This window comes from Malaclemys terrapin, chromosome 2 (genome assembly GCF_027887155.1).
Source record: "Malaclemys terrapin pileata isolate rMalTer1 chromosome 2, rMalTer1.hap1, whole genome shotgun sequence".
NCBI lineage: Eukaryota > Metazoa > Chordata > Testudines > Emydidae > Malaclemys > Malaclemys terrapin.
In genome coordinates, this window is record NC_071506.1 from 212,532,773 (window position 1) to 212,776,565 (window position 243,793).

The window sequence follows — 243,793 nt, forward strand, 5'->3', positions numbered from 1 at the left end:
GATAACTATTGGCATTTCTACATCCCCAGTGGTAATTTTCTGGTCTGGGAAGAAAGTCCCTTCTTGCAGCTTTCCGAACAGCTCGAAGTTCTGAAAGAAGCAAGTGTCATGCACCTTTCCTGACCATCCCACACTGATGTCGGTGAAACAGCTCTTGTGATCCACCAGTGCTTGCAACACCATTGAGAAGTACCCCTTGCAGTTTATGTACTCTTTGGCAAGGTGGTTCGGTGCCAAGATAGGGATATGCATTCCATCTGTCATCCGACCACAGTTAGGGAACCCCATTGCAGCAAAACCATCCACTATGACCTGCACATTTCCCAGAGTCACTACCCTTCTTAGCAGCAGCGTATTGATTGTCCTGGCTATTTGGATCACAGCAGCCCCCATGGTAGATTTGCCACTCCTAAATAATTCCTAACTGACCGGTAGCAGTCACGTGTTGCAAGCTTCCACAGGGCTATTGCCACTTGCTTCTCAACTGTCAGGGCAGGTCTCATCTTGGTATTCCTGTGCTTCAGGGCAGGGGAAACAACTCACAAAGTTCCATGGAAGTGGCCTTAAGCATGCGAAAGTTTCGCAGCCACTAGGAATCATCCCATACCCGCAATACTATGCGGTCCCACCAGTCTGTGCTTGTTTGCCGGGCCCAGAATTGGCGTTCCACTGTATCAACATGCCCCAATGCCGCCATGGTATCCCAATTGCTACATCCCGTGCTTTCAGGAACATCTGTGTCCATGTCCTCCTCACAATCTTTCTTGTGGTGGTGGCTCCTAGCGAGGCTCTGCACATACTGCAGGATAATGCACAAGGTGTTTGCAATGCTCACAAAAGCAGTGTGCAGCTGAGCGAGCTCCATGCTTGCCGTGCTATGGCGTCTGCACAGATAACCCAGGAAAAAAGGCGCGAAATGATTGTTTGCCGTTGCTTTCAAGGAGGGAGGGAGGAAGGGGAGACTGACGACACATACCCAAAACCACCCGCAACAACGTTTTTGCCCCATCAGGTATTGGGAGCTTAACCCAGAATTCTAATGGGCAGGGGGACTGTGGGATAATTACAGTGCACCACTCCATGAGTCGATGCTAGCCACGGTATGGAGGACGCACTCCGCCGACCTAATGCGCTTAGTGGGGTTGTATAAAATCGGTTGCTAAAGATCAATTTCTATAAAACTGACCTAATTTCGTAGTGTAGACATGCCCTTAGTGTTCACCCTTTACTCTGTTATACTATAACATTTGCAAGCATTTTACTGATAAGGCAGTAAACTAAAAGGGGATACTGTATTTCAGGGGTCGGCAACCTTTCAGAAGTGGTGTGCCGAGTCTTCATTTATTCAGTCTAATTTAAGGTTTCGCGTGCCCGTAATACATTTTAACATTTTTAGAAGGTCTCTTTCTATAAGTCTATAATATATAACTAAACTATTGTTGTATGTAACGTAAATAAGATTTTTAAAATGTTTAAGAAGCTTCATTTAAAATTAAATTAAAATGCAGAGCCCCCCGGACCGGTGGCCAGGACCTGGGCAGTGTGAGTGCCACTGAAAATCAGCTCATGTGCCACCTTTGGCACGTGTGCCATACGTTGCCTACCCCTGCTGTATTTGCATTGCTACCTAGCTTTTACCTCAGATGTTACCTCAACCAAAAAATGAGTCTCAATAAGAGTTCTCAAAGCAGACTTTGTGCCTCCATATGGGAAAGAAAAATCTTAACATACTTTTTCATTCCAAGCATTTTTTTTTAATTTTCTAAAGATGTTTCCATAATTTTGAAGCATTTTTTCCCCATGCCAAACCTAACATAAGGCTGGCTATATTTTGTAGCAGTCATGCGCTTTGCTAGAAGGCACTCGAATATTCCAATTAAGTGTTTTTGTTGCTGTTGATATAGAAGAGGCTTTGTTTATTTACTATTTTACTAACAGACTGATCCTCTGTAAAGTTCAGCACCCGATGTTTTATAATATATATTTGAGGATCACATGAGTGACATCCACATTTTTTGTTACTTATGTGAAAACCAGCAGGGAATCCATAGTTATTGACTCCCCTTATTCTGTGTGCCAAATCATAAGGTCCTTATGCCAGATGGCTTCAGGATCTTAGCATGTGGCACTTTATGATTACATATGTTGTTCTTTTTGGCCTAGGTTTTAACATGCCCTGTTTCATAATATAATTAAATCCATTGTTTGTAGCTCTGATCAATTCAGGGTGGAAGGCTTTAGTAATAAAGTGTTTTTTCCTCAGGCAAAAGCACTGCAGAGTAAAAAACAACAACATAGTATCTTCAGTTTATTTTCCAAGTTGCTAATACATTGAATTCTATTTGTATTTCCATGGAAATCCTATCAGCTTCTTGACAGAGGAACATACCAGATCATATTTGTATTCTAAACAGCTCAGCATCCTAACCTTTGCCCATGGTTAATATATGTGGCCTCAGAGGAATGAGAGTTGTCCCCAGATTTTGATGCAGTCATCAAAATGCAATAGCAAGTTATTTTGCCTTGTAGTTCTTTGTGGCTGCATTTGGCCAGCATATCTTCCCTTTTCACACTCTCTTTTTGTAGTTATTAGGAGGATCCTGGCAGTTCAAGTACATTTGCTCAGCTCTCCTCATGCCAACTCATATTTATCAGCCAAAATGGGAATTAGCATCAGTGTTCAGCACATTGTTCACATTCCCTAAGTAAGACAACACTCACTAAAATGTGGACTAAACCAAATCCCCATGCAGTTTCCTGAAGACTATGTATAGCTCTAGAGCCAAAGGTTTAGGATCACTGACTGTTACAGTGTTTTAGGACCCTATATACAGGGGCAGGGTGATTCTGCTGACTTATCTTGGCATCCAGACCAGGTGCATTGTCATCAGATCCAATAATCATAGAAATGAGAGATGTAGAGCTGGAAATGACACACAGTCCAGACTCAGACTTTAAGGTCAGAAGGGAGCATCATGATAATCTAGTCTGACCTCCTGCACCCTGTAGGCCACAGAACCTCACCCACTCATTCCTGTAGTTGGCACTATAACCTCTATCTGCGTTACTGAAGTCTTCAGATCTTGATTTAAAGACTTCAAGTTACAGAGACTCCACCATTTACTCTAGTTCAGACCAGCAAGAGATGTGTACCCCATGCTGCAGAGGAAGGTGAAAAATCCACAGGGTCTCTGCCAAATTGACCTTGGGAAAAATACCTTCCCAACCCCAAATATGATGATCAGTTAGACCCTGAGTATGAGGGCAAGAGTCATCGGCTAAACACCTGGGAAAGAATTCTCTGTAGTAACTCAGAATCTCCCCCTCTATTGTCCTTCTCTGCCATTGGAGATATTTACTAATAGCAGTCACAGATGGGCCATATGCCACTGTAAGCAATTTCATCATACCATCTCTGTCCATAAACTTATCAACCTCAGTTTTGAAACAAGTTAGTTTTTTTTGTCCACACTACTCCCCTTGCCCGCTTGGAAGGCTGTTCCAGAACCTCCGCCCTCGCATGGGTAGAAAATTTCATGTAATTTCAAACCTAAACTTGTTGATGGTCAGTTTATATCCATTAATTCTTGTGCCAACACTGACCCTTAACTTAAAAAACTCCTCTCATTCCCTGGTGTTTATCTCTCTGATGTATTTATAGAGAACAATCATATCTCCCCTCAGGCTTCATTTTGTTAGGCTAAACAGGCCAGGCTCCTTAAGTTTCCTCTCCTAAGGTAGGTTTCCATTCCTCTGATCATAGTAATAGCCCTTCTCTGCACAGTTCCAGTTTGAATTCATCTTTCTCAAACATGGGAGACCAGAATTGCACACAGTATTCCAGATGAAGTCTCACCAGTGCCTTATATATATATATATATAAGTAAAAACACTTCCCTATCTCTACTGGAAATACGCTGTGTGATGCATCCTAGAATTGCATTAGCCTTTTTCACAGCTACCATATATTGATGGTTTATATTCATCCTGGGATGGACCAATTCACCCTCGTCTTTCTCCTCCTCTGTTGATTCCAACTGATACATCCTCAGCTTGTATAAAAAATTCTTATTAGACTCTGAGTGCATAACCTGAAGAAATTATCAAGTCCAGCCCCCTGTGCTGTAACAGGACCAAGTAAACTTAGACCATCCCTGGCCCCAGGTGTTTGTCCAGCTTATTTTTAAAAACTTCCAATGATGGGAATTCCACAACCTGCTTTGGAAGCCTATTCCAGAGCTGAACTACCCTTATAGTTAGAAAGTTTTTCCTAAGATCTAACCTAAATCTCCCTTGCTGAAGATTAAGCCCATTACTTCTTGTCCTACCTTCAGTGAACATGGAGAACAATTGATCACTGTCCTCTTTATAACAGCCCTTAACATATTTGAAGACTATTATCAGATCCCCTTCAGTCTTCTTTTCTCAAGACTAAACAAGCCTGATTTTTTAACCTTTCCTCATGGATCAGATTTTCTAAACCTTTTATCAGTTTTGTTCCTCTCATCTGGACTCTCTCCATTTTGTCCACATCTTTCCTAAAGTGTGGCATGCAGAACTGGACATGGTACTCCAGCTGAGGCCTAACCAATCCCAAATAGAGTGGAACACTTACCTTCTGTGTCTTGACTATGACACTCCTGTTAATACACACCACAAAGATATTAGCTTTTTTCACAACTGCATCCATTGTTGACTCATATTCAACTTGTAATCCTCTATAACCCAGATCCTTTTCAGCAGTACTACTACCTAGCCAGTTATTCCCCATTTTGTAGTTGTGCGTTTCATTTTTCCTTCCTAAGTGAAGTACTTTTCAGTAGGCTTTTATTGAATTTCATCTTGCTGAATTCAGACCAGTTCTCCAATTTGTCAAGCTCATTTTGAATTCTAATTCTGTCCTTCAAAGTGCATACAACCCCTTCCAGTTTGGTGTCATCTGCAAATTCTATAAGCATACTCTCCATTTCATTATCTAAGTCATTAATGAAGATATTGTATAGTACCGGACCCAGAACCAACCCTTGCAGGACCCTACTAGATATGCTCTCCCAGTTGGACAGCGAACCATTGATAACTACTTTTTGAGTATGGTCTTTAAATCATCTGTGCATCCACCTTATAGTCATTTTGTCTACACCACATTTCCCTAGTTAGCTTATGAGAATGTCATGTGGGACTCTCTCAAAACCCTTACTAAAATCAAGATATATCACATCTACTGCTTCCTCACTACCCACTAGGCCGGTAACTATGTCAAAGAAGGACAGAGTTTGGGTGTGGCATGATTTGACAAATCCATGCTGGTTAGTCCTTATAACCTCACCTCTCGTTCAGAAGTTCTCAAAGATAATTGCTAACAGTTCTGAGATTGTTTCAGCTAGTTCTGTAAGTGCTCTAAGATGAAATTCATCAGGCCCTACTGACTTGAATACATCTAATTTATCTAAATATTATTTAATTCGTTCTTCCCCCTTGTTAATATCAATTGTGTGGAGTATCTGGGCACCATTAAACTTTTTAGTGAAGAGTGAAGCTAAGTAGGCATTAAACATCTCATCTTTCTTGATGCCTCAATTATTAGCTCTCCTTCCTGTTAAGTAGAGGACCTATGCTTTCCTTCATTTTCTCTTTCTCCTAATGCATTTAAGGAACCGCTTCTTATTGCCTTTTATGCCCCTTGTAGGAGCATAAAACTCATTTTGTGCCTTAGCCTGTCTGATTTTGTTCCTACGTGCTTGTGCTATTCTTTTGTACACCTCCTTAGTAATTTCTCCATGTTTCTACTTTTTGTAGGATTTCTTTTTGATTTTCAGGTCAATAAAGAACTCCTGATGGAGCCATATTGGCCTCATACTATTCTTCCTATCTTTCCTTAGCATTGGGATAATTTAATACAATAATCATGTATATCAATAATAATTATATAACACTTAATGGGTTTGATTTTTCTCTTCCATATGTAAATGAAAAATAATTCCATTTAAGTCAATGGCATTGCAGAGTTATGAAACTGGTTTAACTGCACAGCGAATAAGGCCCTAAAGCTTCAACGTGCAATACAATTATTAAGTAATTGATCTAAGTAATCCACGTAAGTGCAGTATGTGCAACCATGTTGCAGTTAATACAGTAACTCCTCACTTAAAGTCGTCCCGGTTAACGTTGTTTCGTTGTTATGTTGCTGATCAATTAGGGAACACGCGTGTTTAAAGTTGCGCAATGCCTTTTAATGTCGTTTGGCAGCTGCCTGCTTTGTCCACTGCTTGCAGAAAGAGCAGCCCATTGCAGCTAGCTGGTGGGGGCTTGTAACCAGGGTGGACCGGCAGCCCCCCTATCAGCTCCCCACTCCCCTATGTTCCCTGTGCTGCAGCCGCCTACCAGGCTATCAATCGACAGTTCAGCTGTCCCTCCCCCCCACTGCCATGTGCTGCTCCTGCCCTCTGCCTTGGAGCTGCTCCCAGAGACTCCTGCTTGCTGTGCATGGGAGGAAGGGGGGGCTAATGTCAGGGTGTCCCTCTCCCCCTGCTCCTGCACCCTGCTTACCCCTTCTCCATATAGAGCAAGGAGGGGACACAGACGGAGAGAGACAGAAAGAGTTTGGGGCAGCAGCTGCTGTTTCAACTTCCTGATCCACTTAAAAAGACAATGCACTTAAGAGTGGGTCAGCTTACTTAAAGGGGCAGGGTGCATCTCTCTCGCTCTCCCATACACAAGGTGTGTGTCTGTCTCTGTCTGCTATGCTGTCTCCCCTCCCTCCTGTTCGTGCTGCCTTGATGAGGGGCTATATTAACAACAACGTGTTAACCCTTGAGGGCTCAGAGGAGTGCTAGTACATCATTTAGCAGTAAAGCATTCCCTGGGAAATATCCCTCCCTCTTCCACCCTCTAACTTCACCACTTCAACCAAGTTTCACAATCATCATAGCTGTGAACAGTATTAAATTGTTTGTTTAAAATGTATACTGTGTGTATATCTATATAATATATAGTTTTTTGTCTGGTGAAAAAAATTTCCCTGGAACCTAACCCCCACATTTACATTAATTCTTACAGGGAAATTGGATTTGCTTAACATCATTTCACTTAAAGTCACATTTTTCAGGAACATAACTACAACGTTAAGCAAGGAGTTACTGTAGATTAAATTTCCTACCAAAATATCATAGGCTGGATTCTGGGTAAATTCACTGTGTATATCCAGAGCAAATCCACTCCAGATTGACATTGATATAACTGAAATTAGAATCTGGCCTCAAATGTTTGAATCTCAAACAAACATGTAAGTAGCAGATCATCCAAGGAAGACATTTTATGGTTCATTTGCCTCTCACCTGTCCCAGCAATAAAATGTGTGTCTGTCAAGAGCTGGGGGAAGGAAAAGGAAAGCCTCTGGCCTGCATAGATTCCGGGTCCAGACAACAGCCAGGGGAACTTGTGTCTGAGAGGTGTGACAGGGTCAGTCCAGATGGCTACAGTAGAGTGTTAGAAGGCAAATATATTAGTCCCAGATTAAGTAGATCCCTTTCCCCGGGTAAGGGAACAGGGGCAATTCCAGAACAAGCAGGAACTTGCTGGAACCAACTAAGGCAGGCAGGCTAATTAGGACACCTGGAGCCAATTAAGAAGAAACTGCTAGAATAAATTAGGACAGGCTAGCTAATCAGGGCACCTGAGTTAAAAAGGACCTCACTTCAGTTTGTAGTGTGCATGCAAGGAGCTGGGAGCAAGAGGCACTAGGAGCTGAGAGTGAGAAGGCATATTGCTGGAGGACTGAGGAGTACAAGCATTATCAGACACCAGGAGAAAGGTCCTGTGGTGAGGATAAAGAAGGTGTTGGGAGGAGGCCATGGGGAAGTAGCCCAGGGAGTTGTAGCTGTTGTGCAGCTGTACCAGGAGGCACTCTAGACAGCTGCAGTCCACAGGGCCCTGGGCTGGAACCCGGAGTAGAGGGTGGGCCTGGGTTCCCCCCAAACCTCATAACTCCTGATCAGAAACAGGAGGAATTGACCTGGACTGTGGCTTCTACCAGAGGGGAAGGTCTCTGGGCTGTTTCCTGACCCACATGATGAATCTCTGAGGCAAGCAAATCCGCCATTAAGCGCAGGACCCACCAAGGTAGAGGAGGAACTTTGTCACAGAGGGGTTAAGTTGGGCTCTGTTCAAGTCTGTCATCTTACTGGGCAGTCTTTTGGTGTTGGCTGTTGAGGATTGGAGAGTTGGATGTTAATCATAGTTTCTGGTTCACTGAATTATCCTGTAATGACATTAGCACATATTTTGCACTGTGTGCAGGATACTGTCCTTCCCTTATTTGTTGCTCAGAACCAGTGAAGAGATAAGAACTGACACTTGAAAATAATACAGTGCTATGACCCAGCTAGGATATAAGTAAGACAGTCTTATTGGGTGCAGAGAATCCAGCAGCGTGAAGTGTTTTTGCCTTGTCCAGCTGGTGTCCTGCACTCTCCAATGCAATTCAAAACACAAAGCTGCTTCTAGACAGCATTGCTTTGTTATTCACTTGACTTTACGAGCCTTGTCACAGTTAATTGGATTTGTGACGTGTTCAGATGTTTATTTCTTGACTCCTCTGTCCTTTCCCCTTCATGACACACATGCATGTAGAAACTACAGTAGACAAAATGTCACATGTGATTTAACACAGGACCTAAAAAGATGCAGCCATGCATGGATGTGCAGTGAAAACTTTAAAATGTACACGGCGCTGCATACTTAAAATATTTAATTCTGATACATATAAATATATTTTTCACTTTGCTTCTATTTGTTAATATTTGTACATGTGACATTGTCCTTTTATTTAATTATATCCAGGGTTATCCAGGCACTCAAATACGGACTTTCTTGATCATTTTGGACATCGTCACGATCCTGCCTGTCATTCTGGCCTGTAACCTAGGCATCATCTTCAACTCAGACCTCTCTCTAGGTCTTCAAATCCAGGCTATGTCTAAGGGCTTGTCTTCACTAAGGGGTAAGTCGACCTAAATTATGCTACTCCAGCTATGTTATTCAACATAGCTTAAGTTGACTTGCTCTGGTGTCTTCACTGTGCTACATCAATGGGAGATGCTCTCTGGTCAACTTACTCTTTTTGGAGAGGTGGAGTACCAGGGTCGACCGGAGAGCGCTCTGCCATCAATTTAGGGACACCTGCTGCATTGATTGCAGCAACATGGAGCTCCCCGGTAATGAAGACAAGCCCTAAGTCTTGCTGATTCTTTCTGCATTCCTTCTCTGAGATATGGCCTTGCTTATCCATCCACAAAGTTAAAATCCTCATCCAAGCTTTCATCATCTTGCATCTCAATGACTTTCTCCAACTTTCTCCCCCCTGGCCTTGAAAAATGTAATCTTGGCCCTCTCACATCCATTCAGAATACTGCTGCAATAATCATTTTCCTAGCCTGTTGCTTTGACCGTTACCCACTCTCTTTCCATTCCTCCACTGGCTCTCCCTTCTTTATTGCATCAAACATGTTTGTATTCACTTTCAAGGCCTTTCATGGTCAATCCCCACCCTTCCTATCATCTCTCATTGGCTGTTGAGCTGTGGATACCTGCCTCTGATCACCCACTTGTTAAATTTTAAAACAAACTGTCTTTTTGTTCGGTGTTTGTGCAGCACCAGCTCAATGGGGTCCTGGTACCTCATGGGGTCCCCAGCTACCTCATTATCCACCTTCAAATCCCTCATCAAAACTCTCCTTTGCTGTGATGCCTATAAAAAACAACTAGGCTGATAGTATGCTGAAACTACTGCCTATCACAGTGACCAGTACTGTCTCGTTGTTTACTTGTGCTCCCTCTCTCTATAGCCACTTGTTGTCTCATGTCTGACACTTATAGGATCATTGGGGGGCAGAAACTGTCTTTTTGTTCGGTGTTTGTGCAGCACCAGCTCAATGGGGTCCTGGTCCACAACAGTAATATGGTAATACAAATAATAATCTATATAATCATCACTTTGTGTCGTTCCAAAGCCTAGAATTTCTGCAGAGTCAGTGTGAAGTGATGGAAACAGTACAAGCATGGTTGAGGGATCTCTTTATTTTAGACTATCACCAGGTTCAATCATTACTGGGATTCATGGTCTGTTACCATCCAAGTTTTAATTTCTCTTTTTTTTTTTTTTTTTTTTTTTTTTTAAACCCACAAGACTTTGGTTCCTCCCCCGGTAGGGGTTCGTGCCGGTCGGAAGAAGCCTCCGCTCTGAGCATCTCTGAGAGCATCACCTGGTCCTCTGCAGGAGCTGCCCAGTTAGGTCCTTCTCCTTCGGCTGCCAGCCCAGACTGAGCTGAGTTCCCTCCTTTTATACTCACGGAGCATTTGGAGCATGCCCAGTACGGGCGGGGAGGGACTTCCGCTGACAGAGCTACCTGTCTGTCACTTCTGGGGCTAGTGCGGGGCGGAGCTGCCCCATCACACTGTGTACAAATGACCACATGAAGCCCTGTAAAGGAAAAAGTCACGAAGGAGGGGGGGAAATGCACTGACATCTACATACCGTAGGAAATCACTAGCAGATGTTCTAGACAGCAGTCCTTCAGAAGTGTACAATGTTATAAATACCTGTGTATCTGGTTACTAAATGTTTCAGACAGACTGAAAATCCATGGCTATCCCATAAGAACTAGTTCAGACATGAGAGCTTAGTGACACAACCAACGTGACAGTCATAATGGATGTAGCAAGACCCTGTGCAGATTCTATATTGTCTGGGGTTAGAACAATACTGAGTCATGCTTGTTACCAACACACCATCCATTCATGTATTTAATCAATGTACACAAAGGGCTATACAGACCCATGTGTGTGTTTCTAACAATGTGTGTTACCATTCCTTCCTAAGTTTGGGTTTACATAATAAAATATAATGTTAACAGAATGCAGTGTAGTACCAGTGTTACTAAAATATCAAAGAGAGTGGGACCCCAATTCAGAAAGCATTTAAGCAAATACATAACTTTACATTTGTACTTATCTCGGACTGAAGTCAGTGTGATGGGATTATCCCCCACTCCGGGGTGACACCTGATGTACTGGGGTACCACTGAGCCTGCCTGTTCCCCCAGCCTGGGCTCCTTTACACTGTCCTGCTGAGCCAGGTCCTCAAGCCTCCTTCAACACACGTGCACACACACACACGTGCGCACACACACAGGTAGGGACACGCCCAGCTGCAGAAAGACAGACACAGAAATCAACTCTGCATGGGAAGACTCAGCTAGGGAATTGCCCAGCACTCAAGTGCAGTCCCCCTCTGAAGCGTAAACCCGAAATTGTATTGTCTTGTGCTACACAAAGAAGTGTACAGTGTAAGCTAATTGAATTTCGCCTCCTCCCTCAATGTGGAAGAAGATATGCATAGCTTTTTGTTTCTCCCCCTCCCCTCGTTATGAATTCCACAAACTGGCTTTAGAATAAACAAAAACAAGTTTAACTACAAAAGGTAGATTTTAAGTGATTATAAGGGATAGCAAACAGATCAAAGCAGATTACCCAGCAAATAAAACAAAAACCTGCAATGTAAGCTTAAGACACAAAAGAAACTGGTTACAAGTAGTAATTTCTCACCCTAAATGTTGTTTTAGGTATTTCTTTCACAGGCCAGACACCTTTTCCAGCCTGGGCTCAGCTCTTCTCTCCCCCTTTTGTCTTTGTTTCTTAGATGTTTCCATCAGTCATCCTGGGCAGGAAGAATGCACCCTGATTAACTCACTTCCCTGCCTTAAATAGGATTTACATAGGGCAGGAATCCTTTGTTTCCCAGTTTGATCCCCACCCCACATATTAGTGGAAAAATACTAGTAGTCCAAGATGGAGGCCAGCACTAGGTGACATGATCCCATGACCTGCAGTGTCAAAGCAGCCATGAATCAAAGGTTGTTTGCAGCATCCCAGGGAGGTGGGAGATCAGCATCTTCAAAGTCCTACCGTTCTCACTAATGGCCCATTTAGGCAGGTGTAAACCCACTTGTAATTGTTACATAGTCAATATTCCTAACTTCAGATACAGAAATGATACATGCATACAAATAGGATAATCATATTAAGTACATCATAACCTTTCCAATGATATCACATGACTGATATTGCATAAAACAGATCTTAGTTATATTCATATCATAACAATATCTCTCTGAAGAATATGGGGCATAGTGTCGCAGACAGTAGCTATGCAATCAGTGTTATGATTTACAGCAGCTGAGGATCTGGTCATTTGTAATAATATACGGCAGTAAGATCTGATATTAAATCTTTGTTTGGAAGTGCGGTGAGACAACCATTTTTAATGTATACATTTTAAGGTGTGCAGTTTACGGAGGTGTAAATTAGCAAGGTTCTGCTACGTTATTAAACTGTACAAGAGACTAGGGAATCAAAGAACAGTGGATTGATGGTTAACTCTAATCACTCAGGGAAAAGACTATGGGCCTTACTCACCACTATATTACTCCAATTTTACATCAGCATAACACCACTCATTTCAAAGGCTGTAACATCAAAGTAAGCCCAACAGTGAGTTCAGACCAAGCTTTGCTTCACTGTGTATCAGTCAATGAAGACATGCTAAGTATGTAGTGTAACCCCTTTAGGGTTTAGAGAGCATGGCCCCTTTAAATCTTTTTCCTGGGGGGAGGGGAAGAGTAAGAAAAAAGGAGGGAAACGCCAGGGGGCAGGCTGGAGCTCCAAGGAGAGGGAGGAGGCAGCCCGCAGGCCCTGGAAAAGTGAAGCAGCAGAGAACCTGCCTGAAGCCTGAGAAGGATAGGGCCGATCGGGGACACCCCAGGACAGGAGCCAGGAGAAGCACTGTGTCAGGAAAGAATTGCCCGAGAAGGACAGGCCGGAGCTGGACCCAGTATCACTGCTGCCCAGAGCTGCATGGGGCTGTGAGTACTGGGGCTTGGAACTCTGCATTGGGAACAAGGAGAGAGGCTGTAGCTAGTTAAGTGGGGAGGTGGTCGCTCTGTGTGGCTTTGCAGAGAGCGGCAGAAGAGGGCACCGGAGGGGTTTGTTAGGGAAAGTTCACTGGCGCCGAAGACGACCAGGAGCACCCAAAACTCACCACTGGACTGGAACTTTGCTCAGGACTCCTGAACTCTGTGTGCAGACACATTGCTCAGTGTCTGCCCTTCCAGACTGTGCTACCACTGGGCCTGTGGGGCCTTGGTTTGGATGCAACCCTGTTTTACCCTCCCTTATATTTCCCCTGGTTGTTTTTCTCCTCTCATCCCCCTGTAAATAAATATTTCCCTTGTTATATCCATTGTACTTTTCCTGTGGGTGTGTGTATTCACTCTGGGGGGATTGGAACAGGTGCCCCTGGGGTGGAAGGGATTTCTCCTGTTGCATTCCTGCACGCGCCATCTCTTGGCCAGAGCTGCCTGCTGAGCAGACTCCATCTTGGCCACGAGGGCGCTAAAGTTACAGTAGCATGGTCAGATTTGGTGTATTAGAAGGAGATAGAGAATAATACTGAAAATGGTATAATGCCTTTTTCTTAAATACAGGACGAGTCCCGGTCCTCACTGCAGCTGTTTTGCACCAGTCTGCCATCAACAAAATGACTATAGTGTTAGTAGAGCTGACTGTCTGGGGATTCCCCAGCCTGGGGGAATGGAGGTCTGCCGTAGTGACTCCTATGCTACCCTCACTTCCAGCCCCGTTGTAGGGTGTATAAATAGGAAAATGGGGCATGGCCAGGACATTTCTTTGCCCTGATGATCCCCAGTTGTACCTCAAGGCTGGCTTGGCATCTGGCCCCCCCAGGACCAGATTATAGTGGGAGGAGACATACAGGTAGCTTAATGCCACCTTTATTGCCCCACCTTCCCCAAGTTGCACTGCACACAGAAGGACCAGATGCAGGGATCTGACCCACTGTGTTTAATTCCTTTCTGCCCATCTCAAAAAGATTATGGCAGGGAAGGAAAAGGTCCAGAGAAAGTCAATGAATATGATGAGGGACCTGGAAAGACTCCCATAGGAGAAAGGTATGAAAAGATTTAAAGAGTTTAGTTTAGAGAGAATACAAATAAAGAGTTGTTGTGGAAAAGGTGTACAAAATCATGAATACTCAGAAGGTAAATCTAGTCACACCTATTTACCCCTTCAGATATTACAGGAACAAGGGGATACCCAATGAAATTAATAAGCAACACATTTAAAAAGTGGTAAATTGAAATATTTTGTTACTTAACAAATACTAAACTGTGCATGTCATTGCCACATGATATTACTGAAGCAAGAAGTTTAGTAGGATACAGCACAAGATTAGATGTTTATACAAATAAGAATGTCTGCAGTTATGTTAGGATAAAAATGTATACTGGATATAAAGCCATCATATTTTAGGAATAAACCAACCGTTAGGTGCCTGGAGTTTGAGACTTCCTACTTACGGACCCTGGACTTCAGAAAAGCAGACGTTGACTCCCTCAGGGAACTGATGGGCAGGATCCCCTGGGAGAATAACATGAGGGGCAAAGGAGTTCAGGAGAGCTGGCTGTATTTTAAAGAATCCTTATGAAGGTTGCAGGAACAAACCATCCCGATGTGTAGAAAGAATAGCAAATATGGCAGGTGACCAGCTTGGCTTAACAGTGAAATCCTTGCTGATCTTAAACACAAAAAAGAAGCTTACAAGAAGTGGAAGATTGGACAAATGACCAGGGAGGAGTATAAAAATATTGCTCAGGCATGCAGGAGTGAAATCAGGAAGGCCAAATCACACTTGGAGTTGCAGCTAGCAAGAGATGTTAAGAGTAACAAGAAGGTATTGTTCTTCAGGTATGTTAGCAACAAGAAGAAAGTCAAAGACAGTGTGGGCCCCTTACTGAATGAGGAAGGCAACCTAGTGTCAGAGGATGTGGAAAAAGCTAATGTACTCAATGCTTTTTTTGCCCCTGTCTTCATGAACAAGGTCAGCTCCCAGACTGCTGCACTGGGCAGCACAGCATGGGGAGGAGGTGACCAGCCCTCTGTGGAGAAAGAAGTGGTTCGGGACTATTTAGTAAAGCTGGATGAGCACAAATCCATGGGGCCGGATGCGCTGCATCCGAGGGTGCTAAAGGAGTTGGCGGATGTGATTGCAGAGCCATTGGCCATTATCTCTGAAAACTCATGACGATCGGGGGAGGTCCCGGATGACTGGAAAAAGGCTAATGTAGTGCCCATCTTTTAAAAAGGGAAGGAGGAGGATCCGGGGAACTACAAGCCAGTCAGCCTCACCTCAGTCCCTGGAAAAATCATGGAGCAGGTCCTCAAGGAATCAATTCTGAAGCTCTTAGAGGAGAGGAAAGTGATCAGGAACAGTCAGCATTCAACAGGATTCACCAAGGGCAAGTCATGCCTGACTAACCTAATTGCCTTCTATGAGGAGATAACTGGCTCTGTGGATGAGGGGAAAGCAGTGGACGTGTTATTCCTTGACTTTAGCAGAGCTTTTGATATGGTCTCCCACAGTATTCTTGCCGGCAAGTTAAAGAAGTATGGGCTGGATGAATGGACTATAAGGTGGATAGAAAGCTGGCTAGATCGTCGGGTTCAACGGGTAGTGATCAATGGCTCCATGTATAGTTGGCAGCCGGTATCAAGCGGAGTGCCCCAAAGGTCGGTCCTGGGACCGGTTTTGTTCAGTATCTTCATTAATGATCTGGGGGATGGCGTGGACTGCACTCTCAGCAAGTTTGCAGATGACACTAAACTGGGAGGCGTGGTAGATACACTAGAGGGTAGGGATCGGATACAGAGGGACCTAGGCAAATTAGAGGATTGGGCCAAAAGAAACCTGATGAGGTTCAACAAGGACAAGTGCAGAGTCCTGCACTTAGAACGGAAGAATCCCATGCACTGCTACAGACTAGGGACCGAATGGCTAGGCAGCAGTTCTGCAGAAAAGGACCTAGGGGTTACAGTGGACGAGAAGCTGAATATGAGTCAACAGTGTGCCCTTGTTGCCAAGAAGGCTAACAGCATTTTGGGCTGTATAAGTAGGAGCATTGCCAGCAGATCAAGGGACGTGATCATTCCCCTCTATTCAACATTGGTGAGGCCTCATCTGGAGTAGTGTATCCAGTTTTGGGCCCCACACTACAAGAAGGATATGAAAAAATTGGAAAGAGTCCAGCGGAGGGCAACAAAAATGATTAGAGGGACTGGAACACATGACTTATGAGGAGGGGCTGAGGGAACTGGGATTGTTTAGTCTGCAGAAGAGAAGAATGAGGGGGGATTTGATAGCTGCTTTCAACTACCTGAAAGGGGGTTCCAAAGAGGATGGATATAGACTGTTCTCGATGGTACCAGATGACAGAACAAGGAGTAATGATCTCAAGTTGCAGTTGGGGAGGTTTAGGTTGGATATTAGGAAAATCTTTTTCACTAGGAGGGTGGTGAAGCACTGGAATGGGTTACCTAGGGAGTTGGTGGAATCTCCTTCCTTAGAGGTTTTTAAGGTCAGGCTTGACAAAGCCCTGGCTGCAATGATTTAGTTGGTGTTGGTCCTGCTTTGAGCAGGGGGTTGGACTAGTTGCCTCCTGAGGTCCCTTCCAACCCTGATATTCTATGATTCTTAGTCAAGTTATTGTATTTTATGGGGTTTTTTTTTAACATAATCCTCTGAAGAATTTGGTACTTGACATTATTAGAAACAGGATACTGGACTAGATGAACCATTGGTCTGAAACATTCAGACCATTCTTTATTCCTAGTTTCTTTTGCTGTTCAATAACCCTTTATAAACAATAAACTGTTTCCTTAGGGCCAGATTCTGAGCCTCTTACTCTCATTGAATAAGACCTTACCTCATGTGGTCCTACTGAAAACAATGGGACTACTCATGAAGTAAATTGCTACTAAATTAGAGTAAATGTATCAGCATCTGGTCCTTAATTATGTTGTTTTCTTTTTAGCAAATAAATGTTTGAAAACATTACATTAATTAAGACATCTCTATGCTTTTTCTCAGAGGATAATGACAAATGTACCATCTTTCGACGACAGACCATATCTTGGCTTGGTATATTGTGTTGCTTTGAGGTAACTCTTGCTCCATTATATTATTTCTAACTAGCATCTTCTCCAGACCCGCCCCCACGAGACCAGGGCAGCAGTGCATGGTGCCGGACAGACACAGCGGTGCCAACAGGACAGAGGAACACAGCTGGCCAGGTGGACGGACACCAAGCCAGGGGCAGGAGGGGCTGGCAGAGCTCAAGCCCCAGCAGGGGTCCCCCCACCCTATGGGCACACCCTGCAGCCTGTGCGGCCTGGGCAGCCTCATTTTCTGGCGCCTGCTGAGCAGTAAGGGCTGGCTGTAGGAGATGGGGGAAAGCGGGCCCCCCTGATCCTTGCTGCCCCCTTCCCCAAGGCTCCAGATCCCTCCTATGCCCCAGATCCCAACACAAGGAGCATAGTGTGGACACGCAAAAGCAATTTAATTACTGTGGCGGCTGTATGCTGATGTAACTTAGGTCCACATAATTTTGTAGTGTAGACATGCCCTAAGCTAATATATGCTGATTGTTGGGAATTAAGTGGAAACTGGGTAAAACAAAACAAAAAAACCCTCAAAAATCCTCATGGACCTAGGGTAAAGAAGCGGAAAAAGGATCTCAATGAAAAGAAAGGCTTAAAAGAGGTCAAACTCCATAGCTATGAGAAAATCACTGGAAAACCATACCACCGAGATAGACATGGAATTATATTATACAATAAACAAAAGGAGAAGAATGATAAATATACAAGATTTAGCAAGTTAATATATATATGATAAATAGGGACACTATAGTTAAATGTACAGTAACTCCTCGCTTAACATTGTAGTTATGTTCCTGAAAAATGCAACTTTAAGCAAAACAATGTTAAGTGAATCCAATTTCCCCATAAGAATTAATGTAAAGGGGGGGGGGGGGGAGGGTTAGGTTCCAGGGAAAAAAACTTCACCAGACAAAGACTATATTATATTATATATATTGTGACAGACCAAGACCAGTGGGGTACAGGAGTCTGGTAGAGGGCAAATATACTGGTCCAGAGCAGGGGCTGCACTAGAGTAATCAGGAACCTGCTAGAACCAGTTAAGGCAGGCAGGCTAATTAGGACACCTGGAGCCAATTAAGAAGAAGCTTCTAGAATCAATTAAGGTAGGCTAATCCGGGCACCTGGGTTTTAAAAAGGAACTCACTTCAGCTTGTGGTGTGAGTGTGCGGAGCTGGGAGCAAGAGGTGCAAGGAGAGGGTGTGTGCGTGTGCTGCTGGAGGACTGAGGAGCACAAGTGTTATCAGACACCAGGAAGAAGGTCCTGTGGTGAGAATAAGGAAGATATTTGGAGGAGGCCATGGGGAAGTAGCCCAGGGAGTTGTAGCTGTCATGCAGCTGTTATAGGAGGCACTATAGACAGCTGCAGTCCAAGGGCCCTGGGCTGAAACCTGGAGTAGAGGGCGAGCCCGGGTTCCTCCCAAACCTCCCAATTGACCTGGACTGTGGGTTCTTCCAGAGGGGAAGGTCTCTGGGCTGTTCCCCAACCCCCATGGTGAATCTCTGAGGCAAGCAAATCCACCAATAAGCGCAGGACCCACCAAGGTAGAGGAGGAACTTTGTCACAACACACACACACACACACACACACACTCTATAAGTTTTAAACAAACAATTTAATACTGGTACACAGCGATGATGATTGTGAAGCTTGGTTGAGGTGGTGAAGTCAGAGGGTGGGATATTTCCCAGGGAATGTCTTGCTGCTTAATGATGGACTAGCAGTTGGCTGAGCCCCTCACTGGTTAACACATTTTTGTTAATGTAGCCTCACACTCTACAAAGCAGCATGAATGGAGGGAGGGGAGACAGCATGGCAGACAGAAACACACCCCATGTGTGAGAGAGAGAGATGCGCATTGCCCCTTTAAGTACGCTGACCCCACTCTAAGTACACTGCCTTTTTAAATAGATCATTAAGTTAAGACAGCAGCTCCTGTCAGCAAGCTCCCTCCATCCTGAGCCCTGTCGTGTGTCCCCCCCTGCTCTTTGGAAATGGGGTAAGCCAGGTGCAGGGGGTAGGGGGACACCCTGACATTAGCCCCCCTCTTCTCCAGCAAGCAGGAGGCTCCAGAGAGCAGCTCCAAGGCAGAGGGCAGGAGCAGCACATGGCAGTGGGGGGAGGGGCAGCTGAACTGCTGGCAATTGATAGCCTGCTGGGCGGCTGCCGCACAGGGAGCTGATAGGGGGGCTGCCAGTCCACCCTGGTTCCAAGCCCCCACCAGCTAGTTCCAACAGGCTGCTCTTCCTGCAGGCAGTGGACAAAGCAGGCGGCTGCCAAACCACTTTATAAGGGAGCATTGTGCAACATTAAACGAGCATGTTCTCTAATTGATCATCAGCGTAACAACGTTAACCGGGACGACTTTAAGTGAGGAGTTACTGTATACTACTGATGGCTCCAAAGAGGAATAAACAGGTAGAACTGGAAAAGTTATAGTTCTCTGAGGGAACTATAAAGACTACCAGTGAAAGGAGATATTTAGATGAAAACTCAGAAGCCTTAGAGTAACAAAATTTTCTTTGCAAAACATAGCCAGAATACAAGGAAAATGGGGCCCAATTAAAAAGCTATTCCAGAATTCTTTAAGAATACTGGGAAAGGTGACAGACTTTGTTATAACTTATCTATGAGATTCAGTGAATGGCCTTCATAGACTCAGGAAGTGAGTCTGCTGCATCATAAAACCCAAGAAGAAGCAGCACGGGGCTGGAGGGCTATCAGCTGGGGGCTGTGATTGGATGAGGGGCTTGACTGGAGAACCAGTTGGAGTGAGGGTGGACAGAATGTCTAAGAAGTTGGAGAGATACAGGCTGAAGGAGGCTGCTGATGCACAGGACTAGGAGGGAGGACAAAGAGATGGAAGATGTAATTAATGATACTGAAGCTAGTTTAGAAAACGTTGGAGGTGGATGGCAGGAAGGAAGACTGGTTACAGGTTAGGAAAAAGAAAAGGGTGTATCTCCCTAATCCAGAAGGAGCAACAGGTAGGAGGACAGCAATGAGCAGTGGAGAAAACTACAATTGTGAAATCACTGGTAAAGGGTATGAAGATAAGAGATATTAACTCCCTGAAAGTAATAGTACATCCAAAAATGGCACAGGTGATATAATAAAATCTAGGAAACTACAAGGTGGTGATTTATTAATAGAATGTAAAAAACAAAGAACAAGTGTGGCAACTACTTAAGATGTCAGCTGCTCAAATTTCTGATGGAATAAAGAGGGAATAAAGAGGGGTAGTGCCACATTCTAGGATGCAATCCAAACTAGTGAGGGCTTGTCATTACCTGCTCTGGACCCCTTAGTATATTAAATGCTCTGTTGCTGTGGTTCTCAGCCTGGACATGAACAGCCAGCAGACAAGCATGCATTGAGTGTCTGTGTTAAGCAGCTCTGCTTCAGCAACTCAGATTCCAGCAACCTGCTTGTTACCCCCCCAGCCACACTCTGGTATACACCAGCCTTGGTTACTACTAGCCAAGTGACCCCAACACACTCCCAGGTCCAGATTTCCCAAAACCATGTGCTCTGCTATATCCAGCTGTTTCCTGGACCATTCAGATTGGTTTGCTCCTTTAAAGAGTCAATACCCGGCAGCTTACCACGTTAGCTGGAATTAACAACCACGTCAATTCAAACACAGCACTGGGATAGTTTAGATTAAAAGTAAAACAAGTTTATTAACAAAAGGAGATAGGATTTTAAATGAGTTCAAGTATAAGGGATAAAGATAGAAATGGTTACAAGCAAGTAAATGAGAAAAAACATTTTCTAGTGACTAACACTTACCAAAACCGGTCTTGGTTCAAGGTAAGATTCTTACCACACTTCCAGCAAGATGGCTGACTACTCACTTTGTCAGGATCATCTACAAACCCCACAGTACTCAGTTCCTTTGTCTTTTTAGGTGGAAATAACTTGGGGTTCTTTGCCCCCTCTCTTTTGTACTCCAGTGAACCTTTGAAATGGATTCTTCTGAAGGTTAACCTCCAAAACAAAGTTCATTCAAGCTCTGAAGAAGGAGACCTTGAAGTCTGGTGCTGAAAGAAGATCCATGCTGGTTTCTTCCCCAATTTTGTTTGGTGTAGTACAGATTGATTGGTTCCTGCACTCTCCAATGCAAATGAATGGCCACCTGACATGTGATTGCCAGTCAACTCTGAGAACATCTGGCCAGAGGTGTCAGCTTGTCCTTTGTCTGGGAGAAATCTGTTTACCCACTCCCCAGACTTGTCTGGTAAGCGCATTTTAGTTCCACATTCCTTTCATATTTGTATGGTCCCTTGGGTGTTTACCGTACATACACCATGCAAGAATATTAACGATCAGGGTGTTATTAGTCTTCCAATGATGACCCATATTAGATACAGTTTATGACATCAATGAACTGGGGTACGCTAAACTGGTCAGACTGAAACTCACTACCAGACACCAGTGAACCCCTTGCCCTCTTGCATTTGGATGTATTAGGGTAATAGTTGGTTATGGTGTTTGGATTGAAATGACTGAAGATGAAATAAAACTAGGTATAGTTGATGATAAGGTGATTTATGCTAAGCAGTAGAGAAGTGAAAGCAAGCGCTCATCAGCTGTACTACTCACATTTAAAGAGTGACAATAGGATACCAGATTTTCTGGATTAAGTTATATATCTCCTTCCCTCCCCATCTTTGAGATACTACAAATGCCAAAGGTTTGGACATGTGGCAAATAATTCTAGAGGGAAAATGAGGTGCACTAAGTGTGGAGGAGAGCATTCTTATGACAACTGTGTGGAATGGGCAGAATTAAAGTGTAGCAACTGTGGAGGAAAACATAGTTCAGCATATGGGGGATGTAATATAGCAAAGCAAGCTAAGGAAATACAAAAAAATAAAATCACTAACATGTATGCAGAAACTTATGAGACATCAAGGGAAAACAGCAGAGGAAGAAAGGAATCCCAGTGAGGGAAAAGAGATAACAAAGCAACAAAATAATGGAAAAGATGTTATGAGTGATACTGGGAATAACAGAGATGACATACTGTTGATAGAGAAGGAGTGGTTCATAGAGTTTATGATTGAAGTAATAAATTGCACATCTCAGGAAAGAAAACAGAGAAAGTAAGAATTATAGTTAAAGCAGCTGAAAAGTATTTACATGTTAGCAACTTATCAGTAGAACAATTCTCTGCTCTCCTAAGTGAAGGAAGTGCAGATGGTTAAAATTGAATAGTGGTAACAATTTTTATCAGGCTGTGCACATTCCAGCTAGCGCCTGGGCAGGAATTAAAAAAAAATATTGTTGATATGAAAACTCAACCTGACATTAGATGCAGTAAGTAAGGCAGTTTCAGAAAGGACTATACAAAGGGGAAAAACAGAAAGCTGGAAAAAATACTATGGAAATATGAATAAAGATACCAGTAATGCAGAAATGTATAGGAAAATGAATGGTGCGCAAAGTAAGAGCAATACAGTACCAGGCCTCATTGTGGAAGGTCATGGAGTAAGATGCTCCAATGGGAAAAAAGCGGAAACCCTGGGAGAAGTGTTCCAAAGAGTTACTAAGGATGAGAATCAGAGTATAGAGATCCAGGAGAGGAAAAGAAAATTCATTGAAGAAATCTGAGATACTGAAGAGGTGGCAGGAAGATGAGGAAACTATTTTAAATGAAAACTTCGGTATGAGGGAACTTCACAAAGCTATAAATAAAGAGCAAAAATCCTGCAAGGATGATATAAACTCTGAAATGCTTAAACACTGACCTGAAGGGAGTCTGAGAGTGATACCAACATTGTACCACAGCATATGGGGACAAGGTAAGCTGCCAATGAACTAGAAGCCCATGGTTATTGTTCCAATAAGGAAACCAGGCAAGCTATGATCCAGACCTGATGCACAGGCCATTTGCCTTCACAACACATTTGGGTAAAACCATGGAAAAAATGGTAACTGAGATATTGATTTCATACTTAGAGAGAAATATACTCATATATAGCTTGCAGAGTAGATTTATGAGGGGAAGGAATGCAATCAACCATATTGTAAGGATAGAAACAAACACAAAAAAGTATGGGAACTAAAGAATTTATGAAAATAACTGTTCTGGATATTGAAAATGCTTATGGTGTGATATAGAGAGAGGGTTACTTCATAAAGTAGCTACCATGGGTATAAAAGGAAAAATGGATAGATGGATAAGGGATTTCTTAAGTAAAAGAACTATACAAGTTAGAGTAGGGAAAAGCCTGCTACAGTATATATACACATCTACAAATGGCAATCTATAGGGGAGTATCATAAGTCCTACCTTATTCAACATCATGATAAATGATCCTCCAAAAAAGATGACTGTTTGCTGATGACTGTGCCATAGGGGGCAAAAACAGAAACCCTGAAATATCTGCTAAAAGAGTAAATGAAGGTCTGAGGAAGGGTATGCAATGGGGAAACATCTGGGGCTTTAAATTCTCAATTGACAATACAAAGGGAATGAGACAAAGAAAATTTTAAAAAATTATAAATTGTATTATACGGAGAACAAGTAGATAAAGTTAAAAGCTTGGGTTTTAGGTGTGATATTTGGTAGCAAGCTCACTGGGAAGGATCATGTTGAAAATGTTAGAGATAAATGTAAAGGAGAATCAACTTAAAAATATTTCTGGAACTGCTTGGAATATGGATAAAAAACAGCGGTAAAGCTATGCAGAATAAGACTAGTTATGAGTATGGGTGTCAGGCTTTCAGTTTGGCATCGAAAATGAATTTGAGAAAGCTTGACTCAATCCAAGCTCAGGTGTTGCGAATTACATGTGGTGCCTTCATCACAATGCCACTGTGTGAACTGCAGATAGCTATGGATGAAATGCCTGTTAATTTAAAAATGAAGCTTTTAGACTTAATCTTTTGGGCTAAAGTCACTGGAAAGAATGAGGACAGAAACGCTAAGCTAATATATGATGAATGCTGGGAATTATGTGGTCAACATGTAGGACAAACTGAAAATGCCTCAGGTAAGTAGGGTTAAAGTGTGGACAAATGATCTTAGAGAAAAGAAAAACCTAAAAGAACTGAAAATCTATAGCTTTGGGAAAATGCATTATAAGTGGTAAATTATGTCTCCTGAGGTAAATATGGAATTGTATGATGAAATTAAAAGAGGAAAAGGAGTGTTAAATGTGCAATATGTTTGTGATAAGAAGGGACGCTATGGCCCAATGTATACTAACAACTCCAAAGATGTAAGAACAGGAAGAGTGGAAACAGCATTCTCCATTCCTTCACTCGGATCCAAGAAAACTGTAAGGCTATTAAATTTTGTAGCAATTTTGATGGCTGAACTGGCAGGGATAATACTGGCATTAAATTAGGTCATAGATGTGCACCCAGCCACCATGGTCATTCTGTCTGATTCCTTATCAGGACTACTAGCAATCAGAAATGGCATTTCACGCAGCAGAAATGATATACTTAATGAAATATTGATGCTAACAACAGAATTGATATATTTGGATGTAATCATAGTAATAGCATGGATCGCAGCACATGGAGGGGTTGTGGGCAATGAGCTGGCAAAGTGGCAAAAAATGCTGTCAAACCATGAGCAAGTTGATTTAGAGATCCCTTTAAGTAAAGTGGCGTTTAAAAATCCAATTAAAAATGAGTTAAGAGAAGAATGGCAGGAAATATGGGCAAAAGAAATAAAAGGAAAAAGATTCTGTGAAATATGCCCAAGAGTTGAAAATGCTGATATCATTCAAGGCCATCAGAGAAACAGTGAAGTGGCTTTATTTAGAATATTAACTGGCCATTGTTGCTTAAATAGTAATTTGTTTCTAATATACAAACAAAGATGGATTACATGGGATAGGTAAGATCCAGGAAACAGTTGGTATTCTCTTTGTGCTCCCACAGGAGATCATCAAAAGGGGGTATTTATATGAAAAATGTAGAGTCCTTAAAGTATCAACATTTTCACTGCAACGCCTAATAAGAGCATGAGAAAAATGGGATCCTATAAAAAAGCAATACTGCAATTCTTTAAGAGTACTGGGAAAAGTGAAAGATTTTAATTCAAGAATTAATCTATGTTGTCCAGTGTTTGGCAGTCCTAGACTCAGCAAGTGAGGCTGCTTCACCATAAAACACAAGAAAAAGAAGGAGGCTGCAGTCACTCCCTGGGATGAGGGAGGCCATTAGTGAGAATGAGGAAGTCCAGGGAAAGAGTAACCTCTGAGATACTGTCCTGAAGTAAGGAGTCTAGCAAGAGGCTAGGAGGGGGTGCAGCAGCTGTGGGGAGGTGGGGAGGTTTCTATGGCAAACCAAGAAACAGACCAGAGAAAAGAAAGAGGCTGTGTAGGAAAGATCCCAGGAAAACAGCAATAGGGATGGGGACTGAGTAGACTTAGATTGCTGGTTATAGGGTCCCTAAGTTGGAACCCAGTGTAGTGGGCAGGCCCGGGGTTCCCCTGCCAGCCATTGGTAAAGTGGCACAAAGTCCTGAGCAGGGGCTGAACACCATCTGGAGAAGGCATTTGGACAGCGATCCTGCTGGACTTTGTAAATCCAGAAGGGGTGAACTAAGTGGGGACCTGGCCACAGAGAGAGACGATTGCAGAGCAAGCAAAGAACAAAAGGGGCACCCAGTGCCATGAGAGCTACTTTCCCAGATCAAGACACGAGGAAGCACACTAGTGGTCAGTGTGTGAACCCTCTTACAAAACCACATTGTCCTCGGTGCCTAAAAGGATCTGGGATTTTTGTTCGTTTGTTTATTGAAACCTTCAGATTAACCGTCAACAATTTTTGAGTACTTTTGGTTTTCCTTTGGTCATCAAACAATATGGAATTGAAATGTCAAAGGGTAAAAAATAAAGCTGAAATTCTGGATATTTTTCAAGCCTAAATTTCATCACAGCTGAGACCCCAATGCATCTTCTTGTCTTCCTCCAGGCACAGCACTGCCATGCCATCTTCTGTCAGCTTCTTTAGGAGATTGAGACAATGTGAAAAAAAGATGAGTACAGTAGAACAGAGTGATCTACTACAAACTAACCACAGTTTAGTGGATGCGAATTTTCATGAAGCTGATAGCACACAAAAGCTAGGTTGGGCAAAAGCTAGATTGATGTCTCTGAGTATCAAATGGAGAACATGTGAAAGTTAAGGAAAAGTATCAGAACTAACCAGTTCCTCAGCTGGGGTAAATCAGCTAAGCTAATTTCAGGGGCGGCAAGTTGTATGGGCTTGTGGTCATAGGCGCCAACTTTCTCTGGCGCCAGTGGGTGCCCGCGCCCCCCCTATTCCTTTCCCCCCCGCCCCAACTCCACCCCATCCTTAGCCCTGCCCCCATTCCAACCCCATCCCCAAAGTCCCCACCCTAACTCCGCCCCCTCCCAACTCCTATTGGACCCCTTCCCCAATCCCCGCCTCAGCTCCGCCTCTTCCTCCAGCGTGCTGCATTCCCCCTCCTCCCCCCTCCCTCCCTGCCCCATGAATCAGCTGTTTTGTGGCACAAACGCTGGGAGGGAGGGGGAGAAGCAGGCGTGGCGGCGCGCTCACAGAGGAGGCAGAGGTGAGCTGGAGCAGGGGGGCGGGACGGGGCCACGGGGAGCTGCCGGTGGGTGCTGAGCACCCACCAATTTTTTTCCGTGGGTGCTCCAGCCCCGGAGCATCCACGGAGTCAGCACCTATGCCTGTGGTGCCCTGGCTCCAGCAAATTCAGGGCCCAGGGGGCCTGGCTCCACCAATGTTTGGGGACTGGTCTCTCCCCCGGTCCCGCCTGCTGCCCCCACACACCTCCCCCGGAGCGTCCTTTGGCCCTGCCTGCTGGCCCCGCATGCCTCTTCCAGGCGTCCCTGCCTGCCCTGGGCAGCAGGCGGCTGCCCACTACAGCTCCTCACTGCACTCCCTCGCCGGCTGCTGTTGCAGACGGCTACAAGGGAGCGGCGCCGGGGGCAGGCTGAGGCGGCTGCTGTGCCTACAGAGGGAGGAGGGGAGGAGGCGCATGGCAAATCCCCCCGCCCCCTCGGCAGGCAACTCCAAGTCAACTCTGGGGCTGGAGGGGCTCATCCTGGCTGGACCTCCTGAGCAGCAGCCTGGGGGGGCTTGGGGAGAGGGCTGGGGGGAGTCCTCCTCTCTGGCCCCCTGCCTCAGCCCTGGGGCAGCCTGCCTACTGCACACCAAACTCCTCAACCCAGGCCCAGCCCCACACCCCGCACCCACTACTGCACCGCAACCCTCTGTCCTAGCCCAGAGCCTGCACCCAGCACCCAAACTCCCTCCCGCACCCAGCATCCACTCCTGCACCCCAACCCTGTCCCAGCCCAGAACCCACACCCAGCACCCAAACTCCCTCCCAGAGCCCACACCCCTCCCACACCCAAACTCTTTCGCAGAGCATGCACCCCAAACCCCCTCCTGCACCCAAACTCCCTCCTAGAGCCCGCACCTCCTCCTGCACCACAATCCCCTACCCCAGCCCAGAGCCTGCACCCAGCACCCAAACTCCATCCCAGAGCTCACAGGCAAACTTCTTCCCAGAGCCTGCACCCCAATTCCCAACCCCCACACCGAAACTCCCTCCCAGAGCCGTAGGCAGATGGGGGGGAGGTGGGACTTGGACCCATTCTGGGTACCACCAAAAATTATACAAACTTGCCACCCCTGGCTAATTTACCCCAGCCTGAGGATATGCCCCTTATGTTTAAAGAAGAATGCATCACTAAAAGCCTCATACATAAGCATAGAAAAACATTGATTGGGTATCTGAAAAATTAAATCTAAACTGAGAGACACATGCATAGTCTCAAAAGATAGAACTGATGCATTTGAGGAGCTAGCCACAATTTCTGCTAAAAGAGATAGTTGCAGCCAGAAATGTATTCTTCTAAAGGTGCATGAGGACAATTATAAACTTCCCAAAAGTGTGTGGTTTCAGCTCTATCTGTTATGTATGTATTCTTATCTGAACCATGTAGCTGTGCCATATTTCAAAAGCACAAGTTATTTCAGAGACTTCCTGGAATAAACCAAACACGCATTCCTCCTTAGGAGCCTGATCCTGTAAGGTGCTGTGTCCTCAATTTCCAGTGAGTTTAGTGGGAGTTAAGGTTGCTCTGCTCCCCACAGGAAGAGCTCAGCACCTAATTATATAGAGCCCCTGATATATAGTCAATAAGGAGCTCTGTTTTTGACTGTACACATTTTTCAGCTAATTCAGACATCTAAACAATACTTCCAGCACACTGGGTTATTGGTATAGTATTGAGTTGCAGGTTGGATGGCTTCCAAGGAGTGTGCCTTTGATATATGGCCGTCACAAACCTCATGAAGTTAGCAGGCCTGACAGCTGCCTTCCATTGAGGCTAAATGAGGGAGCAGTTAAATACCTCTTTGTTTAGTGATAGCTGAAACAATAGAAGCTATCCACCCAAATCACTGAGCAGCATAGCAAGGCTGAAGTAAGAATTGAGCCATGTAGACCGAGGGGTTTTCCCTGGAGCCTGAATGCAAAGAGTGGGGCTGGATATTGTTTGGTGGAACTGTGTGTGTCTGTGGGTATATCTTCACTACCTGCCATATCAGCGGGTAGCAATCAATTTATCCGGGATTGATATATCGCGTCTCGTTAAGACCCGATATATCAATCCCTGAACGCACTCACCGTCGACTCTGGAACTCCACCAGAGGGAGCGGCAGTAGTGCAGTTGACGGGGCAGCCGCAGCTGTCGATCCCGCGCCGTGTGGACCCCAGGTAATTCGATCTTAGATACTTAGACTTCAGGTATGCTATTCGCGTAGCTGAAGTTGCAAATCTTAGATCGATCCCCCACCCCGTGTAGACCAGCCCTGTGAGTGAAAAGCAGCCAGAGAAGGCAGGAAAGCCAAGGAGACAGCAAGAGAAAAACTGGTAACCTGGACCTGAGAGAGAGAGCTTTTGATGCAGAATGCTGGCTGGAAAGAGGCTTACAACTGTATGTAAAGAAATTCTCCTGATATTTGATTCCTATTGTATTTAGGGAAACAGTTCTTTGTAAATAAACAGGATTGCATCAAAGAAATAACTATCATCAGTTTCTCCTCCTAACATTGAAACAACTGGCAAGACCCCAGATATTGGCTAACTGCTCCGGCTAAAATGGGGTTACAATAGTTTGTCCATAGAACAATGACTCAGTTACACACATTCATTTGTGTCATTCTGTGGCAGATGTAATATTGCTGCTATTACTCATTCAGTGTCTTTTATTTAACTATGATTCAGTGCAAGTTGCTTATATACATTAGAAATATATTAATTATTTAAAAAAAAACTTGTTGATTACCACGTAGAAGAGGATATAATGAATGGAAATTACATGTAAAAGTGAGAGAAGAGACTGGCATCTTGACACAATTGACAAGCCTCTTAAAGAGAAAGGCATGCCACACTCTTGGCCACTGGGGCATGTCATTGAATAGGTGGTATGCGGCAGCCAGGCAGCCAACTTGTGAAATGTCTTTAGTTTCCATGAGTAACATGCCATGAAGGCTGCAACCTAAATGTTGTATGTTGTGATAAGGTTTGATGCTACGCTGCATTTATATAGAGCAGTGGTTCTTAAACTTTTTTTCCCATGGACCACTTGAAAATTGCTGAGGATCTCGGCGGACCACTTAATGATCTTTCCAAATGTTGTTTGTACAGTTAGCTAACTATTGTAAAACGCTTTGGATAAAAGCACTATATAAAAAAAACCCTAAATATTAAACTATTTTGGTTCTAGAAATAAAAGCACACAACTCCTATTTTAATATCAGTAGTCTTACCTTTCTAATGCGATGGATGTAGGGTGACCAGACATCCCAATTTTATCGGGACTGTCCCGATATTTCACCTGTGTGATCTGGTCACCCTAGATGGATGTGCCCTCTCTCCTCCACCGCAGCAGCCATAGAGTTGAGGCTGGGAAGGAGGGGGGATATCTCTCCCTTTCTCCCACACTGCAGCAGCCCCCGAGCTGGGGCTGGGAAGGAGGGCAGTCTCTCCCCGGCAGTCGCAGCCCTGGAGCTGGGGAAAGTCGCCTCCTTCTCTGGCCGCCGCAGCCCTGCACATCCCAAATTCCCCCCACCTCCATTTCTCACCCCACTGCCCCCTCCCATCTACCCCCTACTCCCTCCAAGGCCACCACCTCACCTTACATGTGGATCTTCTCCAGGGTCCAGGCACCTAATTAGTGGAGTCATGTCTGTGTGGCTCCACTAATTAGGTGGGTGAACCTTCATTCTCTCATGTGCAGCCGCCCAGGCACACATCTTAAAGGGAGCTATCCGCGGACCTTCTGAATGGAGCTTGTGGACCACAGTTTGAGAACTTCTGATATAGAGCTCTTCATTCAAGGATCTCAAAGTGCTTTTACAAACATGAAGTTTGTAAAACTTAATGTTTTTACAAACATTAAGCCATACAACAACATTTTTGGAAAGTAAATATTATTGGGCCAGATTCTGATCTGTGCTATTGCTACAGCCAGTTGGTGCCACTGGAGTGGTGCAAAATGGCCATAAAGCTGCCCTAAATTGGCAGCTGATGATTCCCTCAGCATAGGGACTCTATGCCACCCGGCGAGAGCTGCTGGTGGTAGGTGGCGTGGCCAGAGTGTGATCTCTACGTGTAACATCTCCTAAGGAGTCCACCACAAGCCAGGACAAGATAGATCATCCCTGAGACTGCTTTAACTTGTGCCAGGGATCAGGAGAGCACAAAGGTGTCTTCAGAACACCTTTGCCTCTCTCCTCAGGTATGCTGAGTGGGGCTCTAGGACACCTGGGAATTTGGACCTTTATAACAATTCTAAGATACATTGGGATGGAGTGTACAAAGACTTCATGGTCGATAATCAGGCCTTTCATATTGGATTCATAATGTTAAGCTGTTCTTGGACTGGGGGTTTCATTCTCCATTGTCTTTCAGCTTGCACATTCATTTACACCTGTGGAAAGTGGTTATAAACTGCTACCACATCAGAATGGTAGTATTTTACATCCACTTTGCATTAACTTTGCACAGGTGCAAATAACTGTGGAAGGTGCCAGAAGTGAAAAAAAAAATCAAGCCTTAGATGTCAAAGCACCTTACTAAGTTGGAAAGTATTATTATTCCCATTTTACAAATGGAGAAATGGAGGCACCAAGAAGTTACAGTGCATTGTTTACCCAGGAAAACACAGGGCGTCCATGGCAAAGTTATTCACAGAATCAAGGGTGAAATCCTGGTTGCACTGAAATCAATGGGAGCTTTGGTCTTAACTTCAGTAGGGCCAGGATTTTACCCCAGATCTCTTGACTTTCTTCCTCTGCTCTATTCACTTTATAGAACATTGTCTCCGCTCCTACTAGCAGAATCCAGTCCTGCTCCCATTTACTTGTCTCATGGTGCTCCAGCTGCAGGGCTGTTTCATTGGTGTGCAGACTTCTAGGTGTGACGGGTTGGATCACAGAAACCTCCTTGGGAGCTGCCACCCGATGTGCAAAGACTACCTCTGCTCCTGTTTTACCTCCCAGCTCAGGACTCGAGCACCCTGTCTTGCTGAGCCAGACACTCCCGTCTGCTCCAACACAGACCCAGGGTCTGAATTACTTGCCCCAAAGCTGCAGGTTTACCTGAAAACAGCTCACAGAAGTGTGCTTGTCTTTAGCACTCAAATGCCCAACTCCCAATGGGGTCTAAACCCAAACAAATCCCGTTTTACACTGTATAAAGTTTATTATCACTTATTATCATGTTTTTATTAAACCATATAGACTGCACACTGTCACACTAGGCTCTGGCTGGAGCCCAAGCTCTGGGACCCTCCCATCTCTCAGGGTCTACACAGCAATGAAACGGTCCCAAAGCCAAGCCCCATGAGCCCAAGTCTAGATGCAGTGTAGATTCACACTATCATCACTCTGAGAGCTAGAACCATACTGGAGAGGACCCTGAAGGATGCCATCCGCTGCCAATACGTGGAAAACCTGAAATGGAAGCTGGACCAGGGCAAGGCATTTGAGGTGATATGGAAGTGGGATGCCAGCAACCACTTCCTCCCTGGGGGAAGTTTCACCCAATTTGCCAACTGGAGGTTCATCCACAGAGCTCGGCTCAACTGCATCCCACTGAACAGAGGCGTCTGCCACGGGAATTGGGACAAGTGATGCAGGAAGTGCGGCTATGCCAACGAGACGCTACCCCACAACCTGTGTAGCTGCAAGCCCCATTTGAGAGCTTGGCAGCTGCAACACAACACCATCCAAGATCGCCTGGTCAGAGCCATCCCGACACCTGTGGCGAAGGTTGCTGTAAACTCTGCCATTCCCGGAACCAACAGACAACTGCGACTGGACATTGTCATCACCAACGAGGACCAGAAGAAGATCATCATGGTGGACGTCACAGTGCCGTTGGAGAACAGGACCCCGGCCTTCCACGATGCCTGAGCTCGAAAGGTAGAGAAGTATGCCAGTCTGGCTGAAACCTTGAGAGCTAAGGGTTACCAGGTCCAGATACATGTACTGATCATTGGAGCCTTAGGTGCATGGGACCCCAGTAACAAGCGAGTGCGGAGAAAATGCGGAATGGGTCAATGCTACGCTCGGCTGATGTGGCAACTCATGGTGTCGGACACTATCAGGTGGTCGAGGGACAGCTACATAGAACACATCACCGGACATCAGCGATACCAGGAGGGATGAGCTGGAGTGCCGATGAGAAGCGCAATCAGGAAAATAACTGAAATACTTTCCTCATGGATTGTATTTTCTAAATGGACAACCTACCTAATTACTGAGGGATAATCTCCACTCATTGATATATTTTGCGTTCCACAACCAAATCTCTGTACAACTTTTCATGAGTGATGTACCTGAGTATTCGGATTCTAATATCTAAACTGTACTGTTAAATCTATTCACCTAAATTTGGGTTATTGAGGATTATGTACTCTATTTATCATATGACTTTTAAAAAACTAACTTTGTATTTGTGGATAATCTAAGCACTAAACCTAGATGTACAGACACTCTTTTCCCAATCTATGTATTATATAAAAAAAAAATTAACATTAGCTTTAATAAAATTTTTATACCCTCAGAGAGCAATTAGCACCTCACAAGATCAGGAGCTAATCAACCTAACCTTATGTGTTGGTGTGTACTGTGCACCTGAAAAGCTCAGATTTTAGTAGTCCAATTTTAAAATATGTTTCTTTCTGTACTATCAAAATAAAGAGGTTGCATTTATTGTGTGAGGACACTCACATGCTATGGAAGGAGTTTCTGCTATATCAGACTGCGTTAACTCTCCCATGAAAATACATTATGAATACAGGTTCTAGAATTACCTTATGTATTGGAGTCATAACAGGACATTCCATTTTGCTTTTATAAATCACAGTGGTTTCATTAAAGCACATATATTCACTGCAGAATCTAGCAACTGTCATAAATGACTACCCAAAGGCATTGTAAACATGCATCTCCAAAGCTACCTGGGATCAGTAAACTGCACTACACTCTCCTTGAATGCTGTCATTGTGATTTTATTTAATAATTACACTTCTGAACTCCTAGCTGAGGTCTCTAGCCTTTTGCCCAAGGGTACACTGAATTCATTTTCTCTGCATGATTTAAAGAATAGTACATTAATATGTACTTTTCCTGCCACTGGCATAAAACCCACATACTCATGGAGGCTATGTGATATATATATTCCACAACCTTTTTATTCTCTCTCAATGCCTTTTACTCAATCCAAAAGTGAATACAGATAAAAAGAAAATTTCTCACAGAAAACTGAGAATATATTTACAATGCAAGATGCAACCTAAATCACCAAAAACAAAGTCAGGTTAATGACACTGCATTGTAAGTGTGCATAGGTGGAAGATGTCCGACAAAGAATGGAATCTCTGTCCCTAAGGAATTTACAGTCTAATAGTTCAGTTCTCCTCATGTCAGAGCTCTGTTCAACACAGAGGAGAGATGAGGCAAGCAGCTCCCTGATCCCGCACTGCCAAACCTTGGTATTAGAGTGGTTGAGAAGCTCCTCTAACTTATACCATTGATGCCTGTGGAGAAACATAGCAGAGTTCTGCTCCAGCATGTCCCCACTTTGCCCCAGCACTTCCTCCCTTCCTTGACACCATGAGTGAGGGGGAGCTGGTGCAGGAGCTGGTCCTGCCTCCTTAGGGTGACCAGACAGCAAATATGAAAAATCGGGACAAGGGTGGGGGGTAATAGGAGCCTATATAAGAAAAAGACCCCAAAAATCGTGACTGTCCCTATAAAATCGGGACATCTGGTCACCCTATGCCTCCTGCACCCACCATACACCAGTGGAGAGTTCCCCTGCCCAAAGGGGATTCTCCATTGGCTGGTTGTAGTTGAAATCTGTTCAGTTTGCAAGTGAATGTTACTAAGTGAACCAAAAAGACCTGACAATCTAGCCTAAAGGCTCTGATCCTCTAAACTGATCTTCATGGGTTGACCTCTGCACCTCTGTGGAGCCCTATATTTTGATTCAGAGAAGTTGCCAAATTGTTACAGTCTTACAGACTGAAAACTGCAAATTCTCCAATACACCTCTGTCATACGAAAACATTTAACTGAGGTTCCTGGAGCCAGAGGATGAAACATAAGAGACACAATATTAAAAATTAAGAGCACTGTGTGGGGTCCCAGGGAGCCAGGAGAGGCACAAGAAGCCTCTTTCTGCACTGTTCAAACACTTTTGTGCAAGGACCTGCCACAGTGACTCTTGGAGCAGAGCCACTGCTTCATACTAGTGCATGTTCTAGCTTTCCTAAAGCTGGCAGGGAAGGGTAAGAGCGGGATCATAGCCAGTGCTTCCTCCCCACTGGCTAGCAGAACTGGTTAGGCTTGGAGGAAAAGGGAGCACCTACTGCACCTCTGAAGGGTTGGCAGAGCTGCCATTGCATATACTCCCCAGGAGCTCCAGGAGGAATTCTAGAATATTAATATTAAAAATTCGGAGGCTCCCATTGCAGTGAAGCCCCTGTGCCCCACCCCCATCCCAATGCCTTTTAGGCATAATCCAGCCCTCAGTATTCATATTTGATCAATATACATCAACATTCCTAAACATAATGGCCCAAATTTTCCTTGGTGTAATTCAATGAAAGTCAGTGAAAGCAGCTAACAAGAGCATAGCACAGAAAAATTCAGCATGCATAGATTCATTGCAGGAACCAGTGAGACCAGGGCCGGCTCCAGGCACCAGGCAACCAAACACATGCTTGAGGCGGCACCTGGTAAGGGGCGGCGGGGGGAGCGCTGCGCGGCATTCCGTGGGGAGCGGGGGTGCTCCAGCAGTGCGGCGCTCGGCGCGGGGGCGGCGCTGGGGGGGGGCGGCGCTGGGGGGGGGCGCGGCATGGCGCTCGGCGGGGGACGGCACTTTTTTTTGCTGCTTGGGGCAGCAAAAAAGTTAGAGCCGGCCCTGAGTGAGACCATCTTGTGCAAGCCTGGCACTTCTGTGAAAAACAGCCCTTTCATTAATGCACTGGCAATTAGCTGGGTTTCTGTTTTCATTTTACATACCCTTGTTCCCTGGAAATTTTTGTAAAGTAAAATAAAAGCTGTGCCCCTCTGCTTCTCAATGGACTGAGAAGTGAAAATGGCTTGTAGCTATAAGAACTGCTTTCAATAGCACTCACTTCTGCTAAATCTTCATGAAGGTTTAAGTAGATATGGGAAGTAACTCACCAGTCAAAACAGCAGCAAACAGATTGTAAAATGTAGAGTAGGTACACTTTTCAGTGTGTCAGTAGAATCAGCTTGTAGTTATTTTTAACTACTTTGAAAGCTTAGCAGGCTGATACAGTTAATCTTTTAAAGGATTTGCAGGTAGTCATAGCTTAATAAATAAGGATAGTGGAGTTAAACCAATAGAAGATTGTAGTCATCCAAAAAAACAAAACAAAACACTTTTGTGCACTAGTATGCAAAAAAACAAAAACAACCCTCCCACCCCCAACAAACACCAAAAATAATTTGATTATAAATCTTTTTAATAGCATCTGGCAATCAGTCTCAATCAATGGCATGTGCCAGAGAGTCTTATATTCATATGAAATTGAAACTATACAAAATTATCAACAGAGTCTGTTAAATAAATGATCAAACCAGTGTATTTCTGTGTCTCCTCTCTTGTTCCAAGTGTTATCCTTTGAGTAGCAAAACTGCACCCAGAGAAAACATGAGAAAGCCATGTTAATAAGCAAACACACCCACTAATGCAACATATAATGGACCTGTACTGACAAAAACTGCTTTTTGATTGTGGAAAAAGAAAGGATCAGACTAGTTTTAATTGCTCAGATCTGCTTGTATTCTCTCCTTCATAAAAAGCTGCCCAAGGTAAGAGAGGTTTAGGACTAGAACAGTGGCTCTCAAACTTTTTTTACTGGTGACCACTTTCACATAGCAAGTCTCTGAGTGTGACCCCCCCTTATAAATTAAAACCACTTTTTTATATATTTAACACCATTATAAATGCTGGAGGCAAAGCGGGGTTTGCAGTGGAGGCTGACAGCTCGCAACCCCCCATGTAATAACCTCGTGACCTCCTGAGGGGTCCCGACCCCCAGTTTGACTAGAATGATGGGTGCTGCTGTAAGGAATGATATTCACTGGCAGATTTGTACAGGTAAATTTGCTCAGCTCATAGCTCTATCACTATTATTTATATAGAACCAAGAATGAAAAATATTACAGTGATAACAGAAGTCAATGTTGCTGCCCCCAAATGCTTATAATCAGAGCTCTGCTATTCTTGGATATTTGGGCAGTTGAATTTGTCACCGAATCCAACACTTGAGCAGAACTGTGCAGCAGGTTTGAAACTTTCATTTAGAAAAATGTCCAAGTCTTATGGTTGCAATAATAACCTCACAAATGTAAACTGAATGTAAATCAATGCTATGCTAAGTCCCCAAGTCTTCACAGAGCTTGAAACAGCTCCCTGAGAAGGGTGATGCGCACCCAATCATCTCAGTGGGGTGGAAACTCGGAAACCTAGTGATGACAATTGTGTGATATTTATATCACTGCTGACCATTTTGGTAAAAACACATCACTAACGTGTTAGTGGAACATATGGAGGTACATAATCTTCAAGTTCCTAAGAGCTGTCAGAGAAGGAGAGAAATGTAGGCAGAGCAGTAGGAGCAGAAGATGTAGTGCTCACAAGTGGCTCTGCATTTTTGTGTCCATTCTCTAGTACTCCCATGTTCTATTCACTCCACTATCTAGTCCACATTGATTAGCTGGCCATGCACTCCCTCCCTTCTTCCTGGCTGCGAAGGCTCTGTTCCAGCCAGCAAACTTGCTCTTGTCAGCCATGCTACCACATAATGCTGCACAGCATCAGAGAACAAGGCTTCAGGCTGCCTGCCACTGACTTAACTGAGCTGACAGTTCACTTTCACATTGGCTTTGGTTAGAAATGGCTTGTCTACACATGGAGTTATTCCTAGTTAACTTCATATGTGGACATTCTGATAGTCCTAACTCATTTTGAGTTGGGGAGGTTGAGTCCAGGAGTGGACACAAGAGTAACTGATTGGTCAGTGGAACCTGTCCTGAGAAAAAAGGGAAGAGGGGACAGTTTGTAACCTTGAAGGAGACAGCAGCACAAATAACATTTAAACGTTTAAAGAAAGTCTTGGGGAAGGAGCAGGACTCCCAACCCCCTGGAAATAGGAACAGCCCTAGGTTGAGAGGAACTTCCCAAGGGAGACATCAGGACACCCTTCCCTCCAGAAAGACTTACTGGGTGGATAAATGGTCAACTGTAGGAGGTGATGTATTATGGGGTGGGGGAGGGATGGCCATTAAGGCAGAGATGCACACTGGAGTGATAGAGACCTCTGCTCCCCCAAGCAGAGCTCTGCTGGCAGGAGCAGGGCCATGTTCCCACCTCATTCCCTCCCTAGCCCCTCTGAGCAGTTCCTGAGCTCAGGATAACGTTCAGACCAGAACTGTTCCTGGCCTTTGTACTCCTGATATTTATAAAGAAATGAATGGGCAACAGGAAATGAAAGAGTTTATAGACAGGTAACAGCTATATAGACAGGTCCCTGGGCTGAATGTCCTCTCATGCTAGTTTTACACTCATGTAACTTCACTAGCCCCAGTGGGGTTCCTCCTGATTTGTATACATCTTCCCATGTCTCAGAAGTCCCTCCACAGATGCTCCAGGAAAAATGTGACGTGACCAACACTCAGAATTTTATTGAGAATCATGTGACATTTGGAGTTTTTCTTAAAGCCTGAGCTCCTGGACTCAATTGATTGTGACATAACCTTTAAAAGAAAAGGTAAGTTTCTAGGCCTCATGGTTGCAGAGAAAACTTTGAAAACATTGACTGAGTGCAAATGTGGGGAAACCAGGACAAACAAAAAGAACATCACATTTATTACTTGTTAAAAGTCTCATGACTTTTAAAACAATCTCATGGGGGCTTGACTCCTGATTTTCAAGTGCTGGAGGATGGCAATACCGGAAATGAGCACCATGGATAGCAAGAGGATGGCTCAAAGGGAGATGGGGACGGTCACACTCTTAACAGAGCATAGCAATCAACAATATTCATCATATTTATTATTTGCCATTTTTATACCGTTAGGGCTCAACTGGGCCATTGTGTGCCACACCTCCCCAGGGAGAGCTCTGAGGAGATTGTTCCTCAAGAGGCACATTTCCTCCTGGAGCTCCCCAGTGTGCAGTGAGAGTGCTTACACTGCACTGTCCCTTCAGGTGGTTCAGCATGCTTCTCTCTTTCTTAGTGACTAGCTAGGAGTTTTGCTGCACAGTACAAAGAAGGGGCAGAGACTTGGGCTCATCTTCTTCCCACCCCCACTTCCTTAGCTTGTGCCTCCCAAAGCACTAGAAGAGAGCAACTCCCCTAGTTTCCCCTGCATTCAGGGACTGTAATTATGCCTGGCCTTTCCACAAGGAGGAGCAGGGCTCCTTATGCCCCTTCCTCCACACATGCACAACTGTGCAAAGCACAGGCACAACCTAGCCCTTATATTTTTTCACTGCAGGACTATTAAAAATAAATCTAGAATAAACATGCAAGTCCTTCAGAGTATCGCTCAAAATCAATGTCATTCTCTTAAATGTTTCTGCACCAAACAGATTTACCAGGGAACAGTTCCAAAGCAAATGAAAAAAATTTCAATTTCCCCTTCCACATCTCCAACATTTATTATTTTCTGTTTTCTTTTATTTTCATTTTTATGCACCAAATTCTTCCCTCATTAACATTAATGTAACAGAGTTTGGACCTCCATTCATAACTTGATTGCACTAGACAGAGTCACCTATTTATGTAGTTTCAAGGATAAAATGTCAATAGGATGTTTTGCCTTATTAAGAACTAACAGATTGTGTCCTTAATGGAGAAATCACCATTCATTAGCTGCAGAAAATGGAAGGGAAATATTGCAATGAATGTCTTCCTCTACCATAAGAAACAACACATCACTGACTTAATGTAGGAATTATCAGCCAAGAATTTCAAGGAAACACTTATTTCTTAGCTCCACAGCATTTCAGTGACAGACTCTAAAATGGTAGGGGAAAGAAGGGCGGGGAGATCAATTACATTGGGGCATGTTGAAGTATGTCAACAAACAAAACTTTTATTAATTTTGTTATGAATAGTGACATGGAATTAGAATTAACTACAGGAAAGTGACAAGACATAACTTCTGGAGCACAAGTATAATTGGATTTAGTGGGTGAAAGCTATCAGATTCACTAGCTACAGGAAATGACGAAAAGTAGAACACCAGTATACTTAGTTAAAATATTCAGAACATCGCAGCCAGAAGCCCAATGCTATGAAATACTGAGTGCTCTATTCCCACTGATGTTAGGGTGCTCATTACCTCCCAAGAGGTGCTCAGAAGTTTGCAGGATTAGGCCCCTCTGTTATTAGGAATTAGCTATGAGCACACTGGCTGTACTAATAATAGGGAACTATGGTAATACAAATAACTCATCATCATCATCCAGGTTTTTAATCTACAGACGATCTCAGACCTGGTTATAGCCAGGCTGTGCTAAGCACCCTTCTTTCAGGCCCAACAGAAGAAGCAATTAAATGCCTCTATGGACTGTGATAGCTGGAAACAATAGAAGCCACTACCCCAAGCAATGGGCCATATGGCAAAGTCTGATCAGAAGCTAAGCTATGTAGGCTGACTGGTTCTCTGATTGCAAATGCAGGGGCGAGAGGATGGTTTGGCAACCTGTGTGAGCAAGCCAGAAAGCCAGGAGAAAGTGGGCAGACAGCAAAAGAAGCAGTTGTGAGTATGGCCCTCAGAGGAAACAGAGAGTCAGAGCTCCTTGCAGCACAGAACTGACTGAAAGGGCAGACTTGGAAATAGCAAGGAAACTGACTGCTGTTGTTTGTTTCTTCTGTGTTCAGGGAGACACCACTTTGTGAACATTCTTTGTAACTAAACAGGATTACACCAAAGAACATATCTGACTTGTATCATCCATTTCTCTTCCTAATGCAAACAATCTAGCAAGCAAGGTCCTGAATGTTAGCTAATTACTCAGGCAAAAGGGGCAACAGTATTTATCTTGTATGCACCTGGTCCTGCAAGATGTAGGAAACCTCCCATCAGGTGATTAGTACCCTTGACTCCCCCTGAAATCAGTGGGGGTTAAGAACACTCAGAACCTTGCTGGATCAGGCCCTATATGGAGTATTATGTTTTCCATATACAAAAAGCAACTATATACTTTTGGTCTTAGGCCTCAATTCTGCAAAACACTTAAGCACGTGTTTAACTTTAAGCACATGCTTAAATCCCATTCTTTCTTCAGCATGTGCTTAAAGCCTACCATATGTTTAAGTGCTGTGTTGAATCAGGGTCTGACTGACTACTATTTTAGATTGAAGGAAACAACAAAACATAAAGGACAAAAGTAAAATCCCCATGAGAACAAACAGCCTGTGTTTCCTTTGTAACATGCTGCATTACTCTACCTCACAAAACTATAGCTATCCCTGCAGATTCTTGGAAATTTAAAAGTGCAGTACTGTGTATAGAAAACAAAATCAGAGCAGTTACATAGCTGCATGCTCCACAGCTTATATAACCCATCAGCACACAATATTATTGGAGAAATAAAAAGATTTATACTTGGCTGAATGGAAGATAGAGATGTCATAGACAGAGCTGGTCAAATAATTCATTGCGAATAAATGAATAATATTTGTTATTAATTTATTCCATCTCACCACCCCAGATGTATTTGTTATTCTGAAGTATTCTTCAAATAGTTTATGTTAACCAATTTCAACCTACAGGTTGCTTGTATTTGCTAATTGTGGCATGTGATTGGTCACCTACATAACACTGTCTTTTTTCTGCTTCCGGATTGGATGACTGAAGCTTTTTAAAATAATCAGTAATTTACTTCCAGTATGAATTTTCACATGACTAATCATTCATGCTAAAATCTATGGCACTTTCAAGAATTACAAATGTTTTCATGAAAGCTCTCTGAATATTCATAATACCAAACTTGTCTTTTCATTTACAAAAATGTTTACCTTTGTATTATTTGATGAGCTCCAGTCAAAGCTATCAATGCATTTTCTTGGAAAGGCTGTGTATTCTGCTTCTGCTATTTTAGAGGCACTTTCTAAACAATAAAATACTGATATTACTGAGTACTATGACCTTTATGTTTTTGTTTGCAATAACAAGGACTGTATTGCTAAAAAGACTGTTTTGCCATAAAGGAAAAATTTCTCCAAGAGAAATAGATCTTTTAAATTGAATTGAACTATAACTGTTCACTTCTATAGGCTTATGAGAAAAACGGCCTAGGAAACTCATAGACAATCATATAGTATTTGGCCATTAGCAGTGCATGTATACAGAGAATCTGATCCATTATTTTTTGGATTTCATACAACGGTAATTCAGAGAAAGTTCTTAAATAGTGTCTGTGAGTGATTGGCCCTAAGTTTCCTCATATATTAAAAATGTGCAAAGGGGTACAAAGTAATGAAAGAACATAACAGCAGCCATACTGGGTCAGACCAAAGCTCCATCTAGCCCAGTATCCTGTTTTCCGACAGTGGCCAATGCCAGGTGCCCCAGAGGGAATGAACAGAACAGGTAATCATCAAGTGATCCATCCCCAGTTGCCCATTCCCTGCTTCTGGGAAACAGAGGCTAGGGACACCATCCCTTCCCATCCTGGCTAATAGCCATTGATGGACCTCCCCTCCATGAACTTATCTAGTTCCTTTTTGAACCCTGTTATAGTCTTGGCCTTCACAGCATCCTCTGGCAAGAAGTTCCTCAGGTTGAGTGTGCTTGTGTGGAAAAAATACTTCTTTTTGTTTGTTTTAACCTACTGCCTATTAATTTCATTTGGTGACCCCTAGTTCTTGTGTTACGAGGAGTAAATAACACTTCGTTATCTACTTTCTCCAGAACAGTCATGATTTTATAGACCTCTATCATACCCCCTCTTAGTTGTCTCTTTTCCAAGCTGAAAAGTCCCAGTCTTATTAATCTCTTCTCATATGGCAGCCGTTCCATATCCCTAATCATTTTTGTTGCCCTTTTCTGAACCTTTTCGAATTCCAATATATCTTTTTTGAGATGGGGTGACCACATCTGCATACTATTCAAGATGTGGGCATACCATGGATTTATATAGAGGAAATATGATATTTTCTGTCTTATTATCTATCCCTTTCTTAATGATTCCCAACATTCTGTTCACTTTTTTGACTGCCACTGCACATTGAGTGGATGTTTTCAGAGAACTATCCACAATGACTCCAAGATCCCTTTCTTGAATAGTAACAGGTAATTTAGATCCCATCATTTTATATGTATAGTTGGGATTATGTTTTTCAATATGAATTACTTTGCATTTATCAACATTGAATTTTATCTGCCATTTTGTTGCCCAGTCACCCAGTTTCGTGAGGTCCTTTTGTAGCTCTTCGCAGTCTGCTTGGGACTTAACTATCTTGAGTATTTTTGTATCATCTGCCAATTTTGCCACCTCACTGTTTACTCCCTTTTCCAGAGCATTTTTGAATATGTTGAATAGGACTGGTCTCAATACAGACTCCTGGGGGACTCCACTAATTACCTCTCTCCATTCTGAAAACTGACCATTTATTCCTACCTTTTGTTTCCTATCTTTTAACCAGTTACCAATCCATGAGAGGACCTTCCCTCTTATCCGATGACACCTTACTTTGCTTAAGAGCCTTTGATGAGGGACCTAAGTACACTATATCCACTGGATCCCCCTTGTCCACATGCTTGTTGACCCCCTCAAAGAATTCTAATAGATTGGTGAGGCATGATTCCCTTTACAAAAACCATGTTGACTCTTTCCCAACAATTTATGTTAATCTATGTGTATGACAATTTTTTCTTTACTGTAAAAATTTTCAATGATTGTTCTTTACTATAGTTTCAACCAGTTTGCCCGGTACTGACATCAGGTTTACCGTCCTGTAATTACCGGGATCACCTCTGGAGCCCTTTTTAAAAATTGGCGTAACATTAGCCATCTTCCAGTCATTTGGTAGAGAAGCTGATTTAAATGATAGGTTACAAACTACAAAACAAATTAGAAATGGTCTGGTATCTAAAAGAAAACTCAATATCCCATTTCTGAGGATCTCCAACTAGTTATGCACAGCATCAATCTTTCTCTGTTCCTATCAACCCCCTCTTTTTGCAATGGCAGCATAACTTGTTCAGAACTATACAACTGGCTCCCTGTCAGGTTCTGCACTTTGCGATACCTCCAGCAAGGCTTGCAGACTGCAGAGGGGAATGTAGACCTTGTTTACAGTAGGAAATAGCACCATTTCAGCAAGCAGCTTTGCAAAACTGTGTTGACCAGGGTTTGTCATTGTCTACACTTACAATTAAACCCTGATTAGCACTGGTTCAGCTAAAGCCATTGCTAACAACTAATGGCTGAAATGGTGCTGTTTCTTATTATAGACAAGGGTCCTGATTCTCTACTGTCTTGCACCTTCTTCAGTAATCTGCATCTGTGCAGAGTGGATATAAAACTCTATCAGATCAGAATGATAGAGATTTAGGGCTCGTCTACACAAAAGTTGCATTGGTTTAACTAAATCTGTTAGACCAGTGCAATAATAGTGCAACTGGAGCAGCTTTGTATGCAGACAAGATCTCATACTCACTTTTTCCAGTTTTGCTTCTCCTCCACACTACGCAGCTGTAGGGAGCACAGGCAACATTGTGAATAGCAACCTATGTATAACAGAATCTTGCTTCTTCACAAAGATACTCTATCAAAGTAAAATAGTAAATGTGGGCTTGATTTTTATCACTGTTTTGCTCCAAGCCAGCTCTCATCCTGTTTCTTAAGATTGTACAATGACCAAGCATTTCCCTTTTCACTTTCTCCTCTGCAGCTCCTGAGGAAGAAGGAAAATGGGAGGATGTGTGGAAGGGTGAAAGAGTTATGCCAAACAGCCGTCATCAAGGCTGTCAAGCTGTGACACTATGAACAAGTGAGCTTTCAGAAAATTATGAGGGGCGTTGTAAATATCTCTCTGAAGGGACATCCTCCATTACAAGTGGGTGAAACAGTAAAAACTACCTTAAAAATAATCCAGAATGAGTGAAAGGGAGAGGGGCAGGGGAGAAGAAGGAGGTGACTGTCTCTTTCACAGGGAATGGGATTTGGCAGCTCAGCTGTCGCAAGATATATTTTTTTCAGAAAGGAATATTGATTTATGTGAAAACAGGAGAGCAGAGAAACAGCAGTATCTCTCTACAGTTCTTTCCTACAGGGATTCTTTTTTCATTATTATCATAATGTTCTTCCCCAGCACAAAGTGATGTATTTCCATTTCAGTCAGTCTTTTATGTGTTCTGTGATTTTCTGCAGTATCTATTTATTTAAAATTGTGCTTGCTGTGGTAGCCTCATTGGATACAGATATTGGTTTCATGAAGGTCCTAGGGGACAGTATTTACATAGATTTATTCCAATATATTTCATTACCACACAATCAATCTAATACAGGACACCTAGTATAAAATAGCAGGTAACACTGAGCAGCCACAATTTTATTTCCACCATCTAAATGAATTACTTGTAAAAATGTATCTCTGGCTTTTTAAAAGATTCTCCACTTTGTAGGAGCGGTAGGAAGCCACACTCCTGACTGAAATAGAGAACACCTCATTCAGAGAAGGAATCTTCCCTTCCTCCCTCAAACACGCAATAGTCCAACCAACACTGGAGAAACCCACCTTAGATATTTCAGTCCTAGGCAACTACCACCCAGTGTCAAACCTCTTATTCCTAAGCAAGCTGATAGAGAAGCTAGCAAAAGGCAAAATACAAGCTCATCTAACTGAAGCTAACATTCTAGACTGGGCTTAGTCTGTGTTCAGGACAGGACACAGAATCAAAACCTCATGGCACAGATGGATGATCTCTTCCATGGGTGGTGAGTGAACCCCACTTTGGGGAGGCTAGCCTGCTGGCCCCGCCCTTCTGCCCGTGGCCCCACCCCTGCCCACCAAAGCCCAGAGGGCCACGCCCCTGTGGCTGGAGGAGCCGCGAGCCCCCCCCGCTGAGGCTGGAGCAACCCTGCCCCTCCCACCCCAGCTGGTCCCCCCCAGCGCTGGATTGACCCCAGTGCCAGGCCGAGCCATTGGTCCCCCCCAGCGCTGGCCTGAGCCTCTGGCCCAATTCCCCCCCACGGCCAGTCTGACCCTCCCGGGCCGGCCTGAGTGCTGCCCCAGGCCACTGGTGGGCCCAAGCTCCAGGCCACCAGCTGGAGCTGAGACCCCACCGGCTTCAGGGCAGGTGGGGGGGGGGAAGAGGGGGAGGCCTTCCAGTGGAACATGGGCAGGGCCACAGCCTGGGTCAGGGGAGGCTTAGCCTTTGATACCCGCCGCTCATGATCTCTTCCTGTCAACGGATAAAGGACAACCATCCATTCTGGTCCTCCATTTGTCACTGTTGACCATGAGATTCTGCTGTCTTGCCTGAGAGAGGTGGTAGGGGTAATGCACTAAAGTGGTTGGAGTGCTTTCTGGAGGGATGACCCCAATAAGTAATGATGGGAAACTGCACCTCCACCACTAGAGTCTCACCTGTGGAGTTCCACAAGGATCAATTCTCTCTCCAGTCCTTTTCACCATCTACATAAAACCACTAGGTGAACTGGTCAGGTGACATGTACTCAAGTGTCAGCAATATGCAGATGACACACAATTCTACCTATCCTTCACCACATTCAAGCACACGACTACCACTTATATGGCCCAGTGCTTGGATGAGATGAGCTCCTGAATGAGGAACAGCTGGTTGAAGCTAAACCCAAGCAAGACCGACATGATGCTGGTGGGCAGAGGAAAGTATTCTGAAGAGCTTGCAGCTATGGTACAGTGTCTGTTCATTGAATATACATACCCACAATTGATTAATTCAGTCTGTAGTCTAGGAGTACTCTTGGATTCCTCACTGACACTGAGATCTGACATAGCAGCATCTATGAGTAATGCTTTCTACCATATCCACTTGGCTAGGAAATTCCATCCCATTCTGTTGGATGAAGACCTAGCCTCAATTATTCATACCTTTGTCACCTCTTAGCTGGATTACAGCAATGCAATATACCTAGGTTTGAAGATTTCAGTGCTTAGGAAATGCCAACTAATTCAGAGCTCTACAACGCATCTCCTCAACAACACAGACTACCGTGAACATATCAAACCTGTCCTCTGCTCTCTACACTGACTTCCCATAGGATTTTGAATCAAGTTCACACTCTCAATCCTTATCTTTAAAGTTCTACCTAACTTGGGTCCAGGATACCTAAAACACTGTTTAAGATGAAAACTGGGGTTGACAACAATGCTACTGTGGCACAATGGAACTCTCAGTAATAAGAGTAAAACTCATCTGTGTGGGAAACAGAACTGTCTCTGTGGGTGGTCTAAGACTGTGGAATGAACGCCCCAAGAAACTAAGGACCATTGCAAACCTCACCACATTCCATGCCAAGTGCAAGGCACATTTCTTTGATTTGTCCCTCTCTAAACACACAGCAGTGGGGATAAGTGTATGTGTGTGTATAGTGACAGCATTTGGGGTGCAATCCAGACTAGTGAGGGGTTGTGTTACCTCTTACCCTGTAACTCTGGGTGCCTCACAATAGAGCCATGCATGGGACTATATTTTTAATCCTGCAACACCCACTCCTACCCACTCCCACATTGTTTCTTGTAATTTTTATCCCGCTCCCACCCACAAAAACATTAGATCCCTCAAATCCCGCAAGAGAGGCAGATATCCCCATGCTACTAAATAATTTTTTTTCAGTCAGTTAATATATTATATATATAAATGGAATTCAGACACAATTTTTACCAGTAAAAGACTAAAACAAATCTTGCTTAAACCATGTAAAAATACTTTAACTCCTGTTATAATAGACTTCAGATCTCTTTCTATCCCTCGCTTAAATTTAAGTATTAAAGCCTTTATTTTTTAAAAAAGAAAACCTTGCTTTACATTGCTAAAATTCTATTTATGGGAAACTGCTGTCATGTGTATATCACACGGAATGTCAAAACAAATTACACCACAATTATGCCTTAAATGATGAGGATGTTTTTTAACAATTATAAAAAAAAAGTTGTTTAAAAAAACTATACATTTTTAAACCGCGTAAGCACTGTTTTTAGAACTTTGAAACATACCATTCAAGATATTTATATGTCAGGATTATTATTGCTTTTTGAAAAACATTTAAGAGAAAACCTGCTCACAGCACTGACAGCAAGCTGATACTACAATGACAGTCTGTGATGTCTTAGAACAACAAAACCTGTGAGTGTGATTCTCTGACCTGACTTGAGCTGATGTAGTACACCAGATTTGGAGTGAGGGAGATAAACACATATTGGAAAGAGAAGCTCAAACAAAATAATTAGCTATTTCTTGAATAGGCTACTTTTGATAAACTTACTGTTTTTCCACAAATTCCCACAGTCTGTTTTTTGACCCACCCAATCCCACCCGCAACAAAGTACATTTTATCAGCTCCCGCTATTATGGCAGTGGGTCCTGCGGGACGTGCAGGATCCCAGTCCCACTGCAGGGCTCTACCTCAGAATGCCTTGCTACTGTAACTCCCTTCCTGGGACACTCATAGTCAGCAACAAGCAGACAGGTCACACCCGGAGAGTATCTGTGTTTAACTGCTGCCCTAGTCCAGCAACTCTGACCCCAGCAGCCTGCTAGCAACACACCTGTCACGCTCTTTGGTTTCTACCAGCCTTGGTTACTACTTGCAGGGTGACTCCAGTACACTCCCACTCCCAGATTTTCCCCAAACCATGTGCTCTGTAATGTCCACCCTCTCCTGGACAGTTCAGAGAAATAATATTGTTCTTCTAAAAACCTAAAAGCACATCACAGATTATTAACTGGGGTAAATAAACCCTTCCATTTAAACACTGAGTTGGTTTATAGTAAAAATAAAACAAAGTTATTAACAATAGGAAATAGGTTAAGTAATGCCAAGTAAAAAGAATAAAGTTAGAAATGGTTACAAGCAAATGAAAGTGAAAACGCATCTAACAGGCTTTGTTTAAGAGGTTTTTCTCACCTATATGTAGTTCCCCGAGACCTCAACATGCCCCCCCTCCCCTTGGTTAAATGATCCATCCTTCTTGGCTTGCAAGACCTCTGGCCTCTTGTGTCTGTCTACAGTGGATGCCAAAGATAGCTTCTGTCTTTGCTTATATCTTCCAAAGTTCAATGACTTTGTTTCAAGAGGCAGCATGCTTCTTGTGGGCTTCCCATTCCCTTATATATAAATGGTGCTTCCATTGTTTTGATTCTGAAATGATTGTTTTGATGTTTAATTTACAGAGGAGACCTTCTCTCCTATCTGGGAGGGAACCTGTTTGGCCACAGACTTTAAAACATTAATATTATTAAGTATCCATATTTCCTCATACAGTCTTAATACATACATTTCACAGTGATATTAATCACTATGTGTCATTAGCTTTCAGAGAAGACTTCACTCTATATACTTTTATAATAGAGTAATATTGTATACCACCAGTTGATTCAATTGCTTATTGCTTGAGGTTCACCCCCACTGTCTTTATAGATCAGCAAACCTTCGAAATGGATTCTTCTGAGGGTAACCCCTCAAAGTTAAGTTTATTCAAGCTGTGAGAATGGTAAAATGGAGTCTGGTAGTAAAGGAAGCACCGTGCTCTTTCCTCCCCCACTTGTGTTTTCTGAAATGTAAAATGTTGTTTCCTGACATCTCCTCCCGCTGATATCTTGATGATCCTGTTTACTGCTTATATGTAACCTGAGGTAAACACAAATTCCTTTCTTTAGGATACTCTGTTTAACAGCTCCTTCTGACATACCTGGTTTACATACACTTTAGTCATAATTCAAGTATATGTTCAGAACTCTTAATGCTTACTGCGTACATACATCACACAACAGTATTAATGATCAATGAGTTATTAGTTTTCAAATGATACCTCACAAGGCATATTTTGTACAAAGATCAGTACAATTGTGTGTAGGGCGTGAATACAGGGAGTGCTTAGTGTCACATATATAAAGACACCACTACCAAAAAAAGACACTTCACTGCACACACTTCTCCTTCTGGGGAGACAATGAGAGAACAAACAACACATGACAGATGCGTAGTCATGATGCCTAATTCACTGCTGGAAGGCACTCAGATACTACAGTTATGAGCATAGTATAAAATGCCATCAAAGCTGCAGACAGAGATAAACATAAGGTTGTCATATATTTATTAAATGAAATGCAAATCATATTAAAATATTGTTGCTCCTTGCAATCCAAACAGTTAACCAATATTCAGAATTGGCAGGTTGTTTGTTAGCAGGAGAAATTGATGATCGAATAAGGTATTTATTTGATGCAATCCTGTTTATTTACAAAGGATGTACACAAAGTCCTTTTTTCCTTGTAGACAGTAGGAATCAAACAACAGGAGAGCTTCTTAGCTCACCGTTCCAAGCCTCTTTCCAGCCAGCGCCCTGCCCCAAAATCTCTCTGTCAGGGCTCTTTCTTAAGGTCACACTGCAAGTGCTTTTCTTGCTGTTTCCTTGCTTGCTTCTTTCTGCCTATTCCCTGGCTGCTGCTTCTCTCTGGGCAGCTCTACACTACATAATTACTTTGGTATAACTATGTCGCCTAGGGGTGTGAAAAATCCACACCCCTGAGTGACATAGTTATACTGACCTAAGTGCTGGTGTAGACAGTGCTATGTCGGTGGGAGGGCTTCTCCCACTGACATAGCTACTGCCTCGCATGGAGGTGGATTAACTACACCGAAGGGAGAGCACTTTCCCGTCGGTGTAGAGCATCTTCATTAAAGCGCTACAGCAGCACAGCTGCATCGGTGAAGCTGGGCCGATGCAGTGTTTTAAAGGTAGACCAGCCTTCAGACAAACTTCCATTAAACAATGCCAAACTCCCGGTGTTTATATTCAGTACCCAGCAAAACCCTTCCTCCCACATGGCTCTACTTTTAACCAGTCTGGTCTTGTGGGTCTGTGTTTTGGGTGGTGGCTCCTAATGTTTTAGTTATTTTACACCAAAAATCAGTGTAACTACTTGCATTTATCCTGAATGAAGGATGGCTATGATGTTCACCAGCTTCAACAATGTTTCACCCAACCTCCCTCATAACAGTGTATAAAGGAATGGTCAGTCAGAGATGGGGTTGCAGAGCATTGGAAAGCTATTGATAGGAACATTTGAGTATAAAAAATAAGCACACATTTTAATTCAATAGAAAAGCACAGGACAGAAATAGCTTTTTTAGAGGGAAAAGTGGAAAAATTATAAATATATTTCTGAAAAGGGAACTGTCACTTTTAAATAGATTGGCATATATGAATATATACACTAGGGTGGGGGTGAGGTGTATTGAACATTAATACATTATCCATGCAAAAAAAAACCCCACAACCTTTTTATATCTGAGGAAAGGGGGAAACTCAGGAAATATCCATGTTATTTATGGGGGTCTGATGAAAACTGGGAAATATCCCCCAAATAAATTATATTTTCCCTTGCTCAAAGATGCTCATGACACTGAGAAAACCTGTATTCATTAAACCCCTTAATTAATTTAAGAATGTTTATTTACAAGAACATAAGACTGGCCATACTGGGTCAGACCAATGGTCTATCTAGCCCAGTGTCCTGTCTTCAGACAGTGGGCAGTGCCAGATGCTTTAGAGGGAATGAGCAGTCGAGTGATCCATCCGGTCACCCAGTCCCAGCTTCTGGGTGTCCTTAAACCTCTGACTGCCAGAGGATGGGGTTGCATCTCTGACCAATTTGGCTAGTAGTCATTGATGGACCTCTCCTCCATGAAATTATCTATCATAGAATCATAGAATATCAGAGTTGGAAGGGACCTCAAGAGGTCATCTAGTCCAACCCCCTGCTCAAAGCAGGACCAATTCCCAGCTAAATCATCCCAGCCAGGGCTTTGTCTATGCTTCTATACTTTGTTCTGTTTTGCTGGCGTTCCAGATTTCTATAAAACTAGGGGCAAAGAGGTCAGGAGGAATAATGGGTGGCTGTTTTGCACACTATCATAGTGGATAAACAGTGGGCCAGATGGGGAGAGCGCATTTTAAAAATTGTATGTTTTATGTCTTTCCCAGACTTTGTCATCTTAGAAGTAAGCGTGTTTTCTTCAGGACAGGCAGTGTGTTAAGTGTGTTACGTTTGGAGAATGTGTAGCACATTGTACATAGTAAATAACAATGACAATCATTCTGAATCAATGGGATGCAATTGGAGACTATGATTTAAAGAGAGGGATTGTTTTTCTAGATCTTGCCTTCTTCGTTGGCCTCTCCCATGACTATCTTCTTAATAGTGTGGCCTGAGAACAGCTCACTGGGGGGACTTGTGGTGACAGAAAGGAAATTGCCTCCCCTTCCCCGCATCTCTCTCCCAGGGAGAGTGGGTAACAGCCCTAGGTGTGGTTAGGGTGCCCAGATGTTCCCATTTTATTGGGACAGTCCTGATAGTTGGGGCTTTGTCTTACATATGCACCTATTGCCTCCTGTCTCATTCCTGATTTTTCACACTTGCTATCTGGTCATCCTAAATCAGGTGTGTGGGATGCTGGGTGAGCCAGCCAGCCACTTGCCTGGGGCGCGCAAAAAATCCTCCCCATCACTTGGATAATCCCGGAGGCACGTGGGCGCGTTACTGTGGGTTCTACGCCGGGCGTGACTGGGCGCCCGGCCGCACGCTCTGCCCCACAGGAGGGTACCGGCCCCGCCCCCTCTTGGTCCCGCCCCCTTCCGAGCTCCCAACATCCGGGTACCTGTCAGCCGGCCGCGCCGCCGCCCGCTCTCTGTTCTCTCTCATTGAGGCGGACTGGAGGGAGCGCAGGGAAGATGGCGGCGGCGGGGCGAGCCGGCTCCTTCGGTTCCTCTTCCTCCTCGCCGGGGCTCGGCGCGGCCGCCGGCTTCACCGCCAGCAATAACGCGGAGCTGCGGGCGGGGGGCGAGGAGGACGATGGGCAGAACCTCTGGTAACCGCCCAGCCCGCCGGGCCGCCGCCCGTTACCGTCTAGCGCCCCCGCCCCGCGAGAGCCTCCGCCCGGGAGGAGGAGGAGGAGGAGGAGGAGGAGGGGGGGGGGACGGGACACGACACAACACAACTCCCTTCGCGGGCCCCCCTGTGGGGCCAAGTAACTAGGGGGGCTGCTCTTGTCAGCGTCAGGCGCCCCCGGCCCCATCCCCCTATTGCGCGCCCCGCCCATCCCCGTGTCTGTGTGTTGGGGGGCTGGCCTGACCGGGCTCTGTCTCCCCTCAGGTCCTGTATCCTCAGCGAGGTGTCCACACGCTCCAGGTCTAAACTGCCTTCGGGGAAAAACGTCCTGCTGCTGGGTAAGTCACCCTGGCTCCCGGGGCGGGCTCTGGTGCCGGCCGGCCGGCGCCCCAGTTGTGGGGAGGTGGGGCAGAGTTTACAGGTTGCCAGGGGCTGGGTTAGCGCCCCACGGAGCTGCTGCTGCTATTTGTTGGGCGGGGCAAGTCGTGCCCCACGTCTCGTAGCGCCTCCCCCCGTTGGGAACTGGGGTTGCCCCCCTGAGGTGGCGGCTTTGGAGGAGGGTGGCGCTTGCCATCATCTGTCTTCCCTCTGGCGAGGGCGTGTTCCGCTGTGTCTGTGAGAGGCTCTCTCAGTATCTCCCTCATTCAGGCCGTCAGCACGGCTGGAGATTGTGGTCGGCCCGTGTCCATAACGCACAAAATCTGCGTCCAGAGCCCCTGCAGCGTCGGCGCTGCAGCTGGGTGGGCGGGTAGAGGCTGTTTAGGGGTCCCGGCTGGGCCCTGGCCACCATGTACAGGGCTTGTCAGCAGCATTATCATCATGATGTTGTGCAGCAGCAGTGGCATCTCTCGCAGTGGAAGCGTCCAAACCCTGTCTTGCTTCTGGCTGTGCTTGGGCACTTACTGTGGCCTGAGGACGATCAGAGTTGCGGGGCGGGGGGGGGAGAACTAGAAGCTGTAAAGGTAAATAACATGCAATCATGCAAAATACAGAAAACTTATTGTGTGGGAAGGGGCAGATTGCACTTCTTGACAGAAAAGCTATTAAACAGCCAAGAACAGACAACTTAAGCCTTAGGGGGTGCATTGATGAATTTCTTGACTATCTTCTCTTACAACATACTAATACAAATCAGTTTGCAGAGCTGTATTAGGAAACCATTTCTCAAGATCCTGGAAGAGGCAGCTCTTGTGGTCTCCAGTGAAGTGTGTGGAGAGTTTGTCATGCTTATCTATTGGTTAATGTCCCTTGAGAGAGTGATTGAGATTAGCTTATTCAAAAAGAAATCAGTGTCCTTTTTCTCCGCCCTGTATAAATTTAAGTGGGGGATTTAAGGTGACCAATATGGCTGAAAATGCCATGTAAGGGTGAGGTGATATTCTAGTGGAACTGGCGTAGGTCTTATTAATTTTTAAACTTTTTTTTTTAAATTTTACATTGTGAAGTGGGATAGCGAGATTGATACTCCTTTTAACTGCCTCCTGTTCCTAGTTAGATTGGTTTTTGTCTCACATTTTCATGTATGAGATGACTGAAGTGGGTAGTTATCAGCATTTGTTTTGATGGTAAGCATCTTTTGAAAATTAAGGGGGCTGACTTATTCGTACTGGACTGGGGAAATTTCTTTCCCGGTGTGGTCCTGGCTGCCAATATTACTCCTCCCCCCCTTTCCTTTATTCTCTTCCTCTTCTAGCCTTAGAGCAGTGGTTCTCAAACTTTTTTTTTTTTTTTTTTTGCGGATCACTTGAAAATTGCTGAGGGTCTTGGCGGACCACTTAATGATCGTTCCAAATGTTGTTTGTACTGTTAGCTAATTATTGTAAAGCGCTTTGGATAAAAGCGCTATATAAAAATAAACTAACTTTTTTTGTTCTAGAAATAAAAGCACACAACTCCTATTTTAATATCAGTAGTCTTACCTTTCTAATGTGATGGATGTGCCTTCTCTCCCCCGCCTGAGCTGGGGCTGGGAAGGAGGGGGATCTCTCTCCAGCCACAGAGCTGAGGCTGGGAAGGAGGGCCATCTCTCCCCAACAGCTGCAGCCCTGGAGCTGGGGAAAGTTGCCTCTTTCTCTGGCCGCCGCAGCCCTGCACATCCCAAATTCCCCTCACCCTCTCTTCTCACCACATTGCCCCCTCCCACCTACCCCATATTTCCCTCAAGGCCAGCACCTTACATGTGCATCTTCTCCAGGGTCCACCCACCTAATTAGTGGCGCCGCATTAGGCAGGTGGCCTTTCAGTCTCTTGTGTGCGGCTGCCCAGGCACGCACCTTAGAGGGAACCATCTGCGGACCACCTGAATGGAGCTTGCAGACCACTGGTGGTACATGGTCCACAGTTTGAGAACCTCTGCCTTAGAGCATATTGACCATCCATTAAAGCAGGGTCTTCAACCTTTTTACGCCCAAGATCACTTTTTGAATTTAAGGGCAACTCAGGATCTACCCCGCCCCTTCCCCAAAACCCCACTCCACTCATCCATCCCCCTCTGTCACTCACTCACCCTCACCGGACTGGTTTAGAGGGTTGGGGTTTGAGAGGGGGTGTGGGCTCTGGGCTGGGGTCAAGGGGTTTGCAGTGTGGGAGGGGGTTCTGAGCTGAGTCTGGGGTAGGGGGTTGGGGTGCAGGAGGGATGCAAGCTCTGGGAGGGAGTTTGGGTACAGGAGGGGGCTCTGGGCTGGGGCAGAGTGTTGGGGTGCAGTAGGGTGCTGGCTCTGGGAGGGGGTGTCAGGGCTGGGGCAGTGTTTGGGGTGCAAGAAGAAGGTTTGGGGTGTTGGCTCTGGGAGGGGGGGTCAGGGCTGAGGCTTGGGGTACACGAGGGGGTTTGGGGTGCTGGCTCTGGGGTTGGGGTGTGGCCTCCCGCTGGGCAGCACTTACCGCTGGTGGCTCCTGGTTGGTGGTATAGCGTGGCTGCCACTAAGGCAGGCTCCCTGCCTACCCTGGCCCCTCGCCGATCCCGGAAGGGGCCAATGTGCCCCTGCGTTCCCGGGGTGGGGGCAGGCGGGCGGCGGACAGCACATGGCTCCGCACGCTGCCCCTCTCTGCAAGCACTGCCCCCGCAGCTCCCATTGGCCACAGCTCCCTGTTCCCGGCCAATGGGAGCTGCGGGGGTGGTGCTTGCAGGCAGGAGCAGTGCGTGGTGGAAGACCCCTGTTCCCCAGGGCTGTGGGGCACGTTGGCCGCTTCCAGCAGTGGAGTAGTTGGCCGCTTCCAGGGCAGGCAGAGAGCCTGTCTTAGTGGCAGCCCCGCTGCGCTGCCAGAGATGGCGATCGACTGGGAGATCCTCTAGGAAGATTTTTTTTTTTAATAAGGATTTGGCGATTGTTCTTGTTGATCTTCATCATGTTATCTGTTAGCAGGATGCTGCCTAATGCATATAGTTAGCAAAAGTGGGAATGTGGAAATGGACCCAATAGATCAGAGACTAGGGCATACCTGACACTGATATCTCAATATCTGCTCCCTGAAAGCTTCTAGAGGAGTGGCTGTTTAGATTGTCATCTCCTCTGCTCACTTTAGTATTGAAGGTAATAGGAGTGGTGAGGTTTACCAGTATCTCCGCTGGAGTTTCTTGCTGATGGTGTCAGGAAAATTTATATTAGACTTATGATAAAAGGGAAGTCTTTTGTCTCTCCTAGTGTAATTTTTATATATACATTGAACTAACTTCTGGAATGAAGGAAGGGGCAACTAATATTTTTAGCAAGTTGTCATACAGATGAACTGCAGCATGTTGAATATCATGTAGATGTCTGAGTTCAGATATTCCAACTAATATCTTTAAGTAAATTGTGAAGTGGATTCAGTCAGTAGCATCCAAAATTGTTCCAGTATGCACAAGGCAACTGATAGATTCCCTAACTTGTAAGGGAACAAACCAGCTGCTTCCTCTCTACCCACCTATTTCTCTACTTTCTCATAAAGTCTATCCAGCATATTGCCACTAAAATTCTCACCACCTGCTTTAACTATGTCAAATTATTTGAAGCCATTCAATGAGTTCTGGTGCGTTCCATACTACGCTAAAAGACATTCCTAACTTCAAGGGCTAAACACCTTTGCTCGTGTTTAAACTGAATCTAGTTTCCCCTTCTCCATGTATTTAGCTCTGTTTGATGTTCAGGATGAACAGTCTTAAGAATCAGTGTGTGTGTGTGTGTGTATATGTATGTGTGTGTGTGTGTATGTGTATATATATATATATATAATATATATATATTTTAGCCTTGTTACCTCCACATTTTCTCTGAACCCCAAGCATCCCACTTTGCCTGGCTAAACCATTTGAGTCTTTGAAAGTGAGACCCTGCTCCTGCGGAGTGGCTGCCAGGAGGTCTGGGGAGGGGACAGGAGGGATCTCAAGCCTAGCTTCCACAGTCTCCAGCTAAGAATTTTACGTAACTATAGCTAACTTGTCTACTTACACTCTTCTGTTTTCGTAGTGGGGAAGGAATGGGTATGGCCAATGCTGTATCTTCTTCTTCTTCAGCAAATAGTGTTTCCTCTGAAGGAATTATTTTTGGATGACCTAGTGAGTAGCATTGAGCTTCAGAAGTCTAGTCTAAACTTGTAAAACTGTCACGAGAATGTACCATTCCAAGCTACAAAATCTACTTGCCTGACCTTACTATGGTAATGAAAAACTAATGTGGTGTTCAAAATTTTCCTAGTCCAACAGATGAATAAAACTCTGCACGTGTGTTCTGATCACCTTTATCCATGGGTTGTTTTAAGATGGTACTTGATAGCACTGTTCTGGCACTACTGATCATTGATCTCACTCTTTTTGTACTATCTTGACTTAATTGATTTCTGCAGAATTTCAAGCTTCACTTTTAAATAAATAAATAAATAAATAGATAAAAATAAAAACGTACCTCTCCCCCATCCCCAACAAAACCAAACTCCAAACATCCTTCCTTTTCCACATGGAAAGAAAACCTTCTGAATGTGAACCATGTGTAAGTCTGCAGATTAAAATAGAATCTCTGAGGTATCTCATTCATCTCAGTGAGGCATTAACCCTGAAACCTAACATTAAAGGAGAAATATAATAAGACTTAAAAGACCTAGAGTCATAGCCTATATTTAGTACTAGGTTTGAAAATTCCTCACCAGTGGCAAAATAAAAACTTTCCCTGACTAGTGTAAGAATTCCAAATCAATGAGTTTCCACAGAAATAAGGTTTTGATTTTTACCTTTGTGGCTGCAAAATTTACTTTCAGAATATGAATTGAGGCAGTTTTCTTAGGACTACTAACAGACTGTTCCAGTTCCTCTTCTGCTAATAACTTTCCAAGCAGCAGATTTAAATTTTCCTCAATCCATTTCAGTGTTGTTGTTCAGAACTGTGTGAACAGTTATAAAATTACATAAATCATTTGTCACCTTTCTTCTGCTTGACCAGTAGTGGGTATTGGAGCGAATACCCATTACTGGTCAAGCAGAAGAAAGGTGACAGCCATTTCTGGAGGCAGACTCAAAAGTGAGGAATGATGAATATATAGGGTCGGAGGTGGGGACAGTGGTGGATATCCCACACACATTAAGTAGGGCAGGAGAGGCCTTTTCTTCCAATAGGGAATTTGGGGTGGAGATTGGATATTATATCTGACCCATTTGAATAAGAGGCTGATACAAAAGAGAGCCCCAGAACAGGGTCTAGGGATCTCATCAGGGCAGATCCCAAAGGGGGGTCATAGCCTGCTTGCAGATTGATCACAAACCAGATTGAGGTGGTTTGGCTGAATATTCAGTTCATGTTCATCATTGACTATCTTATTGCATTGTTCGAACATTCAGGTACTAATTTTATATTTGCCAGCAATATGCAGAGTATTGGAATGGCCATTTCACAAGGTTTTATTGGTCATCTTTGTTTCAGTGGCAGAGAAACTTTTGGCTGTTTCATCTGTAAGGACAATTGAGCAGATTGTCTCAAGTGGTTGGCTGCAAGGTGTGAATGTACCAACCTTGAAGGGCAGGGTCTAGGGATTGTTTCCTAATAAAAATCCCAACATCCTCTGATGGACCCCTCCCCCCTATCTTTTCATATTGGCCTCTAGTTATTGGATGTTCCCTCTTCAATCCTAAATAACAACTTTATTGCTGTTGATTGATTTCATATAAACATCCAGGTATTCTGGAGTTGTGGGTAGAGCTTAATTGCAGTAATATTGTTCTTTCCCAATATGACCTGCTTACTTTATATCATGTAGTGCTTTAAAAATAGAAACCTAGATCTTTTAGCCCTTTTCTCAAGAGCATTATTTTTAATAACTTTAAAAAAGTCTAAAAACAGCTCAAATAATACATTAAAGAAAGATACATTCAATACAGTGAACTTAAATTACTTGAAAAATGTTACTTACTTTGCCTTACAAGACAGTAAAGTTGTTTAACTTATTTGTTAAATTCTATTTAGGTTCAGTGTAACCTATATATTCAGAATTTACATGATATGGTGATGGTTTTTATAGAAGTGCCCAAGATTAATCAAAATTATGGATTTTATTCTTTGTCTTCTTACAAGTAGTTGATGAAACACTAAATTTGGCTCATTAACTTTGTGCTTCGTGAAAGGCCTTTTTCAGTGGCATGTGTAGTTTATCTGAAATTCATTGTATCGCTGACTATAGGCTGTAGAAATTTAAATAGTGGCTCTATTGTTTCACCAGTGCAGGGCTGCGTAGAGTGTTATATTTTAATTATTCTTTAAAATAGTTGTAGTTCACATAACCTGAGGCTCAAGAAGATGGAGACTTGTGCTAACATTATTATAATTCTTATAATGCTGTTCTAGTATCCCTTTAGTTTCAGGCATGCCCACAGCATGGGGAGTAAATATCATTTCTGGATTTTACATATTTGACCCCTGAGGCTCAGGCTTGATTGTTATGATCTACCAGGTTGGTAAAGGGAGGTTGAGTCTCTTCTGTTTCAAAGGTCCCTTGAGGGTAATCTGAGAAGAGGGGAAAGAGTCTAGGCCTATTCTTACTGCTTTAAGAAGCATACAGAGTCCTAAAAGGCTTTTTTTTTTAAATCTGCTAATTTCTTGTCAGGACTATTAAGTGTAGTCTTTCCTGGTTTTGTTGCTGGACTTTGGTTTTAGAAATATGTATTGTGGACTCTGAAAACAATACCAAGTTTAACAGTCTGAATGAAAATAATTTCCCCTTTCATTTTCACTTGTGACATGTCATTTAAAAATTTTAAAAATCATCATAGTCCTGTCAGTTCTCAAGTCATCCATAGTATCTAAAAAAGACAAGCTATACAAGACCTGAATTTTTTTTATGTGGGGGGGAAAAAAAATCAAAAACAGAAAATTACATAAACAAAACATCTTTCAGGCCTTCTACATCATAAAGTAGGGTTACCATTCGTCCGGATTTACCCGGACATGTCCTCCTTTTTGTGCTAAAAATAGCGTCCGGGGGGAATTTGTAAAGCACTCACAATGTCTGGGATTTCCCCCTCCCCCGGCACAGCAGAGTGAGCGGCTGGGAGGGCTGCAGGAAAGTCCCGGGCTGGACTCCGGAGCAGCTGGAGAGGAGCTCCGCCCTGCATTCTGAGCAAGTGTCTCAGCACAAAGTGCAGCCCTCCCCTTTTGCAACTGGGAACGGTTTCTGCCATGCAGCGTAGCAAAACGGGAGCGAGAGCACTTTGTGCTGATACAAGGGCAGCTCTCCCCTGCAACCCGGTCCGGATCTGGGACCGGGTTTTGTTGTGCAGGGCCAGGGACCGGGTTTTGTTGTGCTGGGGAGCTCAGCCACGTGTCCTGCTCGCACAGAGCCCAACACCCTGTTCTGAGCAGCAGGGTAAGGGGGGCAGGAGAAGGGGCAGGGAGGTTCTGGAGGGGGCAGTCAAGAAACGGGGGGGGGCTTTTTGGGGGGAGTGGAGAAAGTTTTGGGCAGTCAGGGTACAGGTAGGGGGTAGGGTCCTGGTGGGCAGTTGGGGGGGGGGTCTTAGGAGGGGGCAGTTAGGGGACAAGGAACAGGGAGTCTTAGGTAGGGGGTGGGGTTCTGGAGGGCAGTTAGGAGCAGGGGTCCCAGGAGGGGGCAGTCAGGGGACAAGGAGCGGGGGGGGTAGGGGGCTGGGAGTTCTGGGGGGGAGCTGTCAGGGGGCAGGAGTGGGGAGAGGGATCGGAGCAGTCAGGGGACAGGGAGCAGAGGGGTTTAGATGGGTTGGGAGTTCTGGGGGGGGCTGTCAGGGGGCAGGAGTGCGGAGAGGGATCGGAGCAGTCAGGGGACAGGGAGCAGAGGGGTTTAGATGGGTTGGGAGTTCTGGGGGGGGGCTGTCAGGGGGCAGGAGTGCGGAGAGGGATCGGAGCAGTCAGGGGACAGGGAGCAGAGGGGTTTAGATGGGTTGGGAGTTCTGGGGGGGGGCTGTCGGGGTGGGGAGTGGTTGGATGGGGCGTGGGAGTCCCAGGGGTCTGTCTGGGGGTGGGGGTGTGGATAAAGGTTGGGGCAGTCAGGGGACAAGAGGCAGGGAGGCTTAGATAGTCCTGGGGGGCAGTTAGGGGCAGGGGTCCCAGGAGGGGGTAGTCAGGGGACAAGGAACGGGGGGAGGGTTGGGAGGTCAGGGGGGGCGGGAAGTGGGAGGGGCAGGGGCGGGGCTAGGGCTGGGCTCCTCCCGTCCTCTTTTTTGCTCGCTGAAATATGGTAACCCTATCATAAAGAAGCAAAAAGGCCTGTCTTTTTTTTTTTTTTTTTTTTTTTTTTTTTTAATGAGACTTAAGAAAGATTGTTTCTGCGATGTAGAGCATTGTCAACAACAAAATGTGAGAGATGCTTGATTTGGGGAAGGAGGGAGAGTTTTTCCTTTTCCCTAGTATCAGCAGCCTATAGTCTCTCTTCTGGAGAAGCCTGGCAGTACAATGAAATTTACAAGTCTCCAGTTTTGCTTGCCGCTGCAGTCCCTAACAAGGATTGAGGTCCGTGAGATTTCAGAACAAAAAAATCAAGGTAAGGGATAAAAGTGAAGATGTACACATTAGGCTGGGCAGGGAATAGCAGACACTAGATAAGGTGGAGAGATTGTGCCTCAGCGAGGGTGGATGAGCATGCACTGCAAACTAGTGGTCATGTCTTACCCAGAGCTTGCAAAAATATGTGGTTGGGGCAGTAGGATCCGGGGCAAAACTTCAGTGGGAAACTTGGCATGCCTGGCTACTCCCAGCAGTCAGAAGGGTATTGTTCTGAGCGTTGCACTTGGATGCTGTTATAGGATGCCTTCATATATAGAATAGAAATAAAAACTAAGTAGTGGGCAGGGCTGTTTACTCTACTTGTAGTTTTGGATGGGTTTGTTTACTCCTTTGAAGTAGAGGTATTTTTAGCTGCTCTACAACGTAGGGCTGGTCCACACTAACCCCCCAGTTCGATCTAAGATACTTCGACTTCAGCTATGTTATTCACGTAGCTGAAGTTGTGTATCTTAGTTCGAACTACAAGGTACTTACCGCGGGTCCACACGCGGCAGGCAGGCTCCCCCGTCGACTCCGCGTACCCCTCTCGCGGAGCAGGAGTACCGGTGTCGACGGCTAGCACTTCCGGGATCGATTTATCGCGTCTAGACAGGACGTGATAAATTGATCCCAGAAGATCGATTGCTTACTGCCGAACCCGGAGGTAAGTATAGACATACCCTTAGAGTTTGACGTGAACCTTTCAAGCTATGGATGCAGTTCTTGTTGGCGGAAGCTGTTTTGAACTGAAAGCTTCAGCAGCATACCTGGCAGTGTGCATGAGAGAGATTTTCTTTTGTGTTGCTGTAATCTAGTCTAGATGTTACACAGACATGGATCACAGTAAATTGAAGGAGTGAAATGTAATCTTCCTAAACAAAGGTAGAAAACTGCATTTTGGACTGCTGCTTCTGTTTGTGTCGAGGTGTAGGCATGGGTGAAATAAGACCGAAAGCGTACACCACTTCACAGTCCAGAAGGCAAATGCTCTTAATAGAGGTGCAGTTGTAGTTTCCAATAATTAATCAAAATGCTTCGCCTTACTTGCATCACCAGGATTAAGTTGAACCAGCTACTTCTCATATAAGCTCTTATTTCTTTCAGACAGGTGTCACCCACCTGCCCAACATCCCCTCTTTATGTAAGGGGAATGCATGATTTCCCTCCTCTTTTAAACAGACTTCTAGGATAGCAAAGATGTTCTAAAATCAGTCTCATGAATAGGTCTTGTTCCTCCAACCTCCCAATTATCATTTTAGTCCTATCAGCTATTTTTACTGATGCTTTCATATGGTCAGACTATCTAATTAGGAACAGTAATTCAGCAAAAAATAAAAACGACAAGAGGATATTTGCTTCTGATTCTGCCTTTTGTGGTTTTGTTCTTCAGGATGCTGTTAATCTAAGTCTGTTCCACTGCACTTTCCCTCTCATCTAGGGTTTTTACTGCTTGTTAAATCACAGAGATACACTTTAAACTGCTGGAGATGCTATCTGTATGAATAAGACCATTTCTTACCTGTGAACTTATATAGGGAACAAGAGATCTGAGTTCTGTTTCTGACTTATAGATGCGTGTGACTTCTCTGTTCCTATTTCTCCATCTATAAAATGAGGGTTCCTGTCAGGATCTTTTGATATTTAGTACATCTTTGTAAAGCACTTATGACTTCTATTGAGCCTTCAATCCCAGGATCTCAAAGTATCATAGTTACTTCAGTCCAGAGGACCTCTTCCTATGCTAAAGTTAGATACTGCTTCTTTTTATTATCAAAGTATGGTCATATATTTATGAAATTCTTAAGCAGTTTCTGTTTGAAGTTGTGTTCTATTTCATTTTTGTCTTGGGGCCCAAAATACCAGCACAGTGCCCTCTGTATGAGAAGTTTCAGAGTAACAGCCGTGTTAGTCTGTATCCGCAAAAAGAAGAACAGGAGTACTTGTGGCACCTTAGAGACTAACAAATTTATTAGAGCATAAGCTTTCGTGGACTACAGCCCACTTGCATCCGAAGAAGTGGGCTGTAGTCCACGAAAGCTTATGCTCTAATAAATTTGTTAGTCTCTAAGGTGCCACAAGTACTCCTGTTCTTCTCTGTATGAGACTGTCTTTATAACTCTGCCCTCTTGAACTGTTTTGAAATCTTTTTAGGAAAGAGCACAAGTGAGAGCTGTTTGTTGTTGTTGTTTTTTATATACAGAACTTGAATCAAATGGATCAATGCGGGGAGGGATAGCTCAGTGGTTTGAGCATTGGCCTGTTAAACCTAGGATTGTGAGTTCAATCCTTGAGGGGGCCATTTAGGGATCTGGGGCAAAAATCTGTCTGGGGATTGGTCCTGCTTTGAGCAGGGGGTTGGACTAGATGATCTCCTGAGGTCCCTTCCAACCTGATATTCTATGATTCTATGACTGTTTACTTTTATAACTCCTACAGATATCTGCATGCTGTGCATCAGTTCTGACATTATAGTCGAAAAAAGGCTGCTGCAGGCAATTAGAAAGTTTTGGGCAGCTGATAATTAACCGTTTCTCACCTTCCACAAAGAGCAGGCAGCTTGTGTTCCACACTCACCACTCCTGGATCCTAGTGAGCACCAACATTCATTTTTGTGCTCCAACTGATTGATTGGTATGCCACAGAATTCTTTGTAGACATGTGTAGGGTCTGCTATCTAATGGAAAGTGGGAAAACAGCTTGCCAGGCTTAGAGATTGCTGAGAGAGGCTCATCATTAGACAGGTCATCATGCCCAGTCATCTAATCTTGTTTAAGATTGCAGTTGGTCTCTCCTCCCTCCCCCTCCCTTCCCAAAACAACCCCCCCTGCTTTCTTGATGTGAAAGTGCTGACACAGGATCCACTTCTACTTCCTTGGTTTGCTCTACCTGTTTAAAGCAGGGTGGTATAGGTTGATCAGAGGAAATTTTATAGGAGCTCTATCATGCTAGGAGAGATACTTACATATGTTGCAACCCTACCTCGCTGTAATTGTGAACTTCATCTTGATTCTCTTTATTCTGAATTTTTTCCTGTCTGAGGTTCATTTGATTTAGTGAGATGCGTAATTTTTGGTTCAGCATTCTAAATCAAATACTGAAAAGAGATTATTGACAGAGGGTGTCTTCAAAAGGCTGTAATACCTACCTGGTCACAATCTGATAAGGGTTGGTTGATTTGGGTATTTATACTATTGGTTGCACTGTCAGTGTTCTGGTCACTTACTAGTGCAAATTACCTTAAAGCATTTGATATTCACTTGACTTTCCAAGCATATTATATTTACCACTTAATCTCCACCAAAGTACAAAAGGATACAAGTACTCAAATTTAAGTGGTCACACATTTAAAGAATATAGTATAAATGTGCATTTTTTGGTTTGTAGATAAAGCATTCTGTTTTCTTTAAGAAGATGAACAAGATAACTCATCTTGTTTAGCTGTAACTGGGAGTTGACTTCATATGAGGCCCTGTAGCAAATATAATTGTTACACAAGTTATTTCTTGCTAATGATTCACCCTTCAAATAATGCAATTTGAAAAATGGGTGGATGCTTACTAAAAGTTTCCATGGATAAGGTGGAAGCATTTGCAAGTGAAAAATGAAAAGTATTTTTAAACTCTGATGGAAGATACAATTATTGATTGTTGTTCCCGTAAGTCTTTTATGAAGAAAATTGCTCCCCCCATAATCCCCCAAAACTGTTCTTGTGCTGTGCCAGTTACCGTTGACTTTTCTATGTCTACTCTAATTCAAGACAAAATTATTGGAGTGGTCCAGTAAAAATAAAATACCAGTTCATGCTGAAGCTTAACATTGTAGAGGTGACTTTAAAGTTTCAGGAATAGGGTGTAGCTTTTGTACAGTGCTTGCTTATCCCCTTTATGGTGTAAAATGTTGTCTATAGAAAGGACATTCTGAAATCTTGTCTGTGCAAGAGAAAAATGGCTGAACTTTAGCAACTTCCATCAAAGGTATCGCTTTACTGGTGGTATTGATGTATAAATGCTAGTATTGTAGACTGCTCAAGTGTTCAGAGAATGTTTTCACGACATAGTAAATATCTGCAACTTGTCTAAACTACAGGTCATTCTGTTGCTAGTACAGTTGGAGCTGCAGTGGTAAAGAAAAATGTTTATGAATTTTCCTAGTGTAGACAACATCTAATAGTCTTCAGTACTAGTATGCCATTAAAGCAAACAAAAAATAGCATACAAGAACAGTAGCTGACTACCCCTAAATTAAGAGTGCTCTAAAATTAGTAAAACTAAAATTAGTAAACTAACTATTCTTTAAAATAATTATCACGAAGCCTCCTGTGCCACCACCTTTTGACGGACAAGTGAAGCTACCGTCTCACAGAAGGCAACATGACAGAATGAATCATTCAAATCTTGGCAAAATTATAGCAACTTCAGCAGCATATATGCTTGCATAGCAGCTTGTAATAGAAAGTCTTGCCATTTGTTCATGAGTGACAAATTTAGGAAGCCCAGCTGAAAATTTGAAACAAAGAATGTAGCCATGGGTATTCCATTCACAAATGGTGCGGGAAGCTTGAACTCTTTCTGTGGGAGACAAAAATTTTAATTAAAACTAGCTGCTATACAACAAAATAGAGATCCTCACTTGGGGGGGGGGGGAGAAATCAGACTTTTTGAAGTTGTGAAATCTGATTTTTTTTTTTTTTTTTTTTTTTTTTGCATTTTTGGAGAAATGGTTCTGCTTTTTGCTAACTTTAGAAGCAGTGGAAGATCAGTTATATTTTGGCTTTTGCACTAGCAAAACTGAAAGATGTAACTTCCAGAAAGTTGTAATTCCCTGTTCTTACTTGTCTAAAATTTCTCAATTTTTCCTTTTGATCTTAAAGTTTTTCATCCTGAAATGTTAATTAGATAAGCAGGACTTTTATAAAATGGAAAATTTCTTTAACCTCTTTTGGCACAAAACTAAACCCAAAACCAAACTTCAAAATTATAAACTTCACATGACTTGACTCACTGGGGAATGTAATTTGGGGTAAGTTTGAAATCTTTGTAGCTAAGGCCTCATCTACACTACAGAGGTAAGTCAACCTAAATTACGCAACTCCAGCTACGTAGCTTAGGTCTGCACCGCACTGCATTGATGGGAGACGCTCTCCCATCGACTTACCTTACACTTCTCATTCTGGTAGAGTACTGGAGTCCACAAGAGAGCAATCTGAGGTCGATTTAGCGGGTCTTCACTAGACCCGCTAAATCGATCCCTGGTGCATTGATTGTAGCAACATCGATCCCTAGTAAGTGTAGACATGTCCTAAGATAAGTGACTAAAATGCACTGTCTCGCTATTCTGTGGTGTTATAAATGTAGCTATGAAATGCCTGCTTTATGTGCAAAAGTCAATATAATGTTAACTATAGAACTTCAAGTGGCACTTCCATAATACTGATTCTTATAATATCCCTGAGATGGGGAAACTAATTTATTGAGAATAATCACTGGCAGCATTTGAACCAATTGTATTCGTAGGATCATGCTGCAAGGCTCATCGGGACCTCCGGGCTTCTTTGGGATGCATAGCTAGTGTGAGGGAACGAAGAGACCATCACCTTTTGGGGCATTATTCTAATTGATTTTCATTGTAGATGTGCCCAAACACTTAAATCTTGGGCATAGTGATAGGAGACACTAAAATAATTTTATATTTTGGCTGGAAGTGGGTAGGAAGGAAGGTGTCACAACAGTAACCTGTTTTAAAGCTGCGTTCTAGGTCTTTCAGGGGACCAAGTTTCCCCTGGCTTTATAAAATAAGGATAAAAGAAACAGATGTGACCCCATTAGATTGTCTTACCTGAGTAGTGTTCCATGCTATCATACTGATATCCACAATCCAATACCTGCCCTGCTGAGGTGTTCACTGCCTCTCTGTTCTTGGAGAGTTTTTTCCTGTGCTTATTTTAAGCCATAATGAGCCTGAAAATGTATCCTAACTACATACATGAAATTATAACCTGTAACAGTTACTATAACATCACTATAACAACCATGCTCAGTGCATCATGATCCTTCTGAAGAAACCTGATATGACAAACTTTGCATTGGATACCACACAATCATTTCCCAAGGATGAACATGGGGGTGCTGGGTGTTCCTCCGAAGTACAGAGCGTCACAGCGGGCTCTGGGGCTTGCCTCGCTCCTGCACTCCAGCCGGGCAGCGGGGTCAGTGGCTGCTCAGTGCAGCTTCTGGAAGCAGCGGCATGCCGCCCCTCCGGCTCCTACGTTTAGAACTAGCCAGGGGGCTCCCCACACTGCCCAAGCCCCGCCCCCGCAGCTCCCATTGGCTGGGAACTGTGGCCAATGGGAGGTGCAGGGGCGGCACCTGCGGACGGGGCAGTGCGGAGAGCCACCTGGCCACACCTCCACAGAGGGAGCCAGAGGAGGGACATGACGCTGCCTCTGGTAGCTGCCTGAGGTAAGCGCTGCCCAGAGCCTGCACCCCTGACCCCCTCCCACGCCCGTGCCCCAGCCCTGATCCCCCTCCTGCTCTATGAACCCCTCGGTCACAGCCTGGAGCGCCCTCCTGCACCTCAAATCCCTCATCCCCAGTCACACCCCAGAGCCCGCACCTCCAGCCAGAGCCCCCTGCCCTAGCCCAGAGCCCCCTCCTGCACCCTGAACTCTGGGGTGGCCAACTCTGGCCCCTCTCCAGAGCCTGCACCCCCAGCCAGAGCCCGCACCCCATCCTGGATCCCAACCCCAATTTCGTGGCATTCATGGCCTGCCATACAATTTCCATACCCAGATGTGGCCCTCGGGCCAAAAAGTTTGCCCACCCCTGTTCTAGCAGGATGTGAAAAGCCAACCATAGCTCCAAAAGCTATCATGCAAGTGACTGACCTGTGTGTGAAATACTTAATCATTTTCTAGATACTAACTTTTATATAAATCCTTCCAAATTTCAGTTAAATGTACAGGTAACCAAAATATGCTATACCTTCTAGTGCAGGGGTGGCCAGCCTGTGGCTCCGGAGCCACATGCAGCTCTTCTGAAGTTAATATGCGGCTCCTTGTATAGGCACCGACTGTGGGGCTGGAGCTACAGGGGCCAACTTTCCAATGTGCCAGGGGGTGCTCACTGCTCAACCCCTGGCTCTGCCACAGGCCCTGTCCCCACTCTACCCCTTCCCGCACACTCCCCTGAGCCTGCCATGCCGTCGCTCTTCCCCCACTCCCCCCCGAGCCTCCTGCATGCCTCGAAATAGCTGATTGGGAGGTGCTGGAAGCGGGGGGGCGGGGGCGCGGTGTGGAACTGATGGGGGTGGGCTGCTGACATATTACTGTGACTCTTTGTCAATATACACTGGTAAATTCTGGCTCCTTCTCAGGCTCAGGTTGGCCACCCCTGTTCTAGTGCATAGTATATTAAACATTACATAGCATAGAATGTATAAAAGAAAATCCACAGATAGTGTGATAGGGCAATGACAATGTAAACATCACATTAATTGACAAGATAATAAAATTGCACATTAATAAAAGAGCTAATGTTCACAGGCTGAAAGTAGTGAGGTTCAATTTGTATTAAAAAGGAAAAATAGATAAGAGGCTATCTCAGCGTGAGTACAAATCCGATTCTGAAGACATTCGATAAAGCAAGAATCAGTCAAATAAAAATCTTTTCTTATCCTCAATAAGGGGAAAGTAAGATTTTGCTATTGTATATTCTGAGAGGAGGAGCTTGAGACCCTTCCAAGCATATCCAGCATATCTGTGTCATCTACTTCAGAACTTGGGAACGTCACTCATGGTGAATACAGTAACCACCTCTTTTCATCCACAGAAACTTTCCTTATGTTTTTTTTTCTGTTGAACCAAACATGAAAATAATGGCTGGATTAGTTCATTTTGATGAAAGCACAGACTGTTGCGCTTCAGGATTGAGGGAGGGAATAAGTTTCTCCTTTTATTACCTGTGAAATAATGCCTATGGCTAGTATTTCCTCACACTTTCCATTATAATCCCGTTTTCATTTGCTTATAATTTTGCCAAACTTTAACCACTCTGGATTAATTTTTCCATCTCTGTTCTCTTTCTGGATGATAATGAGGCAAGGGTAGGTAGTGCTTCCAATGTTAATTTTTCTGATTGTTTTTAAACAGCTCTTGCACCTCTAGTTTGGAGCATGACTTGAAATTTGGCAGAGGAACAGTCCTGGGGTCAGAGAAATGTCTCTTCTGCTCTCCATGAAAAAATGGATGGATTTATCAGAATTATAATCCTTTCAAAATCTTCTTGTGCACATGCAACAGATTAATTTTTCTACTCTTCCTTTATTTTCAGACCATTTCAGCTGCACTGTGTGTATGCTCCCAGACCTTATGAGCTGCCTGCCTGCTGGCTTGCTCTTTCCCATCAAAGTATCCTTTAGCCTGCAGGAGGGTACTCTCTGGGCTGGGATCCAGAAAATTATAAGTGTTATGCTGCAGTCTAGTTCATGATTACATACATTGTTTTCTGGGACCACTGATTCATTCAGTACACAAGATAATGAATATGCTCCCTCAATCGCTGAACACTATCTCCATTATTTGCTAGTACTGCATCAGACATACGTTCCAGAATTAGGTTTTTGCCACCAGGACAGACTTCAGGAAGTTTGTCCTACAATGATAGTCAAATAGTTTTAGCAAGTCCCAACTGAACCCTGTCATCATGCTATACTAAATACACCAATCTAGTAAGTTCAGCTCACAATTGTTACCACAGAGGCAACTCTGTAGTACATAGGGTTACCATATTTCCACAATTAAAAAAAGAGGATACTGGGGGGCGGGAGCCCTGCCCTAGCCCTGCCCCGTCCCCATCCACTCCCTCCCACTTCCCACCCCCTGACTTCCCCCCCTCAGAACCCCCAACCCCCCCTGCTTCTTGTCCCCTGACTGCCCCCTCCTGAGAACCCCCCACCCTAACTGCCCCCCTAGGACCCTACCTGTCCCCTGACTGCCCGCATGAGTGGCAGGTTTGTAGAAATTTTGGTGGTGCCCAGAACCCCCCACCCCACTTGCCTAAGGTTCTAGGAGAGGGGTTGGGTGGGGGGAGGAGGTCTTGGGTGCAGGTCCTGGGCTGGGGATTAGGGTGCAGGGTGCAGGCTCTGGGATAGAGTTTGGGTGCTGGGTGCAGGCTCCGGGCTGGGGCAGGGGGTGGGTGTGCAGGAGGGGGTGAGGGGTGCAGGCTTTGGGAGGGAGTTTGAGGGCAGGAGTGGGTGTGTGGTAAGGGGGAGGAGGTTTGGGACGGAGTTTGGGGATAGGAGAGGGTTCAGGGGTGAGGACTGTGGGTCTGAAGATGAGGGGTTCATGATGCAGGAGGGGGCTCAGGGCTGGGGCAGAGGATTAGGGTGCGGGGGGATGAGGGCTAGGGCTGAGGGGTTTGGGGCGTTGGAGAGGCTCAGGGCTAGGGTGGAAGGGCAGGGTAAGGGCAGCCTGCCTTGCCATTAGTGGATGGGGGGCACTAGGACCCTGGGGCAGCAGACAACAGTTGCTGCTGGAGCAGGGTAGGAATGTGCACAAGCAGGCAGGGGAGAGGGGCGTGCTGCTTTCTTTCAGCCAGGGACGGGGGGGGGGGGGGGAGAGATGCGCGGAGGGGGGTGGCAGGTGGAGGCTGGGGCCCAGCCGCCCAATCACCACGCCGCACTGTGCATGGGAGGGAGGGAGGGGAGGAGTAAAAATCCCAGACCTTTTAACCTTGTTACTAATTCCTCCTGGACGGCTATTTAAAGACACAAAAGCCGGACATGTCCAGGGAAATACGGACGGATGGTAACCCTAGTAGTACAGTGGTTTTCAACTTCTTCCATACTACAGCCATTTCCCAGTATGGGAGGTGTGGGTTGGTTGCAACCTTGAGGTGGAGAACTCTTTCCAACTAACTCTCCTTTGTGGGGAAATTGAACAAGTGCCAGGTCCTAGCAGGGCAAAGAGAGGGGGAAAAATAACTTTGCTGCAGCAAAATGATGACGTCCGTGGCAAAAATGCCAAATTCTCTGTCATGCTGGAAAAAATGCCATGGTCTCTTGGCTACAGAATTGAAGCATTCACAGGGCCTTCGCTGAAATGGATGGGATAGTTACAGGGCCGGCTCCAGGCACCAGCCCACCAAGCTTGTGCTTGGGGCGGCACCTGGAGGGGGGCGGCGCGGTGCTCCGGCTGCAGGGGAGAGCGGATCCGCGGTGGGCTCGCCGCCCTCCCCTGCCACGCTGGGGGGGCACGGTGGGAGGCTTTTTTGCCTGGGGCGGCAAAAAAGCCAGAGCCGGCCCTGGATAGTTAGCACTTCTTTAGAGCTGTTTCAAACTGCATGTGTATTTAGATAGGCATCACTTAGTTTATGTTTTTGATGTGATATCTGCAACCGTAAGGGCTAGAAACCTTTTTTTAAAGGAAAGAGAAGGAAACTGTGACACCCCTCTTCACACACATCACCTTTTAATCTGCCCTTGTAATTATTGCTTACCACCCTGATGGAGGGCTGACCTGAAGTCTGTGGTAGTGGCAGCCAGGGAAATACTTTTGGGAAAGTTAATTTGCTGCAGAAAAACATTGTTCATTTCTTCCTTTCCCAGTTCTCATCTGAAGACATTGCATTTAACTGCTTTTAAAAAGATTGTACAAAACATTAAGATTTAGACTACTGCACTTTTCAGTTGACTTTATAGTATTTGTAAGATATTTGAATAATATACTTACTATCTGTTATCATGTTCATATTGGAAAAATAATTCTGTGCATTCTGATGGATTGAATTGAAATCTAGGCTTTTGTGGACTTAAACCATATTGAATGTCAAAATTTAACTTAAAAATAATTAGCGATTGTGCAATGCTCTGAAAATGTTAATTAAGCTAGGAAATAAGAGGAACATTAAAAATACTACAGTAGAAAAATTACAATGGTGGTAAATATATTAATATTATAAATAGACATGATTAGTATTTGTTATGTTGGGGCTGATGCATATGTTTGGAATAAATCGAACACCTATGTTTTCAGATTGCATGAGTTCTAGCTGAGTGACTCCCATTGTTACCTGATATTTGCCCCAAAAGAAGTTGTAAGTAGGTAACATTATTTACTCAGAGATTTGATCTATATTAACTTTTGTCTTTTTCTAGGGGAAGATGGTGCAGGAAAAACTAGCTTAATAGGCAAACTTCAAGGAATAGAGGAGTACAAGAAAGGAAGAGGAATGGAATACTTGTACTTAAATGTGCATGATGAAGATAGAGATGGTAAGTATCAGTTGTGTATCCTCAGCAGTGAGAAGATTTTAATTCTAAACTGGATGGCTTACAGGCTAATAGTGGGATATGGAGTTTTTAATTTCCTAGGTCACTTGCTCAAATTTAGCCCAAGCCTTTAGTAACACTTACCTTCAAGTGGCAGTTTGGTTTATGCGAAATGTGTGTCCAATTCCCAATAAACAGGTATCTGCATAACAGAAACCATCATGATAGGTACCCTCTGTTTAGACTGTCAAGAATAGAATGGTGTTGTGTCTTTAGAATACTTATTATTTGTATTACTATAGCCCCTAGGAACCCATTAAGCTAGGTGCTATACAAAGAGAGAATAAAAAGATGGTCTTTGCTCCAAAGAGCTTACAGTATATGACGAGACAACAGACCAACAGGAAAGTGTGAGGAAACAACGAGATAATATTGGTCAGCATGGTAGAGAGTAGTCTCAGCACATCGGTAGCATAGTTGTCCAGTATTTTGTAGACCTCATAGCAGAAGATAGTTTTAAGGAGATATTTGATGTGGGAAACTGAGGTAGATTTGTGGATCTTTATGGGGAGCCCCTCCCAAGCATGAGGGGCAGCCTGGAACAAAACAAGAAGGTACTTGTTTGGAATTTTCAAACAAGTGGGCGATGTAGGTTGGCATCATGGGGATAGGAGGCAGGAAGTGACATTTCAGTAGTGAATGAGAGTAGGGTGGGGATAGGATGTGAAGAGCCAAGAAAGTGAACACAGGTAGCTTGTGTTTAATGCATTAGTAGGGGGAGCCAGTGGAGGGATGGAAAGGAGTGATGTGGTCAAAACGATGGCGTAGGAAAATTATTTTTGCAGCAGCAGTCTGCATGGATGAGTGGAGAAAGATTGCATTTGTCAATTTCAGAGAGAAGGATATTACAGTAATTGAGGTGTGAGATGAGAGCCTGGATGGATAGAAAAGGCCATATCCCCCAGATGTTATGCAGAAAGAAATTGCAAAATTTAGGAGTAGCCTGGAAATGAGGATAGAGCGAGGTCTGAGTCGAAGATTACACCCAGGTTACAGTCCTGAGTGACAGGCAGGTGATGTTTACAGTGATTGAGAAAAGAGGGGTGTGGGGGCGGGGGGGAATGAATAATAGTCTGTTTTAGCCATAGAGTTTGAGCTCATAGCTAGACATCCCTGAAGAGCTGTAAGAAAGGCTGAGATTTTAGTTTGTAAGAAGGAGACAAGTCTGGAGTAGAGAAGAAGATCTGAGAGTCATCAGCATAGAGAGAATAGTTACATTTGTGTTTGTGGACGCGATTACTCAGGGATAAAGTGTTGAGGAAGAAGAGACAGGGACCCATGGTCAGAGCCTTGTGGAATCTCCCTAGAAATTTGGAGGAGGGTTGAGGAGGGTCTTCAAAGGACATACTGAAGGAGTGATTAGAGTGGTGGAAAGAGAACCAGAAGAGGACAGCATGGAAGCCAGAGGACAAGATTTCAGAAAGTGCATGGTTGGTAGCATCAAAGGTGGATTAGAGGTCAAGGAGGAGAAGAATGGAGTCCTGGTTCTGAGCTTTGAGGAAGAGGTTTTTATAGATTTTGATGGACTGTTTCAATGCAAGAAGCAGGATTGGAGTGGGTTTAGGATGGATTAGTGGAGAGGAACTACCGACAGCCATTGTAGACCGTGTATTCAATTAATTTAGAGATGAAATGAAGATAGGGCAGTAATTGGAGAGACAAATGGGGTCAATGGTGGCTTTTTAAAGATGAGAGAGACTTACACATGCTTGTATTGTGAGGGGAAAGAGCCGGAGGAGATAAAGAGGTTAAGGTGGGGATGTGAGTTGTCGTGAGGGGGTGGGATGGGGTCACTGGGGGAAGTGGATGGTTTAGAGGAGAGATGGAGGAGGAGCATTGTAGGAGGGGAAGGGAAGACATGCCGAGGGGAGGAAAGGTCACACGTTTTGTTAACTTTCTCTTGGAAGAAATTGACGAGATTCTGTGCAGAGAGAGAATTAGAGGAGGGAGAGGTTTTGAGGAATAAGTCAAAGGTGGCAGAAAGGCAGCTGGGATTGTGGGCATGGGATTCAGTTAAGTTAAAGTAGAGCTGTTTTAGCTAGAAAGATGGCAGGAAGGAAGAGAAATTCATAGTGGATATAGTCAGACTGGTCCTGGGACTCCCTCCAGAGATGCTCTGCATAGCAAGAGCAGGAGCAGAGGAAGCAAATGTTGTGGGTGATCCAGAGGGGTTGGCAGGGCAGACCTTGCAATAGGAGAGGGGGGAAAAAGTTAAGGGTGGAAGCATGGAGAGAATAAACAACTATATTAATGGAAAAAAGGGAAGAGGAGGCTGGGAGCAGATGAAAAAGTCATCAACACTGATGGAATGGAGGTCACAGGTAGTGGGATTGGGGTGGCTGATGGACAGTGCTGAAAAAAGGTAGGAGATGGGGGGAATTTGGTAACAGAGAATAGAAAGCAGTCCTTGGTGAAGACAAGGTCCAGTGAAATGTCATTTTTGATGAGTGGGAGCATTGAATCAGGGCTGCAGTTTGAATGAAGAGGTAAGATCAAGGAAATGTGCAGTTAAAGGGTTGAGTTGGGTCATCATCATGGAAGCTGAAGTCACAGAAGATGAGTGTGGAAGATTGTGAGGAGAGGAGAGATCCAAGAGTAAAAATCAGTGGGAGAGGCTGATGGGTGGATTGTAGATCACGGGTTCTCAACCTTCTTCCCTCTGAGGCCCAACTCAACATGGTATAAAAACTCCAGGGCCCAGCGGGGGTAGGAGCAGCCTTGGGGCAGGGCCTTGGGCATAGGCATAGTTTGACTTCTATTTAGGGGCAGGGCAGGGGCCAGCAGGTCTCGAGCCACCTCTGCATGGCGGGGTCCAGAGAGGGAGTGCCACTTCCACCCCTGACTCACCTCAGCAGGCCATACCATCTCATGGAGACCAGGAGCTAAGAAATCTGATATTAGTAGAACTGTCAACACAATTCTAAGGGTACGTCTATACTTACCTCCGGGTCTGGCGGTAAGCAATCGATCTTCTGGGATTGATCCCGGAAGTGCTTGCCGTCGACGCCGGTACTCCTGCTCCGCGAGAGGAGTACACGGAGTCAATGGGGAAGCCTGCCTGCCGCGTCTGGACCCGCGGTAAGTTCGAACTAACATACTTCGACTTCAGCTACATTATTCACGTAGCTGAAGTTGCATATCTTAGTTCGAAGTGGGGAGTTAATGTGGACCAGCCCTAATATACTAACCATGATCCTATAGACTACATTTTAAAAGCATAACTTACAAGACATAAACTAAAATCTGTATTTTCTACTTTTTATTACAGATCAAACAAGATGTAATGTGTGGATTTTGGATGGTGACCTGTATCATAAAGGTCTCCTTAAATTTGCAATGGAGGCTAACTCTCTAAAGGACACTCTGGTTATGCTGGTCGTAGACATGTCTAGGCCTTGGACTGCATTGGATTCCTTACAAAAGTGGGCAAGTGTTGTAAGAGAGCATATTGACAAATTAAAAATTCCTCCTGAAGAAATGAAAGAAATGGAACAAAAGTGTGAGTATTTTAAAAAATAGAAACAGTTGAAATTAAATATACTTAATGCTTTTTTGATCTATTTAACTTCTGATGCAGACTGTTTTTATTCTTTGGAAACTCAGTAACTATCTTGAGTTAGGTTATCTAAACTGTTCTGTTAAAGTACCTTCAATGCACAAGTAATATTTCTCTGTTTAGAAAAACTTTGAATTAGCATAAAAGTTGTAACTTCTAAAAGCCTTGCTCTTCAAAGATTTTGTCTTGCAGTTCTGTTCGACTGCACAGCTAGGTAGATATAAGGCATTGGGCTCTAAAAGGCAGCACATAGGCACTGTTTCCGCCTTCATCGCTTGGGTAGTACTAATTGTATTTGCTCAAAGACATTGTCTACACTGGAGAATTTTGAACCAATGTGCCTCTGTTCAGGCTTTTGTGACGTAGTAAAAATGCCTGAGCCCTGTCTGCATTAAATTTTGCACCATCAATAGCACTAGTGCTAGTGAGATCAGCTGCTAAGTCAGTTAGGTGTAGCAACACCAGGTGGAGCAGTGCCTAAATACATTTAAAAATCTGGGCCTAAGTGACATGCTCACAGTGGTACAGGAAGTCTGTGGCAGAGCAGAGATTTGAACCCAAATCTCTGAATCCTAGGCTAGGGCCCTAACAGCCAGATCGTCCTTTTTAGGTAGAACTGTGCTTTGCTAAAGTGTACAGTACTGCAATAGTTGACACAGTTCTGGAATTGAAACCTTAAGTTAAATGTTAAGACGGACTGCTCGTTTATGTGTTTGGATAAATATCTATTGGGGCTTGTAGCGAGGCGGTCTGGTTCCCCGCCGCCCCGGAGAGGGACGAGCCCCTGCGGACACCAAAGTGGGTGGAGCCAATGGAGCTTGCGCCCGCCCCCCCAGAGGTCAGGGCGCAGGACAGGAAGTACAAAAGCCCAACCACAGAGCTCACTAGAGGCCCAACCGCCGGAGAAGCCAGACACCTGTGGCCTAGCTCCCGGTGGGGAGACTCCTGCAGTCTGCGACCGATCCGAGGACTGGCCAGACCAGCCGAGGCCTGATGCTGACTAGACCCCGGGGAAGCTGTTAAGCCTACCTGTGGCAAGCTACCCAGAGGAGCTGCCAAGCCTACCTCTCGCTGAGTACCCTGAAGAGCCCATGGTGTTTGATTCTGTGGAGGACACCGTCCAGACGCAGGTACCTCTAGAGGGGGAGGTAGGAAGTAGCCCGGGGGCAGCCGACCCTAGTCTGGCTGCAGCACACCCAGAGCTAATGTCAGTGTGTTGTGGCCATGATCTCCACTGACATAGCAGCAGGCCATCTGCCGCTGTTAGGGCCCCGGGCTGGGACGCAGTGGAGTGGGTGGGCCTGCGTCCCACCTGCCACCCAACGTGGCAGTCCCCCCTTTTCCCCAGGCCCTTCGAAGCCAGGGACTAGGCCTCCTGAACTCATTTGTTTGCTTAGCCCCTGCGTAAGGGCCTGAGCCATAGACTCTCTATTGCCCCGCCCTGACCCAGGGCCTGGGTCTGCGGAATAGAGCTGTTTGTTGGTCTCTACCATTGCCGCGGCATGAAACCCCGTGGCCAGGCTAGTTCCCCCGAAATAACCCGATGGACGTAGCGAGGCGGTCTGGTTCCCCGCCGCCCCAGAGAGGGCCGAACCCTTCTACAGGGTTTTATATAAGGATGAATTATCATTTGAGAGTCACATTCAATCATTCCTTCAAGGATTTTCTTAAAGGACTGGCTTAGTGGCTCTGATTGTTATAGGGGAGCCCAAAACCTGCTCCAGGATCTGGTTTTATTCTTTGGGTTGGAAGCCTTATGGAGGCAATGTCTCTGCCTCAAGTAAAATAATGCTGGAGTCTTTGCCTCTGGTTACCTAATTGTGTCCCTTACTTGATGAATGTCACTGAAAAGCTATAAAGTGTTCCATCTGAAAAATAAATTTTGCCTGCTTTCTTTAGTGCTTGTCTCTTTATTGAGCACATCTGGTTCTTGTGTTTGCTTGATTACCTTTTTAGTATCTAGCCTTTGTTTTCTTCAAAACTATTTACTACTGATTTAGCCCGTTAGAACAAGCAGCCCTATCCTGAAGATAATGACTCAATGTAACTAACTGAGCTTGGAAGTTGCACTAAATTAGGGGAAGTAGTATTTACACATCAATTATCATCTTTTACTATATCAAAAATGATGGTTTTGATTTCCAGATATGGCCTAACTAGTTCTTCTCACGTCTGGGTTTTTGTATTTAGTGATGTATCATTTTACATTCAGAAAGAGAAATAAAGTACACAAGTTAGGGAAGTAATTAGATTTTCATTTAACGGCGGGGGGGTGAAGGGGGAGAGACCCTGTCAGCATTGTGTTTAAAAACTTTGAACTTTAGATTTTCCTGACTTGTGTACTTGATTTCTTAATTCCAATGGCATTAGTTTTTGTGTTTGATTTTGTTTTTTTCTGCTTTAAGAAAAGGACAATGTTGGGGCAGCCTTTAACTAGGGCAACATGTTCTAAATCATTATAAGGTAAGGGTGTCATAAAATACTAGTTAAAAAATAATTCCTAAAGTTCATGTGCTCAGTGGTTATTTTAGCACTCATAGTCTTAAAAATATTGAACCAATTTTCTTAAGTTATTTTTCCTTCCTCGTTGGCTTTGTTTTATAGTCCTCAGATGTAGATGACTGAAGCTTGAAATGTGAATTACAAAGATAGAACATATGAGGAAAGCATTTACCCTACTTTCCTATTCAGATGGATGAACTAGTTGTACTTATGTTCTTTTTAAATAAATAAATAAATCTTTAAATTGAATAAGACAGTGGAAAATTTCATTTCTTGACGTGCCTGAGAACTATGAGCAATTGGAAATGTAGAGCAGTGGTCCCCAAACTTTTGAGGATTGCAACCCCTCTGCCCCATCTGTGCCCCCCCCCCCCCCCCCCCCCGAGCCAAGGCCAGGACAGCAGTAAGGGTACCACAGCTGGAGGTGGGTATGGGGCTGAGGCTGGGGACAGGGACCGGAACAGAGTTGCAGCCAGGGGCCAAGGCTGGGAGTGGGAGCAGAGCTGCAGCTGGGGCCAATTTTTAGTGTGTGTGTGTGTGGTGGGGGGGGGGGGGAAATGGGGAAGACTTTCCCATTATATTAAAAATGTGGAGTAGGAATTTAGCTCAGAAATATCTTTGAATCTTCCAGTGAAACTTGGTTTAGATTCAGAGATATTACTAGTTTGAAATACAGATGCACAACGTGAAGCTTTCAAGAAAACTTTCTTGCACAATTCATAATGTGCAGTGAAGGAGGACTGTCATACATATATACATACATGACTAACTGTAGCCGCAAAGCAAAAAGTGAACAAATAAGCCCTGGCCACAGACTAACCTAAGCATATCCTATAGAAGCCCTACCCTCCATCCATGCAAAAGTTGTAAAGGGTTGAGAGAGGGCTCTTGTGGCCCTCCGAAGGTTCTGCTAGAGCAGGGGTTCTCAAACTGGGGGTCGGGATCCCTCAGGAGGTCCTGAGGTTATTATGTGGGGGGGTCGTGAGCTGTCAGCCTCCACCCCAAACCCCACTTTGCCACCAGCATTTATAATAGTGTTAAATATATTAAAAAGTGGTCACACTTGGAGACTTGTTATGTAAAAAGGGGTCACCAGTACAAAAGTTTGAGAATCACTGTGCTAGAGGAACAGGAAATGAGCTCTTCTTCTGCAGCCATTGGTTCCATTGCTGAACATTCTAAGAGTACATCTACATTGGGATAAAAGACCTGCAGCTTGCCCAGGTTGGCTGACTCAGGCTTGCGGGGCTTGGGCTGTGGGGCTTAAAAATGGCTATGTAGACATTTGGGCTTGGGCTGGTGCCTGGACTCTGGGACCTTCCCCCCCCCCCCCGCCCCCCACCGGGATCCCACAGCTTGGGTTCCAGCCTGAGCCCAAACATCTACACATCAATTTTTCAGTCCTGCAGCTGAAACTCTCTTCTCCCCCCCACCCCCCAGCCCAAGTCAGCTGACCCAGGCCAGCTGTGGATGTTTAATTGCTGTACAGGTGTAGCCTAAGGCCTTGGCTACACTTGCAACTGTACAGCGCTGTGAGGTAAACCTGTCTTCGTACAGCTGAGTAGGGAAAAGCGCTGCAGTCTGTCCACACTGACAGCTGCCAGCGCAGTGGTGTGGCCACATTTGCAACTGTGTTGGGAGCGGTGCATTATGGGCAGCTATCCCAGCATTCATGTGGCTGCAACGTGCTTTTCAAAACGGGGGGTGGGGTGGATTGTGATAGGGAGTGTGGGGGGAGAGAGAGTGCTTTTTGGAGCATGTGAGCCTCTATTTTGCAAGTTCCGAACTCCCGGCCCCCTGCTCATTCATTTACTCACTCAAAGCAAGCTGCAAACTGTTTGCTTTTCTCTGTGGTACGAGCTTTGAAACTGGCACTTCCGCATTCCTGCAGCCAGTCAAAACAATGGAGAGAATTGGCCACTTGGCAAGGTGATTAGTACAGCGCTGCAAGCGTTTACACTCACACTCGTGAGTCGTAGCCACTCCACTGCAGCTGTTATTCCTCTGAGATTTGGAGTACCTGCAGCGGTGTACCCAGGGAGATACAGCGCTGTAAGTGCCCTTCCAGTGTGGACGGGGAGTGAGTTACAGTGCTGGGGGAGGCTTTACAGCACTGTAACTTGCAAGTGTAGCTAAGGCCTAAGTGTATGTCTTCTCTGCAGTGCTAACTTGGGTGATTAGCACCTGGGTCAGCCTAACTCAGGTGTGAGCAACAACACTGAAAAGCCATATTCAAATTACTCTCCTCACTGGTGCTGCATTCATGCATGTGTATTGCTAGGACTTCTAGGGCCCATCCCATTGTGCTGCAGTAAGTTGAACTATGCTGATTCTTTCCCTGGGAGAACTTGCCTGTAACTTCTGGGGACACAGAGTGAATTGTGGGTGGGCATTTGAGGATTATCAGCACTTGAGTGATTAGGTTGCATCCTCATTGCAAAATGGGTGGGTTATCAGCTCAAGTGAAAACCTCACTTGGATGTTAGCGTATATTCCCAGATGAGCCAGCTAACCTAGGTTGAAAGAACCACCATATTTGAGTGAGAGGATTTTATATAGACAGGAGGATTGTTTGGGGCAAGACTTGAGTAGGAGACTTTGCATGAAGATATACCCTAAGAACTTCACAGCAGAGCAGCTCTCAAAGGCCACAGGAGAGAGTAGGAGAAAAGCTAGCTCATTTTGGAGATGAGGCTTGGGAGGCCAAGGAGCCCTTGAAATGCTTTCACGTAGAAAAAAGTTACATGCTGGGCTCGAAGTACAATGGTGTAAAGCTCCAGCAAGTTCCTGTTTATAAAAAATATATATTGTGCTTGGGTCATAGTACTTTTCCATGCAAATCCTGGTTTGTTTCAATGGCACCCATGCCCCGCTTCCATACGGGCCTGTCTAGAGTCTCCATAGCTCAGACCTGCCAAGGAATGTAGGACTGCAGATGAGCAAGACTCCATCTAGCAGGTCTATAGCTGGAGTAGGAGCCTTATGGAGCTCTCAAGCTCTTCTGGAGGAGGGACTTTACTCTGGTGGTCTTACGAAGTGTGAAAGCAGGCTCTCCACAGCACCTGTGTTTGCAGGAGAGGTTCTCCCTCCTGTGAACATGAAAAGTGTGTGGGACAAGGCATTTTGGTAGTGTCCACCTAAATAGCTCCAAATGATGGAATTGGGATTCATAGATTCATTCATAGATTCTAGGACTGGAAGGGACCTTGCGAGGTCATCGAGTCCAGTCCCCTGCCCTCATGGCAGGACCAAATACCGTCTAGACCATCCCTAATAGACATTTATCTAACCTACTCTTAAATATCTCCAGAGATGGAGATTCCACAGCCTCCCTAGGCAATTTATTCCAGTGTTTAACCACCCTGACAGTTAGGAACTTTTTCCTAATGTCCAACCTAAACCTTCCTTGCTGCAGTTTAAGCCCATTGCTTCTTGTTCTATCCTTAAAGGCTAAGGTGAACAGGTTTTCTCCCTCCTCCTTATGACACCCTTTTAGATATCTGAAAACTGCTATCATGTTGCCTCTCAGTCTACTCTTTTTTCCAAACTAAACAAACCCAATTCTTTCAGCCTTCCTTCATAGGTCATGTTCTCAAGACCTTTAATCATTCTTGTTGCTCTTCTCTGGACCCTCTCCAATTTTTCCACATCTTTCTTGAAATGCGGTGCCCAGCTCCAGCTGAGGCCTAACCAGAGCAGAGTAGAGCGGAAGAATGACTTCTCGTGTCTTGCTCACAACACACCTGTTAATACATCCCAGAATCATGTTTGCTTTTTTTGCAACAGCATCACACTGTTGACTCATATTTAGCTTGTGGTCCACTATAACCCCTAGATCCCTTTCTGCCATACTCCTTCCTAGACAGTCTCTTCCCATTCTGTATGTGTGAAACTGATTTTTTCTTCCTAAGTGGAGCACTTTGCATTTGTCTTTGTTAAACTTCATCCTGTTTACCTCAGACCATTTCTCCAATTTGTCCAGATCATTTTGAATTATGACAGTGTCCTCCAAAGCAGTTGAAATCCCTCCCAGTTTGGTATCATCCGCAAACTTAATAAGCGTACTTTCTATGCCAATATCCAAGTCTTAATGAAGATATTGAACAGAGCCAGTCCCAAAACTGACCCCTGCGCAACCCCACTTGTTATGCCTTTCCAGCAGGGTTGGGAACCATTAATAACAACTCTCTGAGTATGGTTATCCAGCCAGTTATGCACCCACCTTATAGTAGCCCCATCTAAATTGTATTTGCCTAGTTTATCGATAAGAATATCATGCAAGACTGTATCAAATGCCTTACTAAAGTCTAGGTATACCACATTCACAGCTTCTCCCTTATCCACGAGACTTGTTATCCTATCGAAGAAAGCTATCAGATTGGTTTGACACGATTTGTTCTTTACAAATCCATGCTGCCTATTCCCTATCACCTTACCACCTTCCAAGTGTTTGCAGATGATTTCCTTATTTACTTGCTCCATTATCTTCCCTGGCACAGAAGTTAAACTAACTGGTCTATAGTTTCCTGGGTTGTTTTTATTTCCCTTTTTACAGATGGGCACTATATTTGCCCTTTTCCAGTCTTCTGGAATCTCTCCCGTCTCCCATGATTTTCCAAAGATAATAGCTAGAGGCTCAGATACCTCCTCTATTAGCTCCTTGAGTATTCTAGGATGCATTTCATCAGGCCCTGATGACTTGCAGGCATCTAACTTTTCTAAGTGATTTTTAACTTGTTCTTTTTTTATTTTAACTTCTAAACCTACCCCCTTCCCGTTAGCATTCACTATGTTAGGTATTCCTTCAGACTTCTCGGTGAAGACCGAAACAAAGAAGTCATTAAGCATCTCTGACATTTCCAAGTTTCCTTTACTGTTTTTCCCTCTTCACTGAGCAGTGGGCCTACCCTGTCTTTGGTCTTCCTCTTGCTTCTAATGTATTGATAAAAAGTCTTCTTGTTTCCCTTTATTCCTATAGCTAGTTTGAGCTCATTTTGTGCCTTTGCCTTTCTAATCTTGCCCCTGTATTCCTGTGTTGTTTGCCTATATTCCTCCTTTGTAATCTGTCCTAGTTTCCATTTTTTATGACTCCTTTTTATTTTTTAGATCATGCAAGATCTCGTGGTTAAGCCAAGGTGGTCTTTTGCCACATTTTCTATCTTTCCTAACCAGCGGAATAGCTTGCTTTTGAGCCCTTAATAGTGTCCTTTTGAAAAACTGCCAACTCTCCTCAGTTGTTTTTCCCCTCAGTCTTGATTTCCATGGGACCTTACCTATCAGCTGTCTGGCTTACCAAAATCTGCCTTCCTGAAATCCATTGTCTCTATTTTGCTGTACTCCCTTCTACCCTTCCTTAGAATTGCAAACTCTATGATTTCATGATCACTTTCACCTAAGCTGCCTTCTACTTTCAAATTCTCAATGAGTTCCTCCCTATTTGTTAAAATCAAGTCTAGAACAGCTTCCCCCAGTAGCTTTTTCAACCTTCTGAAATAAAAAGTTGTCTGCAATGCAGTCCAAGAATTTGTTGGATAGTCTGTGCTCCGCTGTGTTATTTTCCCAACATATATTTGGATAGTTGAAGTCCCCCATCACCACCAAATCTTGGGCTTTGGATGATTTTGTTATGTGATTTTGGATGTGGGAAGAATCTAGGAAAATCAGTTTAAAAAAAAAAAAAATTTGCATGGCAAGTAAGGAATTGAGTAAGCTTTTACTATGTAGCCTTCATTATGTCCCTTTGATCATATTTATTACTGTAGCCTTTAATTACCTGGTCATACATAATTTCTCAAGTTCAGAGTAATTTATCATATGCATGTACTCTACTATATACCTTTACAGTCCATGAAATTCATTTACATGAAAAACACACTGTAATCAATACTTACGATATACAATAAATGAATCATAAAAATCTAGAGCTGGAAAGGACTTTAGTAAACCATCTAGCCAAGCCTCCCCCATACTGAGATAGGCCATCCCTGAAAGGTGTTTGTCTAACATTTTCTTTAAAACCTTTAATGGCAGGGATTCCACAACATCCCTTGGAAGCCTATTCCAATATTTAACTATCCTTATAGTTGTTTTTTCCTAACATCTAACCTAAATCTCTTTTGCTGCAGATTAAGCCAATTGCTACTTGTCCTACCTTCTGTTCTCCATGTCCATTGTTGATCACTATCCTCTTCATAACAGCTCTGAACATATTTGAAAACTTATCAGTTATCAGGTTCTTCTTTCAGTCTTCTTTTCTCAAGACTAGTTTTTTAACCTTTTCTCATAAATCAGATTTTCTAAACCCTTTATCACTTTTGTTGCTCTTCTCTGGACTCTCTCCAGTTTGTCCACCTCTTTCCTAAAGAGTGGTGCACGAAGTTGCACACAGTATTCCAGATGAGGCTTTACCAGTGCCAAGTAGAGTGGGACAGTTACCTCCTATGTCTTTCATAAGAATCTCTTGTTAATATATCGCAGAATGATACTGAACATTTTTTTGCAACTGAATCATGTTTATTTTTTGACTTTTATTCAAATTGTGATCCGCTGTTACCCCAGATCCATTTGAGTGGTACAACCGCCTAGCAAGTTATCCCCCATTTTGTATTTGTGCATTTGATATTTTTTCCTAAGTGAAGCACTTTGCATTTGTCTTCACTGAATTTCATCTTGTTGATTTAGGACCAATTCTCCAATTTGTCAGTCATTTTGAATTCTAATCCTGTCCTCCAAAGTGGTTTCAACACCTCCCAGCTTGGTGTCATCTGCAAATTTTATAAACCTACTCTCTACTCCATTAACCAAGTTATTAATACAAGTATTGAATAGTACCAGACAGACCCATGTGGGACCCCACGAGATACATCCCTCCCAGTAACTACTTTGAGTATAGTCTTTCAATCGGTAGTGCTCCCACCTTGTAGTAGTTTCATCTAGACAACATTTCCCTAGTTTGCCTATGAGAGTTCCTGTTGGGGATTATGTCAAAAGCCTTACTAAAATCAAGATACATCACATCTACTGCTTACCATTATCCACTAGGCCAGTAACCCCTTCGAAGAAGGAAATTAGGGTGCTTTGGCATGTTTGGCTCTTGACAGATCCATGCAGGCTGTTCCTTATAATCTTATTCTCTAGGTGCTTACAAACTGATTGTTTAATAATTTATTCCAGTATCTTTCCAAGTATTGTGAAGCTAGGCTGACTGGTCTATAACTTGTGGATTCTTTTTGTTCTCCTTTTTAATGTACTATGTTTGCCCTTCCTCAGTCTTCTGGGACCTCACCTGTCCTCCATGAGTTCTGAATGATAATAGCTAATGGTTCTGAGATTGCTTTAGCTAGTTAGTTCCTTAAATACCCAGGAGTGAATTTCATCAGGGCCTACTGAGTTGAATACACCTAACTTACCTAAATATTCTTTAACATCTTCTTACTATGTTCTGGCTTGTGTTCCTTCCTACTTGTTAATACTGTGTTAAGCATCTGGTCACAGTTAACCTTTTTAGTGAAGACTGAAACCAAATAGGTTTAACACCTCAGCCTTCTTGATATTATCCATAATTAGCTCTCCTTCTCTGCTAAGGACCTGCACTTTCTGTCATCTTTTGCTTGGTCCTAATATTTTCCGTCATAGTGGACCTACACTTTCCGTCGTCTTTTGCTTGGTCCTAATATTTTATATTACCTTATCTTGTTGCCTTTTATGTCCCTTGATAGGCGTAACTCATTTTGTGCCTTTGCCTTTCTGATTTTGTCCCTATGTGCTTCCGCTATTTTATTTTAGTCATCCTTTATAATTTGTTCATGTTCCTATTTTTTGTAGGAGTCCCTTTCAATTCAATTCAATCTATACACACAATTCTTATCTTTTTATCTACCACTATTCTGCCTGTTCTCTGTACCACAGTGAACTTTACAAAAAGGAGTTTCAATAGTAGAGTTTAGTAGAAGTTCTGTGTACTTTGTTAATCCATAGAGTTTGTAATTCACACAAATAATATGGTCTGGTTTAGGCTTTCAGATATAATAGAAAAACTCTGTAGTGACACTCCTTCCTACTATAGTGTTAAAATATTCAGGGTATAGTGTTAAACACTACAGTGGCCAAAATAAAATGAAATTACGTTGTGGTCTCTCAGGTGAAGGGGGTTGTTCACTTTACCAATTGACAACAGATAGAATAACTATCAGTAGTGGAAATTAGTGATGTATTACTGTCTGACTGTGGTATATTCCCTTCTATTTTTGTTGCTTGTTATTGTGCATTTGTAAAGAGATGTAAAAATTTGGATGACTATTCCTGATTTTAGTTTCACTGGCACAACACAACAGCTAGGCAGCTTGTCTATTGTGAATACTGCTGCTTCTGCTAATCATAATTCTCAGTATTGCTATTCATCTTTATCTGCTTATATCCACTCTGTCTCATGATATACTTTAAATAGTCTCTGCCTCAAAGAGCAGAACTTACCTTTTCATTGGGTGTGTAGTGCCCATGGCAGTGGGAAACTGACTGAGACCTTTAAGCACTTCCACAGTAGAATCTAAACAATAGTTGGATTTATAGTGTCCTGCGTATTGACTGTGCTCTTGTAATTCTTTAGTAAACTTAATGTCTTGCTGTACACTTCTTTCCAGTCATGGATGTATCAGATACTAGACTTACTAGTATTCTTCTGCACTGTACAGGCCAAACATTAGTGGTAGCATTTCATGCGCTTTTTTTGAGCTTTTTAAACATGAACAAACACTTACTGTGTAGTGTACAGTAAGTGGATTTTGTCAATGGGAATAATTATTGTTGAAATAATAAGTGGCTGCCATTATAGGTTAATATTTTTCTTTCATTTCAGTGGTAAGAGATTTCCAGGAATATATAGAACCAGGAGAGGATTTTCCAGTTTCTCCACAAAGAAGAAATACATCAATGCAGGAAGACAAAGATGACAGTGTGATTTTGCCGCTGGGTGCAGATACGCTAACATGTAACTTAGGCATTCCAGTAGTAGTAGTTTGTACAAAGGTTTGTTTCAAATTTTAGAATTGTTTTTGCATATTTTACTTTAAAAGTGTGCTTCTGGTTATGGGTGGCTGGCAATATTTGGCTCTTCTAAACTGAAGAAAGCACTCAATTATAAATACTTTGGTTTTTCCCTGATAAGAATTTTTTAAAAGCCACTTTTTGTGGAGCATAGGCATTTTTCTCCCTTGAAATGCATTAACACTTTTCTGAATGTTGATGCTAGTAAACAAAGATATCTAGACATGAGGTGCTGTTGTTTGTATTCTTTTACTTCAGATACGTTCAAAACATAATGGCGCTTCTGGGGGAGAGTCAATTTACTATCTAGAAAGTTGAAATAAGGGTAAAATCATGTAAATGTTCTGAGGCTACTTAGCATAGGATTGCAAATCAAGCATTCTAAAGTCAGGAAGTTCCAAATTTTAGATTTTTCCCAAAGTTTTAGGAATTGGTTTATTTTTATGTCCTCAGGTTAGATGTGGAAGATATAACTAAAAGCAGCCGACAGTACTTGATCACAGGCAGGTCATCAATTTATAAATTAAAAAAATACCTTGTTAACATCTTTATCATCCTAATTCTAGTGAATCTTTTGAAGATTGATTTAATCAAGCAAAATGAGCATAGTAGAACAGAGCAGAAGAACCAAACTTTGCAAATAAAAAACAAACAAACAAAAAACAAATTCTGAGCTATATCAAAATTATTATCCCCTGAGACTGACTAACAGCTACACCATGAGCATGAATCAAGCAGTTTTTCACTTTTGTGTGTGTGTGTGTGTGTGTGTGTGTGTGCGCGCGCGCAAATGCATGTGCAGACCAAAAGTTTAATTCTTATTTAATTACTGATTTGGCTCACTTCTGCTAACAGAAGCAGCTCTGTGATGTTCTAGGCTTTCCAGAATAAATCTGACAAGGCTACAGAAAATGCCACCATCAGCACATCTACAACCTGATCAGGGTTTCTTTAAAACAAATTACACAAATATAATTCCATCTTTTGGGTAGGATTTTTCCATCTTGCTGAATTTTTTAAAATTTTAAAATTGGCACATGAAAATGAAGCCACTTACATATTTTAATGTACTCTGACCTCCCTCTTATAAATGGAGAGGATTGCAAAAAAATTGAGGTGAGTTCTTCGGTTAGCAGTTTAGGTGTTTCTGCATTATATTTCCCAGTTTTTAGGATTCTTCTGATAATCTCTTCTCCCTAACTTTCATAAGTAGTTGGGTAACCCACGTTCTTAGCAAGGTAGATTTGGGTATGGTTCTCTTGGGATCTGTTTCCTTTTGGCCCTGCAATGGTCATGGACATAAGCAAGCTGTATTTTCAGTGTGTCCTAGCCCAGGGAATGAGGGAATAAGCTTGTTATCATACTATTACTGTCACTTCACCAGTTGGCCAGTGCTTTCACTTTTTAGTCAAAACCCTGTTTGTTTCTTGTGGTGTGGTTTTTTTTTGTTGTTGTTGCAGAGCTAGATAGGATTTTTGTATGTCTAGGTGTTTTAATGGCCCTGATACCACAATAGCTAAACCCACTGCAGAGAGTACCGTGTTTTGATTTCAACATAGGTGCAGTCCTCCGCTGTGTGATTCTTAGAGCCCTGCAAATCTAGGGCTATCTGCTTTGTATCTGTGGACCGTTTCTGTGAATAGCGCAGATGCGGATACAAATTTTGTATCTGCACAGGGCTCTGACGGTAAGAGCTGGGCAGGCAGCTGTGAGGAACCATGTCGCAGACCCTGGAGACCCTCCACCTGCCCTGGGCTGGGAGCCTGGGGGGGGGCAGGGACACAAGCTGGGGGCTGATTGGGCGCCCTGCCTAGGGCAGGTGGAGGGACCCAGGCTCCCCACAGCTGCCAGCACGGCTTTCCCCAACCTAGCTCCGGCCGGGGTGGGCGGCTCTCGTAGTCACAGCCTGGCCATGGTAAGAGCTAGGTGGACAGCTGTGGGGAGCCACGGCGGACACTCCAGCTGCCCTGGGCGGGGAGCCCAAGCAGCTCCACAGGTCATCCCCCCCACCCCAGCCAGGCCAGTGTGGAGCACAGCTGGGGAGCCACAGCGAACCCTCCACCTGCCTGCAGAGAGGGGGAGGGCAGAGCCTGAGAGCAGCCCCTGGCTGTGTCCCTGCCTGGCCAAGGGCAGGTGGAGGGTCCGCGACTCTGTGCGGCCTCCCCACAGCTGCCCTTGTGGCTCTCCCCGACCCAGCTCCAACCCGGGGGAGGGAATGGCTCTTGGAGCTGTAGCCTGGCCATGGTGTAGAGCCCTGCAGATGCGGATACACGCTTTTGTATCTGTACAGGGCTCTAGTGAGTCTTTTGCTGCATCTGAAAAACTTGCAGTTCTTACCATTCCATAGCCAGTTGTAACTCCCTGGCTTTAGTGCTGGTTATAATACTGCCTGTGTCAGCTATAGGTTCAAAAATGTGTTCCTTAATTTGTTCCATTTAGGTGGTTAAATGTCTTGATGATTTTTTCTTTCTTTTCCCATCTGTTAACTGGAGGAGTAACAATGTTGCTATTTTTAAAAGATGCTGAACATGCAATATTGCTTGTTTGTCTGTTTTTTAACTTGACAGTGTGATGCCATTAGTGTCCTGGAAAAAGAACATGACTACAGAGATGAACACTTTGACTTCATTCAGTCACATATCCGACGGTTTTGTTTACAATGTATCCTTTCAAGTTTGAAATGTGTAATAATGACATATCTGTAATCCTTATAAGATGTGACAAACTTGTATGGCTTGAACACAACTATTCTAGGAACTAGACTCATAGACTCATAGACTCATAGACATTAAGGTCAGAAGGGACCATTATGATCATCTGGTCTGACCCCCTGCATGCTGCAGGCCGCAAGACCCTTCCCTGTACTCTACTGTTGAAGTCCCCAGTCCTGTGTTTTAGTGACTTCAATCGGCTGAGACCCTCCTGCTAGTGATCCCTGCCCCATGCTGCGGAGGAAGGCGAAAAACCTCCAGAGGCTCAGCCAATCTACCCTGGAGGAAAATTCCTTCCCGACCCCAAATATGGCGATCAGTAATACCCCGAGCATATAGGCAAGAGTCTCTAGCCTGACCCTTGTTGGCCATTATGTTGTTCATGTACCATTGCTTGGTTTTCCTTGGCTACTATGTTTTATCATTAAACCATTCCCTGGTTAACTAGCCTGAGTCCACCACTGAGTGACTGGCTTAACTGAACCGAGGCCCCTAGGGAAGATTCTGTTACGCTGGGCCATGTCAGGTTTAACCTTCTTTATACTGTCAAGTGTTGTGGATTTTTGTGTGTGTGTGTGTGTGTGTGTGTGTTTTTTTTCTAACACGGGGGTATCGGGAAGAGAAGTCCAGCATACCTTCTTGTCCATGGTTTCCTAGATTTTTCCTTCACCAACCTTTTCATAATAAAATGCTGAATAGTTGCCCTAAAACTGAGTTTAAGATTTTCCCTGAAATAGCCTACCAACAGCAAGATAATTCTCACTTCAATTTACATTTGAGTATACTTCAAGTACACTTGATTATAAGGCATGTAATCATTTTGGCCTGACTATTGGACCAGTCTTTTGCAATACTGAATAGTTCTCCAAGACTTTTTAAATATTAAAGATGTAGGAAAATGCATAACTTTACGTGGAGGTATAAGCTGGCTTTGCCTACCTTAGAGGTATGTGGATATGGAACTCATGCTCAAGCTGACTGTCAGCGTTTTTCTTAAGTTCCCAAAATTGTTTTAACACAAATGGGAACATTACAGTAGAACCTCAGAGTTACAAACTGACCAGTCAACCACACACCTCCTTTGGAACAAGAAGTATGCTATCAGGCAGCAGCAGAGACCCCCTCCCCCTCAAAAAATGTAAATACAGTACTGTGCTAAATGTAAACTAAAAAAATGCAGGGAAAGCAGTATTTTTCTTCATAGTAAAGTTTCAAAGCTGTATTAAGTCAATGTTCAGTTGTAAACTTTTGAAAGAACAACCATAATGTTTTTTTCAGTTACGAACAACCTCCATTCCCGAGGTGTTCGTAACTCTGAAGTTCAATTGTACTATACACCATTTTACCCTTAGTCATCTAACCTTGCAAAGAGCAGATTCAGAGGACATTTAAAATTCCAGCAGCTTGTCCACGCTATTTTACCAGCATTGGAGCTGCAGTGAAGGGCGATGTTAAGAAAGGGAGTGTAGACGAGACCATAGAGAAGATAGCATTTGTGGATAAACTATAGTTCAAGAACTTGAGGCGCCAGTCAGGATTGGCACAATGCCTGCCCCAAACTGTTTATTAAGACCCCCATCCTCCAGTTGGGATCTATGCCAGCAGACCAAATTGCAGAATTGACACCTAGTACAATGCAAATGGGTATAACCAAAAAGGTGGGAGGGAGGATATTAAGTGATAGTATACTGTTACTTAAATTAGCTCCTATGTGTACAACTTGAGGTTTTTTAAATATAGGATATAAATCTATCTAATAGGTATTAGAAATCCCACTGGATATCTTCCCAATCATTATGAAAAAGGAAAGTTATAAGTTGAACTACACATACTGAGATGTACCCTTTACCTTTTTTGGAGACGTTCAGCTTCTAATATCCAAGTTTCAATTGTTTTAAGTTTGCCAGACCCTCTTAAAGAGTCCCACATACTTCCAATAATATTTCATGATGCTGTAGAGCACTTAGAAAAGACAAAGCACTGTAAGTGTTAAACATTTTTCTTAATATTTGTTGCATAATTTAAAGACTGATATATAGCTATTTAGAGAAATGTCATAATTAAAAACTTTAAAGACTCTGAAAGAGCAATACCATCTTAGGGTCATATTGGTGTTGGCAGATAGTTTCAGGCACATCAACTAACTATGCACATCTGTGTTGGCATTATACTCACCCCTTGTAGGGAAACATATACCTTAATTTTATATGGTACAACTCTGCTCCTTTACTTTAAACAGAAATTATAGGAGGATTTAAGAAGTCTTTGGCAATAACTGCAGGTTCGTTTAGTACTTTTGAGATGACCAACTTTGATAGTTTACCATTAATGTTGTGTTAGCATTGTGGGCTTTTCTTTGGGGAGTGGGAAGAGCCTGTTGTTGCTATAAAAGCTTACAACATACAACTGACTCACTGAGTAGAGTCTGGCTTTGCCTGGCTTTTTCGGTCATTAAATGAGTTTATACAATTAAGGTTAGTTTCAAATAGAAATTTTCTTTGAATAGATCCAGCAGTAACAAAGTTCGCTTTTGGAAACAGGGAGCAGTGTTCTAAAAAGATTAGTTGTAAACTTAATTGTTAGCTTGCGCTAATAAAACTCCTGATTTTTCTTTTAACAAATGTGTTCAGATGGTGCAGCACTTATTTACACTTCAGTAAAGGAAAACAAAAATATCGATTTAGTGTATAGATATATTGTCCAGAAATTGTATGGATTTCCTTTCAATGTATCTGCTGCTGTTGTGGAAAAAGATGCAGTATTTATGTAAGTTTCTTTATTATTAAATATTCATGCATGTATACATTTGTATCTACACAGTATAGTGTGTATAAGTAGTAGTGGTTCTATAAAGCTATTTCCATTTTGTTTCAACATTAACATTTACTAAATTTCTGTGTTAAGTGTTACAAATTCACCGTAAGAACAGGTTTGGGTTTTTCTGGATTGTTAGTTAGTGGGTTAAGACTGTTGGTGAGCAGTCACTGTTGTTTTGAGAGAGAGGAAGTATCAAGCCAATTTTTTAAGTGGAATGTTCCACCAGGAGAAAATCACTTCTCCAATATGTTACACTGAGCAAAATAAACATACTTCATACAGCTGACACTGCTAATCACTGGCTAGCTGATGTAGAGGAAGGGAGTTATTAAAACTTTTGTTTTGGCTTTCAACAATGATAATCTTTATCCACAGGTTGATATTGGGTATTAGGGAACAACCAAGTGAGTATTTAAATTTTAAGATCAATGTCTGTATTTGTTTACCTTAAGTCCTGCAGGATGGGATAATGACAAGAAGATAGGAATATTACATGAAAACTTTCAGACACTAAAAGCAGATGACAGTTTTGAAGATATCATAACAAAACCACCTGTCAGAAAGGTAATTTTGATTTCAGTATGTTTCAAAGAAAACCTATTTTGTTAACCTGTAGGAATATAACACACATTGCAACTTGGGTTCCATACTTTAGAGCATTTCTCCCTTCCCTTGGTTGGCTACCCCATGCCTATTAACCACCAGACTTTTGTTTTATTTTCTGGTTACCTTCCTTATGCGAGTTCTCCAGTTTGCTTTTTGCTTCCTCTTGAAAGCCACCAGAAACTAGCTCTCATTACTTACTGTTTATGTTGTTGTTGTTAGTTGCTGTCCAACATGGAGAGGAAGAAACAGATGGGTGTTGCTATATATAGCACACTACTCCCCTCAATATCTGGCTTATTTTGCTCAATCTGAGCAGCTGCTGGTTCCAACAGCAGCTTTGGAAGAGGCATAAACATCTAACTCAAACTGTTCATGATAGGTTGTATTCTTATGCCTCTACCTTCATGGAGGTGACTTGAACTGGATCTGTAGACAATCCTCTGGGTAGTGGATGTGGTGAAAATGAAGGAACAGACTTCCAGATAGGATCTATGTCCTAGGTTCTGACATAGTTAAGATAAACTGAGCCTTGTGTATGCAGATTTCTTAATTCTAGCTCTCTAAAAAGAGAATACAGGCCTGCTGTTTGCTCTCCTCAATCATCAGTGTTTCTTCTCCACTACTTAAAGGGTTTATTTATTTCATCCAACAAAGAAATACATTTGTAGATCTTTTTTCACCCCTCTTCTCCCTGTTGCCATTATTCTCTATAGAACTTTCTTCAGAAGAAAGGAAAACTTGATGAAAATTCAGAAACACAACTAAATCCCCCCCCCTACATTTTCATTCTTACAAGAAAGCCTCTTAAAATGTCTAGGATTACCTGGTAAAATAGCTATCAAAAACCCTTCTGTTCTCTTCACCAATAGAAAAAGATACAGGGGGCAAAATCATTTAGCCATTGAGGAGTCTGGAACCAAACTAAATCAGGCTGCGGTGCCCTAGGTGTCAGTTACTGACCTCCTAATCTCAAATTATAAACTCAGTAATGAGTCAGAGTAGCTGGTGTCTTCCCTTCTCCCCAAAAGCATAATCTGTAACGGCAGTCTGCTCCAAATGCTAACGCATCCCTGGCTCATTGATTTAAGATCCACATTATAGAAACACTGAAGATGTAAATAGAAAACTTCTTGATTTAGTTGTTTCTCAGTTAGACAGTGGGTGAGGTAATATCTTTTATTGGACCAACTCCTGTTGGTGAGAGAGACAAGCTTTTGAACTTATTCAGACCTCTTCATTCCTTACTCTGAAGAAATGTCTACATTGCAATTAAAAACCCCTGGCTGGCGCATGCCAGCTGACTCTGGCTCTCAAGGCTTGGGCTGTGGAGACCTCTGGGCTCTAGGATCCTGCAAAATAGGAGGATCTCAGAGCTTGGGCTGCAGCCTGAGCAGGAAAGTCTGCACTACAGGTAAACAGCCCCACAGCCTGAGCCCTCTGAGCCTGGGCCAGCTGCAAGTGTCTAGTTGCAGTGTAGACATACCAAGAGTGTCACAGCTAAATACAAGATGTAGTAGATTGTTCTTCTTTCAGTGCTTGTTCATATCAATTCCAATCAAGTGTGCGTGCGGTAGCCAGAAGATTTTTCCCCTAGCAGTATCTGTCAGGTCAGTCTGGGCGCCCCCTGGAGTGGCGCCATCATGGCGCTCAATATAGGACCCTACCGACCCACCACCCCCTCAGTTCCTTCTTACCGCCAGTGACAATTAGCTGGAACTTTCACTTGCTCTTGTCATGACAAGCGCATTTGGCAGTCTGTATATAGTTTTCATTAGTTCTGTAGTTAGTGTTAAGTAGTTAGTAGGTACTTTACTTAAGTTTCCTTTGGAGGGGCTTCCCCTCCAGCACTATCCCGGCACTAGGACATGCCTCGGTCTCCTGGCTTCAAAGCCTGTGCGGTCTGCAGCAAGTGTATGCTCAGAAGTGATCCTCACACTTTGTGTTTGAAGTGTTTGGGGGAGAGCCATAAAAAGGATCGCTGTAAGATCTGCAGGGGGTTTTGCCCCAGGACACTGAAAGATGGAGATCAGCGCCTGAAGATCCTACTAATGGAAGCAGCACTCTGGCCCCAGTCCGACCCCGGGTTGGTGTACCCGGTGCCAAGTACCTCCTCATCAGTACGCAGTGCCCCAGGCCACACTACTTTGGCCTCACTGCCAGAGATGGTTGTGTTGACTCCTGCCCCCATGGAAGGGCAGTTGAGTCCGGACACTTCTTGCTTGCCAAGGCCGAGCTGACAACTTCACCTCCCATCGACCCCGGAGGCGTTTGAGGCAGCACGGGACCTGCTCCAGCTCATGGCACCGTTCTCCCTGCCTACACGGGAGAGGTTGCCAGCACCGGTCGCTCCCCCAGGACCAGCAAGGGGAAAGCCTGTAATGATAGCCCAGTGGTCTCTATCCCCGGTGCATTGCTCCCCAGCGCCAGAACAGGGTCAGTAGCCTTGTCGATCCCCAAGCCCTCGGCGCAGACTCTGGGCGCCTTGAAGTACTGCTCCTCCGTGGTCCTCCTTTTCTGAGACCTCTGAGTCAGACTCCTATCAATCTCATAGGAGCACAAGTAGACAGTCCAGGTTATCACGAGACCGGCACCCTTACCCGGCACCGTGGCCTGCGCAGTGGCAGCCCCCAGCACAGTGGCCCTTTTGGACTCCCTGGGCCTTTCACCAAGGCCAAGGGCGGAGCCAAGGGTCATGTTCCAGGGCAGCATCGGTGGCCTCAGCCACTTTCATACTGCCTCCAGCATGGTTGGTATCAGCAGGATCGGGGGTAGCTCCATTGCTTCCTCACACCACCATCCCAATCCCTTCTTGTGCCTATGTGGTGCAACACGCCAGGCTCAGACTCCGGCCTCTCCAATCATGGCTAGCCTCGGTGTATTGGCCGGCTTGGGACAGTTTAGATAGGGTCGTGACTCTGCCTCGCCCGGTCCTCGACTCTCTCCAGTGGTGGCTCAACCCACACGTAGTGTGTGCAAGGGTCCCCTTCACCAGTCCTCAGCCGTCCCTCTCGCTAGTGATGGATGCATCAGCCCTTGAGCTGGGGAGCACAACTGGGAGACCTCAGGACACAAGGCCTCTGGTCTCAGGCGGAACTTGCTCTCCGCATCAGTGTCAAAGAGCAGTGCATCTGGCATGCTAGACTTTCTGAGCCCACTTGACAGGAAGATGTGTATCAGTCATGACAGACAACACCACGGCGATGTTCTATATCAACAAATGGGTGTGCACGCTCCTCTCCCCTGTGCCAGGAAGCCCTCACAGTGTGGGACTTTTTTTTTAGCTCATTTGATACACCTGCAAGCATCGTACCTCCCAAGAGTACAGAACGAGTTGGAGGACCGTCTCAGCAGGCAAGTCTTTTCACAGCTACGAGTGGTCCCTCTGCCCGGATGTCACAAACTCCATCTTCTAACGGTGGGGCTTTCCCCAGATGGATCTGTTCGCCAGGCAACTCAACAAGAAGCGCCAATAATTTTGCTCCTTCCTGAATCACAGACTGGGCAGCATCGCGGACACTTTCCTCCTCCCATGGAGAGGCCATCTTCTCTACACGTTCCCGACCAGCCGTCTTGTTCACAAGGTGCTCCTCAAAATATGGAGGGAAGAGACTTCAGTGATATTAATAACTCTAGCCTGGCCCCACCAACACTGGTACACATCTCTCCTGGAAATGTCCTTCGAAGCCCCAGTTACCTTGCCGCTCCTCACGGACTTAATAACTCAGGATCATGGCTGTCTCTAGCACCCGAACCTCGAGTTGTTGCACCTCACGGCGTGGAAGCGCCATGGCTGAACCCCATGGAGCTCTCCTGCTTGGACCCGGTTAAACAAGTCCTCCTTGACAGTAGGAAACCCTCCACCAGGGCTACCTACTTTTGCCAAGTGGAAGAGATTCTCATTCTGGTTGGCGCAGCATCACTCATCCCCGACGCTTGCCTCTATACCACTCATACTGGACTACCTTCTCCATCTCAAGCTGCAGGGACTGTCCATGTTGTCGGTAAGAGTTCATTTGGCAGCCATCTTTGCCTTCCATTCAGGTTCAGAGGGCCGGTCAGTGTTTGCCAACCCTATGGTCATCCGTTTCCTGAAAGGTCTCGACAGGCTATATATGCACGTCCAGCAACCGACCCTGACCTGGGACCTCAATCTGGTGCTTTCCAAATTGATGGGTCCATCCTTTGAACGGCTGGCAATGTGTTCCCTGCTCTACTTGTCATACAAGGTGGTGTTTCTGGTAGTGATAACCTCAATCCAGAGGGTGTCTGAGCTCAAGGCCCTAACATCAGAGCTCCCTTACACCATGTGCTATAAGGACAAGGTTCAGCTCAGGCCACATCCAGCTTTCCTCCCGAAGGTTGTTTCCCAGTTTCACATCAACCAGGACATCTTCCTCCCAGTGTTCCATCCTAAGCCATACTCCAGAGGCAGAGAGCAGAGGCTTCGCTCCTAAGATGTCTGCAGAGCGCTAGCCTTTTACATTGAAAGAACAAAACAATTTAGGAAGTTCATTCAACTGTTTGTGGCCGTGGCAGACAGGATGAAGGGTCTTCCAATCTCCTCCCAGCGAATTTCTTCGTGGATCACGTCATGCATCCGTGAATACTATAACCTGGCAGAGGTGCCTGCCCCTCTGCCCACAGCACACTCCACTAGGGCGCAGGCTTCTTCAGCAGCGTTCCTGGCACAAGTCCCGACCCAGGAAATACGTAGAGCAGCGATGTGGTTCTTCATACGTACTTTCACCGCACATTATGCAATTACTCAGCAGGCTAGAGATGATGCGGCCTTCAGTAGAGCAGTGCTCCAGTCAGTGGACAGCTCCGACCCCGCCTCCTGAATTTAGGCTTGGGAGTCACCTGATTGGAATTGACATGAACAGGCACTCAAAGAAGAAGAAAAGGTTATTCACCTTCTCGTAACTGTTGTTTTTCGAGATATGTGTTCATGTCCATTCCAATACCAACCCATCTACCCCTCTGTCGGAGTAGCCAGCAAGTAGGAACTGAGGGGGTGGCAGGTCGGTAGGGCCCTATACTGAGCACCATGATGGCGCCACTCCAGGGGGTGCCCAGATCGACCCAACGGATACTGCTAAGGGGAAAATCTTCTGGCTGCCATGCGCGCGCACACACCTGATTAGAATGGACATGAACAACACATCTCGAAGAACAACAGTTACGAGAAGGTGAGTAACCGGTTTTTTTTAGCATAAGTAGTTAAGACATTTCTAGGGATCATTCAAAGTAAAATGGCCTGTTAACATCCCTCCATTACATTTCCTTTGTAGATCTTCACTGGAGTTTGCTTTGCTTTGCTTTGTCAAACGATGGCTGTTAAACCATTAGGATTGCTGCCATACTCAAAGAAACATAAATCTCTTATGCTTAGATTCAGATTCATACTTTAAGGCCAGAAGGGACCATTGTACACTGCAGGCCACAGAACCTCACCCGCCCACTCCTGTAATAGACTCCTAACATCTGGCTGAGTTACTGGAGTCCTCAAATCACGGTTTAAAGACTTAAAGTTTCAGAGACTCAACCCTTTACTCTACTTTAAACCAGCAAGTGTCCCGTGTCCTGTGCCCCATGCTGCAGAGGAAGGCGAACCCTCCCCAGCTCCCAGGTCTGTCAATCTGACCTGGGGGAAAATTCCTTCAGTTAGACCCTAAGCTGGTTGGCAAGCCCCACCATGCAGACACCTGAGAAAGAATTCACTGTAGTAATCCAGAACCCTCCCCATCCAGTGTCCCATCTCCAGCGGGAAAAAAAGATATACGGGTACATCTTTAGTTTCCAAATGGGACCAAACGTTATAGGTCAACATTTTCATTATAATATGCCCCCAAAATAGTTTACTAACTCAGAATTTTTTTTCAAAAACAGGCAAATTGAACGGTCCGCATACAATGTAATAAAATGCAACATTAAAACATCTAATTTAGGTAGGCGCCTCTTGTGCCTTTTTGCCATTGTGTCAGTGTTTCTGAAACTGTGTTAAGAAATCACAGCCTCAAATAATCTCAAATACATATGTGGTATGCCTGCACCCACTATTTAAGAGGTTGATAAAATTTGTGAAGTTTTATTAACCTTTTCCCTCACTCCTCTTTAAATTTCTTTTTGTTCAGTTTTTATGAGCTGTAGCTATAAATGCAGCTGGAAGCCCAGCTACTACATTTAACAGCAAAACTAAGGCAACTTGACTTCTTTCAGACTTAGCTTCTAATTTCTAATAGGAAAATCCAATTAGGAATGTGAAATCAGTTTTAATTTCATATTTTATCAAATTAAAATTGGAAAGGCTTCAGAGATTACTGGATACATCTTTGACTGTGAGCTTCCATTCAGACTTCTGATGGGAGCATTGTGTTTAAGTGTCTTCCTCTATCACTGCAGCTACAACATTTTAAAGATGCCTATGCTTACATGTAACTTCTGCTCTTTTGGAAAGCCAAATTGCATTGATTCCTGAGTTAAATTCAGGATGTACTAACTCTCAGCAAACCTGAGTATTTAAAATGCCTTTATAAATGTCTTATGAATTAAAAAAATCTTAACTTTTCCTTATTTCCTATATTCTGTAGTAGAAACACATGGTTGTAAACAGTATTTAACACCAAAAGTAGACAAATAAAGTCAGGAATTAAACAAGAAGATAAATCTATATTGGATGTGCAACATATACAGAAAACTTTCTGTGCTTAGTACGTTTTATAAATACCTCTGTCTCAATTGTTCAAGGAGATGCCATAAGCAAAGGACAAATAAGGGGAGAGGGGAACTGAAGACCAGTACTTCTACCTCTCACCTAATGAAGCTGATATTTTAGGATTATGCTGCGACTTCCCACTGCACGAGCCTCTTACAAATACTTAATGGGAAGAGTGACACTATAATCTGCACCATCCTGGAGAAGCCAAGATGTAGTAGTAGTGTAATATACCAGGTGCTCAAAAAAATAATTCACCTGTTTCTACATGTATATAGACTTCAGGCCTGATTCTCAGTAAAAATTTTATTTGCTTTAAGGCACCTTTTGCCTGCCGGAGGATTTGTTGTGAGGAAGGGTGATCTTGTGATTGAGGCGTAGAACTGGGACTCAGGATTTCTGGGTTCAGTTTCCAGCTCTACTATCAATGTCATGTGATCTTGAGGTTACATCTGTTTTATTTTCCCTCTGTAAAACAGATATTTTCCTAGATCACAAGGTGGTTGTGAGGATAAATTTGTTTCTGAGGCTCTCGGAAGGTGAGGAAGGTAAAGTGTGGTGGTATATCTGTACCTAGATAGTCCCAAGACATACTGTGAGGTTCTTCAGGCTAAATTAAATTTTCAAGATCTTTGAACAGTCTGAGAACTACATCGCTTGATGATCGTGCCCTGTAAACCGAACACTTTTGTGCTAAGTATGTAACAATGCCTTCCATAGAGCATGTCTAAACTATGTTGTAATTAAAATGTTAATGAAATAAAACACTTAAACAATGTCTCTTGCTTTAAAAATAAATGCTGAGGTAAAGACATTCAGCTAGCAGCGTGTGAAGATAGTTACCTTATGGTCACTCACATCGTGTTAACAATTAGAAAATGTGTAAAGCACCAGCACAGCTTTAGGTTGAAGACCATGTTGTCTTGAGTCCATTTCATGCATTTTTTGTGCCTCTTCATATTAATCTGTAAATAGAAAAAGACAACTTCTAGTTTTTAAATGACATCAGTCACAACCATATTGAAATGTTTTTTTATATTGCAGTTTGTGCATGAAAAAGAAATAGTAGCAGAAGATGATCAAGTGTTTCTTATGAAGCAGCAGGTAGTTACTTTGCATTTGTATGTTAGACAATTAATTTCATTTAAACGTGGTGTTCAATTAAATTTATTTTTGAGCTTGTTACGGTAAATGCAAATAGTAATGTCTAAAATATTTTGTTTTCCAGTCTCTATTAGCGAAACAGCCACCTACTGCAGCTGGAAGGCCAGTGGTTAGTAACAAAGATTTTAAATACTAAAACTGAAAATCGTGCATTCTTCGGTTTTGATTAATACAATAGCATGTTTGGGTGAGAAGATTGCTGACTTCTAAGAGCACTTCTGATCTACAAGCTTTTTCTTAATGCTTTTCTAGAGTTTTCTTATTGCTGTAAAAATACTTAAGCCCAGAATGAAATTGAACTCACAAGTGTGAACACTTGTAGATACATGTGTATATCTACATTTTAGATGAATTTCTGGAACTAGTATATAAAATGCTCAGCAATGTAACTCTTGTTACTTGTTTAAGTTCAAATTTAGAAAAAATTATAAGACCACTCCTGTAACCTTTTTTCAAGTGACAAGCAACTACTCAGTAATATGACCTATTAAGTTGCTTTTGTGAGGCAATGAAAGTAATAAGTTTTCCACGCAGTTTGCTTTTAATAAAAATTCTTCTTTCCACCATATTTGCCACAACTTGCCTTCATACTAAGAAGAGCTTAGTGTAGCTTCTCCATGAACTAGTGAATGCAGTTTCCCAAACAACCAGAGCTTTAGTACTCCCTCGTCAGGGTAAAATACCCCCCCTCTGCAGTGCCTCCAGTTGTTGGACTGCAGTTCTTAGTTGCAATACTATTGGGTTTTTTTCCTGTTAACTTTTAAGTGCTTTGCTAATGCATGATACATACTCACTTCTGTAAAAATGTGTATCTCACAGCATTTCATGATTTCTCATTTAAAACGGATTAATTTTTTGCAACAAGTATTCCATTGAATTACATGATCAGTATTAAATGTACCTTTTTTTAAAAAAGTGGAAAAAATAGCAAAATGTAATTGAATAGTCCTGCTTGTATAGATTAATAGATTACATAGTTTATTTCTGGAAGTTGAGTACACAAAATAGTTTGAATATTCAATCTTCTACTTTTGTGTAGGATGCCTCGCCAAGAGTTCCTGGAGGCTCCCCTAGGACGCCAAACAGATCAGTAACATCCAACGTGGCCAGTGTCACACCCATCCCTACTGGCTCAAAAAAAATTGATCCTAATATGAAAGGTATATTTCTTGTGCAGGGAAAATGTGGGAATAAGTGAGCTATTCTTGACTGCTTACTTGAAATACTTTCGTATTTGTTTATTCTGACCTAATATGTGTAAGAGACAAGGTGGGTGAGGTAATATCTTTTGTTGGGCCAACTTCTGTTGCTGGAAGGGACAAGCTTTTGAGCCTAAGGGTACGTCTACACTACCCGCCGGATCGGCGGGTAGTGATCGATCTATCGGGGATCGATTTATCAGGTCTAGTGTAGACCAGGCCTCAGAGCTCTTCTTTAGGTCTGGAGAAGGAAACCAGAGTGTTCAAGCTAAATACAAGGTGAGACAGATGAAGCATAAAGGGGTCACCAAAGTTGACTTAAAATGATGTGGGCCATTAACACCGCTGAAGTTGTAGGTCAATGGAGGGTTAGTAGGCAGCAGGATGTGTTACAACTATTGTAGTGGGCCATAAAACCAGTGTCTCTAAGTCCTTGGTTTTTAGTGTCCAGCAGATTAATGAATTTAAGTTCCCAGGCCCATCTTTTGAAGGTGTTGTACAGGTTCCTTTGAGGACAAGAAATGAGAATTCGGATATGGGGTGATCATTTCATGAAAAGTGTTTGCTCATGGGTAGTAGAGTGTTTTTTGTCTTATCACTTTTCTGTGTGAATTCATTTGAGAGGGTAGCGGTTGTCTGGTTTCACCCATGTAGTTGTGGTGTACCATATCAAGGGCATCAAATGCTCCAGTATGTTGACAGGCATGTGTAGAAGCCGTGGATCTTGAAAGGTATGGTGTTGAAGGGAATATTGATCATTGTAGTAGTGGAGATATGGCTGCAGGTTTTGCATCTGTTGTTTTTGGCAGTCTCTGATGCTGCTTTCAGTTGGTGTGTCCTTGTCTTGCTTCTGGTGAGCTTAGCGAGGTTGGGGAGTTATCTGAAGGCCAGAAGTGAGGGTTGGGAAATATTTCTTTCAGACTGTGGTCCCCATCAAGTATAGCTTTTAATTGCTGTATGATATCCCACAGGGCGTGGGTTTTATTGTGGGATGATAAGTGACAATTAGGGGTATTCAGTCAGTGGGTTTGTTTTCCTGCATTGAAGCAGGTTCTCCTGGGGTATTTGTGTGGCCCGTTCCATGATGCAAACTACTTTTCTCTAGTGGCGTATCCTTGTGTGGGAAGGTAAGTGCATTAAAATGTGAATCCTAGATCTTCTCTTCAGAGCATATTGTTTGGTATCTAAGTGCCTGGCTGTAGATACCAGATTTCTGGGTGTGTCTAAGCTGGTTGCTGGATTTGCAGGGGCAAATATGGTGGTCTGTGTATATGTTGTATATAGTTGTCTGTAGGAATCCATTGTTGAAGCTGATTGTGGTGTCCAGGAAGTTGACGCTGGTGTGGGGATGTCCTAGAGAGAGTTTGATGGATGGGTGATGGTTGCTGAAGTAATGGTGGAAATCTTTGAGGGAATTTTTTGGTCATCTGTCCAGAGGATGAAAATATCATTGTATATTGTTTTATGATGCTTTTTTTACAGAAATTTTCCTCGAGGTGGTTCATGAGGAGGTTGGAATACTGGGGAGGCATTTTAGTACGCATGGCTGTTTACATGGTTTGGACAAAGTGTTGTTGAATATAAAGTTATGATGGGTGAGGATAAAAATGAGATTGTCAATGTGTTTGGGATGGATTTCTGGACTTTGTCCACTGTCTTATAGATATTTGAGACAGGCTGCAAGCAATCTATCTCATCTCGTGTTTAGCTTGAATGCTTTTGGTTTCCTTCTCCAAACCTGAAGAAGAGCTCAGTGAAGCTTGAAACCTTGTACCTTCCACCAACAGAAGTTGGTTCAATAAAAGATATTACCTCGCCCACCTTTGTCTTTCTCATATCCTGGGATAAACCCAGTACTACAACACTGCAAACAACTGTGTAGTCAGCATTTATTTGGAAAATGTTGTTTTTCATATATGAAATACCTTTCTACTTTTTTGATGTAGCTGGAGCCACAAGCGAAGGTGTCCTAGCTAACTTCTTCAACAGTTTGCTGAGTAAAAAAACCGGTTCCCCAGGCGGTCCTGGCGTTGGCGGTGGCAGCCCTGGAGGAGGGGGCAGTGGAGGTGGTGGTGGCAATTTACCACCATCAGCAAAAAAGTCAGGTATGATTAATCATAAAGCATCATTGGAAATTTCATTTGTGCGAGGAATATCTTTAATCTAACATGCAATATTTGTTAAAATGCAGTTAGAAATGTGGCAAGATAAGTAATACAACTTAAATGTATACAGCATTATCCATGGCTCAATGATACAGTAAAATCTGAGAGGCTGACAATGGTAAGCCAAGATGAGATTGTAGTAGATCTTAATTGGGAGGGTGTTATGGGTGTATTGTGAGCCTCTGAGCTTTTTTGGGGGGAAATCATATTGTATTAATATCTAACTGAAATTTAGGAATAATATCCTGTTCCCTATCTGTTAGCCCTTAGTACTGTGCAGCTCTGAGGTTTTTAATCTTCCTTCTATCTGCTGCTTTCCAAAATTTGTGTGCTAGAATCAGAGCATTTGTGGGGAAAACAAATACAGACCCAGAGACTCTCTTGCATTCCTGCAGGGGAATAATGAGGATAAGTAATATGAATGCCTATCTATTGAGTCCTCTCTTTTGTTCCTCATCACCTGGATTTCTCCCTTCTATTAGGGAAGGTGAAGAGAGCAAAAAGGCCCTTCTGGGTAATGGCTGCATGAGCCTGTGTTGTTAGAAAATAAAGGAAGCATGCTAGCTATATTCATCCCCACTTAGCATGCCCAGGGCTGTCCAGAGGGGGGCACAAATGGGGCAATTTGCCCTGGGCCCGCAGGGGCCCCCACAAGAATATAGTATTCTATAATATTGCAACTTTTTTTATGGAAGGGGGCCCCCAAAATTGCTTTGCCCCAGGCCCCCTGAATCCTCTGGGCGGCCCTGAGCATGCCTGTAACACACCTAGCATGCACACACAAGTGCTCCCAGTGGTGTTAAACAGCTCTTACTACTGCATTTTCATTCTTTTCACACACCTGTTGTCCTTTAAGATTCTAAGCTTTTTGGAGCATGGGTTCTTTTTATGTTTGTACAGCACTTAACACAATGGAGGTCCGCCTGCTTGGAACTTCTAGGTACCACTGTAATAGTCCTACTCTTCCCGTTCTCAGAATGCTAGGATTTTCAAAAACTCTGAGCTTCATGTACTTTGCCTGGCCACCATGTGAACCTGCCTCGAAGATCCATTAAGGCCTGCATCACAACTGAAAATACTCTTTCCTGGGCTGATTGCAGAGAGTATAGGGGAAAAATTCAGAATGGGCACAGAGATTTCATCAATAGCTTCTGCATAGTTTGGGAATCCTAGTTGTTTAAATCCCTCAGTGATCACTGAACATTGGCTACCTAGATCACACAACCCTCACTACGAAGTATTGTAGTGCAAATCTACATGACATCATGGTCTTCCTGACTCCAGTCTGGGGCCATATTGATCAGGAATTATCTGGTGTAGCCAGCTTCCCTAGGGATGCTTTCTCTTCCATGGAGTGATACTTCTGTCCTCGTTAAGGTGAGCACATCATAGAGTTACAGAAATTTTTCCTCAGTCTTAAGTTACAGAGCGACAGAGACATGCTGATCCTACCTCTAACTATCATACTTGTCTGATAATAGTACAGACCCCAAAGTGTTGCTTCTTCTGGTATACATCTTAAAGAACTACACAGAGCCAGAATCTTTGGGGTGGGAGGTACGTGATGATTACAGCATAAATTGTCAGCTGTTGGTCTTATACTCTGGCCCTCAGCAGATATGCCAGAACATCCTCCATCTAATCACTGCAGCTGTCTCATGACTACTTTAGAAAAGCTGCAGCAGAAACCTTTATTGCTGAATACAGAATGAGAGCCTAGCTAAACCTGTCAATAGGAGGATTGCCACACTGACTTCAATTCTACTGTATGCATATGCAATTCTGCCATCTTATCCATATGCATTACAATACAACTTTGTGATACCCACTTCGGGAGGGTGGATGGGAATTCAGAGTCATCAACCCAATCAAGAAGAACTGGTGAATAGAGGCACAAAGGATCTCCAGCCTGTATTTGAAGACGGGGGCAGTATCCATGTGGGGGGTGTATTCCGATTCATATGCAAAGACTGGTCATAGGCTTCTTTTGGGGAGGAAATTTCATAGATCTTTAATAGCTGAAAAGGTCTGGTCTGCTTTTTAAGCTCATTCGACTAAGACCTATTATGGATCTGTGGTCCTTGAAATAAGAATTTTCATGTAAACATAGATAAAATAATCCTATTTCCCCCATGCCTATGTCGAGGAAGATAAGGCGATTGGGAATGTGAAGAGAGTTTGTTTTTTCTGTTGGTAAATTGTACAGTCAGTTACTTGAGAGCACTTTGGTTCATTATGAAATATACTCGAGATCAAATCAATATCAGTCAAGTTCATTATTTTCTAATGCTAAAGTTGATTTCAGCTTTGCAAAGTGTTAAAGGGTACTTAGAATAAGTGAATAGGTGTATAGAAAGACGTAGGCCAATTCTGGCCATATAACTGTTTGAAATATAAATCAGTGTATTGTTGTGTGCTTAATACATATTAATATGTGGTGGGAATAATACATACTGATAATGTGAGCCCAACCTTTATTGGTCAATACCTTCTAGAAATTTTAGGAGATGAAATGTGTATCATTTTATGTTAGGATTTCATAGGATTTGCTTTCCACATACAGTGCAAGACTTTGAGAGAACTATTGTAAAAATGGCTTGTTAGCCAAACAGTAGGGTAACCCACACGTCTAAAATTGCTACAAACTAAATATGTTCTCCGTTTTACTATATCTTTATTCTAGTATATCTGCAGTTTGTAAATGTGACATTGCATGAAACAACTTCTTTAGTATTGTATTAAAGCAGGAAAACTTAACTCTTTTTTTTTAATGGATGTTCTTAAGAAATAACATAGTTGTGGGAAAACAAGTCCTTTCATTTTTAAGCATGACCAAGTGTTGTGCGCTTTTTTTTTTTGTACAGGCCAGAAGCCAGTCTTGACGGATGTTCAGGCAGAATTGGATAGAATTTCACGAAAACCTGAAATGGTCTCTCCCACAACACCTACATCCCCCACAGAAGGTGAAGCATCCTGAAGACCCCAAATAAAGCAATTTATTCAGTTTTCTGGGATAATTTAAACTTGCCTCTGCCTCTTCCTTCAGTGACTGGAACTAGACAGCTGAAACACTTTTTTTCAGAGAAGGACAAACAGTTGATGTCTTGATTTCATGTGTTGCCCAGCTTTACAAAAGGGAGCTAATACAGATGGAAAACTATACCACACCATATAGGACTACTGTTCACGATGCAACTTAAAGAATTATCTAATTCCTGGATTTTGTTAAAAAGTTGGTGTAATTGTGTAAAATGGCACATATGTCCACTTAATCATATAATGTTAAAGGCTGCTTAAAGAGTTGGAAAATGATATGTAGCATGGGCACTTAATGTATATTGATCTCCCAACCTATTACAGTTGAATTTAATACAGGTTAAACTTTGAGGCATAGAACTACTAGTTTTGTTGGAAGAGAAGATAATCATTTGTTATAATTTTGTGCACCAACAATAAACTAACCTGAACAAAATTCAACACTTCATGTGGAATATGACAGCAAACCTGTCTGATCTCATTTGAGACTTTATACTGCATCAAAAACTTGGGCTAAACTTTCATTCCAGCATAAGACTTTAAAATATTGGCCAATTTGATAACTTCAGACACTGAATAAACTATTTGTGTAAAGAAAAAAGCGGAGGTTAACTTAATAAAAAATGTACAGATTATCAGTATCCAGATTTTTTTCTGTATATATGGCTCAGCCTTAACATCTCCCCCCCCCCCCTTTTTGTTTCCCAAATTAGTTATGGTTTTAAATCAGACATTAAAACTGTGATCAGTTAATAAAGTATTATCTGCATTCCGATATAAATAAATTCATTGCATTTTCTTGTATTACAATGTATATTAGCTAATCAAAATATTTAGTGTTTCACTCTTGAAGACTAGGTACTTTAAACGTCCCTCCCTCTAATCTTTCACCCTTCTGTGAATAATAGTATGGCCCAGCTTTAAGCTTCCCTAAAAACGTGATAGTTCTGGAAGAAACAGATATGAGTCTGCTACTCATACAATACAGCATTGTACTAATGTTCCTACATGCAAAACTTCGATCATCAGATTTCGGGGATTTAGTCTTTAGTTTAAAAGCTAGATATACTAAGCATCCTACTGATGATTTTTCAGTGCACTCTGGAATCATGTGTCAAAAGTTAGCATTTGATTGGTTATTTCAGCTTTCAGTACACAGTATTTGAGAAACACTTGAGATCATAAACATAATGTGAGAAATCTCCCACTGAAGCGCATGGTATACTGAGATTAGAACAACTTTAAAAGATTATCCTGAGTACTTTTATTAACACTTCTTAAATAGGTGTACAATTTTTTTACTACAACTGTGGGTATAATGTACATAATTTCCCTAATTTACTAATTGGAAATCTGCTAAAAAGTGTTATGGATATTAATGTTTTCTCCTAATTTTTATGATGGGTATGGTATTATACTTGATATTGCTGTTTAAATTCCTACTTTTGATACAGATTTTTTTTTGATTCCCAAAAAATTCATTTTCTTGAGACTAACATTAGAATGTTTTGCTTTGTTAGCTTTGATTTTTTTTGCTTGCTCTTCAGGGAACTTTTTAAAATATTGGCTGCTTATCAATGCTAAAAATCTGAGACTAGCTGTCTTATCTAAACAAATCTATTGAATTATTTTAAACATGGGATCTCATTTGAATAATCTGATCAGGAATAAAGCTAAAGTACAATAGTGGTAAAATGTTGCCCTTGCAACCAATAATAATGGTCCAGCTCTCCTGACCAAATATGTGAACTGCTGAGGAGTAACTGTATAGAATATATGTAGGAAGAAGGAAATGGTTTCTAATCACAGATGCATTGCTGTTCCTTGAACAATTCACGACTGTGCTTACACATGTACAGTAATTTTTTTAACATAGTAATTTAAAATGTGCATGACCGCTCTTATCCTGCTGATGAGATCACCAGTGTGTTTCCTATCTAAATTCTAGTGGTACACCATACTAGCATTAAAAGGCAGAAACTTAAGATTTTAGCATGTTTAAATTGCAAAACTATTTTTGCACTGTTTTAGTTTTTGCAAGGAAGACACTTTTGGTTTCTAAACTCTTCAGTTCTGTTCATTTGATCATATCTGATATGAAAGTAAAGGCCCTTTGTGAAGTTGGACAAATGTCTCAAAAGAGTTCAATAAACATCCATTACACAGTTTATTTTTGGGCTTTATTTTAGAAAAAAATTATAGTGGAGTCTCAATACTAAAGTGCATGAAAACACAAAACCTCATTTCTGCATATTTGAAGCTTTTGAAATATATGCATTGAAGGATTCCTTAGCCTCCCTTTATCAAGGACAAATCTGCTACAAAAAGAAAAGGCAGTAGAAAGATGTGTGCTGTGCCCTCATGTTTTAGAGAAAATAAAGACCGTGTTCTGTGGAAAAATGCATCAAAAATCTATTGCAAACAAGTAGTTTAAACACTTGGTTTTTTTAAAGTGGCTGTTGCCAAATCACTGTGAACTGTATCTGTTGTACAATACCCATCTGTTTAAACATACAATAAAATCATGACAAAACTCCTGTAACTATAAACAAAATAAAGCAGCTATAACAAAAAAGAAAGGTGACTGGAGGCTATTGTCCTCTAACTGGGATTAAACACTGTCAATTGCCACTCAGAGTAATCTATTTTATCATTCTATTAATGGGAGTAGAATGTCTCCTCGAGTCTAATTTCCTCTTGCTATTTCAGCTGTCAAAAAGGTCCATGTTGATCTTAACCAAACCATTTTTTTTCTGGAATAGTTTTAATATGAATTTACAAACCTGTCACCTCAATTAATAATATTGGTACACAAACAACAAACCCATCAACTCTAAGGCAGGGATCAAAACATATTGGGGGAAGAGAATGGAGAAAACTATAGGGGAGGGAACTATACATTGTAGACCTGTAATAAAAATTTTTTTCCAATTTGTCTATAATAAATGGGGAAACTGATCTAATACAGGAGAAAGTCAACTAAACGTGAGAGTGAATGAATAAAGCCATTATTTATATAATGCTACAACACAATCCCAACCCTGAAAAGTCTCCAGTCCAGCAGACAAGAATATGTACTCGGTAAGGAAAGATGTGGAGAGAGTATAGGTTGAGGACTAGACCCTTTGAAGGATTCATAGGAAAAAGTGGATCTTTAGTGGAAGGGAGAAAATTTAGAAAGTTTTAAATAGCACTTTTAAAAAATGTACTTTTCCTTTGCTCTAAGCACAGTACAAGCATTTACAAATGTATACCATAACCTCTATCAATCAAATTCCTCCTAGGAATATTACTGCAGTAACAGGCAAATAGACTCGTGAGTGCATCAATGTTTTTCTGAAAGTCTCACAAGCTGCTTGTAAATTCTGGGAATCAGCTAAAGGGTCACTTTATTTCCAAGCAACACTTACCCGACAGATATCCTAGATCTTCCCAAGGAGGGCTTTGGACCCAAGCTATGGTTCAGAGACAGCTCCTAGTTTTGCTTGTGGATGACCTCTGAGCCACAGGCAAGTATCCGTATTAATTCTTACTCCACTGTTCTTTTGAGTACGTCCCTACGGGTGTTCTCACAAAATACTGCATGTGCATGTGCCAATGCATGCTAAAGCAGAGACTGAAAAGTAATATCCGCGGCCTGTGCCTGCACAGAGCAATGCCTTATGCTCTGAATAAGGGGATAAAGGAAGGCACAAGCTTGCCCCTGCTTATTCCTTCTCAACCACGGATGGCTCGAGACAGCATCTTCTGCTGTTAGCTATATTCAGCTTCCTCCTTTCACCTCACAAAAGCCTTTATCTATTTTGTTGTTTATTTTGCTGTATTTAGTTTGGCAGGATTGTGCTCCTGAGGCTTGGTGGCTCCTATTCTTGGACCTTTATTAGTGCTGGAGCACAATCTGTTATGCCTAAAACCTCAGGATTTAATCTCTGCTAGACTTGCCACAAGTCTTTTCCCTACAGTGATGGGCACTCTAATTGCTTGCACTGTTTGGGAGACTCTCATCCCCTCAAGGTGAAAAGTCTGTCAGAGGGTCAAAGGCAGGTCCAAAAAAGACCAGGAGACTAGACTAAAACTCCTATTTAATTAAATGTGCTCGTGTTCCAGAAGGGTCTATTTCCTCCCCCCTCACCCATGTATGTTGGCTTCAATGTTGCAGGCCTCTTTGGTCACTGTTTCAGCTTTGTCTGTGGCCACTGAGACAGACTTTAAAGAAAAAGTACACCTCCCAAACCTGAGAAATGAAGAAAAGGCATAGGTCAATCCATAAGACTCACTCAGGAGAATTAGTGCTCCAACTGAGTCTATAGTACAGGTGTTGGTACCATGTAAGAAGCCCCATATGAACAAGCCCTCTGCCACCAGAGCCATCTATCTCACCAGAACCATCTGATCCCTCACTGCACTGTGGTACACACAGGCTACCATGTGCCTCAGAACTGGTCTCTTCCCTCCTCTCTGAAGTGAGACAAGACACTGCAGCAGTCGCCATCCCACCAGTCAACATTTCCACTTCCAGTACTGACCCAAGCCTCAACCTGAGGCTACCAAAACCCTCTGCTGCCTGCTAGATTTCTGTTTTTAGAGGATCTTATTTCTGATTAGCCTGAGTCTCCACTGTTACAGAGATCTATCAGAGCACCCTCACCAGTACCATCCAGACAGTTACAAGTTAAAACTTACCTAAGTCTTTAATCTTTGGTACTGACTATGATACCTGAGCACCCCTCTTCCTCCTCCCCCCAGCTTAGCTCAGGAGATGATGGATCAGACTCGAAGATTTTTGTACACATCCATCCTGGTACTGTACCACCAAACTCCCATGAGTCCTTCAAATGAGGACTCTAGGGGACCTACCAAACATTGTAGGCCCAGATAGTATGACCTTTCCCCTATTCTCCTCAGTGGGATTACTGGGACCCTTGGGGCCATTTCAGTGATCAGTTCTACAGGATAAGAAAGGACCACCAGCACCAACTGGTACTGTACCATTCATGGATACCAACTGACCATCTCCCATTACTGCACACTTCTTCGGTACCAGATGATACACAAGAGAAACAAGAACTTCAGCCCAAGGAGATCTTACATCCTTCCGTCAGGTCCTCTTCATCCCCGGAAAAGGGTGTAACGCCACCAGTGCCCTCCTGTGCTGATAATTTCAAGACACAACTCTCTTTGGTGGATATTTTGAATATCAATCCACAAGGGAAAATTGCTCTGTTAATGAGGCATTGCCAGCTCTTGCACATACCCTGTGGCAAACACCAGCTCCAGTTCTACCCACCTGTAAAAAGTCAGGCAAGAAGTACTACATCCCACTAAAAAGAATGTAAGACTTCTTTTCCTACCCCAGCCCTAATTCCCTAGTGATGAAGGTAGCCAACAAAAGAAGCCATCAGGCTCAATCTAGACCTCCAATGAACAAGGAATCCAAGTGGCTGGATTTACTGGGCAGAACAAGCTACTTGTCAGCTGTTCTTCAATTTTGTATTGCCAACTATAAGGCCTTGATGGGAAAATACAACTTTAACACATACTCAAAATTTACACATTTTATCTACCACCTCCCACAAATCCAAAGAGAGCAATTTCAGTCCATCTTGGATGGGCAGTTAATCTCAAAAAGCTCCCTCCAAGCTGCCCTAGATGCCATCAACACAGCCTCCAGATACATGGCCGCAGCTGTGATCATGAGTGTGTCCTGGTTCAAGTTCTCTGGTCTTCCAATAGAGGTGCTTGAAGGATCTAAGCTCTTCAGTGAGTATACGGACTCCTCTCTACACACACTCAAGGATTCCAGGGCAACATTGCAGTCATTGGGGATTTATATGCCTGCAACGAAAAGGCAGTTTAGTAGAACCCAAACTGCTCAAAGTTACAGGCCATTCCAGTACCATCATCACTTCTTCTCTAAGCTCCATGAATTATTCAAGAGAAGAGCCAAACAGGAAAAAAGGGGATCAACCACCCCCACTTCTACTCAGTTGGCCCCTCCTTCTAAGGGCTTGTCTTCACTACTGCACTAAATTGGTGCTGCTGCCATCAATGCCCTTGTGTCTGTTTTCAGTTCCTCCCTTGAACATCTGGTTCGGTGATGGCCTTCACGCTTATCTTTTAACACACGTTTTTCATTCACACACAAAACACAATTGATTGACACAAAACATTTGAACAGGAACATCAAGTTGCAATGCAAAAGAAAAACAAACATTGCATTCTTTTACTTATTTTAAAATGCTAAACCTACAACAAAGTGGTGATCCTAAAAGGTCTGTTATTGCCTTGAAATCAGCCCAGACATAGATTCTGGCTGATGCATCTCTACCAATAGCACATTAGACCATTCCTTTCTGCTATTCAAAATGGGTGGCTAGCAGGATATGGTCAAATCATACATTAATACATGCTATATTATTATCTTATTATTCTTTATCCTTCATTCTAAATTATACAAACTATAAGAGAAGAGATTGAAACAGAGATCTTTTCTACTTCACAGTCCAACATACTAAGAAGAGTGAGAGACAGACTTGTTCAAATTACCAGAAAAGATTTTCTATCAAAAAGCAAGGAAGAAAAACTGTTCATCGCCCTGTGGGGGGGAAAAGAGAACACTGAGTCATTCTATATAGGAACCTGCCACCAAATTTGAAATATACAAAGGAACAAATAAACAATCCAGCACACTGTGAATCTATCTCCTGAGCAGGTGCTTGATGTAATAATTATATACCCAATTTATTGGGGTGCAGGGAATCATGTTTGTCATAGCTTGCACTGGGAGAATATGGTTCTTTGTTTTTTTTCTAATGCCTGGTCATCAAATGAGCTTAATGAATCTGCCACAGCTGCTAGCTGCAGGAGTTAGACACTCATCCTGCAGCTACTTAGGTTCAGAAGTAACTATATATATGAATTAGAAGCCAGTTTATTGGACTGGGACTCAGGAGACTTGGATTCTAGTCCTGGCTCTGCTGGACTGCTAGGTGACCTTGGGTAAGTCACTTTACCTCTCCCTGTCTGTTTCCCTATTTGTAAACTCAGGGTAATGAAACCGATCTCTTTTGTAATGTGTTTTGTGATCTATTGATGAAAAGCACAATGTAAGAGATGGGCACTATTATTTAATGTTTGCCAGTCCCATTGACTTCTAGGTAGAACTATGTTTGCATGTAAATGTAAGTGCATAAGCGTTTACTGGAGCAGGCCCTTCATTCAAAGGGTAGCAGCATGTGCTTTAAAATTCCACAGTCAGACCAATGGGGTGGTTTATCCTAATATGCCCTTATATAACCAATACAGGGACAGTCTCCAGCTTGCTTTCTCTCTCCATATGTTGTGTCTCCTCATTTGTCCCCCCCTCTGCTTGTATGGTTTTAGTGTGTTCGGCTCCTTGCAGCAGGGGTCATTTCTTCTTTTCTGTTTTGGTAGCACCTAATACTTATTTGTATTGTAGTGCCTCAGAGTCCAAGTCATGGATCAGGACCCCACTTGGCTAGGCGCTGTACAGACACAGAACAAAAAGATGGTCCCTGCCCCCTAAGAACTTACAATCTAAGTATAAGGCAAGAGACAACAGATGGATACAGACAGAGAAGTACAAGGAAACATTGAGACAACATTGATCAGTACAATGGGCAGTAGTCACAGCACACCAGCAGCCTAACCATTGTCAATTTTTTTGTAGGCATCACAGTGAAGGAGAGGTTTTTAGGTGAAATTTGAAGGAGAACAATGAAGTGGCTTGGCAAATGTTCGCAGGATGTACCTCCCAAAAGTGAGAGGCAGCATAGGAGAAAGCATGAAGGTGCTTATCTGAAAACTTAACAAGTGCACAAGCTGATATGATGGGCCAAGTGAAGGTGGGAGTTGATTTTTGTTTACTGAATGAGAGGTGGGCTTTGAAAGTGAAAACATGTTGTAGCTTACATATTTGATATGACAGATGAGGGAGCCAATGGAGGGATGCAAAGAGGGGAAACATGGTCAAAGTGACGGGCTAGGAAAATGATTTTTGCAGCAGCCTGCAAATGTATGTGAATGGGATAAGACTGCATTTGTCAAAGCCAGAGAAAAAGATGTAGTAACTGAGATGTGAGATGATGAGAACCTGGATGAGAGTTTCTGGTGTGGGTGGATAGGAAAGGCCATATCCTAGAGATGTTATAGAGCAGGGGTCTCAAATTCAATTTACCTTAGGGCCAGTGCCAGTCCTCAAATCCTCCCAGTGAGCCAATAATGTCACTGAAGATGGTGTTCAGAAAAGAAAACATTTATATTGTTTTTTTTTTTTCAAATTTCTTAGAAATAATAAAACTGTCATACAAATTTATACAATTCTTCGCCTGCCAGAGCCAGACACCTGGCAACGCTTCAGTTCTGTCAGTTTACTGATGTTTGGCCTTAGTAACTGCTGCAATCCTGAACGTTTCAACTGCTCAAGGTGTGCATCAGATAGTTGTGTTGGGTATTTTGACTTGTTTATATTCATTGTGGAAAAAAGTGATGCTGCCTCCATGGCTGACTCTGCCCGGCAACTAATGATGCTGCCTCCATGGCTGACTCTGCCTGGCGACTAGTGATGATATCTCTGTCCTTCTCCCTCGGCCAATGGGAGCTGTGGGGGGCAGCACCTGCGGCAGACATTGCCGGCAGCGTGTCTGCCTATGTCTCTCCTCCGCCAGCCGCAATGGGGAGGTTCTCAGGCTGCAGATGGCCTGCGGGCCAGGACTTTCAGACCCCTGTTATAGAGAAAGAATTTGCAGAACTTTGCTATAGCCTGGTTGTGAGAACCTAGAGAGAGGTCTGAGTCCAAGATGATACCCAGGTTATTGACTTAAGCGACAGCCAAGATACTATAGTAATCAAGCTTGGGTTGGGGAGTGTATTAAAGAGTTCTGTTTTAGCTTTGTAAAGCTTGAGCTGAGGGGTAGATGTCAGGAGGAAGGTATCAAACAGCCTGGCTGAGATTTGTTTGGATGGAGCCAGGTTGGAGTAGAGATCTGATTCACCCACCTAGAGATGGTAGTTGAATTTGTGTTTGTGGATGAGTTTACCCACAGGTAAGGTAGGGGTGGGGAGGATCAGGAGGACCAAGGACAGAGCCCTGTAAATACTCCCTGAAAGTGGAGGGGGATAATGAGGATTCCCCTTAAGGAGTGAGTAGAGAGGTGGGAGACTGAGGAGAAGAGGGAGTCACAGAGGGATATGGGGCTGGACTCTGCCCAGGGAAGGGTCTTGAATTACCCTGAGTACTCTTGGGGGGTTGTGGAAGCTCCTCCTGCATGGCATAGGCCTATTGGCAAGAGCAGAGGGCTGCCCTGGATTGCAGCTGCGCTCCTGTACAAGCTGCAAGGAAAGTTACCAATGACTCATGTCAGGGTTCCCTCCCCACTCTGAACTCTGGGGTACAGATGTGAGGACCCACATGAAAAACTCCCTAATCTGATATTCTACCAGTTTAGGTTAAAAACTTCCCCTAGGCACAAATTCCTTTCCTTGTCCTTGGACGGTATTGCTACCACCATCAAGTGATTTACACAAAAATTCAGGAAAGGGTCACTTGGAGTCCGTATTCCCCCAAAATATCCCCCCCCAAGCCCCTTTACCCCCTTTCCCGGCTTGAGAATAATATACCAACTAACTGGTTAACAATGAGAGCACAGACCAAACCCTTTATCTTTAGGACACTAAAATCAATTAGGTTCTTAAAAGAAGAGCTTTATTATAAAGAAAAAAGTAAAAATCACACTTACAAAATCAGGAAGGAAGGTAACTTTACAGGGTAATAAAATGATTTAAAACACAGAGGACTCCCCTCTGGACTTAGCTTCACAGTTACAAAAAACAGGAATAAAACTACCTCTTAGCATAGGGAAAATTCACAAGCTAAAACAAAAGATAATCTCACGCACTTCCTTGCCCGTACTTACAATTTTTGTAATCTTAGCTGCATCATTTCAGGTATGTTTTCAGGCGATGTTTTACCTGCCTGGTCTCTCTCTCCATCGGGAGAGGGAACAACAAAGAGTGCCACAAACACCCCCAGATTTGAAAGTATCTTCTTTCCTTACTGGCCCTTCTGGTCAGGTGCCAACTAGGTTATTTGAGCTTCTTAACCCCTTACAGATAAAGTGATTTAGAAAAGTTTCCCAGGAGGGATTTTGTGTTACCCGGATCTGTATGTTTATGACAACTCACTATGTCAAACTCCTGCTACTGGGGGAAATGCCCCTCAGCACAGGTCACGGCGGCCGGGCACAGTGGGCGGGGCGCAGATTTCGGCGCTGGGGCCCGCCAGGCTCCGCCTCTGGTTTCCCCGAAGCGCGGGGAGGGGAATTCCGGGAGGCGGCGGGACCCGGGCGCTGCCTGATTCGCGCTTTTCCCACGGCGGCGGAGCGCCCTTCCTGCCCCTTGGTGGCCCTCGGGCGCCGCAGCCCGTCCTTTGGGTTTCGTTTGGCCGCAGCTCGGGCTCCCGGAGCCTGCCCCGCCCGCCATGGACAACGGCGGCGTGTACGGCCCGACCACCGAGCCGCAGAGCAAGCCCCGTACCTGCGAGTGCACCTTCACCCGGCTCAGCCGGCAGCGCCTGGTGCTCAAAGCGGCGCAAGTGGTGAGTGAGCCCCGGCCTGGGCCTCGCGGGTCTGCCCGGGGCGCGGGGACGCCGTGCGCCCTGGGGCGCCTGGCAGAGAGCAGCGGGCCCGGCTCCGGGCGGCGAGAAACTCGCTGTGTTGCAGCCTTGCCGGGGGTGCGAGGTGGGCCCTGCTCTCGTCCCGGCCGTGGCCCTGTTATCGCTCACGCCAGGCAGGGCCGGTGTGCGGCGGAGCGCAGCGCAGCGCTGTGACTTGGCCGCCCTGCCTGGCTCCCCGGCGCGGGGGCTGCTGGGCTCTGTTTGTGTCTCTGCTGAAACCAGCCAGCAGCTCCGCAGGCTCTGGGGAAATGTCGGGGGCTTGGAGAAAAGCTTGGCCCTGCCCCAGCGCAGGGGCTGGACGGATCCTTCGCGGCCCTGCATGTCTGTGGTTCCTCTCCACCCTTGCTGCTGGCCCTACAGTTACCTGGGACCCTGTCCTGTGCTGGGGCATGGCTGGGTTTGGAGTAGAGGGGCGGTGTGCTGTGTGCAGTAGGGTTGACGCTTCTGTTGACTTGACTATACAGCTCAGGGTCACAAAGCAAATAATGAGTTAACAAACGTTAATTAATGACCCAAGATGGGTGAGGTAATCTCTTTTATTAGGCCAGCTTCTGCTGGAGAGAGAGCAGCTTTCGATCTTACACCGAGCTCTTCTTGGGGTCTCTGAAGTGAAAAGAGGAGCGCTGTGTAAGCTGGTCTCTCACCAGCGGAAATTGGGCCAATAAAATATATTCCCTCACCCACCTTCTCTCTCTAATATCCTGAGACCAAGAGGCTACACCAACACTGCCTACAACCTTTAATTAATGTTTCTTAACCTGTTGTCTTGCGCAGTCACTTTTCCCTGCCCCATTTACACTCTTCCTTCCTTCTTTCCACACCACTCCTCTGCTCTTTGTTATTCCTGCCTTGACACCATTCTCCATTTGTGCTCCGACATGAATGTTCAACTAGATTAGTAGATTTTCAAAAAATCATTTGTTTCAAGTCCACCAAAAAGAAAACTTTGTTTTTATGGTGGCTTTTATTTGGCTGTTGATACAAATCTACTTCATGTTAGAGGCATAGAAACCCTGGCTATTTTGTTAAGTTTATGATTCTCTGTTATAAACTAAGCTGTCTAAATAAAAAGAGGACAAAATTGAATACAACACAAAATGAATGTTTCCAGCTGTCCCTTCTTTGTGTTGCATGTGTTTTATTTGGCAATTAATATTGTTGCTGTAAGTATGAAGTTGTAAATGTAGTTGTTATTGTCTATATTTAATGTTTGTTTTCTTTTTCATTAGTGAGTTTTCTGTGTTTTTTCTGTCTGCTGTCTTTTACTGCCTCTTTTGATTTCCATTTTGTAGGCTATATCTATCGTTGCACAAAATATAAGGTGGTATATAAAAACGACCAATAAGTTATTAAGACAAAACCTTACTCTAATAAAAACAAATCTTAAAAATAATATCCTAGACTCATAACCAAAATAGAAGTTAGTACAGATACTTCTTTTAAGTGTAGACACAGAGCCACCATTTACTTCAGTCAGAGAAAATTTAGCTTGATCTAAAAAGTCTTAATTGAATTTAAGAAGTGAAAAAATTAGTCTAAATCAAATGGTAAATATATAACTCCTGGTAATATTAAATAGTACATTTTCAACTTTTAAATGCCAGTATATTGGTGAACTGGCATTGTAATTGTAATATTGTTTCTGCAGACTCAAACTATTATTACTATGGAGGTATCTTCACAGTAACAGTATGGCACATCTATTTGGATACTACAATCACAGACACTGACTGTTTAGAAGTTTGTGCTAGATTTTGCAAGTGATTTCAATTGGTTTTGTAGGTTCAAATAATAAGCAGGATCGAGAGCATGCATTCCACTGTAGCACTGCTATTTCTGGTCTTAAAATTTTTAACTTAAAATTAAACCGGTTTGGACTCATGTGAAGGCCTTAATGTTCTGTACCAGAGGCTACATTCCATTAATATAAGTGGTAGAAAATCTTGGTTGAACCTCATTATATTGTGGTGAGCTGTTGGAGTGTTATAGTGGTTCACTCCAAATCAAAAGAATCCTAAGTCTTCAAAGGAAGACATCCCTATTCTGCTGGCTTTTTGTGTGTATTTTGTGTAATCTTTTGATCCTTATTCATAAATGTTGGAGGTCATAAATGATCTCTCTCAAATTTCTGGTTAATATATACAAAAATGAAAATAGCACAGCATGGTTTGGAGTTAGGGAAGATAGTGAAACCTAAATGGGAAAGGGACTCAAGCATAAAATGTCAGTATCAGTTTTCCTGAAAGCTGAGTGGGTTTTAGTTCTGAAATGTCATAATCACAACAGCATCAGGTGATTTCTGCCCTTGGTCATTAATCAGGCACTGCCAAAAAGAGGACCATAACATTTTAAAACATATGACAGTGATTTTAAAAAAGAATATGCCAAGTCATGGTAAGGGAACACACAAAACTTCAGAAAGTTGTGGTTTAAATTTATTTTTAAACAAATCTCAAAGCCCTAAAGGGCTTTATATAAATATTTTTGAGGGTAAATTTTCTTTGATTTGTTTTATTTTTTTAATTATAAAACATTTATTGGTTGAGCCTTCTGGGTATTACTGCCATGCAAACACCTTTGCCCATATAAATAATCCCGGTAATTTATATAGACTACTCATGTGCCTTCATAAAGACAATTACAGGTGCATCCATCTTTGGCTTTTCTGGTTATGGGGGGGAGAGAGAAGCTACTAGAGCCATTCATAAACAAAGAGAAGAAGAGACAGCTGGACCCACGTGGGCACAAACTCGATATTTTCTTAAAGCTTTGGCAGTTTATGGCCATATTCCATCACTGCAGGGACACCAGAAGGGTAGGTAACCAAAGCCAGATTTGTTTAGCTCATCAGAGAGATACTTTTTCTTTTATCTTTATTGCCCTGGAAATCTGTGGATATCCACACATGCTGATATCTGCGGACCATGTTTGTGGATCGGATGTGGATACACATTTTTTATCTGCACAGGGCTCTACCTTGCTTCCTTCTCTCCCAAAATGCACAAGTCTTTGAGTTCTTGGTCCAGACCCAAATTCAAAAATAAATCTTGTACATTACTTTGGGTGAAATTCAATTAGCTTTCTATGAGTGACATGCCCTTGTCGAAGGAAAGCACATAAATGCTGCGTTTTACTTAAAAAATTATTTGTGAAATAGTTTTATTCGTTTTGGAAATCCAGGTAAATGTTAGTGTAATCTCTGCAATCTGTTGTGTAGTAATGTGGTCTAATGGATAATGTTTTCACCCCTCAGCTCATAGAGAGCCGAGTTGGAGTTGGGAGAAGTGAGTTCTAATCCTGGCTTTACCATTGACCTACTATGTGGCATTGGGCAGGTCATATTACCTCTCTGTCTTATTCCCCTCCCACTCTTTTATCTATTCAGCTCTTTGGGGTAGCAACTGTCTCTTACTATATTTTTTTTTATAGTAAATAGCACGTTGGGTTGCTAGAGACTACTGTCGTACAGATCATATGCAAAACAGTGATTAAAATTGCAATAGTCTTAAGATTGCAGACTAACTACCGCTTGTCTAGGGTTCTTTTTAAATAGGGTGTTGCATACAGCAAATCATCTGATTCCATTATATGTATGGTACAATATTCTCTAAAATACTGTAACGCCAACTGGAGAGAACTACTTTCCAGTTTTTAAGATCGTAGCATGATATTCAGGATAGAGGGAACACTTTACAGTACTTTAGAATCATAGAATATCAGGGTTGGAAGGGACCTCAAGGGGTCATCTAGTCCAACCCCCTGCTCAAAGCAGGGCCAATCCCCAGACAGATTTTTGCCCCAGATCCCTAAATGGCCCCCTCAAGGATTGAGCTCCCAATGCTGGGTTTAATAGGCCAATGCTCAAACCAGTGAGCTATATTATAGTTGTTAGCAATATGCTATTATCTCTGATTGCTGCTGCTGAAGCCTCTTTTTGAAACCACTTTTGTGTATCACATAAAAATGTACCTGCCAAAGAGATATTAAGAACTTTGAGTTTTGCATGGAGTTCTTTTAATTTTGGTTAATACAAAATGAATTTAGTTTCAATCCAAAACTGGTTCAAATTCTGTAGAAAGTTGGATAGGAGAAAGCACATTGGGCCAAGACTTAGCGTTCTAAATTAATATCTAAAGCAGTAATACTTGTCATTTAAGTGGCAGAATTAAAAAAAAGAGTATTGCATGCAGAAACCTCAGTATATACAATGCTAGACCGAAAAGGAATGTTCTAATTTAAGCTTAAAGATCTGCTCTTGCTTCTGAACTATTTATTCACTGCACCAACCCTGCTTTTAAAGACTTATGAAATCAGCAGACTCCTTTGAATAGCAACCCTTGTATGCAATTTTAAACCAGAAGATTTCACTGGAGAAATGCCACAATTGAGGCTCTAGACAAGTGGTTAAACAGTTACAATTTCATAGGCAAGTATTTCACTTTGTTTAACTTTCCTTTGTTTTCACAACTTTATTTTGTATGTTCACACCTATCCAACATTAAGGCTATGTTAGAAACTTGACTAACATTACATACACTCTTTGTAGTTATGTATAATTCTGTCATTTGATACTATCATTCAAGTGATAAAGGAAGGTATTAATATCTGGTGGATTGGTCTGCACTTACAACATGGGGATAATGGTTTCAAAGTGAGCTGCAATACTTTTTTGGCCACATTACCCTCTGCTGTGCACTGCACAGCATAGCAAACTGACATTGTAGAGGAGAGAGAGAACTTGGGTACATTCTCCCTAATGGTCTTCAGACAGTGTAAAACAGAGGTTCTCAAACTTATTTGATCATACCCCCATTCTTTACATCTGTAGCAGTTTATGCCCCTCCTTCTGCCACACAAGTATATATACTGATTATTTTGTTTAAATCAACATGTAGCTCTCACTAAGTATTTAAAATAGTAAGGCATTGATTCAGACAGCCATTTAAGTATATAGGTAATAAATATCATGACAACCTTATTTATGTGCTGCTGCTGGCGGCGGCATTGCCTTCAGAGCTGGGCGGCCAGAGTATGGTGGCGGCTGCTGGCTGGGTACCCAGCTCTGAAGGCAGCACCACTGCCAGCAGCTTCTCAAGCCTGTCCAACCCCCAATTTGAGAACCTCTTGTATAGAAGACTCTGCACAGTAAAGGCTCTGCAATTCTGGAAAGGAAGAGAAGCTAGGGAGCAGCCATGCTTTACATGTGGTTTACCCATGGGTCTAAGATTTCAGAGTGCTAATTCAAACAAAAATTACTGCTAGCGGAAAGTCCTGAGGATGATTTTCTGTGCTTCTCTGGGAGGGACCCCATGGCAGCACTTTTTTCTAAGGAGCTATGCTGTCATGGAGAGTGGATAACTAGGGAAGTATAGTGCAGAGGCATTTGTCCTCCACGGGTACTTCCGCCCCAGTTAGCCTCTAAAGAGCTGTGTGCTGTCAGGACCTCTGCAGGTTTTAAAGGCAGAGGACCCTCGACAATGATTCTGAGGAAACTGAAACATGGAATCTCCTGTTCCCTATTGAGGAAAATCCATGTGTTTGTATAGCATCTAGTGCCCTAGACCCTGACTGGGATTTTTAGGCTCCACCACACTACAAATAATGTAGGACAAATGGTGGCCCTCTGTTAATGTGAGAAATAATTATTTGACGTGTTAAATAGCTTTAACAGAATACTATGAATGTATAGAATGAAAAATATACAATTAAAAAAGAACTATTTAAAATCTGTTCTTCTTTCCTCATTTTGCTAGTCAACTCCTGTGTTTTTGTTTTTCCCCTTGCAACACTTTAAGGAGCATAGTGAGTAGTTAATTGCACCTTCTACAGTGCTTTAGGTGTGTGTTGGATTAATTATTGCAGATGAGTACAGTTAACAGAAATGCGGAAGAAAATACCAATTAAGAACAGAGCAATTAAGCATCTTCATAATTCCTGATAAAGAACTCAGTTGTGGGGAGACAGACAGTATATTTTCTTTTAAATAAATTCCCTCTAAAGCTTTTCATAAGAAATTGAGATTGAAGGAGTAGTTACAAAAAAACACAGCTGCCAATTTACGTAATAGTAAAAGCATGGTTGACATGTGTTGTCAAATTCCTGCATGTAGGAAAAAACCTCTTTACCTGAAGGAAGTCATTTACATGGTGATACCTTTCCTCTTCATCACTGATTTTAAATTTAACTGTGGCACGTTCATTAACACGCAAGCAGCTGAATGATTTTCAGGGACAAAAGGATGGCTGTTAGTAAACATTCATGAACCATTTGTTTTTGGATCAAACAGAGGAGCATCGACCATTGCTCCAGAGATAGCGTCATGGTTATTTGGGTTTCTGAGCTCTGTTCAAAGTGGGTTTCTAGCAATTATGTTGCTGCTTTTTTGCTCTACTTTTTCTCCGGGTGGCAAAGGTGATTCATTCTGAAACTCTTCGCTGCTGATAAAGAGCAGAAATTATGAATGAAAATGAAAACATGTGACTCACATTTTCAATATGATTTTGATAAACATTATTATAATGAAATGGAAAATACCTGTAATGGCTATCTTTGCTTTTTAAATTAAAAAGCAAGTGCAAAAAAGGACATCCCCCATACATTCTCAAAAGATGGATTTGAAATATTTTGGAGAAATCCATAGCAATCATTATTTTATGCAGAAGTTGATTTCTAAGCAATCTGCCTAATAGCAACTACAGGAGAAAAAGGAAGTGTGCTGAGAAATGGCCTTATTGTTTTTATTTCTTAGCTGTAGTTCTTTTCACTCTTTAAGATGCATCCTATTTAATACTGTTGAGTATTCAATATAGAATTAGTCTGAAATGTTGCCCTCTGGCACGGTTTAGATTGGGAAATTTACAGTTCACATGTGTTGAGCTGCTAATAATATTCATATTTAAAGAAAAACTCAGGCTGTAAGTTATTTTCCTTGACTAGGACCCACTATGTACCATGTGCAGCTGCTTGGTGCAAGCTATTAGCTAGAAAACAATCAGTCAGAAGTAGCTGTTTTGAATTCCAGCTCTTTAAATGGACATTGGCAACTAATTGTCCAAAATAAGTGTTGAATTAAAATATTTTTCTGCCTTTTAGTGAGTCCAAATACATATTATTGTGCTATTATATGAAAATCAGAAAGTTAAACCCAGTGATTAAAGATATAAAGGGGGAGATGGAGATATTATCAAAACCTTTGGATAAACTGGGAAGATGGCAACCCTGATTCTTAGGCTCGGTCTAAACTTAGAAAGTTTTACTGGTGTAACTGTGCTGGCGGGCTGTGTGAGATATTTTACGAATATAGTTATGCCAGTAAAAGCATTGGTATGGATGTGGTTATACCAGTATAATTTACTTCACTTTGCTGAATTGGAATAAGGCCATGTCTACACTACAGACTTGTGCTGGCATAGCTGTTCAGTCAGGTGTGTGAAAAGGTGTAGTCCCTGACTGCCATAGCTCTGCCCACGGAAATCTGTAGTGTAGACACCACCTGTACTGGGAAAAAATTTTTTTTTTTTTTTTTTTACTGATCTAGATTGTACAGATGGGGGAATAGTTGTACTATACCAGGAGAAGCATAACTTTGTTGGTGTAGCTGCACGCTAGGAGTACTTTGTCAGAGTAGGAATACTAGTATATTATATTGGTAAAGCAATCCTAGCATAGACATAACCTAAACAATATCAATCTAAGCACTTTCATATGGTTTAACTGCTTGTACACTGTGGGTGGGGTTTGTCTGTTTAACTGTGCCAGCATAGGTAGTCTCTACACTTAAGTTTTGACAAGGCTTTGTAGAGTACTGGTTTTCTGCATCTGAGGGCTTGTCTACACCACCAAGTTTTGTTGACAAAACTTATGTCAACACCCAAAAGTCAACAAAACAAAAATCGCCAAAAGGTGTTCACACTTGCACCCTCTGTCGACAGATCATGTCCACATTGCTCACACGGTTGATGATGAGATCTCCAATGCACTGTGGGTATGTATCCCACAGTGCAGTGTTGTGGAATGGAAGAGCTGATCACTGCATGAGTTCTTCCACAGCCCCCTCAGCTGCCGAGAGCAGCATCATGAATAGCTCTGGGAGCTCTCCCTGCTGAGGAATGGCAAAGCAGCACAGCAGTCTGTCCCCCTCCCCCTGCAGCAGCACTCTGCCTGCTGCTGTGTACCTAGCGCTGGGCAGAACAGGAGCATTCTAATGATTTGCTCTTTGTTTGTTCCTGTGATGGTGCACAACTCACTGCTGCAGCACCTCCTGCTGGTTGTCTCAGGGAATTAGCATTTCCAGCCTCCCAAGTGCCCTCTGCAGGCCAGTGGGCCACTGCTACTGCCCCCCCCCCCCCCCATGTCCCTCCCAGGATCTGGTGCCCTTTGTCTTTGGGGTGCTGCCCCCTGGCAATACCCCTGCAGTCTCAGGGTCTCCCCACCCAGGGGAACCCCCAACCCTCTATCCCAACCTTACCTCAGTCATGGGCTACTGCCAGTCACCATCTAGCCCCCACTCACTGGGGCAGACTGCAGTGTAAAAGCCACTCATCATAGGCAAGGGGAGTTTGGACCTGCTGCCTCTGCCTACCCATGGACTGCCCTCTGCAACCCCAGTGCCTAATTGGCCTTCCACTAGACCACAGCCTGGGGGTTTCCAGGCCGGAGCTCCCTTGGCCTTCCCCCAGCCCTGCTCCACTCCAGGTACCTTCTCTCAGCTCCCTGCAGCCAGGTCCCTCCCTCTCAAAGCTAGTGAGAGTCTGTCTTTGGCTTCTGGCCCCAGCCCTCATATAAGGGCCAGCTGGGCCCTCATTAAGCCAGCCATGGCCTGATTGGGACGTGTCCTCCAGCTGAGGCTGCTTTGCCCAATCAGCCCCGCTTTTCCTTCCCTGCCACAGTCCTCTGCCCAGGCTGTTTTAAGCCTTTTAAGGCAGGAGTGGGTGACCAGCCGCTACAGTTCCCCAAAGGGAGCAGCACACAGATACTTTCCAGAGCTTTGAAAGGGGAGAGGCTCATGCCTGCAGGGCAGCAGAGATCAAAACACTGAGCAGAGCAATCAGGGCAGGCATTGTGGGATACTGGCGGAAGCCAGTTCTGTGAACAGAACAATCAGCAGTGTCTACACTGGCTCTTTGTCGACAATAAAGGGAGGGGAAAAGACAAAAGTCTGTAGTAGGGATAGAAGTTTTTGTCGCCAAAACTGGGCATTTTTTGCAACAAAAGTCCCATTATAGTGTGTACACTCTTGCTGTTTTGTTGCCAAAAGGCAGTTTTTGGCAACAAAACTTGGTAGCGTAGACAAGGCCTGAGTCTAGTGGGACTGATACTTGAGCTTAGAAGTGAAATTAACCCATCTAGGTCTATTATACAGGCGTAGCAACAGTGTAATTAATAAGGATTTCTAAAAAGTGACAAGGATTCCTGTGGCACCTTATAAACTAACAGACGTATTGGCGCATGAGCTTTGGTCACCCACGAAAGCTTATGCTCCAATACATCTGTTAGTCTATAAGGTGCCACAGGACTCCTTGTCACTTTTTTACAGATCCAGACTAACATGGCTACCCCTCTGATAAGGATTTGAAAGATAAGTAACAAATCTTTATCTAAAGTGGCAGGACATAGAGTTGGAAAACTATAGCAATGTCGCACAAACTTTTAGAGGTTAATTTTGCTTTGTAAATTAAAGGTATTAAAACTAATAACATTTTGTCTAGAGATGAGCATGCTGTCTGCGTATAGTCAAATCCCGGATTCTGACCATAAAGTTGGTAGAGATAGGTAGTGCTGCAAAGGTGATGGCATTAGCTCTCTGTGGTCTGGTCTATATGAAATATAAGACTAGGAGAAATATTTCCATGGGTTCTATTTTGTTTTTGTTTTGAAATTTCAGTGGAAACCCCCCCCCCTAACATAAATAAATAAATAAATAAAACCCAAAGAGTCTTATGCAACCCAATTAAAGGTCCTAATTTCTTACTGTTGCATTCTGCCTTTGGTAGCACCACTAGATGTAGTTGAGACAGGTCTCTTATTTTTACCTCCATGTTGCCTTAACCTGTTCAGAGTAGACTGGCATGTTGGTTAGATGATGTGCTGGTAAAAGTGCCAAAGACCTGTCTACACTGCAACCTTTGCTGCTGCTGCAACAGTAATGAATTGCAAATCATGCATTTTGCCAGTGTAGATACAGCCTGTGAGGGGGATGGGTGTAGAGATGAGCAAAGTCTTGTTAAGAGTGATACCTGCAGGTTAAGATCAGCATTAATAGAGTCCTGAAGTTAAGCCCTCTACCCAGGAAGTATTTTTTTTTTACAAGTATTATTTGTAAAAAAGTGAATAGTTGGCATGGAAACAAAGCCTTCATAGAGTTACCCTTAATTTTATGACCCAGTCAGGTTCTCCCTTCCTGGAATGTCCTACTCCATTGAATCTTTACTGCTGGGGTAATGTAGTATGGGGAAAGCTAGTCATTGGGAAGTGGCCAAAATGAGAGAACTGCAAACAAAATTTTATGCAAACACACTTGAGAGGATAGCAGTACAACTGTGTTCTCCTTTCTTCAAGCTAGAGAAACTTGTCCCATGGACAATCTAGTTGTCATAACTTTTTTTTTTTTTTAGTAGATCAAATGAGTTCTCTTTTTTAAAAAATAACTCGTGTCCTTCCCTCAAAAATAAAATGGTCTGAGGTGAGTGTAGAACTTCTGGGTAGATTGACCATTTGGTGTGTCTGACCTTAGTCGCCACAAAAAAAACTTGCTGTTTGCTTTGGAAAAGAGCAATTTCCCCATGCTGCACTGGGGTGGGGAGTGTGTGCATAATTAGCTATGTGTACTTTCTCTGAAGTAGGGCGGGGACACAAATGGTTCAACAGCATCAAAAGTGGAATTTCGAGAAGCAGCTGAGTTGGATGACCTGCTTCTGCCATTTATTATAAGGAAGCTGGGGCACTAGTTTTCATTTTCATCTCTGGGCTGTACATGCTAGCCAATGTGCCTGAGACTACATTCAGGTCTTGCAGCATTCCCAATAGGCAGAAAGAAATACAATTTTGCTTGTCCTGAGTGAGCATCTAACAACCAAAAACCTGTCTTCCTAGTCTGCTCCCTTCACGCTCATGCATGAAACCATGAATTGGTAATGTATACTGTATAGTCAACAAGTGTGTGTCTGGTGTAATGTGTTCTGTTCAGCTTGATCTACTGTATTAGTTAATTTTAACAGCAAGGTTGCATTTTTCTCTACATATCAAGTGTTTAATTTGTGGCATTTTTGTACTTGTCTAATGGTTTGTCAGGTCACAAACCACAAATACAAAATTATTTTGGCTTTGACATTTAAACTTTTATCTTTTATCAGAGATAATTATTTTCACTGCTTTAATATCAGCTGACTGCCTGATACAAACATTGGCAAATTGATTAGATAATTTGAATAATCTTTATTTTTCCACAGCTGCTTTCCTTTTTGGCCTTCATCCTTGAAGAAATTGTGGAGAGTTGTATCCTGTGTGGTGGGCTTTATTTCTTTGAGTTTATAAGCTTCAGTGCCACCTTTCTGAGTCTCCTGATATTGATTGTGTATTGCACCTCTGCATATGATAAAGTTGAGAAGGATAGATTAAGAACATTGGTAAGGAACTGCTTTATTTTTAATTATTTTCGCTTCTAAATGTTAAGGTGTTTTTTGTTAAAGCAATTTAAGTTACATAACTGTTCTGTCCAGACAATATATACTATTTGGTAACAAGGCTACACAATGTTAACTGAGTTATCTTCTTTATATTAGCAACTATTTACACATTTTCACGTTGGCTACGGTGAGATACAGAGTTTCAGCTCTGGGCTGTGGAACTGGGAAGATGACAGCTTGTTTTCCAGGAAAGCTGACTGCTGGTTCTAAACCCGGGATAAATGACCCAGTGTTCAGACCAAAGCAGGTGTTTCTCCTCTATGTGCCCCTTAACTGGCTGAGTAGCATAAAGAGCATGAAGAAAGGAGTTAACACTGCTTGAAAAGTCACTTGACAATATGAGTCCGATGCCAGTGAATCTCCTCCCTGCATATTACTGTGGGTGAGGGAAGGCACAGGGGATTTTAGTATTTTCCAATTTTATGTATCCAGACATACAGTAAAGATTTTCTTATGTGTGATAATAGGTTTAGTTAAGGATCAATAGGCATGTTTTATTTAACAGAAGTTCTCTTGTGCACGTGTGCGCATCTCTTTTGTTACAGCTAGGCTTAATAGATTTTTAAGTCTGCAAGGAACCATTATGAACAATTAATCTGACCTCCTGCATAACACAGGCCACATGATTTTACCCTGTAATTCCCATGTTTGCATTTCTGGCTCTGCAGGAGATTGCCATGTCTGTTTCAAGATAATTTTTGTAAAGTGAGGTGGGATTCCTTTGGTATGAAAAGACAGAGATAAAATCAAATTCTGTTCCTAAAGGGGCTTTCCTGTGTTTTCTCGTCTCTGATAAAATAAGTAAAAAAAGTTTATAGAACTTCTAAAACAAGAAGTGCAGGTTTTTTCCCTGGTATTGCATTAAGAAGTAAAAATGAGTAGAGGGGAAGAACAAGTCAGAACTCACAAAATGTAAGGCCAGGAGAAATATTTCCATGTGTTTTTGTTTTTAAATTTCAGTGGAAACTCCCCCCTCCCCCCAAAAATCAAACATTCTTCTGCAACCCAAACATGGCTACACTGAGAACCTGTAGTGAAAAGTAAATTAGATTACTGGGAATTCTTATAATCTCTTGTGCTAGTGGCATGGGTAAGATGTGTGTTTAATGAGATTTTTAAAAGTGACTATGTCCTTCTCAATTAAAATATAAACGAGTCGTCTCCACCACACATGAATACACATACCCATCTGAAACTCATTCTACCTCCCTTTCTGGGGTTTTCCTTTATTCTTAACTTAAAACAACAAATCTAAACTTTCACCTGAGTTTTCCTCTGAACTCCCTGTTTCTAGGCTTTTGCTTTGAAATACCTCCTCACTTGCCCTTTAGACTCTCGTTTGATTGAGCTGGAGCTATTGAGGCCCATTTGGTTTTGCCCTTGGGGTGGATCAGCAGCATAGATCTGCATTTCCAGGCAGAGTCCTAGGACTTGGCATTCTGTCACACAAACTACTATTAACTTATATTATAGCCTCTCTGGAGTGCAGTTTGTTGCCAGCACATAATACTGGGATCCCTGTCTATCACATGGATTCACCCTGTAGAATATTTCATTTAATTACTTGGAACTTGCCTGTTTCCCTAATCTAATGTACAGAAATGTTTTCTTACCACATGTCATCCTCCACCGCTTTCAGCGGCCAGTTATGCTCAGTATGCTTTTGAATTTCAGAAAATACAATATTGGCAAGAACACTATTTTGTGTTGTGAGCATCCACCTAACTTAAGAATTGTGTCATATAGCAAACAATATGTAGATTCTTTGACTGAAGGCATAAAGGTAGGAGAGTATCAGTACCAAGAGATCTGAGTGAATGCACTTATTTTGTAAGGCTTCCTTTTCCCCAAGGCCGCTAAGAACTCAATGAAACTAGGATAGCTAAACAGACTTCTTCTGAATGTGCTGAGAGAAGTTACATGGATGGGAGTGAGGTGGGAAGGGGGAAGGCATAGAAAGAATAGTATGTGATGCAGTCTCCTTTCACATTGCTGCAGTTGAACGTTGTGCTGTATATAATTAGAAATATACATGTTTTATAGATTTATAATAGTGCCAGGTTTCACATATGATTTCACGGTCTGATTAACTTGGGCATTTTTAATATACTGGTTCCTTTACCAACCAGTGCCTCCACTAGTTTGTAATTTTCTCTTTTTTTTTTATGATTGCAGGATTTCTGGGTCACTACAGTAGTGGGAGTTCTCTTTTTTGTAGCTTCCATTGTGTTTGCTGCAACCAATGACAAGTCATCTGTTGAAACTGTTGCAATTGTAAGTATCTGAAAACACCCTGGACTCCATTCCATGTTAAACCTTCACTTCTCTGCTCAAGGCTTAGAGGAAGGGAAGCTCTAGCCAGGTTGTGGGCAGAAAACAGAAGGCAATGGATTTGTTGAAGTAAGGATGCAGGAAGAGGTGGCTACCTTAGGGCTCCTAAAACCTGGTACATAAACCTCTGCTACAACAGAATATGGGAGATCCACATGATGGGCACATTCTACAGCTGTGGTCTTCATAAGGTTTGCTGGAAGCTCAGTGCACCCTAGGAGCTCCATAATATTGTGGATGCTAGGAAAAGCTCTTAGTCCCCTCAGTTAGCTTTGCAACCTTGGCCCTGTGTTTTCTGGCCCCCCCATGGGTCACTATCCTCATTTCACCCTTCCTTCTGACCTTGGCCCCCAAGGTTCTACTCCTTTTCTCTCAGACTCACCAGGTTTTGTTCTTGCTTTCTCCACAACAAAGAGACACCCGTGACTGGCCCATGCCAGCTGACTCAGGCTCGCGGGGCTTGGGCTGCAGTGCTGTTTCATTGCTGTGTAGATGTCTGGACTTGGGCTGGAGCCCAGGCTCTAGGACTCTGCGAGCTGAGGCCAGAGGTGGAGAGGGAATGAGGCTGGGCTGGAGGCAGAGCAGGGGTTGGAGTGGAGCTGAGGCTGAGATCAGAGCTGGTCTGAGGGCAGAGTGGGGCTGGATGGTGCTCCCTCCCTGCCCCCTCATTGGGGCTGGCCCAGGCCCTGCCACCACCCCACCCCCCCCGCCGGCCGAATGTTCCTCCACACCCCCATATGGGGGCGCACACCCCAGTTTGGGGACCACTGTCCTAGGGACTCTAGAACATTCTCGTAAAGGCTGAGTGGGGAGTGGTAACAGACATACATCTGGGGAGTCAGTTATAGCAGGGAGGATACTTGCAGAGTTCAAGTGTGAATATTCAGAGCATCTAGGAAGCTATACGGTACCAAAAATAGTTAGACGAGCAACAGGGCATGTAGCTCACAAGGAACACTGGAGGTTCTGCAGTTCTGGGATGCATGTGGAGAAGTCATAGTGTCTCGCTTCTCCAGCACGCTTTTTAAAGAGTCTTCATATTATTTCTGTGCTAAATTCTAAAGCATCAAAATCAAAGAACATTCTTCTTGAATAAAGATTCATTAGAAAAATAAAGAACTCTGATCCTATAATCAGAATGATCTTAGAATTTACAAGAAGAATACGTTTATCTTCTGTAATATTCATTTGTGTCACAAATATTAACGCAGACACTTTCATGGCTCCTCCTCCCTCCCTCCTTCCCTCCCCGCCAGAACAGGGAGATGGAAGAATTCTTTCACTCTTAGATCTAATTGTTTATATTCTATTGTGTTGGCTCAAATCAACTGTATAAAACGTAACCCTCTCAAACTTCACTGAATCCCGTTAATGCTCAGGCACCAGTTTGACTCATTTTTAGTTGGCCTTGACTATATCTCTACTATGCTACTGCCTCACCCAACACTTTAAAAAAAAATAGCATTAATCTCTGCTTCTAAGCTAGTATGTAAAAAGTTTTTAGTCTGAATTCCTTGCAGTCAAACAGTAAGGACCTGTACCATGCACACCTGATCCAAGAAATAAAAACTATAAAGTACAAAACATGTCACTATTATGATTTCTGATCTTTCTGTTAAGAACTGAACCACTGACTTCAAAAGACTGGAGACTGAATGTATATAGAAATATTACAGTAAAGCTGGGAGGGGGAGGGTTGCACAAAGAAGATTGCTTGTTCTCTTGCTTCAGGTTCTCAATCAAAGTTGGAGTAATATTAATGTTTATGTATACATTTTAAATAACTGTTTCTTTCACATTCACAGGTGTTTGGCTTTTTGGCAAGTATAGGATTTCTAGCCGATGGTATTCACATGTTTATGGAGAAACGGAGAGGGAAGGAAAATAAATCAGAGAACACTGGCAACACACCGAACACACCAGAAAATCAGCCGCTGAATAACCAAAGCTAAACTTTAAAAAAGTCCTTTAATTTCTATGAGCTAAATTAATCAAGATGAAAAATTTTCATTTCCCTACTTATTTCACTGCATTGAGGGTAACTTTGTCTTCTCTCTCTTTTGCATCTAGCCAGCTTTGTACAAGTCTGACCCAATCATAAGCTTTTATAGACTCTTAATTTTTTTAACAATAGTATGTTGAGCATCAGGGTTTGTACAATTCTCCATCTAACTTGTCCTGACTAATAACTGTTAGAGGGACATTCTAAAAGGAAGAAATTGCCTCCAAATAGATTTTTTTTATTTAAACATAAAATAGACATCAGTAACTGAAAGCACTGAGACTTCTGAGAAGAATGACTGTAATACAGGCGAACTCATCAGGCTTAAATTCTGAGTTATGTTTTTAAAATATTTAAATTTTATGTAAATACAGCAGGCTAGAATTAGAATTCTGTTGCATTAATTCATACCTACCTATGTTGGTGATATCTGGCTTCTTGCCTCTGATACTAAGAATGACTTAGTACAATAAAATCCCTTCCTTGTTTTATCGGTTAAACTGAATGTAAAAGGGAAACTAAATTTTGCAATCTCATAGAGGTTTCTATCCTCAAATGAGTTGTTCTTTACTTTGATTTTATCTTGTGTGTCTTACTCCATACTTCTAGATTCTGTTTTGTGTCTCTGAAAGTCACTGCTCTTTTTTAAAGGCAGGCGGTAAAACAGATACAGCTAGCTTATGTGTATTTGATAGTCAAGTGGTATATCCTAGAGTGACCTTTGCACTCCGTATTTGTGGAAGTTTAAAGCTGTAAGTGATGCATTCTTTAAAAATATCCTTAAACCCATTAAAGAAAGAAGAAATTTGAAAATTAGCCTTAAGAGGAAAGGTTAAGAGGCCAATATTTTCAACCTAGAGGAAAGAATACTGAGAGGAGACTAACTGCCTACAAACAGTTAAAGGGATATATTTTTTAAAAAGAGGGAGCAGGGACCAATTAATCCTTTCAGTTCACGAGGGCAGACAAAAAATAATTAGCTTAAGCTTTGCCAGGAAAAGTCTAACTTAAAAATAAAATAATGAAACGTTGGCACCGTTCCAGTGCACAGTGTGGGAGGGATAGCTCAGTGGTTTGAGCATTGGCCTGCTAAACCCAGGGTTGTGAGTTCAGTCCTTGAGGGGGCCACTTAGGGATCTGGGGCAAAATCAGTGCATGCAGCTCAGTTGGTGACTGGATGAATAAGTAAGCAAGCAGTTGTATAAACTTCTAGACTTAAGACAGCAGCCCCTGGGATGAAAAGGGAAGCTATTAGTGAGCAGTGGGTTAGGCACAAGCAGTGCAAGGATGCAAAAGACCAGACAGGTTGAGTCACATGTGCAGGGCAGTGGTGAAAACACATTCTTCAGATGTTTGAAGGGTGGGATTTTTTTGCTGGTTGGGTTCTTTTTTCTCTGTGGAAGGGGAAAATGAGAGTCGTACACCTGCAAGGGAGGGCTATGTAAGCAGGATAAATTGTAGTAAACTTCCAAGAGAATATGAGGCGCTCCAAGTATATATTTAACAAAAAAAAAAAAAAAAAACACCCCAAAACACCAGTATCTTAGAGGCCTCATTATGTAAAAGTAGTTTGTTGTCTGACTTTCCATGATACTTGCCATGTCTTCCATGATTTGAGACCATTAACATCACTTTCCCAAAATGTATTATGTCAAACCTACAGCCCTTTAAATCATTGAGGCGGCACTGAGACTAAACCCTCTAGGAACAGGTTATCTTCTACCCTCGCCCTATTTTGAGGACAGAGTAGTAAGGGATTTAAAGTATTGTAAGTGAAGTCAGAGGCTTTTTCTAAGGCTGCTACTTTCTGATGATCATACATAATATGGTTGTAATGGTCTCCCTTCGTTAAATGTGTCAGCTCCTGAAGGGTTGAACCTGTTTGTGAAGGAAATCTGACACTAACACTACATTTTGCTGAAGGAACGCCGTTAGGTGGTGTAGAGCAGCAAGCTTAGCCTGAAGCTTACATTCAGAATAAATATACGCTTTCTTTAGTGAAATTTCCTCATTTCTGAATGAAATGTGCTCTTCCTTAAGATGGACATATTTATTTTCTCTGTACATCTGTACTTAAGGACCTACTGTCTCCTCACATGTTGCCGTCACTGGTAGTTATGTGCATGATAAGAGAGATACCTTTAAGGTACCTTTACAAGCAATACCCCTGAAAATATAAAACTTCCCAGTGTTGGGGATCTCCGTCATACTGTGTAAGTCCTTCATTTAGAACCACTACAATGAATATCATCAATCTTTGGCTCCATCCTGTTTTGTTAATTTCTCTGTGCATGGTTTTTACTAGATTTTTACTTGCTTTTTGCATCAAAAGTAGCTATAAATCTTGATTTTAAAAATAAAGACCTTGCTATAAGTAGAAAGTAGCATTCAGTCCACTCCCTTGCTATGTCGGGACTGTTCCCTGCAGTGTGTGTTCCTAACGTGTTGTCCAGTTTTAGTTGTAAATGTCCCAAGCAATGGGGCTTCCACCACTCTCCACAACAAATGGGTGACCTCATACAGATTTGAGTGTCAACTTATTTGTTTCTAAAATAAGAGGCTGAAAATGCCCTTTTCCAATAGAAAGGAATGAAAAACATTTATCAACTATGTCATGAAAAGGGAACGGACAATGTTTAGGAACTAGTTAGCTCTATTTTCTAATCTGCCATAGGCATTCTCTGGGAGATGCAAGGCCCACTGCCCTCAAAAGCACACCCAGTTCTTGTCAGACTCGCAGTCTCTCTCCTGTGGCAATAGAGTGCTACCACTAGACCAGCCTGGAATTGGGTTCAGGTGAGTTTATGCACATCGTAGTGGACATACAGAACTGGAATTACTAACTTAAAATGGTGTGTGCATGTGTGGTGTTGGCATAAGTTTTATGACCATGATGTTGGTCTAAAACTCATCATTTTTGTTTAAAAAGACTTTGGGATTACAACTCTTGTTTGAGTTTCTTTAAGTGAACCTATGAAGACTGAGCATGTAACTTTTTCATAGATATTTGGAAGCAGTTTTTACAAACTACCATAGAAACCATATAAATAGAAGAGAGCTGGATGTAAATCCTTCAGAACCCAGCCACACTTGTACGTTGGCTGGAGTGAGAGACTTTATTGCTGTAAAAATAGTTTTGAATTTTTTTCACACTCTAAAAAATATCCTATTTGATGTTTTTTTTTTGTCACACTCAACTCTTTGCCTTTTTTTTTTTTTTTTTTTTTAAATTAGGCTTGGTCCCAAAAGTGGAGAGGGGCAGTTTTAAGCAGGATTAAATGTTCCTGCAAAAATTCTTGCTTAATCAGTAATAAAACCCGTGGAAGAGAGTAATTACTATAGGAAGCCTACCTGTGCATTGTGTCCTATCTCCAAGAGAGGGTCATCAGTAGTTGTCTATGGGATTATGGGCCTGCTGCCATCATTGTTGAGAGACTTAAACCTATTGCAATGGGTCCTTCTCAGACACCAGAAGCACCTGATGAGCCTTTCTACCAAATTCTGTGGTGACAAAGCTTCCCAGTTTCACCCTCCACACCTGGAAAGAAGTGAACTATCTTGCACTATTCCCAGAATCCTGCAAAAGATGTTTTGACATAACAGCACTTGCCATCATGTTGATTTTTAGTTCCATTCAAAGCACAGAAACCAACTCGTACAAGAGAAATACAAAATTTCCAGTAAAGGGAAACATTTTGTGAGGTTCTTTAAAAAGTATGTATAACTGATTGCCACAGCAAATTAGCTTGATAGTGTGCTATTTAAGATATAAAATTTATGTATAAACACACCTTTGAATATGTTCATTTGTTGCTGTACAGGTGTAATGTATATCTAGATAATTTTTAACTGGCAAATTTAAATTGTATTTTCATTACTTTGAGATTTAAGGAGGGGTTTTTTTATGTTTACTGGGTTAGGAAAATATAATGGTTGTATAACTATGTACAGTTCTTTGGCGTGTACTGCAAATGCCTTGAAATTCCAGTTGAAGTATTTCAAAATACATAAAGAATTTTCCATTCTAAACCTGTGGCCTTTTAAATGTGCTATGCTTTTTTATGGGGTTTCTAAAATATTTTAATAATTTTAAATAAAATATTAGTAAGTAACTTGCTTACAATCTTTCTCATCTCATCTCTAATTTGGCATTAATAGCCACTTCTGCTAGAGGAAAATGAAGGAAATTGCTTCCTCCTTTGTTTCTAGTTAGGGTCATTTGCCATTTGATGGAGAGGGTTTCCGTTGTCCTTGGACTGGGGAGAAGTGTTCATCTTACAGTCTTACAAAGTTGGACATTTTCAGTGGAAGTTCCCACAAATTATCTTCTGAAAGATGTTCAATATTTGTGACATTGAAAAATATTGTGCTAAAAATATTAAGAAGGCTCAGAAATGAAAAGGTAGCTGTAGGGATACATTTATCCTAGTTTAGAGAAGAATGATCAAACTACTCGGCTGGGTAAGATTGAAATTAGATCTGTTTTGAAAATGCTTCTCTAAGTGCTAAAAAAATTCGAAGTCAAATATGCAGGTTTTTGGGGAAATAGCTTTTTACATTTTTCTCCTATTTCTGTTTTCATTGTTCTGGAAGTTCCTTCCACTCCACCAAGTGTGTTTATATTATTGCTCCCATGTAATGGTGACAGAGATGCACCTTTCTCTCTAAGGCTTCTTTTTTACTTATTTTTTCGCAAACCATGTGAGCATGGTATAACTACGCACCTCTTTCTTCACCATATGCATTGAAATTGGTATAAAGGGTGAAGTGTACCTCAGTTTTTGTATCATGACCAGAGGGGTGAAACCTGTCTCCGCTGAAAGTCAATGGGGCCTTGGTGAACATAGCATTCTGTTAGGGATTGCAGGGACAAAAAAAATTCTTGTAAATTTGGAAAGGGTTTAACTTGAGACAAGTGTGACTGGAACAATTAGCCACAAGCACAAGAAACAAGGCACAATAATGTAACGGAAGAGTAACACAGCTGTGGATTTATAGAAAATGAAGGTAACTAGAATAGTGGGAAGGGCAGTGCAACTTGTTCATAAGTACAAAGTCCATATTACTGTTGACATAGTGAGACGCAGCAGGGCTTTGTCCCTGAGTAACTCCTGTACAGTCAGTGGAGTTATTCCAGTGTAACAAAGCAGAATATGCCTCTAATCTGTTGGCTCACTAGATAATATGCAGGTAGCACCTGTATGCTATGATTCATCCATCTGCAGTTAATTGCAGAGGTCAATTTCTTTAGTTTAGGGTAGGAGGGAGAGCTTCCTCTTTAGAGCAAGGAGCATGACATGCCACCTACGTGCTCTTTTAGAGCAAGGAGCACGACATGCCGCCTACGCGCTCATGCAATGCAGCCCATCCTTCCTCTCTAACACTCAAGAGTGGACACCAAGCAGATCAATCACATGGTTTTATTCCTAGTGAATTCAAAGGAGCAATTTCTCTTAATCTTTTAGACACATGGGAGACACAAATAGGTTTGTGTGTTAATCTGTCAACATTTCTCAGAATTATATTCAGGTTAGATGTGACCTTCCGCTTCCTGGTAAGCTGCCAATGTACCCTCCGTTGTACAGGCTGGGCACAGCCATAAGGGTAAGCCCTAGGTTTCTTTGGACCCTATCTACATCCTTCTGTTTATGATGAGGTCCTTCCACCTCTGTGTAATCACAGCACATCCTACTTTTCACTATTCCTGTCTGTATGAGATCTTCCCTACTTCTGCAATTATGGTATGCTTACTTTCTCGCCCACCAGCTTGAGACTGTTGGTATGAGCCTGTCATGGCCACACACACGAGGTAAGTCAGGCCAGGAGATGAAGAGCAGCTCCTGGTGATGGTGGCTAGGAAATTCCCTGTCAGCTGAGGCCCACAGGTGTTGGAGTGAGATGAGACCAAAGATGAAGAAATGATGATGGTGACCAAGCTTGGGGGGTAGGGAATGTGTGTGACTGTGAAAGAGAAGTCGGTGGTTGGGTCATAGAGGCCTAAAGCCCTCAATATACTGTACCTATAAAATTACTTCTCCCCCTTTTGACTAAATCCATCTCTTGTAAAATCTATGGCTATTAATGTTTTGTCTTCCATTAATTTTCAAAAATGTGCTTTGGAAGACTCTTTACATGAGATTTCTGAAGGAGCCTGTGGGAATTAGGGGCACAAGTCCCACTGACTTTCAATAAGACTTGTACTCCTAAACTCTTCCTTTATCTGCCTGTCCCCTGAGCAAGCCAGGCTTTCTCAGATCAGCTTATTCAGAATAGTCCCATGTATACTTTAATTCAGTCAATATACTACTAAGAATCTTCTTTCTTCCTCAAAGGAGCTGGGCACTTGTGTGTGTGCTCCAAGCAACCAGAATAGCGTGGGCTCTCCCATTTGAAGAGGATGCTAGCTTTAGGCCTTTTTTGTAGTCTATGCAGCTGCCTCTATTTTGCTGGTAAAGATTGACAATTACCATTTGGTGTTGAGAACGTGAGCTAGTTTTAAGTGCCCTATATTCTTCTTCTGGTGGCACAAAGGAGCCTTCTGCTTTCTGTGTGGTTACTCACCCTCCAAATGTTAGAGGCGGCATGTACGTTCTGTCATTCCCTGTGTGCTGTCAGCCCAGGCCCCTGTTTTCATAGGTTACATTAATAAGCCAGCAGAGAAAGCTGCAGCAGAAAAGTTTGCCCACAAGAGGGCAAAAGAAATCCATCAATGAGAATTATTTGGTATTAGCAACTTTCCAAGTCCTCCCCTGCCTCCTAGTTTTAGTTTCTCACAATCCTTCTCTTGGTGAGTTGCTAAATGAGCATACTTGATATTTCACTAGTGCGAACTGATTTCTAACTTGCACCTCATTTCTCAGTATGGCCTCTAGGCCTTTTGAAAACAAAAGGCTCAGATGAATGATTTTCCAGGGAGGGTTTTCAGACCTGGGGGTGGGGAAGCTTTTTAGTTTCTGCCAGGTGAAAAAAAAATTTTTTTTTTTTTTTAAATGGGTTCAACTTGGGGATATGACCTCCACTGTCTGTAACTATTACTGCACCTTCTGTGGTTTCATTCCCCACATTTCAATAGAAACACAGAGGTTAGCAGAGTCACAATGCACCATCTGACTTTTGTTTTGGTACAGTGATGTAGCTTTAGCCCTTTTCACCTTGTGACTCAGAAAAATTGCCATGACCATACAGCAGCCCTAATCAGAGGGACGATGAGGTCATATGAACTAGTAATTAGTTAGACTGTAGGAGGGAAACAGAAAAGGCAGGCCTTTTTAATTTTTTTGTTTTTATTATTAAAATCAAAGTCCCAGTGTGAGGGCTGGAGGGAGGAGAGGAATTTCCTCTTTGGCAGGCAAGGCCTCGTGCTATAGCACTCCTTTAGCTTGCTTTCCATCCCCCTCCCAGCTAGATTAATGCCTAGTAAATAGCAAATCAGAGCAAATTTGGTTGGGTATTTATTACCAGCTGGGAAAGGGCATTACGCAGCAATGACTTCTGTGTTGTATCAAATATGTGCGCGCTCCTGCAGCTGGGGTATGCTTAATAACTGCCATCAAGCCCCTCTCGCAAACTTACCTTAAGTGGAGTACCTGGTTCATAATGTGTTCTGCAGATGGCTCAGCAGTATAGACAGCTGGGCCTGGCACTCAGGTTTCTCACCAAGTATTTAATAAATGACACATCAGCAGCCAGAATTTGTGGCCAGTTACTTCCCATTGCTTGTCTTTAGCATATATGCATGTACACTCATGCTTTCTTGGACTGTTTATACAAGCACAGGCAGGACATGAAATTCACCATGGTGTGCAGTTCAGTCAGTGCCCATTGGACAGGACGCAGGTGTGCTTTACCCCAGTGTTTTCTAGCCCCATTCAGAATAGGGGGTTGGTTACTAAAAAACACCTGCCTCCTGTCTGCACTCCAGCCTCCATTGTTGCTTCCACCTGTGGTAGAACAAGAGTGGGAAAATGGCCCAAAATTCTCAATGTAGACACCTGCATGTTTGTTTCTGAGCTGCAGTTAAGCACCTGCTCTCTTATTTGCTGCAGGCTGGTAACTAAACCAATGATGTTGCACCAGTGTAACGAGCACCAGAGCTGTGTGTCTGCACTTCCCGGTCTGTTTGGCTGTAGGTATGCTTTGTGAGGTTGTTGGAGGGCAGCAGAGTGAACACTTCCACTGGCTATCAGGCCCACAGTTCCTGAAGCAGTGGCTTATGGGAGATTTTAGCAAGTCTTTGGGGACCTCAAGGAAGTGTGGGAGCAGGGGTTTGATTTCCTGGGCAGCTTACCTGGGTTTCAGGTCATACCCTATCCATGGAAGCCAGAAGCGTATTATGTCCATTTTTATTTATAGTAATACAGCAGCAGGTGGAATTATATACACAGGCCAGAAGGCAATGAGTGATTGATACTCAGTTTGAGATAAGCCCCTCCACCATTATTCAGTAATGTTTATGAGTCAACAAAATGATGTTCCTAGCTTAATAGGGTTTGGACCTAACTGTAAAACTCTCATGTCTGACAAACTACTGAACAGCAGGTATGAATGGAGTTCTTTGCCACCCCTATATCTTTAATTGCCACAACTTCAGCACTGTGTGCTTGTTTTGGTCGTGGTTCATGAAGAAGAAAGCCATGCATGAGTAGAGGACCGGAGCTGGTCTAAACTCACAGTGGCATAGCTACATCTCAGCGTGAAAAATCCACATGTCTGAGAGCACATAGCTATGTCAGCCTAACCCCTGCTGTAGACCACACTAGGTGGATAGGAGAATTCCTCTGTCAACCTAGCTACCACCTCTTGGGGAGGTGGATTAACATGCGGCACTGCAGTAAGTGCCTGCACTACAGGTGCACAGCTGCCAGGCTGTAGCATTTTAAGTGTAGCCAGAGCTTTAGAATGTCTCTTGCTGGTAGCCAGAGCCTTTAGATAGGCATACACTATCCAGCTTCTGTTCCAGTATGCTGAGCTCTTCTGGATCATTGATATACTGCTAACAGCAGCTGGTGATGGGTGCTCAAGGCTGAAATAGGCCCCCTCCCTGAAAGGCCTACAGGCTTGTTAGCTTTAACTGGTGCCAGGCTGTGAGACCCCAGTGAAGTGCTGTGTGTAAGGCAGATAAGCTGTACTAAACCCACAAAGGTAAAGAGGCAATCTGGTCCTTCAGTGGTTCAGCTGTTACAGCCAAAGAAACAATTACTGACACACTAACAGTAGGAAATGTGAATCAGCCCCTGGCAAAGGTTTCGTGCAAAGAAAAAAAAAAAGTGTGATGTAGTGCACATCCTAAAGAAGAGCCAGTGTACAGGACCACCAGACCCTTTTTGAACTTCATTGCTGGGGTGAATGGCCCACTTGGTTCTTGTGCTTTAGGCAGCCAGCTCCTGTCATTCCTCTTGGCTAACTCACAGGTCACTAATAAGGTTTTTATTACATTGTTCCTATACAAAGGAATCCTTCACTGCTTTTCTTCTAGCACAGCTGTAATCCTGCAAAAGTTACACAACCCTGGCTCCTGCACTCCATGGGCCACCATTCAGCTTGAGGGTACTGGGAACTAACACAGGCTGTGAGGTGGGACCTACAGCAAAGTGCGCTGAAGGTGAGACCTCCACTTGATGAGAGTTCCTGATAGTTTAAGTGGAAATATAGCCCAGCACCCTGATATGCCTAAAAGGGACAACAGGAGACAGGCACCAAAAGGGTGTGCTAAGCTTTAACCAGAAGAACAATCGACAGCAGTGTGTATAAGCCATGCAGATCGATTGTCACCTCAAACGGTGGTATATATATCTTAGAGCAGGATGGCCCTACTTTGCGCAGCTGAGTTTTGCATTATCACCTTGACAGAGCATAAAGCCTGAAGCGCCTTAAGTATAAATAGACCAGGCTGCAGCTTTCCTCCTGTATGGGCTATGGAGACTACAGGTCTGAGCATTAAATACTTCATCTTAAGCTACGTGATTCAGCTGCAAATTGATGTCACCTTCCTCAGGCTGGGGTTACAATTCATAATATTTTCCTTTGGCTTTAGCAGAATGTATATTCAGAAGGAAAGAGGATGTGAAATATGAAAATAATGGACGAGAGGCTAAAAAGAAGCACTTCTCCAGCTCTATCTTGTTGCTCCTTCAGGTGTGCAACAACTTGATGACCGTTAATATTTGTTAGCATCTTCATTACCATAGTTATGACAGGTGACAGTTAAAGGAGACCCCTCCTGTGCTCAAGTTGGAATTCTGTAGTGAGCAATGTGTTTCTGCACCCTGCTGAAAATCCTTCAGTCACAGTACCTGCATCAGCTACCATTGTTTGGTATCATCTCTGGAATTCTCCTAGCCTTCTTTGTCAGAGGCAGCATACCAACTACACTCGCATAGTGATTTGCTCTTAGAGGGTGCATGTTTGACACAGTAATCTGCTGCTCCGCCTCTCAGCCCTTTTTTGAAGCATGTTTCTCAACTGCTTTTACAGAACACATGCAACCGCTATTTGAAAGATGCGCAATGAAAAACTGAACAATTTTAAAGCAATTAAAAGGAGAATTAAGCTGTCACAAACTGCATAGGCATCCTCTAACCACAAAGGCGCATTCTCAAGCCATTATCTTCTACAAGACAAATGTATCATTCATTTTTAAACACGTGTATTCAATATTATATAGCAAATTCACAGCATTTTGTTCTGCATACAGATGCAAGCCAAAGGGGGAGTTTCCATTAGTTCTCCAGAAAACACATTTCAAGCCATCACAGAATGATATCCAGAAATGCTATGGCCTTTAGGGGGCACTGAACTCCTAGTTGGGGATATTTTCAACCTAGTGGCAGGGGGAGGTGTCTGGAGGGGAGGGGGACACCAATGGCAATGCAGCACAGGGGTCAGAGACACGATTCCAGTATGGAAGAAAGCTGCCTAGGAAAGATGGATGGACTGAGAGCTGTGGGAACCAGCTTTGTTCTAAGAGATCTCAGCTTCTTGTTAGAATTCTCGGCTAATCGCTGCCTGTCTACAGGCTATTCTGCCTGGCTACTATAGTCAGTGAGGATGTGGAAGCTGCCTATGTAGGACAGTGTGTAGTTGGCTTTGCCGTGTCAGAAGTCCATTTCCACGTGGCTGGGTAGGGGAGAGGGCCTGGGGAATGTCATAGTAACTGAGTGAGCATTCCCTTCACAGGAGGGGAAGAGAAGTAGTATATCACTACTATTACATACACCTCTACCCCGATATAACGCGGTCCTTGGGAGCCCAAAAAAAAAAAAAAAAAAAAATCTTACCACGTTATAGGTGAAACCGCGTTATATCGAACTTGCTTTGATCTGCTGGAGTGCGCAGCCCCGCCCCCCCGGAGCGCTGCTTTACTGCGTTATATCTGAATTCGTGTTATCGGGGTAGAGGTGTACTCATCTTCTGGGCCTGGAAGAAATCTGTCCTTAAACCTCTAGGGCCCTAATCCAAATCATGATCAGTGACCAGCCACCGAAAGTAAAATTACGCAGGGGGGCTTAGTCAGTGAGTGAGTATGATCACACATAGCATCGGCCCTGGTGTTGGCATTTTCAGCAGAGCAGGCACAGAGAATGAACTCTTCTCAGACGTGCCCAGTCCTGGCTGAGGTGTACTGGCAGGGCACAGCAAGGAAGCATGCACCCTTACTACCTGTGGGCTGTAGATAAATAGGGGACTATGTTCTCCTGAGTGGCAGAACTATTCCTGAGCACTAAATTCACACAATTAAAAAAAGACATCCTATCTGCAGTGAACAGAACAAATACCAGACACAGCAGTAAGGCACAAAGGCAGGCCAGAGTAGGATGTTGTTAAAAATCTGTAACATTTAAGGCACATTTACCCCTGGCTGTTTCATGAGCCAGGTTTACACTGCAATAATTTTCTAATACAAATATCAAAATTAGGTCAGTCACAATTTCATTTACAAACTCAGGAAGAGGAGAGCTCTGCCACACTTCCCCTTTTCTTGAAAAGTGCTCTGGGAATTTCTGGCTCTGGGGAGATAAATTAGGAAAAGGGCAGGGCGGGGGAGCTCTGGATTTGCTCCTCTCCAGAACTGCAGAGGGGGACAGAAAAAGGTAAGTGCAGAATTAGGTTGCATTAACTGGCACTGTTTCCCTCTTCCTGCTCTGAAACCCCACTTTAGGAGGAATCCAGAAACAACCACACTAGACACAGTGTCCCTGAAAGAACAGCTCTAACAGAGCAGAGATAAGGGGCATCCATACAGATTGTAGGTTAAGTAGGAGGAGCCAGATGGTTCTACTCTAGGGGAAATGCACGCAGGCACTCACGCACACTCTCCCTCCCCCCCTTCTCCCTCCCACCGAGAGAATAATTTCTGGGAAACTCAGTTTCCCTCTCCATGGGTTATTTCTGTGGAAGGGAGAATGGAAATATGCAAATACATATATATGAGGAGGAAAGCAACAAACCTAGTGCACCACTAGGCATATGTTCTTCCATACCTATTGTACAGTACAGAGAAAAGAGTTTTCTGGGGGGTTATAAAAGACTGTATATTAAAAAATGTAGGAACAGAATTATTTTGGCATCTAGAAAATTCAGTTTACATTTGCGGTTAGAAGGGAGCATTCACAGTGAGTTGTCCAAGACATAGTTCCTGCAAAAGTATTTTCTGATGCTGGCCAAACAGATGTAAAAATATCAATGACAACGAAAGAGAAAGTAAAAGAGAATTTAAGGCAGGTTTCCCAGGCAAAGACTGGTGTGCAAGAGTTGGTTTGTTAAAGGAATTATCCTTCAAGATTAATTTGCAGAGGTGAATTTGCAGAATTTCCCTTCTGCAAATGCATGGAGGAAATCAGAATTAATCTTTCCATCTTTAAAATTATACAGATCCTAATTAAACAACTCTCCAAAGGAGGTTTGAATATTCTCATTGCATGTAACTGGGAGCCACAGACCAGCTCACGAGCCAGAAAGAGCACTTCTCTAAAGCTCAGAAAAAACAATTTCTCCATCAAACTGTTTTGACACCAACTTCTTTGGTTCCAACATTGGTTGTTTCTCTCCTTGCATAAGATGTTCAAGTAAATCTTCAAATCTACTGGATATAATCCAATAACACGAATGTCAACTCTCTCCTCATGGCACATGGTGGACCCTCTTCTTTGATATCCCTTTTAGAAAGGCACAGACATCTTGCAGTGGCCAAACAGTCATACAGCTGCATCTTTAAAAAGGAAGTCAGAGTCAGTTTGGTTTGCCACAGGCAAATTAATTTATTTGATTAAAAAACATGCAGGAAGCCACTATGAACTCTTTTTGGGGGTACGAGGAAATGGAGTATTCACTGATTATTACATGTAGATTATGTTGTTGTTATTGTTAGCTGTTAATAAGTTATTGTGTCAATTGACCATGCTAAAGTACTGTGTTGGCAATATATTGAGCTACATGATACAGAACATTAATAAATCCTTCCATACAAACTCTGCCATGGAAAATGTAAATATTCCATTTGTGAAGTATTCTGCCTCGTATTAACATTTGATACTTACCTGTTGACTGAGTAATACATGAGATCTTGTAGGATAACCATATGCTCAAAGCGCAAAGGAATGTAGCTAAGAAACCAAACGTCTGTTAAAAGAAACGGTATGTGTAAAAAGAAAGTGTCTTCAGTTATCAACACTGTAGAAAATCCCACACATTCAAATTCCATAATTATTTATTCATTGATGGAGAAATTCCGCCCCTCCCCCCCAATGCCTGCATGAAGCATATGAATCACTGAAGCCCACAAATTAGAGTTTACGAAGGCTTTAAATGTTACATAGATCTCATGCAGGATCTCTGTACACGGGTGAATTACACCCTGTGCACCCAAAAGTGTGCTGAATGCTAATACCTCCCAAGTATTTAAACAGAATTAAAACAGAAAAACAACAATCTCACTCTTTTCCTTTGCTGCCTGTAGCTTGATTCATTTTTAAGATTTCTATAATGTATGTAAATGTAAATCATTTACTCAAGGGAAAGCTGAGTCAAAGAGATGAATTATACATTTAGGCCCAGAGCCTCAAAAATATTTAGGAACCTAAATACCTCTGAGGATCTGGGCCTTGGTGGAGTGAGTGTCACAGTCTAAATCCCATTCCCATCAAAATTCAATTTCCCATATATAGGAGCCTCCCCAAATCAGTCCCTATGGAAGTTCATGACTGGGAGGCAGACGTGACTTCAGAGGTAGCTAGGGCCAATCCCATGGCGGGCTTTAGTTCTCATGACACAGACCTTGAACTGGACTCTGTTAAGTGGGGAGCAAATGCAATGAGCAGAGCATTGAGATGCTGTGCTCATGAAAAGTTTTGTTGCTAATTTGACAAACTGCTGTGTTTTGTAGTGAAGTAAAGTTACTTTATCCTTCACCAAAACTAATTGGTTCTTTGTGTTTTGCAGCACCTAGAGTCTTGTGTTTTACCTCTTTAACATATCTCATCTCCCCCAATGTAGGGAACTGGAATCCCACAGTAATCAATTTTTGTGTGTGTGTGTGTGTGTAGTTATGGTATGTTAATTGAAACAAGCCAAAAGACAGTATACCCACCAAGACCAAACAAGATAGAATTGTAAAGAAAATAAAGCTTCAAGCAATGAATCCCTAATGCATAGTAAACAGAGTAACAAAGTGTCAGGACTAGTAAACACTGTGATCTAACAAACAGCCTTACCGCTCCAGCTATGAGTCCTGCTGAACTATAGCTTTTTGACGTTGCCACAATAGAGGCAATGAGAAGCAGGAGCGTACCAATTAAATAATGGAGAAATTCCTGAAAATACAAACATAGCACAGTTTAGAAGGGAAACTTATCAGAAAAGCATTTAAACAAACCAACAAGCAGGTAAACAAAAGGCAGACTGGCTGTGGTGGCATGTTTCAGAGCAGCTCAGCAGGGGGGAAGGAAACAGAATTAGATTTCAGGATGTGGTTGGTCAGATGTGTAGGGGTAAACAGAACATGCTTCGCCCCCCCATGACCCCATAAGGTCTTTAACAGAGCTAAATTTTGCTTGATCTAGAGCAAACACAACTGGACATTGGATAGGACCCACAAAACCAGACACCCACCTCCCAAACAAACAAGTTTCCACATAATCTAATGTCAAGTTTCGAAAGAATCTCTCCAGCAGAGTGTACATTGTATGTGGCAGAAGAGCAGCTAAATGCTAGAGCTAGTTGAAACATTTTTTATGACAGTCTTCCCCCATCCTCCTCCCCTCCCCCAACTCATTTTTGTCAGAATTGAAGCATTTTGCAGGAAAATTTCAATGGCATTTTAAATGAGAAAAAGTTAAAACAAGTCGTTTCACCTTTCTCACTATGAATAATGTCAAAACATTTCATTTTGATAAGGTACAATGATTTGTTTTAACTCTACTGTTTCAATTAATTTCATGTGGGCTTATATATTATATTAAAATATTAATTTTATTATAATATATAAACAATATATTTTATCATATATACACATCTGGTTTATATTATAATATTTTATCATAATCTAAACAATTAGATATTATCAAGACAAAATGTTGTGATAATTTTGAACCTATATTTATCAGATTTTTTTTTTTTTTTGCTGGAAATTTCAGCTTTTCATTCCAATTCAGAACAAAACCAACATTTAAAATATGTTAGAATTTCCCATGGGATGGAAATTCCAGTTTCTCTTTACACTTTTCTCAAGCCCTGAACATATGTGAAATCTCATTCACTTCCCAAACACAGAAAAACACTCCTCCCAACTCTGCTCTCTAGATCAGTACTGCAAACTGTCATGCTGCTATTTGTGCCTTTTCCTCCTTCTTCCATTCTACCTTAGCTTCTTTGAATTCTTGATCACTATTTATGAGTTCTGTGGAGCAGAACTGGATTCTTTCTGGAGATTGGAACATGTGCAACTGTATTTTGGAGGGAAATTCTTCTTGTTTAGGAGTCTCTCTCTTCCTGGCTGAAGGAACTAAATCATGTTCAGGAAACTGCAGCCAACAAAATCTAATATGCTTCCCCCAACACACAATTTTTTAAACAAAAGGCTAAGATATGAAAATTCATACAGTCTTTTAATCAGGTGATCTATGTGCAATAGAACATGATATCTTGAGAGGACACTGGTTATAATGAGAGATAAGCCCAAGTGACAATATTTGGATCAGGATTTTAAGCACTTCCCACATACGAAGGCTTTCAATCCAGGAGTTTGGTTTGGTTCATTATAAAAACCATGGGCCACTTGCAAGATTTGGATGTTGGTGTGGATTTTAAATCCCCATGAAGTTTGGGGGCTATACAGATCCAGAATTTAGGTTCAGGTCCTTCTGTAATCACAATACTGAGAGACAGAGAAATTAAACATGAACTTTGGCCTACACTTTCAAAATTCTCTAGTAACTTTTACCAGTCAGTTCTGGGTACTCAACTGGTGACTGACTCAGCTGGTTTTCAGAGAAGGGGTTCTCAGCACTTTCAAGGGAATCACTCTCCTTTAAGGTGTCTCAAATTAGTTAGCGTTACCATACGTCTGGATTTTCCTGGACATGTCCAGCTTTTTGGGCCTTAAATCCCCGTCTGGGAAGAAATCCCCAAAAGCCGGACATGTCTGGGAAAATAGGGAGGGAGGGCCCGGCGGTGCGGGAGCCGGGGGTGTTCGGCGGTGTTCGGCCAGGGCCGAGGGTGCTGGCCGGGGCCGGGATGGGGCCAGCGATGTTCGGCCGGGGCCGGGGGTGTTCGGGGGTGTTCAGCTGGGGCCAGGGGTGCTGGCTGGGGCCGGGATGGGGCCAGTGGTGCTCAGCCAGGGGCCGGGACAGGGCCGGCCATGTTCGGCCGGCGCCCCAGTGCCCGAGCCGAGCCGGGCGGGAGATGCCGGGGCCAGAGCCTCTTGGCCTGGGCCGGCCGGCCACCAAAGGGAACCACTCAGCCAGGGGGGCCGGATTGGGCCGCGCCGCACCCAGCCCCAGTTTACCTGCTGCCTTCCTGTTTCAGGCTTCCCGCGAACATTTGATTCGCGGGAAGCAGGGGAGGGGGAGGAGCAGGGGATGGAGCGTTCAGGGGAGGGGGCAGAGTTGGGGTGGGGCTGGGGGCAGGGAAGGGGTGGAGTTGGGGTGGGGCCAGGGCCCCATGGAGTGTCCTCCTTTTTTAAAAAGTAAAATATGGTAACCCTAAATTAGTCACCCACAAATTGGGTCACCCAAAGTCACTAGTCACTTTTGAACATTTAGGTTGAACTGGTCTCTCATACAATCAACACCTGTAACATTTATCTTTAGGCAAAAACAGAAGAGGCCTGAATAGTTGGGAGGTGCATTTTTTGGAGGGTGGGAGGAAGGATTGCTATTCTAAATATATTCTTTAATAGAAGGGGGGGGGGGGGGGGGAGATGTAAAATTAATGCTGATCTACAACAAGAATGGAGTATGTGCACATTCCTTAATCTGACATCAGTCTAGCGAATTATGTATAGAGTTTGCATCAAAAACAGTCTAACTCCTCCTTTAATTTCAACATTTCCTGGCAGGATTTTCCCCCTTTTAATTCATTCTGAGACAGATTAATATGTCATTAGGCTTAATGAAGGCATGTTGTAACAGAGTGGCAAGATCTAGGATCTCGCCCAAGGATGCAGGACTCATCTGTTGATTGACCTGCTAGTGGCAGTTAGAGCCCTGTGTAAAGCTGCTAAGTAAGTTCTGCTGACTCACTGCAGTTTGTACAGTGTGTTAATTCCACAAGGATAAAAGAGGTGGACATGACCCTCTGCCATGGAAAACCAAGAGATGAGACCGGAACATCCTACAGGAAATCCTAGGAATGGCCAGACGGTGGGGTGGGATGGAAAGTTGAGTGCTATATTTGACTTGGTACGGCATGGTAGACTATTTGGAACAGGGTGGAGTACATGAATTCTAATTCAATGATGAGGTAGTGTAACTAGTTCCTAGTCATGTAGTTGTAACATAATGTCCCCAATTCCCCATTACTTATCTTCTCCAGTTGCTAACATCTGTGCAAAGTGGATGGAAAATGCTACCATTATGATCTGATGGTATTTTGCACCAATTTTTCACAATCAGATCAGCAGTGAAGAATCAGGCCTGTAACTGTCCAGTGTAATGAACATGGCAGGAAAGATGCAATTGCCACATCTACGAAGACGAATACAAGTTATATCAAAGTAGAAACAGGCTAAATACTTTGAAAGAAAATTGAAGTCTTGCCTAGATTTTCTCCAGAAATTAACATGATAAGAATGCAAGATCCCTTTGTAATACTCATTATACAGCCTCAAAGGGCAAAATTCTCATGTGAGGTAGCAGTAGATATACATTTGACTTAGCATTTCAGTGGATACCCAACAATCTCCCAGGAGCACTTGCCTATATTTAACAATAGAGCTAAGAATTCCTAATAGGATTGTTTTCACATAAGTGTTATGTTATATGTAGTAACCAAATAATCACAACTGTGGTATTTAGCTTTGTGTTTCGTTTGCATTTATCTGCAATTTGTGGAGTTTGAAAACCAAAATGATGTATAACATCGAATGTAGACTCCACTATATAATGGGTGAAATCCTGGTGCCACTGATTTCAATTTCATCAGCTATTCACTGTCAGCCAGTGAACAGCTTTTTCCTGTTTGCGTTAACCAAGTACAAAATATCAGGTTATAATCACAGAGTTCAACATGAGCCCCAACTGTTTTTCAGATCTGAATTTTGCCTTTCTTGTAATATGCAGGCATATGGATCCAAGATTTGATCAGTTATTAAGGTTGTGGCCATCTGGAAAATTCAGATTTCAAACATCTCTCAAACATGAGGATCTGCAGACCTGGGGTTTTGGACGTGGCTCAGGATTGCTACAGACTGGTGACCCATTCATTTGTTATGCTACGTTTCATAAACACTGCAATTCCCGATAAAACAACAGCCAGTAATGAATCTGCACCAACAACCAACAGTACATTACTTTGGGGGAGGAAAAGAGTGTAAAAGAACACATCAATAGTATGGAGGATTTTGAAGGAAAGAGAATGGTTAGCGGGAAATAAACCAAAGAGGAAAATAGCTAGTGAAAGGGAATGATGGCATAGGAAATAATCCCACAGAATAACTGTATTTCTGATGTGAAGCTTTCCTTTTCCCATAGCTGCAGGCATGGTCAGTAGAGCTGGTCAGACATGTCACAACTCACAATCTGATAGAATTTTTCATAGAAATTTCAAGTTTTGATGAAAAAGTTGAGAGATTTTCCTGAAAATTACACCCCAGTTGTCAGACAGCTCTGCAGAGAAGGAGTTGCTACCACTTTTCAGAGTAAGGTGAAAAAAACAGAAAAGTTTGTAACTGGCATGCAATCCATATGGCAGAATGGTCAGATCTGGGTTCAGCTCTGATACTAATGTGTGAGAGATCTGGGGCAAGTCACGTAGCCAGTCTGGACCTCAGCTTTTCTCTCTCTATAATAATGAGGCTCACCCGTCTTTGCAGAGGTCTGTGGATGAAGACTGGGGTATAGAAGTGTTTTATGATGATGATGATTATGGTGCACTTGTCCCCTCACCCTGTCTCCTGCAAGTGTCATCAGTCCCTGCAGTGCTTGAGATCAATAGCAGAAAAAGCAATGCAGCTGAGCAGTTGGAAGCACAAGTAACAGGACAGTAACTGTGCAAGTTGCTGAAATAAATCTTGCTAAGGAACAAGGAAGAACTGGAGATTAGCTCCAAAAACACTACATAGTTTAGAAGAAGTTTTAAAACCGGAAACAAATGCACAGTAAATACCAAACAAACACAACCCCCCACACACCCAGAGACTTTTTTTTTCCAGCATGTTTTAAAATGGGCCATCTGTAGCTTGTCAATTACTCTGCCCTCCAGGAAGTAAAGCTTCCTTATCCCATAAGATGGGCTCCATAGCATCTGTATACAGGACAACAATTATGCATGTGTTTAACTTACACTCATCCTTAACTTTAAAATGTTTCTTGACTCAGGGCCCATCTGCTCAATGCTAACTTAAGAAGAGCACTGGACATGAAGATCTCAAATTTTCTTTCATCTGCATCAAAGTAACTCTGTTGCCTTCAGATAAGTTAGTTCCAATGTATACCGGTGTAAGGGAGAGTAGAATCAGGCTCAAGGAATGTGGGAGAGTGCCAGCATGCTCCAGTTCAGCAGGCAGGATGAAAGATGAAGTGACTGGTGAAAGGATTCATGAAGGACAAGAAGAGAGGGAAACAGAGAAAACCACAAGTAACCAGATAGAGTAACTAAAGAGGTTAGTGCATGAGAGGTGCGGGGTAGCAATCCCACCAATGTCACTTACCGCAAGTGGCCAACTAATACAGGTGAGCATTCTGTACGCTCTGAAAAGGTAGACAAAATAAAAGACAAGAATCATAATCAAGTCACACATGGTGACAATTTCAAAGTAGATGGATGCACTGTAATTTGTCCATGGTGAATTCTTTACACAGATGAATCCAATCAGCAGTGATATCTGAAAAACAAAATAAGAATAATACATTTTATTTAACAACCCCCAGGTGCTCAGAGGGCTGTACAGAATATGAAGAAAAATTCAAATACAGACATCATTTAAAAATCAAGCAGGTAAAAAGCACTTTAGATGGGCCCAGCACAGACAGAAGGAGGAAGTAATGAGCACAGAACCAGCAGTGAGGATAACAAAAACCCCTTTGAAATAAATATCTTGAGATAATTTTTAAAAGTGTAGAGACACAAATGTCAGAAGCGAGCAAGTTCCACACCGCAACACCCCACCACTAGTAAGAGCGCTGCCACCAGCCAACCTGAAATGTAACAGTGGGATCCCCAAGAGGTGGCGAGGTCTCAGAGTGTAGTGAATAACCAGAAAGAGATCTCAAATACAGACAGGCTGTAACATTTTCAAAAGTCAAGACTTTCTACTTGCTGCTTTCAATCACGATTGAAATTGGTGATTTCAACTGCTTTGATTTAAATCAACCCACCCTGCTCCTAGCTGAAAACCACCTAGAAATAAGTTGTTTTCCAAAGATCAGAAGTGAGTTTAATAAAATTAATATATAAGAATGCACTACTGTTTAAATAAAAAGTATAATAATAGATGAGTATAATATAGATTCACTCACCTAAATATTTTTTTGTTTTATAATTAAAATTCTCATGAAAAAACAACATACACCTTGAGGTAGCAGTATTAAAAATACTGATTTTTTTTTAAATGGCAGTTTTTCATTCTGTTTTCTAAGAACATTTGTTCACCTGACAAATCACAAGCTTGATAGATAAAATAGCCTTAAAAATCCCCAAAGTTCAAAATAGGCTGAATTTATTAAATATTTATACTTAATGCACAAAATTTTGCCCTCACTTGTACCCCCGGAATCCCCCTGAGCTGCACAGGAGAGCACAATTTAGACCAATCTGTCAAAACAATTCTAACAATGACATACATCAGCATATTCTTATTATAAATTTTGTTAGTGTTCTTTTTTTAAGGCCTTTTCACTTTTTCAGTTCCTCTTAAGTCAGTTAAGTGCAGTAAAATACTGATTCCGCAAAATATTGAAGAGTTTTCTGTTTAACACTACATGTTACTCTTTACACTGTTGCACTGTAATCCTTCACATTTCTGTTGAACGGATCCTTTATCAGAATAATTTAAACATGCTCAAGAGAAAATTGTAGTTCATATTCTCATCCACAGAAGACATCTGTATTTTGGAGGGAAGAGAGGGCTAAGACCTCAACTTCTCATCAACTGCAACCAAAATCTACATAAGTTAGAATCTGAAACTAAATTATCCCCTTCGCCATATCTACAGACTGAGGACACACTCACATAAAAGGCTAATATGTATGTATAATACTGCCCTCTACTGAACAGAATGTCAGTCCACCCTATCGTTTAACTCAGTGGTTCTCAACCAGGGGTATGCATACCATGGGGGTATTCAGAGGTCTTCCAGGAGGTACGTCATCTTATTTGCTTAGTTTTACAACAGGCTCTAGAGCACTGCTCTCTGACCCCCACCCCCACCCCAGCCCCCAACTCAATAAGATTCCGGCCACTGATGTCTAGAATAGTCTGTGAAATTTTGGAATTGATCAAATGTGCCGTTCAAAAGTTATTGCATTACATACATACAGATACATGTCAGCAAATTGAGTGTAAGGTCTTTGAGATAGCCAAGTGGAACAGACATCTGGAAGAAATGGAGAATAAAACTGAGAAACTGGGGGCAGAAGAGAGAGGGGAAAGGACATGGAACTAATACCTGTAGTCTGAAAATATTAGCGGAGAACTTCTGAAATCAACGACGATGCTCTCTGCTAAGATTTCCAAGCAGCCAATACAACACGAGTGCAAGGCTGACTGAGGTTCCATTAGAAAAAAGGGGCTTACACTTTATTCCTCATGCAAATCTGTGTTTGAGTTACATAGTAAGACTTAGAAGACTGAGACTTAATGAGAAATTCTGGTGGCAGTAAGGCTGTGAATCGGAATCTTGCAGCTGAACCATGATAAGGACAAAATGTCTGTTACCAGCCAAAGCTGAAAAAGAAATCCTTTATTCAAGTGTCAAACAGACTTTATCCTCAGTCTCCCCCTTATTGTACAAATCAAGAAAGAAGAGCTAAGTGGTATCAACCCCATATTGTCCCATCTTTTACTTGGATTGTAAGCTCGTTGGGCAGGGACTGTCTTTTTTTGTGCATATACAGCGCCTAGCACAAGAGGGCTGGGGTCTTTAGATGCTACCACAATACAAATAATGAGAGGCCCTGGAAGAAATTACTGATTTAGCAGTGCTCTACCCCCATGGAGTAGAGGGTCCAATACAACAATTTTGTCTCCAAAACTGAGACATAAAAACTGTTGAACAAGCAGAAAGAGAAGAATGAGCACTCCGAAGACTAGGACAGCAAAATCCATCTCTGATGTGACTCCACACAGCCCACTTATCCCATAGGTGTAAGGCAGTAGAGAATCAGACTTTGAACCATCTGCTACAGTTTTCAGAGTGAGTGGACATGGGATTTGAAGACAATCAACTCTTCCCAGTGTCCTCCCAGATTAGAACAGAATATAAGAAACAATTGATGGAAATTCTTTCATTCTGGAGGTGCCCTGCAGTGTCCCTGATAGCTGGGAGGCAGTTGCTGCAGGGCTGGATATATTTCAAAGATTTGGGGGTGGGGTGGGGTGGGGTGGTGTGAGAGAGAGAGAGAGAGAGAGAATATCAATTTAATGCCAGAAGAGATTTAAACTGGCTTTCTAACAGATTTCCTAATGGGAGATCTGTAAATCACTCTCCCTGCCTACTCTACAGGAAGTATAAGGGAAGGGATCAGCCACTCTACGTAAAGCTGTAACTGTATTTGACACAATATGTTAGTGGCTCCAAAACAGTGGGTCATGACTCCCAAATGGTGTCACATCAGCAGATGGGGTCGCGGAAATCCCTAGTGTGCAGAGGACGTTATTTTGCTCCACAAAGCAAGACCTCGCTGCATGTATGATGTGTGCACGTTCACACTGTGCCGCAAACACCATTTTGAGCAAAGTGGCATCCTTCAATGCTCTCCTGGGGGTGATGCTGCTCCACACGACCCTCAAGAAAGGTCTGTGCCTAACAGGAACCACTGAACCCAATGTTAGATTTCGTATTTGCAGTTTGCCTAACTCTGGCATGAATCTGTTACATGTGCAGGACAAAATTTATATCTGATTTTTATGCTAGAAACTGAACATCTGTAGATAGTCTTGAATTTCATTAGGAGATCTGGGTTGCTATAGGACAAATCCCAAAGAACAGTAACTTCCCCTGTAGTATTCGGCTGTAAAATTCCTCACTTGGAAAAAAAATAAATTAGCTTTTGTTCAGCTAGCAGTCCCATTAAGTATTCTCTTATCGCCTGCTGAAGGACTACAATTCTTTTGACCACAGCGAGAAACAATTTTATAACCCAAGAATAAATCTGTGTAAATGCTTACAATTATCTTTCTTCAGTGTTCTGCTGTATCTGATGTAATAAATAAAGCTATGGCTCAAGTAGTAAAAAACACTGACATTTCACTCTGTTAGAACATCTGGAAGGAATTCAGCTTTCTGCTGACATAGCCACTTGCAGCAATACAAACCTTGCATGGCCTGGGGTCACTAATACTGACAGAGTTCTGCTCTAAAGGTAGGTCCCACACCTAGTTTTTCTGAACTTTAGAAACTGGGTTTCATGAATTAACCATAATGGGTTAGTTCTCTGGTTGAGAGTTCCATTTCTGTCACCATCTCACTTTATGTCAGAAAATGTACTTGACCCCTAATATCTCGCAGATTTAGCCTATTAGTTAGGGTGAAAAATACCTTTGTTGTCATGTCCCATGCAATTTAAAGTACTTGTAGATCATCTGCTGGGTGCTGTATTTAGTTGTGAAATTGTCAGTCTACTTTCTATTTAATTATTTTTTTAAATGTAACTTTACTACTTCTTTCCCTTCCTGGCTTCACTCCACTTTTTCCTGCTTTTCTTTCCCAGAATAGATAATGGTGTATCTTTTCCTGTGTTGTCTGTTTCCTCTTCTTCCAACCCATTAAATTCCTCGCTCTTTCTTTCCCTGCCTGGTGTTCTGTACTCCTTCCCTTACATCTGCTGTCTCTCATTTCATCCCTCTCTTTCTAGATATATACCTTTGCGCGCGCGCACACACACACACACACACACACACACACACACACACATTTTTAAAAAGAGAAGTATGGTGTGTATCTCCCCACTCTCCAATCCACCAGTTTAAACACAGGGCTTAGCTGGCTGCTAAAGTTTCTAACCGAGGACTAAACCTACTAGCCAAAGAATGATTTAAAAAGGCATGTGGGGGAGCTTACACTACCTACAGGTTTCAGAGTAGAGCAGGCAATCTCCAGGTGAAAAACCAACCTCCCACGAACCAGGACATTACCATCAACAGGCTTGGTGCCTCATGCCGAGATGAAACCTACCTAATAGTGCCTGTGCATTTTCAAACATTATACCCTAATGGTATGTCTACATTACAGCTGTGAGCGTGTCTCCCAGGCCGGGTAGACAGATTTGCACTTGTGCTCTAAAAATAGCAGTGTGGACATTATGACATGGGTGGCAGGTTGGGCTAGCTGCCCAAGTCCAAGCCCTCCGACTAGCCTAAGCCACCACCTGTACTACAATAACTATGCTGCTATTTTTAGCATGTTAGGTCAAGCAAAGCTAATGGGTGAGTTTGCGTCTACCAGGGTTGGGAGGCATGTTCCCAGTTACAGTGTAGACAGACCTTACACAGCAAAGGTGACACTAGTACATTTTAAAGTACACTCTGCTGGAAAGAATGAAAGTATTTGTTTGGATGGCTTCCCAAACCAGAAAAGTGTGCAGGGCTCAAGGCCAAGGATACAAATGTTGGTTGTGAGAGACTGGCTCAGTTATTCTGAACAACAAAGCCGATTTCTGTGTGATCAGTATTTCCTTTTACTAACTACACTGTAAAACTGGAAACTTGAGATGTACCAGCTGAGCTTCCATTAGAAAGTTGAAGAGCCCAACCAATTTAAAACTTCAGGAATTAAGTATGGAATCAGTTGCCTTAGAGTTTATAATTCTATGAAGCAGTAAGTCTTTATCTGCATATCAATCTCTCACCGTTTCATCTAGGCCGATTCCCTTGTTTCCTGCCTGCATTTCTAAAATAAGGAGATCATTAGGTAGTGGATAAGGGATTTGTGTGTCTCACCTCCTTTCCAAAAGTATTTATTGAAGATAAAGGTGTTAGAAACAAAATGAATGGATCTTATTCATATCCTTTAACATTCAGATAAGATGACAATCATACATACTAGAAAGCAGTAATACATCAATTAAAACATCATGTAACTGGAGTACACAGTTTTGTTATTTCCCCATGAGTTTCAAAACACTAAGCTGAATTACGTTTAATTTTAAACTATTGTATAAAGGTCAAACAAAGAAAAGTCTACCATCACTTCTGTAAACTATGGCATGGTCAGAGTTTGTGCATCTGGAGAGAAACTTCACAGGAAGCCAGGGTTAACGGGGGGGGGGGGGGGGGAGGAAGGGATTGAGGGGCGGAAGGGAGAAGTGAACCCTCTGGGGGATTTCTAGTTATTTTACAGGATTCTACTAAAATACAAACAGAATATAAACAAGATAGCTCCTTCTCTATTTTGGCTCCAACCAGCAACCTGCTTTCTCCCCAAAAAACACGGCTGTTACTCTGAAATTTCTCCCCAAAAGTAGTCTAGTCTCTAAGGTCTGTTCTACACTACAGGTCTATATTGATAAAACTACGTTGCTCAGGGGTGTGAAAAATCCACATCCCTGAGCACACAGTTATACCAACCTAACCCCCCACACAGACAGTGCTATGTCAGTGGGAGGACTTCTTCTGCTGACTTAACAACTATGTGTCAGGGAGGTGGATTTAGCTGATGGTAGAATTCTCTCCCGTTGGCTTAGAGCATCTTCGTTAAAGTGCTACAGCTGTGCCAATGCAGCATTTTAAGTGTAGAATGGCCCTCAGATTATCTGCCTAAATAGGTATAGCAGAGCCTAATTAACGAGGCCATGTCTATACTAAAGAGTTAAGTTGACACAAGTTCGCCGATGATCATAAATCGCTATAATTACATCGCTTGTGCATATTCACACAATGCTCCTTGTATCGGTGGAGCACATCCACAGTTGGTGCTTTAGCACTGAAAGAGAGAGCAGTGCACTGTGGGTAGCTATCCCACTGAGCAACTCTCCACCTTCTGCAGCTAGGAGTTCTGGGAATGGATCGCGGTGTATCCTGGGTGCGGTCTCATGATATAGTTTTCTCCATCCCATCATTCCATGGGCTTCCGACTCTGCTGTTTCACGCCATTTTTCAACAGACCCTGTAAACTGTGTGCCTGCCATCTCTGTCTGAAAACATGGATCCTGTTTAGTGCTCTCCAATCTTGCGATAAGCGTTATGAACACAACGCGGCTAATCCTGCAGTATTTCATGAGCTGCGAATATGAACAGGAATGCGCAGTGCCTGCCCTGCTGTGTGCCACGGAAAGAAACATTTCCAGATTGCTTTTGGCATTCATGGAGCAGCTGCAGATGGTGAAACAAGCACTGAGTGGTGGGATCACATCGTTATGCAGGTGTGGGATGAAGACCAGTAGATTCAGAACTTTTGGATGCTCAAAGCCACCTTCCTGGAGCTGTGTGGGGAGCTCGCCCCTGCCCTCTGGCACAAGGATGCCAAAATGAGAGCTGCCCTCATGGTGGAGAAGTGAGTAGAGATTGCTTTGTGGAAGCTGGCAACTCCAGACTGCTACCGGTCAGTCACTAATCAGTTTGGAGTTGGGAAGTCCACCGAGGGGATTGCAGACATGCAAGCATGCAGCGCCATTACTCTTATCCTGGTATGAAGGACTGTGACTCTAGGCAATGTGCGGGAAACAGTAGATAGCTTTGCAGCAAAGAGATTCCATAACTGTGGCGGGGTGATAAATGGCACGCATATCCCAATTTTGGCCCCAGACCATCTTGCGACGGAGTACAATGGAAAGCACTACTTCACCATGGTAATGCAGGCACTGGTGGATAACCTGGGTCATTTTGCATTTGGCAGATTAAAGGATGGCACTGCCTTTTTGGCAGGTTAGACCTCAATGAGGACAATATTCCCATCGTCATAGCAGCCTGCTGTGCTCTGCATAACATTTGTGAAGCCAAAGGGGAAAAGTGTCCATGGGGTGGAGCGTTGAGGTAGATCACCTGGTGGCTGATTTTGAGCAGCCAGATACCAGGGCTACTAGAGGGGCTCAACAGGGAGCTATGCAAATCAGGGAGGCTCTAAAGCAGCATTTTGACAATGACCCTCAGTAATATGTGTCTCTGTAATGCATTCAGCCAGGCACTGTTTAATTGCCGCTTTGAATGACCCTTGTAATGCTTGGTGCCTGAGCATTAATTATGGTCTGAAAAAGTGCCGATTGCCACTGTGTATGAATTCCAGCAGCAACCACCTTTTGTAGGACACAAATAAAGATTCATTTTATTTGAAAGAATATACTTTTATTATACAGCAATACATAGATTTCCATTTCTTACAGGGGACATGACACTGAGGAGGTTCTCAAAGCTGTGTGTAAGTCCAGCTTTCATTCTGAAACCAGTCCCTAGAGGTGGAGCGTAAGGGATACTGCGACAGGCCAGGAACTTACAAGGAATGTGTGTGAGGAGTTTGAGGAAGGCATGGAATGCAGTTCTGTTTGGGGTGCAAGGGGAGTCGAGCATGCATGCGTTCTGGGACCTTATCACCTCCGTTTGGTCCTCCATCAGCTTTATCATCTGCTCCTGCCCCTCCATCATGAACTGCACCTTTCCTCTCCTGGCTATCCATTTTTAATTTTTCGTTTATTGTCTCTCTCCATGCCCTGTGATCATGATCTGCAGCATCAGTGTGTAGGAGGTGTCATTCAAAGGCACATCTACAGAAGCACAAGAAACAACAAACAGAAGCAGTACTGCAAGTGCACTCACAGCCTTGAATCATAACAGCGAAATACACTTCTTTCTCACTGTCCCATGGCAAGCACACAGCTTGGCAAATGCCCTAAACATGGTGAGTTCGCCCCAAGGCAGGGAAACGGGCAAGATGGGGCAAAGGGTCTGGGTAGTTAACAAAGGGAATCACAACTAGCGCCATGGGGCCCTATTATAAATTCAAGCACCATTTTCCACAGGCGGGAGTGATCAAAGCTGATATCTCACTCCTGAGGGTAACTGAGGATGCAAGGGTGCATCTCCCGTATGCATGTGGCTTCAGAAGTTCCTGCAGCAGAAATTGCTGATTAGTGCAGTAAAACTGCCTACAGTGAGGGAAGAAACAAAGCAGCTCTGCCAAGGAATGGTCAGCAGAGGACTGCAGAGTACCTCCAGGAAAGTTTCCTAGTGATCTCTATGGAGGATTTCTGTGAAATCCCAGTTTAACCTGCATTAACCAACTTTTCCACAGGACCTCCACTGCGTAGCTAATGGGAAGCAAACACAAACAGTGCCAGGCTTATTAATCCTATCCCTTATCCCACTTCTAACATATAACAAAATAAAGGAAAGCTCTACCTCATGGCACTGTGCAGTATCAAATCAAAATGAGTACTTACCAGAGCTCCCCTCTCCTGGGACACGCATTCAAGAGCCGGACTGTTATGACTAGCTAAACCCCTCCGGAGTCAAAAAAAAAAAGTCCTGACTTGCCATACTACTGGACAATCCTCTAGCCTGTCCCACATCCTCCTCCAACTCTACTTCCTCATCCACCACTTCATCCTCAGGGTTGGCTCCGCAGGCCACTGTCTTCAGCCCAACCTGAAGTATCCACAGGGCTCTTGGCGGTGGAGGTGGAGTTGTTGCCGAGGATGGTGTACAACTCCTTGTCGAAACGGCATGGTTTTGGTGCTGCACCAGAGTGACGGCTGGCCTTCCTTGCCTCGGATATGACTGTCTCAGCTCCTTGATCTTAGCATGGCACTCCTGCATGTCCCTTTTATACCCCTTCTCCAATGTGCCATGAGCAATATGCCCGTAGGTATCAAAGTTCCTACAGCTGGAGCAGAGCTGCAACTGCACAGCCTCCTCTCCCCCTAGACCCAGCAGATCCAACAACTCCAGTGTACCCCTGGTGGCAGCACATTTGGGAGTCAGCATGGTCAGCTGGGAAGATGCAATGTGAGCTGTTCTACATTAGAAAATCTTATCACATATGAATGTGAATGGAAGCACTAGAGTAGAGGTGCTGTGGTAGAGTATGGCAACAACTACAGCAAGTCATGTTGGGTATTCTATCATCTAGTTCTGGTAAGGCCCCATCAGAGGTGTAAGATTGGGACCAAGGTTTAATCACAACTAGATAATGGTGAATAGGATTTGCTTTGATCTACACTGTCCACAGCCCTGGTCAGCATCACATCTAACTAGAATGCTCTCAGTCATATTCTGATTTTTTTTTTTTTTTTTAAAAACACAGATAAGCTCTCAGTGGATACAGTCTCATCTCGAATGTGGTGTGTTCACTTTCTCATTTGCCCATCATGTAGCTTAGTGTCTTCAGAAATTTTTCTTTCACACCTAGTGTTACTTTACACTAAATTCCTTTTGGATCATGGTTAGACCTGAGGGCTATTTTCAAAAGCGCAGCAGCCATGGAACACAGTAAAGGATGTGTCTGACAGGATGGGTTTTATTTTTAGAAAGGATACACACTGATAAAGAGCGCATTTGCTGAGATCTGATTTCCTAGTCTTTATCTGAAGTGATGAATCTATGGCAGTGATTGATAAATGAAGGGATGCCAAAGAGAGGAGAGTGAATGCACTGCTTCGGGACTGGTTACACAAGAGATAAACAGTACCAAGAACCATGCCGCCACATCCAGTATTCACAGCAACTTTGCACAGCTTACTTCTATTTTAAAATGGTGATTGTAAAGCTAACTTCCGGTAATTTAAAGGTGTTCAGGAAACCACTATCAATATATCCCACTTCCCCTTCAATCATGCAAAACAAATGGCCCAGGTGATGTATTGACTTTCAAGGCTTGGTTTCCTTTCTTTTTTTTATAAATGCACTCTTTAGCCTTTGTCTGATCATTTCTAATACGGTTTCCTGTACACTAGCATGCAATGAGGCTGCCAATTAGCAGCAATACTGCAGGTGTTATTGGGTGGATCAGCTGCACAATTCCAGCTGGCTCTAATTCACACTACTCTATTTGGGGTATGTAGAGATTACCCACCACACACATTTATAACAGAGAGTAAGAAATGCAACTTTAATTTATTTAAATTTTAACCCTAAAGGTAATTCCAATTATTTAATAGCAGCCTACAAAATGTATTGGAGTCAATACCTCAGCCTTTGCAATAGCAGAATTACTAGTCTTCTTTTACAAAAAGTAGATCAGATTTAAGGGGAAAAAAATTAGAAACAGTAAGTGTACAAGACCTCCAGTCTACACAAGGAACAGAGTAGATCAAAACTCTTCTTTGTCCTGCCATCAAACAATTGATGGTGTGCGATTTGGCTAAGAAATTTAAATGCAGGGGTCCATATGGGGATTCTTGTACAGCATATACACATGAAAACACTGATGACTAGGCCAGAGATGAAAAAAACCACAACTTTGGGGAATTGTTTGCTTTTAGTTACTGAATTTGTTATTCCCTCCATAAGCTCTCCTACAGTCTTTGGGTCCCCATCCCTGGCGGTCAATGAAGAGTATAAAGGTGTGCAGGAATGCCTCAACATTAATCCTGGCTGTTGTCATTCAGCAGATGCCATCCAGGTTCCAATCAGCAGGTCTGCTGATGATGTACAAGCTGCACTGTGGTTGCCCATCCCAGACCACAGAGAACATAATGTTAGCTGGCTTTAAAAGGACCAAGGTTTCGAGCATGGCGAAGGATTTGGCTCTCCCTGTCCAGCGCAGTGGAGTATGAGAGTGGCCGTGCCCAACCTCAAACAGAACTGAAATCAGTTAGCTACTTCAATGTGTATATTTAGTCTTGATCTGAAAATGTAACTGTATTGTTGACAAACCCATTCTCTCTCTCTGTGTTATTGTCAGGGCTAATGGTTTGTCATGCAGTCATGGGGTGAGGTCACCTGCACTTGTTGGAGTTTTCTTGTTTACTCTATAAACTTGTGACTTTTGCCTCCTCCACCACCCAACTCAGACTCTTTAGATATAGTTTACAATTTCAAACCTCCGATGGCTATTAGTTCTACAGGAAACACTTTCCATGTTTTCTGATATCGGCTAGATCAAAAATTTCTTTTATTCAAGAGTTAAATTAAGTATAAGCATAATGATACATGTAGGTACATAGTCCTTCTGGCAAAACCTATAAACTTATTATTGCCTTGGAGAAAAAATATAGGTGGATATGACAGCAGCATAAGCAAAGTTAGAACCATAGTATACACCAAGGATCAAAAGACAGATTTAATGTCTCAACATTTCGGCACACCTTCAATTCCCCCCACCCCTCTGTAGGAGAACAGAACTACCTGTTGTGTGGCAAAGACACATATTTTGTTGGAAAGAATTAGAAGATTTATTTCAATCACCTCCAAGGCCAAGATTTAAAATGTAGATTGAGTAGCTCGAAGCAAGTCATTCAATACAGCAATGTTTGGTTCTGTATGATTGAGTGATTAGGATTTCCTTTTACTACATGGATGGAAAAGCAATATTTCCTGCTGAGCTTCTTTTGACGGAAAAGGTATGTCTTACTACAGCTTAAGATTTGGAAGCCTAACCAAAATAATACAGGGAGCATCAGAAATGCATGCAAAGCTCATGAGACTATTTTAGGGTTACCATATTTAAAAAATAAAAAAAGAGGACACTCCATGGGCTCTGGCCCCGCCCCTTTCCCACCCGTGGTCCCGCCCCTTCCCCAAAGTCCCCGCCCTAACTCCCCCTCCTCCCTCCCAGCCACGCGAAAAGGGCTGCCCGAGCGCTACCGGCTTCACGGTTTGCCGGGCAAGCTCCAGACCCTGCTCTCCTGGCTGGGCGCTTCCCCAGCGCACCTGAAGCCCAGGAGGGAAAGCGCCCAGCCAGGGGCACAGGGTCTGGAGGCTGCCCGGCAAACCATGAAGCCAGTAGTGCTTGGGCTTCGGGCAGCCCCTATGCCTCCGGACCCTACGCCCCTGGCCGGGCACTTCCCCTCCCGGGCTCCAGCTGCTCTGCTCCTCCCCTGACTCTTCGGCTCTGTTTAAGAGCCAAGCTGCCCGAGCCAGCACTACCGGCTTCGGGCAGCCCCCTTGCCTCCGGACCCTGCACCGCTAGAGCAGAGTAGCTGGAGCTCGGGAAGGGAAGTGCCTGGCTGGTGGCACTACAGCTAATTATTTCAGAAGAGACAAAGAAAGAAATCACATTGGGAACAGAGACAGTAAGGGACTTGAACAATGCTACAGTTAGTGGCAAAGGCAGCAGTAGAATCCAGCTCTCCTAACCTCCCAAATCTGTGCCTTAACCAGAAGGCCCTCCCTTTCTCTCACTTCATGTAGGTGCTTTTCTATCTGTTCTTGCTAGCTTTCCCTTTTCGACTTCCCTATATAACCAGAAACAACAACAACAAAATCATAAGCCATACTGATGGAAAGAAGAAAGATGAACTTAACAGGAGAACCCAAAGGAATTCTGTAGTCCTCTCTCTTTAGAACTTTTTTTTTTTTTAAGACAAAAAAGTGCTCAGATACCATGCTCCTAACCACAGTACAGATAACTAAACAAGAAGAGTTTTCTGACATCTCTTTTTATTACGACATAAGTAAACACGCTCTCTCTCACTCACACACACACACATACACACATCCTCTTCTGTGCAGATAAGCCTGCTAGCTTCAGCATCTCCTACCCCCCTTTAAAAGCAAGCAGCTCTGCATAGAAAGCTGTGTGATAGACAACCTGCAAATAAATGGTCATTGGGTTCAGATATAGAAGACTTTCACACTTTATTGACAAAAATATAGACACAAGGTCTCTGTCCAGAGGAGCTTACAATCTAACTTGTTTAATTTTCAATCACTGAAGTTATTTTTATGATTAATATATCTTGAAGCAGGATGGAAATTTCAAATGAGGATTTTCATGATATCTAGCACCCAGAAGCAAAAGGCCTGATCCTGTGTGGTGCTTGATAACGAATGAGGCAGGGGGTGGCAGAAAGAGAAAGGATAGCCTCGTGGTTAACACAGTTGGATGTTGCCTGGGGAATTGGATTCTATCCCTCCCTCTGCCATAAAGTGCCTGTGTGATGCTGGGCAAGTTGCTTATGCCAAACTTTTCACAGGTGGTCACTAATTGTGAGTGCCTCATTTTCTGATTGCCTGACTCCAGGGCCGGCCTTAGGCATGGACAAACTGGGCCAAAGCCCCGGGCATCGTTATAAATGGGAAGCCTCTGGAGCAGGGGTGCCCCTCCCCCTGCTGCTCTGCTAGCATCTGCAGCCCCACGGCTCCTGCCCGCTCCTGGGAGCTTCCTATTTGCTGTAAGGAAGGAGGCAGGAAGGGAGGGAGAGGGGGCACTGATGTCAGGGTGTCCTCTGCCCCCACACCCATGTACCCCATCTCCACAGAGCGAGGGGGGCATGTGGAGCCAGGGGGTCACGAAGAGAGGGACAGAGCTGCTGGCAGATGCTGCTGCTGTGACTGAAGGAGCTTTCGTTCAGACTGGTGAGTGCCGCTCTCTTAAAGGGGCAGCGCACGGTGTCTCACACTCTCCCAGCTCACACACTCCCCCAGACCTCTTTCACACACACACCCCAACATATACCTATATTATTGTTGTTACTTCCTGCAGTGCACACACATTCTCTGTAATTTTATTCTTTCCAAGTGCTGTTATTTTAGTTTTTTGACTGGTCTATGCATTTCATAATTTTATTTCTCTCTTATGCTTAAATTTAATTCTTTGAGTAGTGAGTTCTAAAATGCCTAATCTGTCCTGGCTGGAGTAATTATCATTATTACTTTTATTATCATATTGTGCTTTGTCATTCATTATTTAAAGTAGTACAATCAAATAATAGTATCCTCCTAGAATGTAACCTTAGCTTGTACTAACCTTAGCAGTGCCAGTTTAAAAAAACATTAGCTAAACGCACAACTTTAGACACTGGGCAAATGAAAGTTGTTTATTTTCAGCTATATCTGTAAAATAACTTTAAATTGGCATGAAAATAAATGCACTTCCAGCTATGATACCAATAGCAATTATGGAGTCAAATATTAGTGAGTCACATACATGATTGTGATTGGTAAACATAAATGCCAAAATAATTAGAAAAATAAATTCCCTTTCTTAATAAAAGAGAAAAAACCTTAATCACATACGTTAAAATTATGTGAAAGACAATTGAATAAAATAGAATAGATAATGGCAATAATACAGAGTGTCTGTTCGAGAAAGTAACCAGATTTTATTAATTTTTATTTATCTCTACTAAAGATAGTATACAAAGTATCCAATGTGTGTTTCTGATATCTGTGTTAAAGCTCCAGAACTGATAGCTCAAGGCTTGGGATCGGGAATATCTTGCTGGGTTATCTCCTGATTGTTCAAAATTTATATATAAACTTTGAACATGGCTTTAACTGGAGTTTGTATATATTTTTTCTTTCCTTACATAACAATTAGATACAGTGCTTCTGTCAGCTAATTCCTAAGTTATTATCTGCAAAAACCCTAGAGTTTTCAGGTGTCTAAGTAGTCCCTGGAACCATGGCTAAAGTTTCCTCCCAGCCTCCCCAAAATCTGAAATGGTGTTTTGGGTGGGACAGGAGTGGCCAAAGGGCTGCAAGAGGGCCATGGGCTCTGGCAAGATGCAGCCCCAGTGTGACAGTGCAAAGCCCGCCTCGAGCCACATGCCAAGCACCATGCACCACAAGCCGCAGCAGCAGCAGAAAGGTTGCAATACACCATATACCATGCCATCCTTACTTCTGCGCTGCCACTGCTGGTGGTGGTGTTGCCTTCAGAGCTTGGTGCCTGGCTAGCACCCGCCAGTATCAGGCTGCCCTGCCAGTGCTTAATTTGTGCCAGGGCTGAGCTCTAGCCTCTGGCATTTCTCTCAATACAAATTAAAAATTGGGGGAGGCAGCAGGGCAAAAAGGTGATGGGGGAGGGGAATCTCAGGGAGCCTGTGGGGGCCAGGAGTGATGGGAGGGTGCCAAAATAAAAGTTTGCCCAGGGTGCCATTTTCCCTAAGGCTGGCCCTGCTTAAGACCCTGGGGTCTGATTTGCAGAAGTGCTGAATAGTGTGCAATTAATAAGGCCTGGGGGCCATACACTGACTGAGGAGAAAACAAAATATTTATTAGTTGCTCAGTAAGCACCATCCATCCTGTGCACTGAATGAGACAGCAGTCCTGTGAGAAAAATAGTATGTGATCACATAATTAAAGACTGTCAGTGGACACACAGAAGGGGGCTGAATCAACATTGTACAAGCCTCCTTAACTCTGGCATTTCCTAACTTTTGAGTGCTTCACTTTGCAAACTTAATGTTCTCTTAACATAGCTTTTGTGTATGTGTAAATTACACACACACACCCTACAATTTTCAGAACACTTTATAGTAAAGTTATAAACCAAGCTAAGATTACTTTTATTAGAATTAGAGGGTGCCTTGTTCACAGTTCAAATATCAAGCACATAATTGCTTTTGTCAAGACAAAAAACTTGGAAACTACATATCTACACAACAGGAAAGCTATGTATTTTGTTATTGCATTAGTGCTTTTCCAAGGAGTTAAAAAAGGAAGCTGTCCGGTCATTTTTTTTATTGGTTCTATTATTTTTTTACCTCAGGATTGTTTGTAAAACTCTTCCAGAGCCTTGAAAAGATAATTGTGTTCCCTATTGATTTTGTTCTTTTCCATCTAGTAAGGATTGATTTTTTTCCTGGTTCAGATTGAGCTGAAAATATCATCACTGTTTTTAGCTTAAGCACAACTTCAGTTTACAGTCTCTTATCATTCTACAACAGGTTTTGTCTACTCAGGAACAACGTCTCTGTCAGGGGAATAACAGCCTGGATTCTGGGTTGGGGCCAAGCTCAGTTTGACTTTGCCCAGAGGGGACTTCTGTCTGCCACCTTCACACTTCTCAGACTCTATAGACAGCTTGGGAACAGAGCTGGCCCTGGCGTAAACCAGAGTGGCCCCAAGGGCTACGCTAATTTATGCTATGTTACTGTGGCCTATGTACACAACAGCTCTGGCCATGTCTTCTTCCTCCCTTGGTGCACCACACTCTAGCATACCCCTGCACCATGGAGCTTTGTGATGGTAGTGCAATCAAAGCCATTCCACTGGCCCTACGCAACTGAGGAATCCCCTTAAACTGGTTTTATACTAGCTTTGCTGCCCACAAGGTTGGCATATATGGGCTTCCATGGAGGCCAAAATCTGGCCCAGTGTCTGTAGCCTCCTTTAGACAAATGTACTGTTCCAAGAACTGTTCTAACTCCCTAGAATACAAGTTAAACTCGTGAGGTCCATACACAGACGTGCTCAGCCAGATTATGTAGCTTCCAAGAACTATTTGTATTCGACATAATTTCACTCTGAATTATTACAGTGCCACTGGGGATGCAGATTCACACTACTGTCCCACAGTGCACTGGTGGCCTTTCAAGGTCTCCCAGGATCCAGCTTCTGCGAGCTGTGACAGGAAATGCAGGATAGGTGCCTTGAGGTTATTGCATCTCACCTAGCACGGACATGGGGCAAACATTCAAGGGTTCTTAAACAAAAACCAGCATGGTTAGTGTGGAGCACTGAAGAGTTTACACTCAAAACGGTTTTGCCAAGCTGATTCAGTTACAAACGGTTCATCTCTCTAGTGTAGAGACACACTGTGAGCATATTGCTGCTACAGAACTAGCTGGGAAACACAAAAGTGTTCTGTGTGTGAATTCAACATAGTCACTTTTGCCAAAGATGTCTTGGCAATTTTGAGATGTAAAAAATATAAAATCCAGCTATTTAGAATGTGAGCTATTTCCCCACCATCAAGTTATAATCTGCTTTTTTCATGATTAACTTTTGGATATAAACTTCTACTAAAGTGACACCATCAGTATGGAATCTGGTCACTTTTAAAAGAATAGCGTTCCCTTCTCAACACTCATGGTTTTACAATCACATGCTCATATTAAAATAAAATAAAAAAAAAAAAAAGGGTTTCTCTCTTTCCTGTTGATGTGTAAAAGGCCCATCACAAAAAAATGATGGGCCTTTTACATATCAGGAAACTGACTTTTTTTTACCATATAAGAGAAACTGACTATAAAAAAAAATGCTGTCAACTGCACAAAGTAAACAAACTGAAAAATAGAGAAATATTTCCCCCTTACTCTCTTTCAGTTATATCAGTTTTAGACCATGATCCTGAAAGCTCAGACACATGGGCAGATCCCAGGGACTCCATGCAGAACAAGGACCATCCATGAATATAAACTTACAGGATCAGGGCCTAAAATGTTACATGTAATACTCATAAGGTAAAAGATTTTCAAGTAGAAGTATATTTCTGTAGAATGTCCCTTTAAACAACAAAAATCTAGGACCTACTGTACAATGTTTGTTCCCTCTTTGGAGTTGTAATTCTTTTGCAAGATTAGAGAAATTATATAGTGGAAAAGTAGCACAATTTCCAGTAATCTTATAGACGGGAAACACACTTTTGTTACTTCCGATTTCAGTCCAGGTTAACCACCACAGATGACCATGAGTGCTTTGAGACCTGTAGCAGAATAATCCTTTATCTTCAAATTGACTGCAAGCCAGTAGTCACAACAATGTAATAATATTCAGATTGCCAATCAGGCTTTCAAACCTCTATTAAACCTGATCTTGTTGGTTTGTTTTAAAATCTTTGACAGAAAGCAACAGCTGAAAAAGCATACATGGCAGAGGGATGCCATAAAGGGGTCCCTCTTCTCTCTCCAGTGTGTTATGACTTGCAGCACATTCAGGTGATGTACTAGAATTATTTTTAATTATTTTATATATATTAAAGAGACACTATAATCTTAAAAAACAAAAAAAACCACACTACTGCTCTCTGAATTTTTCCTTGCTAGCATTACAAGGAGCATTACAAGGTTACTGTATATTAAAAATGAAAGTACACATTTCTCTCTCCTTTTCATTTTGTTTACTTTTTGTCCAGAGAAGAGTGCCTGGCAAAGCAGAGACATGGCCAGAGCTGTGTTTTCATTGCATAAATTCCAGCATTCAGAGGGCCAGTCAGTGGGAGTGCACATGGTAGACCAGGGGTCTCAAACTCAAATGACCACAAGGGCCGCATGAGGACTAGTGCATTGGCCCGAGGGCCACATCACTGACACCTACCCCTTGCTGCCCCTGGCCCCGCCCCCACTCCACCCCTTCCATGAGGTCTCGCCCCTGCCCCACCTCTTCCCGCCCCTTCCTTGCCCCCATTCCAACTCCTTCCCCGAAGTCCTCACCCCACCTCTGCCCCTTCCCTGCCCCCAGGGGATGCAGGAGGAGTGCGGGGTGTGATGGGGGCTCAAGGCAGGGAGTTGAGGTGCAGGAGGTGTGCAGGGTACGGCAGGGGGCTCAGGGCAGGGAATTGGGGTGTGGGGTACAGGAGGGGTGAGGGGTGCAGCACGGGGTTGGGGTGCAGGGTGTGGCATGGGGCTCCGGACAGGGGGTTGAGGTGCGGGCTCCGGCCCGGCGCCGCTTACCTAGGGCGGCTCCAGGGTGGCAGCACCATGCACCATGGCCAGGGCAGGCTCCCTGCCTGCCTGCCCTGGCCCGGCCCCGCTCCGCTCCAGGAAGCAGCCAGCGTCCCGGGGGGAAGGGGGAGAGAACGACGCCATGTGCTGCTCTTGCTCCTCCAGGTACCTCTGCCAAAGCTCCCATTGGCCACGGTTCCCCTTTCCCAGCCAATGGGAGCTGCAGGGGGCAGTGCCTGGAAGCGAGAGCACGGAGCCCTCTACTCACAGCGCCACAGGGTAGGCAGAGGGGTGGGGAGGGCGTAGAGAGCTTGGCAACCCGCACGAAAGAGTCCCACAGGCCACGTGTTTGAGACCCCTGTGGTATACCTTCAAAAAGGATACAGCAAGTGCTGCTAGTAAGCATGGTGCTCCCATAGGGCATTATACCCATCTTTCACCTCCAATGGCATAACACTTCTATCACTGAACAGACTGCTACTATACCAGTATTGTAATTTATCCCTGTATAATTAATTAAGGAATATATATCACTCCACTGTATACAGTGCTTTACAAACTCAGGTCCTAATCCTGCAAAAACTTACTACGGCGTGAATTAATTGGCATCATGAATAATTTCATGGACACAATGGCATAGGCGGCAACTTTCTCCAGCGCCAGTGGATGCCCGTGCCCCACCACCCCTTTCCCCGTCTCTGACCCCGCCCTGACTCCATCCTTTCCCTGACCCTGGCCCCGCCCCCATTCCAACCCCATCCCCAAAGTCCCTGCCTTAACTCCGCCCCTCCCTGCCCCTATTGGATCCCTTCCCCAAATCCCCACCCTGGCCCCGCCTCTTCCCCCAGCACACCGTGTTCCCCTTTCTCCCCCCTCCCTCGTGAATCAGCTGTTTCGCGGTGCAAGCACTGGGAGGGAGGGAGGGAGGAAGAGAAGCAGGACGCGGTGGCGCACTCGCGGAGGTAAGCTGGAGCATGGAAGGCGGGGCGCTGCCGGTGGGTGCTGAGCACCCACCAATTTTTTTCCGTGGGTGCTCCAGCCCCAGAGCACCCACAGAGTCACGCCTATGCACAATGGGACTATTTTATGAGACGAGATAATATGACTTTAAAAAAAAAAAGTTTAGCAGAGAGAATATTTCATTGGCTGGAGTTGCTCATTCAGAACAGATTGTTCTGGTTATTTCTAACCCTAGCACGGGGATTGGCAGCCTTCAGCACATGGCCCATCAGAGTAATCTGCTGGTGGGCCGCGAGACATTTTGTTTACGTTGATTGTCCACAGGCGCGGCACCCTGCAGCTCCCAGTGCCCGTAGTTCACCATTCCTGGCCAATGGGAGCTGCGGGAAGCGGCGCGGGGACATGCTGGCTGCTGCTTCTTGCAGCTCCCATTGGCCGGGAACAGAGAACCGCGGCCACTGGGAGCTGCGGGAGGCCGTGCCTGCGGACGGTCAACGTAAAGAAACTGTCTCGCGGCCCGCCAGCAGATTACCCTGATGGGCCGAGTGTCGAAGATTGCCGACCCCTGCCCTAGTAAGTAATCTTTCAACAGAATGGATTCAAGTTTATTTAGCATCATGACACCACTTCAGAAAGAGACTCAACTGTCCGAAGCTCAATAGATACCTGAGCTCACCTCTACCGCTCACACTAACAGCGAAGCTGACAAGCAAATCGTCTGAAGGAAATAGAAACAGCTCATTTTCATGATTTGCTCGGAAGCCAACTGAACTTTCTTTAACTTGGTAGTTTCACAGTTACCTCAAGAGTGATAAATGACACCACTTTCAATCCAAGAAGGTTTGCTGCGTCTTGTTAAAGTCACTGCAGCAAACTGCCTGCTTTAATTCGGATAGTCTCAGCCACTGTACACCGTGATAACCCGCAAAGAACGTCGTCATGTCCTGTGGATAACCCCCACTATCAGAGTTTGGGGAAAACAAGCCAAAGAAAAGAGAGTGCACTAGAAAACAGATCTTATACAGTGATCCCAACTCACTGTGGGAGAGGACTTTGGAGTTTAGTGACCAAGGTATGATACTCATTGAATACATATATGCCCCACTAATGTTCAGTTACCTGTCTCAATACAGAATCATAGAAAATTGGAACTAGGACTGGAAGGGACTTCAAGAGGTCATCTAGTCCATCCCCCTGCACTGAAGCATAATTAGACCATCCTTGACAGGAGTTTGTTTAACCTGAGTTACAGATTGCAATTTTCAAACGCAACTGATAAATTAAGCTACATAACTCCCACTGAAATTAATGGGAGTTGTGAGGTTGAATGCTCAAATTACTTCTGAAAATCAAACTCACTGCTTTGATTTCATTCTGCCGTGACATGGAACATTACAGTTCTTAGCTTTTACTTTGAATTTAGCACTGTGTTTTTCAGCAAGTCACTTCATCTCCTAAAAACTTATTCTAGCCAAGACGTTAGGTGGAACATAAAACACTGTTCATAAATGTTGCTATTCTAGGTATATAATCTGAATATGCCTTTGTATCATATGCTTTAGAAAAATCAAAAAGACTGTTTTAATTGACAGTAAATTTGTGTTTCACAAGAACAAGACATCTTTTTTTTCTTTATAAAACCAAGAATAAAAATTCACACAATATCCTGTAGTTAAATAACAACCCAGGCGAATCAGTAACAAAATAAACAAACACAAATTTATTTCCAAATATGTAAAAGAGTAACTAAAAAATAATCCCTCATTATCTCAGCTAAATTTACAGCTGAATGCCTAGGAACAAGAATTCTGTAAAAGGGTTGGCCACTTCAGGGTCCTGGTCCATGACTGGGTTTCTAGGTGCCACAAAAATGCAAGTTAATAACAACAACAGTGAGAGCCCCAAATGGTTTTCTTCAAGTCCAAGGGAGGCTGAGGATCTATGGAATGAGGCATAGGATTCCAGAACCAGAGTCTGAAAATGACCCCATCTTGTAGTGCTCGGAATCCAGACCCAAACAGGACTACGTGCAGAGTGTGTGAACCCCACAGCATTTGAAAGGCTTTGGATTTTTAAATGCAACAGAACATTTCTAGTGACCATCCAAAGGAGGCAATTAGGGGGTGAGAGAAGGAGCGGCCAGTTATGTGGCCAAGAGATGCTTCTCCTGCTACATAGAATCATAGAAATGTAGGACTGGAAGAGACGTTGATAGGTCATCTAGTACAGTCTCCTGCACTCAAGGCAGGACTAGGTAAAGGCAGGACTACTGGGTGTTTGTTTAACCTGTTCTTAAAAACCTCCAATGATGGAGATTCCACAACCTCCCTAGGCAATTTTTCCAGTGCTTAACCACCTTGACAGGAATAGGAAGATTTTCCTAATGTCCAACCTAAACCTCCCCTGCTGCAATTTAAGCCCATTTCTTTTTGTCCTATCTTCAGAGACTAACAACAATAATTTTTCATCCTCCTCCTTGCAGCAACCTTTTATGTACTTGAAAACTGTTGTCACCCCTCAGTCTTCTCTTTTCCAGACTAAACAAACACAGGAATTTCAATTGTTCCTCATAGGTCACATTTTCTAGACCTTTAAACATTTTTGTTACTCTCCTCTGCACTTTCTCCAGTTTGTCTACATCTTTCCTGAAAGGTGGCCCCCAAAAGTGGACACAATATGCCAGCTGAGACATTATCAGCCCGGAATAGAGCAGAAGAATTACTTTGCGTCTTGCTGACGACACTCCTGCTGATACATACCAGAACTATGTTTTTTTTTTTTTTTTTTTTTTTGCAACAGTGTTACATTGTTGATTCATATTTCTCTTGTGATCCACTGTAACCCCAGATCCCTTTCCACAGTACTCCTGCCTAGGCAGGCAGTTCCCATTTTGCATGTTTGCAATTGTAGGGTAGCTAGGAATATGACTTATTGCATTTACACTCTCCAGCCCACAGCACAAGTTAGTCCCCGGGCTCAGGAAGAAACTTCCCCCAGCGGCTGCTCGTTCCGGGTTTCTTGCCCTCGCCTCTGAGGCTGTGGCCGGGGCAGGCCAGGGGACGAGAAACCACGCGGGCGCGAGGGGCCCCAGCTGAGCCCAGCCACAGCGGAGCTGCAGTCGCTGGGGCTCGGCACGGAGACAGCAGGAGCCGCCCCGGCTTGCAGGGGGAGAGAGGGGGGAACATGGCGCCTCCCTCGGGATGCTCCGCGGGAACCGAGCCCGCTGGCTGGGTCCCTCCCGGGGGCCGCTGCTCCCCGGCCCGGCACCTTCCTTACCATCTGGGCGACCTTCAGTATCGCCGAGCAGGAGCGGGCGTAGCCGCCGTCCAGCAGCCCGGGCTCCGGCCCCGGGGGCGGCGGGCAGGAGGAGCTGCCGGGGCCCCCGCTGCTGGAGCCCGTCCGGATCACCCGGGCCCCGTGAGACATCGCGCCCCGCTCCGCGCTCAAGCGGCGACGGCTCCTTCCTCCTGGCGGCTGGCTCCGGGGCTGGTCACCCCGCAGAGGGCGGGGCAGGCGGCCCGGCCCGGCCCCCGGGCAGGAGGCAGAGCAGCGCGCCCCGCCCTTCAGCCGGCGGCGCGGGGGCTTTGGGTGAGGGGCGGGCAAGGCTAAAGGCGGGAGACGTGGCTGTGGGCTGGGATTTTCCAGGGACAAGAAAGTTTCAGCGCTGAACAGGAGACGGGCAGAGACGGGACACTTGCTTGGCTTTCGAAATGAAGTCCCCGCCCCAGCCCTCAGAAGTGGGGGAGGGAAAGGGAGACCCTGCGGCGTCCCCAACCCGACACACCTGCCCGTAGCCTGCTCATGTGACAATTACCACAGGAACCCTCCACCCCCGGCCCTCGGACACGCAACCCGGCCTTGAGTCTCTCGGGAGAGGCACATGGGTGCGTGCCAGGACTGAGATACAGCTGGCTGAGCCCCAGCTCGATGAGTCCGGGATAGACAATAAGATACAGTAAAAGAGGATCCCTTGTTGCGTCTCTCTGTTATTTATAATCCTCATCCTACCAGTACTTCTTGCCAGCCACTCAAAGCATTTTGCAATTGGCATCAGTACTGGGAGCGGTTGTATCATTGCCATTTTCCAGATTGGGAAACTAAGGCCTGCTCTTCACCACAAAGTTAGGTCAACCTTAGCTGCCTGGCATCAACCCAGGGCCACCCGGGGGGGGGGGGGGGCACAAGTGGGGCAATTTGCCCCGGGCCCCGCAGGGGTCCTGCAAGCCCTGGCTCGGCAGCGGTCCAGGTCTTCGGCCGGCATTTCGGCAGCGGGGGGCCCTTCAGTGTTGCCGAAGACGTGGAGCGACTGAAGGGCCCCCCGTCGCCGAAATGCCGCTGAAGACCCGTACTGCCACTGGGTGAGTACAAGTGCCACAGCTCCCCCGCTTTGCCCCAGGCCCCCTGAATCCTCTAGGCAGCCCTGCATCAACCTCGTTGTTCATGTGTCTATGCTTACATTTGTCTCCCAGGCCCCTTTACAGCAATGTAGTAACACCACCTTCTGGAGCAGTGTTGAGCCACAGGCGATGTACTAAGGCAGTGGTTCCCAAACTTGTTCCGCCGCTTGTGCAGGGAAAACCCCTGGCGATTGGGCCGAGGGACATACTGGTTGCCACTTCCAGCAGCTCCCATCGTCCTGGAGCAGTGAACCGCGACCACTGGGAGCCGCGATCAGCCGAACCTGCGGACGCAGCAGGTACACAAACCGGCCCGGCCCGCCAGGGGCTTTCCCTACACAAGCGGTGGAACAAGTTTGGGAACCACTGTACTAAGGTCAACGCATCAAGACTGCAGACACGTGTGTGACCTAACAATCCTTCAGCAGCTGTCCCACAAAGTTTGACACAGATTGCTCTGGTTACAATTGTGAACTCCACTGCCCCGTGGTCACGGAGACTGGAAGCCCCCTCCCCCCTTTAAAGCCCCCACCAATTTTTGAAAGGTCTATTCTTGGTTGTCCAGCTTAGTGAGCATGCCTAGCACTACTCCATTGTTGACTGCAACTGCCGCGCCGACCATGCCAGCTACATGCTCCAGATGCACTCTGGCCTGGAGTAGACAGGAGATATTGGATCTCCTGGGCCTGTGGGGAGAAGAGGCTGTGTAGGCACAGCTAAAGACCATATGTAGAAATGTGAATGTTTATAAGCAGATTGCATGGGGCATGCAGTAGAAGGGGCATGACAGGGATCAGCAGCAGTGTCACGTGAAAGTGAAGGAACATATCAGAAAGCCAGAGAGGTGAACAGTCCATCTGGTACCAAATCAATGATCTGCCTATTTTACGAAGAGCTGCCTGCCATACTTGGTGGAGACCCCATCAACACACCGCAGCCCACTATGGATACCTCCCAGGATCTTGAAACACAGACACCTGCCGTGAACAGCGAGGACAATGAGAAGAAAGAGGAGGAGGATGGGGAACATGCAACCGGGGAGGGGTCTAGGTCTGCCTGTTTGAGCCTCCACTGCAGTCCAGTCCATCGGGGCAGTTGATCATGGATGCAGGGGAAGGAGCCTTGAGTAAGTGCGTAAATGTATTTCCTGCTACAAGAATATACTGATGGCACCCCCAACTTAACAGGACACAACTATTGACTTTTCATTAATTTACTCATACTAGAAGAGGTAGCAGTACAACAAAAAGAGGTAGAGTTGTTATCTGCTTTTCATTCCTCTGTACAGTTAGGTGGGGGTAAGGGGCATGTGAAACAGTTTATGTACACAGGGATGTCCCTTGAATCCCCTGAGAGATCACAATGAAATTTTCATGGAGGAACTCAGCAATCCTCTCCCTGAAGGTTTCTAAGGATGGCAACTTTGTTTCTTCCTGAGTGGTAGGACACTTTTCCATGCTAGGTAGCAAAAACTTTGGCAGACACCATTGCAATAAACAGCCTAGTGTCTGGGTAGGCCTGGGCAGCTGCAGGACAGCAGCTGTTCTCTCTTGTGCCTTTGTTACCCTCAGGAGTCAGATATCAGCTAAAATCACTACCACCTGTAGAAAATGGTGCCAGTATTATGTGCCATTGCCCTGTACTCATAGTTTCATGCAACCAGGCAATTCCCTCTTCATTTCCCTCACTCCTGGCAGGCCATACTCACCGTAGCTGGTGCTGTGAGTGGTGCCCTGCACAAGCACGCCTGAGCAGAAGTGTCAATAAGCACGTCATATTTAAAACTGTAGGAGAGCAAGGGAAGGGAGTTCTGAACTTTAATTTTCACTTTTCATTGTGACTATACAAACAATGGTACCTCTGTGTGCTTTATCTGTAGCTGCTGCCATTGTGGCCCTGAGGGATTCCCCCTACACGCCTGCAGAACGCCTGAGTCAGTTAAGAAAGAGGAAGAGTAGATTCAGGATGACATGTTCAGTGAGATCCTGCAAGCCAGGGCCACATCAGACTATGAGCAGAGGGCCTAAATATTGCAGACTACATCGAGAAGTAAAGAGCAGAGAAGAGAAAGGCACAGGAGTCTCAGTAGGAAGAGGGGAGGGAGATGCACAGGACATAATGGGGCTTCTCCAGCAGCAAACACAGAGGCTGCAGGATCTTGTGGACCTACAGGTTCAACTATCAGAGGCTCGTCTCCCTTTGCAGTCCATGGAGAACTGCACTACAGCACCTCCTTATACCCCCCCTCAACATTTCATGTGGCATTAAGGGGCCACATCCGTACCCCTGCCACTCCACAGTAGGTGGATAGTAAGGACAACCACAGCTTTACATACTTACCTGTGAGAGCCACGGTTGCTGTATGTGTCACTAAAATGTACAAGAATGTTCTGTCCCCTTGTTAAGTTTTGTTCTATTGATTTATTAAGTTTTTAATATCAGAGGGGTAGCCGTGTTAGTCTGGATCTGTAAAAAGCGACAAAGAGTCCCGGGGCACCTTATAGACTAACAGACGTATTGGAGCATAAGCTTTCGTGGGTGAATACCCACTTCATCAGATGCATCTGACGAAGTGGGTATTCACCCACGAAAGCTTATGCTCCAATACCTCTGTTAGTGCCTCTATTAGGTGCCACAGGACTTTTTGTCGCTTGTAAATTTTTAATGTATTTGCTTTTAACTTGCACAGACTTCTTCTTTGCAGTATTTTTGTCACTCAGTAAAATTCCATTTGGAAAATAATTAATCTTCATTAGTTCCCACCATATGCTGTAGAGTACCCAGTGGTACTGAAATCCCCACTGACTTGTTATTGTACAGTATGACAAGCAATAGGATCAGTGACGAACAGTATAATAATCATAAACATACAACAAGCACCACAAGATTAGTAGGTGCATTAACAGTGTTACGTTCATAGATGTACACCAAGCACCACACAATTCTTAATCGGCCCCAAAACTGTTTTTTCCACCGAGATCCAGTCTTGTGAGTAAACAATACCAGCATCCCTTCACTTTACCATTCAACTGTCATTCTGCACCTTCTGAGCTGGTCATTGCATCTTTCATTGGCGGTATCAAGGTCTCCGGTTTACGTCTTCTTGAGCCAGGAGAGCAAGGGGTAGGTTATGTCCCCAGGATCACTATTGGCATTTCAACATAGCCAATGGTAATCTGCCAATCAAGGAAGTCCTTGCTTGTAGCTTTCTGAACCATCCTGGATTCTTAAAGATGCACATGTCATGCACTTTCCCTGGCCAGCAAATACTGATGTTGGTGAAGCACCCCCAGTGATCCACCAATGCTTGCATAACCACAGAATAGTAGCCCTTTCTGTTGATATACTCTAGAGCAAGGTGGTCTATTGCCTCACCACAGTTCAGGAACCCCATTGCTGCAAATCTATCCACTATGTCATAGAATCATAGAATAATCAGGGTTGGCAGGGACCTCAGGAGGTCACCTAGTCCAACCCCCTGCTCAAAGCAGGACCAATTCCCAACTAAATCATCCCAGCCAGGGCTTTGTCAAGCCGGACCTTAAAAACCTCTAAGGAAGGAGATTCCATCACCTCCCTAGGTAACCCATTCCAGTGCTTCACCACCCTCCTAGTGAAAAAGTTTTTCCTAATATCCAACCTAAACCTCCCCAACTGCAACTTGAGGACCATTACTCCTTGTTCTGTCATCAGGTACCACTGAGAACAGTCTATATCCATCCTCTTCGGAACCCCCTTTCAGGTAGTTGAAAGCAGCTATCAAATCCCCCCATTCTTCTCTTCTGCAGACTAAACAATCCCAGTTCCCTCAGCCTCTCCTCATAAGTCATGTGCTCCAGCCCCCTAATCATTTTTGTTGCCCTCCGCTGGACTCTTTCCAATTTTTCCACATCCTTCTTGTAGTGTGGGGCCCAAAACTGGACACAGTACTCCACATGAGGCCTCACCAATGTCGAATAGAGGGAAATGATCACGTCCCTCGATCTGCTGGCAATGCCCCTACTTATACAGCCCAAAATGCCGCTAGCCTTCTTGGCAACAAGGGCACACTGTTGACTCTCATCCAGCTTCTCGTCCACTGTAACCCCTAGGTCCTTTTCTGCAGAACTGCTTCCTAGCCATTCGGTCCCTAGTCTGTAACACTGCATGGGATTCTTCCGTCCTAAGTGCAGGACTCTGCACTTGTCCTTGTTGAACCTCATCAGGTTTCTTTTGGCCCAATCCTCTAATTTGTCCTACATATTGCGAAGAGTCACAGTTCTGCCTAGCAGGAGATGATTAATGACTCTGCATACGTGCATGACAACAGCCCCCACAGTGGATTTTCCAACTTCAAAATGATTTCTCACTGACTGGTAGCAATCCAGTGTTGCAAGTTTCCACAGTGCAATCCCCACTTGCTTCTCCACTGTCAGTGCAGCTCTCCGTTTGATGTCCCTGTGCTGGAAAGCTCGGGCAAGCTCGATACACAGATCCAGGAATGTGACCTTGCACATCCAGAAGTTCTGCAGCCACTGCTTGTCATCCCAAACCTGCATTATGATGTGATCCCACCAGTCTGTGCTTGTTTCTCAGGTGCAGAAGTGGCGCTCCACCCTCTGCAGCTGCTCCATGAACACCACCACTAACCTTGAATTGGTTTTTGCTATGTCCCACAGACATCTGTCCTGCATGGAATCAGCATGTTCCCCACTGATTTGGTTCTTCTTGCACCTCTGCAAATACTGGAGGAGAGCGTGTCCTGTGCTTGCAACACTCCTGACAATAGTGTCAGAGATGGTGGACAGCAAGGAGGGCAGCACAGGGTTTTGGGTTTTTTTGTTTTTTTAAAAGGTGCAACAATTATGGGATACGGATGACATTATGGGATGGAGAAAGTTGCCTGCTGGGAAGTTGACCCCTTGCTCCTCTGCGTGACTCTTTTCTGTCCTAGCATACATAGGCAAAACTTCCCAAAAGACAGTGCACTGGACACTGGCAAGTTTTGGATGGATCCCCAAGTGCACATGGCACACTGTTATATGCTGAAATGATATTCTTGCAGTGAGGGTGCTCTCAATATTTTACTTGAAACATAGTTTCAGGTAATACTCTAGCTTCTCATGGAAGACTAATGCTAACAAAAAGCACACTTTCTGATTAATGTATTGTTATTCACAAAACAAATGAGTTTGGAAAATGGAAGCATTAGTGTTAAATGGTCACAGAAACCAATAAAATGTAAAGCTCAAATCATTGTAACACCCACACAGCTGGAATGAATTCATGCAGAAAGTCTAGCAAAGCTCAAAAGAGGAAACTATACATTTCCTCATGTTTAAAAATACATGCTTGTTTTTCTTTTCTGAACATATTTTCTGTGTGATTCATCACAATATGTTATCTGGTTTGGAAAGACAGACATACCTCAGAAAAGGGAACAGCCAGTCTCTCTGCATGACATATGCCAGGGTTGGCCAACCTGTAGCTCTGGAGCCATATTGTTATGCTCATACAAAGCACACAGGATCTTTATAGAGAAAGGCAAATACGAAGCATTTATTGAAAATACAACAGTTAGCATATGCTTTTCAGTCACACACACACACAGTCCTGTCAGTGATGTTCATAGTTACCAGTCTGCTGTAGCTCGAGTCAATCTAATGGCCAGTTAGATTGAGCACGAGTGTGGAGCTGGGCTCTTGTTGGTCGTGATCCGATGCTCTGAGGCTTTGCAGACTGAACCCAGAGTTCCATGGCAAAACACCCCAGCTTTATAGTTGTAAATGCCCATTTGAGTCCATGCATTTTGCAATGTCACCCTGTCATCATTAGTCCTTAAGTGGTGTTATCATTTGATGGTTATTATCGGGCTTCCCATCGTTATCTCCTATTTGTTGTCTCGCCTTCGGGGGTCACCTCTGAGGTCATCAATGCTGCTAACATGTTTAGCATCGGATACAATGGAGGTCTTTCCAAGTCTCCTGGTCTTTCCAAGTCTCTCACTTCTTCTTGACCATTTGGACATTTGTGGTGGCTTTCACACCTTATCTTTTCCTGATACATGCATTCCTCATTCACACAAACAATCTCTTACAGAAACCTTCAAAGGTATACAGACAGCAGTATTGTATATTTAGCAGAATACATTATAAATCAAATCTTGCTAAATCTTATAACTAAAACAATTCACATTGGGGCTTCAGGCCCTCAACATTCCTCTAATCTCCTTAACATAGATACAATACAAGATCCTGTCTCTTACTTACTAAAACCTTAAAACAAAGAAATGTATATTTAACTAGAGTGCCTAATTTGTAATACATATAGGAAACCATAGTAGACATTATAACTTATCCTAAAACAAAAAGGTGACCATAATCAGTCATAAGGATCGTTCTGGTCTGTCATTTCTTTCTGCTATTCGAAAAGGGTGGCTGACAGAATGAAATCAAATCATACATTAATTCTTATGGGACATTATAAAATCCTGTTCCAACAATATGCGGCCTTGAGAAGTTAATATGTGGCTCCTTGTATAGGCACCAACTCCGGGGATGGAGCTACAGGCACCAACTTTCCAATGTGCCAGGGGGTGCTCACTGCTCAACCCCTGGCTCTGCCACAGGCCTTGCCCCCACTCCACCCCCCTCCCCCTCCTCCCCGAGCTTCCTGCATGCCATGAAACAGCTGATGGGGAGGGCGCTGATCGGCGGGGCTGCTGGTGGTTGGGAGGCACTGGGAGCAGGGGGAGTTGATGGGGGGCTGCTGACGTATTATTGTGGCTCTTTGGCAATGTACATTGGTAAATTCTGGCTCCTGCTCAGGCTGGGCACCTCTGGCATATGCTGTTCATACTCATGTGACTAATTACTACAACTATAGCACTGGCCCTCTGTTTCTCATTGTGCAAGAGATTGATCACTCAAGAGATTTCCTTGGCTAGTTGGGGAGGAGAGATTTGAATGGTTGTAGAAAGAAAGAACCTCACAACATTAATGGGGCTTCAACATGGATCATGGATTAAAGTCAAGAGTTTACATAGGAGGAAAATATCCCCTCTACTCTTTGCTGACCAGTAAGACGATTTCTTCCTTCTCCATCTCTCTCCAGAGTGCAAGTTCAGTACTCTTGGGTGTGTGTTTCTCTCCTCCCCTTTGGAAGAAGATTCTAGTAGTGGCTTTTCTCCTCTTTCTGTTAGGGAATCTGGAGATTTCCATACCACTGCCTCAGTTTTCATAGTTCTCCCCCATTTTCCATGAGTGGCTGGGGTGTACACATGTGACTGGTGCACCACTATGTTGAGCTCAGTCCCTGTAGAACAGTATCATCACCACAGTAAGGCTGATTAAGTAATGCATGTAGTCCTATTGCATGCACAGGAATAGAGGCAACAGCTTACAGTGAAGATTGGTACAAATTCCCCACTCTAGAACATAGGTAGCGGAACCTCACTGTATTGAGTTTTAGGTTTAACATTTGGTTATAATTTTTTTGATTTGATTTACTTGCATCGTGTCACATGCTTTACATAGGATAATAAGGGATATTGTAAATAAGCTTTTTGTAAAATGAGTCCTGGTGACTATAAATTGACATCAGCATCCCACAATATACAAGCACTTAACTTTAGTAGAAGTCTAGATATTTTACAGTGAAAATTTGTTACACGTTAATAGAAAGTATTTTAAATTTGCAATATAAAACTAAATGGAGAAAATATTAATAAAATATTGATGAAGTAGATACAAAGTTAATATTTTACTAATAAGCTAATTACATAATGGTTGGAGGGGGGGTGTTAAAGTTTATTTCTATCTTTAGGAGTGCACAGTTGTACCTAAAGCCACAACACGTCTGTTTTAGCACTTGTATGACAGAATCCAAACTAATTTTCTCATCCATATTTAATTAGGGAGGGAAAAGAGCATATATACATCTGGGCTGAGATTTTGTAAATCCAATTACACTTGAGAGTGAATTTCTATTAGATTTCTATAGCCATTGATGGGAAATCACTGATAAGGTTTTTGAATTTAGCTACATTTGAAGGCATATTTACAAGTTTTATCATTTGGACCATTTTTAGATGTTTGATATTTATTCAACCACCAGAAGATCCTATAAAATTTTAATGACAAAAATCTTTGATCTGTGTAGATAGGCCAACAACTATGCATTTGTCTTCACTGCCACCACAGGGGGCAGTCCAGTATTTGATCTTTACTGCACAGACATATAATAAATGCAAGTATTTAAATAACTTGGCTTCCCTTATGTTGAAGGATTTTGCCACTCAACAGATACATCAGCTGTGTGATCAACATTTGAAACATGTGAGAAGGCATATTAAAATTCTACCCAGATATAACGCTGTGCTCGGGAGCCAAAAAATCTTACCACATTATAGGTGAAACCACGTTATATCGAACTTGCTTTGATCCGCCGGAGTGCGCAGCCCCCCCCCCGGAGCACTGCTTTACCGCGTTATATCCAAATTCGTGTTATATCGGGTCACGTTATATCGGGGTAGAGGTGTAGTTAGCTTATTTAAAGGGGAGAAATATGTACTTCAAAACAGGTTCTATTCCTTTAACCCTCAGATTTCCCTAATACAAATTATAATGAGTAAAGATATGATTTTGTCACAGATTCCATGACTTTCATGGACCTCCATGTCTGTTGGCTGGAGCTGCTGCCCGGGGTAAGGTTGGAGCTTTGCCTGTTAGTCCCCCGCCACATTTTTAGTAAAAGTCATGGACAGGTCGCAGGTTTCTGTGAATTTCTGTTTATTGCCCATGTCCTGTCCATGGTTTTTACTAACAATACCAATGACAAAAATCAACCTTAATATTGAGCCAACTAGATTTTCAACAGCTGGAACGGTCAAAGATTTCTGAAGGTCAGGAGAAGGGATTTACCCGTTACAATAGTACTAGATGCAGGAGCACCGCCAGCTTTTCTGCCACCCTAGGCAGCAGAAGGTCCCGCCCCGAAATGCCGCCTCCCAGAGGTGGCAGAAGGTCCTGCCGCCAAAATACCGCTGCAGTCGCCACCCCCCAAATTGTAGGCCCTAGGCGACCGCCTAGGTCGCCTAATGGGTTGTGCCGGCCCTGACTAGATGTATAGGATTGGGGAAACCTAGCTCTTTAAGGAGGTGTGAATCAGGATAGAGGGCGTGTCTATATTACGAAGACTGCACCCGCATAGCTATGCTGGCAGAGGTTTTTCTGTCAGTGTAGGAACACCACCTCCTTAAACAAACATTAGCTACGTTGACAAAAAGCAACCCCTGGGGCTATGGTAGCAGAGCTTTGTCAGTTATGAGTCACTCACTTGCAGTTCTACTTCACCAATGCAAAAGATATGTAAAAAATGAGAGATACAAAGTAAAAAAGGGTAATTTACAAATTAACATCTTGGAGATGCTGGTGGTAGGCAAAGGAAGGTTGGAGGGAATTCTTCATGCTTACCACCTCCACTCTGGCGCTTACCCTATAGAGAACACATTTATATTATTTACTAGCATTTAGGTGACCCTTTGGCAGGTGGGATAGATTTGTTTGCCCATTGGCAAACAAGAGGCAACATCTTCAGTAGGTGTTCGATGATATACTCAATATGTTCAACTTAAGCCAAATGAAAAAACCAAGAGACCTGGGCTCAGTTCTTGGCTCCACATCTCGTGATCCTTAGGCCTGTTGGGTACAAGAACACTATCAAAGGTAATGTGCTCAGCTTCTGGAGGCAACAGTCCCTCTGGCTAATTTTGGAGCTCAGTTAATAGGCTCTATTGCAGCCCTCCTCGTTGGAGAGCAGAAAGGTGATTGTAGATGGAATGGAATACACAAATTGGGAAGATCAGGGTTTTGCATAGTATCTGAATGAAAGAAAAGGGTCTCTCCCCCCCGCAAAAAAGTTGAATACATTCAAAATCAGGACATTTATTTTAAAGCATTCTTGTGCTTAGTTTTTCATGCACACAAAAAATGAGATAATATCAAAGTCTCATTTTTTATTTTGTGGCATTTATTCAGAAAGTACAGCCGTGACATTTAAAAATAGTTAAATTTGAAAAAATTGGCACATCATCTGAGTAGGTTTTATTAGCAGATTACTATAGCTATATAATTTCTAGGAAAATACCATGTTAATTTTAAAAGATAAAAGACAGTATGAAATTTTGCTACTTGTACTACTTTATCATACAATACAGAGAAAATCTGTTAGTCATCACTAAAGGCAATAGTATTTTATAAATAAGTATCCATTTTAATTACAGCTTAAATAATTTTCTCATCAATTCTAATGAAAAGTAGTATACAAAACCCCAACCTTTCGGTCACATAGTACAATCTTCCTGAGATCTTATATCCACATTTTTTTTTTTAAACAAAATATTTACTGTGAGGTCCATGATCTCCAAGATATAAAACTAAAATAGGCATTTCCTGCATAGCAGAAGGTAACCACAAAGGCGAAGAACTATAGAGAGAGGGAAAAGAAAAAACAAACATTAGAAAAAAATAGTATCTTTTTAGAGCATTTTAATTTTATGAAAAGGATTCGATAGAAGAGAAATAGTTACATTAATAAAAATGGTGCTCATTTAGGATCTGATCCTGCCAACTTAACTCACAAAGAGAAGCAACTTATTTAATTATTCCAATAGGACCATATTGATGGAGGAAGGCACTACTCAAAGTGAATATGGTGACAGAGTCAGACCATTACTGTAAATACAGTACCTAACTTTTGCAAGCTTTTACTGTTCTTGTCCCAATTTCTTACACTATATACTTCTTCCCCCTTCTCCTTTAAACTTTTTATGTATTACTCGAATAGCTGCACATCAGCTATTCTATATATTTTAATACCACCCAGTGCCAGTGGGTAAGGCTTCTGTTATCACTGAAAGTTATTTAAAATAGACAGCTTATGTTAAGCAATTATAAAAATTTAGGACCAACCAGGGTTAACAGGTACAATGTATCTGGTTCTATATGTTGTCATGGGCCTGATTCTGTCACCTTTACTACTAGAGCAAAGTACCACTGAACATGTATAAGGGTAGAAGAATTAGGGCTCAGATTAGACACCTGTATAATGATGCTAAAGAGTATATAATATCTGTTGGTGAGCTTTGTTTAATCAGAAGCACCAAACAAATTGTAGGAATTGGTGTAAAATATGGTTAATATATAACACCATGAGAATGTTGTTGCATTCTTAGTTTTGGGAAGTTTTGAATCTTTCCTGAACTGCTCATGAACAAAAACCTGAATGCTTTCTTTTAGTTAAGAGAGCATGTTGGGTGGAGATGATTTTGTTACTACTGAATTCTTAAAAATCTCTTTTTAGGAATAAGCAGGGGATGGAGGAACATTTAACAAGCTCTCAGAGTAATAATCCAGGTTTAGCAGTTAAACAGCATTATGTGCAAGTAGTACTAAAAGCTATCGAAGAGGTCCCAGGACATCTCAGATGATCTGACTGATCTGTGGAGCATTAATGCATTCTGCTTAAAGACCCGAATCAGCACAGAAACTTGTATAGCACCAAACAAGTTCCTGCCAAAAGCAACACCCATTGAGTGACAGGCCTTTAGTTATGAGGTGCCAAGAGGGAAATAAAACACTAAACACCAGGGAGGTGAGAGAGAAGAGGTCCTCCACATGGGTGGCGGGTGATGTTTCCCATTGTGGAGCCTAGCCCCTGCCTAATCTCTTCCAACTGCAGCCCCGCCTCTTCTGGCTGAAACCCTGCCCCTGCTCCCTGCTCTCAGCCCCCCCATGGCCCTGGCGGGGGGGAGGGGTGAGAGGGAGGAGGGCTGAGACCTTGGTGAAGGCCACACGTGGGGGCTGAGAGCTCTGTCGATTTACAAAACCTAAAACAGGATATTCCCATTTCAGCACACACTTCTGAAAATTCCATTCTTATACATAGAATATATTCATTTAATTATTTTTTTTAAATAACTCACTGAAGAAGCTGCCCAGCTGTTGTAATTGTGGCCGTTCTGCTCATTGGTAACTGAAGATGCATTTACAATGGCAGCAATGAGGTACAAAATAAAGGCACTTCCATTAAAGCATAGACCCTAGGCCAGGACAGGGAAAAAAAAAATTAAACAACATTTGATATTGAGTACATACTTCTACTTGCCATGTGCTACAACTACAGGGAAAAATTCTCCTCTCAGTTATATCTGAAAACCTTACTGAATTCAGGGGGGATGCACTGATGCAACTGTTAGGAGAAGTTGGCCTCTCGTGTGAACACCCCCACACCATGTAGCTGAAATACAATTCCCAATTATCCTCACTACTGCTGTAATTAAAATAACCCAACAGTGTTATAACTATAATGTAATCTTAATTGTTTCACTTTGTAACTCTGGATATTAGTAAGAACACAGTCAAATTTTATGTACTTTAATACAACTATTGAGCCAAATTCTGCTTTCCTTTACATCAGTGGTTCCCAAACTTGTTCCGTCGCTTGTGCAGGGAAAGCCCCTGGCGGGCCGGGCCGGTTTGTGTACCTGCCGCATCCGCAGGTTCGGCCGATCGCGGCTCCCAGTGGTTGCGGTTCGCTGCTCCAGGTCTATGGGAGCTGCTGGAAGTGGCAACCAGTACATCCCTTGGCCCACACCGCTTCCAGAAGCTCCCATCGTCAGAGCAGCAAACCACGGCCACTGGGAGCCGCGATCAGCCGAACCTGCGGACGCGGCAGGTACACAAACCGGCCCGGCCCGCCAGGGGCTTTCCCTGCACAAGTGGTGGAACAAGTTTGGGAACCACTGCTTTACATCATAATAAATCCAGAGTAACACCATTAAAGACAGTGCAGTCCGTGGATTTCCAACAGTGAAAATGAAGGCAGAATCAGGCTTTATTATATCAATATTTTAGGCAACAGAAATACAAATACCAATACACCAAAAAAAATAAAAATAAAATAAAATAAAAAGCCACTTGATTAAGTTTCTAAACATGAAGAAAGTTCTGCATATGAATTAACCACAGTCAGAATGCTTGCACAGTTTTGTGCTCCTCCATTTTTGGGGAGGTCAGGTGGGGAAGGGAGTCACTCTTCCAAGATGAAGTCTCCCATCATGCAGTCTGGCCCCCTTTCCTGTGACAGAAGCAGGGGCGGCCCGTCCATGCAGGCAAACTAGGCGGTTGCCTAGGGTGCAAATTAAATGGGGTACCAAATTTGAGGGGGGTGTGGTGGAAACAATTAAAAAAATACAAATAAAATAACTAGGATGTCATTATTTCAATTCTTGTGTGTGTACAGAGGGAATATGAATTATAATTCATTTCTCTACATTTCTGAGAATTTATTAATATGCCAAATCTTTTATTTACTGCAAAAATAAATAAAATTTTAGCAAATTTTTTTTTTCAGTTTGCGATGGAGGGTCAAGATGACCCACTCCGCAATTTTGGTAAGCAATAACTCAGCCACAATTAAACACATCTGCCAGCGGCAAGATCTGCAATTCTAGTGACACCTAACTCGAATATACATCAAGGTCGCATAGCTGAAAATTCATGTGGAGCAGAGATATCACGAGTTGACATGTTAAACAGTCATTTTAACACACGTTGCAGGTAGATGGTTAAGAATCGAGTGAATACTGTGGAAAATTGTGTTTTTTTGATGCCAAAGAATAACTTCTTTCAGCATTATAAATCGAAAATGTGAGTATCTTTAAGCGTTATTAAACCTTAGCGTTATTATCGGGCTATATAATTATGAACTTTTCTTTGTTATAACTGGTTCATGTGTAATAAATAAGGTCCACAAAATAAAAGTAACAGCATTAATGCTTAATAGACTACGAAAGTGATGCCACACTTCAAGTGGGTAACAGTGAGGACGGGGATTACTTTCCAAACAACAGATGTCGGGTTATCATGTCGAAAAAGGTCATTTTGTTTCCGTGTAAATGCTGTAACTGTTTTAATAGGTGAATGTATGTTACTAATCATTGAATCTTTAAGCAGTGAAAAGATGTGTTGGGATGGCTGCAATGTGGTTTAATGTGGTCAGCAATGTGGTCAGCCATCCTTAACGCTATAATGCTTGCAGTTGGGAGCACAGTACATAACAATAGTCAAATGCCCCATGGCAGAAAGAGGAAAAAGAAAACCCTCAGGAGCCGAGTATTGTAAATGAAAGGCCGAGAAGGAAAAGGACAGAGCAAAACAGCAGGGATCCTTCCTGAAATATCTTCTCTTTAATCCAAATAAAGATGGAAGCAGTTCACAGCATCCAGATGAAGGAATTTTACTTGGAGAGGAGGTTAGGTCACATCCATATGGAAGCAGTTTGGAACATCAAGATGAAGGTATATTACTTTGAAATGAGGGTAGCTCACATCCACAAAAAAGCAGTTTGGAAACTCAAGATGATGGAAACTTACTTCTAGATGAAGGCAGCTCACAGCATCAGACTGATATGGAAGTGGAGAAAATTTATTCACCTTCAGAGAGACACGCAGAAATTGAAGTAAATGAAGTAGAAGGAAGAAAGGATGAGGAAGCTACAAACAAGTTACAGTATGGGGACCCAGCTTCATGGCCCAGATCTGATGACAGTGTGCAGCAAATTCTCGTGGAACATGGACCTGAACAAGCTCATGAATTTCCCTTCCCCAAGGATGGAAATAAAAGAAAAATTCTCTGCTCAGCATTACAAGAGGAAACTCATTAATGGGGAAGAAATTCATCGAAACTGGTTACAATATTCAGTGTCAAAGGACTCTGTTTTGCTTTTGCTGCAAGTTGTTTAGAAATCAAGCAATTGGTACATCACTTACTGAAAATGGTTTGAAGGACTGGAAAAACATATCTTCAATTCTCTCTTCACACGAAAGTAGTACAGAACATTTGGAATGTTTTCAAAATTGGAAAGAACTTGAACTACGATTGAAAAAAAAAGGAAAAACTATCGAAGAAAAATTACATGTCATCTAAGAAAAAGAAGAATATTGGCAACAAATATTAGAGTGTCTGATTGCTTTAGTGAGAGTTCTTGGTGGGCAAAATTTAGCATTCCGTGGCCATGGTAGAAATGAAAAAAAATTATACACTCCAGGTAATGGAAAAACTTTTTAAAACTTGTTGAATACCTCGCTTTGTTTGATCCAGTCATGAAGGAGCATCTACGTAAAATAACTGATCATGAAACACAGGTTCATTACTTAGGAAAAAATATGCAGAATGAACTGTCAAATCCTAGCAAATGCCATTAAAAAGAAAATTGTATTTTGCAGAATGGGCAGTTTCTACTTTTCAATAATACTGGACTGTACACCAGATGTGAGTTATGTTGAACAAATGACGATGATCATTTGTTTTGTGGATATGGAAAAGTCTGCAGATGAAGATAATGCTGAAGTGCTCATAAAGGAACATTTTTTGGGTTTCATACCAGTAAAGGAGACGACTGGAGAATTTATGACAAACTATTCTACAAGAGCTTGAAACAATGTCATTATCTGTTGAAAACTTACGTGGCCAAGGCTATGATAATGGGAGTAATATGAAGGGTAAAGACAATGGTGTGCAAACGAGAATGATGGAAATCAATCCTAGGGCCTTTTTCATTCCTTGCAGTGCGCATTCTCTGAATTTGGTTGTCAATGCTGCTCCTAAATGCTGTTTGGAGGCAAGTTTCTTTGACCTGGTGCAACGTGTTTGTGTGTTTTTTCTCAGGCTCAACACGCCGTTGGGAGATTCTGACTCAGCATGTGAATTCTCTAACTGAAAAACCACTTAGACAAGATGGGAGAGTCACACTGATGCTTGAAGCCTCTTTGCTATGAACCTGGAAACATTTATGATGCCCTAATTGAAATTTCTGATGATACTACCTTTATTGGATCATCTGGCAATATGGCACGTTCAGATGCAGAAGCTCTTGCAAATGGCCTTTCCTAGTTCAAATTTGTGACTTCACTCATTTTGTGGTATAATATCCTTTTCGAGATTAACCTCACCAGTAAGCAGCTTCAGGAAAAGAACTTGAACATACATTCTGCTATTCAAAAACTGCAGCAAACTAAAAATATTCTGGAGGAATTCAGAAGTGATGAAGGGTTCAAAAGAACACTGGTAGATTCTCTCGAGCATGCTGAAGAAATAGACTTTCTGACAGAATTTGAACCAGAGCCAGTTCATATTCGGCAAAAGAAACAGCAGTTTTCGTGTGAAGGACGAGACACACCCATTCAGAACCCAAAAGAAATTCACTTTGAACCTTTGTACTTCGCAGTCCTTGATACTGCTAGTCACTCGGTTGATGAAAGATTTCAACAGATGCAGCAGCTAGAGTCAGTATTTGGCTTTCTAAATTATCTCCACAGCTTACAAAAGAAAACAACAAAACAGATAAGATAATTTTGTATAAATTACAAATGCTGGAGTTGGCATTGACTCATGAAAATGCTGGAGTCGGCATTGACTCATGAAAATTCAAAAGACATCGATGCTACAGATTTGTGTAGTGAGCTTCAGGCTTTTTCAAGACAAGTTAAGAAACATTCCACTCCTGAAGAAGTACTGAAGTTTGTTTGGGAAAATAAACTCAGACAATTTTCCAAACATTTTTATAGCGCTACGCATTCTTTTAACTTTGCCAGTTTCCGTAGCTAGTGGGGAACGTAGTGACTCAAAGTTAAAATTGATAAAAACATATCTGCGTTCAACAATGGTGCAAGAGAGACTTGTTGGACTTGCCACAATGTCAATAGAGCATGAAATAGCTGGAAAACTGGATCTAAAAGAACTAGTGACTGAATTTTCAAAACTTAAAGCAAGAGAAGTCACATTTTAAGAGCAACTGAGTGTTTTTTATTCAGAGTGTTTTGTAAATACAGGTTAAAGTTCATTGAAGAACTTTCTTATTTCTTTCTATATTGGATGTGGTGATAATGGCAGTTAAAGCAGGATAGTGTAATAGATGATTTTGGATTTGTAATAATAAAAATTATAATTAACATTTTTAATGCATTTTTATTTGAAATCGGACTGAAATATCATCTAACGGTCGTGTACAAATCTATTCTGAAAATTTCATGTCTCTATTTTATCTGATCTCAGAAACATTGGTTGGACAGACGGACAAACCGAATAATTAAGCATCGGAGCTTAAAAAACATTAAAAGGAAAAAAAAGGGGCAAAATGTTTTCCAGTTTACCGAAAACCTCAGCCTAGATCTGCCCTGGGGCGTGGGGGCGCCAATTGCATAGTTCGCCTAGGGCGCCAGTTGCTGACAGGTAGTCTAGGGCTGCCCCTGGACAGAAGGGAGATCCCTTTTGGGCTGTACTCCTCCTCACACTGCTAGACTGGCTAGCTAGGTTTTAGAAAGGTAGCAACCTAGACACTTCCTCATCCTAAAAACAAAGTGTGCTACTTTGCTCTACCCACAGAGCCCACAGTAAGTTCCGATTCACAGAGCAAGAGACTAAGCAATGAAAGTTACTCCAGATTGAGAGGGGAGGGGAAAAAAAAAAGTGGGGGTGTTTTTAGAATTTGTTATCATTTAAGTACTCAGTATTTCAAGATCACTACTACAGGAAGTTAAGCCCTGTAAGAAAACACTACTTATACAAGGCTAATGAACAAGCCCTTTTACAATCTAGATATTGTCCTTCTAATTAATTGATGATATATTGGATTGGAATTCTTACGATGTACTCTATGTAAATTCACAGCAGCGGGAGTTCCAAGCAGTCTCTTCAGAACCCATCCTGAGTGCACCCAACTCCCATTGACTTTTAGGCCGTACATTTGCATTTTAAGATGTTATTGTGAACATCCTGTCCCCTCAACCATAGTCAAAGATGTCCCCAGATACATCTGGTGTGGCTCCAATGGCCGAGTGTTTGCGTGAGCACAATATTACATGGGCGCCCCTGCACACTGTGGAGCCCAACTCCATTGCAGCTCCCTGTATGTTGTCATAGGGGCTGGGGAGAGGGCAGAGGCTACTGAATTCACCAGTCATTGACACTGGCAGAATTCACAAAAGCTACTGCAGCCTCAGAATTGCAGTACAAGTCACAGCTGCAGAATGTCTGCTGCCATTCCATGGGGTGATGGGGAAGAAGCACTTATCCACACACTTAAGCAGAGAGCCCAGCCTGGCCACTCAGGTGGAGCCCTGGGGCCCAGAATTTAGGATTAAATGAATGTAATTAATCAGGATAAAATTAAAATGTGTAAAACATTTAATCTTCTTTGTTTTAGTGCTTGTCTTATTCAGATGCATTCAATTTGCACTAATACAGTATCAAGGTACTAATTTAATGACTGGATCCCAGGAATCATCAGGCTCAGGTGGAATTTCATGAAGTGGCCCTTTATTTCCAACTCTTCAAAGCTGGTTCGTTAGTTTTTTGTTTTTCCTCCAAAGAGACCCAATTATCCTAGAAAACTGTAAATCCCTGCAGTATCTTGTCATGTATAAAGGAAGGAAGAACATCATTTTTGTAAAGTGTTGCTTTGGGAAATAACATTGTGGGGAAGAATGGAGCTGAACGCAAGTTTAGTTTACTGTACCCCTATTGCCAATGTATTATCCAAAACAACGGGTTCCTGTTAAAGTTACCACCTGCTTCTTAAATCCAAATTCACCACAGTTTAAAATCTTCCATTCATTATTCTTGGTGAAGAACACACACACATGGCAGACAATTTTGGAGCAGGTGTCTTTAGGTTAATTTGCAGTAAAGTAACTGCGTCTTATATGGTTAGATGATGTACTTACCCTACAAGGAATTAATTTATGAAATAGGAATCAATATTAAAGTTTAGACACTGCATACAATAAATGAGTCTTTGGGCTAACAATCCTCTCAGGAGACAATTTCTGGAGTATAGGGAAAAACAAAAACCTACCTAATTAGATATATTCTGGCATCTTGCCCTCCCAAAGGGAGGCGTTAATTTATACTGGAAGCAGATCCAGGACTGTATTCCTCCTGACCAACCACAAGTGGCATAGGTCTAATCAATTCATAGGTCATATCACAAAGCTCTTTTAGTACCACAGTGCAAAACAAGGGGGAATCCAAGCATTTGCATTTGTCCCCTGCCCCGCCTTCTTTCCTCTAAGGCTTGGTCTACACTACCCCCCCTAATTCGAACTAAGGTACGCAACTTCAGCTACGTGAATAACGTAGCTGAAGTCGAAGTACCTTAGTTCGAACTTACCTTGGTCCACACGCGGCAGGCAGGCTCCCCCGTCGACTCCGCGGTACTCCTCTCGCCGAGCTGGAGTACCGCAGTCGACGGCAAGCACTTCCGGGTTCGACTTATCGCGTCCAGACTAGACGCGATAAGTCGAACCCAGAACTTCGATTTCCAGCCGTCGAACTAGCTGGTAAGTGTAGCCAAGGCCTAAGGTTCTTTGGTCATGGAAGTAGGCTGCCATTTTGATCTGCATCGAACAATCTTATCTGTAAAGCAGGTTGAAAACTTCTCACAGCAAGAAACACTTGGCTCTATAAACAAGTGGAGACATCTAGGTGGTAGACAACTTGACATATCTGAGATCAGTTCTGCTGATCTGCAAGCTGCTACCTTGCCCGATTCTGTTGCTAATAGATAAAACTAATGGAGGCAGTGACCAAAACGATCCAAATTGATGGCAGCTGTCTTACCTTTGACTACATTCATGCCAAATGTAATTTAAAAAATAAAACCTCTAAACACATCAAGATACAAAAATGTTGGATTATTTTACAGCAGTACTGTAACAGTGTTATAATTGTAAAGGCAAGTGCTGCTCATGAAACTTGAAAATATAAAATCTATTTGTATATAATCCTAGTTCTACAGACCCGTATTGCTACAGCAAGCTATTTCTCATGGCAACAAATCGGAAAGTCATGGCAAAAAGTAATACTTTGACTCTTAACATTTTAATAGTCATGGCACACAATATTTTAATTAATAGCAAGCTGTTTGTCATGTGAAAGTAAAATATCCTTTATATTACAATAAAATGGTTTTAAACTGTTTAATGATCTTTAAGTATAAAAATAATATATTAGACACATACAACAATAAATTATAATACTTCATGAAAGAGTCATGGTGAGTAGCAGGTTGGTTGAGGCAACAAAGGCTTCTAGGTTTTTTTTTGTTTTCCTTAAAGTAAGTGTCTTTGTCATGGAAGTCTTGACTGTAACAAATATACTGCCATTTCTACTAGGGATTGCTCAAACTAGGATCTGGATTTCAGTTACCCAGGAATTTCAGCAGTATTCAGGATTTTTTTTAAATTGCTATCTGCCCAAGATTTACTGTGACCAGGATAAACTACTAATAGAAAGGATTTAATGAGAGAAGGTTGGACTGGCATGCAATTTAAAATAGCTCACACAAATACACTGCAGCAGTATGTCCCCCTCTAGTGGCTAGACATATACGTGTTTATGAGTCTGCTGCTGCCTCGGAGTCCATCACTTGGTCCTTTAGCTCAAAAAGTGCAGGCTCAGGCTCTCAGATCCAGAGGTTCTAGGTTCAAGCCCTATAGATGACTCAACAAGGGTCCTTTATGGCTTACCTACAGAGCCAGGTCCATTAGCTCAGAGGCCATCAGAATCAAAACTCCATATGGGGTCTAGCGACTACAGGGGAACAAAGAGCCACATTGTATTAGCATGTGTAACAGGTACACATTTCCATTCTTGGAAAATAAGACATTGGATAGACCAATGACCAAAAGGAAATGAGTTAAAGGAACCATGATGGTTAGGCAAATAAAGCCTGACACTGTACTACACAATATTGATATTCCTGCTGGTTAGTCCACATAATAAGAGTAGCAATAACTTCAGAGTGAATTTACTCCCCTGGTCTTTTGCGTGAGAAAGTGGGTGTTGCAGTCTAGGAATGGGAAGAAGTTAAAATGAAGACAGAAGGATCTCCAGGGTACACCCTACCTAGTCTGGGTGTGAGAAAAGGGGTTTTGTAGTAGACCAAGCTTTAGATTAATTATGTGACAACAGCCAGTGTCAGGAACATGGATAGATGTTAATTATAAATAAAAAAATGGAGGTGTGAAAGCACATTATAGTTCCTTAACTACAATTATGGAGGACATCAATGTCTTCCTCTCTCCTGAACACAGTAAACAAACAACAACAACAACAATAATAAAAATTGCAGCAACAAAGATTGTGCATACTTACCACCGTGGTCCATGGCACCTGGGGAATCCTAGTGTAGGTCACGGTCATGTAGATGATTAAAAAGAAGACAGTAAGAACCCAGTAAAATACGGCTACAAACATCACCCAGCCGAAGGCAGGATACAGGAAATACTCTGTTCCAGCGACCAGTGTCCATACCAGCAGCCCTAGCACCTGTAAAGATTGTAGAGGGAAAAAAAGATCATACAGATTTAGAACAGGAACACACACACCCATCCACTTTTAGAAATGCAGTTTTCAAGCAAACATCCCTAAGGACCTTTGAGTCAACACTGTACAGTAGAAAAGGCATTGCCCTTCTCTTTTATGCAACAATAAAAAGTTCTATTTAAGAGATGTATTGGACTGGATGTTGTGTAGGAGAAATATGGGCACAAACATCCTTTAAAGAAAGCATGAGTTAATGTGATTTTGTAGCTATCGAAGAGATGGTTAATTTCTTTCTGAATTGCTCCTTTCAATAAAATTGGGGGATGGGGAGGGAAGAAGTGAAGGAGGCAGGGAAACGGAACGTAATTGAAGTCACTCCTGGCAATAATTAAAATAATGGAAAGGAGTAAATTTCTCAAAGTATTTTATGGAACTGAAGAGACTAAAACCTGAGTAGGCTGATGTGTGATATTAGCCAGAATAGGGAAGAGGAGACAGATAGACATTCCTGCACAGAAATAATGGGAGACAGCATTATGATGAATGTTAGTAACTGTGTTTGGTGCACTATAGCTAATAAGCTAGTGTTCAATGTACGTTTTGTTATAGTAACAATATCAGTGAAGTGACATTTCTTGTATTGAGATTTTTTTTATTTATACATTTTTGCGAGTTGCTCATAAATGATAAAACCTCAATTATAGAGAAGAATATAATTTTAAGTTCTTCACAATGGTAAATAATTGATTTCAGCAGGGCCAGAATCTGGACCTAAATTTCTTATATTTTACAAGAATTTTGATTTCTTCCCTGTTCCACACCACTCAGACTCTAGTGCAAGTCACCTAATAGGGAGAAACGGAACAAGATGATGGTTCTCCTGCCTATTGCATGTTTATACAACTGGGAAAAATGCAAAAGAATTAGATAGTTTTGCCACAGTTTCACTTCCATCAGGTTTGTTCCTGCTCCAATGCAATTAAGTGGCCATGCTCCCACTGACTTCAATGGTGCATGATTGAGTCCATAAAATCACTTGTATTACATTTCTCATCATCATGTAGGTCATAAGATAAAAAAAAGCTAAAAATCAAACAAAAGGCCACTATAATTTACACTGCCCTATTGACCTTCAAAACACAGAGAGTCTTATTCTATCTACTAGTTCTGAAAACGTTAGATAACTTCAGTTTATCCTCCAAATCATCATCCAAGCTAAACTCACCCCTTCAAATCTGCCATCTTGTTTCTTTGTACTGTATTCTAATCTATATGCCCTATGTATTCTTACTGTGTTTTATATCCAGTTTTTGTACTTACTATTTGAAAAGATAGAAGGAATCATGCTTGATTAATAAGAGGCAGTTACTCACCCTGTGCAGTAACTGATGTTCTTTGAGGTGAGCGTCCCTGTGGGTGATCCACTCCAGCTTGTGGGTGCTCCCCTCCAGGTGTTGGTGCATCCCTACACCTTTGCTCGGAGATTTATACAGCAGTACTTGTACCGGTCGCACACACACACAGAGCCAGCCACCCCGCTCTGAGTGTACTTAATAGTAAGTGTGCGCGACCGGTCTCGTCAGTTCCTTCTCTCCAACTGGGGCTATCCCAACTCTGAAGTGGAGGGGAGGAGGATGGGTAGTGGAGCACCCACAGAGACACTCATCTACTTCTTCTTCTTCTAGAGAGAGAGGTTCCTGTGGGTGCTCCATTCCAGGTGACTTAAAAGCAGTGGACCTCAAGGAAGTAGGGACTTCGGATTTGGTAGGAATGAAGTAGATAATACAGCTCTGCCTAATTGTGCATCAGAGAGAGGGCCTTGAGTAAGGGCATAATGCTTAACAAATGTGTCTTCAGAAGTCCAAGTGGCTGCTTTATAGATGTCAGCCAGAGGAACTTTGTGTAGAAAACCCACAGAGGTAGCCACAGATCTAGTGGAGTGAGTTCTGATGCCGGCAGGAGGTGTAACTTTCTTTATTTGATAGCACAGTCAGATATACTCAAAAATTCAGTTTGAAAGTCTCTGGGTAGAAATAGGTGTCCCTCTGGAGTACTCCACAATGGAGACAGAGTCTAGAAGAGTTTCTAAAGGGCTTGGTTCTATCCAAATAGAAGGACAAAGCCCTGCGTACATCTAACATATGCATTGTGGATTCAAAAGAGTTTGCATGTGGTTTAAGAAAGAAGGTTGGTAGGTGTATTGGCTCATTGATGACGAACGCACCTTTGGAAGAAATTTGGGGTGTAGTCAGAGGATAACCTTGTCCTTAAAAAATAGTGTGTACGGTGGGTCCGCCATGAGAGCTGCTATTTCTCCTGCACATCTGGCGGAGGTGATTGCTACTAAGAATGCTGTTTTCATGGAGAGGTGTAAGAGGGAGCAAGTGGTTAGGGGCTCGAATGGTTGTTTAGTTAAGCAGGTGAAGGTCCCACGGAGGGGTAGGAGGTTTAGTGTCTGGGTATAGGGATTGGAGCCCTTTGAGGAAACGCTTGGTGATTGGATGAGCAAAAACAGAGGTATCGTCGATCTTGTCATGAAAAGTTGTAATAGCAGTTAAGTGGACTTTGATGGAGCTGAAAGGAAGGCCAGATTGCTTTAAGGTCTAATAGGTAGTCAAGTATGGGTGGAGGAGGTGCAGAAGTAGAAGGAAGTTGTTCAGTTGAGCACCAGTGGGTGAATCGCTTCCACTTTTGGAGACATGTGATGCGAGTAGATTGTGTTCTGCTATGTAGGAGCCCTCTTTGAACCTGCTCAGAGCATGCTAGTTCGTTTTGGGAGAACCACGTAGGAACCAAGCTTTGAGGTGAAGCATGGACAGGTTGGGGTGAAGAAATCGGCCGTGTTGCTGTGATAGGTGGTTCGGAGTGAGGGGCAACGAAATCGGTGGGTGAATTGACATTCTGGTGAGGAATGGAAACCATGGTTGTCCGTGCCACAGTAATTCTGATTGCCCCGTCGTGGCCCAATCTGGGTGTATCTTTGTCAGAACTCTGTGGAGAACCGGTATTGGGGGAAAGCATACATTAAATATTGAGCCCATGAGATCAGGAACGCATCTCCTAGGGAATGTTTGCCCAGTCCTGCTCTGTAGTAAAATTCGGGACATTTCTTGTTCTTCGCAGTCGCGAAGAGGCCCAGGGTTGGATAGCCCCAAAACACGGAATATATTGCGTATGATCATGTCGTTTATCTCCCATTCGTGATCCCAGGGAAAATGTCTGCTTAGTTTGTCCGCGATGGTATTCAGGGCCCCGGGAAGATAGGTGGGGGATATCTGGATGTTGTTCACGAGGCACCAATTCCAGAGCTTCATGGCTTATGTGCCAAGCGAGTGAAATTGAGCCCCTCCCTGCCTGATGACATAGAACATGCATGCAATGTTGTCTATCATTATCTGAACATGTTGGTTCTGAACAAATAGGAGGAAGTGACGGCAGGCATTGCATATGGCTCACAGTTCTAGGACATTTATGTGTAGGGAGGTTCGGTGGAAGACCATAGCCCCTGGACTGTGTGGTGGGACATGTGCACTCCCCATCCCGTGAGGGTAGTCATTATGAATGATGGGGAGTCCTGGAGAAAAAGGACTCCTAAGCAGAGGTTGGAGGGAACTGTCCACCATTGGAGGGAGTCTCACTCTGAAGGATATGGATAGAGGCGTGTACATTCGGTCTGTAAACCGTGGCCAACCAAGCAAGCGACAGTAAGCTGCATGGATCAAAGAGCTTCATTAAACGTTGAGGCTTTGAGGAGACAATTGTCGAGGTAAGGAAATATTATAACCCTGTTTCCTGAGGTGGGCAGTAACCACGGTTAGGAGTTTGGAGAAAACTTGGGTGGCGGTAGATGGGCCGAAGGGCAACACTCTGTATTGAAAATGTGTCGAACTGAGGGTAAAACGAAGAAAACGTCTGTGTACTGGGTGAATAGTTACATGAAAGTAAGTGTCCTGTAGGTTGAGGACTGAAAACCAATCACCCTGCTCCAGCGCTGGGATTATGGTGGGGAGGATAACCATTTTGAACTTCTGATTTTTGATAAATTTGTTTAGCTGCCTGAAGTCGAGGATCGGTCACCATCCCCTGGTTTTCTTTTCTGTTAAGAAGTAATGGGAATAGAAACCTTTCCCTCTGTGTTGTTTAGGCATGACTTCCACTGCCCCCAGTTGAAGGAGATGTTGCACTTCTTGGAGGAGCAGTTGCTCGTGAGAGGGGTCCCTGAAGAGGAATGGGGAAGGTGGGTGGGTGAGAGGAAAGGGATAGAATAGCCAACTGTGATGAGCTCTAAAGCCCACTTGGTCAGTGGTAATTAGAGATATCCTCTCGCCTAGAACTGGAAGGGACCTTGAAAGGTCATCGAGTCCAGCCCCCTGCCTTCACTAGCAGGACCAAGTACTGATTTTTGCCCCAGATCCCTAAGTGGCCCCCTTAAGGATTGAATTCACAACCCTGGGTTTAGCAGGCCAATGCTCAAACCACTGAGCTATCCCTCCCCATTTTGCCATTGCTGGGAGAATGGGCGTAGGTGGTGACCAAAGATGGGGCAGGTGGTGTAAGAGCTGAAGTGGGAATATTGTTTTCTATACCCTCGACCAAGGCTTCAAATTTGCTTATTTATTGGTCAGAGGGGGTTGAGACTCTGCCAAGGAGTTGGGACGGCGGCATTGGTATCTGGGTCTCTGGCGTTGCTTTTGCTCGTGAGAGCTATGCAATTGCTGGGTCTATGTGGGGTAGTGTGGTCACCGGTAAGGCTGATATCTATATTGTCACCTTCTGGTCATAGGGGTTTGAATTCCTAGAGACCGGAGGGTTGCCCTAGAGTCCTTCATGGAGTGGAGTACGTCATTCGTAACGGAGGAGAATAGTTTGTCAACATCGAAGGGGAGATCCTCAGTCGTACTCTGGACCTCTTGGGGAAAGGAAGAGGATGAGAGCCATGACCCTTGGCGCATCACAACTGCTGTGGCAATGGACCATGCCGCAGTATTGGCCACATCAAGGGCAGCTTGAAGAGCAGTGCAGGAGAGGATTTGTCCCTCGGAAACTATGACTGTAAATTGTTGTTTCTTTTCTTCTGGAATGTGATCAATAAAGTCCATGCATTTATTGTAATTTTTGTGGTCATACCTTGCTAGAACGGCTGTATAATTAGCAATGCGAAACTGCAACACGGAAGAAGCGTATACCTTACGTCCGAGCAGATCTAATCGCTTACTGTCCTTGTTGGAAGGGGTGGAGCGGGGAAACTAGTGTTTGTTCTTTGGTTAACTGCGTCTACTACCAGCGAGTTTGGCGCTGGGGGAGTAAAAAGGAATTCCGAGCCCTTGGAAGGAATAAAGTACTTTCAGTCCGCTCACTTACAGATAGGCAGGCTTGCAGCTGGGGTTTGCCAAATGGCCTTGGCAGGTTCTAAAAGGGCTGTGTTGATAGGTAATGTAATTCTAGAAGAAGAAGAGGGCTGCAGGATGTTGGTTAGCTCATGCTGCTGTTCAGCAACTTCCTCCAGGTTAATTCGTAGCTCACTGGCAACTCTTTTAAACAGGTCTTGAAATTTTGAGAAGTTGTCGAAAAACGTCGGAGGAAGCAATGCTTCATTAGGCAGAACAACTAGTTCTACTGGGTTAGAGATAAGCCATGCTTGCTCTTGCGGTTGTGACAGGGCTGCCTGGAGTCAGTGACAGGGTTGACAGCTGGCGGTACCGAGCAGGTCTCACGCCTGGCTGCATTGGTATAATGAGTAAAAAGAACAGGAGTACTTGTGGCACCTTAGAGATTAACAAATTTATTTGAGCATAAGCTTTCGTGGGCTAGAGCGGATGCACGGAATGGAACATATAGTAAGTATATATATATTATATATATATACACATATATATACACACACACACACACAGAGAACATGAAAAGGTGGGAGTTGCCCTACCAACTCCAAGAGGTTAATTAATTAAGAGAAAATTTTTTTGGAGTGATAATCAAGATAGCCCATTTCAGACAGTTTGACAAGAAGGTGTGAGGATACTTAACATGGGGAAATAGATTCAATGTGTGTAATGGCTCAGCCTAAATTCAAGCCTAACTTGATGGTATCTAGTTTGCATATTAATTCAAGTTCAGCAGTTTCTCATTGGAGTCTGTTTTTGAAGCTTTTCTGTTGCAAAATTGCCACCTTTAAGTCTGTTACTGAGTGATCAGAGAGGTTGAAGTGTTCTCCTACTGGTTTTTGAAAGTTACGATTCCTGATGTCAGATTTGTGTCCATTTATTCTTTTGCGTAGAGACTGTCTGGTTTGGCCAATGTACATGGCAGAGGGTAGGGCAACTCCCACCTTTTTGTGTTCTCTGTGTGTGTATATATATATGTCTGTGTCTGTGTGTATTATCCTTACTATATGTTCTATTCTATGCATCCGATGAAGTGGGCTGTAGCCCACGAAAGCTTATGCTCAAATAAATTTGTTAGTCTCTAAGGTGCCACAAGTACTCCTGTTCTTTTTGCGGATACAGACTAACATGGCTGCTACTCTGAAACCTGGTATAATGCGTGTGGTCCCGAGTATACAGAGCCCATGGAACCCAATATTGCCATTGTGGTGGGAAGGGCCTGGGTAGTGCCATCCAGGGATTCACACACCATGGGGCAGGATGAGGCAGCTTTTCTATGACCTCTCGACTGGGGTCTGTGGACGGGAGATCTGATAAGGTGAAAATTCTCCCTGCAGCCCAGATTCCTCATCACTGGAGGAAAGCTGTGCGGACTTTGCCTGAGTGTCCGGAGAGAAGTAGGTGTTAAGGAGGGGTGACTGCAAGATAGTTGACACCAGGAGGTCCCTTGAGTATGTGAACTGCGGTGCCGCAGTGCCTCTGTGAGGGGAGGGCTGAGTGAGAGGAATTTGTTGTGAGGAGGGGTTCCTCTGCACCAGAGTCCTGAGCGTTCTGTCACTGCCGGCTAGCTCAAAGGCTGACAGTGCCGGGAGAGTGAGAGGAGCCTGCGGGGGGGGGGGGGGGGGGGGAAAGGGGGGGGGGGTCAGGCAGCCAAGTATGTGTCGGCACCGCGAACGGTGTCGTGTGAAAGGCAGGCAACTGAAAGCCTGAAGCCTCGGCACTGGAGGTTAGTGTGACCGCCACAGCTGCGGGTGGGTTTTGTGCGGCGCCAGAGGAGCCCAGCGCAAATGTACTCAGCCGGGGAGCGCGGGGAGGGAAGCAGTACCCGGAGAAGGCTTGTCCCTGCAAATACCCTTTGCGGGTGAGAGAGACTGATTTTTTTTGAAGTTTTCTTTTGTCTCTTTGAAGTGGGGGGGCTGCGGTGTACAGCAGAGTCAGAGCCCGGGTCTGAGGCTGGTCTGAGATATTTTTGCAGCAGGAGCAGTTTTAGCCGCAGCTCCTTGTCTTTGCGTGCCCTGGATTTCAACTTGCTGCAGTGAGCACATTTTGGGGGATGTGGGATTCCCCCAAACATTTAATACATTTAGAGTGGCCATCTGAAAGGATGGCATCATTACAATTAGAGCAACGCTTAAAACCTGGAGAGCCAGGCATGTCAGAAACGGCTGCACTGACAGGAACCAAAAAAAAGTAAGTTTGTTTTTCTTTAAAGAGAAGGGAAGGGAAAAGGGTACCTAACTACTACTGGTAAGCTAAACTAAGAAGAGAAAAAAGTTGAACAAGGGAGAAAAGAAATTCTCTAACGAGTCTGCTGAGTTCTGTCTCAGGCTGGGAACAGTAGAGAAGGAACGGAGGAGACCAGGTGCACATGTGTACTATTAAAGTACACTCAGAGAGGGGGGAGGGGGAGGGACAGGCTCTGTGTGTGCACGACCTGTACGAGTACTACTGTAAAAATCTCCGAGCGAAGGCGCAGAGATGCACCAACACCTGGCGTGGAGCACCCATAGGGACATCTCTCGAAGAAGAACAGTTGAATTCTCATTAAAAAGAATGAGGAGTACTTGTGGCACCTTAGAAACTAACAAATTTATTTGGGCATAAGCTTTCGTGGGCTAAAACCCACTTCATTGGATGCATGCAGTGGAAAATACAGTAGGAAGATATATATACACACACAGAGAACATGAAAAAATGGGTGTTGCCATACCAACTATAACGAGAGTAATCAATTAAGGTGGGCTATTATCAGCAAGAGACAAAAAACTTTTGTAGTGTTAATCAAGATGGCCCATTTCCAATAGTTGACAAGAGGGTGTGAGTAACAGCAGGGGGAAAAAAAAAATTAGCATGAGGAAATACTTTTTACTTTGTGTAATGACCCATCCACTCCCAGTCTTTATTCAAGCCTAATTTAATGGTGTCCAGTTTGCAAATGAATTCCAATTCTGCAGTTTCTCACTGGAGTCTGTTTTTTTGTTGGAGTATTGTGACTTTGAGGTCTTTAATTGAGTGACCAGGGAGACTGACGTGTTCTCCGACTGGTTTTTGAATATTATAATTCTTGACATCTGACTTGTGTCCATTTATTCTTTTAGAATCATAGAATATCAGGGTTGGAAGGGACCTCAGGAGATCTAGTCCAACCCCCTGCTCAAAGCAGGACCAATCCCCAGACAGATTTTTGCCTCAGATCCCTAAATGGCCCCCTCAAGGATTGAACTCACAATCCTGGTTTTAGCAGGCCAATGCTCAAACCACTGAGCTATCCCTCCCCCCGGTAGAGACTGTTCGGTTTGGCCAAAGTACATGGCAGAGGGGCACTGCTGGCATATATCACATTCGTAGATGTGCAGGTGAACGAGCCTCTAATGGTGTGGCTGATGTGATTAGGTCCTATGATGGTGTCCTTTGAATAGATATGTGGACAGAGTTGGCAACGGGCTTTGTTGCAAGGATAGGTTCCTGGGTTAGTGTTTTTGTTGTGTGGTTGCTGGTGAGTATTTGCTTCAGGTTGGTGGGCTGTCTGTAAGTGAGGACTGGCCTGTCTCCCAAGATCTGTGAGAGTGAGGGATAGTCCTTCAGGATAGTTCTAGATCCTTGATGATGCACTGGAGAGGTTTTAGTTGGGGGCTGAAGGTGACAACTAGTGGTGTTCTGTTAACTTTCTTTGTTGGGCCTGTCCTGGAGTAGGTGACTTGTGGGTATTCTTCTGGATCTGTCAGTCTGTTTCTTCACTTCAATGGGTGGGTATTGTAGTTTTAAGAATGCTTGACAGAGATCCTGGAGGTGTTTGTCTCTGTCTGAGGGATTGGAGCAAATGCAGTTGTATCTTAGGGCTTGGTTGTAGACAATGGATCGTGTGATGTGGTCTGGATGAAAGCTGGAAGCATGTAGGTAAATATAGCGGTCAGTAGGTTTCCGGTATAGGGTGGTGTTTATGTGACTATCGCTTATTAGCACTGTAGTGTCCAAGAAGTGGATCTCTTGTGTGGACTGGTCCAGGCTGAGGTTGATGGTGGGATGGAAATTGTTGAAATCATGGTGGAATTCCTCAAGGGCTTCTTTTCCATGGGTCCAGATGATAAAGATGTCAACAATGTAGCGCAAGTAGGGTAGGGGCGTTAGGGGACGAGAGCTGAGGAAGCGTTGTTCTAAGTCAGCCATAAAAATGTTGGCATACTGTGGGGCCATGCGGGTACCCGTAGCAGTGCCGCTGACTTGAAGGTATATATTGTCCCCAAATGTGAAATAGTTGTGGGTGAGGACAAAGTCACAAAGTTCAGCCACCGGGTTTGCAGTGCCATTATCGGGGATACTGTTCCTGACGGCTTGTAGCTCATCTTTGTGTAGAATGTTGGTGTAGAGGGCTTCTACATCCATAGTGGCTTTTAAATAAGTACTGTACTCAGTCCTGGAATATATCTCTAAGAAAGATGTAACAACCTGTGATTAGCCTCTCCTACCACTGGAGGTCAGCATTGCCCAACAAGCATTTCAAGCAGCATTAACAGAATACAGGTTTCAGAGTAGCAGCCGTGTTAGTCTGTATCCGCAAAAAGAACAGGAGTACTTGTGGCACCTTAGAGACTAACAAATTTATTAGAGCATAAGCTTTCGTGGGCTACTGCCCACTTCTTCGGATGCATATAGAGTGGAACATACATTGAGGAGATACACACTCCTCAATGTATGTTCCACTCTATATGCATCCGAAGAAGTGGGCAGTAGCCCACGAAAACTTATGCTCTAATAAATTTGTTAGTCTCTAAGGTGCCACAAGTACTCCTGTTCTATTAACAGAATAGTTCTAAATCTGTATCTATAGGGTGACCAGATAGCAACTGTGAAAAAACGGGACAGGGGGTGGAGGGTAATAGGCCCCATATAAGAAAAAGTCCCCAAAAACGGGACATCTGGTCACCTTATAGCTATATCCTTTTATAAACGTTACCAGCTGAATATCAAGGTTTCAGGTAGTTCATCATACTTCTAGTTCTGACAACATTCTACAAGCTGCAGAAATTCAGTTATCTAAAGCCTCAAGTTGCACAAACTACTGGTTGATTACATTAATACCAACAATCAAATGCTAATACAGCAACCACTTTGTTTAGCCAATTAAATTTCATTATCAGCTTCTGTTTCTTGGGGTACAAAATTTTTATTTTGTCCAGTCATCACTTTATTCCAAATTTATTACCTATAAAAGTTGTATCAATAAATAATTGGGAAATAGGTTTAACAAGTAATTGTCTGAACCCCATTTTAACATGGACCTAATTATTGGCAACATACCAAGAACAAAAATATTGAGGAAGAGACCAAAAAAACTGATAAGAGTACAGCATTATCTACTTGCCAAAAGTGTGTTAGTTTTTGACAGCTTTTAATTTAGGCATTAGGCACCTAAGAACAATCATGGATCACACCTTAAGTCTCATTTTAAAGCACTTGCATCCCATTTTTAGGCATCACTGATCTGCAAAATGCCCCCTAGCTGCTGCCTAGCCCTGTAGATGTCTGTGCTTCTGCCTCTGGGCATGCACACTGCTGCCTGGGTCAGCCACCCACCTGGGAGAGGGAGGGAGTGCCACCCATCGGGGGCCCCAGCCAACCAGCTTCTATCTCTGCGAGGGATGAAGCTTAGCACATTCCCCTCTCATTGGCATCTTTATTGGCTAGCTTAGGCAGCTCCCCAACAAACGTGCTGATTTTACAGATCTTGTTCTAAGGTGCCTATCTCTCTCGATTCATTGTACAGCAGTCTAGGCACCTAACTCAGGCTTTGTGGATCACAGTGTTCTTGCAATTTTCTAGGCACCACAATGCTCAGCAAATGTCTAAGTCCCTTTGCAGATCTGGGCCTTACTGCTTTTTGCATATTTTTGTTTCTTACAAATTTTTTTTCTAAGGCCTAATTCAACATACATAGGATGACAAATAATGGGATCCCCATTTTCTACATAAAATCATTTGTGCTATGGTTAAACAAAAAAAATACACACAAACAGTAAATTATTTAAAAAACTTCTTTCAGGTTATCGAGGAGGTTAATCTTGTGCAATCACAAAATGCACCTAGCAAAACATATTAGCTAGTTTGTATTCTTTTTTGGCTGATCACTGTTTTTCCAGCAGTATTTTTAATAGATATTACTCACTTCTCTCAGGAACATGTGCATTTTAATACTTGTTTGGCATGCATTTCAAAGAATGGATTTTGAATTTTTATTTTATTATTCCTTTGCTAGTCCCCATCAGTGGTAAAGCAATTTGTTTAAGTAGTAATTAAGATGCAGAACAGATATTATTCCAGGAAACTTGTAAGATATACACTCTAAAAGGTTATTTATTCATATTAATCAGAATGACAATAATTAATGTATTGGAGTATATTTGACATTTTTAGTTGGATCAGGAGACTATTACTGTATATTATAGGAGCTGACAGACTGAAATAGTATTTCAGATGTCTAGATTAGAACTGAAAAGGTCAGACTATTTCATGGTCACTGACTCACACTGGGAACCATAACTCTATTTAGTTAAGTTATACAGCAAATGGGTTTATTGCAGATGTAGATTGGTACTGTAAATTGGTTGAGTTCATGGTGGCAGTCAGCATCTAGCAAAATATCTAAGAAGTCAAAACAACACAGACATATAGTACAGAGACTAGAACAAGCCCTTTCGTTGTTACCAGTCTTCATATTGAGCTCAGCATGCTAAGTAGTTAAGAGTTTCCGCAATGATGCAAGCCTGTCTCATAATATTCTGTTTGTCCCTGACATTGGGGCACTTGTTCTTTCAGTGGATTGGTTAGAAACTGGCTGCACTCATGCTTCTGCTAAAGCACAGAATGCTTTGCTTTTGTAGTTCCTCCTGCTGACTAGATAACAAATCTCAGCTGGGGAGAGCTGGACTATCCTCAAACGCTATCACATATGTTAGGAGTATAGAATTTCTGCATATGGTATTATGCACCAATAACTGATAGGTGCATAATACCATAAAGAGGATAGTAACCAAGGCACCTAGGGGGCCTTTACATATTGCTTAAATTTTATGTCCGCTCCCCCGCTTTGCCCCAGGCCCCTTGAATCCTCTGGGCGACCTCGGGAAAAATCCTAGTTTCACCTAGTTTCATAAAATGAAAAGTGTGGCACATTTGCCTGAAACTTATCACACTTTTCCACCACAGAAGTGCATCCAAGGGGTCCTTTAAGGGGTCCCATGTGCAGGTGCATTGTGGGATACGTACAGGGTTGGCACTAGTATGGACAGAGGCACAATGGAAAGAACCTGAAAGTGCTACCAGCAGATCTGTTCATTCAGTGGAGGAGTGATTTCCTGCAACTGCACACATGCAGGAAACCTAGACATGGCCTGAATCTAGCAGGGAGGAAATGAGGCACCAGATCTCTTTCCTGAGACCAAATCTGCCAGCTGAGACACAGCAGGGGCCTGATACCACCTCATCAGCTGAAGCTAATCTGCCTCTCCCACTCCCCTTTCCTCTTCCCCAGGCTCCTTCCCCAGGGATGCAGGAAGTCCTGGTAGCTCCTCCTCTTCCCTTTGGCGACAGAGAATGACCGCTCATCTTGGTTGCCCTGTGGCACCCTCGGTCCATATTTCTGGCCTTTGGGGAGGGGAGGACTAGAGAGTCTGAAGTCCATTGGGCCACTACATGGTGAGGAAAGATCCCTGTTGGCCAGGGTGACCACCAATTCTTCATTTTCAGGGACTTCCCTTATTTCGTGGTAAACATCCCACACAACCCGTATCCAACAGGAAGCATTTGATCTGATTTAAGAGTAGATTTCCTATCAATGTTAACATAATGGGTCAGACATTGATACACACCATCCTGTACCACGAATACAATTTTGTGGGATGTTGCCCCTAAGCCCCATCCTCCCAAAACAAAACACCTTTGCCCTGTATTTTTCATACAAGATGGGACACAGGAGGGATACCTGTGACATTTGGGTGGTGGGGAGAGGCAGGTGTGTGCTAGATATTGTATAACAGTTTTTTTCCTGCAAAACCATAATATAATTCAGATGTGTTTTTTCCCTCAGAAACACTATTTAAATAGCTTCTCCAACGAGGGTTTTTGAATCCAATTCCCACTGTCCTATTGATATTGTATGTAACATAAAAACAACTTATTTAGCCACTAGAGGGAGCACAATCACTGCTCTGTCTTAAAAAAAGATTTTGGAACATTTTAGTATAGCAGTGAAAGAGTGACAGTTTTTCTTTCCTCTGTTAAAAGAAAAAACACTCCTTTAAACACTGGAATTATTTGTATAAAAATTCAGAGCCAATTCTTAGAATACTTGTAATATACAAGTGGCAGTTTACATATCTGTATGACCCTTTCTGTATGTAGATCAAAAAAATAGATACAACCAAATAAGGCCACATTCCCGCAATTCTTAAGCGCTTAAGCCACCTGACTCCAGGAGACAGGCTCCTGTCTGTGGTTTGCTAAGCAGGAACAAGCAAGTCCCACAACCCTTAGGTGATTTCATGAGAGGATCAGAGCTTAAGATACACCCCTCTGGCTGGCATCTCCCATCAGGTAGCTTAAATGGCTCCCCACCTACAGTGCTGGCTTTTGTGGATTGCATTCTAAGGCACCCTATCTTGCCCCACTCAGTGTATAGGAAGCCTAGATGCCTAACTCAGGCTTTGTGGATCACGTTGTTCCTGTGATTTTCTAGGTGCCGGAAAGTTAGGCATTTCAGTGCTGAGCATCATAGCACCTAAGTCCCTTCATGGAACTGGATATATCCCGTATGGGCAGTCTTTCATCCACATTTTCTCATGGGAGCATGAGATTATATATAATCTCCCTTGAGAAAATGTGGATGAAAGACTGCCCATACTGGATAAATGAACCAGAGATCAGTCTAGAGCTTGATCAAGTCATTATCTTGGAGAAAAGAGCTTTCAGGAATTAAATTAAGTACAGTAAAAACCAGGTGATAAAATAGATTTAAGAAATTTTCCTTCTGGAATTTGAAGGATACATTTAATTTACACTTCTTTTGGAGCAGTGTCGGAGAGTTCCAGAGTCAATTATATGACATTGAGATACTTTCCTAATCAGCTACAGTGATGCAATTGCTCAGCCTATCCATCTTCTATTCTAAGTCTCATACAAATCAGTCTATTGTTAAGTGAAATGTAATACAAGTACTTCACAGTTCAAAAAGTGCTGTAAATCAGTCCCTCCTCACCAGCCCATCAGCATGCATCAAAATCCTGAAGCAATTATTTTTGCTAAGGGGCATGGGGTGCCTCAGAGCTTTCTGCAATGGGGGGGGGGTCTCTTGATTGGCTACTTAACAAGACCTTAGATAACATTACAGTATTAATTATTAAATATTTAGATAGGACACTCATGCTCCTTTTCAAAATAAAGACTAAAGTCCTGGTCTCTACCCCAAAGAGCTCAATATCCAGCAAAATATTTTTCCAATTGGGGAGTATAAAGAATGGGTCCTCACAGATCATTTAGATTTGACAGCAGTTCATTTTCTAATATGAAAGGATAAACTGCAGCTGACTGATTACAAGTGAATTGTTATTGCCATCAACACCACACTCATCTATGACACATTTGAATGCAAAAAGCAAGAGGGATGGGGTGGAATGTTGCTGATGAATAACTGTCAACTTCATAGGGAAAAGCACTATTCTTCCCCACTCTCCCTCTGGAAGGGCACTTGGTGGTAGAACATTTAGAATGCTGTGGCCTCCATCCCCATTAATCTCTAAACCTGACCTTATTACAAGGCGATTGTCTGGTCCATTCTCTAATGATCATGACAGATGTGAATAAAAGACAGTGCCTCCTCCCTTTTCCTTCCACCTCCATGATGGGTCGCTATGGGAATTACAACCCCCCTCCCCTGTCTCATTTGCAGATTAAGCACATTCTCCTTGTTAAGTAATCTTATTGATTTAGAGTTCAGCTTTTAGCGTAGCTACATTTTCCTGACACACTTGGGTGAAATGGCATTAGTAAGGCAAATATTGTGGGCTGCACTCATGATAGGTTACTTTTAGTTTTCAGGAGTTATTCACTGGAATTCCTGTTATGCTTTGCTTTTTAGTAGCAGAGAAACACATTTAAAGCGAGACAGGGATATTAGACCTAAAAATAAAATAACCTTCAGTTACCTTGTGCTGAAGTTCCAAAGGTAGATTTTAGACACCCACCTACCACACTCTACAGCGTATTACATACATACGCCATATGTAAATATGCAATGTCTATATTTTTAAAAAGTGTTGTATTTGTACATATTCTTGATGTGATTTTGATGGACGAAAGCATGCAACAAAGATTTGGTACAAACAACTTCAGTCTTAAGAAAAATTGAGGGGGGAAAGGCATTGTGCATCAGAGGTTCTCTCTTTTTAAAATTCAGGTTAAAAAAAAGTCAGCTGAAGTAAAAAACAGCAGCAGCAGCACCTAAATTTGTTTATTTTTAACATAAATCTCCAAAATGCATTATCATTTTCATTCTAAAGTTTTAGCTGGTTTCTCCAAAGAACAAAACACATATTTCAACTTGGTGAGCTGACTTGTCATTACTCCCATCTTCAGTGACTTCAATCTATATCACATGATTTTGTTCAGGATCAGCACTAATTCTTAAATATATCCATGCAATACAAGTATAATGCATGTTTGAGGGTGGTATATTGGTGGGCTCCATCAGCTCCTCACTGGCAGTGAGGGAAAGAGCTCACACAGCTGCTTCACTGCAATGGTAGTGACAGTGGACATTCAATGGCTAGCAGAAAACCCTTTACAGCAAGCTGGGGGACGGCCAACATTGACATTTGAGCCACTGCCTTTTATTAGTTTGCCCAGTGGGGTAACATCATTGGCAAAAGGTCCAGGTGTAACAAAAAAGGAGAGCCACAAAGGGGTGGGGAAGGTTAAAATTGCAACTCACTCTCCTTGAAGGAAATGGGATAATGTGCTTTTGGCTGCATCTGGCTTTTACAAAACTCGGAATATTAAAAGTATTCAATTCCTGTTTGTTGAGGGAATATGGCATATTTTAGTAAATGTGTATAACTGGAAAGGATTAACAGTTACCTAGAGGTGTTCTTTTTCCTTGATCTTGTCCCTCCTAATTACACTGGTCTACAATTTTTGAGAAGTCGTCTGCTTCAGAGATAAAATGTGCTATTTATTATGTATTTTGATGTGCTGAATTCAAATATGACAATTAAAACAACGGATTGGCTACTGTTTCTAAGATATTTAAGTTTTTACATTTTATGTCTATGTATATTGTGTAGATAGAGCTTTAATCATAAATTGTAAACCTAGGTCTTTTCATGTGTTTATGGTTGCTTTACATGATAATATTTCACCTGTCCTGTTTATGTAACACTTTAAAAATAAACAAAAAGGGTTCTATAAATAAAATTTATTATGAAACAAAAAGGCAAAAAACTATTCTGTACATAGTTTAGTCCTATTCAGTGTCTACTCGGCGCTTCTTGGCTTATCTCTTGTATTCATTAAATGGAGCATCTCTTGTCACTGTCCAGCAATAGTCTGCACGCATTGATGGGCTCCATTTGCCCTGATAGCGTTTCTCCATTGTTGCAATGTCCTGGTGAAATCGCTCGTCGCTCACTGCTCCGCAGTTCGGTGGAAAAAAATCTAGATGAGAGTGCAAAAAATGTATCTTTAGTGACATGTTGCAACCAAGGCTTTTGTATGCCTTGAGGAGGTTTTCCACCAACAACCTGTAGCTGTCTGCCTTGTTGTTTCCGAGAAAATTTATTGCCACTAACTGGAAGGCTTTCCATGCCATCTTTTCCTTGCCATGCAGTGCATGGTCAAATGCATCATCTCGAAGAAGTTCACGAATCTGAGGACCAACAAAGACACCTTCCTTTATCTTAGCTTCACTTAACCGTGGAAATTTTCCACGGAGGTACTTGAAAGCTGCTTGTGTTTTGTCAATGGCCTTGACAAAGTTCTTCATCAGACCCAGCTTGATGTGTAAGAGTGGTAACAAAATCTTCCTTGATTCAACAAGTGGTGGATGCTGAATACTTTTCCTCCCAGGCTCCAATGACTGTCGTAGTGGTTAATCTTTCTTGATGTAGTGGGAATCTCTTGCACGACTATCCCATTCGCAGAGAAAACAGCAGTACTTTGTGTATCCAGTCTGCAGACCAAGCAAGAGAGCAACAACCTTCAAATCGCCACAAAGCTGCCACTGATGTTGGTCATAGTTTATGCACCTCAAAAGTTGTTTCATGTTGTCAGAGGTTTCCTTCATATGGACTGCATGACCAACTGGAATGGATAGCAAAACATTGCCATTATGCAGTAAAACAGCTTTTAGACTCGTCTTCGATGAATCAATGAACAGTCTCCACTCATCTGGATCGTGAATGATGTGGAGGGCTGCCATCACACCACTGATGTTGTTGCAAGCTACAAGATCACCTTCCATGAAGAAGAATGGGACAAGATCCTTTTGACGGTCACGGAACATGGAAACCCTAACATCACCTGCCAGGAGATTCCAATGCTGTAGTCTGGAGCCCAACAGCTCTGCCTTACTCTTGGGTAGTTCCAAATCCCTGACAAGGTCATTCAGTTCACCTTGTGTTATGAGGTGTGGTTCAGAGGAGGAGGATGGGAGAAAATGTGGGTCCTGTGACACTGATGGTTCAGGACCAGAAGTTTCATCCTCTCCCTCTTCCTCGTCTGACTCAAGTGAGAATGATTCTGGTGCATCAGGAACCGGCAGTCCTTCTCCGTGGGGTACTGGGCATATAGCTGATGGAAAGTTTGGATAATGCACAGTCCACTTTTTCTTCTTTGACACACCTTTCCCAACTGGAGGCACCATGCAGAAGTAACAATTGCTGGTATGATCTGTTGGCTCTCTCCAAATCATTGGCACTGCAAAAGGCATAGATTTTCTTTTCCTGTTCAACCACTGGTGAAAATTTGTTGCACAAGTGTTGCAGCATATGTGTGGGGCCCACCTCTTGTCCTGAGCTCCAATTTTGCAGCCAAACTAAAGGTGATAGGCATTCTTAACCATAGTGATTATACTGCATTTTGTGATGCAAAAGTCACTTCACCACAAACATAGCAGAAGTTATCTGCACTGTTCACACAAGTATGAGGCATCTCTGCTCACTTTAAACAGAAATGTGTCCCTTTGCAAAAATCAAACATTGACAAATGAGAGAGCACGACACTGTATGATTTCTAGAGCGGATATAGGGTAATTTGTTCAGCAGAGTGATGTAAGCTTTGTTATGATTGCATCATCCATGACTTCTAGGAATAACATGATGCAATTCATATCATGTATGACGCAATACCAGCTTCAGATTGCATCATTCATTGTTTTGCCTAAAAAGCAAGTACTGTCCAAACCCAGTCATAGATTTATTCATAGATCCAGTCAACGATGTATTTTAGTCATTTCTGGTTTAAATTGAGATCCCTTCCCTTTATAACTCACTTATCCTCTGCCATTCCCAAGTCAAGGGTCGTATATACTGACCCAATAGCATATCTTGAAAACTAGAGCCAATCAACAATTTTAAGCACCATTTTCGTTCTCAGTGACCCAGAATTAGTAAAGTTTGACTACATTTATTTCAGAAGCATTTTGGCTGTCGGGCATTGTTACATCTGGCTGTTGGCTGTCGTCCCCACCTTCCTCTTCCTTGTTAAGAGCCTATGCTATAAAACTTTTTTCTTTCTTTCTCCCTCCCCACCCGTATGCATATTCAGGATACTGAATTCCCATTGGGATGTAAATCACAACTGCATTCTTAATTAGGTGGTAGAAATAGTTTAGATTTTTTTTTTTTTTTTTTTTTTTTTTAAAGATTTTGTATATACTACAAGAAAAGCTGGCTCCCCCTGCTCCTTATTCCACTTATTCTGATGCTAGATTGAGAAATAACTACAGCAATAATACTTCTTCCCCTCTCCAATCCCCTCCCTCCCCACTATATTCTTCCAGCAATAGTTATTTTGGATCTCTCTCTCTCTCTCTCTTTGCCGTAGTTTTGCCATTACGTGTTTGTATATACAGTAGCACAGTTCTTTTAAAAAGAATTCCTAACAATGGTGGTTTGTGACTGAAGACCTGAGCTTTATTTATGCAATCAACTTTGTTTAAACAATATTTAAAACTTTCTTCAAGAGAACAATGCTCTATACAGCTGCTTTGTTAATGAAGTCACTGATTCTTTGTTATTTTTAAATCTCCACCTTCCTGTTAGGCCATGTAAATAGATATGCCTATATTTAGCGGAAACCAGTATTGTTTCATGGACCTCAACAGTTCTTAATATAGGAGAATCTGTACAAATATTTTATGGGAATAACTGTTCTTTTTCTATCCCTACAAAGCTGTCTATGACATAATGGAAAATTAAATGCAAGGATCTGCTAATGAAGCCTATCATATTCTACCTTTAAAATATGATTTGTTTAGAATAATTTGTTACTTTGCTTTTTAAAGTGTGATTAAATACAAAGATCTTTCCTTTTCCAGATCATCTCTCTCTCTCTTTATCCTAACCCATAGATAGACTTGCTGTCCCAAGCAAAAGGAAATCACATCACCCCAAAAGCTCATAGTTCCCCTTGTAAAAAATAAGCTAGCTTTACATATAAAGCGAGAGAACAAATGTGAAAGCGAGTCTGGATATGGGCCTATTCCTGCCTATCTAGGTACTTGTATATGTCCCTATAACTGAAATATCTGAGCATTTATGGATCTATTCTCATAATACTCCATGAAGACGAGATTAGGACAAGCATTAAATACTTGCCACTCAAAGGTGGCACCATGCTCATGATGCTTCAGGCTCAGGATTATAAATCTTTACTGTCATCGCTTATATTGCAATTCACATGCCATAAAAATACATAACTGAAAAACTATTTGCCATCACCTGTAAAGATTGTTTTCCTTCACGAAAACATTGAGGATTATTAAATGACAACATAGGAAGGGTGGGGATGGGTGGCTTTGCTGTACACATTCTATATTTGTACTTGTTTTCCTGGAGTAATTTGGATGAATACATTTTAAGGACAGGAAGGGCCATTATAATAATTAGTTCCGCCTCCAACATTACACTGTCCAAAGAACCTCACCCAGTACTTTCTGAATCAAACCCATACATTTTGTTTAAGAGATAACAGGTCTTTTAGAAAGATATCCCAGTCTCGAATTAAAGAGTGCAAGTGGTCGAGAACCTACACATCCTCAGATAAATTGTTCCAGTGGTTAACTACCCTAATTTTAAAAAACCTGAGATGCATTTCTTGTCTGAATTTGTCTAGCTTTATCTTCTAATCAGGCCTTTTTGCCACCATGTCTTTCTGATAGATTAAGACTAATTAGATAGTAGATTTGTACCAAGGGCAAACCTGATTAGAACAGCTAACAAGACACAAATGGACTGGAGCTGGTAATTATATTTATATTTGGGGAGAGGCTAATGAATCTCTCGCTCTCTTATTTCTTTAGATAGACTAATGAATCTCTCTCCCCCAATTTTTCAAAATTCTGATGAAATTTAAAAAAAAAATTAAAATTCAATCTTTGAAAAAAGTCACAGTAATTCAATGAAAGTTTCTGTAAAAACTTTTTAGAGATTGAAAAACCAATCAAGTTTTGGTTTTTGACCAGCTCTAAATTGGCCTTCATTCTCAAAAGGGAATGAAGCACAGGATTAGCCTCACAAAACATGGGTTCGATACCAAACTCTGCCACAAACTTCCTGCATGACCTTAAGCAAATTACCTAATCTGTCCTTGCCGCAGTTTCCCCAACTGTAAAATTGGGTTAATAGTATTTTTATTTTATTTGACAGCATAACAAAACAAAACCCCAACTATAGTACTAGTAAGTAACTCCTAAAATAAGTATCCAATTTTATCTGAAGTAGTCTGGATAAGATCATAGGACTAAAATAAATGTAAAATAATCGAGACAAAAGTTTTTTATATATGGATTAACCAGTGTTAGAAGCCTTATTTAGATGGGGCAGAGACCGTCTCTCCCTATGTGTTTATAGAGTGTCTAGCACTTGGAGCTTCTAGGAACTATTGAATAATTTTCAAAAAGTGAATTACATCTCATTTTTCAAAGTCTCATATCTCAAACCTTTTCTCCCCTCATTCACCTTAAATTTTGATTAAAATATGAGCTTCGGAAAGACCATAAATGTGGATTTTTGAGAGAAAAGGGTGTACTTTGAGAAAAGACAGGTAGGATAAGACTGGAATTGAGCTTTTAGTGGAAAGCTATTAAGAACTACTACCACAGTTCCATAATTTATGTTTACAAAGGATTTTGGGATCCTCTGGGATAAAAGGTTCTATGTAAGTGCAAAATATTAATGCAGAGGAGTTAAAACTAGTTAGACAGACTTGACAGGCATATAAATAAACTCCAGGCATAGCAGCTCAGTAATGCTTTTAAGGACCTTCTTGATTCAGTGCCCCATAATTTGATTTTTATACCAAAATAGTTGCAAAGAAAAAAAGCAAAATGGGAAGCTCAAAGAACCCGCCCAACCAGCCTGTTCTGTGATAAATACAAGAGTCGTCAATCTAGCATAGAAGAACAAAGAAAAGCTCAATGGGATACTTGACACTGAAGATCCCACGAGCAAAGTCATAAATCAGTAATGTGCGTGTGAGATGCTCTGCAACAGCTTCCGTGAGCCTTGTGTCGATGAAGAACTAAACACTTAGCTTATAAAAATAACCTTCTATCGCAAAGAAGAAACTTCAGTCAAGAGAATGCAAATCAAATAAATATCTACCCTGGAATAAGAGACCTGTGGCATGGCTATGACTGGCCTGGGCAATTGACTCAGGATTGTGGGGGCTCAGGATGCATGGCTAGAAACTTGCAGTGTAGATGTTTGGGCTCAGGCTGGAGTCAGGGCTCTGGGACCTTCCCACCTCCTGGGGTCCCGGTGCTCAGGCACCAGCCCAAGCCTGAACATCTACACAGCAATTTTACAGCCAGGCAGCCTGAGTCAGCTGACCCGGGCCAACTATGAGTGTTTAATTGCTGCGTAGACGTACCCTAAAAGTCAGTTTTCAACGGTGGTCTAGATATGCCTTCTCGGGCATTGAAACACAGCTAAGTGAAGATGCAAAGAGTTAACATTCCTAACCTGCTCTCCTAACATTCACCCACTTTCGGGGTTTGGTTTTATTAACCCAGAAATTACAAACACAAAGTTCAGCTCAGACCTTCCTTTTTGGCTTTTGCTGCTACAGGTCCTCTCTCTCTACATCTGGGTGAGGACATGAGACACCCACCTCAATGAGTTAGTGTCCATTTTACCTTTTCCTAGCAGAATCAACACCTGCTAGCACAACGTTTGGGTTTTTGTTTTTTCCCCAAGCAAACACGGATTAGACAAATTGCACTGGAAAACCAGGATTAGAAAAAATAAATTGAAATGCAGCCATTTACCCATACTCTTTTTCCCTCCTATATATCTACAGATACTTGAACTGTTGCACTCTGAATTAATTAATGTCTTTAGAAAAAGAGGCATTTATGGGAATGACACATTAGTCAGTAACATAGCTAGGGGGAGCAGGGGGCGCAGCCGCTCCCCCTGAGGACATTTTCCAAAAGCGGCACCTTTCTGCACAGCCAGCACTAGTCCGGAGCCGGGTTTCGCATGCGGCCGTCGGCTGGCTCTCCGCTCCGCACCACCCTCCTGCATCCCCAGCCCGGCTCGCTCACTCGCTCTGGGGCTGCAGGCAGCATCGGCTGGTTGCCTGGCTCCCTGGCGAGGAGCGGCGGCTCCTGCCCGCCTGCAGCTGCCCGGCTCGCTAAGCCGAGCCCCGGCGGGGTGGGCTCTGCAGGGAGGGGAAGGGGTGGCAGCGCAGCCCCCCAGCGTGGCGGGGGAGGAGGGGGGCTGAGGAGCAGCAGGCTCATGGAGGCAGCTCGCTACCGCTGCAGGTTGTTGAGGGTCTCACCCTGCAGCGTCTGCACGGTCACCCCCTGCCTGCCTGCCATGCTCCTCCTCGCCCTGCAGCCTCTGCGCCACCTGCTCCCCCACTCACCCTGCAGCCTCTGCCTGGAGGGGCTTCGGACACTCAGCCGGGACCGGGGCAGCTCGGGTCCCTGCACATGCCGCACTCCCCACCCCGTGCCGCAGCCTCCTTCCTGCTGCCGCCCGAGCACGTTCCCCCGGCCTGTTCCTGCTGGAAACAGCTCCCACGGTACTCGGTTCTGATCTGCGCGGGGCTGGTGGGGTCGCAGGTAGGGTCAGCGGAGAGGGGAGCTGGGCTGACTCCGTCCCCAGGCCACCTGGCCTGTATTAAGGGGCACTCTTTGGGGCCCAAAGTCCTGCACCGAGGTGATGCGTTAGGATGCTGCTGCCCATCAAGGGTTTGACCAGCTCCAGCGCTTGGGGGGACCCTGTCTCTGTGCTGATCAATGCAGGGTTTGCCCTTGACTTCAATAGGGGAAGGGGCAGGATTTCACCTTTCCTGGTTTCCAAGCAGTGCCTGTGACTTACCACACAACGTCTTATAGTGCCAGGTCTCCCAACAATAACCTTTGTCCTTGATTTTTCATAGGGATATATCCTGGATGGCCTTGAAAAGCAGGTGATTCCCTTACTAGTGCTAATGCCACGTACTCAAAAAACCATGAGGCAAGCCCCCAAATATCCCGACATATATTTTAAAATCTCATGATTTTAAGCCAAATACAATTGGGGTTCTTTTTATTTGCCTTCTGGTTTTTGAGCTTTTAGGGTTCCTGTTTTCCAGCTTTGCCCCTCTCCCATGAGGGCTAGTATCTTGTATTTGTTGTTGTTAATGAAAGCAGAGATTCTCACAGGCCTCTACGAGGTGAGGCTCTAAAAAGAATAAATAAATGTCGCTAGATCAGTGCTTAATTCGTAATGAAAGATGCCAGGGCTCAAGCAATTGTTTGTTTGTTTGTTTTTTAAACTTTCAAAACTGACGCAGCAAGCCCAAAGGTACCAGGGCTATAAATTGCCAAGCCTACAGGTGCTGGGACTCAGCCTTGGCAAACCCTTGCACAGATTAAGCAGTGTGTGTGTGTGTGTGTACAGCTTAAATTGGTTAAAAATCCTAACTTTCAGTATTCAGTGTTTCAAAAATGTTAGACTGCCAACCTGTGTCAGATTGTTTTGTTAAAAAAAAAAAAAAAAAAAAAAAAAAAAAAACCACCCATGAATAAAGGTACTTTAAGGGAAATTACTGCTTTGTCCAACCCCCAAAAAAACTATGAGATCTTTGCTCACCAATTCTCATAAAACTTGTATTTGTCATGCCTTTTTGGTGACTTTAGTATTACGGTCTATTATAAATAAAGTGCATTTCATTGATTGATTTTTAAAATGAAATTAGTAACTGGAAAAAAATGGCCAGTATTTTTTTTAAAACCTGTGACAATTATAAACTACTGTAATCTGTCATTTACTTTCTAGAATCTAAAGTATATCTAAGTATAATCTAAAGTTCTCCTGCAAAATGTCTGCTGTGCAAACCCTTCTGTGGCCGGATCATTCTTGTGTTTTTATTTTAAGTACAAAATAAATATGTATAACCAGTTTAAAAGTATGTAATTGGTAATTTGATGTCGGGTGGCGCCTTTTTTTAATGTGTTCGCTCCCCCTGATGTTAGAACCTGTCTACACCACTGATTACAGTCGTATGTCACAGTGTCGTTCTCAAAAACATTGTTCCTGGAGATGACCTACTAGGAGTAATGGCATACCTTGGAAATTAGTTTGTTATTCTTGTGCAGGGTGATCCTAACGTATGTAACCCCAAAAACACTAAGCAGTACTAGCTAATGTGACTATATTTCTAGCACAGGTTGGTAGTTGTTTCATTAGCAGTAAGTGACCCAACAAGCAGGTATTTGTAGGAAGAAGATCTTTATTAAGCATGTATAGAGGCCTGTGTAACCAGCTGAGTGGCCAGTGTTTGTTTAGTATCAGCTTGCCCCAGCTTGTACTCCTTAGTCCCTGGTGTCCCACCAAACTCCTGTGTGATCTTAAGCAACGTGAGCCTCCTTTTCTGATTTACTCATACTACGTTCACCCCCCCCCCCATTTTATAAACTAACACAATAGCTAATGAAATTCTATTTCCACAAAACACTTGTAGGCCACAGGTTACTGTACTTAGACTCAATTAGGCCTATACTTCCCAAGATAATTTAGTTTCTTCAAAGGTGACCAGACCTGGACCACACTACTTCTGCCTCTTTCACCCTTTCCCATATCGGACAACCTGGTTCTCTCGATTCTCCTCCTACTCTAAAGGATTGTCCACAGAATTAGTCTCAGCGTCTATGCTCTCTGGTACTTCTAGCATTTCAATGATTCACATGCAGTGATTTCCTGCGCTTCCCCACTCTATCTGTTGGTTTGTAGATGCTCGCAGTTTTGTCATAAAACTTGTCCCTACTGAGTGTTCACCTCATGTGATCTGGGAGCCAGTGCACTACTTACAACTCCATTAGTTCATCTTTTCCTGTGTCTTTCCAAAGGTTGGATCCACTCTGGAGTGCCCTCTTCCAGAGCTGGTAATTCTTTGGCTAAGCAGTTGTACTGTGTCACTTGCTTCCTCTGACAGGTCATCATTTCCATTCTGCAGTTTTCTATTTTCTGTATGACCCCTACTGCAATCCCTCCACTGCCCGACTCTGTTTTTGCACATGCAGCTAAAAAATTGTTCCATTTCCCCACACTGATGCTGTCTGAGCACAGGGCACTTTTGTTTCGCCCACTTAGGCTATCTACCACAGTAAATGCAACTCACTATGGGTACAGACCCCTGACTGCCCTGGTCTGCTCTTCCTTTCTTCCATCTCATAGCATGCACCACTGTGGGTGCTTGAACTCCGACGGTTTTCTATCCTGTGCTGAGGCCTCTGCTGCACAGGCCATGTCCAGAGATCTATTTGAGATGAGATCCCCTCTTGGAGCAACAGCTCAGGCAGGCAGTGGTCCCTTGTGCCACAACCCATTCAGCCCAAGAGAGGGAGTCTGCCAAATCTCCAGCATTGCACATAGTCACCGATATCCATAATGCTGTCACATAGGGATATATTCCTTCCCCCTTATATTTGTCCTTTGTGAAGAACTTATGCAACCCCACAATTTCATTGCACTTGGGAGAACAATGGTCTCTACAGCTTTGAACTGCTGAGGTACTGTTGGTACTGCTGAGGCAGTGGTGAGCTTCAGTCTGGCTTATAAGTTCTCTACCATGCTCCCACACGAGATAACGCAAGATTAATTTCTTCCTTTACTCCTCATCGTGGTTGGCTAGATCTGTGTATAGCTCAAACACCTGCTTATTTCAGGTCCACACCTGGGCTAGGTTCTTGTCTGCAATAATCAAGGGCACCTGGGGGTGGTGATGTATGCTGATTCACGCTGCTACCTGCTGTGCTCCACAGCTTCTTACAGACAAATCACTGTCACCATGTTTTATTAGAAATAAGTCATGTGGCAGGCATCAGGCATTTGTAGGAAAGATATCTTTACTGAGCATGTATAGAAGCCATTGTTACATTTCTCTGGTGGTAGCTTGGCCCACCTTGAGCCTTTTGGTGACACACCAAACTAAGTCCCTCCTGAAATCTGACCCTCTTCCTCCAGTTCCTCCATCATACACAGTGTTGACCTTGTCAGTGGCATGCTCGGTTTACTTGAAATCCAGTTGTTATTAATCAACTTGTGATGTCCCCAGCTCTCGTGAGGAGGTATACGCAGTGGATTTCATCCATCTCCAAGCACAATTTCAATAAACAGTACATACAGAGCTCCAAGAAGTCAAGTACAACGCCTAGTCCAAAGCATTAAATGGGGATACTGACTGCCCTGACTGCCCCCCTCAGGACCCCCAACCCATCCAACCCCCTCTCCAGGTTCCTTCCAGTCCTAGGATTCTATGCTCAATCCTTTTCTCAGGCCAGACAGGAGGAGCTGAAAAGTGCAGTCAATGGCAGTGATGCCAACGCTGAAAGATTCATAATAAAATTATGAGTATTTGATTATTTTCTTTAGGCCCTAGCTCCTGGAGTCACGTGATTTAATGAAACTCAGCTTTCAATTAAAAAAAAAAAAAAACCCACCAACACATTTCTAGCCTTCATGGCTGCAGAGAAAAGCTTGAAAGTGTGAACCCTAAAGGCTCAAAAACTACAAGGCAAATAAGAAATCAATGTGTATTATTATTTTTTTTTTAAATCTCATTCTCTTGAAGTAAATAGGATTATTTCTTGAGGCCTGACTCATGATTTTTGAACATTTGGGGTTGCCAAAAAAGCAGCCTTAAATCATGCGGTAACAATGCTGAATGTTTCTCACAAACCCACAGTTCAACACAGCAAATCCCATGTCAAAATTCCAGGATGTTCAAGTCCAATAAAAAGCAACATCCTTAAGTGTTGCACATGACTTCAGTGGGAGCTGTAGCCAAAAGAACTTGTAGGTTCTCAGCATATCTCAGGATTTGATCCAAAGATGGCTTCTTTTTTTTTTTTCTTTCTTGAAATAAAAGTTACACAGTTACAGATACAATTGGTGTTACAAGTTTTTGTTTTTTTCCCCCCCCATTTGCTTATTTCAATTACTTAAGTCTGATTCAGGACTCACTCTTGAGTTCTGGTGGTTCCATTCAATGGATAAGAGACGTTCAAGTCCAATAGATGTCTAAACAGTAGTCTTGTACATTTTCAATTAAGGAATGTTATTACAGGTAGCTTGTGTTTGCTTCATGTAATCTATTAATACCACCAAATAATAAAATGTTATCTGAAGTTAATTCACTTTAGTAACATTTCCTAAAGTGCAGTTTATACTCCTCAGGGACTTCTGCACCACTGAGCACATGCATAATTCATGTCTGGCGCAGAATTTTTTTTTCCTGTACAGAAAATACATTCTGCGTGAGAAGTGCTGCAGTTCCCCCTTTTGCCCACCAGAGGCTGCTGTGGCACCAGGACAGCAGCACCGTGTGAGCGGCTGACTGGCAGTAATAGCCAGCAGCCAGATGTGTTCATCAGAGCACCCTGCCCACAGAACCAGGTTAGGAGGCACAGGATATGGGGGGAGGACAGGAGACACAGACAGAGTAGGTCACAAACTGAGGTTCAGAAGGGCTAGTGGGGGCGGGGGCAGGCTCATGAGTTAGTGGGCTGACAGCACTGTACCAATGGTTGAATGGGAGGAGGGCTGTGGGGCCACACATGCCTGACTGAATGGGACAGACTAGGGGTCAGTCAGGGTCTGCACAGGGGAGGCTCCCCAGCTCCCCAACAATCCCCCCCCCCAACACACACACACACACACACACACACGAAAACCCTGTTCCATACTTTTCCCACCCACACCCAGCAACTCTCCAGGTTCACTCCCAGGCTTCTTTCCTCCCCCTCAGCTCCTCTGTTACCCTGACTCCTCCAAGTGTTTGCACTGCTTCTGAGGAGTGCAGGAAATAAGTTTCTGTATTGTAGTTTAAATGAATTACTCAAAGTTCTGTATTGATTTGCATAGTAAGGAATCTATTTGTCCAAAAAAAATTTCCTGAATTTTTTTTGTCTGTATTATTATAGACATACTTGCTGACAGGTATTTTGAAATAAATTACCAAAATAATTGAAACTGGTGTGATTATATTGTGTTACTTTGACAAATAAAATATGCAGACTTTTAAAATATCGTGTGCAAAAATTTTTGGCACAGAATTCCCCCAGTAGTAAGTTTAGCTCTGAATATAAAAATGGCATTTGTAGGATTCGACCCTCAGCCTATCAATCATTCCCATATCAAGTATGCTGTTTACAAGCTGTATTTTTCTAACCCCAAATCTTGAAAACTCAGCCTAGGATTTTGAACTAGGACATTATTTGTGTGCAGCCAAGTCACACCAAAAAACATGCAATGTTCATTCCAACCATTGAAAACAGTCTTTCCTCATCATTCTGATATCTTCTACCAAATACTTAGGGGCAAACACATCAGAAACAACCAGAAATATCTATTGGGAAGAAACTGTTGATTCATAAAAACCAAATAATACAATATTGATCACTAAACCCAAATTCCTCTCCAACTACTCCTTGATGTCCTTATCTCTCAAAATGCATTTGTTTTATTTTGTACGTGGAGACTATGGGAAAATCCTGGCCCCACTGAAGTCAATGGGAGATTTGTTATGGATTTCCTGGGAATCAAGAGCTGATCTGTTATAATCACATCTTTGTAATGAATGCACTAGACATACAACTTATCTTAGATTGGATTTGTTTTCAATAACTGATTTGGACGCTCTCTGTACCTTCAGTTATTTGGTAATCTTGTTTGCATGCACCATTTGTATAGTGTTATGATAAAAAAGAAAAGCAGCATGTTAAAGGAGAATTCTCTCTCATACTTATTTTCCATTTACATAATTTGTAAAACATTTATTTTGGAGATCTAAATTAAAGTTGACAACACCCCCCCTAAAACCAATAGAAAATGCAGGTTTTTAACCTTTAAAATGAAAGTTATTTATCTAGACAGATCAACTCTGAGGCTGACATTCCATTATCTAGATTGATAAGAACGTGAAAAATAAATGTAACCAAGCTTAAAGAATTCTGTTTCATTTATTGCTTGTGTGGTCTACTGAATTTTAACTCAGCCTGAAGGGAGACTTTCTAAGAACGCCCTTCACCTTTAACAGATTATCTTGCCCTGCTTATCCAAGGCAAATATTTGCCAAAAAAGTCTCTTACTGCATGAAAAGGCAGACCAATGTGTCTGCTTGACCAGACACATTGTACAGAAGACCTGTCTTTTGTACAATGTGTCTGGTCATGTTTTATGATTAGAGATTTCTTTCCAGAATTTGGTAAAGAGCTTATTAAAACATTATATAGAACATTCTAAATAAAGTCTGGATAGATTACTCTAGTGTGTAGAGACTCAATGATTCTTGCCTTTGAAACAAAAATTTTAAAAAAAGTGGAAAAATCTTTTAAATATGAAATGAAATTTCCTCTTGGTAAAACTACTTTACCTTCTGAAGAATAACACGACATGAGCATAATATCTTATTAAGAGTAAGGCCCTGAATCCTGGAAACACTTATGCATGTATTTACCCTTGTTCACCTGAGTAGTCTAAATGAATTCACTGGGATTTCTCAGAATCATAAAGTTAAGCATATGCTTAAGACAGATTGCTGCCCAGCTGTAACATACCAAATAAGGAGAGAGAGATTTTCAGGAGTGGTTCATTTTTAAAAATGTATCTGATACCCTCTGTCTTGTATTAACATAGATGAATTACCAACTTGACTTAAAAAGTTGTTTTATTATTCCCGTCTCATGAACTATAGATTCTTGTGTGTTCATGTAGCATACCTAATACTAGTTTTGCACAGTCTTTGAAAAGGTTAACTTTTTGCCATAAAATAAAATCTAATACAAAGATGTATCTGTTTTACAAATTTACTGTTTCAGATGTATACATTCACATTGTACATTAACTCCCCAAGCATTGGTCAGCAGGACTTAAAGGGACTTTCCATTCTCTATTATCTCCTCATGTATAAATTAAACTGGATCATTTAATCAAGGGATAACTTTAATCTCCTCCCACCCATCACCCTCTCGAGTCAAACTGTGTCAATGCAAGAATCAACCCTAAACAAAGGTCAGTTTTACTGGAATTGGTGTGGTTTGTGTTACTACAACATTTATTTTTAGAAGGAGTATTTCCCACTTGGAAACTTTACAGGAATATAGAAACAGCCACAGCATATACCAGAACAAAATAATAATAATAATAAAAAAAATACTCTGTCTAGCCTGGTATCCTGTCCCTGACAATGGCCAATTCCCCTTGCATTAGAGGACGATGTAGAACACCTATTATGCGCTTACTTGTACTGTAATATACTTCAATACAATCCCATAGGGAAGAGGAGATTTTTTTTTTTGAAGGTCAATTGGTGATCAGTTTATTCACTGACACAAAAGGATTGACAACATTTGTAATTCAAAACCCAACATTTTTAAAATCACCAGTCTCTTGCTTCAGCAATGGTAGATAACCACTCTTCTACACTTGCACCTAATGAATGCATTATACACCCAGATACAAAAATGTTTGGAATTCCATCAAAGAACCTGCTGGTGATTAAGATGGCTAAGAACTTTTTTGCCTTTTTCTACTGGAGTTCTTTAATAGTATAAATCCCCTGCAGCTTGATTATTTTAGGAGTTTGGAGATAAATAAGGTGCCATTGTAACAAAAACACAGTTCCTGGCTGACCACTCCCAGCTAGTGGCAGATTTTACAAAATGAGCCTCTCTTATCTGCCAAATGCATAAGACATAGAATCATAGAAGTGTAGGACTGGAGGGGACCTTGTGAAAATTGCAAAATTTTATATTATGATGCAATTGTAAAAATTGCATGATAATATATATGTACAAGGGGGCTGAGCAAAGGTTGTACAAGAAACATTAATTCTGGCACCTTCTAACTTTTGAATCCTTGACTTTCCAACTTTAATAATGTCTTTAAACATAGTTGCATGTATAATATATGTATATGATCTTGATGCAAGCAATTAAGTTACTTGTAGTAAGATGCATTATGTTTACATGATCTTTAAAACATTAGACTAACAACAGATCTAGATATATTGTATTCAGTAAAATATTTGAAACAAAAAATACTGTCATCTTTTAACAGTTGGATTCCGAGCATTCAGAGGACAATAGTGCATTTGTTTTTACATTCTATTTCTACAGCCGTGGTCATGGGCATTCAAGCGTGGATTCACCCTCACCTCACCTGACCCTTGCTAGAGTTTGTGCTACCATGGTCCTCAGTCTGAGAAAGTAACTCAGAAGTCCAAAGACCGATCAAACAGTATCATGGAGTTTTACCAACTCCTTGATTCCTGGATGCAACATTTTGTCCAGTCAGATCTCCTCTACTCTTTCCCAGACTTAAGTCACAGCTATTCTGCAGCGTGACACACACAGCTCAGAGCTTGCAGTTTACTGTTTGCAGCACTGCAGTCTTGGGAATGTCACTCACAGTAGAGAAGAAAATAAATATAAAGGGGATTCGTTACTGAAATTTCTGTATAACACATGCACACATACACTGCACACCTCTGTATTCTCTGGCAGTCTAACTCTCTGACTAAACACATAAACACAGTCTGTGCTGCAGAGCCTCACCAGAAGTCTCCTTAAATCCTGGCCTGGACAAAGCAGTCATGGAAAGGGATGTTGACTAAAAAGGTAAGTCTTGTATTCAGGCATTTAGTATGACGCAGAGGTCCTTGATAAGGGTCCTTTTAAGTTGAGCATGTCAAGTCATCAGCTAAAACACAAACACATTTCACTCCCAATAGTTCTATAGGATTTTTCAATAGAGAGAGTGTATTTGACTGGGATGTGTAAACAGATTGTTAATCTAGTCCCCATGATGACATTTTGTTAGTTTTAATAATTCCAAGTTAACTGGTTCTCTTAGTCCCTTTCACTTTCATAGTTTAAGTCTAATACCAATCCCTCTTAGGACCTGATCCAACTCCTGCTGAAAGCAGTGACCTCATTCTCCTATCACTCTGTGTAAACCAGGAGTTGCTCCCCTGAAATTGCATCACTTACATCTGTGTCACTCCGTTACATGATAGAAGAATCAGGGCCAGTGACTCCAACAGGAATTGGCTCCTACCCTTACTGAGCAGTGCTGTTCCTTAGAATGTGTGATAGGTTATAAAATTTATTTGTTGTTTGACCCTAGTAAAGAGCGCTTGGTGCTCCTTCAGAGGCACAATTTCTACTGCTTTATTGAAATTAGAGTAGGAATGAGTGTGGGAGAATCACATTGTAATGCTTTGTACCCTATTTTTCTTTTAGCTTTATCCAAAAGTATAACACACACACACATACACAAACCTGATACCTGAATTTATGGCAGTGTTACTCCCAGCAGAGAACAACAGGCTGAATGAGAATGCATGCGCACCAGCAGAGGAAAATATGCCAATGGACAGACAAGGATAATGCTTGGTACCTTTTCAGTTCTGAAGGTCTCAGAATTCATGTGAGGAATTTGTGTGTTTGTTTTGAAACTTTAATCTTTAAGAAGAATCCCTTATACCAGTAGTGAGAGCTTTTGCAAGTGCTGCTTTTAACTCTACCTTTTGCTATCCACTTTGCATGTGAGTGATGTGTGTGAATTATGACTTCAGGAGTGAAGGAAGAACTCCCATAATTGCAGGGCAGGAAGGGATGTTCACCAGCAGTGGAAGGCAGCTGCTGTTGGGGTGGAAGAGTTGTCTCGGGGTTAATACACTAGGCTAGGAGTCATAGGACATGGGTTCCATTCCCAGCTTTGCCAGAGTTGCGTGTGATCTGAAGCAAGCCATTTAACCTCTCTGTGCCTCAGTTTCCCCCAATGTGAAGTAGGGTAATGATGCTTCCCTACTTCACAAGGTGCTGTAAGGCTAATTCATTCATGTGTGTAAAACACTCAGACCCTCAAATGGAGGGCCCTACAGATGCACAAGGAATTTTTATTAACCAACTTTATTTTTTTAATTTGTGGATTGAAAAAAGGAAAAGTTTACAGTGATCAAGGGGAAAGGCGGTGATGAGAAGGAGAGGCATGGAAGAGGATGCACCAATAAGAAAGGAAGTCCAGGAGTTTGTACTATTGTCTTAGCCCTCTATTTAACATAACAGCAGGGTAAGGAATCTGCATCCCTTGTGTTGTAATTCTACCAATACTGCTATCCAGTCTCTTCACTAGCAGTCTAGTTTCAGTGGTGGATTTTAAAAAAGCCCAACTCCCCTGGACAAGCCTTCACACCACCCAGCAACAGAGCACCCCTCAACAGCCTCCGATGTCACCCTCCTCACGTATACTGTACACTCAGCCACTGCACCATCCTTGAACTAGGGCTGCAGGGGACTGGATCTACTCCACAGGAACTGCTGGGAGCCTAGCAGAGCTATAAATTACTTCTTCCCTAACAGAGCACCACACTGGTATCCGCACTCCAGAAATGAACAAGAGTCCATCCGCTCCCTCTGTACCATAGAGCCTTCTTTTGGGCTTCTGAGTGAGCTACAAAAGACCCCTAATCCAGCTCTGTACTTTAATTAGAATTAAAGCATTCAAAGATTACTGCAGAGATTTTACTGTTCATCTCTAGAATAAATGCCAACAAGAATTATTTCAAAACTGACACTGAAGAGGCACAGGAATTTGGATTAGACTCACTACCCATCCAATGGCTGAATTTATGTTTATGAATGTTTTTAAATGCATTCTTCTCATGACAAAGTAACAGCATTGGAGACAAATTCTACCTTAAATTTTGAGGTATTGGGAATTTCTCACATTCCTGAACTTTTGTAAAGTGTCTCCATTCATTTCAAGTTCTGTTATCTAACACATCCCTGTCAATCCCACTATTGTTTCTGTTCATGCTCGGGGCACATTCCACACATCACCTTTCAAACTTAGTTTTCTTGTATTTCACCCACATAGTCCTCTTGTTCCAAGGAAATACACTGATCTAGTCCAGGAAACTACAGATCTTTCAGGAAACAGAGCTTTAAACAATGATGTGATCCCAAAGGAAGATGGAAATTATATGTATATACCTGCTGAAGCAGTGGTGGTTAGTGGGGTGATAGACTAACAGTCTAAAATGCAGTGTGGCCTGAAACCTGACTTCAGTGGGAGTTTTGCCTGATTAAGGAGTGCAGGACTGGGCCTAGAATTCATGCCATGCATTTTCACATTCAGTGTGTATAAAAAGAATCTCTGAAGTTATTGACTGCTGCAGAGGTAATTTGTTTCACTCAGTAATAAGTGATTAATTTTAACCATATGCTTAAGTCCATCCCTATTCAGCAAAGCACTTGCTTAACTTTAAGAATGGGCTTGAGTTTCATAGACTTCACCTAAGCAGATGCGCTCAGTTACTGAGGGAAGTATTGAGAGTCCTGCCATTCCAGAAGCTGGAGGGTAGATTTCCTGCTACTCCTGGGAGAAAGGAGGGGGGCTAATGCTGCTGTCTCTGCCTCTCTGAAGGGGCACTCCAAGTTGGGGGGAGGGGGGAAAATAGGGTCATTGCCTTAAACAAGCCCTGATAATTCAGCTATGTGATGTGCAAAGCATAGGGCCAATGAGGAGATGCTGCGCTCAATAAAAATGTTTTTAAAATGGAGTAAAACTGTTTTACACTTGCCCAAGTAAAGGCTCTCACTGAGTCATTCCTGTCCACAGCTCTTACTATTTTATTTATTTCATCCCTCCTAGTACTAGCTAATTCACCGGAACAGTGCTAGAATTTGGTAAGACAGTGTGCCTCTCAGGATGAATTCTATTAAACTGAAGAGATGTTTCAGGGATGCGTGTTAGAAAAACGCTTTCCCACAACTCTGGATCTTTTTGTTCTAGTACTGTGGTGAGCCTCCAGTTTTATCAAGAGAACCAAGTACACGTGATACCTACTTAATCTGAGACTCACTATACCATCAGAATGAGAGATTATTCATTGGGAATCTTTCTGAATTATACTCCAGAGTCAGACATCTTAAATTTGGACAGGGATAAAAAAAATAAATAAATACCTAGTGTCTTAATTGAGCCATAATCATGATGTATTGCTCAGAAATGCAATCTAGAAACAAGATCCTGTATAGCTGCAGAACTGCAAGAATGATCAAGTTAATGAAAAACCCAGAATAAGGATGTAGATTCATAAGTACTACATAACCCTGCAGAGTGTTTGGGTGTGATATATATGTGAAAAAGTGAGTGATCAGCCTGGTCACACTATTCAAATCTGGTAAAAAGAATGCCAACCCATTTATCCACTTGCAGCAGCCACAACAATCTCCTAAATACTTTAAGCTGTATTTGTTTAAAATAAATATCCAGCATAAAGACTAAATGCACTAACACAAATTTTAAAAAAGAATACTGTGTTCAGCAACATGTTTCTCAGCAGCAACAACCTGGAGGAATCACTGTCATTATTCAAAGTAAATATTTTTATAACTATATGCTTAGCAACCAGAAAATTCTCCACTCCTGCGAAGTGTTCCATAAGAGTTGGCTTGAAAAGCTGATTTAGTACTCTGAGGCGGCACTTCTAGTCATTGTTTCACTGATCCATAAAATTCCTGAGAAGACAAACATGTCTTTCTAAGCCATCATCTTGTCTTTTGAGAGGATATTTCTGTTCTGGACAACTCTGGAAGTTGTTATTCTTACTTCTTTGAAGATGCAACATGATACCTTGGTGGGGTTATACTAAAGGAATATCTGCCACTGCCTTCTACTAGGCCAGGGTATGGCTTCACTGCAGAGTGAGTCTGGGTAATCAGCAGCTGGGTTTGAGTATGAAGTATAGCTTATCTTGGGTTTGAGTAGCTGCACGAAAAAGCCACACTGAAGTTACTCTTGTCTTCACTGTCTGTGGTCATCTGTGTGTGTTGCTAGACTTCTGGGGGCTATCCCATAGTTCTTTGATCTCCATAAGCCAAGCGGCTCTATGATTCTTTCCCAGTGAATTGTGGGAGAACCCATCTGTTCTTCTGTCCACAAACAAGAGAATTGTGGGAAGGCACTGGAGAACTATCATCACTGGAGGGATTTAGCCTGTGTCCAGGTTATCTGAACTTTCGCTTATACCCCCAGCAGTGCAAGCAAGCCACGGTTTAAAGCACCACTATACTCAGAGGAGAGGGTTGTGTGTGTGTGTTTGTGTGTGTGAATGGGAGGTGGGGGTTAGGGGCAACACCTAACTAACAGCGTGGCCTATCACTGCAGTGAAGATATATTCCTAACTGGTACAATTTTGATACATGTTCAAGTGCGTATCCATTCTCTTTGCTAGTTGAACCTGTGGAATTCTTCCTTTACCTCACCCCAGGTAAGAGATCTGTAATTTTAGAACTAGAAGTCATTAATTGTATTCTCACTGCTACAGGTATGTGGTTGACTAATAATTTATGCAGCAACATAGTAATAAAACAGAACTTTTAGAATTCCTGATTAGGGGATCTGGATTAGTTTTAAAGTGGACTTTCAGTGAGTTTGGTATGTAGGATGAGCAGGACAAGTAGAAGCTAACCAGTGATTTGGTGCCATTTTTGATATATGGATCCTGTATAAAAATAGTCATGCCCAGGTACACTGCCTTGGGAGGCATTTCTTCTTGGGAGGAGGGGAAAGAAGAGCAGGGTTTGACCAAAATCTGGGACAGTACTTATTTTTCACACTGAGCTCTATTTTGGTTTTAATGTCATAATCCTTATTTCAACTGTTTGTCTTCTATAAAGTTAGGGGGGAAAAGCAAAAACAAACAAACCTCAAAGAACCTCTATTTCAGTAGCTCTGACATAATTGGTGGAGTTAAGAACCAGCAGTACTAGCTACGACTCAGAACTCATCTGTAGTGGTCTTTAGGTACTATTTTTCAGGCTGATACATAATTTCTTATTGCAGCACACATGACCACAATCTTAGACCCTGATGCAGAACACCACTTAAGCACGTACCAAACATTGTTTTAAAGTTTCATATTAAGAAAGTCAAAGCTGGTAAGAGTGGCACTAAAATCATTTTGAAATTCTTTTCCAAAGGTCATAAATTGCTAAATTTAATGTAAGGACAAAAACAGGTATCTCTAGACTCTATTTAGACAGAAAGCCTATGGAAACCATTCTGTAAGGCTAGCAAAGACTAAGAAGCACATTCCCATCCACAAGTCTACACAAGAGCCTGTATGTGTGGATTGTTCAAGCGACTAAGTTTAACTATAATCTCAGTCTCAAATGGAAGTCATGCCATTGTACCTATGCTAGAGGTACTTCATACAGTACCTTCCATGAGTTCTGTATCACACTTTACTGAGGTTCCAATTAACCTATTCAGATTTCTCATATCAGAGAAAGCATGAGTGGGCTTGTGAACCTTGTTGCAATAAGAAGTGGAAAGGCAATGGGAAGGAATGTGACATTTCTTTTGAATACAATTACAGTGACTATAGCTTGATTTTTTTAATTGCCCTAATGTTGATACTGGAATGTTCCCAATATTTTAAAACTTGAATTTGTTTACATTTCAGGTGCCTAAGCACTCTGGATTGTTCTGACAATATCTAATAATTACAGCTCCATGAAAGTATTTTGGTTAGTAACAGAAGTTACTTTCTACTACTTCCTCATACTAGGTAGTATCTTGTAACATGATTCTTCTCTGGCTGTTTCTGCCAGAGGTCCACTAAGGATCCATACTGCACATAAGCCTGGAGTTCCATTTGGCTGGTTTGCTTTGATGATAATGGATAAGGTAATTACTCCACTGCTGGGTCAGACTTTTGGAAGTTTAGAATAGTTATATTCTCAGCCCCTGAAAGTGAATGTGGTCAAATAAGTAACCTTTCCACAAACCATCGTCAAAGCAAAATAGTCAAGCAGAAACTTACATGGTGGATTGAAATGCTTAAAAAATGTTTAAGATCCCTAATCATTAATTGAATACATAGGCTGACTTAAAAAAAAAAGTCAAATTAGTTTACAGAAAGGCAGTGTGTCTAATCATTCAGCACACAGGACCAACAACTAGGAACTCCCACATTCTAATTCTTTCTCTACCATTAATTTATTACTTGGCCTTAAGCAAGCAACAATCTCATTTTGACTAGCACCTGGTATAGTAATTTACATCTGTGCAAAGTAACGACAAAAGACTACATCTGTTACCATTTTTGGCTGAGCTTGCAAGACTTATACTGTACTTGATGGCATTTCTGTTTGGACATCTGTCAGTTTAGATGTAATGTGATAACTTTTGAACACCGCATCCAATCAATTCCAAAAGTTCAGGGAATGTTTGAGGCAAGTTCTTGACACCCTGAATGACTTGTCTCCCAGAAAACAGAGAAATAATGGTGGGGGATTGATGGGGGACACAGAGCCATGGGAGGCGGGGGTAAATGGGAACCCTGGTATTGGGGAAGGGGGAGAATAGGAGCATACGCAGAACCCTTGGCATGGATTGTAATAGGGGAGAACAGGGGACCATGGTAAAGGGGAAAATGGGGGTATGGGAGGGAAAACCAGAATGGGGGGGAGTAGAGGCATACACAGCACCTGGCATCGAGATGAGAGTAGGAGACTGGCATTGAGCAGAATAGAGGACACACAGGGCCCCTGGCAAGGTGTGAAATGGAGGTCCCTAGTAAAAGGGTGAAGGGGGTGGAATGGGAGTGCACACAGAGCCTCGGGGGGAGGGGAGAAGAGGCACTTCGGGTGCATACAGAACTCCTGCCATGGGGGCAGAACAGGAGACCCTTGACTGGGAAAATGGGGGGGGGCCCCATACAGAGCTCCTGACATGAAGTGGGGGGTGAAGAGAGTTCCAGAGAGTCTCTGAAATTGAGGGGGATGGAAGGATGGCATGCAGGAGCCAGGAGGCAAATGAAGGAATATAAGGAATCCCTAGTGTGTGCAATAAGCTTGATCTACAGAAGCAACAAAGCATGAAACCCCCTACTAGAACAACTCTGCGCAAGTGCAACTGACTTACAAAGTGCAATGAAATGATGACTCAATCCCTTATCCATTTGTAAAATAGGGCTGATGTGTTACTTAGTTTCTTATAAGGGTGTTGTGAGAGTTAATTTATTAATATTACTAATGCAGTGTATAAACACATAAAACAAAATATTTGAAAATCTGGTCCTGATCAGCCAAGACTGTTTTTCCCCTGCAAGAGTTGTTGACATTACAAACACTAAAACAGACAAAAGAACACATTCCCTGCTCTGTGTAGATGTTTATGTCATCAAGTTTTACGGGTCTTTACAAGACAAGAACTTAACATTTATCATTTAAAACTACTTTTATTTTGTTACCTACCGGTAAGTCACATACTCTGTTACTGATGAGATTTCAAACAGAATATTACAAGCATTGTACTCTAGAAGCACCCAAACCACTGGCCTGCAGGAATTTTGATTGTAGTGCAGGAAGCATTGCAGCTTTTGCAGTCAATGAACTGGGGGGGGGGAAGTTAGGTGGAGGCTAAAAGCCACATAAAATGAGCTTCTCTGTGATGATCTTAAAGAGTAGATTTTGGGGGCCAAGCTCTCAACAGTCCCATGGTCTGTCTGTAAAAATGTGTAATTTAACAAACCTTGAGAGAATAGAAAAGTTATTGTTTCTAGATTATTCATTTAGATGCACTAGCTGATCTGTGTGGATAGACCCACATGGTGCTGGGTGGGAAGAAGGGGGCATAGTTGTCTGCACATATGGATTTGTTTGCAGGTTCAGAGACTAAAACATTGAAGTTCTTCTTTGGTGATTATTCAACTTTAATTAAAGCTGGATTGAAATTGATTTACAACCTCTGATGCTGACATCATACTGATGTTACATTTCCATAAGATACACACAAGAGATTCTAATATAATTTGAATTAAAATAGTTAATTACAACTATGGCTCAGCATTTACAAGTCTTCAATGCATGACATTTTAAAACATTTAGCATTACACCCTTTTTGCTCAGTGTATCTAACTTTTCAGTATTAAAAACTATTTTGTTTTTTGCATTGGTCTGCAAAATGCTTCAACCTCCAGTTGTCCTGAACCTGAAAGCTAGCATATTTGAATGAAGAAACGGAACAACATTGTTTGACAAATTTGTTATTTTCATCTTTGAACAGGTGGTGTAAAGGCATAGGCCCCAGCCCCCAGTCCTGCAATGAGCTCCACCCAGGCAGATCACTACACTGGGACAAGTCCTTCTGAAGTAAAAGGGGCTATCCTCCTACAGTCTGCATGCTGGAGGGAGGTTTCTACAGGGATAGTCTTCCCCACCCTCCTCACCAGCAGAGACTTCTTTGGGGGATGAGATTCTGACTCCGCTGGAAGGCTGAGCTAAAATGCATGGGGTGGATTGGAGCTCAGCTACTCCGGAGTCACTCCGCACCTGAGCTCACAACGCAGCCCGGAGTAACCCGCTACTTAACAGAATCATCAGCTCACCTGTAACTGGTTACTCTGGCAACTGGGTTTCTCCCCAGCAGCAGCGGGCTCGCGAGGGGCTTTAACATTAAAAGCAAAGGCAGGTCCTTGTGCAAAGCCCCCATCCCCAGGCTGCTGGAGAGAAGCCACAAAGCGTGCGAGGGAGAGTCCAAAAGTCCCCGGGAATCCTGCCCGGCTGAGAGCGCCTGGGAGCGGCAGTCAGCCCCAGCGGCTCTCCCGCCCCGCAAGCCAAGGGGACGCGGCAGCGCGCGGGCTACTCACGATCTCGGCCAGCATGAGGACGCCGGGCGCGGTTCGCAGGAACTCCCTGTCGTAGGCGAGGGTGCTGGCGCCGGCCGGGGAGAAGCTGGCGATGAAGGAGCTGCTGGTGGTGGTGACCATCTGGGCGCCAGGGCGCTGCTGAGGCGGTTGCTCCATCCTCAGCCGCCGGGACCCGGGCTGGGCAGCCTCCGGCGCAGCGTGGTGCGGTGCAAGCCCGGGGTGCGCAGGGCTCAGCCCGGCCTCTAGCCGCGCTTAATGGGCGACGGGCACGTGAGCGCAGAGCGAGCGCGGCTTTGTGCGGCTGCAGCCCGGCGCGGCCCCCTGCCCCGGGACACCGCAGCCCCCTGCCGAGCGGGGCGGGGCAAGACCTGGCGCAGGGCGCCGGGCCCGGGCGGGCTGGCCAAGGGAGGGCGCGCGCGGGCGGTGCCGAAGTGGCGCAGCCCCCCGAGCGAGGAGAGGTGCGGCAGCCCGCTGGCCCGGGGAGGCGGTGGGACACGCTGGCTCTACGGACTTCAAGGGTTGTAACTTGGGGGGGATTCCGGCCCCATTGAGGACAATGGCAAACCGCCCCCTCCCTAGGGTGACCAGCCAGCAAGTGTGAAAAATCGGGACAGGGTGGGGGGTAATAGGAGCC

At 43.1% G+C, this 243,793-nt stretch overlaps 4 protein-coding genes across 4 annotated transcripts; 2 read left to right on the plus strand and 2 right to left on the minus strand.

Moving 5' to 3' along the window:
- Window positions 1-52,527: 52,527 nt before the first annotated feature.
- Window positions 52,528-110,737, plus strand: DYNC1LI1 (dynein cytoplasmic 1 light intermediate chain 1). The gene is made up of 13 exons (XM_054019843.1): window positions 52,528-52,739; window positions 53,024-53,097; window positions 72,883-72,999; window positions 76,325-76,555; window positions 87,969-88,138; window positions 90,724-90,817; window positions 93,498-93,633; window positions 94,137-94,248; window positions 102,050-102,109; window positions 102,234-102,278; window positions 103,209-103,329; window positions 105,315-105,473; window positions 108,398-110,737. Exons 1-13 carry the CDS (start codon window positions 52,603-52,605, stop codon window positions 108,508-108,510), a joined length of 1,569 nt encoding a protein of 522 aa, XP_053875818.1. The 5' UTR covers window positions 52,528-52,602; the 3' UTR covers window positions 108,511-110,737.
- A 7,656-nt stretch (window positions 110,738-118,393) lies between these two features.
- Window positions 118,394-139,392, plus strand: CMTM6 (CKLF like MARVEL transmembrane domain containing 6). The gene is made up of 4 exons (XM_054019845.1): window positions 118,394-119,184; window positions 130,710-130,886; window positions 133,122-133,220; window positions 135,083-139,392. Exons 1-4 carry the CDS (start codon window positions 119,068-119,070, stop codon window positions 135,227-135,229), a joined length of 540 nt encoding a protein of 179 aa, XP_053875820.1. The 5' UTR covers window positions 118,394-119,067; the 3' UTR covers window positions 135,230-139,392.
- A 6,515-nt stretch (window positions 139,393-145,907) lies between these two features.
- CMTM7 (CKLF like MARVEL transmembrane domain containing 7) lies at window positions 145,908-179,159 on the minus strand. The gene is made up of 5 exons (XM_054019847.1): window positions 178,867-179,159; window positions 155,642-155,815; window positions 149,988-150,086; window positions 148,815-148,896; window positions 145,908-148,486 (listed from the first exon to the last, which is right to left on the minus strand). The coding sequence occupies exons 1-5, from the start codon at window positions 179,014-179,016 to the stop codon at window positions 148,473-148,475; spliced, it is 519 nt and encodes a 172-aa protein (XP_053875822.1). The 5' UTR covers window positions 179,017-179,159; the 3' UTR covers window positions 145,908-148,472.
- Window positions 179,160-185,510: 6,351 nt separating this feature from the next.
- Window positions 185,511-243,536, minus strand: CMTM8 (CKLF like MARVEL transmembrane domain containing 8). Its single transcript, XM_054019846.1, has 4 exons — window positions 243,160-243,536; window positions 201,182-201,355; window positions 191,950-192,066; window positions 185,511-190,451 (listed from the first exon to the last, which is right to left on the minus strand). The coding sequence occupies exons 1-4, from the start codon at window positions 243,313-243,315 to the stop codon at window positions 190,368-190,370; spliced, it is 531 nt and encodes a 176-aa protein (XP_053875821.1). The 5' UTR covers window positions 243,316-243,536; the 3' UTR covers window positions 185,511-190,367.
- Between the last annotated feature and the right edge of the window lie 257 nt (window positions 243,537-243,793).

Bases quoted from the DNA above. Each gene is read 5' to 3' on its own strand.
- CMTM6 (XM_054019845.1), top strand. From the start codon at position 119,068: ATGGACAACGGCGGCGTGTACGGCCCGACCACCGAGCCGCAGAGCAAG. The intron at 119,185-130,709 runs GTGAGTGAGCCC...ATTTTTCCACAG, and splicing joins TGCTCAAAGCGGCGCAAGTG to CTGCTTTCCTTTTTGGCCTT. The intron at 130,887-133,121 runs GTAAGGAACTGC...TTATGATTGCAG, and splicing joins AGGATAGATTAAGAACATTG to GATTTCTGGGTCACTACAGT.
- CMTM8 (XM_054019846.1), bottom strand. From the start codon at position 243,315: ATGGAGCAACCGCCTCAGCAGCGCCCTGGCGCCCAGATGGTCACCACC. The intron at 192,067-201,181 runs GTAAGTATGCAC...GTCCTGGCCTAG, and splicing joins AGGTGCCATGGACCACGGTG to GGTCTATGCTTTAATGGAAG. The intron at 190,452-191,949 runs GTGAGTTATTTA...CTCTCTCTATAG, and splicing joins ACAGCTGGGCAGCTTCTTCA to TTCTTCGCCTTTGTGGTTAC.
- CMTM7 (XM_054019847.1), bottom strand. From the start codon at position 179,016: ATGTCTCACGGGGCCCGGGTGATCCGGACGGGCTCCAGCAGCGGGGGC. The intron at 155,816-178,866 runs GTAAGGAAGGTG...TTTGTTTTTCAG, and splicing joins TACTGAAGGTCGCCCAGATG to ATATCACTGCTGATTGGATT. The intron at 148,897-149,987 runs GTAAGGCTGTTT...TTCTTTTAACAG, and splicing joins CAGGACTCATAGCTGGAGCG to ACGTTTGGTTTCTTAGCTAC.
- DYNC1LI1 (XM_054019843.1), top strand. From the start codon at position 52,603: ATGGCGGCGGCGGGGCGAGCCGGCTCCTTCGGTTCCTCTTCCTCCTCG. The intron at 88,139-90,723 runs GTTTGTTTCAAA...TTAACTTGACAG, and splicing joins TAGTAGTAGTTTGTACAAAG to TGTGATGCCATTAGTGTCCT. The intron at 90,818-93,497 runs GTATCCTTTCAA...AAATGTGTTCAG, and splicing joins CCGACGGTTTTGTTTACAAT to ATGGTGCAGCACTTATTTAC.